Raw genomic sequence first — 288,358 nt, forward strand, 5'->3', positions numbered from 1 at the left:
AATGGTTTACTTGGTGCCAGATTTCCTTTGTTTCTGTGTAAAGTTCCCCGCGCACTGGACTAAACCTCACACGGGGTTGGTCACACGAATATGAAGCTAAAGATGCCCTAATGTGGCAGCGGCTCTGTTACTGTGACTTGTGTTGGCTGAGAGGGGTACTCGCCTACTTAAGCTGCAGAGAAATGTGTGTTTTGTGGGGTGCAGGGGGGAAAGAGTGATGAAAGAAGCTTGTGATGGGGTCTACTGCTCCGCCTTAATTCATCCGACACCGACAGCAAAACAAAGCCTGGAGTACTGAACATTTCTACACATTATTCATCCTCCTGAGAGCAAAGGAAAAAAGAATCTTCTCAATTAAACCTTTTCTTTTGTTATTTCCCTCCTCTTTGGAGCTAAAAGACACACAAAATCAGATACCAATGGAAATCCGGGATTTCCTCTATTTAGTATGTATGGACTTATAGGGTAGCTCAAATAAGTCGAAAGATAAAGACAAAAAACCAAATGTCCATTACAGAGGATATAAATGAATAGACTGGTTCTCAGGAGGTTATTTATTTATTTATTATTTTATATAGCCTCATATATCTTAACTCATAATACGGTAAACAAATAAATGCAGAAAAAACAACAGGCTTTTACGCTTTACTTGGATCTCGAACTCAGAGAAGACATTTAAAACTGTTTTGACTCAAAAAAATGTCAAAAATTGATTCAGACAACTGAAGAGTCTAGCGACAGTTATCATATTAATTTAGTTTAGCATTAAATGTCTTGTTTTTCTGTATAAGAAAATCGGCGTCCAGCCAATAGTTCCTAACGGACCTAAGAATTGTGCATAACAACAGGCAATTACGCACAATTGTTATATCGACCTTTAGGTGGCACTATTTATAACATTATTTTTTGTACCACACAGCTCTCTATAACACAAAAAAGTACAAATGTCACACTGAGAATAATATGCATTAAATTTTCTGATTATTTTATTGATTTGACTAATAAATAAAGTAATGTAAAGATTTAGACATGCCCTTGAACTTTAACAGGCATCTTCACATTATTTATGTATTGTAGAGAAAATAAGCAACTACTCCTGCAAACCGAAGAAAAGCTTGGGCAACACTCTAAATCATTAAGCCTCAGAACTTTGACTTTTTAAAATTAATTCACTGTTTAAGGCGGGGCAGAATTATTTGTTATTCATTATAATTATTTATCATGAATTATCATGCGTTGGCAGCTTCTGATCGAGATAAGTTGTCTTACTCTTTAAACTGCGCTAATACTCAATACCAAGGATCTGAAAATGATGCAAAGGCAGAAAGATGACACTGAAGCACCCCAACTGTGAACTTTTGCAAAATGTCAGTTCATTTAATTCAGTTTTATTTATATAGTGACAAGTAAAACCAGCTGTCACCTCAACTGTTACCTTTTTATATAATAGGTTAAAGATCCCAATACGTTAGAGAGAAACCCTAAATATCAGTCAATACCGCTCAGATGTTGAAGCACTTGGTGACAGTGGGAAGGAAAAACTCCCTTTTAACAGGAAGAAATCAAGAAGCAGATTCAGGGAGGGGTAGCCATTTGGCACGCTGGGTTGGGGATGAGGGGGAAAAGAACAGAGCAGAGGGAGACTGGAGAAAGGACAAACTATAAAAAAAGAGTTAAAAAATATTCACTAAGTGAAAAACAGATGAATGAAGAAGAAACTCTAAGCCCCCAGCAGTCTAAGTCTACGACAGCATAACTTAGGGACGATTCAGTGTCACTGGATCCAGCCCTAACTATAAGCTTTATCAAAAAGGAAAGTTTTAAGCCTTATCTTAAAAGTAAAGGAGGTGTCTGTGTCCTGAATCCAAACTGCAAGCTGATTTCACCGAAGATGGGCCTGAAAGCTGAAGGCTCTGCTGCAAACTCAACACTGAGAAACTATAGGAACCACAAGTAAGTCAGCAGTCTGAGAGCAAAGAACTTAGAACAATAAGGTACTATGAGGTTTTTAAAATATAATGATGTGTGATTATTCAAGACCTGGTAACTGAAGGATATTAAATTAAACTTTGGTTCTGCACATTTGTTTAATATGCAAATTGAACATCAAAAATGGCTCAAAGTTTAATTAGAGTGTTCCTGGAGGTCAAGGTAATGCCATCTAGACTGGTTAGACACCATGTTTCTAAGATTTTTAGGGCTCAGTGCCTCCGTTTTGTCTGAGTTTACAAGCAGAAAATTAGAAGTCATACAGACATTTGTGTATTTAAGACGTGCATGTAATTTAACTAAGCGTTGTATGTCATCTGGCAAATACGGGGAAACAAACTACTGGAAAAAAAATTAAAGGCAAAGAAAAGCTGCAGGTTTTGTACAGCAGTGCTGTTGCACTGGTGGACTGCAGCGGTACTGGAGCCGGCTGGGCTGAAAATCAGTGAGCTCATTCTGGCTACGCTGACAGGAGGGCGGGGCTCCCAGCATCATCACCACCGGCCATCACTTCATTGTACGGGGCTGCTGCTGATGCAGAGATCATAGCAGGCGATTGTGTTTCTCTTAGTTAGTAACGGAAGCATGCCATGGATGTGGTTTCTCACCCGTTAGGTCTTCACATTGGATGGGAATCTGTTGTGAGGTAAGGCGATGAAATCTGTCGGCAGTGTGGCTGCTGTAGTTGAGGTTTATCACCGTCTGAACTGGGAGTTACTGAGACTAGCGGGCCTGTTGGCTTGACTCACACTGATCATCCCAGAAGCGAAGCGAGAGATATAAAGACTGGTTTTGTTTTTTTTTAATCTCACCTCTACTGGAGCGAGGAGAGGCCACCATCGCGTACTGTGGCATAAAACCCTAAAGCGTGTCTTATTTAGCCGGCAGCAGAGATTTAGCCTGCCTGTCGGAAGTGGCAGAGCTCGGCCTACACCAGCAAACCCTTTAAAGATGACAAGGATGGAGCCTGTGTCCGGGTTTTCCTCGCCATGCAGAGCCGGATGCTCACGCTGCATCGAGCATATTTCGAGCTTTTGGTAGGCGTGATTATTGTGCTGTGTGGATCCCAGGTGGTGTTGCTTGTGCCTCTTGGTAAAGCCAGATAAGCATCCTTTTCTATAATTATCAGGCACGTGTGGTATCTCTGGACGTGAGTTTCTGCTTTTTCCCTTCTTCTTCTGCTTGACAGATCGTTACACGTTGCTGGCCGTGTCGTAAAAGGAAAGGATGCTGCAGTGATGCTGCAAGAGGATGCTAGTCCACAGTGGGTTGGCAGGGCCTCCAGATTGAGGCTCAGAGTCTGTAGCCTGCAACTGCCTCAGGGTGTTACACTGGCCTGATTTAACAGACATCACCCAGCTGGGAAGGTGTTTGTCACAGTATTGTTTTATGGCCAGGGCAGATGCAGGCTAATAACTGACCACAAGCTAATTGTTTATAGATTGCTTTATAAATGCAAGAGCCATCCAATAGAAAACACCGATAGCAAATGTGGCAAAAGGAGATGGCAAAAACATGACAAAAATGAGATAAGACCTTTTTTTCTTTGGTTGGACCTGTGGGCTTATTACTAATAATAATGCTCTATAAATTTGTTAAATATGTTGCTGTTGTCAGAACCAGCTGAGCAGAGGTGAGGAAGTTATATATATCCCTGTATCATTACGTCTAGAATCCTATTTTCAGATCTTATCCATGCATCATCAAGGATTACTTTGGGTATAAAGAGGAATTTATTGTCCTGAACAACTACAAAAGCTTGCAGCTTTAACATAACAGTCAATGCTAACACCATACTATAATTGCAAGCCATCACTACATATTACAGCCATATTGTAGATGTTATAATGTTTGTGGACATTTAGCCAGGTATACAGGAAAGATTACAAATTAAAATTTGCAATAACAACAATGCAATTCACCATCTCTGTTTCTGTTTCAACAAATGTATTTTTCAATTTGTTAATCTTGCAAGATACACCTTATTTCCTACTCTTATTAATACAACTATTGTTTTAGAATTATATTTACTTTTTCAAACTTTAATTTGTTTAAATATGAATTATTGAATAAAAAAATGAAAAGAAAACCAAGTATTTTCAACATGGAGCAGATGTACACCATAGTCATTTAGATCCATTTCCTGCACTATTTCCAGCATTAGCAGAGCTCTGCTTATACACAGGGTTGGTATTTTGACCTCAGGCAAATGGATTAGAAAGCATCTTTTGGTCAGGACTGAAATGTAATCTGAAAACAAGAAGAACAGTTCTTCTTCACTTCAGCCAAAGTGATGGCACGTTGAACCAGGTTATGTCACAGCTGTATACCAGACTGATTAAAATTAGTTTGCCCCTCGATGTTGGGGCAGTACTGGCATTGGTCCGGCTAACTTTTACTGAGAGGGTTGCATAACGGGGATTAACTAAATCAAAAATAATCCTGAAATGCAAGATTGTGTTTGCTGAAAAAAAGAACATGACAAAAAGATAAAGCTGAAAGTGACAGTTGGTTGAGCAGTCACAAACACGTGGACATAACATTGCTAAAGAGATCAGTCTGTGCGTCTAGGTCTGGTATTAGGGAGGAGGTTGGATTTCTGCTTCACATCTGGAACACGAGCTGCCAACAGTGTTCAGTCTGTGTTTACAAAATCATATTACATATATCATATCATATCTCTGAGTCTTAAGTGATAACTGTTAGGTGGATTATGACATTAATGAATCATATTGAATGACTGAACATACAGTAGGGTATTTATTCCTGTGTGCTTTGACTTGGCAGAGAATTATGTATACAAGAAACACATTGTACCTGCATGTAGACATGGTCCAGACAGTTGAATTATCAGATTCACAGTTCTCTGGACCAGAAGTTAGAGAGGAGAATGGCCAGACAGAGCTAATAACAAAGGCAGCAATAACTGAAATAAACACTTGTTGCAGCCAAGGTATGCAGAAGAGCATTTCTGAACATATAATACCTTGAACCTTGAAGCAGATGGGTTGTGGTTGCAGAAGACCAGGTGCTGCTTCTGTCAGCTAAGAACAGCAAACTGAGGCTACAACCCACATCTGCTCATCAAAATTGGACAATAGAAGATTGGAAATAACGTTGCCTGGTCAGATCAGTCTCGATTCCTGCTGCAACTGTTGAGTGTTTGAATTTGATGTAAACAAAATGAAAGTATGGATCCATTCATCCTCAACATTTCAGGTTGCTGGTGGTGTGATGCTAATGGGATATTTTCTGCATGAAATAGTGATCCAATCTGGTACTAGCAATGTGTACCTAAAAAGTGGCTGGCATGTATGTTTTCATTTTGCACTACTAGTGTTCATAGTAAAGCGGTGTAAAAATCCACATTAATGGGTGGAAGACTTGGTGGTGGCACATATTAAACAAAAGACTTCCAACTATGTAAAAAGCTTATAGTCCTTCTTTTGTTTACTACTGTGAGGATATGCGCTACAAGTAGTGGTGACGCCTGTTTTCTGAAAAAGACAAGGTGTTTTACATGCCCTTACCACAAGAGTAAGTTTACATATACAGGGATTATTTCAGTCATCTTCAAGCTTGACCACTGTTTACCACATACTGTATAAATAAATGTTTGCAGAAATCAGTAGGGTCCCGTTTTGGAGCAAAAAAAATGTATGTAATCTCTTTATGATACATAAAATCAATGGCAGTGAATTAGCTGCCATTGATTTAAATGCATTTGGCAAAACTGTAACACACACTGCTATATGCAGAATCAGCATGTAGTCCAGGTTAACATTAAATCACTAGCAATTGTTCAAACAAAGCAAAAATGCGTCCTTGTGACCATCAATCATTTCTGTGTTTTAACTCTATTTTCAGTCACACTGAAGCTGCGGCTCGTATTTCTAATGCTCCCTCTGATAGTCTGCTGGAAAATCCAGCGCTAACAACCAAATTTAATGTCTGAGGAGTCAAAAGTGGGTCATGGTGCCAGTGTGCTTCGTGTTGTAGTATTTAATGCACACAAGCTCACATTGATACACCAACACCATGATACATGCACATACACTCTCATTCAGAGTACAAAGAGGAAATGGGCCATCAGTTCTATTTCATTCTTAGCTATTTTTTTCATATTAAAAAAATCTATCCATGCTAATCAGTTACTGTGAGCATGGGTGGTTTTAGTTAAGACTTACCAATCGTATCTCCCAGTCATCACAGTACTATTACTACAAAACGTGTTCCACTTACATGGTTTTGTTTTTAGTGTGCGTTTGACCAGTGGTTGTTGAAGCCTAACTTAGGGACATTTTATAATGTGAATGCTGCCATCACACTTTAAAACTCCCAGGTCATTGTCCAGCTGTGCAGTTCCTTAGAGCTTTTTCACATTTTAGCTCTCTGTTCTGTGTATTCTAATGTATTTTGTAGTGTATGGACTGCATGGCTTAGTCGTGACACTCTAATGAACTCTGTTTGAAGCTTCTGACCCCTACTATCATTGAAAAGCTCAGATAAGGTTGTTGTTCTGCTTGCTCAGCAACAAATTGCATTAACATTTAGGTCCCCATATTGTTTCTCAGTATTGCATTAGAAATTGGACAGTTACAATATTATTATTTTAGGTGGTCTAAAATTTGCCTCAAAATGAATACCAGAAGTCTTTAAGATGTGACATTTACCATACAGCTTCAAAAGGCAGTAGCAGTCACTCAGTACAGCTGTGACTTTTTCTGTTTTACATGCATTTCTTAGTGAAGCTTCAATCTCACCTGGAACTTGTTTAGGACCGAATAGCCGACAAAAATAGCAACTAACTCGAAACCATAGTTGAGCATTTAGACACTAGAGATGTAGATTTTTTTCTCTCTCAGGAATTGATGAAAATTATACCAAAAGGAAAGTGGATATTGGGCTAATAGTTATTAATGGCATTCTGGCACCTTCAGTTAAAGAGCAACTAAACCTGATAGGGGGATTTATGCATAATACAGTAAAAGGAGTTTTTCTTCAGTGAGGTAATAAAAAAATACAAAAATAAAAAAGCAAATATCACCAAACACAAAAACATGTTTTAATGTAGCTTGCCACAGCGTGTCTGCTAGGTAGACGTACAGTCGGTTTATTTTTCAGGGAGTGGAAAAAAAATCCATTACATTACAACATCTGTGACATTTTCAGGGATGGAGAAAGATGTAAGAAAGTGAGGAAAGGCGAGAAAGATGAGAGATTTTTCAAAGGTAGAAACTGCAAGGACATTTAAAAAACTGGAATTTTAAAGCTTCTTGTAATGTCCTAATTCATTTTGTAGTGTTTGGATCTAAACATAATGTTGCAAATTTCTTTTTTTTCATATTGTGAAAGTCATTCCAAACAAAGTGAAGTATAAGAACTTTGTGTTTTTCAGAGGTTGTCGTTTAGAGCACCCTGAAGTCGCTAGCTTGAAAGACTGCGGTGAAGTTTCCAGTAATGCACCACTATATGTTGGATGCAGAGTGGCTGTGGCGTTCATGTTCAGTGTTAGGTTACATCTAGGATTGCAGACATCACTTTAAATTTAAGGTGATGACACTGATTAGATTCACTTGCCAAATCCTTCCTTTTGCACTAGCTTTATGCTGTCTAGGTGTTGGAAAGCAGCCACGATAGCTCGTGTAACCTTGCTTATTTGTTTGAATTCAGTTGACTAAATCCACAAAGAGCAGAGAATCTCAAAGCAGCAGCAGGACTGGTCAGCCGATGACAGCCTGTACATAACAAATCTCACAATAAAAATTACTGTGACTTATTTCTAGGTGGTTCTTTTCCCCATACACTGATACATGCAATCTTTTCACACCTGCCAAATCTCACTTTACCCTCTGCTTGTCAGGTGTACAGTAGTACCATGACACAAAATAATTGCTTTTGCTATCTGTCTGTGAGACAATATATTTGGGAAGTTGGATTTCTAATCCATATTAAGCATATATGTTTATTATATCAACGATATTTAAAACCCTGTTAAAAACTTCAAATAATCAACTGACACAAAAATAAATAAATGTCCATCTTTGCTCAAGTGCAATTAAACAATTGTTGAATTAGAATTATGGACCATTTAATTGTTGGAGAAATTGCTGTTGAGTATTTTAAAGGGTTTCTTTTATACTTGGTTGGCATCTCTTTGTCTGTCATCTCCACATAAGTCAAGTCGATTGCTTACCATGCAGTATTGACCTATAAAGATATCCTTGTATGCGTTACAAACACTGGGAACATAGACAGCAGTCCAAGAAACATGTTTTAAATAACAGCACTGAATTGAAGGTGCACCTGATTGGTCACAAATGCATAAAATAGTGGTCTTTGTGGATTAAAGAGGTATGTTCACCACATATATTTGATCTCATAGCATTAGCATCCTGGTTTGCTCACATGAGTTGTACATTTTAGAGATAATGGTTAAATCTCTGTAGTTAAAAATGTATTATTCAAGTGATGCTACTGTGATGGATGCTTGATCTTCTTGATCTCCTGAGTGCTCACTAGTTCTTAGAGGAATACTGTGAACAGAGTTTGAAAGATTTGGTTCCCTAAACCCTTCTTGGCATGAAAGATGCATTTTCATTAACTTGTGTTAGTCTGTGAGTCCATAAAGTGTTACTCAGTTATGTCATTTCTTATCCAAGAGGCTGCTGTAGCTGTCGGGTTTCTTACAGTTAGTTTCGACGGCTACCAGGAAGCTTGTATAAGGTACTGGTACTCTAAGATTTTCTTTTATATAGTTTCTTAGTCTTGTATGATGTTGATTGCTAATATTGTTGTAAAGATTTTGAATGATTGTGTTGTGTGAAGTATGTTGAGTATGAATATTGCACTTTTTAAAATCATAGCAAGTTGTCGTTTTTTTGCAGTATTAGGGTTGAAATTTGTCTCTTTACAAAAGAGTCTTGTGTTGTCTTAGCATTCTATATTTTTTTTTTTATTTCCTCATTTGAATCTATTTAAACTTTTTATGCAAATGAAACATGAGTTATTTGCTAAATGGCTTGTAACCAGTCAGCTTTGTCCAAATATAAGATATAGGTTTAGAGTTTAGTGTTCTAGTGAGCTACAGTTTTTATGATGATGATCCCCAATCACAGCATTATAATATGATCATAATGTAATACTAAAATATATCTGAGAGATGCCTCTCAGACTAGCTTAAATTGTCCATTACCTGCCATTTAGCAGCTTCCAAAAAATTCCTTACTTTATATGCAAGGCTTCCCGCTATAAAACCCCATGTTTAAATATTAAACTGGCTCTCATTGGAAAAGAGGACAGTGCTGAGTAAGAATATTACTTGGGTGTTCCAGAGGGAAATATAGATCACAAATGACAGCTCTGAAGGATTTTTTTGCTATTTGTTAACAAGCAAGGAAACATGAATCACGATCCTTCCCAAAAAATCTTGTTAAGAGTCACCAAAGATGCCTGATACTGAAAGTGATATATTGAAAACTAGAAGTAGAAGTCTGTAAGGTTAGAAAGTGGGCACTTGTGTTGCACTGAGCAGTGGTACCTGTAATGCCTCTGTGTGGGTGAATAATGTTCATTATGACCAACAGATCATTTTCCCTGCTGGGGAACATGACTGCAATCAGATTGACTTAGGCTCATTGCAAATACATATCTAGCCTACTCCTCCAGAACAGTATCTGGCTTCTGTGGATGGTTTGTAGGTTAATACAGTATTAGTAGTCATGGTGAGGCGGTTGGCTTTGCATGATGATGGTCTAGTCAGCTTAACCAAAATGACAAGAGATGACTTATCAATGAATTATCACCATTACTATTATTGCAGGCCAACCCCCCCCCCCCCCCCCCGACATAACTGTGGTACGTTTTAACTCAGTTGTATATTAATTGTCTAAAAAAATGGCTAATGTTTTACAGATTTTAAAAAAAAATTGAATTTTACTTTTAGAAAGTACATGAGCACCAGGTGTACAAATGTTTGAAATAGCGGAAATAAGTATGGAAACGGTTATTGCCAGATATTTTCTTTAGAATGTCAAGTTAAAGGGGCAGGCTTGGGGTAAAACTTCCTTTAATGGAAGAGGATTTTGCTCGCTCAGTGCTCTGTGTTAAAATATTAAACCCACTCTAAATGTGCATCCTGTCAGATGAAGACCCGTGGACTATGGATCATATGATAACAGCCTGTTGGCTTTTTGATGGAGAGTGTTGTACATTGTATAACAACATTGTGAATATCAAAGAAACAGGAAGTGTTCCCGTAAATGTAGAATACTTCAACTGCCTCAGTATTTCCGACATTATAAAAACCTGTGTACAATATGCCTATCTAAACTTATATCAAATGTACATTTTCTGGTCAACATTTGCTTTTTCTGTGTTCAAAAACACACGTGATGGGTGAAGAAACAACCTGGTTTGCCTTTGAAACAGCATGAAAACTACATAAATCCTCCATAAAGTGTTTTTCACATAACCTGTGGCTCTGGAAAAATTGTTATAGAGACTTGTTACTATGGCCAAATATTTAATTATTTCATAATAGTCGATTTAATTAATTAAATATTTTTAAAAAATAAATATATACAATTGAATTGGCAGGAAAAATGTCTGTTGAAATATTTCATGTTTAAGGGTGTAAATCTGGTTACTCTTTCACATCATACTTAGAAATCTACTGAAGATGCAAACTCGAGTAAGCTCAAGTTTCCTCTGCAAACATTTTCAAATTCATTCATAGATTACAGACAGTGGTGTTAAAATGGTAATGTATATTACATAACTGTCCTGAACTCTTATTGCAAATCATTTTTGAAGTTGCTACTTGTTGCTACTTCATTAGTGTTACTTTGGACAGCCTCCTGAAGTGATGCTTAATAACGCCAGCAGTACTTCTGAAAAGCCGCACTGTAAACTGACTGCAAAATAAGGAGCCCATGTGGACTAAACGTGATGATTACTTCATCTATAATCTGCATCGTCAAATCTGTTAAGCAATGTTATGTCATTCCACTTCAGATTATGAGGGACGTAGTCCAGTTCCTTGTGAGTCATTGTGATGATGCACAGTCTTTTTCACTTTCATATGAACATTTTTGTGGGTAGTGTATTAGAGAAAAACAGTCTGCACTTCTTTACAAATGTGATAAAACAGTGACCTTCTAATAATGTTTCCAAAGAGTTTAGAACCAGTTTAATCTATAAACCTGTGGTTGAATCTGCATAGAACAGGCAAAGTTACGAATAGTTGGAAGTCATATGTATATGTATATATATATATATATATATATATATATATATATATATATATATATATATATATATATATATATGCCATTTAAGAAGAATTACAGCAGCACAGCCATTACATGAGCCTAATAACGGCTAACCTTCATCATCCAAATCATCAAGGAACTATTTATTTCTGTGTTCTTCATAAGGTATTTTTAGATATTAAAAATATCTAATAAAATAAAACAAATATCCAGCTAAATAGTTCTTTTAGAGTATTGAAAGTAAAGTTAAAAATTTCAGCAGAATACATTTTTAAGTCTAATATTAAATACAACATGTGTATTGTACACACACTCACACGCAATACATCATACTCTGTTTTTCATAATTAACATATTTCATGTTAACATATGCATAATACATTAGAAAAGGCACCAAACCTGTAATCTTTAGACTGCAACTCCAGATGGTAATTTGTGTATTTATTATTTATCTATTAATTTTTCTAGACAGATTGGTCAAGATAAAGCCTATATTTACCTTCTTATGTAATTAGTTTGATTGCCATAAGAACAATGTCTGTTTTAATCAGTAAAACAACAAATATATGCGCTAAAAGCTGTCCTTTTGGCTCATGAGTTTACCATTTATTTTTCTCTACCACTGAGCAAGAGCCTTACTGTACATCTTACATGCAGATGCAGTAAGTGCGGTAGGCCTGCATTACCATCTTTAGTTGCCTAAAGATGGTAAAGATTAGCTTCTTGAGGTGACTGTTTGGGATTTGGTCCTGTATAAATAATATTGAAATGAACTGAGCATTATTTTACCCCAGAATACTGTGTGAATGTGTTACGGCGAGGATGTGTGAAAATAGACTGGGTTCAGTAAACAGATGGGACAAGTCTCTGTCTCTCATCATCTTATTTTAGCCCAAATGTCCTATATTTGCTGCACAAGTCTATCTGTGGCTTTTAGCAGGCCATTGGCTTTCAGATGACCTCAGGCTGTGCACGAACAGAAGTCAGATTGTGGGGCAGGAAGGATTACCGCTGACTCGGCATATCCAGACAACCATCTGTTCCAAAACCACTTTGGTTTGATAATCAGCCAATATGATCAGGACAATTTCACTTCCTACTTTCTTGTTCAGGTTTTATTTACACCGCGAAATTTCTCAAATGGAAATCTCTTGCCACAGAAATTGTCGTTATTGGGTTCTTTCTGTCTAAGCAAAGCCTCTTGTGACACACTGCATCTGTATGACCTTAGAGATGTACCATAACATAATGCATGTGTAGGTCATCATACTGAAAGGAAAAAATTAGGATGTTTCTATTGTGTGCATTGTGTATACTGCTGTTTTGTTATGTTAATGAGTGACTATAGTTGTAGTCAAACAAGAAATCGAATGCACATGAAAGAAGCTGACCCAGCAACAGTAACAAAGAAATACAGTTCTAAAAGGTTTTATGTAACTCTTTATTGACATGCGGAATTTACAGGCATAAAAAATATTGAATACAACAGATTCAATAAGGCTGAGAGCAAAACACTTCTAGGAAGTGGTATCAAACTGCTTTATGCCACAAAGTGAGGAAAAAAAACAGGGACTAACTCCGGCTTTCCTTTCACAGGTCCCAGTTAATGGATGGGACAAGGTGTCTCACATGGTTTTGAAGGCAAAAAGGCAGGAGCTCCTGAGATAAATCTGCATAAGTGCAGAGGAAACTGCTCACAGGAGGTTTCAAACATATAAATCAGAAAGTAACAGATGTTGCCGTTCAAGTTAATATTGACATAATTATGAGCTTTTCCATTTAGGTAAGCCAAGTGCAAAATTCCATAAACATGGGGCTAATATTAGCCTAATCCCTAACCTTAAATGGGTTACTGGCAGATCTGAATATTAACAAATTAGAACTAAATTCTTCAAAAAACCCTTATCTCCATTTTTTATGCCATGCTAGCAGTGTGGCTTTGAAGGATTACTGTGTTAATTCCACAACTTCTCAACTGCATGTGGCCAAACTGCAAGAGATGTGTGTCTCCCCAAGGGGAGTCCTAATGAGTTTAGCAGGGCCATGACTTTTTTGGTAACTGTTACTCAGAAAGTAGAGGTTGACCACTAATTACTACGCTGGTAGTTTTAAAACTGTATCAGTGGTGTCTGCATGTTGAACAGATAGCATATAGATACAGATAGATAGATAGAAAAATGAAATAGCCTTCGTTAGCCAACAAGTTGGTGGTGGAAATTGGTTTGAGGAGCTTAGTGTTAGGGCTAGGTTTTAGCTAGGTTATAGCCTAGCATTAACACCTCCACCCTTGTCTTTCTTCCATGTGCTCTTGCGGTGTTAACAATGCATGGTTGTCCTAATCCTGGGTGAGACCAGTGTTTTTTATCTGGGCTTATACAGTGTAGCAGGACAAGCTTGCTAAAACACTGTATTTCACCTACAGTGGTTTCATACCTTTTGGCTTGCTTGTCTGAAGTCTGACGGGGCAAAACATCAGTTTTGTTGCTATGTTTCCAGGATTTTATGATTTCAAAGTACAAGAATCTTATTCATACTCTGTTTAAAGTAAATCTGGACTTGCTTTGTCTAACTGTGTCACTCTTTTGTCTCTGCTCCTACCCCAAGCCCTTGTGTCTAATAGGAGAATGAGGAAGAGGAGGAACTGGAAACCTTGGGAGCACCTCGGAAAGCTTATATGAAGTCTCAATGAAAGCATTAGAACAGCCTCTCTAGTTCTTGAATCAATGGCTAAGAAAGGGCGTACAAAGGGCGAGAAGCCCGAAGCCCTTATTTCTGCCTTACAGGCAGCTAATGAAGATCTCAGGTCCAAGTTGACTGACATTCAGATAGAGCTGCACCAAGAAAAATGCAAGGTACTGTACTACATCTCATATACATATATTTATCTGAACTATTATCTCTTGGACCACTTTCTGTGTAAATACAGTATTTTTGATAAAATGTTCAGAACCATCACTGACAGCTTGAGAACTTTTTATAGTAGGCATTTATGAAAAATAACCAAACCCTTCCTTTCGTGCTCCTCTAAAGGTGAGCAAACTGGAGCGAGACAAGGTGCAAGAGGTGAAGCGGGTGCGAGAGCAGGAGCAGCACCGTCATACTGCCATGCTAACAGAGCAGCGGGCAAAGTGGCATGAGGAAAAGCAAAAGGAGCTCCAGGCTCTCAGGGAAAACCTGACACGGCAGCATGAGCAAGAACTGGCCCGCCATGCTAAAATCAAAGACCAGGAAAACCAGAGGCTGAAAGCAGCACTGAATGCCATGCGTGACGGCAGTGGAGAGAAGGTGAGTTTAAAGATGTCCGTTAAACAGATTTTAAGATTTACATTCCACCCTACACTTACTTGTGTTTCAGAAAAATGTAAAAAGAATAAATAAATAAAACCCTTATCAACCTAGTCAACCTTTTTCTTTCTGCCTTCACTTTTTCAGGTTCGCACAGCACTGACTCTTGAAGCCAAGGAGGACGCACGTCGTTTCTTTGACCAGGAGAGAGTTAAACTCCTGCAGGAGATAGGAGAGCTGAAGGCTGCTAAAAAGCAGACTGACGAGGCTCTCAGCAACATGATCCAGGCTGACAAGATGAAGGCTGGGGACCTGCGGGTGGAGCACCAGCAGCACCAGGAGCAGATCTCTAAGATCAAATGGGACTGTGAGAGAGACATCCGCAGACTGGTATGAACAGTCACTGCAAATAAACACCATAAAACTAGAAACAGGTTTCACATGTATCTTCAACATATGAATAATGAGCATGTCACAATTTCTGCGTCCACGAGTCTGTGACTTACACGTGTCAATAAAAGCCTGCTAATTTTTTGTGACTATGCAGAGTCATGCACATTGACCTTAGAGTCCTGCTGATATAGTGGCCTCACCAATATGTCAGACAACATATAGTCGATATTCGCTATTTGCCATTATGTTGGTATCGGCATTTATACTCTTCGATACATAAAAATTAATAAAGTAAAATCAACAAACATGTGTTGGCAACACATGTTTGTAACTCCACAAACAAAACCAGCTGATCTGAGCAGAATCATAAAAACCATAAATGAATAACCCATGACTTATTGTGTTATTACTGTACAAGAAGATTTTTAAATTGCATTGTCATGTTATCTTAGGACTCATAAATAACTACTCATAAAAAATGTTAGGGAAATCTATTTATGTTTTGTGTGTTTGAAAGAAAAAAAAAACAGATTTTTAAATCACCAAAAATCAGTGTTGGTATACTCTTTAAAATCTTTTATTGTTTGAGCTTTAGTAGACACAACTCTATAATGGATTCACCCTCTCAGGAGGCTTCGAGAAGTCTTCAAAGAATTTTAACAATCATTACTTGACTAGTTTTTCCAGCTGGTCTGTGTCTACAACAGAGTATACAGTAGTCCGCACTTTAGTGCGAGTGGAATAGAGAAGAGTCATTCTCTATTTAAATGAGCTACATTTGTGTTTAATGCAACCTATGTAAGAACAAAAGAGCAGCAGGGAAAACATTTTCATTTGTAACCTTCATAACGTAGAAACCTGGTGCTGAGAGAGTTTAATTATGGACACATCTAATGCTGTAAATTTCCCTCCAAATTGCTATCAAGGCAGTCTTTGTAATTTATCTGTCAGTCGAAATGCCTAAAATTAGTTTTTATTTAGCCAATAAAAAAACAACAACAACATGGTATTAAAATATCTGCATAAAATCCTCTCACAGCTTTAAAACAAGCTTTAAAAATACTGGTTAAGCCCTGAAAATAACAAAATAATTGCAAAATAATTTGTGCAATAAATTCTTCAAGTGATAGATTGCACGACAATGCCAGATGTAGCAAACATAATACAAATTAAACGTCATATATTCAAATTTATATTACATTTATGTCATTTTAAAATGTCATTAGAAGGCTCAATAAACACTGCACTTTCAAAAATGTCAATTTTCTCATAATTGCTTCATGGTTCAAGCATAACATGGTTAGGGTCAACTATTTTTTTTAAGTGCAAAGGCAGCATTTATGGGTCTGTTGTTCCTCTCTACTTGTGTAAGTCGATCTGGTTTCTTTACAGTTGTTTGTTAGTTTTTTAGAAATACATTAAAAGAAAATACAAGCAAAAATCATATTAAACTTTCTGTTCTAACATTTAAAACCCTAATTCTGATCATAATGTCATAAACAGTGATGGGAACAATTAGGATAGCATCGGAAATAAAACGCCTTCCTTTCAGCCATTACTTAATGATTTTTCCATTTCCTCCTCCTACACCACAGGTGGACGAAATCAAAGGTAAGGACCGCACCATTTTCGCTCTGGAAAAAGAACTGGAATCGACAGCGGGTTACTTACAGAAGCTGCAGCTTCAGAAGGATGCCCTGGATGAACAGTTATTCCTTGTTAAGGAGGCTGAGTGTGGCCTGGGAAGCCCGAAAAGAGAAATCCCAGGCAGAGCTGGAGATGGTGCGGAGCACTGTGGCAGCCCAGTAAGTAGAGAAACCATCGAGAAGCAGCTCTGGGAATTAAAACAAATAATATTAAACTGCTAATTTAAAAGAAACTGTCTTACTTCTTGAATTCACTTCATTACTTTTGCTGAAGCACTTGAGTGCACTTGGTTTAGATTGTTTTAAAAGTCTAATAGTCAAAATGGAAACCATGTCATGTACACACTCAGGCATTTCTGTAAGTGCCAGACTATAAGAGACTATAAGAGAGGGGCGGTCCACACATGAATCAGCTCCAAGTTATAATTTAATTTTAATCAGTGCAAAACAAAACCACTACAAGACAGGATGGACTGTGCTGTTTTGCAGTCCATTACATCACATATTCTTCACACTTCCCTTGTGACTTGATTGGTCAAATAATAAAGGATTGCATTTTGTTTGTTTCAGGACATGAGGAGAAACCAGAGGCGTATGGCTGAACTCAACGCGACTATACGCAAGCTGGAGGACCGCAACTCGCTCCTGGGGGATGAGAGGAATGAACTGGTACGATGAAATTCAAGAAACTTAATTCATTTTTAATGTTTCTGCTTTTCCTTGAAAGTTCCCAGCTGCTGTTTGGTTGTCATCTCTTTTCTTACGGGTCTTCCTTAATCACCATTTAAATTAAATTTATGATTTTTTTTTCCTCCCACTAGCTGAAACGTGTTCGAGAGTCAGAGAAGCAGTGTAAGCCCCTGCTGGACAAGAACAAGCTGCTGAGTAAGAGGAATGACGATTTGACCCAGACGATCCAGAAGCTGGAGGAGAAGCTGAAGAGCCTGATGAAAGAAAACCTTGAGATGGTCTGCATAAAGTATCAGTAGCATCATTCTGTATATACACACGCTGACTTACAGTTGGATAGTGTTATCTCAGTGGACACTTCTCTGTGTTTTTTGTGGATCTGCAGAAGGAGAGGATAAACTCTCATCCCCCACTGAAGAAGCTAAAGTCTCTCAATGACCTGGACCAAGCCCATGATGACCAGGAAATAGCCTTTCTCAAGCTTCAAGTCTTGGAGCAGCAAAGCATGATTGATGAACTGACAAGAGTATGTTTCTTATAGTGTTTCAGTAATTTATCAAGTAAGCCATGCTAGGCTTGTTGCCGTGATGCTCTAACATTTTGACACAGTCCTGATACAACACTGAATCTTTCTGCTTAGGTCAGGTACTATTATGACATTATGGTCAAGTTGACCCACACTAGGGATCTGTTCCAAACAGGACATAATTTGCTGAAAATTGGTGTAATGCTAGTTAATCTTGTGAAAATGTATTTCCATGACTATCCTTACTAGAAAACTAGAAAATCAAGCACAGTATAGAGCATATCCCAGTTTATATGTTTGGGTTTGATAAATATGACCCATATCAGGAATTTCAGATGGGTATTTTGTCTACAATCATCAATTTTGATGGTATTTAAATCACACATATTCTAAAACCACATATGTGTTGTTTACATCTGTAGTACACTACTTTGCAAAAGTCTCGAGCCACCCATCATTTTGTCTTCAGGAATAGTTCTCCAGGCTTTGTGAAGGACATCCCAAATCTCTTATGGATTTGGCTGTCTTTTGTTGCTTCACCTGTCAAGATGATGCCACACTGCTGGAGTAATGTTGAGGTCCGGACTCTGGGGAAGCCAACATTTCTATCTAAATATGCTTTTACTGCACTGGTAGTGTGTTTGGGATCGTCATCATGCTGAATATAAAATGAAGCTCTTGCCAGTCTGAGCCTTTCCAGGTGGTATTGCGTGGTAAACAGAAATATGGAGGAAACTTTTCAAGTTATATAATTCCATCAATTTTTAATCAGAATTGATGGAATTTCTCTTTCCCTTCCTTAAGAAGGAAACAGCTGCTACTCCACTGAGACCGTCTCTGATGAGGCTTGATGGATCAACTGAAGGACTAGCTGGATCTCAGATCCTGTGTCAGGTCTTTGATGGATATGTTTCTCAAAGGTCATGACTTTCACATATTGTTGCAGAAACCTTTTTAGCCCTGCCACTTCTTCTTTTGTCCTTCACTTGTTCAGCTGCCTAATTTCTTTCAAGGATACACGGTCGGTACACCATGCCCAGATACGTTAGGTTTTTTGCTAATAGCTCTTTGAGAATCACCTCGAAACATATCAAACTGTGTTATCGTCATCATTTTTTATTATATTCAACTAAAGAAATGCATCACTGGTTTGTCCATTGAGTTAGGTGCCTTTTCTATGCTTGGATGATTCTTAGGTCAGTGTTAAGTGTTTAAACAAACAAACAAAACGTTTCTCTGAAAATAATTAGTACTGGACTGAAAATAAGTTAAAAACCAATGTGTAAGCATTCAGAAACATTCACAGATATTCAGAAAGCCTGGAGAACTATTGCTCTAGACCCCTTTTTGTTTTCTTGGAAACAAATATAAAGAATTGAGGGGTGGCTCATGACTTTTGCAAACCTATAGCACTTTTGCTATGGGGTAGCTCTTGTATTTTGCCGCTTCTATAAATTTGATCATGTAACCTAAAGAAAGAAAATCAAAGAAAGTAACTGTGTCTTTAGTCATAGTGTTAAAGTGTGTTGTTCATCTGTCTGATTTCCCAGGACCGAGAAAAACTCCTAAGAAAGAAACGGCATAAAAGAAGTTCAAGGCCAATAAAGGTAGGATAAATTTAATTTGTTAATGACTGCTTAATTTAAAGTGTGTGTAGAAAATGTGCATTAAAGAAAAGTATGGAAGTCAGTCCTGTTTGAGCAGATTGTTTCAATAAGAGTGCAAACTGTAGTTAAACAAATGAGTGAGTGCAAGGAAAAACTTGACCTGTTAATAATGCAGGAAACAAAATAAAAATTGACAGTATTTAACGCAAAACGTGGCTTTTTGTTAAATGTGAAGCACCAAAAGGAAAAAAAAGTGTATTGATTGCTCTATCATGAAAGATTTTGGGGTCTGGAAATATTTTGGTATTTATTTTCTGCAGAGGCATATCGTGGTTGATACTTTCTTTGGGTATGATGAAGAGTCTATGGACTCAGAGACATCCTCAGTGGCTTCATTTCGAATGGACAGAACTCCTGCTACTCCTGATGAAGACCTGGATGATGTATGAGTTTATATTTATCATATCCAAAAGATAGTCTAGCATTAATCTCAGTAATCTCATTTATATTCACATCAGGGCCTTCAATTGTGTTTTAACTTTTTAAACTTCTGCTATCAACATCAAATTTGTTCAGTCATACCAGCTGGGTAATGTTAACTCATCAGATGTATCAGTATAACGATGCTGTCTCCTAGAATCATAACCTTTGATCTTTTTCCTGTGTGTATCAATCAAGAGTTTAGCCAACGAGGAGTCAGAGCTACGTTTCCGTCAGCTCACCAGGGAATACCAGGCCTTACAGCGAGCTTACGCCCTGCTGCAGGAACAGAAAGGAGGCCTACTGGATGCTGAAATCGAAGCTAAGGTACATGTATAAAGATTATTTAATTAGTTACTGCTCAGTTAGTCTGGAAACCTCTGATCTGGTCTGAAACTGTAAAGTTACAATCCCCCAAAAATTCTAATGTCCCCCTGAGGATTTTTTAAGTTGGAGGTACAACAATTGAGAACACGGTTCATTCAAGGTTACGTCTGTCCATTGGCTGCCTTAGCAGTGAGAAATTCAGTTATTGAGAATTTGATTACCACTAGTCTGAAGTATTCATCTAAACACACGATTTATAAAATCATTTTTTGACATTTATTCTATTGTATGAGGCTGTGAAAGAGTCATTTTGATCGTGCCCACATCATGTGGATGTCAGATGTACTTTTTAATTAGTTCAGCTGCCGTCATTGATTGGGTAATGTCCCATGCTTGACCAGGACACAAAACATTCTTTTAGACTTTTCAGTCGTTCTCTTTTAATGTCTGCATATAGCGACATTATGTACGTTGTATGTTGGGTTGAAATGCTCCAAAAACCCCTTAAAAAACCAAAACAACATTTGTGAGAGTTTTAGGTGTGGCTTTAAACAGATCCCATTATAGAGCCTAAGTGCAGTCAGGAGTGAACGTCAGACAAAAATTAAAATCTTTCAAGATTTGAAAAAAATTCTAATGAATATCTGTTTTGCTCCTGGTTCAGGCTCACGAACAGCTCCAAGCAGAGGTTCTCAGGTATAAAGCCAAGATAGAGGACTTGGAGAAGGAACTAACCCTGAAGGGACAGGTAGGATGCGTAAACACACGTATGAATGAAGGTGTTTGCATGTGTGTATGAGGGGATTGGAAAAAATAACCATTCTTGTTTAATAAATATATGAAATGATGTGTACCTTTCCACCAATCAGGACTCCAAATGGGTTGAAGAGAAGCAGCTGTTCCTAAGAAGGAATCAGGAGTTGTTAGAAAAGGTTGGACTCACATTTTTGGGGGATAATCAGTTTACAATGAAATAGTGGAAATAAAAGCAGACACATTCATTCTGATCCTTTGTGGTGCCCAGGTGGAAAAGTTGGAGTCAGACTGTAATCGGCTGCAGCAGGAGCTTCAAGACTCCAAAGATCAAAATGAACTGTTAGAGTTTAGGATACTGGAGCTAGAGGTACGTCACAAAGGGTTTTCTACCAAGTAAGATAAGGGTTGTCTGTGAATGTTTGTGCCTAATAATCAGGTGAGCCTAAATAACTTGTGTGTTTTTTACTGAGTTAGAAACGTTTTGCTTTCCCAAGAGCTGAGAAAAAGTGATTTTAGTGTAATTATTACACAAACAACACTCTGATGATTAAAGCAGCCACACTGGTTTTACATTTGATAGATTTTATTAAAGTGAATTAAACCACAGTGAAATATTTCATGGTAAATCAGGAGAGACTGTAGCCACTTTACAGGGGAAAAGAAGTGGTCTGAAATTATCTAATTTTTTCTGAAGGCTGGGGATTATATAGTTTCGTAAAAGTACAAGGTAAACTTTGAGTTGAACACAGTGAGGTTCTAAAAGAACAACACAACATAATCCCTGCTTTAACTCAAGGACTGTGGAGAAGAGCAGAATCGTTGTTTAACAGGGTGCATGCCTCATTTCTTGGAACGGCTCCAAGAGTCTCTGATTTCCAAGCTCGATAACCAACTGACAGCGTTTCTGTGTTCTGGCTTCGCTTCGGTGCAGTGACTGACAGCACCGTACGAAGGCTTTAACTGCCACCTAGTGAACACAGAGGAAAAGTTCTTGCTCAGACGTGCCGTGCACATTCACCTGATTTCACCTCTGGCAACATCAAAGTGATTCAGCCTCGGTTTAAACTAAAAACCTCCAGCGCTGCTGTCAGGTTTGGCATGTCATTAGTCAGATGACAGCGTTTGCAATGAACTTGTGAACCAAGTTAGAAACTTTGTAGCTGAACAAAGACAGTGCTGCTTACTAAAACTCAAGCATGCAAAGAGAATCAGTGATAGGGACTGATATAGTCCATCATTAGAACTCCGGGTAAGACTGTCACTTGTCCTCTTTTTTTCTCTCCTGATTTAAATATTAATTTTAGGCTCCTATGATAGAGATTATGTTATAATGCTGTTATAATTCATAGGAGGCTTGCAGAAGACTTTTAGCATAATAAAAAGTGGGTTTTTTTTGCTGTTTTAGGAGCGTGAGAGGAGGTCTCCTCCATTCAACCATTTGAGAATGCATCCTTTCTCTGAGGGAGTCAGTGCACTGCAGATCTACTGTATGAAGGAAGGAGTTAAGGTGCGCAGTGAGAAGGACTCTGATGCTTTATCATAGTTTATCGTTAAGTAGCTAAAAACAGTAAAGATTAAATGTTAAAGGAATTTATATGTATTTACGCCCTAATCAGTTTTATTGTGTTCTTTACACAGGATGTATGTATACCAGATCTCATCAAACTGCTGGATATCCTCGGAGACAACGGGGTAAATTCATACGGAACTTAACATTTCATTTTCCATCGCTAAAACATTTACATTATTAAGGTTTGATTATCTTTTTTATGCAGAACTTAAGGAACGAGGAGCAAGTGGCTATTATTCAGGCTAGCACTGTTTTGTCACTTGCGGAAAAGGTAAGGCTGGAAGCTACATTGTTTTTAAATTAACATCAGATTGTTCTGTGGGTTAATAAATCATGTTTTGTTGCTTGTTATTTTCCAGTGGATTCAACAGATTGAAGGGACAGAGGCAGCACTGCACCAAAAGATGATGGACCTGGAGATAGAGATGGTGGGACATAACAAGGGGCAGACTTTGTTTCATGATTATCATTTGTAATATGACTGATTCTTCTGCTTAACCTTCTGCCTTAAAGAATGTTAATTAAATGTCTTAAGATAAAGTCACACCATACCCGAAGAGTCTCCATAACCAGTATTTGAAGCACCTTGTGCCTGCTGCACATTAAGTTCTAGACTTGCACCGTGACACTTTAACAGGGAGGCGTTAAATGTTACTTAGTGGCATTGGGCTCAGTAAAAAAAAAAAAAAAAAAAGAATAAATAGGAAAGGAAAAAAGAGAAATAATGACGATGGTTTATTGAATATTCCACGTTGTACCCAGATCCTTCCTGTAAGTTATGACTAGTAAACCAAACAAACAAAAAAATATGCCATTGATGTTTGGTTTTCTTCACAGATCCATATCCTATAGTTTCAAACAGTTAAACCACATGTTAGGATGTGGTTTAAGTTTATGTTATCACTTCTTTCTCTGCTAAACACTGGTCCTAATATGCTCCATGTGTACAGGAGATGTTTTGCAAACAGAAAGGATATCTGGAAGAGGAGCTGGACTACAGAAAACAGGCCCTGGATCAGGCATACATGGTGGGTGTGTTTTTTGTCTCATGTACATCTGGGGCTGAGAAAACAGTGCCTCGTTTTATTTGGGGTCTAAATTTCAGTTCCCAAGGTGACACATAATCTTATGATTAGAATCATGACAGTATTGTTAGGTGTGTAGCCGTTTGAAGAAAAGTGAATAAGTTCTTACAAACTTAACTAACAACACTTTTCTACATTGCTTCTCTTCACAGCAAATCCAGGAGTTGGAAGCAACCTTATACAACGCCCTGCAGCAAGACAAGGTCTTTTATTTGCCATCATGCATTTATGCATTGCCGTACAGCCATAAATTTTTACCCAAAAAAAGGCAAAAGAAAACAAAAACAGTTGTAGCTTTGTTGAGTCTCACCCATCTTTTGAAATGTCACCACAGTCATCTGATACAGTGGGTGAGGTTTATCTAATTAAGATAAGAAATGCCAAATTCCTCCCAAATTATTTGGATCATCAAAGCTATTGGCACAGCTAGTTCTTGGTAAACGAATGACTGGTGTGAGATTATTAACAGAGATAAAGAAACAAAAAAGGTTTCTACAAGCCCTCAAGGAGTCTTATGATTTGATAAAGCCTAAGCTGATAAAGAGCAGTAACATTGGAGGTGTAAGGAGTCTTTCAGATCAATCACAATCCAGTATATGTGCTTCATGCCTGTCTTCTTTTCACCAGGTGATAAAGTACGGCGAGCCTCTGGATGAGCTTCAGAGGGACGAGCTGCGGACGGCGGTGGAGAAGCTGAGGAGGCAGATGCTGAGGAAGAGTCGAGAGTACGACTGCCAGATCCTCCAGGAGAGGATGGAACTTCTGCACCAGGCCCATCAGGTCTGTTGCTGTCTGTAAATGTGGCTGCTGATGATACAGTAGAGCTTTGTGTGGAAGTAGGTTTGTAGGTCACATGCTTTATACTGGTATTGTTATTATTTTTTTCCCCTTCTAAATGATTGCAGAGAATTCGTGATCTTGAAGATAAGACAGAAATCCAGAGGAGGCAGATTAAAGACCTGGAGGAAAAGGTAGGATGTGTTTGATGGCCTAATGTGAAAACAATTGGATGCAGAAATATCTAATTTCTCATGATCAGCAGCTTGGCTATACACTCATAAAGGAACGCTAAGTGAATTTTGATAGTTTAGGAGAAAAGATAAAAAGGGAATCAGTCTCAAATCTCAAAGCATGTGATATTCCTAAATATGATTTCATAATTCACAATGAGCCACGCCCGCTGCACAGTGAACCTCTGTTCCTGTCCCTTCTGTGACTAACATGTCTCAAGTGTTCCTCTAATTCTCTTCTTCTCTTCCTTTGTCCCTCCTTCATCTTTCTTTCTTCCTATAGTTTCTGTTTCTGTTCTTGTTCTTTTCTCTTGCCTTTATCCTTTGGCCTTGAAGTCTTTGGCGTGTCCTGTAGCAGAGGTGAGTCCTGTTGGGCTTTCGGGAGAAAATTCAAATCACTGCCATCCCTCTTTTTGACCTTGGTTAAATATTTTACTGAGGAAAGCCATAAACCTCAAACAGTTTTACAAATTGACCACTGGGTGGCTCTGTGTCTTTCAGAATCAAGAAAAGATTTGACCCTGGTCTGCACACTCTCCCACCTTCCTTCATCTTTCATTTCTTTTTCTTTATACTCTCATCATCTTTTCACCTATGTAGTTTTGTTACAGTTTCGTGATATTTTTTTCCATGTTTTCTGTGTTTCGCTCCATGTTTACATTCCATTTTTACCGTCTTGGTAGCAGATACCATGAGCACCTTTCCATCCATTATATATTTCTTCATTGTCAACTCTTTGGTTATAACCATTGTTTATACCTGCATTGCAGAAACCTTTTGAGGTTTGTGAATTGTTCTAGATGATTGTTTTTCACCCAGCAATTCGTGTTTTTATAGACTATAACTAAAGTTACCAATTAATTTATTATGGCTGATGTAAAAACAATATATGGAGAAAAAATTCATGTTCCCATCTAGCTGAAGATAACAAGTCCAGTGTTCACTAACCTTTTTCCTCTGGTTTGTTCTCTGCTACTCAGCTGTTTGTGCATGGAAGGTTAGAAATTTTACAGTTGGTTTACAAGAGGTGTAAAAGCAAGGAAAAGCACTTTGACTGGAAAGAATACTGGGAAGAACACTCAACGGCCGCTTTATTAGGCACACCTCTTCAATCACTCATTAACACAAGTGACTTATCTTCCAATCCCATGGCAGCAACTTATTGCATTTAGGTTTGTAGACATGTTCAAGACGGCGCGCTGACGATCAAATCAAGCATCAGGATGCTGAAAAAAGGTGATTTAAGTGACTTCGAAGCAACAGAAGACCACACTAGATGCCACTATTGTCAGCTAAGAACAGGAAACTGAGGCTACATCTTGCACGGTCTCAGCAAACTTAGACAGTAGAAGATTGCCTGATCTGATGAGACTCGATTTCTGCTGCAACATTTGGAGGTTCGGGTCAAAATTTGGCGTAAACAACTTGAAACCATACCATGCTGCCTTATATCAACAGTACAGGCTCGTGGTGTAATGATGTGGCCAGTGAGTTTAGTCGTGGACTGTAAAGCAAAAACAATTAGTGGTAAAATTCTAATATTCTCATGAGAGACAGCTGAGTACAGAGATTATAATCTTTAGGACATAGGGGCTACTCTACTGCTACTGACTGAGCATACCGATATCTAAATATGATAAAAATCTGCCACATTCTGCACGTTTTGTGTGTTCTAATCTAATCTTTCATGACTTCTGTCTCTCTCTTTCTCTCAGGTGGTATGTCAGCTTGGGGATCTTGTTTGTGACTGCAGTATTATTTATTTTCTGGACAAGTGTGAAACGGTGTGTGTAGCAGTGGCTGCTCGTGTCATAACATCAGTGACTGCTGTCAGTATAGCTGGATGTATTGTGTGCTGGTCGGATCACACTTCAGATTTATTATTATTATTGTTATTATTCTTATTAATATTGTTTTTTAACCGGGTGAGGTTGGTTCTCATCCTGCTGCCCAGGATGATATTTTTAGAGCCGTGTTGGACATTAAATATCTCTCCAAGCAGCTGAGAATACTGTAACAGACTGCAAGGAATGGCAGGCAATTGGGAAAACAGATATAGTGCATTCAGACACATACATACACACACACACACACACACACACACACACATAAATAGTTTTCAGACACACATGCATTTACAGACATATGCAGATGCAAACACATGCTTTGACAATTTAAAAACCAAAGCCTGGGATATGTTCTCTCTGCCATGCAGGGCAATAATATATCACTGACCAACATTTAGCCCCAGTGGGAATATAAACAGACAGAGAGCTCATAAACAACAAGGAAAACAAACCACCAGACCACAGGCCGCTCTTCTTTTTCCCCCTCTGTTTTTTTGGCGTTCAAACCTGAAAAGAAGTTCTTCTTGAATGCAACCACCCGGTGAACTGAAGCGAGCCAATTCAGGGCCTTACGCACGCAGAGGCCATTTAAACAGTGCTGGTCTCAGGTCAGATTATAACAAGGAACTTTCGGGACCTGGTTTCTTCAACCAACTGCCCTGACATTGCTGTTCAGAGAATGGTGCTTACACACTGCTTGCACTCTCCAGAGGTCACGTCTGCAAAAGGACACAGCTACACTGCAGAAGCTGGTGTGTACAGACACTAATGGGAGATACGGGACACTCAGGTTGACACGTCTTCACTGGACACACATAACAGACTTGAGTGAAGGAAGGTGAAAATAGATTTTGGGAGAAATGCCACACTTGGATCCAGCTCCACTCAGCCTGGATCTGTACAGAAGAACATACGGATTGTCAAACTGCATCTTCATTTTTTCTCAAAAGCCAGCAGACTGTAAAAGCTTTACCCCCTGGTTGTCTTTTTTTTTTTCCTCCTTTCTGTTTTTTATTACAGCTCCTACCACTGACAGCCCAAGGGAAAACATCCCCATTCTGTATTGTAATATATACATTGTTAATATGTACATGTGTCTGAATAATTTCATGTAGTCTCCCCTTTTTTCTGTGAATAGTGGAAACTTTTGTTTATTCTCTGATGCAGCTTGAACAGTTGATGTACTTGGCAGTTTAGAAATGACTTGACAAGGGTGTAAATTGCTCTGTTTTATTGTGGTGATGGCTGCAAAGATGAACATTGTTTCCTTGAAAATTATAAATGAAAAAATAATTTTAATATGAATGTGGAATAATATAAATATTTGCCACCCCTTTCCTTTCCCCCCATCCTTTATCACATACCGTGTATTGGATTTGTTGTTCTACTGTCTATATTGTGTTGCTCCGGCTGGCCAGCAGGGGGTGCTGCTGTCGACCTGTGCGACTTTCCCAATTTGCCCTTTAAAGAAACATGACCTTTTACCAAACTTGTAAATATTTCAGACTGGTTTCCGATGAGCTCTGGTCACAAAACAACATGTAACAGTCATGTTGTCTGTAATTTCACTCCATACTCTGAATTTTGTAAGGATGAAAGGAAAAACACTACAAAATCTGTCCTTCCTTTATCCCAAAACTGCAGGTCTCCTCTTTTTCTACTAACCAAAACATCTTTGATACTAATGGCCCTGTTTTGCTAAACTCTGCTGGCCACTTAGGTGTCGACTTCCCCCAAAAGGAAACAGGAGAAAGTGAATGCAACACGACACCTGCTTCACTTCTCTCCCGCCAAGCTGACTCTGCCCAGTCCCTAAAATATTTACTACTAATACTCTGCCTGCTCCCCTTTTTACCCGAGCTACTGTATCTGCCATTGAATCACCTATTGTAAGGCCGAGGGTACCTTCTCATTGGATCTCATTACACATCGGACAGTAACTACAGCCCAGTACATTCACTTTAACTTATCGAGGGGGGTGACTGAAAATATTGTGCAAACTCAACAGCAGTTGCCTTAAATGCACTTTCCCCCCTTTTTCTGCCTGTATTTCCATGTTTAATCTTTTTCTTTTTTCGTTTCCAGGTCATTTATGTATCTCACAAATATACATTACGAGAATGTAATGCGTGACATTACATATAATGTGTATTCATTTTTATTTTTATTTTACAGAGATTTTCTTTTCTCCTTCTTCTGTCTGTCTTCCAAGGAGAATATATAATCCCTCCTAATTTCATTTAGATTATTTGATAAACAGAAAAACGTAATGCTGTAAAAAAAAAAAAGTTAAATAAAAAAATATGGCCTATGACCTTGAAGACTAATTTGTCTTCTTTCTGCACCTTAATTACAAACACTGATTGGGATTTTGTCTTGAAAGTGTACATTACAAGAGGAATGACTGCTAAAATATTCTTAATTTTTTCACTGTATTCCTGCTTTAAATTTGTTTAAAAAAAATTTTAAATGCAAAACAGTTGCTTTTTACTTTAATCTGCCATTTTCACGCTCAATTAGTTGTTGCTTTATTATGTATTTCAAATATTTTTAAGTGTTTAGCAAAAGCTGTTTGTTTTTTCCATACTATTTCCAAAGTCAGTAATTTTATATCTCCCCGTATCATCGTGTCAAACATCTTTTTCTCACACTGGTTTTGTTTGTAACAAGATTTCCTTCCCCTACATAAAAAGAGAGCGTAGGCTTTGAGCTGTAGCTGGTGGGTGGCTTTCTCACATCTTTGTTCTCCGAGCATGTACCGCTCAAAAACGGAGAGAAATCCTTGACAGAAATATCATGTTTACTGGAGCTTCTCTAAGTTGCTTAATATTAAAGGGTAAAAAGTCTGGTTGAGCATTGCTGAGTCATTTGCTTACTTTAAAGAAGATGACACTGAAGGCTTCAGCTTTCCAGTTTCCTCATTAGTTTACTAAATAGTAGGCTTTTCATACTCTAAGCTTATTCTAAGCTGTATGGTACAAAGAGAAGAGTCAGTCCAGGTTAGGAGTCTGCTTTAAAAAAAAAAAATGGAGTTATGGCTGTTCTTGACAATCCTGATGAGAACAGAGGTTGAGCCAGGCTTTGTTCTGCCAAAGTACATCTGTCATGAAAGCACTTTTATCTGTCCTCCTTTCACCGCTTACACAGAGGTCACTTTTATATTTAGTGTATCATCTGACTGAACAACTGTCTCCTATAACTGAATAAAAGAGGGGGAAAACACTTCTAAATAAGTTAAATGAAACTCCCCTTTGTGCTTGTATACCTCTGCTAATCACTCAAATTGCAGTTGAAATCAGTATCTGTTCAGGTTCATGTGATTTATGTGGTAAATCATATGAACCTGTAATAGGTGTCCCCAGATGTTAGTGTTACTAGCTATGAATCCTACCAATTGTATGATCACAGTCTGTGGCTACTTTAAAAGAAAATATGATGTCATAGTCAGATAGTGACATAGTATAAACTATCATCACTGCATCAGTTCATGTGACTAAACTTAAAAAGTGAAATATTGCCATTAATAGTTATTGCCAAAAGCATGTTTTGTCACAATGTCACTTTTGCCATCAAAGAGATACTGTGTTGAGGAAGTTTGGATGGATGGACAGATAATTATCCTTCTAGCGTAATCCTTGATGACACGTTTGTTGGGTGCAAATGAAAACTGCTTCTTCTGCACAATAAATGCTTTACCAGCACAAACCTTTTTAGCACATTTGACACAACTCAGAAGAGTGGGTTGTTTAAAAGTCAAACTACAGATAGCACGAACACTTCAGTGCTGTTTATGTGCTAAGAAGCCGGCCTGACTGTTAGGGATACAAGATTGAAATGTCTGACACATCCATCCTCTGAGGCTCTTTAACCTTATTTCAGCTGCAGCTGGTCAGCAGCCAAACCATCCCAGGCGGATGCAGCTGCCTGGCCTGGTGTCCCCAGCTGCTTAGCAGTCCTGACTTCATAGTTCATACTTCTGTGAGATTGCCACCTCAAGCTTTTGCTTTCATTTTTTGAAACTATAATTTTAAATTTACACAATTCAGCATTTTTTTTGGTAAATTCATAAGCAAAGTGAAAACAAGAAAAACAGCCGAGATGTGAGCTTCTGCAGTGCTGCCATTCCTTTTTATTTGGCTACATCAGGCCAATAGGCATTTATATAAGTTGATGCTGCTTGTGATTGTAGGCTGCTGTTCTAATCATGCCATAGGAATGACATTTTGTGGCAGGAAAAAAAAATCCCATGATTTAACAGACATGCAGGACTCAGTACTAAACGTATAACCGAGATTAAAGCATGGCTGCTACATAACCAAGACAACTTGACAGTGAATATTTGATCTTTTTTTAATCAAAATCATTTGGTGAATCAAACCAGAAACCTACCTGTGGTGGAATGTGAGATTTTATGTGTTTTTGTGTACCATTTGAATTGGACCCTGTCGACTTATCTGTGGAACTGTGGCCCACTTACCTACTTCTTCAAAGGTCTAAGTCGCCGTAAGGCCTCTTGTGCCAATTTCATGAAGACCACTGGGCGTGAATTTGCCAAACTCTGTCCTACCTGCCATGCTTCAATCATGCCCGAATGAGCATGCACTTAACCCACTAGCAGAATAAAGGCCATTGTTGTATGGTGCTGGCTTACCTTACATCCACGTTTACTATCACGACTGAGTGAGTCTCCTGCTCTGCTCCAGTGATGCAGTCATTACTTTAAAAGCCACATGAATTCAGAATGATGTTAGTTTGTGAACTTCTTGACTTAGTGCCAAACACGGGTTTGTGCAGGAAATTCAGAATGTGTGGAAGTAACACAATGTCTTTCCTTGGGATCGTGATCACGGGGAATTTTCTTTGACAGTGACAGTAAAATAAACAACCGACTGAATGTTTTGTTATTATGGTTTGCAGCTATGACAACATCAGTGACACACTGAAAGCCAGACACTGCGTGCTGACGGCTCCGTTGCCTCCCAGTCAGTCTGCTGATGCCCCACACCACAGGGAACACTTAAAGACAAACACACTCTGCACTGGCCTCAGAGCGCTGTCCTTGTTCTCTCACATTATGTTTAATTCTCAAAGCGGTCGGTGTCAGCTTATGAATGTGTGGCCTGCCAAAACACAAATTTGTTACAAGGTTGAAACTCTAAGGAACGCTGTTAGTCATTTGTCTCTCTTCCATCAGCATTATTCACCGTCTAAATCAAGTAAGATACTGGAGGAAACACAAGACTCGGAACACACTGTCATAGAGTTACAGAGGCAGGGAATTTTAGCAGGCTCTTGGCATCTCTGCAAACCTTGACGCTTTAATCACATTCATGTGAGGGGAAATTTCTGCTGCCTTGTCAAGTTACTGCATTAGATGCCAAAAGAGCCACGGAAACTGCCACAGTGGTACTCAGCAGAGAATAGTGCTACTTGTGTTTAATTTTGCTTCAGTACACTGAAAAAAATATACACTCTGCTATCTTTTAAAAGCATAGTGCTTGATCATTATTTTCCTCTTTCTCCTGTGCATTCTATGATCATTGTAAAATGCAGTGTGTTAGATATGCTTTGTATTTGTAGGATTATGTTTCTTCATGTTTCCATGCAAAAAAGGAAAAGATGGTCATGTCTGCACATCCCTGCGGGCAGACTTTTCCCCGTTGTAAATTATCCAATGTGAAACCTTTTGACTATAGTCTGTTATCTGTTTATACAGATAAAATCTGCTCCTGTGGTTTTAAACCACACACAAAAATAGTGGCTGCCTTGGTAACAACTCAAACAAATAAACACACAATTACATTTTCTCATTTTCATTTTTCAGGCTTGGTCACTTGAGTCATTTGAGTTTGATTTTGTCTGTTGTGCCCTTAGTCGGTTTCTTTATCAGGAGCTCCTGGAAATATCAGATGCTGCCCCAGTGAAGTGGCCCTTTGGCTGAAAACAGCCACGGCTTTAATTCACTGATGACAACCTGTTAGATGAGACCTGAGGACGTGGCTTGTTGGACTTCACTGTAGCCCACAGTGTGACTGACCTTGAAAGTCTTTTTCAGATTTGTGGAGTCTAAGAGCCCTTTTCTTCACCTCTCTCTTTTCCACACACACACACACACACACACACACACGCACACACACACACACACACACACACACACACACACACACAGGTTAGGCAGGTGGGTGTTATTTCTAATCCACTTGATGAAAGTTTTCACCAGTGCTTTCACCTCTCTGTGAAGCCAAAGTCACCCCCATGCTGTACCAGACTAAAATAAAATAAAATACCAAACTGTCATTATTCTGTCCGCTTTTTATTAGAAGGCTGTTTTACTCTGACATATGTAGTTCATGAGACTTACACGAGGCACAGTTATCACTATACTACAATGTCCTAACGGAACCAGTGTCCTAAATTTGACCCCATGCAGATTTGTGGAACATGCAGATATTTGGCCGTTATATAATTGCGTTCCTGTTTACTGACTTCGTTGACTCCTGCTTCCCTCGTTCGCCCTCTCGACTCAGCAGACCTGCCGCCTGAAAGCTGCGCGTCTGCCGCGCTGCTGACACGATCTTGTCTCGTTTGTGCTGGCCTAAGTATTCTAAGCACCCTGAGGTGTCGCCGGTGAGGGGGCCAGACAAGCACTTGAAGAAACATCAGCATGATCTCGCTGGGAGTTGTTTAAGCGCGCAAGTGCTGAACGGACAGCGCCAAAGTGGACGTCTTTCAGGACACCTTTAATACCTGCTAGGCGCACACCTGTGTCCGCTCAAGTTAATCTCAGTATCAGAGCACCAGCTAGAAGGAATTATATTTTGACTATTAGATTAATTCTTACCTTTACAGACATAATATGTATGTGTGCATAAATACAGCGAGTGGTCTCTTTAACCAAATGTGTCCCGATCTCTTTCGTTCTCTTTTCAGTGTTATACTATAAACTCGGAGAAACAAAGCCTTCCATTAGTCTTAAGCCACAACCATGAGTGTGCTTGATTTCATTGTAAAATGTAAGAGGAATGAAATACTCATATATTACCTATGCATCAGGAGCCACTGCAGTACCACCTTTGGCTTTAATTCAACTCCTTCCTGCCTGACTGTCTGCTCAACACACACACACACACACACACACACACACACACACACACACACACACACACACACACACACACACACACACACACACACAAAGAGATACACAGCACTTCAGTACTAGTTTCCCCGTCTTTCTCGGCCACTTGTGCAGGGCTCCACTATGGCAGAGCGCAGGAGAAACTGGGAGAAATCAGGGGACGACCTGCCGGTTTATCTCGCCCGGCCCGGCACGGCCGACCAGGTGCCCAGGCAGAAACACGGAGGATTGTTTTGCAGCATTGACGACGCGTTCGAGAGTAAAACGATAGACTTTGATGCCCTTAGCGTCGGGCAAAGGGGATCCCGCACCCCGCGGAGCACCAAACGGCTAACCGGTCTGGAAGCGAAGAGCCCGGCGAGTGACAGTAAGAGCTCCCCTGCTGTGGAAAGTCCAACAGCAGACAAGCAAGAACGCAAAGGCTCCCCTCAGGTGAAGATCGGAACCAGCGGCGGAAAAGAAATATTGCAGAACCTGGAAGATGAGAAGGTAAAGAGACTAACTTTTTTTTTTTTTTTTGCAACAGACTGTTTCAGCATAAATGACAGAGGTGGCTTCCACTGTGTGTCACTGTTTTTCCTACAAGTTCTCTGCAGCTACCCTGATTTTTTTTTGATTTTTTTTAAATTATGCTTAAATGGAAATTATAAAAAGATTTTCATTATACGAGTCCATATTATGGAACTCGCTGTGTCCTTTAGTTGAGTTTTCAAGTTTGCCACTGAATAATCACAATGGCGCTGACATGCCATGAGAGCAAAAACTGAAATAGGAAGTCAAAACCTGTCCACTCCTTACAATCTACAAAGAGCTTAAGAAACTGAGTTATCCATAATTCTGTTGACTGAATGCGTCATTATGCCACATCACTATGTAATTAAAGACACTGTTTTGTTTGGAGAAATAACCTTGGTGTTGAAGTGCATAGAACAAGCCACAGAACGTAAAACAATCATGAAACAAATGGCATTAGGATTTTATGACTTAGCATTATTTCTTAGTAAACAATATTAGTTTGTAAGATTTTACCAAGAAACAATCAGTTGTGTCTGGGAAACAGCCCACTATCCATCCAACATTCATTAGCTTTTGTTTTAACTGAGAAATTGTGCAATACAAACTACTTACCACTGTGTAGCATCCCCTCTTCTTTTAAAAGTCCATAAATGTATGGGTACTGAGGAGACCAGCTGCTGGACTTTCATCAGAGGAGTGTTATCCCATTTTAGCTGCTCAACGGTCTTATCTCTGTCTTATATTTGCTCCAAATGTTTAAATTGGTCTGGACTGCATGCAGGCCAGTTCATTACCTAGACTCCTCGAGTATGAAAGTTATGCCATTTCCATAGCTGTAGGATGCAGTTCAGCATTGTTTTGCTGAAATATACAAGACCTTCCCTGGAAAAGAAACCATCTGTATATACCTTTCAGCACCGATAGTGCCTTTTCAGATGTACCAACTACCAGTTCCACATGCACTGACACATCCATCATACCACCAGAAAAGCAGGGTTTTTAATTCAGTCCTGATAACAAGCATCCTCTGTAGTCCAGAGGATGCAGCATCCATGTTTCACAAAACTAATATCCATTTGGTTGGCCACAGAACAGTTTTCCACTGTGCATCAGCCCATTGTAAGTGAGCATCTTCACGTATGGCTTCTTCTTTGCATGACAGAGCTTTAACCTGCATTTGTGGATGGCACAGTGAACTTTTTTCACAGATAGGGATATTCCTTAGCCCATGCAATGATTTCCATGTCAGAATCACACCTGCCAAGGCCGAAGATCACAGTGATCCAATACAATTTTTTTTTTACCTTGTCTCTTGCATACAGAGATTCCTCTGGATTCTTTTACTGTGATTATGATATTATGTATTGTAGATGATGTGATAATCAATGTCTGTTTGTGTGTTGAGGAGCATTATTCTGAAATCATTTCACAACTTGTACAGGCAATTTTTTTAGAAGATTTGTGAACCTCTGTGAACCTCCCCTGTTTACTTCTGCCCATGTTTACGTTGAAACCTAGTGGAAACTAACAAACAGTTGGTCTGTTCTCCTAATCAGCTTGGTACACCTAGCATACACCACCAAAGTATGGACAGGGCAAAGGGGAGCCTGGCACTGAGCCGTCAATTGCTCCAAGCCTTCACTGAGAGCTGTTCATAGCTCAACCGACTGCGACGGGTAGGATTGGGTCAATGCCTTTGGCAAGAATGCAGGGATGGGCCAGAGGACCACCCCTTTCCAGTCCGACAACCACCCACAGCAATCCCTGTGGCCCAACAGAGCATGGAGCTCACTGACCCTTCTAGACCTACATGGTGGTTCAAAATGAGGACGCTAAAAGGCGCCAAGGAACTGGGTGCCCAGGCCTGCAAACTGTAAGCCGCTGGGCTCCCCTCATGAACCGCGAAAACTAAAGAGGAGTCGGCATTGCTAAGTGCTGAGTGACCAACGCAAACGGGCCTGATCGCTGCCACCATGCCAGCGATCAGGGAGTCAGCAAGTGGGGTGAGCCTACCGCTATAACCTGGTAGCTGCAGAGGATACAGTGATACCCAGTTGAACTACTGTAATGCCAGGACAACAACTTGCAGCTCCAGTACATTTATGTGCTGGGACACCCAAAAGCCAGTCCAGTGGCTGTTGACCCCACAGTCCTCGTTGACTGCACAAGGTATCTGTGAAGACTAACTAGGCATCTGTGAAGACTAACTAGACTAACTGTGAAGTAGACCCACCGCTTGGCCCTACTCCATGTAGGACAAGTCTCTCCACCAACAGAGAGCTTGGTGGAGCCCTCAAGAGACTACCACTGTTGTCTTGTGGGACTGCTGCGAGCAGACCCAGGCTCAGCAGGTGCCGTTGGAGAGGTCTCATGTTTAGGAGCACGAACAGAACCACCTACACCATGGGAGCCATGAGGCCCATCAGGTGGAGACAGCCCCCAGCTAACCTGTGAGTGTAGCCTGAATTGGTTTAGGAACGCCCTAAAGGCCTGCTCTCGCTCCACAGTGAGGAACATGGAGTCCCTGATGAAGTCCAGGGATATGCCCAGAAATGTTGTGACTATTAAAGGCTGTTGCCTGCTCCTTTTCAGATTCAGGCACAACCCCATAGCCAGAACATGATACACAGAGCTACATGGCTGTGGTATTGTTCTACTGATGTGGCACAGACCAGCCAGTTGTCTAAATAGTTCAGGACCCTGCAGCCCCCGAGCCTAATAGGAGCTAGGACAGCATCCATGCACCGCATGAAGGTTCGGGATGCAAGAGAGATGCCGAAGGGGAGGATTTGGAATTCGAACACCTTGCCCTCGAATCCGAACTTCAGGAACCGACCGTGCTCATGCCAGATAGGAATCTGGAAGTAGGTGTCCTTCAGGTCAGTGGTTGCAAACCAGTCCCTGACATTGACGGCCTACCTCACCTTGGGGACCATCAGCATCTTGCACCACTTGTCTTGGCTGTACGTCCTTCCCGTTTCCCCTGCATGTGTGCGCTATGTCTGCAAAAGGCTTCAGCTGAGGCCTGAGGTCACCAGGACCCCATGCTGGAAGAGATAGTCTCTCACTCCACTCCACTCACCAAGGTTACAAAGTAACCGTAAGATGTGTTTTTTGTGTACTATTCTGAATAAATCGTGAGTTTACGAGATTAGCAGATCATTGCATTCTGTTTTTACTTACATTTTACACAACATATTCAGAACTAGGTTTGTATGATAAAGTAGAAGACAGAGAGAGAAAAAAGGAGCATGACTGGAAAGCCTCAAAGTTGGAGAAATTACAATTTTTATCATCACTACAGGCTTGTGCCACTAAAGACATAAGTCCTGTTTAAACAAAACCCCCACAGAACTGCTCACCATGATGATGATAATGATGATGATATTGATATTTTACCAAATGTAGGAGTGTTACTGGGAACAACTGTATGGTTCACTAACAAGTGTAACTGCAGAGAAAGCAGTTAAGAGCCTTGTTTAGATTAAATATGCTTTATATCGCCAAAATTATTATTATTTTTTTGTAAAGGTAGTGTGTGCTAGTAATAAGCATCCGTATTCTATTGGATCGCCACAAAAGAACCAGTATCTAAATAAATAATGTTTACTGTGTCTTAGTCTGGTGAAATACTCCTTTAATACTTAACGCTTCTTATATTTATACTTAATAATACTTGTACTTATGTTACACTTGAAAATCTTTGATATCTTTTCCATTATGCTTAAAGTCCTTACAAAATATTTGGGAAACTCTGTACAGTTTAAACATTTGCATTTTAATTTTGATGTTGAGAAAAGGTACGTTTGTGTCTGTTATGTTTGATTAAAAATGACACCAGTCTTTCAGCACCATGGAGAGAGAGACACAAACAAAAGCACCACGGAAAGAATCCAGTGCTAAGTAAAGGTAATAATTACATTATATTAGTGGTTCACAACCCATTTATCTGAATCAACCCAGTCAACCAGACAACACAACAGCATATGGACTCACGGATGGAATTTTCTGAACTCATTTTATATAGTTATACTTTACGCTTAATTACCCAAAAGTGGAAATTAATTTTTCAGCAATTAGTTTATTTTTTGTATTACTTAACCTCTTAATAAATTAATTCAAGTTATTTTACTGATTTCTGTACCACTTTCAGCTTACCATTGACTCTTAGCTATTACTTCCTACCTATCCTACTTTATCTGTGCTATTAAATTAAAAAAAAATCAGCTGTTGTAATTTAAGCTGGCTATTTTATTGTTTTTTTTTTAAGATTTGTAATTATTCCTTTTTTGTTTAACATTTCTGCTTTGCTTGCACTCAATTAATAAATTTGAATTTTGTCTTTGGCAGATTAGTTGAGATAAGCTTTTCACATACTTCATGACCTCCTTGTACCCCTAATTGGAATTTAATTAGAGTTACTCTCTAACTGTGCTATTTCAGTAAAAAAAAAAAAAAAAAAGGTTGCTTCTGAAGTGTTTCCATATTCTATATTCAAGGAAAGAAAAGCAAACTTGTAATGCTACTTTTTTGTAAAAAAAAATTACATTGGATAAAGTCAATCCATCAGGACTCTAAATGTATGAGTACTGCTTTTTGCCATAAAATAAGTTTGGGACAAGAACATGCTGATAATATTTGTACGTGTGACCTAGCAACTATGATAAAAATTCACTTCATCCACACTGTAAAATATAACTTGTTGTTTCAACTTAAAAATATGAGGTAAAGGGCTGCCTTAAAATTTTAAGTTAAGTCAAGAAATAGAGTTTGTTCTTATAACACAACCAATTGTTATCTTAATGAAAAATCACATGTTGTCTAAACTTTCATCTTAGTTTAGTTGACTGAGATTTATTAGTCAGTTCAACTCCTTTAATTGTCATCTTTACTTGGGAAAACCCTTTCAGCTAAATTAAAATAATCTATTGTTTAAACTCTTGTCCTAGTTCAGTTGACTTGGGTTTTTTAGTTAATTCAAATACTTTAGTAGTTCTTTTAACTTAGGAATCTATTTTAGCTTAACTAACATAATCTGTTAGCTAAGTTGATTTAAGTTTATTAATTAACTGAGCTCCTTAAGGTAGCTGAGTGAACTTGTAAATCAGTTTCATTTTAATTATCAGAGTTGATTGACTGGATGTAAAGAAAAATGTGTATTAAACATCTTAAGTTTTGTTTTGTTTTTTTTTGGCTTTCTAACATCCATTTCAGCAAAACTACCTGTTAGGTTTATCTTAGATCTCAGGTTTAAATATCTACATTCCTTTAAATTAATTTTCTGTTGTTTACAGAAAAAAAATAAAACCCCACAGATTCCATTAAAGTCTATCTGATCATTTCATACAGAAAGTTTGTTTTAAGAACATGACAAGACAATTACTCATGAGCACCCAACATTCACCATTTATTGTGCCATCTTAGTCATCTGAGAAACAGAAAAATCAGTGACGTAGCTCATCAGGCTCACAATCCATCAAAACTCAAAGGCTGCTCCCTGTGAAACAATAAATTTGAACTTGGTCTTGAGCCCAGTTTGGGTGAAGATGAAATTCTGACCAATACTCTAGGAGCAGTAGTGATTCTTGTGAAGTAACAACATAAAGTCTGCATTAATGTAATGTATCAACGGGACACTTGCTATTTTAGAAAAGTTATTCTTTACATTTACAAAATTTTTAAACTTCATTGTGCTCAGTCACACCTGTTAGCATAAAACTTGAAATATTAAAATAGTACAAAACCTTTGATAAGTGACAGTAAAGATCAGTTTATAACAACTAAGACATCAAACTCTTGTATTTGTCTTCGTTTACAATTGCAACAAATTCCACAGAACCAATATCTCTGAAAATGACTGCATGCTTCTGAAACATTTGATAATATGGATATTTCAGAAACATTAGTTTGAGTCTGCTCAATTGCAAAACAAAGGAAAAACTACTGACTTGCATGAGATAAGCATCTGCAGAGTCCACCATTATATTGTTGTTCACATAAGTTTCTTAAACCATGAACAAATGAGTGATTGTCTAATCTGGAATGTAAAGTGTAGTCATTTAGTGACATACAAAAGTGAGAATGAGAACTTGCAAGAATAAAAAAACAAACAGTAAAATAAAAACTGTCCTTAACACTAAGGATCATACAATTACAGTTCTGCATGGCTTTCTGCAAGAGTCTGTTTCTTAGACCATGCACTAGTGAGATGCACTGCCTTCCACCAATGTTCATTAGGATGTTCTGAATGACTTCAAAGATGTCCTTAAGTTCCTTTGGATAGTGTATGTTGAGGGCAAAAAGAAGGCCCATCAGCATGGAAATGGCACTTGAGACATCCCTCAGATTAGACAGGATTACTGCTGCCTCAAGGACAACCAACACATCGATGTCTTCTTCTTTCACCATCGCAATGCCAACTTTCATCCTCTTAGAAAACGTGTCTTCAATACCTGTCGGCTATAAAAGGGTTCAAAGACAAAAAAAAAAAAAAATTACACAATTACAATTACACAATATCCCGTGTGCTTAACAATTCATGTCTTTCCAAAGAAGAGCCATACTGATGCTTTGGATGATGGTGATTGGCTTTGGGTAACACTTATTAGTTGTTAAAGTTTTTTCAGAATGAGATATGCACCCCCATGTTACAAATCCATTTCTTGCTTTAAACAAAGACCATGTTCATAAATAACTGAGCATGTCTTCAATTGCAGAATTCAAACAAAATTTTCAATTTAAATGGTAAATGGCCTGTATTTGTATAGTGCTTTACTAGTCCCCTAAGGACTCCAAAGTGCTTTACACATTCAGTCATTCACACACATGGGTGGATGACTGAATCGTGACTCAAGAGTTGACAGTTCGTCTTATAATTGGAAGGTTGCCGGTTCGAGCCCCGGCTCCGACAGTTTCAGTCGTTGTGTCCTTGGGCAAGACACTTCACCTGTTGCCTACTGGTGGTGGTCAGAGGGCCCGGTGGTGCCAGTGTCCGGCAGCCTCGCCTCTGTCAGTGCGCCCCAGGGTGGCTGTGGCTACAATGTAGCTTGCCATCACCAGTGTGTGAATTTAAATCTACTTATGCTAAATATTGGCTGTGCTCTAAACCAAATCTGGCTGAGAATACATGAAATGTGCAAACTGCAGCTACACTACAGGATCAGATTATGGCTCCATAGACAATGCTTCTTTAATCAGTTTATTGATTAAAGTTTATTTTTTCCCCCTATATTAACAGCATGAAAAAAGAGCATATAGACATGGCTGAACAGGTTGCATAATTGGCACTGAATATCAACATCCACCTTTACCCAGCTGCCCAATGACTCTCGGCCAGTAACCTTTAATTGCTTACCCAGTCTACACAGTCTCTTTTCCAGGGTCCAGGACATTTCACCAAAGTATTGCCCCCCACAGCTGTAGCAGCCACTGCAGCCCCTTAAATATCCTAATATCTCTGCCATTACAATATACAATGTGAGAAATCAAACGTAAAGCTGAAGTGAACAGTACAGCAGCGAAATGTCAAAGACCCTGGTGAAGACATGAATAAACACAAGACACTAATAATATCAATGCTAGCTTGCCAGTTAGTTTCTCTGAAACCCAGACCAAATCCAGTGTCAAAGATCTTGTAATAATACATTTGGTGAGGAAAAAGTACACATGTACTTTTTAATTTAAAATCCACTGTGGTGCTGTCATTATTAAATTTACTAAAAGAAACAATGCTAACCTTCACAGTCTTGAAAGTGTGTGAGGGATCTTCCTTTAGAAAATGAGGTCCTCTGTCCTCTTCCTTTGTGTAGGGCTCTGGTCAAAGAAGTCAAAAAGAAAACAAAAACACTTTTTAAACAGTGTTTATGAAGCATGTAGACAGCTCCAAATTCACAGCTTTTTGATGCATAATTCCATCAATATATGATTATCATTGGAGATTTTGAATCAGGCTTATCAGGACATTCAAGTAGAATATGATATCCAACCTACCACCAATATACATAGATTCTGTAAAAGTTACCACACTAAATGTCCAGTTGTGAAATATGATGACAGACTTTACTTATCAGCTTTCTTTCAATGAGTTCATCAGTTGAACTGGATAACCTAAAACTTAAACAAAGGATTAGATTTCGCAGTTGAACACTTACATCATCTCCGAAGCATCTTATGAGCCTAGTTAGCCTTTCTATGCCGCTCTTGATTTTGTACAGCTCCACGAACCTCTCCATAATGGTCAAGCACAGCAAAAAGGAACCCTTTCAGGTCAACAGATGTAAGACGGGCAAATTCTGCTTCAACCTGAGCAATAGAAGAAGAGGGGTGGAGAGTACAGGCAGAATTAAAAAAAGATTCTTTGAGACCCAAATTTAAGCAAACAGTCATCTGAGGCCCATTAGAGAAAACACAAACACACAAAAGCAAACAAACAAAAAGATGCACTTTACCTGCCGTTCAGCAAACAAGGAAGTTCAGAGAACAATAAGCTCTGTCTTGAAATCTTTTAAAGTAGAATGATTGTGAAAATGACTTATGTGATGTAAAACTTTAGTAAACGTGCGATTAAAAGAACACTGAGTAAAAGGACAAGTAACAGTTTCCTTATTCCTCAGATGTTTACCTTGATGAGCAATACTGTTTTAGTCCAACTGCCTCATTAAAGTTACACAACAGGCTTTTTACGTTAAAGCCAGCAAGTCCATTACATACTCCCTTTTTAGATCTGAAATACTGTGCAGATTCTGTGTATATGTAGTGGACAGCAATTTACCCCAAAGAGCGCAAAGTTTGCAAGTCCACCTCATTTAAATGACAAAGTCAAATGTGATCATCTAGACCTGTGAAAATAAATTAATGACAAACTTGCAGTTATGGATGTTATTACAACCACAAGAACCTAAACAGTCTGCTCCATTGCTTTTGTTAATGAATCATTTGTTGGTAACACGTCTGAATATTTGGTTTATGCCACCTGCATGTGATCATCAATAGTGCCATATTACTTCTTAAGAAGTACCCTGACACTACAATCTTTATATCATTTGTTCTACAGAGCTATTAAATTACAATATAATCTGAGGTGTTTCCAGTATGACAAAATGCACAAATTGTAACTTACCATTTGACTCCACTGACAAAAATAAATCCCCAGCATCAAGTTTGGCTTCACAGACCTAAAATAAGTAAAATAAAAATATATGTTATAATTATATTGTTTTCGCCATTTATTCATGTTTGCTAATTTTCTGACATATAAACAATGTTAGTTTTGTTACAATACAGAGAATGCAGTTTAATTAAAAGGTAAATTATGCAAAAAAAAAAAAACTTCTGCAGTATACCATGCCAAAAATCAGTGTCTCTGATGCCAATTATTTTATCACTACAGCTCGTTTAGTATGGAAACTCACACAATCTAGTCATACTGATCACAAGAGTTCAAAAATAAGTCAAAATAGTGAACTGTTGTTAAGCATAAAGCATTTCAGGGTAACAAATAACTGCACAATATAATTAAAGCAAAAAATAAGCACACTGGAGGACTATCTGATAAAAACTAATATAATGCTGGTTTGTAGACCATATTTTGTCTCTGTCCTCAGTGCACTCTTGCAGCTTAGCATGCAGCAGTTAATAACACCTTAAGTGATTACATAGGGATAAACAGATGACAACAAGCATCCGAGTCCTGCCAAAAAGGTCTTTTTGAACCCAGCCAGTTATTGGAAATATTGCCAAAATGAACTTCCACCAAAATACAACAGCCTGTGAACTTGAAAGGAATTTACAAGTACAGAGACAATATGAAATAAGCTTTATTAATTAGCTGAGTTAGCTTGCTAATATCGCAACAGTGGTTGAGTGCACAACCTTAAAGTTAGCGGCACAATACTTGTGATTTGCTCAGCGCCACATTAAACCCATAAAAAAGGCCATATGTCAGTTTATTAGGTCAAGTTTGGTCATGACACACAAGCTGGACCTTGTCGGCTAAAGTTACATTAGCTAAAGCAAACATTTCGGTAAAAGAGAAAAACACACGTCATGCCATAAATTCAAAACATGTTCCAACTTTTGTAGCTCTCTTTCCTTATAGTTATAACCAATGTTACTCACCTTGAAAGCATATTCCAAAGAAGACGATTAGAAAACGTCCAAGTAAAGTGAGCATGTCGTTAACCGCCAATTTCCCATGATGCACCTCGGTAGCAGTCACGTGAGGCAGTTTTGAATCCTGCTGTGCTCAACTTACCCGCATTGTCAAGTTCACATAAGTTTCTGATTTAGCTGGACATGAGTTTTCAAGTTAGCTTTTTTTGGTGTAATTGGGACGTTTTTAACTTGTAATTCTATGTTATAACAACAACTTCAGTCATCTATCGTCAAACTGATATAGAATAATATGTTGAAATAACAAACAGCTAGAATTACATTTTACAGTGCACTCTTAATTGACACTGGCTTTGAGCAGTACACTCTAGGCACCAAAAGATGATGATTCATGTCTCGCTCTCTGGCTCTTGTGCACACACACACACACACACACACACACACACACACACACACACACACACACACACACACACACACACACACACACACACACACACACAATTTTGGCTGAGAGCAGTAGAATCACTGGACTAGACAAAGTGGTGTGATTACCATTTTGCCATTTAATCACCAGAATGTGGTCATTTACTGGCACACAAGAGTACTTCTTTAAAGCACGGACGGAGAAAACAGATTTTAAAAAGACCAGGAAAGAGTTAAGCAGATTACACAATGAGCTAATATAGAGCAAGATGTCATAGATTACAGACAAATGGAATCTAATAAAAGTCATTATGGTGATGTCAACTCTAGAATGAAATTAGTAGCAGACCTTGGTAAACATTTTGAAATGATCCCCGCATAGTATGTTTGAGCTGAATTTCAGCTATAAGGTTTGCTGTTATGTGCTATGCATTTGCTAATATTTCCTACAAAGATTGGAAAACAATGGGATTGTCTCTTTACACTTTAAAAACTTTAAAACTACAAAACTCTCTGACACAGATTGCCTTTCTTGATGATGCAAATTCTTCATCTTCAGATTGGTCACTAATTAAAATATGACTGCCTGCTGTTGTTTCTGCTGCACAGGCAGATCTGCACTCTTATCCAACTTTCATTTAACAGAGACTCAGCAACAAAGCAGTAGACTGACAGACCTGTGTGTGAGTAATGCAAGTAAAGTGACTGAAGCTGTAGAGCTCTATCTCTTTGAGAACAGCTTTTCTACATGCTTTTTCCCCACTGTTGCAGTTAAATGGTGTTCCCTTTTTTGTTTACACCTCTGTGGTTCTAGTGCTGTTATTCATTCAGTCTCAGACAGTTTGAGACTAAGCTGCTGCACTCTACATTTATCTGCATTTAAGTCTTCACATTATCCTTGTGATATATTTGATTCCCGCCTTCTGAATCATTCCTGCCTTTAATTGTCTTAAAATACTGTAAAAAAAAAATAAACATAGATTTCTTCAGCGTGGCAGGTGGCCTTTTTCCCTCATGTGGGCTGATACTGAACTGCAATATTGCTGCTCTCAGGGGACCAGATGATTCAGCAGAAACCAGCAGACAAGAGAGTAAGGTTGTGTTTTTGTTTTTTGTTTTTTCCCCCCTGGTTTGGAAATTGTTAGAGGACACAGGGAAGGCAGGATGTGTTTATCCCTTTGTTATTAACTGGTACATTTAGCGTGCCAGTAAAACTTAACAGCATCCTCGTCTGGCAAACAAATGACGAGTGGAAAAGCTGCCCGTTTGTATTTTTATGACAAATGTTGTTGCCCCTCCTTCCTATCTGAGTACACCAGGTTCACTTTGATTTGAAATACAGTAAGTCATGATATTATTGACACTGTCATGCAAACTCTCAATATCATTCGTTGTTTTGTGGCTATGGTGAACTGAACTGCTCACTATGTGTTCCTGTGTTGTTCCCTGTTTGCTGTAGTAATACTGAACAATAACAATCATAATTATAGATTTTATTGGTTTTGCTCCTGTCTGGTGGGCTAATTAGTGCTGTGAGCTGCTGCAGTGGAGTGAATAATGGAGACTGGCTAACCAGATGTCCAGAGAGAGAGGAAATGCCCCCAACCCCATCTTTTTCTTTTCTTTTCTTTTTTTTTTGTGATGTCCTGCAGGGTGGAAGTCACATTGAGACATGCATTCAGAAAGCATAAAACTATACATATACAATGACATGTAGGCTTGTCTAAATTAAAACATGCACACGCATGCTTCTTTAAGCTGTCACAGAGATACTCTAGGAACAAATGAAATAAGCACTCTACTAATGTTGCATATAACACTCAGTTTAGTCTTTATAATCAGCAGATAGAAACAGATGATGTCTGTGCCTCATTCTGGTTAAGTCTGAAAAATAACTCTAATTATATTGGGTGCAGTAAAGAGATGCTGTTGTACCATAAATATATTCAGTGTTTTGGGAGAATGACTCATAAAAGGGACCAAAAATAAACACTAAGAAGAATGCTGCTTCATATGTCTTCATATCGGTCAAGACTAAGCACTGATAGAGCCTTAAATGTTTAGAGTTAAGCAAAAATTTTAGGAGGTTTAATTCTACGTTCTGCGTAGCCTAGTTGCTTTATCCTCCCCCTGCATTTTCAGAATTGTCCCACTACCACAAAACAACTCTAGATCATTTAGTCTTCTTCAATTCGCCAATGTCTATATGAAGAGATCACATAGTGGCTGAGGTGGTCAGCATGATTGTGCTCGTGTGTAAACTGATAATATAATTTTATATGATTGTTGGGTAGTGAACTGGAAGCTTCTCACTCCATTCACTGTGGTGTGAAATGTGCTCCAACAGGCTTGATGACCTGACAGAGACTTTTCTGCATCCCTGATCTGTCTGCACCCTGTCTGTCTGTCAGTGTCAGCCGGTTAATGTGGTCTGCAGAGGTAGCAAGCCTGCAAACTTGAGTGTGTAGCGCTGATGCATTCTCCAAGTCCTGGAAATGCTGAGGTAATGCCTTTCTGCCTCACTGCCATGAAAGGACATGCCAGGATGAAGGCCCTGTGTCTGCTTGTAGCAAAAAAAAAAAAAGAAAAAGAAAAAAAAAGATTTAAACCCTTATTTTTCTACAACAATTGGGTAGAACTGTACTGTAAAACCTACATTACTCTGTAAAGCAATATTTAAAAAAAAAAAAAAAAGACAAAATGAAGTATGATATATATAAACATATTTTAAGTTGCTAGTGTAATATAGACACACAAATAGGCACACCCTTTGCCACGCACCTGCTCCTACATGCATGTCACTCTCAGGATCTCATTATGGCTGCATTAGGGCTGAGGAGGGGAGTGGCAGAGCGAAGAGGGACCCACTTTAGGTTCAAACAATGGAGACACATGGCTGGGTGGGAACATGCAGGGAGAGAGAGAGAGAGAGAGTGAGTGTGTGTGTGTGTTCGTGTGTGTGTGCAATGTTACGGGCAAGCTCTGTGACAGCTGCCACACCATTTTGCTCTTCTGTGTCCACCAAAACAAAACACACAACCTCCTGGTTATGACTGATATAAAGTCTACAATTTCAAAGGGAATATTTTTTTTCTTGCCGATAAATCTATTTAGCAGACTGGCAAAATTTTAAACATCCAATATGTATGATTAACACACGGCAGTGAGGTCAGTGACATGTTTAAAATGAGTAAATCTTTCCATTACATATTGTTTATAATAACGATGGTGATTTCTATCCCGTGTTCCTTTGTTTCCTCTTAGTTCTGCCAATTTTCCCCTAATCAATCAGACCTCAGTGACTTCAGCCGTAAACACACAGGCACAGACTACACCACAAACTAGTGCGCCTCAAAACCAGCTGCTTCAAGGACTTTGCTATTTCTGAGGCAAGAGGCATCTCGGATAGGTCAGTGATGACAGATATTGGATACGCAGCACACTCTATGTAAAAAACAAAAAACAAAAACAAAAAAACAACGTGTGACAGCAGTGTAACGCAAAGAAGAGGATGCGGGCTGGAGGCTGTTCACCAGCTTCTCCACTGCGCCCTCCGGTGGAAAGATTGTGACATCACGCTTTCCAAACTGAGCATACTGAGGGAGGGGCCGTGTGCCTGGACCACAGACGCTCCTATAGCACTCTGCGAACCACTCCACATCGCACTGACAAGAGGGGCGACTATTCCTTGAAGCTCCCATCCAGGCGAGGGCCGCTGCAGCATCCATAAAAGGGGGAATATCGCTTTTAAAAGCTCGGTATTTTTTTTTAAAAAAAAAGAAAAGGTGGAATCGAACAGAAGATGTCTTATCAAGGAAAAAAGAACATCCCAAAGATCACAGTGAGTAAAGAGTTATTTCTGCTTCACTGGCTGCAGGAACTTTGATGGCTGCTGCTTCAAATCACTGCAGAAGGTTTCAGCGTTTTTTTGCGCCGCTGCGATGGATCTTTGTCACATACACCGGTGCAAGCCCAGAGCAACATGAAAATGCTCTTTCTATTGTCAGAGCCGACTGCAGGAAGCCGCTGGAACAATACGCACAATGATATGGCATGTCTGGCTACCATAGTTACAGTCAGGCAGGGAGATAAGGCGTTTTCTTAAAGGTGTCCTGCATCCTCTTTGTTGAAGCGATCCATGCCGTTGTGCAGAACGGATACCGGCTCGCCCACTAAAAAAATCACTGTAAGGTTTATGCAGGGAATTCTGCTGTCTTCAGTGCATAACGAAGACTTTATGGTGATTTAAAATATGTAACTCATTCTTATATATTTAGAATAATGCAGTTAATTAGATTTTTTCCCCTACACTCCACCTAGATTTACAGCGTAAAGATATTAGAAGAACGTGTCCAACCCTTGTGGGGCTTTTTAAGGCCCAGCTGGTCTTGTTCATGGGAGGATTTTGAACAGTAATGTTGATCTCATTTTTCGAATACCCTTCTTGCCATTTTGGTGCACAGTGATTTCATGACATACATAAAAGTATCATGGCACATTCTGGTCACAATGCCCTGGATGCTTGCAAATGACTGAAAAAGGAGGGGGGAGGGGGTCCTAAAAATAATGGTCACTTATTATACATTAACTCATTGTTTCTCCTGAAGCCCTTAATTGTTTTATTGCAGAAAAAAGCCCTCTCTGTGATTTCATAGGGGGGCCTCGGAAATCATAGACAGGGTTTGTCTTTCAGGCTGGTGCAGCAGCAGAGAGTGAGAGGGACAGGAGGAACAGAGAGGTGGGGGAAATACACGCCCATCTGTGATAAGCTGGCCTTGTGAAGGGGTGCTTGTATTTCTGCATCACCACAAGGAGAAAGATTCAGGGTCGGCTCAGAGCATTCAGGGTGGAGCGGGGTGGGGGGTTGAATTCAGGGCAGACTGGTGTTACACAGCCTGCCAGCTGGGTGTTGGTGTGTGTTACAACTGCAGAGGAACCTCTCCCTCTCCTTTTTTTCTTTCTGTGTGTGAGCATCTGAAACGCCTGTTTTCCAGCACTCATTGTTGAAGCTCAGGCTGCAGTTCGGGGTGTGTTGCTCAGATGTGGGAGACTTTGCTTTTTTTCTTATCTCCTCAGCTGATTGTACACAATGGGAGTAAACTGGGGGGGGGGGGGTGTAAACATTATTAGTGTAAAATTAGGAGATGTCTATAATATATGAAAATCTATGAAAATAGTGCAGGCATGTTTAACAGTCACTAGAAGTGCTGGCAATTTGAATGACAATAACCTCTAAAGTAAAGGATGTTTTGTAGGTTTGGGGGTTTTAAACATACAAAGGGAATGCTAATTGTGTCAAAAATACACACACATGCAGCAATAAAGTAACAGAAAGCATTTAGCAGATCACCAGCAAAAGTAACATGAGTAAGCTATGTTGGTTGATTGCCTCAAGATATATCATATTTGGTTACTGAGCTTGCTTTTTTGTGGATTTAGAAAAGCTCCAGTTGTAAGCAGCACGTTAACACAGACTGACAGAAAGTACCACAATACAAGTTTTTCATGGACGTCCTAAAGCTGCTTCATGCTGTTTCAGTTGAAGGGGAGTAATTTATGATGTAAGCAACCACATTTTCACTGTTTTATGAATTTAATTATGGTCTGATCTCAACATATGGGTGACTATTCCAACAGTATTTAAGTGCTTTTGAAAAGTGATTTGAAACAATGTCTGGGTCAACCACTGAGTGGATTGCTCCCAAATCTGTTTGCGTCCAGTTGACAAGGCAGGGTGTACTATGTTCTTTCCTACATCCAAGTTATAACCATAGCCTCTAAGGGTGTAGGGAAAAAATCAGTTTGGCATATTGGAATATTTTGTGTGGCGATATTGTATAAAAATATTGATAATATTGATATTAATAAATGAATAAATAACAAATATTTGAAAATATATTAGTCTAACAACAAGCGATGACCCTGGGCCCCAAGAGGGCTCATCTCCTGCACCATCATCCCGAGACAAGGTTAGTCGAGCATACTTACCATAAATTGGCTCAAACGACCCTGGACGCACTTAGCTTGACAGAGTGTAAAATTTCCACTTGATCTTATTCAATTACAGACTGATATCAGATTCATGCCAGACTGACTCCATCTTATGGCAACATTTATTGAAGGTTTTAGTGACAGTGTTGCTTGACAGTGTCATTTTGGAGCAAAAAACCCCTCCCCAAAAAACGACGTCGATAACTTTATGTTATTGGATAAAACCGATATTGACAAATTTTTATTTTGAGGACATCATTTGCAGTTGAAAAAAGGTGATAAATTGCAGTAGATGTTATTGCAATACTGAGCTTATCACCAAATGTTAAAAATTGCAATAATATTGTATCATGAGTGAAATATTGTGATAGTATCATATCGTCGGGGGTCTGGTGGGCCCCACCTCCAATAACTTTATGAGAAATGTATTTTATGTTCAACAATGTATGGACTAACAACACATGTTGTTGTTTGATTTGGAGTTTATGGTAGTAGTGATTCCCCTCCAACCATTTGATCAGCTTCTTAGAAATGCAAACACACAATACTTGCGTTATTGGTTTATTCACACGCAGACAAGCCAGGAGAATTGAAAGTGTCACGTTGTTTCAGTAAAGCAGACTAAAGCAAGAACCTCTTGTTACAAGTAATGGATGTTTTTCAAATAAATAACAGAAGCACTGTTGTCTTTGTCTTTTCTGTATCTAAACCATAAACATGTATATAAAAGATGGCCATAGCCTTCTTGTCTGAGAACTAAAGCCAGTACGGAGGAACTTGGATTCTTTATTATAGCCAGCAAGGGGCGAACTCTTGGGTTACAAAATGAGGTCATACTGTATAGAAGTTTATGAGGAAATGAAGCCCATTGCTCACATGAGCCACTGGCCTTTCCTAATGAGTTTATGTTCTTAAGCACTAGTTTCAAATCCTATTAAAATTGCATCATGTTAATAGACATTAAGTGGCTCCGTAGTGTAGTGGTTTACATATTTCCCAACAAGTGAAAGAGTCCACTTCAATTCTAGAAGGGAACACAAATCCTTTTGGGGTTGCATCTGGTTTAAAAATCTACCAAATCAACCATGCAGACCTGTCTGCTTTGTGACTCCATGTGAGTAAGAGAGGAGCTGAAACTAAATTTCTTTGATGATAAAGCAGGTTATGCATCAAGGCATGGCTACCTTGTAATTGACAAATTGCTACTGTATGACCAGTCAGTTTCCATCTGGTTTCAAAAAAACAAGATGGCCACAGCCAAAATGTTCAGGCTGCGGCTTCAACACAGGACTTCCCCAACAAAAGGAGACATGACCGTGGAATACATCCACGTTTTATAGAGAGTGTACGGTCAAAATGCAGTTATGACCCTAAACAACAGGAAACAACAGACTTTGCTAATTACATGGAAGATCTACTATATACACAAGCAATAAAAAACGGAAATGTAATGAATAGCAATTTATTATGCTTCGCATAGTTAGCTTTTAGTTAGTTGGTTGGTTAATTAGTAATGGGGGCTACACAGACACCAGAGAACCACTTGTGTGCATATCATATCACTATGTGTAGATTTAAAAAGTGATTCTGCCCCATTGCTGCCCCAGAGGTTGGCATCTGTTGCACCAAAATAATCTTTTTTTTCACTGTAAGCCAGGAGTGTCCAACTCCAGGCCTGCAGGTTTTAGATATCACCCTGGGTCAACACACCTGAATCAAATGATTAGTTCATTACCAGGCCTTTAACTCTGTAACTGGACAAACAACTCTTCATAGAGTTTTGATGCCATGGAATCATTGCGTTTGTAAGCTGTTTTCACATCTGTACTTCAAAAGAGGTCCATTTGATGTTGTCGATGCTGGAGTATGCTGGTGTGTGAATATTGTATTGTCTGGTACATTCTTTAGTGGTGAGTGGATGTAGTGTGTGCTGCCTCTCAACCTGATTCCCTAGAAACTGTCTGAAGTTCATGCGTGAAAGCAGCTATTAATTCTTACACAGGAGGACCTTAAACGCTCTACCTATTTCTAAGCCTCCTTCCCGACACCGACTCCTTATTTCCAAGCCTGTCCATTCTATTACAGCATTTTAATTTCGTTTGGGTTTTAGATCTGCCCTGTCATATTTCTAGGTGTGGTCCCTTTTATTCCTTATACCCACTCACAGCAGCCACAGTGTTGTTCCAGGCGGTTACATGTCATCCGTAATCCCCTCCAGCTGGAGTGAGCATCTGTGGGTGAAACCCGTTCCCCCTGTCGACGCTCCACAAATCAGCTCCCTGCCACACCAGACTGTACCGTCACCATGCAGACTGCAGCAAAGTGGGCTTGAGTGCAAACAAAATACCCCACGGCCACCCAGACATTGCCGCGCAACTCACCATGGAAACAAACATGCAGTTGTGATGGCAGGAAAATACAGCCCTTCTTCGGTTTGTCATTGCGGGGATGTGTTTTGACACACATGCACACAAACAGACATTTCTCAAACTTCTTGACTGAGAGAGTTAAAAATTCAACCTGTCTGGCCCAATCAGATCCAGATTGTTGCACGGTTACACTACTCCAGCCTATCACAAGATCAACATTCCAGACCTTAACTGGCAGGGGCCCCTGCGATTAATTTAGATGGATAAGTCTCATTGTTTTCACTTTTCCAGAATGTGAAAAAAATCCTGCACACTTTTTGCTGAACAGTAAATATTTTTGACTGCTAGGCAACAGGGCTGCAGCAGAGGCACTGGTGCAGATTCAAGATGACTTCCCTCTTCCACTGGTCCCCGCCTGCCTCCCCATGCCCCCCTCCTTACAGACGCGAGGATCTCTGCCACAGCTAATGGAGGTCTCCTCTAATGTCCTCCTCCTCCTCAGCCCCTTTGACCTATTTTGTCGCACTCGAGTTTTCCAGGACCGTTCCCTTTCATTAAGCACCATGAAGGAGATATTAGTACTTTGCATCCCACTTTATGAGCGCTTCTCCCTCCAGTCCGGTGAAAGTGGAAAAAACGTGTGTGTCGATGTCAGCATAGTAGTAAGAACAACATCCTGCCGTCTATTTTTGATTACTGCCGGCTTGTGTAACAGAAAATGACAGCTTCCCGTGCAGTAATAGGCGTTTTATTTTTAGCATTTTGTTCTTTGTTAAGAGCTGAATGACAAGTTTGTTTGGATTTCTTTCCATCTGAACTTCACAGTGTTTTGCTTCCAGAAATATAACAGATCAGCACTTGTAAGAAGTATCTGTAGCAGACAAAAGGTCTCACTACTGACTGTAAAGTGTATCAAAAGAAAAAAAGCAGGTGGAAGGAACACATTTTCTTATAATTCAGATTTCTAGCATAATTTCATCAGCTTAGTTTAAAGAAAGGCATTAATAGCCTCTACAGTTTGAGTTGAGAATACTACTTGTGAGAGAGACTTTAGATAGTTGTGATGTTTGCATGATTCTTGTGTTAATGCTAATCCACCAGCTGTCCTAAATTAGTGATTAAGACAGCAGTTTAATCAGTGCCAAAGCTTTGAGAATAGGTCATGCACACTTCAGAGAGTGGGCATAAGTTTCTGGTAAAAATTATGCAGGGAAACACAGTGTATTAATTATAAATTTTATCATATCCAGAAAATCTTCCAATAAAACTATATGTAAAAAATATTATTTTATCATTTCAAGCTGTTTCAATGCCACATTCAGGAAATAAACTGAATCATCTGAAAGCTTTTGTAATATATTATTTTTAAGACAAATGTAATTTAAGCTCTGCTCATTTGATGCTGAATTTTTTTAATGATTGATTTGACTAAGTTTTTTGGCACCTGCAAAGCTTAGTTAATCTAATACATGAATGATTTGGTATGTTTAGAACCCAACCGATACAGGATTTGTAAGACCAATTCTCATAGCGTGATTTAAAAATCCAATTTATCATCTGATATTATTTTTTCATTCAGATACATTAAAGTTAATCTGATTTTTTTCCCTAACATTTGTTATATGTATATGTGTGTGTGTGTGTGCATATATATATATATATATATATATATATATATATATATATATATATATATATACACACATTTAATAAGTTATTGCTTACTAAAATGAGTATCATTACTTGATTAAACTGCTCATATCACATGGTTGTTTTGTTTGTGGTGTTGATTGCTATCTGGTAGACAAGCTATGCAATATCAGTACTCATAATATTATTGAAGTGTATTTTTCTTGTCTCTTTTTTTACTTTTTTAGTTGACATTTATCAGACATTATAAATTCTGATACCAATATATTGGCAATACACTAATATCAGTTGGTCTCCAAGCATGCTCCTCTGTAACAGTGATATGTCTTAAAAAATAACACACAAAAAACCCAGTAGAACTCTAAAAGAGAGATACTTGAGCACAATTATACAAAAATCACCATTAGTACTGCAATGGAAGTGGCAGTGTGTTGACAATATTTAAGCTTCAACATGTGTGATTTGGACATTTGCATTATTTCTGAGCTAAAAAGTTGAAAAGAAATAAGTCCCAAATATTATACTGCACTGTACTTGCATATTATAATTATACTGCACAGTGGTGTACTGACTTTCATAAATAAATAGTAACTGGAAAAAAAAAACTGGAAGGAAAATAACTGGTACACTTTGAGTACTGAATCGGCTGCATGCAGTAGTCCTTGCAAATGTGTAATTTCTAACAGTGGCTACTATTTACTGCTAACCCAGGGAGACTTTTCCATTTTGAAGAGTTGGTGCTGCAATAGTTATACGATTGGCAAATGAGGACATAGTTAGTGAGCCTGGGAAGAGCAAATCAACATCAACATCAACATTGTTCATGTCTGTTGTGCATACTCTGCCCGAAGATCCAAATTCTACAAAAAAACCCCAAAACAAAACAGAATAGCATTCATCACCCTTCTAAGGTAAAATAAACATTTTCTTCTTATGTCATTAGATTTTTAGAAGTCTAAGGAGCTTGGAAAGAAAAGCGTCTGGACTTCTTTAAGTGGCTTGAAGACGTGGTTTTGTCTCAGTATGACCATTGACTCAGTCAGGAAACAGCTTAGTGACTAAATGATTTATTTCAGCACTGATATGGATAAAATGCTCTGTTTACCAGTTTTCTGTAAACTCCATTATGGCACATATTGAGAAATTGAGCTTATGCAAACAAAAAATAGTTTTTATCATGACATTTTTATTTTCATAATAAAAGAAATGAAAATTAAACTTTTCAAAAGAGGAATGAGGTACAAATAATTAACTAAAAAATCGTTTCTATAGCTGGCATATTTTGCCTTACCAGATAAAAGAAGGTTCAACAGATTTATACAACAAAACAAATACAATTTACTTACATTTTCCATTAAGTTTATAATTTCAGCAGATGACAGGGCCCTTTTCTCTTTTTCACACACCTTAGTTTTCCTCGTAATTGCTCTCAACCTTTGTCTGCTCATACTGAGGCTCTTTCCGAAGCTGTTTGCTTCTACCTGGCTCTGAGCTTTAGCTAGCTTCAGTGTTAGACATTTTGCCTTTGTTAGTTTCTTTAAAATATCCATGTCTAGTTTAGTGAAGGCATTTTAAGTGTCTTATTATGCTTGTTGTCAGAAACATGTACTTGTACCTAGGGCTGCCACAAACGATTATTTTGATAGTCGACTAGTCACCGATTATTTTTGCAATTAGTGGACTAATCAGATCATGCATCCATTGGACGTAAAACGTACAGCTTGCACCAGCATGTGTCTGCTCTTATATAACTATCATTAGCTTACAGCTTTAAGTGTTTAAGGTATGTGCCAACTAAAAATAAAGATAAGATGATAGTTTATTGAATTTAAATGAAATTTGCAGATTGTTTCGGTGAAGTTTAATAAACTCAGCCGTCTGCTCCTTGCTATCTAAAATATAACGGGACACTGGAGTATATTCTCGAGCATCTCACACTTCTGATAATCAGTTGTCTGCTTGACGTTTATTCAGCTGTGTAAAAACTATAACTTTAATCTCAGCCAAACCGATTTACTCAGGAACAAATAAAATACTAAAAAAGGCCAAGCAATAACATTTTTAAGTTGTCTAAGTGACTTATATATCATGTTTAACCTGAGTAGCGAAAGACGGCGGTGGGTTTGAAAACGATTTGCCGAGAGTCCGGTGTTCTCACGGGCTCTAGTGAGCCTTGCCCCCGGCTAGCTATCGAGCTAGTAGGTAACAGACGTCTCCGAAAACGTTGGAGCGCTTTTGAAAATATGTGGTGTCTTGATAAACTGAGCAAATATTTGAGGTTTACACAGCTACATTCTCGCCTGAAAATGTGTTAAACGTTTATTTTGTGACCCAGAAAGAGTAATAAGAGTAATATTAAAACAAACTAGTTGCCACCATTGTTGGAAACTGAGCAGGGCCGTGCTGGGCCGCGCTATGAATTCTGGGACACAGTTTCTTCTTCTTCGGGGTTTAACGGCAGCTGGCATCCTTGTACATGCAGTGCTGCCATCTTCTGTTTCAGTCCGTTATTACACTCTTAAATCCTACTACTTATTCCTGCGTCTTTTGGGATCTTACAAAGCTTCAAACAACGCGTCGACTATTAAATTAGTCGTCGACGATTTTGATAGTCGACGTAATCGTGACTAGTCGACTAATCGTGGCAGCCCTACTTGTACCGAATAGCTTCCTAATGATAGCCTACGTTAGGATGTGGCTGTAAATGATGTGTAGATGACTGTTTGCCTCTACCCCTGTGCACGTGTTGCGCATGCATGAAATGGACCAGCTCATAATTGGACACATGGGAGGCTAACCCACCAGTCACCGGTCTGGGTCAAGAATGTTGTCAATCTGGAAATTCTGGTCCCTCGCCAGTCGAATGATCCTGTAAGAGAAGAAGTTAATTCAAAACATTAGCCAGACATTGTATTTTCGAAACTTAAATCAATGGCTATTATAGAAAATCCACAATGACTAGTCTACAGTATCTTTCTTCAGCTATGTGTGAGCACAAGCAACTTTGTTCGACAAAGTTAAAGAAAAAAAGTAAAATTATGAGGTCTTCTTCGTCTTAGGACCTCATTAAGCTGTCTTTACTCTCCTTTTTGCATCAAGACTGTCAAAGCATGTTATTAGCCGTGCACTGAATCCACCATCTTAAGACCGCTGTGGTCATGCAGGACAATCTTAGACTCAGGACTCGTGAATACCACATTAGCCACTGAATGATGTTTAATAGTTCTTGTTGAAGCCGAAGCTGCAGCAAAAAGTAACAGCTGTGGCATGAGTTCATTATGTGGACAGCACTGTCTCGTTAAAGATGTAACAAATGTTTTGGTTTATTCCCGTAACCACAGGATAGCACATAGGGTTGGAATCCACCAGTGTCACTATTACAAAACCACATTTGTCTTGTGGTATAGACAGACAAATAGACAAAAGTTGGACTAAGAATTTCATAAATGAGGTGATGAGCTATCTCTCTTCACTCACTACTTACAATTTTTTTCTTGTATGTTGTTTTGATAATCATGAATGTGATGTAGAAAACACATTTTGAAATATTCCATATGCATTCTTTAACAATCTGACCCGCCATGATGTCACATGACATATATTTGTAATAATAATATGAGCAACATTGCTGTTTGTGGTCAGATGAAATGGTTACTGTCACAGTTTGTGGCTGTTTGTCACAGAATTGATGAAAAAGCCACAGTAAACGTTGAGTCTGAGTTTCTGTTAATGAAGTGTGATGAAGAAATGTCAGCGGAAAACACGTTGTTTTTATTATGTGTCTTTAAAAAGGCTCGACAGTTTGGCCACGCATTCTGCGTCTAATTCATGGTTTGTATTATTATTGAAACAATTTTTTGGGCATGCTTTTTGCTTTTTAAAAAAATCTGTCTTGTTAGATATTGCACCGATGACATGAGCTGCTGGCATGAAGCGTTTCAGCATCTTGGTTTCCGCTGAGTGTAAAAAGAGTCTAATGTGAAATGCAGTCCCGAGCAATTCAGCAATGGTCAGTTACTGGGTTGTAACGGAAATGGAAAGCTATTGATTGTTAAGTGATTGCGGTCTCCTGCATGTTGTCATCAGCCAGTGGCCTGAAATTGAAAAGGGTAAAATGAGTGTGTGTGTTTGTGTGTTTGCCAGACAGAGAGAGAGGAGGGGGGAGGGGGTGTAAGCACTTCAGTAAGTCACCCATGCATGATGGCGCACCCATCGCTGCAGTATTATAAATCAGGTAAAACCTCTTCTTGTCTGATGCTGCTGATGTAAGCAGGTGTCTATCTGACTATTAATTCAATAATATTTATAATAGTGATTCTTATTCATGTTAATGGAACAGCAGTGACTCGTAACCATATATTCCGAGTGATTAAAAAAGAAAAACAAAAAAAAATTCCAATTTTAGAGCGCCGAGGTAGTCTGAATTCATTAGCTTTTGAATCCTTGAGGGATTTTCTTCGAGTCTGGCATGGGACTCAAGGATGAACTGATTAGAACTGAGTGGGCAAACGTCAAAAAGCCACTGAGACCACAAAATAAATTTTTTAATCTACAAAAATCAGAGGTCAACTTCATTGATACATCACAACATTTTGCAAACACTAATGTCTCATATTTAACACCATAAGTCATGACCAGGAGACAAGATCATATTTCACATTTAGCAGAATCAGATTTGGTGGCATTCATTTTTTGTGGGCAGCTGCAACTGTTGCATTTTTCCTTTGACTCATTACAAGCTGCTTTTCACCACCATTTAAACTGACAGCCGTAGAGCTGTAACAATTGATCATTAACTTGGTTAACATCAAATTCATCAGGAGCTGTCATTATAACAATAACTGAAAAATCTTTTCTGGGTTATGTTTATCTTAGGTTGTTGATCTGTCAAAGAATGTCAAAAAATGATAAGGAAAATACCATTTAGTCACATGCAAAGACTGATTTTGTTACAATAGTTTTACAGCATTGGGCATCTTTTGTACCTTTTTTGATTAACTGACAAATTTATCGTCTGTTTCCTTTACTGGAATGCTATGAAAGTTATCTGTGTGCACTCCCTATTCACATTCAATAATGTTGTCATGTTAAATTATTATGACAGAGCACTCTTTGGAAGGCGTTCTCTCTAAGCTAATGAAGGCAATGAGCTTTGCAGTATGATCTATGCTAGTGTGGTGTTCCAGGAGTTGATGACTGTGTGTTGTAATGTGTTGCTTCAGGGTGTGGTTGCTTGGGAAGACTCTGGGTTCTGGTTCGCACTAGTCCATCACTACCACCACCACCACCTAATATGTGCAATCACTACCAAACAACTCGTGAATAGCCACATTGTGTGTGTCTTTGAGCTCAGCAGATATTCGAGCTATGTACACGATAATACTTTTATTTTTCCTGTTGTTATGTTCAAAGGAATTGCTGCAGTTTATTATAATGATGAAACTCTGGGTCCACGGCCAGGGGCTGTAAATTGTTGCACACATCTGCTGATGGGAAAATATGGTGTGTTCCTCTTAGCAGACCAAGGAATTACGTCTTGCTGTTTTAGAGACTGGGTGTATAAATAAAGCTATATTTGTTTGGTTTTCAGTGTAATGTCGATTACTAATTCATTTTAGTAAAAAATTAATAAATAAAAAAAATAAAAGAACTATCTCGTGAAGGTTACACAGAAGTTAAATACTGCAGGTCGCAACAAATCTTTCAGTATTGATTATTTTATTTGTCATCTATTCGAAAAAATGTCACAAGTCTCACATCACAAGCTCCAACACCTGAGGATGATATGTGCAGAAGCCTTGTTTTGTCCTAAAAACAGTTCTAAACAGAAAAGAATTAAACCTATATGCTGATAAGTAAAGCATTTTTTTTTTCATTTGTGAAGCAGATAAGTGCAAATATTTGTTGATTGTGCCTGAAATTCACTGGGTAATTTAACTCAGACATACTTTAAGAAACTGACCATTTATAGCAGCAACGAGGAAGCGGACAGGAGAATGGATTCTCCCAAATAAATATACCTCTGAACCCTATTGTTAAATCATAAGTGGAGAGCTCCACATAAAAGGAGAAGGTTGAGGTGGTGGAATGAAGTGAAGGGAAAAAAGCTTTGTCATGAAGTCATTGTGATAAGGTTATCCAAGGCTAAATTTCCTAAGGCATTAATATGTTCAATTACTTACATCATATTTGTTTTATTGAGAAAGTCCTGTATGAAGAAGATATTTTGCCCTTGCTCATTTTGCTCCGTCTACGTCTGTAAACCCTTAACCCTGTTGTACAGTCAGTTGTACACTCAACCAGTCAGCAAAGCCAGCATATCAGCGAAACCAGGCGCATGCTGTCTCTCCTCTCTTGCTTCTCTCCCTCTAGTCAACCCGTTGCCATGGCAGTGGCCTGCTAGAGTCGGCCCATGGTGCAGCAGCAAATTGTTCTTGTCTGACTGTGTGGCGTCATGACAACACCCAAATCAGGCCACAAAACATCAAAAGGTGTTGGCACAAGGCTCCTCAGACTTGGTGTTGCTTTTTTAGTTTTACTTTGGAACATGTTCGTTACCTCTGTAGGGATTATATAATATTTGCATTATTTTGTAACACAGATCAGAAATTGTCTGCTTCATGAAATGATTGAGTGATCAATTGGTGATTGCATTTGGTCTATTGGATAAAACGATTACGCTGAGAAAAAAAACACTGACGGTTAAAATGATTGCGTAACAGAATCTGGATAAATGTGGTTACGATGTTAATCCATGACCTTAAAAGCGGCTTGAGCATCAACAACATCAGCCTCCCAGATGACATCCCTATGTCTGGAGTAATTTTAATTTTAAAAGAAGGGAAAGGTCTGCAAATTATGGTGATTTACTGGACCCCCTTTCAAGTAAAGGTTTCATTTAGCAAAAGACTGAAGGATGCTGTTTAACCTCCTGTTGTTGCTGTTGTTTGGGGAGCATTTTTACTTTTTTCTAGCTATTTGTGATTAACCAAACTGATTTAAAAAAAAAAAAAAAAGAAGTTGTGAATTTTTTTTACATACTTTGCTACATACATGCTCACGAGGGGACATTGAGTTTATTTTACAGCATAACACAAGTAGAATGGAGTATGTGATGCAGACAAAGCCAGGATGTAATGTCCCCATGTGTGGATGCAGGAGGTTATAATACTCTGCACACAGAGCTCTTCACATATATATGGGTCCATAGTCAGTTTATGTATCAGTGCAACCAGTATTTTTGTTACAGATCTGACTTAATTTGATCCAGATATTGAATGTCATGTAATCATCTGCCATCTGAAAAGTGTCTAATGAGTTGTGCAATAATTGACACTAGTTGATGTTCATCAAATAAATGAAGACATTTCCTCGCAAATCTTGGTTGATTTTCTGGGCACGCAGACTTTCTGGGTGGTCCATATAGTTATGCTATGTGAGATGTGTTTGCATGGGACACGACCACCACATGTACCCCTCTCTAGCAGCCATGAATGAAACATTGTTCATATCCTGTGGGTGGAAAGAAATAAGGAGATAATCTCACTACAGACAAACAGAGTACAGTTCTAATTCTTGTACAGTAATATTGTGGCTTAGTAAATCATCCTCCACTGGAAATTTACTTGCCTATGTTTCCAGCTTTTTTGACACAACATTGCATAGAATCATAATTGTTATCGTATTTCATCCCCTCCAACCCCACCCTCCCTCCTTTTCCCTCCACTCTGCCCATCTTTTTCTATACAGAGCGACAGGCTTCTGATCAAAGGCGGAAGGATCGTTAATGATGACCAGTCCTTCCATGCCGATATCTACATGGAGGATGGCCTCATTAAGTAAGTATTCCACTGTCCTCTTTTCTGCTCTGCTCACACCTCTTCCCATTTGGTTTCATCCCTCCACTTATAGTTCACCTCATCAACTATTTTCTGTCTGGGCTATGTGGTATCTTACTTGTTCCCTTTATGTTTAAATCCTTCTCTCCCCTGAAGGTGCATAGTGCTGCTGTAGAAATTCAAATATTTTACTTTTCTAAAACTCTGAAACACAGATAATCTTAAAGTTCTTGAAGAAATTCAAAATCAAAAGGGCTTCTTTTGAAATAATTATCTATGCCAGGGTAAAACGGTAATAAAAAAAGATGTGAAAAGAGCACCTTGGGCCTTGAAGATTACCTTTAATATTAATGAGTTTAATCATGATTAGATTAGTTTTTGAATGCTATTTGATCCTAAGACAGTAGTGGTTGAAAAATGGTTGCTCCACTTGCAATGGTAGTTTTAAAGTTTAAGTGAAGAGCAAACATTACAGTCTAAATGAACACCAGCTACATAATGAATAGCAGTCTTATAAACCCTTCCTCCAAAACACTGCTGAGGAAATCTGAAACAATTTAAGAATTACGACATGAATGCAGACTGAATGAATGAAACTAACAATCTGAACTTGTTGCGGTAACAGTTAAACTGATAACAGCTGTTCTTGACCCCGTCAGACCGGGCTGGGGTAGGACAGTGGAACTGTCTCGCTCGCTTTCCCCGTTGTTCTGTTGCCACTTGAATTCCCAGTTGTCCCCATTGCCCCTAAGTGAGGCAGCTCAGAGAGAGGAGCCCACAGAAAGACTGGTGTTGCATGATAAACACCCACATGCCGGCGGCACTATTGGACTGTTGGCAAACTCACAGAGACTCTGGCTTCTGCCTGCCTGCCTGTCTAACTTGTGTCCTCTATAAAAATACTTTTTAACAGAAGCGAAATGTTAATGTGTTGGGATGGTGACATTGTCCCGCTTCAGGCTAGGTTGACTTTGTTTCAGTTAGTTTTTTTTTTTTCTGCTTTCGATTCATACCCATTAAACATTTTTTTGCCTTTTGCTATGTGGTCTTCCTTTCTGGAATAATTTGGTTCTCTGAATTTGAATAATTGGCATCTCAGCTTTGATAAATAATCAAAAAGGGGAAGTAATACATATATTTTGTTTGTGTACATTTATGGACAGGTTTTAATATAGTTATGATAACATCATCTTCACTTGACAGGCAGATTGGTGACAATCTGATTGTGCCTGGTGGTGTGAAAACCATTGAGGCCAACGGGAAGATGGTGATCCCTGGTGGTATCGACATCCACACCCACTTCCAGATGCCATACCGTGGAACCACAACTGTGGATGACTTTGCCCAGGGATCAAAGGCCGCTCTTGCTGGTGGGACAACCATGATCGGTAAGAGCTGCAGGAATGTCATCCACACAGTGAAGCTGATAATAGTAAAGCTTTTTCAGAAAAAAGCTAAAAAGAAAATGCAGTGAGGGGAGGGATGGCTGAACGCCAGACAGAGGAAAAGAGAAAGGGAGGCATGGGAAAAGGTTTTGGTCCCACTACGAAAGAGGACCATACAAAAGACTGAGCGTGGGGGGCGATGACTGGTGGGGGTTATAGAGTGAAACACTACTCCCAAAGAAATAGGGCATCAGTGTCGTTCTCCCATGTCTGGTTTGAGTACAGCTTTTTCTTTTGTGGGTTTGTGAACTTCATGTAGTTTAGGGATGAGACACTGTCACAGTTGGTAGATGCTGCAGTTTCATTAGAACTTCTTTTGGGCTGACTGCTCCTCTGCTGCCTCTTGGCCCTGTTTTCAAACAGACAAAGCCACTAACATGCGTGCTACTGTAGTAAGCTCTATTCATGAGCTCCATTCATAGAGGGATTATATTCCAGGGGGTTAGAAAGTGGAAATGTGTACTCTGCTGTCTGCTTGTGTGTTTTTTGTTTTTTTATATCGTACATGTCTGTCTTAACTAGCAAATGAGGTTGTGTTGAGAGATGGTGAACAAAAACAAGTGTTGACACTGAGCGTTTGCCATTGTTTTGTGTGTGTGTGTTTGTGTGTATGTATGCGACTGCTGTTTTCAGCTATATCCTATTAGCATAAGCAGATTGGATTGTCTTTAATAAGATAAAGAAGGCAGTCAGGTGGCAAGGCAGCAGGAGGCCTTATTTTATTACAGCTGAGTTAGATGTAGCAGGATATTTTGTGCACTGTGTTCCTGTTGTGTCCACATACAGAAACACAAACTCGTACTGTGCTTTTCAATCTGCACAGAAAATCATGCAAATATACACATTATGTATGTAATTATATGTGCTTGTGCTAATGCAAGCAGCATCCATGCAAAGCATTCATGATGCATTTAAGAACTTGCATCGAAATGTGCACCATTCTTATTAATAAAAAATGTGATCGTGGCTATAAAGTCGCTCAATTTTTGTGCAAGGACACCTGTACCCAGATAGAGATGTACAAAATGCAATGTGACATCTGACAAGGTTATTTCCCACTGGCTGAGCACTGCAGGAATTCAGACAGACAGCTGATTATGCAAGATAAACAATACAGGGAGAAAGTAAAAGCACCAGCAGACAGATCCTGACACTGCCCTCTCTTTGTCTCCTTACGTGTGACTATGCCCACCCCACTTGTGTCAACTCTTTGCCACTTCGCCTGTCGTATCGCTTTTTGCATTCATTCCCTTCTTTCTGTCTGATAATACTTGTCTTCCTTTATTCTTCAGTGGACCATGTGATGCCAGAACCTGGTACCAGTCTGATAGAGGCCCATGACCAGTGGAGGCAGTGGGCTGATGAGAAAGCCTGCTGCGACTACTCTCTCCATGTGGACATCACCCACTGGAATGACAGCGTAAAGCAGGAGGTGGATAATCTCATCAAGGAAAAGGGTGGGTCTTGATGGCGTGCTATAAGAGCTTTGTGGGGGAGGGGGGTGGAGTGCTTTGGGAGATTTTGTTTAAAAGTAGTTAAAGTAATTAAACTTTACATAAAACGTATCACATTTTATCTTTCTCTCATGTTGACTTACTGTTTTTACAGGAGTGAACTCATTCCAGGTGTACATGGCGTACAAGGACTACTACCAGATGAGCAACAGTGAGGTAGAGCGCCTTAAATGTAGCACACACTTTAAAGACCAGGTTTTGCTGTTTTAATATCTGTGTTAAAACTCTTTTTGTTCTCAGCAGTCTGCTTTCCCCGCATGCTTGATGTGCAGAGATGGGAGAAAAATCAACAGTTTTGAAAAATGCCAGGCTCAGTGCAAAATTTGCTTTGGTGTTGCTATCTTTCCAACTCGGCTCAGCAAGGAGATGGTGCCTTTGAAGAGACACAGCTGCAACTTTTTAACTCTGAAAGCTATTTTAAGTTACCGAAGGCCTAATATTAGTTTTGCACTGAATTGTTGAGGACTGTTGCTTTTGTCCTCAATTCATCACACATTAGAAAAGGGCTCACTTCATGGCTTTTATTATTATTTCACCGTGTCACAAACTCCCAGTTGCAGTCAATATAAAATTAGTCATTGCCAACTTCCTGTAACTTCACAGTCAACATGCAAAAAAAAAAAAATGGCCGTGACTTGGCTCCAATGGTGACAAAGTGTCTAAAAAAAGGACTACATTATTATTGTTCACAGCCTTTGATTTATGCGTACTGTGATTTTATAAGGACTTAAAAACAGTGGAAAGCCAGAGGGTGTGAGGCAGGACTCTGTTTCTCATACAGCCGTACCTAATTTGGTTGGTCAAAGGAGCACATGTTTCAACTGAAATAGTCCAGCCTGAAAAACTGATGTCATGCAGCTCACTAAGGAACTGTGGCACAGCAACATAACAACAACTGCAGTTCATCCACATGACTCTCACCATTTCTGGAGACCACACACAATAATTGCAGCGTGTCGGAGTAGACATCATGTAAATTGTGGGCTTCTTTTAAATTGTGGCTTATGGGTGACCTCTGAGTTAAAAAGGAGTGCCCTTTCTTTGAGTAAACAGCGAGGCAGGATTTGAAATATAAAAGAAGTGCCACTGTAATTTCAATGTTTCTGTGTCTTTCTCATCCAGCTCTATGAGGTCTTTACCTTCTTGGCAGAGCGGGGAGGCATCGCTCAGGTCCACGCTGAAAATGGCGAGATCATCGCTGAGGTAACAATGGAAACGAGTGCACTAACAGACACCTTTTTTTCTCCATTGCTTCCTCACTGCCTCATTTTTCTTTTTTCTGAACTTTTGTGCCTGGTCCAACTCTGTGATATGTTTTTGTTTAGTATGATTTATTTCAGTTTAGTTCACTTCAGTTCACTGTTCTAGTCTTATCACAGTGCATCTCCACTACTTAGAGACTAAACACACTGTCACTGATGAGAGGGAGACTGTGTTTCCTGTAGGACTGTAATGTGTGGGTGTAGTTTATACAGGGCTGTGCCGTTTTGTGGACAAATGAAAGTGAATCAACCGTAATAGGTGATGGATGGAGAGGGCTGGTATTAGTCAGAGCTCCAGACCATGCCTGGATTCTGTCACTGTGTGTGTATGCGGCTGCGTGTTGGATCTGATTCATCGCAATTCCCAGCTCTCCTATCCAGTTTGCAACTTTAACTTGGAAGTCTGATTTCCATCTGTAAGACCAACATGTCTGAACACTTGATTATGTCATGTACTGTACTTTAGACCACCTAAGATAGAGGTGTCTTGTTTAGATTTGCTGCCAGAGCTGCCCCTGATTATGTTCAAGCTTTTATAACTCAAAGTTCTAGATGCACCCAAGGGGTGGGTCACATCTTTGCTTTTGCAGATGATGTGGTTCTGCTGGCTTCAACCTTAAGCATACACTGGAGATGTTTGTGGCCAAGTGCAAAGCTGCAGGGGGAGAAGTAGCAACTCTGAACCTGAGGATATGCTTTACAACCTGATTCCCTAGTCCAGGTTGGGGCAGGGTCTTCTTCATATTTGGCAATGAGTTGTGAACAATGGTCAAAAGAATATTAATATAATATTGCTGTTACAAGTGGCAGAAATTAGCTTTCTCCCATGGGTGTCTGGACACATCCTTAGAAGAGTTCAGTCTTTCTTCCATCTTACTCTGCATTAAAAAATCTCTGTTAAGGTGGATTAGGTATCTGACTAGTGTCCCTCCTAGGTGAGTGTTTTGGTCTTTTGGCTGGACCCCACTTCTCAGCTAGCTTGGGAAGCTCTCTGTTATAACAACAGCCATGGAAAAGCATAGAAACAAATGCCAAAGCACAGCTTCTCATCTTCAAATGGCCAATAAATGCCGGTTTGAGATAAACTCCCCTCTCAAAACTCTTGTACTGAAAGTTCAGTGACTTTTTTCCTGAAAAGGTTTGCAACTTCCATAATTCCCATATCCTATAACTTTTTCCTGACTCTATGTTTCCTTGGAGCGAGATCAGCAATGCTAGATTTCTAAACTTTTCCAAACATATTTAGCCATAGGGCCATCTATTGTAACAACTTCATGAGCATCTCCTGAAGGCAGCATAAGTATTAGAAATGCACCTTGAAAAACTTCGTTACTTGCTAACAATAGGTTGTAACTGCTTTTGCTTGCCCAATGTAGAGCTGTTTCATCCAGGCAGCCTCTTCTGTGTGAGTTTGGGGAAGGGGAACAGTCTCAGCGCAGCAATGTTGATCAGAGCCACAAATTTGTTTCGTGTAGTAACACAGCTGGGATTCCTCTCATTTGTAGACATGTCTAGATTTTCCGTGTCTGTCATCAACAGGTCCCGCTCCTTGCAACAAAGTTTTTCTCCTCAGATAGCTGAGGGGAGCACTGACCACAGGAATGCCACTAGTTTCTTCAGTTACAGTACAAGTTGTCTTGCCTTTGGCTGATATAGTCTCCGTCTTTAATTTTAGCTGCCTGACCAATCGTAGGCTTCTAAGACAGAGTATTACTGATTTTCCACTGGTATGAGATGCTCGCTTAAAGCCTTTTTTGCAGAAGCATGTCACCGTAATACATTTTGAATTCACAGACAGTCACTCTAAATGACACTATGCACGGAAAGGTACAAACTAATGCCTAAGAAAACTAACCTGAAAGCAGAGTTTTTGCTTTTAGGTGATGTTCTGAAAGTGAAATTTTCCTTGCTCTGAGCCATGCACAGACCCACATGTTAAAACTGCTGTTCGTGTACTTAACACATGCAGAACTAATCAGAAACGGTTTATCATTCTGAAGTTTGTAGACTGATGAAGACCTCCCAGAAAGTTCTACATACTGTACATTATGTCTATAAACTGAGCAGCTAACAGTTGACTTTTTGCATGTGTGTTGAACAGGAGCAGGCCCGGATGCTGCAGATGGGTATCACTGGACCAGAGGGGCATGTGCTGAGCAGGCCAGAAGAGGTCTAACATTCACACATCATACACTATATTAAATATTAGCTACTATGCATCATTTGCATGTGCAAGCATTTTGAAATGGACTGTCCTAAAAAAGTATTCAAATAAATTAGCCATGTTATAATTGATCATTTTTTGTGTGCAAACAATACAAACATGGTTGTACATGTAAAGAATCACATTCTGCACAGTGACATTTTTGGACTGGTCCTCAGACACACACGTTGTTCCTGTTACACACATGTGGTTTCAGATACATTTGAGACACTAGGTGAAAAAAAAGTCTCTTGTTCCATCCAGTTTTTGCTGTGAATGTTTCTTCAGCAAACAACAAAAATCAAAGCCACACTTTCAGCTCAACAACTTGTCTGGGATTTTCCATTCTGTGCTGCGGCAGAGGGTTCCTGTCCCACCAGTATCATTATGTCAAGTAGCTGAGTGGAGTCTTAAGAATCTAGAAATTGGTAACATGATTTTCTTAAGCAGGCAAAGTCAGACAAGTGTTTCTCTATTAGTGTACACTATCTTATTCAGTACTAATTCAGTGGTCATTGAAGCCAGACTGAACCTCTGGACTCAAAGAAAACAGTGTTTGCATCATATGGAGGCAGTGACGTTTCTACTTGAAACCTTTGTAGAATTTTGTATTTGTATTTAAAGTCATTTTTAGTTCTCGCTAGCCAGCATTTACAAATATGGGGATGAAGATTTCAGAAATGCAATAATCACAATAAAACACCAGGTGCTTTTCATTGTGGACATGTGTCTAAAATGTGTCCAATATGTTTGCTTTTAAAGCCTTCCAGCTCGGAAAATCTGCAAGTACTGGGTGTTAGTCTGACCTCACTTAAGTTTCTTTTAAGCATTTGTTTGCTGATCGCATTAAACTTAACTACCCAAACACAATATAACTGAAACAATCCTTGACTTGCCCAGTTTTAAAATTATAAGCTTCTCCTTGTCGTTCGGGTTCAAAATAAATTATTCAAATGATACGGCTCCAAAAATGTATAATTTGCTGCGGTCGTGATATTTGAAGTTTGTTTGACAAAATCTTAATGGGAAAAACATTCCCGAGTCAACCGCATTGTGCTCTTTCGTCTGTAGCTGGAGGCAGAGGCGGTATTTCGTGCCATCACCATCGCCAGCCAAACCAACTGTCCGCTCTACGTGACACGGGTCATGAGCAAGAGTGCTGCTGACATCATCTCACAGGCCCGGAAAAAAGGTAAAAAGCAGAATTTGTCCTGGGCCTTTATATGTTTTTCTTTTTCTTTTTCTGTGTTTTCCAAGACTAGAAATGTACACGCTGAGTTGTCTCTGTTTGGTATAATGAAAAAAATATCCCACTCTTAGAGTAACATTCAGCTTTGTTGTTCAGGTCTTTTCTGTGGTTGAGCTGTCACACACACTTTTCCTTAGAGGATAGAACAGATGTGAACCAAGAGCCTGCCTGGCGTAGATGGATTGTGAAATGAACACTTTTTGAGAATGTGATGAAAACAAGCAGAGAAGAACAATATGTGTTTGAATGTCTTTGGTGGAAAGCCAAATGAGGTTTTAACACACCAGATTGCTGACCTCAGATATCCTTCTCTGCACTCAGGTGAATCCATTAGGAGCGTTTATGAGCTTGACACGTTTGTTTGGCTCCATTCCCGAGCTGTTATATGAAAACCAGGAAATAATAACGTATGTTAGTGCAAGGGACTATGAAGAAGCATAAGAGCACACATGTGTTAGTGACAGGACTCAAACCGTGCATGAAAGAGAACAACCTCAGCTGCAACTGAGCAAGTGGAATTTGTGCATTGCCAATGCTGGCATGGTCCCCCTGCTGGAAACTTTCACATGAATTGCCAAAGCTTTTAGCGAGACTAAACTGCTGACAAAATAAAAATAAAGGCGCACTAACGCAATTGATGATTATGCAAATGGATACCCTCACACTTGGCACTTTGGTGACGTCTAACAAAGTTTTGACTGATTTTCTTTTCCCAGGAAATGTTGTGTTTGGGGAGCCAATCACAGCCAGTCTGGGCACTGATGGGACACATTACTGGAGCAAGAATTGGGCCAAAGCAGCTTCTTTTGTAACATCACCTCCTCTTAGCCCCGATCCTACCACTCCAGACTATCTGAACACACTCCTGTCCAGGTACACATTCGCTTTGCAACTTCATTTTGCATGTGCAGAAACATTGTTTTTTGTAAGTGCCATGAACACCACTGTGTTATAAAATTATAGCTATTAAAGTTTAGATTTTAGATTTAGATACATCCAAAGTTTGTGTTTCTTATGAAAAATCAGCAATTGTTGTGCAAGAAATGGACTTCATCTGGTAAGTGAGTTACTGCTTCATGTGGAAACAGGAAACATTAGTAATGGTTTACACTGGAAGGACAAACTCTGGCACGCTGCATACTTCTTTACTTTCAGTCCCCCTTCTGTTTTGTTTTGCTTCTCCTGCTGAAGTAGAAGCATATTTACTTAGGTTTACAGAACTTTAATGCTGTACACAGACTTTACTGCCCTGGTGTAATACCTTCAATATGCCTCTTCTCCTCCCAGTGGAGACCTGAGTGTGACTGGCAGCGCTCACTGCACCTTCAGCGTGGCCCAGAAGGCCATTGGCAAGGATGACTTCACCCAGATCCCAGAAGGTGTCAATGGCGTGGAGGAGAGGATGGCTCTCATTTGGGACAAAGCTGTGGTGAGGACAGTCACATACTGATAGAGGCGCATAGTGATGTGTGATTTTTATTTTTATCTTGATTCATTAGATTTTTACGATTTTCCCAGAGGAACATCAGCAACTTTATGTCCCTTAGCTTTGTTTTAGCAGTCACCTGTGGTGTTTCACTCGGCAGCTCCACTATGTCACTCTCTGTGCCTCTTTTACATGTCCATGTCTGTTTTTCCCCTTTAAACAGCACTCTAGCCTTATTTTTTTCTCTATATCACTGTGTCCGTATAATTAACATGCAGCCTTGTTGAGCATTGCTGTAAAGTGCATTGCTGGCTCTGAAATTTGGGTAGGCTTTTAAACATAAAACTCAATGCATTTCCTTAGCACAAGTACTTAGAATCCTGGCTCACACCAAACTTGGACCGACTGTCAGTAGGCCTATTTTTAAAAGGTCGACAAAGGCTAGCTGTTTTCCCTGCTTCCACTCATCTTCTAAGAAATCCCCCATTAATGGCAGCTTCATATTTTAATGCTAAAATATTGAACCGTCACTTACGTATAGTATCTTATGTTGAGAGATTTAAATGTAAGAAAAATGCATCATCTGAAACTGTTTTTATCGATATTTTCACAACAAAGTTTATTCTCAAAGTTTTAAAACGTCCTCCATGCATTTACATTAATACTACAAATACACCATTCAGTCAGTTGAATAATGTGTCTTCAGTAGTAGGACTACATGCTGTAGGGTGTGCTCCATAATGCTAATATATGGATAATGGATACAGTCTCAACATTTCCAGTAATATTTGCTCGTGCGCTGTGCTCGTTTTGCTCTCAGACTACAGGTAAGATGGATGAGAACATGTTTGTGGCCGTCACCAGCACTAACGCAGCCAAGATCCTGAACCTGTACCCTCGTAAGGGTCGGATTGCTGTGGGCTCTGATGCCGATCTGGTCATCTGGGACACAGACGCCATTCGCACCATCACTGCCAAGACACACAACTCAGTATGTACTCAGACCAAAGTATCAGTTAAATTCAATTAGCAGGTCCTGGCTCTTTTTTTTCTTTTTCTTTTTTTTTACTTTTTTTGCTTCCCTTTCTACTTGTTTTACATTTATGCTGTAAAACTATAGGCACTGTAATGCTTCACAAGTTCTCACAAAACCTTATTTGATTTAGTTGGTTAAATATAACAGCTGTGTTACAAAAAAACCCCAAAACATCTGGTATTTTTTAAATTAAGAAAAAAAAGAAAAAAATTGTGCTTTAAAGGGTGAGATGTATTTTTGGGCGGGGGGACAGACAAGTAGAATATACGATCGGAGGTAAGTGTCTGCATCTGTGTGCAAGAGGCAAAGAAAAAGAGAGACTGAGGAAGAGAGAGGGAGAAAGGGAGACTGGGAGTAAGTTAGGGAGGGGAAAAAAGCACATTTTTGAGCAGCTTCCAGAGAGGTCTGAGTACCTCGGAACGGAAATGAATTCTCAGTGGATCTTCACTAATTCCACTCCACACTGGGCTCACCACAAGACGAGGTCTCAATGCTGAGACTCAATACATTCAAAACTCCTCAATAATGATGAAGCAGTTATTTAAAAAAAAAAAAAAGATTTATGCCGTGCTTATTCAACAAAATCAGACAAACAGCAAACAAACATCTGTCAATGATGCAAATGCTGCCAAAATGTCTAGTTCAGCAGAACTGCAGTTAATCCACAGAGAATCTATGTGCTGTATAATCAAGAGGTATTTCCTTCCTCTATATCACTTTCACTTGCACAGATCCTCCAAAATACATGAATAATTGGAAAAGTGGGTTTAAAGAATGGCTCTCATTGTATGAGATTCTGTTACTGTAAACACTAATATTTCAGATGGTTTCATAAAACCTTGGAGATTTTGGACATCTGTATACACTGCTTGTTGGCAAGCTGCACGTCTCATAAGTAGAAAGCAACTTTGGTTGAAATGTATTTTTGATTTCATGGGAAACATCTCACACAATATGCAGCCTGGACCAGAGGTGATAGTGCACTCCATTTCCTCCTGCTTTCCAATGCACTGAGTTATGTATAATATTGTAGGTTAGCATTTTGGGGGTTTTTTCACATTAAAGAAATGTTTTGTCACATTTTCCTAAGAGAGCGGGTGGAAACGAGTGTAAAAAGGTCAGCAGAATGTAAATGAATAACCCTTTTAAATTGCACTTAAGGCCATTCGAAATTTGAGCGTCTTTGTGTGTAGTTATGAGTTCAGAGTTCGATACTGAAAGTGAAATTACATTAGAAATGTGAAACTGCATCCTGTTGTACACTTACAGTTTAAGCCGAGGGCCTCACACACATTGTGCTCCGCACATACACACTATGTGTACAGTACGCACGGTATATATGAGTAATGAGGTTTCTGCCATTACACAGATGTTAAAGATTCCTCTCGGGCCGCTCAGCAGCAGAGGAAGTGTCCACACAGGAAATTACGGCTTCAGCAGCCTAGGACAAATCCTGCTTTTGCATAAACACTGTCCACGAGCAGGGAGAGTATGCATTCGCCGAAAAGCTAGTAGTATCTAAATTGATCGCAGGAATGATGAATTGAAACGTGTAGATTTCAGTTTGTCTTGCTTAAAGGCTCGATGACATTTGTTTTTGTTGGAAGACGAGACTATGGCGCTGTCTCCAGATGGAGGAACAAGACGTGAAGCAGAGAGAAGTGGACTAATAATATGCCTTCTCTAAATGTGGAGTACATCCACCGAGGATCCATGGGTTCTTACATAATGATGTCACCCCTTTCATTTCCTCCTGGTCGCCCTTCCAGCTATAAAATCACCGAGGGAAACAGATGACAAAAGCACAGCAGCTCCCACTTCAAATAAATCTCTCTTAAGGAGAACCATTGCAGGCAAAACGATTGTTTTTTCGTGCCCTGATCAATTTTTAAATGTGGGGCCTGTTTCTCTTCAGCGACATGCTTTCTTTCAGACTACAGAGAAAAAAAAGCTTCCAAAACGCACATTCAAGTGCTTATTCAAAGAGTCGTGTTTAAATCTTGGTTTCCAAAAATAATTGTCTAAATGTAAGCTAAGTAGTCTACATTGTATCCTATTGTCTTCAAGTGTCTTGCCTTAATGGGCAGCAAAATCAAACGGGAGCTGACCTGCTTACCAGCACACTGTGTTGGGGAATGCTTTCCCTGAACTGTGTTATATCTCAGTGCGTTATCAGTAAACCCACATCTGGTTTTGATTGCTTGTTATTGTCAACATAAAATACATAGATGCGCATAAGGGTATTTGGATACATAGAGAAGAACAGGCAGCAATACTGTTGGACACTGAGAGCCCGCTCAGATTAGTCATGACATCATGTTTGGCATGCAGCGAGTCTTAGTTATGTCCTGTTCTGGCCTGAATTTGGATGGCAGTAGAAAACAGGGCCGTGTGCAGAGGAAATAAGCAACAATGGAATGAGGGGAGGGGACCATCAGAGATTACACATACATACAAAAAAAAGAAAGTTGGCACAAGGAAAAATGGAGGAGGATGAACAGCACAACATGGTTAAAAAATGCAAAGGATTACAGAAATCAAGCAAGAGAAGGCAAGGGAGTGAACACATTAAGAAGTGGACAACTGGAAAGAGCATTAGAAAGAAAAGTGAAAGAGCATGCAGAGCCAGAAGAAGGGAAGGGCAGTGATACTACAAAGTACTACGAAGGCATCTGAGCCCAGCTGGATGAGGGCAGCTGTTTGTACATGCCAAACAGACAAGTGTAAAGAACTAGGTGATGAATGATAACGAATTCGAGAAAGAGAGTTAAGTTTTAACCTCTTCTCCTCAGTCATTGAAGAGTACATTTAGCATATAACTTATAGGAAACTTTATCTAATAAACACTAGTTTCTTTGCCCCTGCAACAATCTTTGACAATATCATATGTGTGCTTCAGGCTGCTGAATACAATATCTTTGAGGGCATGGAGCTGCGTGGCGCCCCACTAGTGGTGATTTGCCAGGGTAAGATCGTTTTGGAAGATGGAAACCTTCACGCCACCTCCGGAGTGGGCCGCTTCATTCCCTGCTCTCCCTTCCCTGACTTTGCCTATAAGCGTATTAAAGCCAGGAAGCAGGTAAGTGCAGTTATTCTTCTTTTACAGCCTACATTTTACATGTGGTAATATAGTTAGTGTATAAAACTTGAACTGAACAACATGAACTGCGTCACAGTACTCACTGCACTGTTAGATTGCCAGAATAACAATAACATAACTAGAAAACCATAGAATACAAAGGAAATGGAAAAAAACTCAGTGAAGGACTTTAAGGCCTTCTAGGATGTACCTAAAGGAAAGGAGAGTCTAGGGTGAAATGGAAGTAAGGATGATGGGGAGAAAAGAGGGCAGCCATGGAGGAGGCAATGAAGTGGGATGTGGGGGAGATATAATAACTCTGACATCACCCTCCAAGGTTCAGCCACAGGGCACTGACTGTGCTTAGACGCTGTAAGGTCCATACACTGAGGGTGGTCATGGCTTTGTCATCTCGGATTAATAAAGATACATTGACTTTGGATTTGGATAACACTTTTAGAGAGACCTACCGCACACGCTAAGAGGATTACTCATACTATTAAACTTGCATTTTAACTTTAGACTCTCGATTTTAAAAGATATTTAGGAAGGTGGCTTTGATTACATCAAGAGCCACTGAGTAGCTGAGGTTGGAGAGAGCTTGATGCTTTCTTGATACATAGGGAGTTTGTCTTTATGCTAAGCTATACATGCTTGATGCTTCATACTCAGCATACAGACATGGGAGTGGTATCAGTTGGCAGTAAGGTGTAAAACATATTGTCCATATTGATTATGTATTTCCTGAATAGGTGGGAAATCAAGGAGAACTTGTGAAAGTATCCGAATAGAAAAAGATATACATGTAGAAACTTAGAGAACCCAAACTAAAGGTAAATTAAATGTTAATGTGCAGTCAGGGCCAAACCCAGAAAGCTACTGTAGTTAAGTAGCACTATTTCATTAGACACCCACCCAAAAGTATTACTCATCTGTTCAAAGTGTGAGAAATGAGCCCATTTAACCATGTGATTTATAGCAGCTTATACTTAAAGCAGCCCCTGCTTTCTGCTCTCTTGCCATCTTTCTTACGGCCCGAGAAATCTCATAGCCCAACAGTTTCTTAATTCACAGCTGGCTGCTGATGAAAAAATGGAGCTGTAGTAACAGTGTGCTGTTTGTCTTGGTAGCAGTCACTGTTATGCTTTTCTTCATTCACAGATGTCTCTTTTTAAGTCTTGACCGAGCTTCCAAGATTCCACTGAGTCACGCCACTGACAGACATACAGACAATGGCTTTTCACAGTCAGCTAATAGTTTCAACTTGATTTGAAAGCTTATAAATACATAACTGTATTTTGGTGACTCTTCTGTTCTATAACCTCGAGAAGGGCTTGATTGTGTGTGTTCGTTTTTCAGTTTGCGTGTTTCTGTGTATGTTTGTGTGGATTTGTAAATCTGGAACTGACTCTTGGCAGGAAAAGATGCATATATAATTTAGACACACAAACAGTTATACAGACAGCCATGTAATGCTAAACATGTGTGAAGCTAGTTGCGTTTAACCTTTTGTTGCACAGCAAAATGCCATAATGTTTCTCCTAGTGCCCGCATTTTGGTTCTGTTTCTACATGCTGCCATGCTTTATGTTTCTTTTTACCATCTCTGCTCTTTCTGTTTGTCCTGTAGTTGGCTGTTCTGAGGGCAGTGCCCAGGGGAATGTACGATGGCCCAGTTTCTGAATTCTCCATGTCCCGCGGCGGTACCCCCTCAGCCTCGGCCCGTACTTCTCCAACCAAACAGCCTGTCAGAAACCTGCACCAGTCTGGATTTAGTCTAGCAGGTAACCCTGCACCATGCGGTGAGCCCACTTTCTTAATAGAACAACAATCCCTGTGATACCCAGTCATTTCTTCCACGTATCTGTCCACATACTGTACGTACAAACATTAGAGGAGCATCCATGGTCATCAGCTAAACCACCCTCATACTCTTCTATTTTAACTCAGTTACTACTTCATTATATGAAGTCGGATAACAGTCATGTGATTCTCATCATGTCTTTGCGTTTTGTCAATGATTTATTAAAAGTCCTTGGCTGACTGGAGAGTAACCCAATAATGTCTTATTATCTCATTTCATGCATTACAATTTGCACAGTATGGCATGCATTTGCTTGCAGTACATAATGCTCCAAAAGAGCTGTCTGTTTGTGCATTTCATTAAGGCAGTTGCTTGAGTTCTTTTGAGTCTGATTGAAGACTCTATTAAATTAAATTTATGACACAGTCAGTAAAAGTTTTTACTTTAGTGTTGTTCGATGTAAAGTAAACATGACCCTGGATTAAACACGCCTTTAATCTTAAAAGCGTTTAAAATATGTGCAAAAGTCTTGATCCACTTTGTATAACTTTATATTTTGCTCCCAAGAAGCAAGACAGTTTTGTCATTTTTATTTCAAAGGTCTTTCATAGTTTTCACTCATTTCCAGTCTAGTCCTCGTACCTGACTATTTTCAGAGGAATGTTTTTATTAAACCACTTAATGCTGACCTATGACTCATTCAAGCATAAAAAAGTCATCTAACTCAAGGGATGAACCTGTGTTGTGTTTGCACATAGCAGACAACTTAACAAACAGACATTTTTAAATTGTATCTTTCAGCACTTTGTTACTAGCAGCCTGTCACAAAAACACATAAGTTTCCCATTTCTTTATACGAATCTGTGGATATTGGCAAAGATAACACATGTTGACATTAACATCAACTACAGTAATACAGCCTCTCTAATAGAATTCAAGCCCTCTTAATATTTTAGCAACATGAACTGTTGTAGGCTTTGCAAAGCCAGGATATGTGTTAAGATTTGTGTCTGTTTTTTATATTCTTAATTTAGTTTTTTAATTTTGCTCCGGGTCCTTTACCTCCTGTTATTCCTCTCTATCGTTCTCTCTCTCTCATCCTCTTTTCTGTCTCTCTTAAAATGTGTCCGTTAAATAAAGGCAAAAAGCCAACAAATACATTTAACAAGGTAGCGTAAAAGAAAATACTTTGAAAAGATTTTTAGAAAGCTGCAGGAACTGAAGTTTTCACTACATTTGAACCTACATTTCGAGCTTACAAAAGTACAGCATTTGCAGTCATCTGGACATGGTTTGTTAAGATACCCTATCTAATGTGAGAACTCACAATAACATTCACGTTTGACATCTGTTAAATTTTGCTGGGCTGCTGAGTGACAGTACGATTGTGCCCATGTGTCAGGGCAGCACTAGATTAGCTTCAAGTAAACAAATGTGAGAAATGCACTTTGTCAAGCTACCAAGCAGTGACGCTTCATACTCGTGTTAAAATCCTGAGCCACTCAGTGTTTCCGCTGTTTTACAATCAAACAGAGCGACCGTAGCTGATTCTGTCCTCCCTGACTGACTAAATGTGTCCATGTGTAGCATTACATCAGTGAGAGCAACTCTGGTTAACCTGGAGAGACCACAGCTGGGTTCACTGTAGTCTTTGGAAGTCGTTACAAATATATGGATAATTTTTAAAAGCTGATAACTCATTTGGATAAACAACTGTACTTAATGAAGTTTGGCATTTACTGTATTAAGCAACCTGTCTTTGCAAGTGTTTGAACTCAGAGATGAAAAAAGACAATGACCTCCACTGGAAAGAATTTCTAAATTTGAGTACATGAATTAAGAGGGGAGTAAGACTGCTCCTACTTTCCCAGGCTTTGAAATATTAACGTGTTTAAGTAAGTTTGTTGTACAATTGTATGTGCCTTCGTGTGCATGCTCTCTCACTGAGTCTGATCTGTTATAGTTTTCCTGGGATACCGCCTGCAGAGTACATTTGCTTGTCTGGAAGAAGTTGGGAAGGATTGTTTGCTTAGACACAGTGTATCACAGTCTGACATCATTCCACTTTCCATTTATATACGCAGTGATCATTTGTTGGACCAGACAGCCTGACTTATCATTTGGAAACACCATTCTTTATGTCAGACTTAAGCATCTTTTGTTAATGTTTCACAGTCCTCGTACAGCAGTAGGTCTACTCACATTTGCATTCCCCTGTCACCTCAGTGATACATACCATATGTCATAGATAATGATGTGTTTCAAGAAGCCCTCTAGTGTTGGGAAAGTAATAACGTGAGTGCATCATGGCAATTATTTGTGTGCCGTGATGACATGAAAGCTATGCTGTCTGACAGGATTGACAAATGCTGCTACTGGTTTCCAGTGGAGGGCAAAAGGGAGTAAATCCCATCATCAGTTCTCCAATTTATTTAATCTGTCACATGTTTTCACATTGCTGTAGTCCCAACATACAAGACTATCTCGGTGGTTTTGTTATGTTACTTTCATCTCAACAAAACGACACAGCATAACCTAATTTGTACAAGGGCAGAGGCGCTCCGACTGCTTTGTATATGTGATCGAGTTACACTCATTTGATATGGTTTAACATTGTTAGAGCTTAAATTCAACCCAGTCACCCCAAGAAATTAATTTAGTTCCGTAAAGCCTAACCAATCAGATATGAAGGGGCAAAATATTAGATGATTATATATCTTTGTAACACTTTATGCTAGGGGCTTACTTTTTTTTAGAGCAGAGAACTGATTTGGGGTTCAAATGAGGGGTCTGGTGAGATCTTAATCCTGTCGTGGGATATTTTATTTTTTATTTTAATACAGTAATCATATAACTTTTATACATTCCTGAGACATCACCAATAGCATAGTATTTCATAGGATTATGACGTTGAGATTAAACAAACATATAATAGGCCAAATGCTCTAGATCTTACATGGTAAAAGAACATTTTACCCATTACTGTATGATAAATATTTACCCTGTTACCTATTTTCACAGCTTTAAGAAAAATTGGGGTTGTAAAGTAAACAGTAGCCTACACAAAGGCATATGTAAATCGCACTTTAACATTAATTTCATGAACATGCACTTGGGAATATCAGTGCATAACTATAAATGTATGTTCCTCCAATATCTAAATTGCTTGCCAGTGTTTTTCATGCAAGCGCAAGTAATTTATAGGAATTTGATTGGGTTTAATTAGAAATCTATGTGTTCATTTCTCAGAGAAACCCTGCAGATGTCTTCCTTTTATACTCTTTGACTCTGCTTCTCTGCCCCCTCCCCCCAACCGATATCTTTGGTCTCTTTATCTTGTCCTTTTCTCTCTTTGCAGGTCCTCCCACCCCTGATGACATCCCCATCAGGCCTGCTGGAAGGCGCATCGTAGTGCCCCCTGGTGGTCGTTCCAACATCACATCTCTCAGTTAAACAGCAGGACACGCAGAAAGAAAATGACAACAGCCAGAGTGCAGGATTGAAGAGGGGAGGGGGGAGGAGATGCAGAGGACCACGATTATTTCAAAGTTACAAAAACAAACAAAAGAAAAAAGCAAAACACTGAATCCTCATGCCTTACCTGTCACAATGCTACTATGCTCATATGAGAAAAGTATCCCTTTTCCTCTGGAATGTGAACCAGCGTCAAGTATATTGATGGTTGTGTTTTGGGAATTTTTTTTTTTTTTTACTGAAAGTGTGAAATTTCCACCAAATTCACATGACTGATCTAAGTCTCATTACTCATCTGTATGGAATAGTTATCTGGTACTTTGGCAATGTGAAAACATCAGGAATCACACAAAAACAAAACAAAAAACAAACCCTGTTCGCAAAGGAAAATGGATACCACATGTCTCAGAATGACGCTATCGTTCTTTCATCCTGTTCGGCTTTCAATGTCACCCCTTTTCAGTAGCCTGCTTGCTCCATAGTCAGCAGAACATAACACTAGATTCCACAGTAGCCATGTATTATCTTGCAGTATGTTTGGTTAGCTCTAGGTGGCATTGTACATATGGTAGATGTGATGTAGCTTTGTGGATGATGTTGTTGCAGCTTGTTTGGGTTTCCTGGACCAAGTAAAAGGTAGTTATCGAATCTGAGGGCAGGAGTGCTGTCGGGCATGGAGCTGCATGGGCCGCATTGATATGGGTGACGTGATCCATGATACTGCTGCACTCCTCCTCTTTGCTTTTTGGTGACTACCATCCCCATGATGTACTGTACTGATTATTGATGTTTTAAAAAAAAAAGGAATATGGACAAATCTGCTTGGGAAAGATTATGTGAAAACAAAAGAATAGAAAGAAGAATTATTAGAAACATTTTTTTTTTTCAGATTTCTTTCTAAAACCCAAAAAAAGGTTTATATGAGTTTTTGGTTCCTGCATTCCATCGTCACTAGAAAAAAAGAGCTTTGCGAGAAACCGTCCTTTGCATTTGCTTCTAACTTACTGGCTGTTTCTGCAATCCTGAATCATCTCGAAAAGGATAAAGGGAGGGGAAAAAAGATTATGAAAGGATGATCACACGAATTAAAAATAAATGTAACTGTCCCTTGTAACTACGACTTTAACTGAAGAGCTTTGCAACTGAGGGCAACAAAAAAGATTGATGCAATGAATTGATGAAGTATAACAAACCTGCTTTATGATAACACTTTAGCTCTGGCTTTATTTTGTCATTCAAGACTAGGACAAGGGGAAGCCCGTCATTCCCTTGCTATCACAGCATAGCCCTCTAATGCAGCACATTTAACATCAGCACGAATATAACTGAGCCCAGTTCAGTTTACCTAAATACTCTGGATGTGATTGTGTTGGGGGGCGTTTGGTTTTTTTTCATGTCTTTGCTGTTTCTTGATAAGGCAGAGGATTGCAGTGCAGTAAGGTAAGCTTTATATTCTGTTGTTGGCCCATTGTGGGGGGAGAGGGGAAGACGATTGTGTTTTTTTTAATCTGGCAGGTGGTTTGTTGTATTTATGTTAGTTTGACAACCTTTGTTACTGTTTTTATGTTGTTTCTTTTTTACTGTTGTATCGAAACCCAGAGATGGCAGGTCAAAAATACAGTGTGCTTTGGACGTATGATTTGTTTCCGGAATAAACATGAGTTGCAACTTATTGACTGACTTGTTTTATTTTATAATATTCATTATTTAACATCAAGACGTATGTGAATATTTAATAGAGTAGTTTGAGTGTGTAAAGCAAGGCTTCAAGACAGTTTTTTTACAACCCTGTTTCCAAAAAAGTTGGCAAAAAAAACAATCATTTGAAGCAGATATATAATTGAAAATATTACAACAAATGCACTAGCAGCAAATGAAAGTTGTACGATACACTATAAAAATGATCTACTTTGATTAACTTTGCTTCTTTCACTTCACATCTGTTTTGCATCCATAATTACTTTTTAATTCTGGACATTGTTTGGACAAATGTTCTGGCACCATCATGGTATATGCACTTCACATGTTAGGTCATTCCTATGTATTGTGTGAAAAATTGCCATGACTCACTTCCCAATAAATAGTGATTAGAGCCCTGCAGCACTATACCTCTGCATAAACATCTTTATGTGGCCACAGTTTCTGCTTTATTGGCCTGCATATCTCCGGGGATGATTGAAGAACTTCTGACATCTCTACACATGTGCAAGATCTACAGTGCTGTGCTAAAGTAAGTTAGTAGTAGATTAAGATAACCTGAGTAAATAAAAAATCTATTTTGAAATCTGATTTTGTTTATTAAGAGAAAAAGAGCTCATCTGCCTCTGTTAGGCTCAGTGTTCATGATTTAGCAAGAAGAAAGTGAAACATGGTGGTGGCAGTATGATGGTCCGCACTCTAATAATACAGAAGAACTTCCAGGAAGGTTCATGGTTTAAAACATTTATTCTAATAGCAAAGTTTATTAGTGCCAGATGCCTGTTATGCAGGTTTCTCAGTCAACGTGTCAGAACCGTGTCTGCTTTTGTCTTAACTAACTATTTGCATGTGTCATGCTATTAGCTCATTATGGAAAACGCAGCCTCCTGCAGCTACTGGTATGGAAACATAGCTGTGGCACAGTTTGTTCAGGATTTCAGTGTTTCTCTATCCTGAAATCCTAAAAGGCTTCCCACTGCCTTGGAAATGTGAAGCAGCTTATTATGCATTATACATCTTATTACTGTCAACAATAGAATTAGCATAATCATTGCAGTAAAACTTCAGCAAACATACTGTCAGCGCTGCAGCGAGGATGGGACTGTAACAATGACAGTGTGCATATCCATTACAAGGTCCAGCAGTACAGAAAGGTGTACGACTCACACCTCGAGTGAAATTTAATCATAGTTATGTCTCAGAACTCCAGGCAATGTTGGCATTTTGTTTTAAACAAAGGTTAAGAAAATAACATAATAAAATTACATGTGCTTCCACAACAAAGAAAAAAGGACGCCTTACAACCAAAATCTGACTACTTTGGCTGGACAAAGTGTCCATAGTCTCTCATAGTTCTTTCATAGCGGGGGCTACATACACATGCCCTCAGTTTTATGGTCCAGCAGTAAAACTTCTGCGAGGTCCCTCTTGGATTGTTAGGTAGTGAGTAAATGTCTCATGACATCACTGTAATGATGGGGAAAAGCAGACGAAGCAATGAGTCTGCAACCGCAATCTAAACAGAAGTGTGCGTGGTGGCTGTAAGTGCACACTGTGGTTTGATTTCACATCATTATCAGAATATTCTCCAGAAATTTGTCAAGCATCTTCAGACATGCACAAAAACTGCAAAAACACTCGATGTAGACAAACAACGCTGTAACAGGTCGAGTTATGAATATCTCTCCTTCCCTTAACATTTACATTTAACTTACGGAGTTCAGATTGTTTCAGATAAGCCTGTGGGACTCATCCAGTCTTTTCCTTTCCCACTTGGAGAAGTAGTGCTGATGCAGTAGTAATAAAAATAAGGGGTTTGACTGTGTAGTATTATTATTTCCTGTACTTTAAGTGTTATTGGAAATATACTAATAGTTGAGAGCGTTAATGCACTCTTATTTGCCTTGGAAAATGATAGATTATAAGTAATAAATCACCTTTATTATCAAATACAGTGGACATTTTCTCATTTTTGCACACGCACTAACAAACTGGCAGCGATTCCCTTACACTTCTTGATAAGCAGAGAGATCATTAAGCTGAGGTTTGCTGATTATATCTGTTTGATGCCCAGCAGATTGGGGAAGTATTTATCAGCTGAGAGTCCCATCCCCACCAACTCAGATCAGCCATTTATGTGGAAAGTGCTGCCTCAGCTCTGGTTTCTATGGAGGAGAGATTGGACTGTGCCTTCTAGATGACCTAGGGAAGGGCTGGTCTCAGGTCTGTAGTTTGTAGATGCATGTGGGTGAGAAAAGGGACAGGAAATGCTTTGAGTTTGTTTGATACTGACTGCATTATAAAGGAATTCCCTGAGACACTTATCCACTGGCAATTTAGCCTAGTATCGCACTGACAATAAACAGTGGCCACTGAAGCAGGTTTTTCAATATACATTAGCTTGGTTTTGATTTCTCCACGTGATATCAAAAATGTTTTCAACTTTCTCTTCTCAACTCTTTTTGCACATTAACCATAGTTTTCCAATCCAAGACTCACTGTACCTCTAGTCAGTTACCACTAGGGGGCGAGCATTATCTTTAGACTGGAGCAGAGTAATCTCCAAATCAAACTTCTTTTCTTTTTTTAATGAAATAAAGCACAAGGACAGTCAGGTTGGTTCAGAAAAAGAAAGTTATTATTTAAGGCACACCTTAACAGTTTGCAACTCCAACACATTTAATTACAATAAACACACAGTGACAACTAAAGGACAACAAAACCGTAAGAGGGGTGAGATTCACAGGTGTGGAACAAGTGTATTCTCAGACTAAATTCTTCTTCTTTTTCTTCTAACACATATGTTTTGTTGAGAAATTATATTACCTGGGTCAAGTACCATTTGCCATTGAGTTTTGATTTTTGTTTTTTGGGGGGTTTCTGAAGGTGGAAAATGTGCCACATTGAGGCAATAATTCCAACATTTTGATACCCATATAAGATCAAATTGAAATACTGTTTGCTTGATGTGTATCCAGGATTATTCCATCTACTGAACTATCCCACCTTATAATATACAGACACCTTTTACAGAAACCCACCTTTGGATTTCTAAAATCACATCTATGACAACAACAACAACGACACCACAAAAGTAATTTGAAAAACATTGCACCTGTCTTCAGTAGAAAAGTGCCAAGAGTCATTCAATTCGAGATTAAACTATATTTTAAATGTAATTACAAGAGATCATAGACTTGAAAGGATTGAGTGATACTGCAGCTAGACAAGCTCAAGGTCAACAGAGTGGCACAGTGGGATTAGTATAAATCACATTGACTTACAGATTGTGAAAAAAGCTCAGGTTTTTAAAACATGCACATATAGCTATGGGAACCAGCTGTGTGCCATATCTATGGTCTAAGGCACCCCTCTGCAAACCTCAGAGGCAGGTGTGGTTTTTGGATATAATATTGAACAAGTCTATGGCAAATCTTACTGAATGAATGAAGGGTGTTTTCACGCCTTGTATTCATTTGGATGCTGCCAAATTTTATATCAGTGTTGTAGCAGCTGCACAAATGTGTTGATGCAGCGACAGATTGCAAATGGATTCTATTTTTTATGGGAGCAATTAACAGCGATTACAAATTTGCAGACTTATCTGGTGGCACATATGCATTTGGTTGTATCCAACACAAAACAGGAAGAACATAAGTAAAAAATACAAAAACAGACATGAGTGCAGACAATAACTGAAAAATGAATGCAGTCTAGGAGTCAGCTTAATCATCATCTAGAAAACCACCCTAAGGAGATAAATATTCACTCACAGCATAAGATCTTTATTTTTTTGTTTCTCTGTGCATAAATGCTACACTTTATGAAGAAGCGTGTGCAAAGCGAGGTTCAGTGCAGAACATATAACATCTACCCTCTAGCTTTTTTCTATGTTTTCATCGCAGTGAACCTTTTTGTGAAGACCCAGCTTGTCATTTGCAGATTGAAGCAAAGGTTAGTCCAAAATGTCAGCGTTTTGATGAAGATTTCCATCAGGACACACTGATTAAAGTCAGCATGAAACGTAAAAGCTCCATATAAACATCCAAGGTTGAGAAAAAAAGCTACAGTTTGGTAGCTGCATTTTAAATACACATCATGACTCCACATGACCCATAAGCAAGTCAAGGAAACATATGGGATGCTTTGCTTATATCTGCTGCTGATTGGAACTGGGACTTCAAACCAAATGCTAAAATCCTATCATCTTTGTTAACTGGCAAAGCTATGCAACATGACCACTACCAACATGTACCTGCTGCTCTGATAAAATGAGCCATTCACACTCAGTTCTACAATTTAGCTACATAGATTTTTTTTCTTAGAGGAACTGGTGTTTTCTGTGTTAAATCAAATATCTTGTTTTATGTTTCAAAGTTGTCCAGTTTTAATGTTTTGCACTCCTATTGTCGTGCTCATGTCCCGATATTAAATAGAGCACACTGTACAATGGTGTCATCCTCAGTGTTCTTCAACACCTGCTGCCCATCTGCTATGTTGTCGGTCTAATTCCATCTTATAACCACTCTTGTTGTCATTTTTTATGTAGCACTGGTGAACCATGTTACACTTACATAACCACCACGGACTAAAAATCAGTCTCCCATCCAAGCAGCAGCAGCACATATAGCTTTTGGCCATGGTTGACCAGCTGATCAGATGTGGCTTTGTCTTGTGTTTGGCAGGGAAGTGACTACCATTTCACCTCAGCAACTGCTCAGAGTAGAGGCTGAGCAGATATTAGAGCACCAGATGGATGTAACATTATATGAGTGACACTCTGCTGAGAGCCATTCTTTTTGGTGACAGGAAAAATGCCTCGCTCGGGCATAGCTGCTGCTCCAGGAGTCCATTTCACTCCTGCAGTCCTGGAGTTCTTCATAATTTGTTTTTTGTGAGTGAACAGAGATGCACAAGTGCATACTGTGGCGCATTTGTGTTGTGGATAACAAAGTGGTGCAGGAACACTGAAGGCCAGTTTCGAGTGCCTGTGCTCATAGAATAATATGTGTCTGGGTGCAAATTGCAGATAGATATAAGCCGTGGGCAGGTGCAAGTGATGAGGGAATAAGCAGGGATCTCGCATCATGAGATCTATCCTGATAAGTAGGCAGCTGGCTCGATATTGTTGTTCTGTCCATCTTCTATTGCCTTGTTCTTCTCACTTGTGGACAACTCAGAGGACTCGGTGTCTGCCACTGCTTTTCTTGACCTGTCGATGAAAGAATTATTTGAGTAGATATAAAAAGCTCACTAAGGCTGTTTTCGAAGAAGCAGTTTAAGTCAGCCGGTGTGTGTTGCTATATTCTGCAAGAATACTGTAAAAGTTAACAATAACACATCTTTTCATCTTCCATGCAATGACTTAGTAACTAATTGCACTGAAATTGGATCATTTTAGCTTGACATTCAACTTGTAATTGCTAGCCTGGCATTTTATGATTTTTTTTTAATGTATACTTAAGAGGGAAACATGTATCAGCTGGTGGTACTGATATTATTCCCTGTGATGATAAAAACATGTAGCTGGTCCTATTTTACAGTAATTGTTCTTTTAAAGCTAAATTTACTGACCTTTTCTCCTACCTTATCAACCAAAATTTTAGCCATTTGTTACCTTAAAATTTGGTCCCCTTGTAGACTAATCTAAAAATTGATGTTTTTACAGGAGCATCAATTTTTAGATTAGCGTCCATAGGAATTAAGAGAGTAGGTAGCCAGCAGGTGCTGCTAATCAAATGCACTTGATTAGCTAATCACCAACAAGTGTGAACACCTCTGTAAAAGTAGAGGTTTTATCAGTTTGGTAGTCACACAATGTAACACAATGACATTAAAGAAGGAGCTGTTGCTACCCACCAACCTAGGAACCATTATAAGCCATTTCCACCCAATTTGAAGTCAAGTGAGAAAGATTATTCACAAGTAAAGAACATTGAAGACTCTCGCCAATCTCAGGCATGGACGTTCCAGCAGTTTCACTATAAGATCAGACCACAATGCTCAGAAAAATTCCCAAAAAGCCAAGAGCTACATGAGAGACTCTACAGGCCTTGGTTAGCGTGAAAAGAACAAGAACAAGGTTTGTTCAGAAGGGTTCCCAGCAGGAATCTTATTCTCTCTAAAAAGAACATAGCAATTCAATTTAGGTTTGCAAAGCTGCATCAAACAAGCAATAATAATGGAATGCATTTATATAGTGCTTTTTGAGACCCTCAAAGCGCTTTACAATTCAACTATTCATTCACACACTGGTGGAGGCAAGCTACAGTTGTAGCCACAGCTGCCCTGGGACAGACTGACAGAAGCGAGGATGCCATATCGCGCCATCGGCCCCTCTGGTTATCACCAGTAGGCGGTAGGTGAAGTGTCTTGCCCAAGGACACAATGACCAAAACAGCTGGGGATCGAACCAGCAACCTTCCAGTTACAAGATGAGCTTCCCAACCCCCTGAACTACGGTCGCCCACCCAAACCAAATGGCAAACATATTATGCCAAAAGTCAAGCGTGGTGTTGGAGGGATGATGATTTGGGTGTTTTTCAGCCATAGGACGTGGGCACCCTACAGTCATTGAATCCACCATGAATGCCACTCTATACATAAACAGTAGAGTCTATATGTAGACATTTTAGAATATAATATGAGGACATATGTCTGATTAAAACTCCAAACTGGGTCATGTGATAGGACAATGATCCCAAGAACAGCAGCAAATCTACAAAAGAATGGCTGAAAAAGAAAAGAAGTAAGGTGGCACAATGGGCCAAAGTCAAGACCTCGATCCACTTGATAAGCTGTGTCAAGAAATCAAGAGAACTGTTCATAAAAGAATGCCTGCAAACTTTAATGACCTGAAGCAACATTGTAAAGAAGAGTGAGCTTTTCATCTCTAGTTTCTACTCTGAGCCGTGAGGTTGGTCATTCCAGCTGCCTGCTGAGCTTGCACACCTGACTCTCCTCACTCTGTGGCATCTATCAGTTGACTTTTATAGACAACTTCAACTTGTTTTAGGAGCACAGAAAGCTTTACTGGAGGGATGATCTACACCCTAATAGAACCCGTTCACAGGACTGTATACATCATTAAGCATACATTATACTGCCAAAAAGTCCATAAGTAATCTAAGTCCTACCTTAAATCCTGTAAAATAACAATGGCACATTTGAAATAATACTAAAATATATTTTTTAAATTAGGCTTGTAGGTTTTTTCTATTGTTGTCTTTTTCCAGCTTTCCAACTGTTTAATTTGTTATTTGTATGTTGATAATACTACATATCATTTAATTTCATATAATGAATATAGAATTTCATGAAATAAAGTATAAATATTTACACTTTCAGGTTAAGCTAGCTAAAGACTAAATTACCATTTTATTTTACAGCAAATTGAGTCAAACTAATTTCCTCAAAGCAACAATTTTATAGCCTCTAATATCTGTTTTTATGCCTTTTCTGTGTACTATTGGCTTGGGTTGGGATAATAAGGTTTGATAAGTGATTTAGATTACCGAAATAATCATGAAATTATTTTATGTTCTTGTAGAATATGCCACTGCGTGAGTCAACATTGCACCTGCCTGAACATTTCCTTATGCAAATTATGCTGGTGAATCATATCTCTTATTACTTCCAGAAACTTCTGATATACAGGATATATTCAGTACTGGGCAGGCTTTGCCAGTTGCTATTTTATTTGCCATAATCATTTACCCACATTCTGATCATTTTGCCACAAGCAGACATTTTACTGATTTTACTGATTTTTTTTTTTTAATACCTTCCTTCATGCTTCCACCAAGCAGCAAGGATTTTTATTTTTTTCATTTTTAATTAAAAACTATTCCTGGTTACAGCTAGAATATTTATTAAACCGCATATCCAGCAAACCAAACAATCATTATTATTATTATTATTATTATTATTATTATTAATGATGGTGAAAAGGCATAGTATTTACAGTGTTACCTTCATTTTGAGTCATTGTTTCTCATTTTTCATTTACTGAAAGCTACAATGCTATTTATTCCATGAGAAGGCAGTATTAGCTGGTAAAGAAAGAACAGGCTCTTACTTTTCTCTGTTGAAGACAATGAAGTCTCTCTGGACATTATCCAAACGCTGCTGCAGCTGCCCATTCTGGGGGAGAGACAAATGTAAAAAAAAATCAGCTGTGACTCACTACTGGCAGTTGTGAAGAAGCAACAATAAAATCACGTCCAGCCATTAATCATGGTTATTCTTCTTGTCTTGGTGCCGTGGATTTGTAATATGTGCTGGTGCACAGTACAGCGCAAATTGTTTGAATAGTGCAAAAGGTGCCAGTTGAAAAAATTCACCCAACTTATAAGACTTGTATGTCTGAACCTGCTTCATGCAGGCCTACTCGGGACATATTTGAGCCACTTAATGATGTTAGACTACTCTAACGCCAAGACAAGGAGACAGGTGCTTTCTCACTTTCCCTAGGAGGCAACGAGGAGAGATCACAGAAATACATCATCATTATCACAATGTATTCATTGTGTGTGGGCACCATAGAGAGAGACTAGGAGATACAACACAAGAGAGAAAAATAGAGAAAAGCTGGATAAGTAATAACCCTAAATTAAGTGTAATAAAGCTGCCCCTGTAGGACCTTTAAATCTTTATTGAATTTCCTAAACTGTTTAATTTTTAGGGTGTCTTAAGGCCTCATCCTTAGTAAAAAGAATCATACTCAAAGTGTCACATGCATGTATAGGCATGTGGTGCTTCCCCCTCAAGCTCAGTTAGATTGGCCCTCTACCCTTCGAAATGGCTTACTTCCTGCCAAAGCTGTCACTCACACAGCCTAGCAGAGAGGTTCTGTACAGGTGCTGTCACAGTAGGGGGGGAGCAACTGGCAACCGAAAGCCATCAACTAATTTAGGGCAGGAAGACAGACTGGAGAGTAGAGAGAGCAGAGGCAAAGCTGGAGGAAAGGAGGAGCAGAAGAAGTTGGGAGTGGATTTTATGATTTGGGAGAGAGGGAGACAGTGTAGAAGTATAAAACAGCCCTATGATTAGTATACATCTTGACTGCAAGCGAGCCTCTGAGTTTTAGTGAAGGGACACTTTCAGTGCAGTATCAGAAAAGAAAAACGGCAGATTTGCATGAACCCAAAAGATACTGACACAACCACCCAGACAGAGACTGTAAGAACAGGGTGTGAGCGATACAGACAAAAAAAGGACAAAGAAACAAACAGGCACACACTCAGAGTGGGGGGACGCAGTGTTACATATTATTTGTCAGGCATGAGTTATAGATCTGATACATAAAAAACATGATGAGGCATGAAGAAAGATATTGTTTTCTTTCTAACAGTGTCAAAATGATGCTTCGCATCTAAGATCTAAAGGCATGACAGGACCCATGAAAAAAAGAAAGAAAAACCTTTGTCCAACATTGTCTGTACTGCTATAACCCATGATAGGACATATAGTTTCTGTTCAAGTTGCAGAGGGAGCTTGAACAAAAAACGCACTGCTGTAAAGTTGTCATGGAGCTTCTCCTTAGGGTACCGCCGGTCAGACTTGACTGAATACATTTTATGTGAGCTTATTTTTTTATGTCAAAATATATTTCCAGGGCCCGATTCACACTTTTGACTTTTGTGGTACCTCCTGGTCTTTTCCATAGGATCTCCTGTTGTAAAGCTGTGAAGAACATTTATTAATCATTTATTTATAAAATCCAAATCTGACTTAACACATACACCCCACACCAATCTACAGGGTGCTGATAATCAGTATTCACCTGTTCAAGAACAGTGACAACAATAAGAAGTTAAACAACTATAGACATCTATGATGAACCCAGAAGGAACTGTTATGATTAGACACTTTGACATTTACACACTGTTGATCATCATGTTTCGCTTTTTTCTTTAGCAGCTTCTAAGTATAGGACATCCTCCACTTGTCTTGCCTTGTCTCTGTGCCACATGTTTTCTGTTTTGGGGCCTTTACTTTTTCTGATATATTGGATCCCTGTTCAGCACACTCTGAGCACTTTTAAGCATAGTTCTTATCATTTCTATGCAGACAACATTCAGCTATATATCTCTTTTAAGCCCCAAGACGTTTCTAAGCTACAGACTTTGCAGAGGTACTCAGACTCTACTAAAATTTGTAGGAACAGTCCTTGCTTGTGCCCCTTACAGATTTGTACCTAAGCTCTCGTCTGCCTTTGCAGCATTAGCTACATCTTCTATCAGAAATGTTTCAGTAACTTTTGTTTCAGCTTTTATTTTGGATGCTCACAGCTTGAATCCTGTCCTAGATCTTGCTTTCATCACTTAAAAAATATTGACAAATTGAGTTCCAGTGTGTCAGGCTCTGCACTGGAAATTGTTATTCATGCATTTATTCAATCACATCTTTGATTATTGATATTGAACACTGATTATAACTCAGTGTTCACTTTTCACAAGAAAACCTCCCTTTTCTTTGTGCTTTTACTCTGTCTTGAATATTGAGGGTTAGATGTAAATTGATTCATTCCTCTAGGATTGTGACTGTACAATATGGGCAGATGTATAAATTGATGGAGACAAGGAGTGAGAAGGTCAGAAAGGAATCTGCCAGAAGAAGGCTCTGGCCTTGCTTTAACCGTTGACATTTCACTACTTCTTCTCTCCTCTTTGTCTCTTCCTTTCTTTCTTTATTTAATGCTTTTAAAAAGACAGTTCAGAAGCTAATTGCTCCAAATGGTAGATTAAACTTTCCATTTAATGAGACAAACCAACAGGGAGTGCTCTGTTGGATGAAAGCCTAACAGGAACATTTCTCAAGGTCCATGGCTAAGGCTGAGGCTGATGTTTGTTGTGACTGAGCAATAGTATTAAAACATGTAGACTGCCTGACACATACATGACATATTGAATCACAGCCATTTGAGAAGATTGATATGCTGTAATTTGGGAACCGCATGTGACATAATAGTGAAGTTAGTGGTGAATAATGAAATATGGATCGAAGGAATGCTTTAACCATAATTTAAACAGTACAGACAAAAATCTTCAGCTCAGATCCAACTGCTGAGCGTAGAAATCTCTGCTGTACAAGTAGTACTTCTTAAATTGCATGTGTTTGACTTCTCCTGATGATATTCCCTCAGAACTAAGCCAAAGCCAAGTTCTGACTCTGCATTTTTAACCAGTGGCGCACACACAGAGTTGCATCCTCAGATGCACGTGCAGCTCTCTCTCTATTCCAATGATCCATCAATTTATCTGACATCAGTGCTAATTAACTGGTTTTACACTACTTCTATGAAGCTTCTGTTTACTCAGAACAACCAGAAATTTTATTTTTAAGCTATAATTGAAAGAGATAGGAAATATTTGAAAGAGATAATTGAAAAAAAATCTGTTCTTCAGTTTTTCTTACTTAAAGAAAAAACTTCATTCAAGCACATATAGATTTTGTCACTGTACTATACTTTGTTTCTGTATTCAAAGAAAAAAAATTGTTTTATATCCTGTGAAAACCTTAATGTCACCTTGAAGACAGCCTTTCCCAGGGTACACAGGCATTTAGGCCGAGTTTCTCTCTGTTTCTCTTTGTGTGTCTCTCCATGGGACTCCGTGATACTGAAACATGGCACTGATTGCACCTTTTAGTGCCTTATTTCCAACTCACTCCCAATGCCCCACCCAAAAATCTGCTGTTTATTTTGAAATTTGCATTGAAAATAATGGATGTACTTTTACCTTATTTACAGTTTTAGCAGTAACTTTTTAATCAAGAGCTCACTCTCTTTTTAGCCCTATTATTGGTCACTACCAACTACCTGCTATTTACATATTTGATGGCATTTTCATCAAGCTATATCTCATTTTCATTAACTGCTGTTTTGCTAAACAGATAATGTGTGGTAGGTTTTAGCCACTTTTTGAAAATGGATGTAAACAAAAAATATAAGTGAGTGGTGAGACTGAACCAAAACCAAACATGGTGCAAATGACTTAAGTCAAAAATTCCTCTGAAAATGGTCCGATACAAGGACCGGACTGAAAATGAGTGAAAAAGCATCAATGTCCAAAGAAAAAAACTTTGAAAGAGCTTCAGAAAGCCAGGAGCACAGCTTCTCAAGACCAATTTGAAAAAATACAAGAAGGTTTGGTTCCTTGGAAGAATAGATTATTTTGAACAAACACATAAAATAAAGTACAAAAACAAGATACAGCAGTGAGATTGGAATCAGACATACAAAAACTCATAATAGTGTAAATGAATGTTTTAAGTGTGAAAGGGAGTAGGTAGAAATTTTAAACAAACAAAGAACTACAAACTAAACTTTATACAGGCTGCCTACATTCTCATTAGCTCAGATATGTGCACAAAACAATAATAATGGACAATAGTAATATCCAGATGAGCAGAATGAGAAGTCAAGAGAATGGAAAAGCCAAATGGCTTATTGGCAAATCAACCTCATATTCAGGCAAGCCCATTAGTACCTAACTAGTACTAATTAGGACTCAGCATGGTTAGCCACGGTTTTCAGAGTTTCCATTAGATGATAGTGCCTGGTACCAGGTACTAAAATAGTACCTGCTCAGTTGGGGTTCCAAGCACTCCGAGCAGGTACCAAAATGTGACGTCGTCAGACTGCATGCCACCTATTGGCTGGTCAGTGGTGATGCTCAGCGAGTCACGAGAGTGTGTCGTTCACGAAAATCAAAACTGCCATTTTTGAAACCCGGCAACAAGGGAAATTGATACAAAAAAAATCAAAGCCATGGTCCGTGAGTCTGACGAAAAGCCACAGACCAAGCATCAGGTCGACCGAGCAGCAGGACGAACGACCACACACATTAGGTGGTACTCGACTGTAATGGAAAATCAGTCAATCCGAGGTGAGTCATGGTGAGTCGATCTGAGTAGATACTGATGGAAAAGGGGCTATAATAGTTTTGTTTTGTTTTGAGACAGTTATATGAACTTACAGTATACAGTGACAAACAGGTTTTAATTTCCTCTGTGCAGGTATCGCACAGCTTTAATCCACTGACTATGATACTGTAGTATTTACTACAAGTTCTTACAGCCAGTTATTAAACATATAGCTTGTGTTTGTCTGCTGGTCTTATTAATGATTCTTATTGCTCTGTGCTGTAATATGTACACTGACACACAGACATATAAGGAAATGAGGGATGGCTTAGAACTTTTGCACAATACTGTAGGTGATAATTCTCTGCATGTTCATTTTAATGACTTCTTCAACATTAACACAGTAATGTTCATATAGTCATTTCTCATTATAAAGTTAATGATCATAGCCACTGCAGTAAAAACTCTACAACAAGCAAAAATGTTGCACCCAATACAATCACTAGACTATTATGGTAAGCATCAACTTATTGTCACCAGATCAGGCAATTCAAACATACTAGAAACCTCCTGTGATTGCAATATGTTGAGAATCAGATAGAAGATGATTTCACCCATTTCATATTTTAAAACTTCCTTGGTATTATGAAAATAACGTCACCAATGTCACCTATAATAAAACCTAGCCTAGCAAACATAAAATTACAACTTGATGCACACATAGTAACAGCAACCTGGAGAAACAATGAGAACATACGGAGTAGCAAAAACAGCTCCAGCCCTGAACACATTATACAAATTAATTCTATATGTCAAGTTTCCACTTTATCTCACGCATGCAATAAACTTGAATGGCACCTATGATTAGGCGAGGTGTGTGTGTGTGTGTGTATGTGTGTCTGTAAGTTTCAGTGTGACAATTAATTTTGTTCTCACAGCAGTCCAATTTTCTGCTGTATATTATCAGTGGTTTAACTGAGCTAATTCCATGCTACATTATGAGAGCAATGAAAGGAAGAGGGAGGCAAAAAGATAAAAGTTCAACCAGAAAAATGGATGAGGAACGGGACACTTTCTGTACAAGAAAATGTTATAGTGACATATAGATATCTTTGTGCTGGGATACAGCGGAAAGGAGAGAAAAGCAAAGGTTGGAAAGGAGAAGAGGAGAGGAGGAACATACAAAAAAAGAATACAGACGGCTTTAAGGTAATGAGTAAGAGGCTGGAACAGGCATTAGGGTAGTTTTCTTCATGCAATATTGATCTGCTGTGCTTCAGCAATGGTACACAGACCCTCTCTCTTACACAGACATACACACATATATCAAACACTCACAATCTTTTTTTGTCTGTCTCTTATAAGCATCCATCACAAGTGGCCCCAGTAGCCCTGCGTAAATGGATATGGTAAAGCACTGCACAAACACAAACTGATATTTATAGCCAGTAAAGTGAGTATTCCTCCTGACAGCTAAGCACACACTGCAAAATATGATTCCAGAAAAGGATGTTTGGCCACATCATATTGAATAGGCTCCAAACATCAAAAACTGCATGCAAATAGAATCCCTGAATAGATATAAGATGGGAAAACTTGAAATGGGTGTACATGGAAAATAGCAGGAAGACCTGTGCTTTCTATACACAACATTTATAAAAAAAAAATCTGTCTGGTATATGAAAAGCAATTTAAAAGGAAAGACAAATGCCCCACCGTTCAGTGACATTATGGTACAAACGTCACAGTGGGCTAAAGTAACACTTTCCAATCTTTCTCGTGTAATGTGCTCACATAAATGATCACTTCAATCATTCATCCCTTACTTACTATCTAATAAAGTAGGCAGAGTGGGATATTAGCTATTTGCCGATCTTTCTGTATCAGCATTTTTAGCAGCCAATAAATTAAAATAAATAAAGGAAAAATGTGAGAAAGATGTGGTTGATTCTGCTCGGATCAACCAGCTGATCTGAGCAGAATTGTGCAGAGTTTAATTGAGTTAACAACTAACTACACATAGAAATATCCGTTTCTATGAAAGAGTTATTCATTCCATTGCACTCAGTTGCCAAACAACAGTTTACCTATTGTTTTTAGCGAACAATTTTAATTTTATCTGGTTGTTATAACAGCTAATACATAATCCATACTGTTGGCTAACACCTCACCTTCTAGCCATTCATTTTGGTAAAGACATCCCAGATTTTTAATTCCCACATTTGGCAACTAATTTCAAGTGCTTATCTATTATGTTTAATTAATTTGTTTAATCACCCTATCATCTTATTTTTTCTACATATACATCCACATCTACTACTAATCCACACCATTTAGTTAGCTTCTTTACTTCCTTAAAATTGGCTCCAATATCAGTCCTTTAAAACTAAAATGCAGTTTCTGTTTTTACGGCTAATTGTTCCATGTAACCCAAAGATACCTTTGTTGGGAGTCACTAGTGCTCTACCATACCCATCTTACATTTCATTTTGCCTAAATACTACTAGAATGACTCAAAAGTTTCTTCCCTTTAGCCTTCGCTTAGACAAAAGAAACATTTCTTTGAAAGTCTGCTATTATTATTTCTTTAGAACAGGTGACATTCTCTCTGACAAAATGGACCAAGTGTTTAGAAATGTTGTTTGGCCACACAGTGAGATATTACTGATATATACACTTAGACAAGCCTCCACAAGCAGCTGTCAGCTTTCATAAAACATGGTGCACTTTGAGCCAGCTCAGACTTCTTATTGCAAACTGGCAAAGAGTGTGCTCTGGAGTCTAGACCACACAGATTGCTTCACTTCTATTAAAAAAAGAATTCCATAAATTGTTCCTCTGTGCCAAAGGGTGAGAGTCGAGCCAAACTTTGTAACTTTGGCATTGGCTGTATGCGTGCGCGCAACAGGTTAGATCATGGGGCTTTTTTTGAAGTGTGTGTGCCAACAGTAGGTGTGAAGTATCTGATATTTTTCAGTTGTGTGGTAAAGTATAAACATATCCAACACACATTGCTTTACAATTTATATGCATCTTATTCTAGTTTGATCTTTCTGAGTTTATACTGACGTCATGAAAAAATTGTGTGGGTATGTTCTCCCATATCTCACTCGACCTTTCACCTTTCAGTCTTTTTCTTCATTCCTCATTAATGAAAATAATGAGAGAAAAATATTCTAAACACAGTTGTAGGAAATGCATTATCAATCATCAATATCAAACATATGTTAACTACCCTAACATAACATAATGTAAATATGATCTAAATGTATAAATTTATGGCTTTACCTGCGGAGAGCCGTCAGAGCCATGCTCCTTGGTTTTTCTAGCAAGTCTTTTCTTCTTCTTGTGAAGTGGTTTGGACTCCAGGATCATTTCCTCCAGCTCAAATGTGGGGTCACAGTTTAGTCTTCGCCTCTACAGTGACATATTCAAATAAAGAAAGACATATAATCAAAGGCATAGACGTGGTTATTTTGGTGTCAAAAAACAGGACAAAAAACAAATGGCAATGCAGGTTTCCATGTTGTATTAGAAACATGATGAGGAAAATTTAGAATTTTGCATCAATAAATGTTTTGTACCACTAAATATCTGACAATGAAATGTTCAACAGTGCTTCAGAACACAGTAATATGTGATAAAAAACAAACTGAAGCAAGGTAAGACTGATAAAACACGCTGAGTGCTATAAAGTTAGGAAACAAAACATAAGGGCTGAGTTTTCCCTCAGTGTTCAAACATTAATAGTGTGGAAGGGATTAAAGACTGTGCATGTGCCTATAATTAAACAGAAAGACACTGTCAATTCCCCATCGATCCTCTGTGCCTTTCCTCTGCTGTGGTAGCCTGACCGCTGGGGATACCAGCTGCTCTGCTCTGCTATAGACTGAAACTAGATGTCATTTAGTTAACTGTTTACTTCCAACAGTCATTAATCTCTATTTATTCCATTCTGGAACAAAGCATTAACAGTTACTGTCACCTTTTAGGAGACTTTTAGAGTTATTTGATCATTACATTATTGTACAAGTTTTCTTTTCTTTCTAAAGGCTCTTCTGTGAGCCTGTCAAATTTACTTTGGACTTGCAGATTCTCATTTACACCCTTCAGTCACCAGCTGTAACTTTTGTAACGCTCGGAAGAACCTGACATTACAGAAGATACTACATGAGCTTGTCAGCAAAGCAGCTTGACTCCCTGTCTAATGGCATTATTAGCTTTATCCACTTTGCCATAATGACTCATTGACTATATAGCTGCTGGTAGATACACATTTTAGCTTCTTTAGCTGCTTTCAGTTGTGTCTAAGACTCTTTCTGTTGTTCTGCATCTGCACACTCTGCCTGGATATCTACAATAAGTAGTTGGGCCAACTTAAACAGCAGGGGGCAGTGTTTACAGACAGGGTACAAAAGATTAACTGAACAGTGGCTTCATCTTCATTTTTCACTACCCGCTTTAGGGTAAATACCTGAAATACTGGTATGGAAATAAGTATTGGAAAAATACAGCAGAAAAACCTTTGGTATTTATAATCTAATACGTTAAAAAAACAAACTTGTGCCATGATACTCTAAATAAGCTTTAAGGTCATTTAAGACTTCTATGGATGGATTATTTAAAGTGTGGTATATGTTTGTTTAGGTGCTCCTTACCTTGATTTACAGCAATGTTGTATTTGTGTCATTTAAATGTAATACAGCAGAAAAATAAACATTCAGATGTGAGCATTTTGCTGCGCACTACATTGTCACAGTGCTGAGTTTATATCTGATACTCACATTTGGAATAAAACCTGGAGGGACCTGCTTGCTGAGCACAGCATCCCAGTTGACGTCTGACATGTAGTCCAGATCCTGTAGCTCTGCTAGACAGGAAATGCGTTTCTGGACATCTATGCACAGCAACTGAAAGCGACAAAAGGATTAAAGTAAGAACAACTGTCCACGGGGAGGCATGGCTGAAAAGTTAGGAGCAGAGTCCCACTGAGACATGAGCACATGTTTGCCTTTAAGGATGTGTCTGAGAATGAGGATACAGGGACAAAGGGGGTTGGAAGTACTGGAGAAGGGACATGCGGAGGGAGCTTGAGAAAGAGGGAGGAGACAAAAGGAGGAGGAAAAAAAATGAAACTCATATAGAAAGCTAATGGTGACGGGATAACGCAGTGGGTTGTGAAGGATAAAAGATGAAGGACAAATTTTGTGGGCATGAAATTCTTCCCTTGCATTTTCACATTCTTTACATCTCTTTCGTCTCTCTATACTCTCCTGCTCACTCCCTCATACACATATACACATGCAACTGGAATGCCAATGAGCTTCGAGGAGTCTGAGCACGAAGCAATGCAACAGTTTGACTGCAGTGGATCGCTGCCAAGATAAAAGCCAAATCCTACAACAGCCGTGCATCTTTTAAGCATTACAACAAGACGAAGACACGTTTGACAGCTGAATGACATACTGAATAACACGTAGACTGTTCTAATTTTAGGCTGGTATTTATAGTGTTTATTCACACATACTGAAGTATAAGCTTCCCTGTGTCTGTTTTTCTGTGTCTCTCTACGTTTTCAGCTTCAGCATTTGTTCTGGAATAGTACCTTATTGATTTATGTATGCAAGTAACCGCTAACAGTTAACACTGTCATTCACCTACATCACTAATTTAAATGTTTGAATACTGATTGTACTCCATTATAATTCTAAAGTTGTGCTGCATTCAAGTGAGGCTGTAACAATGAAAGTGACCTCCTAATTAAGATTCTGTAGCCTCAGTGTGCTGGTGTCAGATATGGATAATGGTCTTCCCATAGGAGATAAAGATTTCCCACACCGGAGAAAAATTCAAAATAGCGTATGTCATACAAAATAGCAAAGACACCCACTGACAATAAGAGTACCAGGAAAAACAAAGGCATGAACAATATAATTTGTTTATGTTGCTGTTTATTATGCATTTGCTGCTTGTTTACCTTTCTGAGAAGAGACTTCATCTCCAAAGACCAGGCTGCTGGGTAACTAGGATGGACCTTGTGAAATGTTTGCAGGATCTCATTGGCTGGTGTACTAGATTTCATCACATATGGCCTCTGAAATAAGGAAAGTAGAGCAAAAGACAGGTGAGGGGATATGGTGTTACTGACATGACAACCTGAGACTGTCAGTGGGAAATCAATTGCTAAAGCTCCGGTCACAGAGGCCTCGAGACCAGTGACCTCCTCGCAAGCACCATCACGGGGGAAAAATGTGTATTGCCAAACTGATTGGCAAAAACCTCCTTGTGATTACTTTGGTCCCTAGCTGATTGCTGTGATCACCTGTACTTTGCATAAGCTATAAAAGGTGAAATACAAACTGGAAACGGAGGCTATGTGCTTTCAAAGAAAAATCTGCATTTTTTATTAAATGCACTGGCTGCAGTGCTAAGGTTTGTGCGTCAGTCTTCAAAATTTACTACTGCTCAGCTACTAGTTAGCAAAAGATTGAGGCTGGAGAAATACAGGCTAAGTAACTGTGACCTATTTAGCACTCTCAGCATTCAACCAATGGTCAAACCCAGGGGGAAAGTTAAGATTGAATTAAATTATTATAATATTATGAGTAATATATTATAATTAAGAAGTGGCAGGAGTTTAAGAGAGAGAATGGAAGTTGAAAAGATGCCTGAAAGTAGATAACAGGCAAATAATTTGTCACATCCAACAGACCAGTTTTCAACACCCAGAAACTGACTTTTGCTTTATGGATGATGTTCGAACGTGTCAGTCAAATGAAAAATGTGTTAAAACCCAGAGGAGACAGAGGGAAGAGGTGAAAATATATTGTCTTGGTAAAGGTGATGTGCAGAGAGAGGAATAAAAGAAAGTAGGGGTGATAACTAAAGGAACTACCCAAAGACTACAGAAGTGAAGCTATGTCACGCTGTGTCATTTCTAGGTATTAATAATCTGCTGAATAAGTGATGGTTGTAAAAGCAGAGGACACAGCTTTGTGGGATGATGAAGGCAGCAAGAATATGTAACTTTTGAGGTCAGATAAAGGACAAAAAATTCATAGAAGGTAATGGAAGGGTTAGAAAGAAGATATTACAGCCAGAGTGAAGACGCAGCTCTAAGGTCAGAAAGAGGACAGAACGCTTTTTTTTATAAAGGGGAGTGGAAAGTGATTGTTATGGAAATATTGTGAGAACAGATTTTCCTCATGCAGAAATAATCTTACAGAAGACTCAAATATGAAGTATAAAATATAGATGCATTTATCACGGACACACTTCATATCGAGAAGAAGCGATAGAAGCACATATGTTGCAGCTGGTATGAAGGAAGGAAGGCAGTTTATCCTTCCAAAGGGTGTTTTCCTATACCCCCTCCTATTCCAGTGCTCCAGATAAGAGTGAGTTTCTACACTGTCAAGAAGCACCTGGACTGTCCTTGAAGCCTCTACAGAGACAAACTGATGACACCAAACAGAAGACGGTCAGGTTATAGTGTTCTAAAAAAGACTCCATCATACCTGACCCTTTCAGGCCTCCTGGGAATAGTGAGACCTCTCTAAAAAGAGGTGTCAAGTCCAAAAAAATGAATAACGTTGACGAGATCTAATAACTTTAAACAGTTAAAGATACATAGATGTGTGAGAAGAGAAAATTTCAGTAAAAGTTCATGACAGTTTCCCATAAGTTTCAAAGACTTAGAATCCTTGTCAGTGCACAGGGAGGTTACTGTAGTTTATGTAATCCTCCTAAAATATGAGAAGAAATTATGCAGCTGCAGTTGGATTTGAGTCCACAACAAACACACTGCTCTAATAATACTCAGCCTAATGGAGTAGGAGGACTGAGGAAAAAGATCATGTCCTGTGTTTGCTTCCATGACATCAGAACTAAACTCTCCAGGTGGGAAGTGCACAAGATAAATAAATATTATTTTGAAAATCAATTCCAATTATATGGCTCTCTGAATAACTCAGATTCGATTTTCTCACTCTCCTGCAGCGATTGGTCTCGCACCACGACTAAACGATTAAACATCTTTCCCAGTAAGGTCAGCTTAAACATAAGATTCAATTATAACTTCATCTTCCTTTTGTTTTGTAGAGGCTGTCTAAACTCCTACTAACAGGATTTTTCTAGCACTCAGCGTCCTATGCATTATTGAATGCAGCTAAGTGTGTCAGACCGCACAGAAGTAATCTGTGATGTAGACATTGTGGTGTACTCCGTATGTGTCTAAATTACCTGTCCTCTTAGTAGCTCATAGGCCGTAATCCCCAGTGACCACCAGTCAACAGAGAAGGAGTAGCCGGGGTGGGACCCCTCAAAGGACTGAAAGAGCTCAGGCGCTGATGGACAAAAAAATATTGTACACCATAAATAATGCATTATACCATCTTATGACATCTTGTGTTATTAATGTTTTTTCATTCCCTTCTCTCGGGCTGTTTGGATGGGTTTATTTTAACTGTAGGATTCCTCCAGACATGAAATAGGGGGAGGCCAGGGATATTGTAGCATTTTTTTTCATCTGTACTCCCGGACAACTTGTATTGTTTGATAAATAAACTTTATCAAACAATACAATAAATCTTCTACCATTGGAAAGCCTGTTTATTTCCCCTTAAATTAGGGGTGGGGAACTCCAAGTCTCAAGGGCCGGTGTCCTGCAGGTTTTAGATATCACCCTGAGTCAATACAGCTGAATCAAATGATTAGCTCATTACCAGGCCTCTGGAGAACTTCAAGACATGTTGAGGAGGCCATTTAGCCATTTAAATCAGCTGCGTTAGATCAAGGAAACGTCTAAAACCTGCAGGGACACTGGCCCTTGAGGACTGGAGTTGCCCACCCCTGCCTTCAATAATGCATTTTGTGGGTTGACCAGCAGAGTTACGACCATGAAAACCTTTTGTCCCAAATCTTCTCTGCAAATGCCAAACAGCCTACTCTGCTATGGGCTCTTGTTTTGAGCTTCTCGTTCCCCAGGTGTTTGAGGTGCCGGATCGGTGCCTGATTCACGTGATGAGTGGAGATTCTGACGTTGGCTCGTAGGGTCAGTGTGTTGAGAAGACACAGAGCACCTTTTGTTCCAAGTTTATACATGTGCTTTAACTAATAGTATAGATCATATAGTTCCCTAACATAGACAAGACTATTCATTTTAATGCAAGAAGTCAGAGTGCTACAACAGCCTACTTGGTGGGTAAAACGGTAACAGCAGTTCAGGGTAACAGTAACAATAAAAAATAAGTCATTTTAACCTACTCAAACAGAAGTGACTTTCAACGTAATCAGTTTACTGTATTAGCATCTAATAATTAAGAAAATCTTTTTTAGCCTATATACTTAAGAACATTTATACTGGAAAACATATTTATACATATATTTAAAAGCGTCAGTACAATATAATTACTTACCTTTTTAATATTTATATGTATCTATATGATAATATTATTTTAACAAATACGAAACAAAGTAACTTTGCATTTCTTTCACAGGTAGCGAGAGAACCCTAATGAGCATGTGCAGAATTGCCCCCTTTTAAGAGATAGCTAGCAAGAGCACTAACACAGCATAGAGGAAGCTAACAGTGAAGTCAGCACTTTGGAGGTATTTCACGCTTGCTAGGCTAACAGTTCTTTGCCTGGTAGCACTTTTGTACTCGATCTCAAACAGTGGTCAAGTGAGGTAACGTAAGTGTCATCATCTCAACTGTTATCATTTTGTTGTACCTGTATCTTTTTCAACACTTCCTTTTTTCTTTCTTTCTTTCTTTCTCTACTTTTTCTTTAATAATAATAATGAGTTCAGTCAATTATATACTTGGATGTATTTATTTGTTACTTTTTTTTTTTTTACACAATTACCAATGTTAGGTCAATATTCTCTTGCAGATAAAATAATGATTCCTGGTCTTTTTTCTCAGAGGGTTAGGGTTAGGTAATTTAATTAAAGACTAATTTAAAACAGGCGTAGCATCTGTATCAACATACCCACAGGCATAACATCTGTACATGTCATTTAAGCTGCCTAGTACATGGTGCCTTGGTTGCTTGTGCACAAAAGAGATTAAGTCATTTTCTGTTGAGTATTTTTTTTTAGGGTTCAGTGATGGAAAGCATCAATTTCATTCTTTTTCCCAGGGGTAAAATAAGTATATTGACATGCTCTTTGAACTATATTACATCAGATTATCTCTGTAATAAATAACAGATTAAGAGAAACATCCAATTAAACAAATAAAACAGCTTTTTTTTATTCTTCTGCGGAAGCGAATCATCTAGTCATCTGTGATTTTAAATAGTCAGTAGAAAAGCCTTCTGTGACTAATCTCTTACCGTTTCGTCTGCGGATCTTTATCTATATTACACGCAGGACTGTGAGGAACTATACTCAGAAACATGCAGGCTCTCACACAGATCCTCCACCTCTCCTTTAGGTTTGCTCTGCCTTCTTGCTGAAACGGAAAAAGTGTAGCTTATCTACTAAAGGTTCTTAGAGGAGGGGAGGAAAGGTTCTTTTTTTCCCAGAGCAGCCATGAATTATCTATTATACCGTAGAGAATTCACCTGGAATCTGGTCACACATTGTTCCAAGATCATTTTCTAACCTGAATGCACAATTTATGAGGGAAAAAGAAAACAAAAAAGCTCACAATTCACATGCCCCCTTTAAGCACGCACGCAAACACATCCAAACACATGGTCATCATTCATACTGGCCTCAAATCCTATTCAACCTATCTGATCTCTTTGGAGCTGAATCCACATAAGCTTGATTTAAGACTCATGATAAGGACAAAACTGAAGATGTGCTGGAAACAAGTGAAAGCAAGTCCTTTATTTAAGTTTGTTGTATGATTCTTACAGTATGCAATAAAGACTCAATAATGTACTACATATATATTTACATATATATATTAACTACAAATATTTTTTGCTCTTTTTTGGCCCCATCAAAAAATACAAATGTAGCTTTAACATCCAAAGTTCACCTTAAAATAAAGTTTTATTTATTGGATGTAGTTTTTATTAATAATTTATTAAAGTGACAGATGTAAATTCACTCAGTCAAGCTCTGTGAACTATCCATCTTTCATCTCTTTATCATGTGTATTTAAATATTTTATGAAAGTATAATTTAAATATTTTTTAAACTAAAGAGTTTTTGTTCTTTTTAAAACTACCGCCTCAATCTCAGAGCCGAGCCTGCAACAGCATTTGCACAATTCTTTTTCTAACTGAAAATTGAAGCAGCCTTTGGAACATCCAGCGGTGGAAGCCCACTTCACTGAAAGCTGACAAAGATTTATTGTGTTGATTTCTTAAGATTAAAGGGCAGAGTTTCAAACCGTTTCAATTCCAGTAGCCTTTTCTAGTCAAAATGTCATTTGCTTACCCATGTATGGTTTGGTTCCAGCAATGGATGTTGCTTTGAGGTCGTCTTTTACAATGGCTGCGATGTTGAAGTCTGTTAGATGGACGTGCCCTAAAGAACAGAGAGATTATGTTACCTCAAATGACCGTGTCTCATTCTTGACAACTGACCTGTGTCATATTGCATTGCAATATAACACATACTGCAGGGTTTGCCATGCACACAGATACTGATATAGTGTGTTATAAAACCAAGAAGTTTAAAATGCATTTTTCTATTAATTCCCATTTCTTTTGCTGCTTTTTTGCAGTCTGAAGTATTTTCAGGTAACTTTTCTAAAGCGCATGGAAGAATATTTGGTTTTCTGTTATTATCAAAGGAGCTCTGTTAATGAAGCTGGATCACTGTGACAGCTGTGCAGCAGAGCTTAAACAGCAGTTGACACTCAAATGATACTTGAGTACGAGTGAGGCTTTATTGTTTTTCTTTGTGTTTCCGCCTCTTTTCCTGTGGGTATCACAGTGGTTAGCACTGTCACCTCCCAGAAAGGAGGTTCCTGATTTGAAGCTTGAGGATGGATGTGGCCGTTCTGTATGTCTGCCTGTTTGTAAGTCTGCATGTTAGGGCAAGTGGTGTCCCTAATTTGGCTGTGGGTATGAATGTGAGAGTGTTTGTGGTTGTATGTGTCTCTCTGTTAACCCTGTGGTGGACAGGCAAACTGTCCATGGTGTACCACACCTCTCACCCCAGCACAGCTTGGAAAAGTCCAAGACCCCCGTATATCTAAAATAGATCAGCAATTAGAAATTATCTCTCTATTTTTTCATCTTTTTTGCTTTACAGGAGACAGATTTAGACAGGAAATTTAGACCGCAGGAGTGAGAAGAAAAAGACAGCTGTCCTCAAAATGCTGCACTGCTAGGACAAAATTGTCTAGTTTGTCTTGAATAGACTTTAAGCAAACTGTCAATCTCAGACCAGCTCATTGAGAACCGGGGTTTCTATTGCCTCGGCTGAGTTGAGTTTAAGGATGAGCACAGTCTCTGAGGACCGGTAGCACATGCTTTTAGGCTAATGGTTTTGCCACGGTATTATTAATTGTTAATTTCTCAAGATTGAGGATTCCTTTTAGTAATTATTGTGCTTCATAAGGATGTAACGAAATTGCAGAGTACTCCATTTTTGCTAATAACAAGAAAAAAAAAGCAGATTTTACAAATTAATAATAATTATAAAAATGTAAACATATTATATAAGTGATGAAATGTGGAGAATGAATTCAGCTCAGTCTCATAGCCTGAGGAAAGAATTAGCAGAAACTTCTCGATCAACAGGGACGATGGTGGCAGCAGGGTGTGGATGACATTGTTTTGGCATTATGCAGACACCTCACTGATATTACTGTGTTAATAGCATTAATCAAAAGATGCAGAGCCTTCTAGCTTTGAGCTATGCACGAGTTTGGGAATTTAGATCCTTCTCCTGCAGAAGTTTACAATAACTTGGCAAAGGACTTTCGCTTTGTACGTTTCCTGTCTTAACTACAGTCTTTTCTGAACTTTGTTTACAACAATGGAAAGTGTGATGACAATGACAAGTTCTCTGTGATATAGAAAAACCCAGGAACCTCAAAGAGCTCAGCTTACCCCACTTCACAAACACTATATTGCCAAGTATTCGCTCGTCTGCCATCACATGCATTTGAACTTGATTGACATCTTGTTCTCAATCCATAGGGTTTAATAGCAGTCATAAACTGATGATGGTGAGAAGGCCTGGCCTGCAGTCTCCACTCTGATTCATCCCAAAGGTGTTCTATCAGACTAAGATGAGGACTCTGTGCAGGCTAGTCAAGTTCGCCCACACCAAACTTGCTTATCCATGTTTTTATGAACCTTGCTTTGTGCACCGGTGCACAGCCATGTTGGAACAGGAAGGGACCATCCCCAAACTGGGGTGAGCCCAACTCCTAAAAAACAACCCTACACCATAATCACCCCTCCACCAAACTTTACACTTGGCACCGTGCAGTCAAACAATTACCATTCCCCTGGCAGTTGCCAAACCCAGACTCGTCCATTAGGCTTCCAGAAGGAAAAGCGTGATTTGTCACTCCAGAAAACACGTCTCCACTGCCCTAGAGTCCAGTGGCAAATTGCTTTACACTGCTGCGTTAGACTTTTTTGCATTGCGCTTGATGTTGTAAGGCTTGGATGCAGCTGCTCAGACATGGAAACCAATTACATGATGAGTGAGTGAGTTAATTTGAAAGCTATACGAAGTTCGGAGGTCTGTAGTGATTGACTCTGCAGAAAGCTGGTGACCTCTGTGTCCCTCAGCATCCGCTGACTTTCTCCATGATTTTATGTGGCCTAACACTTCGTGGCTGAGTTGCTGTTGCTCTCACTCCCTTTGCTATAATACCACTAACTGCTGACTGTGGAATATTTAGCAACAAGGAAATTTCACAACTGGACTTGTTGCACAGGTGGCATCATATCACGGTACCATGCTACAATTCACTGAGCTCCTGAGAGCGACCCATTCTTTCACAAATATTTGTAGAAGCAGTCTGCATGCCTCAGTAGTTGATTTTATATACCTGTGGCCATGAAAGTGGTTGGAACTGCCAAATTCAATGATTGGGATGAATAAGTGAATACACTTGGCAATGTAGTATACATTGATTTAACAGTGGAGTGTGTATTTGTATTTGTATGATTACTTTTTTTCTCAAATCAACAATCAACTCCCTATTGTTGATCGTGTTAAGCAGCAGGATTTTAATGAATTGCTTCGAATACCTCATAAGAGGTGCGTCACAACAGTTGGGCATCCATGGAATACTTGCCAGTTACAGTGGATGGATTTAATAAAGTAGCGGCTCTTGACTCGTGGGGTGCATTATGAGTTAAGCTTAAGTGGATCCCTGGGTGATTCTTTTTATTTTAAAGTACCATTCCCACTGTCCCTGCTTGTGAGTGTTTAAGTGGCCACTGAACAATGGTTCAGCAGGAGGCCTGGTGGCTTAGTTATCTAATGTGTTTTATGGGATTACCACAACAACTGTCAAGCTTTGCTCAGGCCATATCCTGCTGCTGCATAGCTCTTCTATTTTTAGTATGGCTTTCATTACCAATACCTCACAACATGCACCCAAATCAATTTCTTGGATCCATTTTTGTAGCCACAGTTATGTGTATTAACACTTACTGCAGGGCCATACAGCATAAAGTTTGAACTTTTCCCAAAAAGTGACATCATCCAGCAAATTGTGCACTACATGTGAGATGTAAGCAACCAGAGGTTTCTTCATTAATACACTTTTAACCAATGACTGTTTTCAGTTGCACTGTCCTTCTGAGGACTGAAAGAAAACTACCCCTACAGTTTATTCTTACGTGTTATTTAAACAGCATAACACAATGCATCTCTCTTTTTTTCCTAATAAAACTGTCTAGAACCTCAACTAAATCAGCACTGGCGCCTCATTTCACTCTTTTTAATATTAATATTATTACACTGAAAGCATTTGAGCCAAAAAGGATTTTGTTCTGCATCAGAAATATTTGGAATTAATGTGTTAATATTCATAATCTTTTTGATCTGTGAGCTGTTGTTGAGGTACTACCAAAACAAAGACCATGGATTGAAGTCTGCTGAAATAAGCCATCCCAGGTTTTTCTCAGTCAGTATCTCGCTAGTGTAACAATCTTTGTTTGTGACATTGGTGTCGGGTTGTCTCACCAGAGTGTGTGTAAACTCTGCAATCAGATGCCACCTTTTCCACCTTTCAAATCCCTGTGTGCCTAAACGCTGTTGTGCAATCTGATTTATGCCACATAATACCACAATGAACAAGAAGCACTTGAGCTGTCAAATCATAATGGTGAAATAATGAAAACATAAAGCATACCTAATTGTTTTAATGAAGACATTATTTAGCCATGGAAACATGCTTTGCCTTCACTCAACACATGCAGAGACTGTTAAAGTAACCTCAAGCACACTAATCATTAATGTTCCTCATTAAGGTAAAAGCCAGTATTCCAGAACACCAATTTCAAGCACAGTGATAGTTTTTTATGGCGTGAAGATTGCTAGTTGACACAAACATTGAAGTCATTACTATTTTAGCTCCCTGCTTTCTCTAAAACAGAACGATCGCATGCTACCTTTTATGAGTCAGATGTGAGCTGACGTGCCATACGTATGCAGATGCAATTATCAGTGTTTGTTTGGTAGTGGAGAAGAGACCCGTGGTTTCAATCACAATATTCTTTTAATGTGCTGTGTGTTCGTTTTCGTAGGAAAGGTGCATATAATCTCACAGAGGATAAAATAGACCTGGCCCTCCTGGAGCTTCACTCAGCATCCTAAGCGCTATGCTGTTTAACAAAGCAACGTCACATGTGCACGAGTAAATTGTTTTTCTCTATATGAAGCAGCTCCCAGAGGGATACAGGAGCACAGGTCAATTCCAGCTTTCAAAATGCAGAAGCAAACAGCTTGCTACCCCCCTCTGACACCTCATGCTGTTTTAGACTTCAGTGAAGAGGTAAACTAAAGGTCTATGCAGGAAAAAAAAAACAAGAGTGTGGGCAGAATGCATGACGAGAAGAGAAGTGCTTAGTGAGTTTTAAAGGACACACACACATACAGACAGGAACCACAAGTGAACGTCTGTTGTCCTGTGGAAATTAGGCAGGAGCTGGCAATGCTGCCTTTTTATTTCCCCTCCCTCAAATGCACTTTCTCTCTGCTTTTCGCTTTTATCTCTGTTCTTTCCTTATGCATCTCTGTCTGTCTGTTGTATTTTTTCTCCTTTGATAAATCTTTTCAGAAATGTGTGTTCATCACTTTCCTCCTTTGTGTCGTATCCTCGCCTCACGCTCTTTCTCTGTCTGTCTTTCTTTGTCTGCTTGTTGTGACAGCAGGGCTGCCATCCCACATATCCCCTTGGCTCTCTTGAGCAGCTGCCCCATGCCCTCTGATATCTAAGGAGTTTAGGTGTGTGTGTGTCTGTGTGTCTGTGTATGTGTGCACTACACTGCAGTACATGAACAAAATGGACACTTTGATGTGAGGCAGCTTTTTAAAACAAAGGAAATAATTCTCCAGTCTAGTTGTGAATTAGTGAATTAGTTATGCACTGATTTAAATATCAGCAGTGCACTGCTAGACAGCCTTTGCTATAATGATAACCAACAAAAACACCTTAAAGTCGTGTCCCTGTTAAGTTAGATTTAAAACCTACTGCAGAGCAATTAATGCATTTACACTCCTGTAACACGGTGAAACAGAGAAAACAGGAATTTGGCAAACAAACTAGCATGACCTTAAAAGACAAGTGCAAATAAATATGAATATAATAATATAAATATAATTAATGCATAAATAAGATCGTTTTTTGTTAATAATGCAATGTTTTTACTTGTGTACGAGTGGTACCTGTAAGCCCGTTCAGGTTGCACAGATAGTCCAAACCTTTCAAAATTGCACACCCATCACATTCTTCACAAGAAGGTCTGTTGTGTCTCTAACGACAGTTTAAAAAGTGGTGGAGATACAAAGATAGGTGCTTTCAAACATAGAGAGCTAGACAGGGCCACAAAAGGCCATCGTGTGATCGTGGCTCAAGAGTTGGCAGTTTGTCTTGTAATTGGAAGGTTGCCGGTTCGAGTCTCGGTTGTTGTGTCCTTGGGCAAGACACTTCACCCGCTGCCTACTGGTGGCGCCAATGTCTGGCAGCCTTGCCTCTGTCAGTGCGCCCCAGGGCGGCTGTGGCTACAATGTAGCTTGCCATCACGAATGTGTGGATGACTGAATGTGTAAAGCGCTTTGGGGTCCTTAGGGACTAATAAAGCGCTATACAAATACAGGTCATTTACCATCAACCCAGGATCAGAATCTGCTTTTTTGTACGAGGAATAGGAGGAGCACTACCAGAGCCCAACAAACTGGCCTCCAGCAGGTTAATTATCTGACCAAAGTGTCAGAAAAAAATCCACTAAGGTGGCACGAGAGCCCGATATCCTTTAGTGGGACCTGTTCTCACAATCCAAAACTATGCAACTCATTTGCCAAGAATATACCTCACAAAAACATCCACCTGGACGATGCTGCATTTGAAATTTTGTCTCCGGACTCTTTCGCAGCTATCTGCTTATGCTTCTAGATTAAATCCCTGAACTTTAAGCGACTGTGTGTTATAGTGTCATGATTGAGTCTTTCCTCGTATAACAAAATTTGGAATTCAAGCCTATTTTTGCCGTTCTTACATAAGAACAATTCCCATTCTTTTCTTCACAGTGAAGAATACAGAATAATAAAACGTCATCTACTTACTGAATCGAGAGCTGACACTAAAACCTGTTATGAAACTCTATCAATAATTCCATCCGTCTGACACACACACAAGAATTCTAAGTAAGTTTCTCTTTTCGCACATGGAGAAGACATGATGAATATAACCTTGTTTTCCACTCCCCTGTTACATCACTCCATTTTATTTCATCCCATGGTTCAGAGAGAAAGAAAAAAAGCTTCACCTAAATGTCACACAGCTTCAGCCAACTCAAACTGACAGTTTGGACAAAACATAAGATTTCACTTGTGCAGGCCTTCTCTGGTAAGAGGCATTTTCCCGCTTTGTGCTGCTTTGTGTTCCAAGACCTATCTAGTCAGTAAATGTGAAAGCTGTCTCTGTGCATTGCAGCTACTTTGATCTGTGCAATTGTGCAACCCAGAGGTTAGAGGTTGGGTGAAATTCTTAGTTAGATGCAGTTGAAGTGTTGAATTTTTAACGGTGAGTCTTTATGATGGAAATTTCATTCACTGACACTGAAATTAATTAATTAATAAAAAAAATATAAAGAAACAGGGCATCTTACCATGTTCATCTAGTAGTATGTTGTCAGGCTTGATGTCTCTGAAAACGGACACAGAGAATACAGTAATATTAATGTTCGGATATCACAAATCGGAATCAGATTTGTGTTTGTAAATCACAAAGTGATTGTGCAGATATGCAGCACAATTTGTAGAAGAAGCATGATTGGGATTTGCAAACCCCAAAATAATCAAAATGATTAAAAAAACAGTGTTTCTTAAATAAACAGTGGATCAAAGTACTGATTACTTGTTGAACAGACACCTTAGAAAATGACTATGATGCTCGAGATCCAATCAGGAGAATGAAAGCTTGCGAGTTTCAAATGCATCAAAATCACAATTATAAGAACGCTTTCACATTAAACATTTTATCCAACTAAGGATATAACTTTGAAGCTGTTGTCATTTTAGTGCAGTCAGGGGAATTGTGTGATAACGTCTTCTTTAAGGTAGTAATCTGTGAAATCTGAAACTTTGGTGTGTTGCGTCATCCACTGTGATAAACGCACAAGGCTCTGGTGTGCATAGCAATTCCCGCAGTTCACCTGTGAATAAAACAGCGTGGGTGGTACTCTGATGTCTTATTTGCTGCTGGTGACGTTTGAGTTTCTGTAGGTGGCACTGTCATCTCTGCCAAGGAGCTGAGATTACTCATATTAATTACTTAATTCTTCGCTTCTTTATCCTAAAAAAGCCTTAATTCTGCATAAAAAAGGAGGTGAATGTACAGCTGACTGACATGCTGTTGTTTTGAATCATTTCACTTAAGCAAAAAACAATATTTAATAAGGAAACTTTAAAATGGTGCTCTCTTACATTCGCTGTGTGATGAACACAAATGAATCTTAACCATTTATGAGAGAACGCGGGGCGTCAGGTTAAACTGTGGGAGCAGAAACTTGAAACCTGAGAAGAGTAACAGGTGTGGACTGAGTCCCTTTCAAAAGTCACAGTTTCTCCTCACCATGTGCTTGTTTTTCTCCCATTTTCTACCACGTTTTTTTGGGGGAACATTTTTATATGTTTTTTAACCCAACGTGCACTTACTAGGCACTTTATAGCTGACTAGTACTGGACTATGGAGTTGCTGCAAATTTGACATCCATGAGGCAAACCTCCCATCCAAGATGGCATACTGAATTGAGATCTGATGACGAGACTCAGACTCATCAAAAGACGTACTACAACTGTAATCCAGTTATTCACAACACAATTCAAATCTGGAGACAGATCGTGAAAGAGTATAGACTCAGACCCTTCTCGCTTTTGACACCTATTACAGCTAATCCTGCATTTAAACCCTCAGTTTTAGATGGGACATTTGATCGCTGGAAGGAAATGGGGTTGCGAAATGTGGGACACCTGTATTTTCAGGGCTCTTTTGCTTCATTTCAACAGCTTAAGGAGAAGTACAACTTATTAGCCTGTGATTTTTTAGATACCTTCAAATAAGGAGCTATGTAAGGTCCCAACTACAACAATTTGAGTCTGCAATGCCAGGTAAGCTTGACCAATGCCTGGTGGATTGTATAACAGAAAAGCATGCTGTTGCTTTTATATATGAGATATTACAGTCACTCCGGCAGAAGGATACAGGTAAAATAAAATCAGCTTGGGAAAAGGAATTAGGGTCAGAAATTCATAATGATATCTGGACTAAAGGGCTACGTTATGTTAATTCCTGCTCTATCAACGCCCGACATAGGTTAATTCAGTTTAAAATTTTGCACAGATTGCACTACTCGAAGACAAGATTACATCGGATATTTCCTGAAACGTCACCCATCTGTGATAAATGTCAATGTGCAGAAGCAGATCTGCTTCACAGTTTTGTAATGTGTATTAAATTACAAAGTTTTTGGGCTTCAGTTTTTTCTTTTTTTTCAAAACTTTTTGATGTGCAGTTAGACCCTGACCCCATTTTGATTCTTATTGGACTATCGGGACAATCTAAAAAACTTAAGAGCACACAGATTTCCCTCCTGTCCTATGGCCTGATGTGTGCAAAGAGACTGATTCTCCTCCTATGGAAGGGAAAAGAAGTGCCCTCCTTGAAAGTCTGGATTTCAGTACTGACAGATACTCTTCATCTGGAAAGGATGCGCTATATTATAAACGACAAACTGGAGGACTTCGATCAGATTTGGAGGCCGCTCATTGAGCACCTGGAAACTATGAACAAATGAGAGCTATTATGTGGACTTCACCATTGCTTAAAATAAGCTGATAGCACTCTGGGATAAGGGAAGGGTGTAGGGAGGAGGGTTTTTTTGTTTGTTTGTTTGTTTTGCTGTTGTTGTTTTTTGACCGCCCTTTTTGGTATTTTCCACTGTCTTGGTTGTGTGTTTTCTTTTCTTTTTTTTCTGTTTTTGTTGTTTTGGTTTGTTTTTGGGTTTTTTTGGGGTTTTTTGTTTGTTTTTTTGTTTTTCCCCCTTTCCTTGATGACAAAACTGTAAAAAGGAAGCAATGTCCATTTATGGGACAATTTGTGATTGTTATTTGTGCTTCACAATAAAAATATTTGAAGAGAGACTCAGACTCATCACTTTCCAATCTCTTATTGTCCAATTCTGGTGATCCTATGTGAACTGTGGCCTAAGAATTATTTTCTTAGTCGACAAGAGTGACGCTCAGTGTGCTCTTGTTCAACTGCTACAAGGTTTGACCTGTGTGCTCACAGATTTTTCATACCTTGGTTTAACAAGTGGCTATTTGAGCCTTCCTGTTAGCTTGAAGCAGTCTAGCCAATCTCCTCTGACTTCTGGAATCAACAAGGCATTTTCAGCCAGAGAACTGTGGCTCGCTGGATATTTTCTCTTTTTCAGATATTCTCTGTACAGAGGTTGTGTGGGAAAACACCAGCCTGTCTAATACCAACAAACATGCCGTGTTCAAAGTCACTTAAATCACCTTTCTTCCCGATTCTGATTCCCGCTTTGAACCTCAGCAGGTCGTCTTAAACATTTATACATGCCCAGATAAACTTAATTGCTGCCAAGCGATGAGACATTTGTGTTAATAAGCAGCTTAACAGGTGTAATTAACAGTGGCCGGTGGGTGTTTATCATCAAGAAGCACTACAGTAACACCTCACTGTCCTGCTGAATGTATGTTTGTGGAATTAGATCTAAATCGTAATTTAAATATAAATAGCCCTGTTCTACTCTTATGAGGTATTCAAAGCATTTATAAGATTATTTAATCAGCAAAAAATAAAATAAAGTACACAAAAAGAAAGAAAGAATCTCCTTCCAGTGAAAGTTTAAATTTTGTTACTTTAGTTAAGACATTTTATTTATCTTATTATTTATCATATTATTTTATTTTTTTAGCTGGAAAAAAATATTCATTTATCACACAGATTATTTTTGCTAGGAGATTTTGTTCCTATTTTTAGTTTTATGTTTTTAATATAGTGTGTTCTTTTCTCCTCTTCATTGAAAACAAGAGGACTAAGTAACGTGTACTAAAAAAAAAGAATCCATAGAACTACAGGAAGTTAACTGTCAGGGTGGAAATTAATTTGAACAGAGAAACACTGACTGCTGATTCCCAAACTGTTATAGTGACAAAGGCATCTGCAACAATACCAAGATCCCTGATGACAATCAGCAACTTCAAAGAACAGTTCAGTGTCCAATGATTTCCCTCCTGGCCATTTTTAAAGTTCAAAGCATCGTTATTCTCCACTTTTCCTTGTTTTCATTTATCTGTATTTGACACCGTCATCTATCTTTTCCATACCATGACACTGTCTGCCCCACTGGGACTACTCCTAATATCCTATGTGCTTACACACTTCTTTGCATTTCCCCTTTTAACCTTGGTGCCTTCTAGCAAACACACTGAAACCTAAAACTCTTCAGGCACACAAAAGCACAAACTTAAAAGTGGCGGACAGTGTCATATTCTGCTAATTACCATCCTCCCTGTGTGAGACTGATGTGCCGGTGTGACTGCAGACTGGATTCAAAGACTGGAAGGGTACATTGTGTTCTCAGCTTCACTCTGTTCTCTTGTCTCTGGAACATATCACCACTGCTCTAAAATGCTTTGAACTGGAGCAATGATATTCAATATTCAGAGCCCTCCTCAAATGTTCCATTGTTGCTTGATGATCGAGCAGCATTCGTTCTGACATCAGCTTTACTAAATGAAGACATCTAAGAGGAGCATATTGTGTTTGCATTAAATCGGATCATGATAACACAATCAATTGACCTGAGTGTTTTTCATGTAAAAATGTGATCTGTAATCAGGCTATGGGTGTATTTCATAATGTGAGACAGAAATAGTATAGTAGTAGTCCATGCTAAATGAAGTTTTATCAGTGTTTGAATAATACCTTACACATATTGGGTTGCGCATCCTCACTGTTAGTGGGTGTCTCATCTAATTATGTCTTTTGCCTATAGGAGCACAGCAGGACTTAACATATCAAAGGCCACACTGACCTGGGCTCTCTGTGTGGCTTTGTGTGCATATGTGTCTGTGTGTGTTGAACACTCTTGGAGACAAGGAGAACCTGTAGCATTAGACTTGGCTCTCTGGCAGATCGAGTGGCACAGGCCCAGGCGGGGGTAAGAAAGGTCGACCATGTAACCCTTAATTAGCTGACATTTGCCTCAAAGGCTGGCACTGAGGGGGAGAGGAGGGGCATGTGTCGCCGCTAAAAAAGCACACTGCAAGTGAGAACAAGGGAGCATCTTTTACTGCTAAAGGCCAAGCTGTCATTGTGATGCCACAGGAATCAGCAGGGGTCGACACACCTGGCTTAAGAGATAAAGCAAAGCGGCAAGTCTCATTAGGAGTTGGTGCATGGTAAAAGCCGAGCTGCTGAAATAGAGGTGACGACGATGATGACCACGAATGACTTTGTCTTTTGGCAGTCGACATAAATGAGCAAGCAAACAGCAAGTTTTGACTTGAAAATATTCCCATTGTATTTTCAAAAACTCACATGATCCATAGAATGCTGCAAGAAGTTGCACATCAGCAGTGGAAAATAGCAGAATGCAAATATCTAATCAGTCAATCACATGGCAGTAACCCAATGTATTTAGGCATTTAAATATGGTCAAGAGAAGAAAGGTGATTTAAGTTGTTTTGAATGTGGCATGGGTTTTGTATCAGATGGACTAGTCGGGTATTTCAGAAACTGCTGATCTACTGGGATTTTCCCACACAGCAACTTTTTTTTGGCATACTTTGGGACCCTTAGTAACAATCATTAGGCTCAAATCATCTCAAACTGGTTTCTTGAACACTCAAATGACCTCCACAGACACCAGATCTCAATCCAGCAGGTCACTGGAATGTGCAGGAACAGGAGATTTGCCTTGTGCAGCACACAAATGTGCAGCAACTGTGTGATGCTGTCATGTCAATACGGACAACGACATCTGAGGAATGTTTCCAGCATTGTTGAATCTGTGCCACGAAGAATTAAGGCAGTTCTGAAGGTGAAATAGGAAGATGTCGAGCCTATAATGAATGGTCCAGAGAGTGAATATACATATGTAACTAACATCCATCCATCCATCCATCCATCCATCCATCCATCCATCCATCCATCCATCCATCCATCCATCCATCCAGCTACAGTTGCAATTACAAGGATTTCTGCTGATTACTTAAAACTCTTCAACTCACCTTCAAGTCACAGTTTTTGACAAGCTAAAGGGAACTAAGCTAATAACATAACATATGCTTGTTTAAAATATAACAAAAGAATGAATTATCCCACACGCTGGTTGGGCTGAACCCTTTATAAAAGTGCTTTTGCAAAAGAAGTGCCAATATTTTTTATAAACCTAGGGATTAAAAAACCCATTGACCAATTCTCATTTGCATTCAGTTGAAAGATCCATGAATTAAATGCTAGTTTTCTTTCACAGCAGCTGACATAAATTCAATCACACATAATCAAAAGTAGGTCAGACGGCTCTGCACTAATGTTGTCTAGGGAAAAAAGCAGTGTTATTATTCACAAGGTTTTTTTTCCTTGACTCAGCATTAAATCAGAGAATGTTTACTCTGCCGTTTACCTTGTTTTTATGACCACATAATCACAGTTGGAGTAGTGGAAGCCCATTCAGTATTCTTGGGATTTTGAAAAATAATTCCCATTATTTAGTTTCCAGTGATCTGGATGTGAGGTATCTGGTCACTATGGCCTAAAATCCAATTTCATTGCAGTGGACATGAGACATCTCACCCGGTCATTTCAGCTAGCTGTTTATCATGTGTGTATTAGCCAGGATAACTGCAATGCAGCACCTATTAGTGCTAAAAAACACATGTGTCTGTTTTAGCCTTAGCCACACCAGGACTGTGTGACGATTGGACTGCTTGGTTAAGTTACACCTTAACCCACAGCAAAAGGGATGAAAGAGCTATACTTGTTTCCTTTCCTTTCTATAATGGAAATTGCAGGGGGGAAAAAACTAATATATTTCGTTCTTGCACTGACAGCCACTAAACTGTGAGATAACAACTTGTAATCATCAGCCATTGTTTGTCACTGCTGGAGTACTGCAGAATTGTTGCTTAGATGAACAAGGTGTTTTTTAAAATAAATTCTCTCAGCCAAAAGTAAAGCATAAAGTATCATGACAGTTTACATATAATTTGACAGCTGTGACGCTCTGCACAGAGATATTAAGTTTATATCTAAAGTCCTATAAACAAATTTAAATAGAGGGGATAAAAGTGCTAAATCTGAAAAAATAGTTTGAGGTCCAATAGCCACACTAAAAGAGTATTTAAGTCATAAAAGCTAAAAAAATTCCCAAGGCATGCAATTAAAGAGCTAGAGCATTAAATTGGGAGAAACAGTGGGAATAGTGGCGATTTAAGAAAACACAGAATGCATAGATCATTGATATTCTGTATGGATAAACAGAGAAAATGAAGCAAAGGACGAATGAGAGAGTGTGGTATGAATAAGAAATAGGAAGAAATATAGGAAGCTAGGGGAAAATTAAGTAAGAAAGGAACAAAGAGCAAATTAAACAAGTAGGATTAAAGGGATAAAGCGTGAAATAGAAAAAGTGACCAAAATTTTGGGCTCCTCTGAGTGAGGAATTTGATGAAGGGCCAGAGAAGCTCAGTGAAAGCTGATCCCCTTAGCTTTTCTCTCAGTTGACTGACCCTACAAGCTATTAGCAGGATCTAATGGCCTCATTACAGCATGCTATGAGAGGCAGAGGAGTAACTGAACCCTGTACCTGGTCATACGACACCACGCTGATACTCGACCAGGCCAACACACCTGAGAACAGAGGCTTGTGTGCACACTCACACCCACACACACAGGTCAGACCATTAAAAAAGCACACGTAATAATACACATGCCGAAACCAACAACACAGAAGCACACCTGCTTACATTAGATGTGAACTGTGAAGCAGTACGGGCTCCTGGGGGGATTTTAGGGGAAGAAAACCAGACTTGTTCTGACATGTTGCGATAAAAGTGGCAAACAATCTGCCACATGCGATGACAAAAACACTACGCAGTCGGTCTAAAATTAGCCCACACGCACATCCTGTGACTATGACTTCATTGTTGTATTTATTGTATTGTCAATTTGCAGGAAGATCTAAAGAATGAAGCCAAATCAAGCATTTAAACCACATAGCAAATACATTATTACAATTTAACTTGACCATTATCTTCTTGATTATTTAACAGTCGGTTAGTCCATTTAATGTGAAATAATGAAAATCACTAGAGGGGCAATACCTTTAAATCACTACACACCCAGCCCTGGTATCATGACTTTTCCTTTTATTTTTTTGTTAAATCTTTGAACAAAATGCAAAATTTGTTGATATGAAACTTTTAATCTTGCTGTTTTCCACGTTAAAAAGAAAGCGATTCATAGCTTCTACGGTGAAATTGGCGGTACTAGTTTTCTGCTGGCAGTTTAATCACAGGCTCTTTCATGGCTCGGCCGCTTTAGTAGCTTCTCCCCTCTGGAATAAAAGTGGGGAGCTGTATGAGCTCGTGCCGCTCCCCCTCTGTCACAAAGGAGAGTGGAGGAGCTCTGGAAGCCCCAGAAAGCCCTCAGCTCAGCTACATCCCACACTCTCCCAACAAGCAATACACGCATGAACACAGCTATGCACAGTTTGTGTGCAGAAATATGCACGCGCCCACAGATTCACACAGTGTCAGAATCCCTCAGTTCTCAGCACCCACGCCCACCAGCCACTGAAGAGCGAGTCAGACAGCCGCTGCCTTTGAACGTGAATTGAAAGCCCAACTTGATCCACAGAGACTAACTGCTCCAATCCAACAAACTGCTGCATCTCTCATCCACCCTTTCGTCTTCCTGTTAACGGCAAGCAGCTCTGACAAGTGCGAGAAAGAGACAGGTGTGCGTGTGTGTGTGTGTGTCTCCGTCCTCTTGTTTATCCACATGTGTAAACAATATTTTGCGTGCACCAACAGTTGAGAAGAGAGACATTCATTCTTTATTCATCAATAAATGCCGACTGTGGCCCGGTTAACAAAGTTGGCCCTGACGAGTTCCCGGACTCTGGGAGAGCGGCGAGCAGACACGAGAAGCAGCCAGTCAGCGCTAAAAACTCACATCACAATTACTGGTGATGAATAATTCACAGAGTCAGAAACATTCAGAGATTGTTGCAAAAGAAATAAAATGTCATCTTTTTCTCTCTCCATGCCTCTTTATCTTTGTCTTTCATCACCTTCTTTTTGTCTCTCAGTCTGCCTCGGTTTTCCTGAATGTGCTGCTTTCTCCTTCTTCCTTCTATTTTTTTTTTAATTCTACAGAACACTTGTGAATTAAATACACAAGCAGCCAATTAGTGATCTTTTTGGAACAGACTTGCTTGTAAACAGTCTATCGTGTTCACAGCACAAACCTCCTCCCATCCTTTAATCTGCTACTGTGAGCTGAGGCTGAGCTGAAGGAGATTTTCGACAAAGATAATGCTCAATTCACCGTGTTTTTGTTGTTGTTGTTTTTGGGTTGGTTTTTTTTTTGGTGGAAATCAGGAAAGCTGGTACCAGCTGGCACTTTAATCTGCATTTATGAAATATGAGCATATAATTTCTCTCTCCCTCTCTTCCCTCACTCCTGTTTTTTTTTTTTTCTTCATCTGCTGGGAAATAAAACATTAACACGCTCCATGAATAAAGGATACTTCACTTGAAGACCTGACAAATGCTCCCCATCTCAAACAGCTGATGGAGAGTAAGAGTAATGACTTTGTCTGCAACCATGCATACCATTTACTATCTTTTCTCCTTTTTTTAGAGCACAAGAAGACCCACTTCCTTTCACCTTCACTTAAGCAGATAGGTGAATTAAGATCATATTCCCTTTCGGCAGCTTAGCAAAAGGTCTCTTGAGGAGAAGAGGGCAGAAAGAGCAAATAAATTATTTGAAGCACAGCTATGTTTGTGCCACTCCCTCTGAGAAAGAAAGAGACCCTGCATAAGAAAAAACTAAGAACGGGGATGTACAAGAGTAGAGCATGGATAAGAAATACAGTAGGAAGTTGGAAGAGGAAATGGCACAAGAGGTGAAAAAAGGCAGCAATAATGAAAGAGATTATGAGGGAAAGGTAGAGTGTACTGCATGTGTGTATACATGTGAGAGAGAGGCTCAAAGAGGAGATGAGGGGAAGAGATCAGAGCTTGCAAAAGCAGAGCCTCTTTAGCTGAAATAGGGTTGCTGCTGCAACAGCTGGGTCTCAGTATGCTTCAGTTCATTTAATAAGAAATAGTAATGCCAATAAATAGACTGGTTAGTTTCCACACACAGGCAAAAGCAAACAATGGGATCTGTCAGTTTTTTCAGCATCTTTTGACTCCTTTGAGTTAGTTTTTAGGTCCAGAAGATGATGAAAGCGATTTCAAATGTCTCATGTCATTTGGTCTGATAGTTACCTATGCTTATGCTCATACTGAGGCTGTTTCTGAGGCTGCTGGCTGGTGGCTGACTCTAAGTTCTGGATAGTTTTAGCCACTTAACCTTTGTTGGCTTCTTTCAAATGTTTGTGTTCAGCTGAATGAAAGCAATTTAAGTATCTGATTAAGTTTGTTCTTACAATGATCATCTCTCATATGGACTATTGTTTGACGTCCTGGTCACTTGCTTGTCCAACAACACTTAAAACTATTGAAAACAATTATAAAAGAAGTTTAAAACTACTTGACAAAAAACCGACTTCCCACCACCACTGTCATGTGTTAAAAAAACATAAATTACTGAACTTCAATAACTTAGTGAAACTTAAAAGAGTGTGTTTAATATATAAAGTCTTACACTCCCTTGCTCCACCACCACTAAAGCAGTTCATTAGGCATAAAGAAAGCTCAGACAGGACCACTCGAGCTACAACCCGAGGAGACTTGTTTATACCCCACAGACGGACAGCATTTGGGCAGAACGTCCTTTCTGTCCAGGGTGGCCATCTGTGGAACAGTCTTCCTCAATCCATTAGAGAATGCTCGACATTCAATTTGTTTAAGGCAAAGGTTAAAAACTGGTTATGGACAAATCAAGCGTGTGATCATGTATAAGTTGTATAGTTTTAATGTTTTATTTGGGAATAGAATGGTGTTTATGTGTGAGTTTGGTGATGGAGTTTTTATTATGAATGAATTATGAATTTTTTATGAATTATTATGTCTATTTTTTTATGTTTATGGACAACAGGTGGAAATTAGCCCTTGGTTATAATCTGGTATGTTTACATTAATGTAATTTTTTTACATTTATGTTCATTAACATGCACTGTCCTAAATAAATTTGAATCTTGTTCGTGGTGGTCCCACTTTGGCAAACTTTCATCTTAACTCAGAGAGAAGAGCTTTCACACTAACAACATAGCATGTGGCTACAAGTGTGTGTGTTTGTGTCTACTTAACTGCAGCACTGTGTAGATGTTGTGCATGCATGAAAGCGACCAGCTAGCAAATGGTTATACATGGGGTTAACCAGCGGGTCAGGGCCAAGAATGCTTAAAAATCTGCCAATATCAATTCCTGTCTGGTCGATCATTGCATCTCTAGTTTAGTTTGAAGCTTTATAAAATACTTTTTGGACAAGAACAAAGGTCTATCCCACAAGAAACAATACAACATAATAACAATGTAAGACCAATTTAATATTTGTCAAGGCCTTTTAATAAGAAATTGTTTATATTAAAGCAATTAGACTTTGTATTACTGGTTACTTTGTATTATTAGTCTTAGAGCACTGTATTGTTAACTTTAAAGTTATCTATATGAATGACAGAAACCATCTGTATATTAATGGTCCTTACAGCTTTACCAGGCATATCCATGAAAGCAACAGATGGAGCCAAGGTACATACCTGTATGAATTTTTCCATACATGCATTGCAGGATGTAATGTACGTGCAAATTTCTTGTTGTAATGTCAGCACTGATTATATTTAAGTATAGCCACACTTTTGAAAATTTAGTTGTTTCCACCATTTTCACTAAGAGCACAATCCTCCAGCGTGCTGCACAGCAAGTGAGAGATGCTCCTTCCCCTTGCACAGATTGTCTGAAAGAAAGGTGTTCCTCCCGGATTAGAAGGAGCAAAAATGTTTCATATCATAAAATGTTAATCTTATTGCAAGTTAAAAAGTGACTTGGTCAAACAAAATGTACCATTATTGTAGTTTGGAGCTTTCTCCAAAACAATTAGAATCCCCCCAGCACTCTAGTGCACTGTAGCTATCATGAGGACACAATGGGCAACTGAAGTGGCTGATGAAAAAAATGTGGTTTTGACCAACTGACTACAGCCCAAAAATCACTCAAATATACCCCTTTAACTGAGTCCATGAACCTCTGCTGCCATCCTGGCCAATTGGCATAGCAGCAAACGCATGCTGGCCTGAATACAAACCCTCCTTTTCATCCTTTAATAAACCGCGCATTGTCTAAGCCAATGTCCAGCACCTCGTTGCCATTGTGGTGAGCAGCCAACTCAAAATGCAGCTAGCTGGTACCCTGGTGGGGTTCTGGCTCAAGCTTAGCTAATAAATCATCACATTCTATATCAGTCTGGCTGCCATTAGGGAATCTGATCGAAAGCTCCACGCCTATCTGATGATGCAAGTATATGCAATTTAGACTTTTGCCTTGAAATGAGGAGATGTGATTAGGTGTGACAGACTGAGTTTTGTAGTAAGCTTAATAGAAAAGTGAACAGTGTCCTCGTGAAGCTTCAACACTGGGATGCTGTAAGATGATGGAAATGGAAAAGAGAACATCTACTACAGGTGCTTAAGATGAATGTACTGCACTACCAGTCTCACTCAGTCAGAGTTAGTCACATTGCTATCTCTCATTACATTAAAAAAAGCAGTGCAGATAGCAAATGAAGACAACTTTAATAAAAGAATCCATAATTGCATGCACTGCAGCAGCAATCAGTGCTATAACATATTATTAAAGTTCTATCATATAAGTGCTTGTTTTCATGCACTGCTTGTAATTTTCAGCAACTTTGGATTTAGCATAGCTGTGGCTCCACGCTGTAGTGGTTAACACACAAAAAGTCCCCCAGTTGAGACTGAGATGAGACACAAACCCAGCTTCAAGGTGTCACAAGCAAGTGTAAGCCTTGTGCCGATTCCAAATCTCTGTCAAATCAAACATGTGGTTCTGCCTCATGTGGGGACCCTTTCAAAATAAAGGAGCATCTGAAGAACCTTTGAACTTAATGCCTCATTTGAATGTCAAGTAACTATTTACTAAGTTTGCATGTAGCTTGGGTTTAACTTACTGGGTTGAGTAGGTGACCCATAATGCTAAAGCAGAGGCCTGGTTTGAATCTGGCCTGCATGCTTTCCCTTGTGGGCTTTCCTGTCTTCTCTCCACTATCCTAACTCAATAAAGGCTAAAAGCCCAATAAATGCACTTTAAAAAAAATCAGACTTTATATGTTATAATTCCTAACTGAAGCTTTAACTTAGGGGAGCCCTAAAAGGCATTTTAAAAAAAGCCAAACGATTAATCCTTTAACGACTTTAATGGGCAGTCTGTTTCCTGACTGCAACATATTGACTCGTTAAGAGCATAGACTGGTTGACAACATGTAAGTTTTTCCATTATGAGGATTCCAAGAAACACTGAAATGCACCCGAGGATCCACAGATAATTGTTGTTGACGTCAAAGAGGATGGGATGAGGTAAACAACCACAGAACACACACACACACACACACGCGCGCGTGCACGGACAAACAAATACACACACATCCCCCACCACATTCTTGCCATTTATCTTTCCACTTGTTTGGAAGGATTTGTCAAGTCTCTGAAGATGTCATATAATTGAGACTCAGTCTAATGTAAATAATTCAGACTTCCCACAGAGATTTATGTTAAACAGTAAGTAATGCAGAATTAGGTTTACAAGATATAGGAGAACCAGAAACTGAGAAATATTAATGGCCCATAAAGCCTATGGACTAGTAAATCCCATTATTTAGTTTTTTAATTAAAATGCAAAAAGTATGACATAAGAATTTAAATTGAGTAAGTTTTTGCTTTAAATCATTTTTTGGACATATTTCAAAAATATTTTTGCTTGCTTGTTTTTATGACAGGTGGCTTAATAAACACGTTAAGCACTATGTATATGTGCTTTTGAACTAGTCATAGTATGGATACACACATATTCCAACAAGCCTAGGTGTGTAGAGAGTTTTTGTTGTTTAACTGCAAAAATGCCCTTAACTGCTTTATAAAGATTACCTTTGACTAACACCTGTGATACTGAACTAAAAACAAAATAAATGAGTAAAAGGTAGAAGTAAAAGGTATCAGGTAGTTGGGTACAGTTCCCGCTTCAGTTTAATGTCTAAAGGATGTGATGTAGTAGTGCAAGATATGACCATCTAGAATGTAGAATTGGTATATCTGACAAATGAAATTTTATGCACTCATACTTGAATAAGCTGTGTCATCTTCATTTTATTGTACAAATATGTTTTATGGCTCCATGTTTAAAAACCTGTTCAAAACCTGTACCTCTGTACTGTAATAGCACATGCAATACCAAACTTACAAAGTCTATTTTAAGGTAATATTATTTTCCATTAAACATATTTCCACCTTGTGTTTCATTCTCAGAGGTTGCTCTATTGTCCCTTGATGACACTGAACTAATTTATATTTTCCCTCCTTACAGGATGAGCTGAAAGACTGTTGCTAAGATTGAATGTTCCCATGGGACTGTTCATGTTTCCATATAGCGGCAAACTATACCGTGCAAGGACTCATTATTGAAAATTACATAGATATGTCTGCTGATGTTGCCATTGATGTCTCGTTATTATGGTACCCAGTAGCGGTTTTTGATACGGGCGAAACGGGCAGTTGCCCGGGGCGGCATCACGGGTATCGACAAAAAAAAAAAAAAATGCTCGTACTCGTGCTGCCCCGACGTCATGCCAGCGCATATTGGGAATGGCATAGGCACCGATCGGTTATATCGCCCATTTGCTGGGAGTAAGGGCGCCCTCCGTTTGCGAGGTGCGCCTGCTGCTTGCAGCACAGGGAGGAGAGGGCGGGGCGGCGGGGGATTCTCTGAGTGGCTGGAGCAGCATCTAATAACCAACTCGCAAAATAAAACAAAATAAAAACAAACCAACAAACACGAAAACACCAGACATTATGATACAGACTTATAATTTGCACCGATGGTTTTTCAAAATTCTATACGCGAAAAGTGAGCGCGAGAGCCCTCGGTGCGCCTGCGCGCTGCTGAAGTCAAAGTAAACTTTATTGTCATCTCCGCTACATACAGTCCAGTATATAGAGAGACGAGACGACGAGGCTCCAGTTACAGCAGTGCAAGTAAACAAACAATAAATATAAGAAGAGTAAGAAAATAAATATACACTTTTGGACTAGGGGTAAAGGGATCAATAACAATTTAAAATTTAAAATTTACAGTTTGATGATTTAAAGTTTCACACACAACGCGTCGAAAGGGGAGGGGGGGGGGGCTGCTTCCAAATAGAGCTCATTTCATTCATAATGATGTAAATCCAAGCCCATTATGTATTCATTATTTGAATCCTGGGTTGTGCAAAATCCCAGAAATACACCTTAGACAAAATGAATCTGTGAACTAAGGTGTAGGTCTATTAGGTTATGTTGTGGCGATCCTCGAGTTGGGGGATTTGTGTTCATACTGGAGTGCAAAATTAAAACTAATGGAAGATGGACAAGAAAAGTTCAAAGCCATCAGGTCCTCAGTTTAGTAAAAAATAGAAAAGAAGAGGAGGAGAAACGAGCAAAAGATACAGATAAGCAGATGTGTCATTGGATAATGGCAGGTCATCCTGAAACAATCAGAATCAGAATACTTTATTATACCCTAAGGAAATAATGTGGATTACAGTTGCTCCAAAAAGAAATGGTAAAAATAGTAACAGTAACAGACTAAACTCCAAACAATACATTATGTTACAGATTTTAATATTAACTAGAAAGTGCATTTTCTGAAGAAACTGCAGTGTGAATGCTTGAATCTAAATAAATGCACTGGAATAAATTAATTGCTGAATTTTCAGTTAAAAATGTTGAATGAGATGAAAAATACAGAAATTTTAACCTGAAAACAAAAGTGCTGAACTGCTAAAAGCTGAAATCCACACAGAAGAAGTTGGAAAAGAGCTGAAAATGTTTAAAATGTAAATTAGAAAAACCTAAGTAATGAGAAAAGAAAATTTAGAATCGGAAAACATCTGAATGAATAATAAAAGTTCATATTCTTTGAATCACTGAATGACTAAAATGTGATCCCTCCACTTGGATCCACACAGTTTTAAAGGTTTAAAACTCTGACCTTTGAAAGACACGGTGTTGGAAAGAGAACATGGATGTCTTCGTTTTGAGGGTAAAATGATGGCTGTAGAGCAAACACTGTGGACACAGCAGCAGTTGAAAGAGAAGTGTTTAAGATGAATCTTGGCACAGTGAGAGACAGAGCTCATTAAGCAGGCAGGTGTGAGCCTGGTTGCTATAGTGACTGCACCCAATGGCTCAGTACACACGCACACAGACATGCACCTCACTTTTGCTGCTTAAAATTAACAGAAAAGTCAGGCCGAAACAAATCGCTCCCAAATGAAAAGTACAGGTCGTATTGACAAAATTCTTTCACCGTGAGCGCCAGCAATGTCTAGTCTACTTAATTCTCAGATTTCATGGCTGTGGAGTTTATTATATTGATGTGGTGACAGTGTAAAGACAGCATGTACTTCTGATTTTCAAACGAACCTTCTGAGCCATTTTAACATTAGAGTCTATGGAAGAGTTGGAGGGAGTAGGCTGTGCTTTGGTGACATTTATGAAAGAACCATAACACCTAGTACAATAGTAAACACATTGGATGAAAGAGGACAGCGATGGCTACGTTTTGAGGGTAAAATCATACCTGTAGACGAAACGCTGCGGACACAGCAGCAGTTTTAAGAAAATATTTTAAGATTAATTCCCCCCCTGCTCTCACTCTACCAGTTGAGCTGTCTCACTCTAGCGGCAACATTCCGTCCCATACACACCCATTATAAACTCTGAAACGGGTGAAAAAACATCATGAAACTTAAACTGGAACTGAAGAAAAAGTATAAAAGATATTGAAAAGATAAATACAAGTTGAATAGTTGAATATCTTGTCTTCGTTTTAAAGTTTGAATGGTGGCTCTACGTCAATGTATGTGGAAGTAGATACAGTTTGAAGAGGAGTGAGTTGAATGAGAATTTGAAGGGTCTCTCCATTGAAATACATGGGAAATTTTTGTTGAAAAAAGGTGAATAAAATTAAAAATATAAATGTTAAAAATAAGAAAAATAGAAGCAGTCATGTCCAAAAGAAGAGGAATCTAATGGTGTTTGAATGGTTTTTCTAAGTTGAACGGTTTTGAAGGAGATAGACTACAAAAAACGTACGGAATATATAATAAAATATAATAATAATAATAATAAAGATTAGAAGAACAATACTGTGAATGCTTTTACAAGCATTCACACTAATTAGTCAGTGTCAATTGTTGATTTGTCCTGTTCTCATTGTATGATGAATTATGATGGCTGTTTGGTAGCTGTTTGCATACAATGCATACTCTCTCTCTTCATATGTGTGTGTGTGTGTGTGTGTGTGTGTGTGTTTCTCTGGCGAAATTCAGTATGGTTCCGACAACAGTTTTATGTTAATGTATAATCCTTAATATGTTTTATGTGTGTGTGTGTGGGGGGGGGGGGCGCCAGAGGGAGTGTTCACCCGGGGCGCCAAACAGGCTAGGACCGCCACTGATGGTACCCAGAATATAACTGGGACATAACTGCATAAAAGACATTTACCCTGATCTCAAACCACACTAAAACCTACATACACTATGCAAAAGCCTCGAGCCACCTCCCATTATTTAGTTATCAATATAATGTCATTATTCAGCTTCTAAGGAATCAGACTTTCTTGTAATTTCTTGTAATTCTTGATCAATAGTTCTCTAGTTATGAAGGTCTTTCAAAGCGAGGGAATGTCTTTTTGTTGCTTGTTAAGCCACTTAACACTGACCTATGAATCATTCAAAAAGGTCCAAACTCAATGGATGAACCAGTGTTGTGTTTACACATAGCGGACATCTTAGCAAATAACTAATTTTAAATGGTATCTTCATTTCTAGCAGCCTGATGTAAAAAACATATAATTTCTTCTCATTTCTTTAGTTGAGTTTGAAAAATGCCCAAGATAACAGGGATCACATTGTATTTTTGTAACAAAGTAATTCCTGAGGAGCTATCATAATAAACAGTGTGTGCGGTTTGTCCTCAAAATATGTAAGAAAACTGGATAAGTGGAAGGCAGATTGCCAGGCCTATTTACGGTAGATCTTAAGAAAAAAGCAGTAAAATATCACAGCAGAGATCTGACACGGGACCTGAGAGATGCATTGGCTCTTTATCCATCTACTGTTCATCAAAGCCTCATCAGAAACACTGTCAGTGGAAGGGCGGCTGTCAAGAAGCCATTCTTGAGGAAGGGAAAGAGGAAGTAAAGACTGAGGTATGCCAAATTACACAGGAACTGGACTGAAGATCATATGGAGTCATGAATCCAAATTAGAAAATTTTGGTTCACTAGTGATTATTATTAGTGTAATAATCACAGAGGAGGTCAGGAGAGAAGTCTAACAGCGAGTGGAACAGTAAAACGGTGTCGGCTCTGTCTTTCAGCAAGTAGTGTTGGAGATCTTTTCAAAACGGATGGAATTATGAATACATAAAAGTACTGTCAGATTTTCATCCACCATGCATTACAATCTGGAAAGCATCTGACTGGCTGCGGATTCATAAAACAAATATACATATGTTAGGTTTATATTGTTGGATTGTCATTTATGCTTAGAAATATATACTCATATATGCTTAGATTTTTATAATCGATTGCATAATGATAGAGGTCTGATCCTTAGCAGTCTGCAAAGACTCTGTGTGCCTCCCAGAGCACTCTGGCATACAGACATATCTTAAGGTCATGAAAGAGGTCGTACCTTCTCTTACTGATTTATGGTATAGGAGGACACCTACTCTGTATCTATTTAAGTATAAGAGCTCTTTGTTTAGGTGGACCGCTGGACTTCTAGCACCAGCTTTGGGGAGTCTTCACAGGGTCACATGTTGACCACACACACACACAGACAAGGTACTCTTTGTTTACAGCAGTGTTACGAGGGAGCAGACGAGAGTGACTGGGGTTCGAGCGGAAGGAACGGCGCTCGTCACAGTTCTCTCCCTCGTGCACGAGATCAAACAAAGAGCTCTGCTTGGTGTCCAATGCTTTTTGCTGTTGTAGTAGAATTGTCTCGTTCAAGCGGTGGGTCTGTGCTAGACAGACCCAACAACATACAATATATTTGCTCATACGAGCTGCAACACGAACTCAAACTAGACACAATCCGAGAAATTTTAATGTTCTACCAACTGATAACTTAAATAATATATGTAATAGTAAAGGGGTTTGTGTGTGTGTGTGTGTGTGTGTGTGTGTGTGTGTAGAAGCATCAGTACCGTATGCTGATATCCAGCCATCATATGAAAGAAGCTAATGCCATGCATATTCTACCTCTGGCATGATCAAACTTGTAAATGACATAATTAACATGTGATCATGTTGCATGTGATTAATGTCATTATCATCATTGCTCCCCTAATTATCATCAAAATCATTAAAGACCAACGGAAAGAGAATCTGTACGTCTCGATTTATACCCATATAGACAGGTGCATACACACACAAACGTCCACTGAAAAGCATTCGCTCGGCGAACCCAAGTCAGCACGTCCATGTCTGAGTGAGGAAATTATATATTCAATTTCCATACAGATGAGCCGAGAGTTACTTTCAGCTCCTCTTCCTATTTGAAGCTAATGAATGCAGATTGAAAAGATGTTGATTCCATCTAAACAAACGCCCCCAACACCTGCGCATCAACTGGCAAGTCTGTCCTCTCCAGGACTGAAATAGAAAACATAATTTAAATATTCATACCCCTCAATGGGCTGAATGAATAAGCAAATTATTAATCCGTCCCACTTATTTCTCCTCCTCTCTTTCCTGTGGAGGTTTAAGAGCGTGGACAAGAGCAAGTAGCCTGCTTAACGTTAAATGGTGTAATTTGTTATCTGGGGGTGTTGATAAATTAGTGTTCTCTGTTACAGTGATGTTTCCTATTAGTCATGATCTGAGAAGGTCTCTCTTTCCTATGTTTGTGTCTTTGCTCAGACATCAGAGTGGAGGAGTAATTTTAAAGACCAATATACACAGAAAGCATTTTATCAACTGTTTTTGCTGTCCATCAGTAGTGTTTGGATTTCATCAAGTGTGCCCATCCACACACACTCTAAAACCTGCCGTGCCCTCTAAAATCAATGAATGAAAATCGGTAAAAGATGATTTATTCTGCTGAGCCATCATCAAAACCGTTTTTATATGGGAATTTTTTCCATCAATCTGGTGTAGACAGTGGGTCTGGCTGCCTTCCTTAAGGTCCGCTTTGGAAGACAGCTTGTTCTCAGGACAGAAACACTAAATAGAGGCCTGAGTCATTGGGAATTAACTCAGTTAATGTGGATTCCCAATAAGTGGTGTTCTGAATACAGAAATTACATTGCTTCAGTGAACATCATTAGTGATAGCTAATTTTCATGGACTACTAATTCATAAAATGTACAAAAACTATCCTGTAAAGCATAAACCGGGTAAATGAAGAGAGTTTTTTGTATGATACAGGGTTGCTGTATTGTTGTCTGTTATGTCACGAGTAAGGCAGTTTTTTTTAACATTTTGCACTCAATGTACTTAATGTATTTTGGCAGCAAACCTTAGCCAATAATGGAACATCTCATGCACTTTGAGTTATTCAGCAACTTAAAATAATAACATTTGGCAGTAGGCACACTTTTATTGGCCCTGTGAGTTGTGGTTTTGCCATAACAGCAGATATTTCTGCCTGAAAAGCACTTAACTTGCATTTTGAAAATTAAGTAAGGCATTAACACAGCAACATAGATGGGACTGGCGCATTTGATGATGGCCGTAGTCTCTGGCAGATGGTAAACTGTTGTGTCAGGGATGGCCTTAATGTCAAGACATCTTGACCTTGCCCAGTGGTGGAGCAGTATTAGAAAACTATGTGGATGAAAACAGCCAAGGAGAAAAGAGGAGTACGCAACGCCCAAGCTCTGGTGAAAAATGAGGCAGAGAAGCATAAGGAGGACACGTGCTGAAGACTATTTCTGTCCTGTTATTTTTAAAGAGACAGAGGGCAACAAACCCTTAACTGTATCATTAAAGGTTATTACAAAAAACTATATATTGAGTTTTAAAAATGTCAGTTTATAAGAACACCTCTTACCTGTGTATGATGCGCTTGGTGCGGAGATATCCCAGAGCCAGAGCCAATTCACAGATGTAGAGTTTGACAGTGCTCTCTGAGAAGTGCACATTCTGCTGGAGGTGGTAGCGCAGGTCTCCGCCCAGAAGCAGATCCACCACCATAAACATGTCCTCCTCATCTTGGAAGGAATACCTATAAAGAAAGATAAGTCACAAAGAAGAGTGACATGGTAACAAAGAGTCAGGGAAATGGCGAAGAAAACTGGAGAAAGAAATAAAAACTGAGGAGACGTGTAAGAGGAGGGAAAAGAACTAGGGAATCAAGGGGTGATAAACCCATCAGCAAAAAAATAAGATAACAAGCGCAAATTGATCTCATGCCAGGTTTGTGCACCTCAGGCAAATCTACCTTTTTAAAATAGTGTGTAACACCTTAGTATAAAAAGTTTGACAAGAACAAAGAGTTCAGCAAAACCTTTCGGGGTTTTAACAACATGATCTCTTAAAAACAACCTCGGAAGCCTTGCATACTCTCCGAGGACAGGTGCTCCTCTAAGTCCAGGCCTAAAGAAAAACACTCATCACAGTCTTTCACATTGCAGAAAATGCTGTCTACGTGACGCCTGTGGCAAAGTTTATTAACCTTCTGTCAGGGTTGGGGGTTTTTTTGTTCTCTCCCTTCCTCTCTCTTGCCTTTCCCCCTTTTTGCTGCTCTCAGGTGAAGTTTGGGATGGTTCCCTGATCAGTTCCCTAATCTTTCTGTAAACTGAATGCTTTGGTCTAGGTCCTGCTTTGGAGTCCTTTGACAAAGCTTTACTCGTTATGACGCTTTTAAGGCTCAGAGAAATGAGAAAATCCCATAGAAGTGGCTACACAGGAGACATGTGAGACAGCTAAAACAACACTCTTGGTTGAACACTTTTGTACAGCTTAAAGAAGAATTCCAGGTGTTTCCCCCATCCATGTGGCTCCATGGGTACAGGTATGTTTAGGAAAATGGTATGTTGCACAAATGTTACATGAATGGGGTTTATTGGATTGACTGAAAAGCCATAACAATGGGAAAATCCATAGTCTCCTCTAAGATGACAGTTTACAGAAAGTAGACATTCTGGACAATGTCTACTTTTACAACCTTATTTGTTTGGGTCATAATTATTAATCATAATAACCTGTCAGTCAGTCTTAATAAATATCATTTCATCCATCCATCCATCCATCTTCTTCCGTTTATAAAGACCAAAGTGCTGCACAAAGCCTTCAAATTATATATAAATATACCTGAGATATACTTAAGTACATCATCACTCGATTTAAAAATATAATGTGAGCCACTATCATCCTTATACTTGTATGGCAAGGATAAAAAAATGTGCCTTCTTAGTTGTCTCCACATGTCATTGTATCATGAATAGCTTGCTAACTATTCTTGTTTCCTCTTAAATTTTCCGTGGGCTCAATTTTACATAGTTTTTACAGTTTTTACAGTACACAGTAGTTAATATTTGCCTATATATAGTCCTGTATTGGTGTTAATCTGTGAAGAATGCGCTGAGTGTGACTGCGGTCATCAGTCTGCTCATCCCTGAAGCTCCAGCATGCACAGCCAGCCTGTCTCAGCGAGAAGTCCGCTACGTTGCACTTTGAGTAGCTGTTGCACAAATAATTGATTTTACATGCTGAGCTTCTCACCGGGGCTGCACTTTTTGTTCACTCCATTTAAACAATGACTTAATTAGTTTCTCACCCACGACTAATTTATGCAAAAATTGTATAAAAAAATCGCAGCTGCCTGCTTTTTTTTTCAAAGCTCGCCTAGGGTTTTGTTCTGCATACAGTTGGCAACACAGTGTCCTACATTTCCACGTTCATATCTTGCATAAAATATCAGATCTGCTGCTACACTCGATTGAAATGTGGATTTAATCGGATGCAAACAGCCTACAGCTTAAATTGTTGCATTGTTGAGAAGAGTATTTCTGTTATTGCTGGCAGAAAAGGATCATCGTCTTGGCTAAAAGTCAAAGTGTAATGACCAAGGATGTCTTTTTTTGGCTGTATTGGTGAACACCCCGAAGGTGAAGCTTTTCTGCACTGGATGGATGGAGATTGATTGAGCTGACTCCAAACTGTCTACTACAGCTCAGATAATGCTGAGACCACTCAACATCTGATTGCCGCAGCCTCCGAGTTTGGAAAGACTATGTGTGGCATGGACATCCTGGAGATGCATATATTTATATGCAACAACAAATATTTATTTTAAAGATAATCCTATTTCTGACTCTCTTTAGGATATCCTATTTACCCCAAAGTCAGCTACATTGAATCAGGCAAAATATGATATTTTTGCACCAACAAGGTGATTCCAAAAGAGATCTATGCCAAAAACTTGTCATATCTCAGTATGGTGTGCAGCATATCCTTAAAAATGTGTCAAGCCAAAATAAATCTACAGCAGATGAACAGTATCTGGAAGCCATGTCCTTATGAATAAGACAACAAATCTAGCGAAGAAGTGACACAGGACCTCAAGAATTCACCAAAGCCTCATCAGAAATTGTCTCAGTGTGTGTAGATGTAGGAAAGGCTGAAGCACATCATATTACAGAAGAATTTTAGTGAAAATCAGTGCAACAGTTCTTATGGAGTGAAAAACTTATATTTGAAATTGGCAAGAGGTGCAACTGTGAGCCATCTGTAAAACACAATGGATGCTCTGTCATAGTTTTAAGATTGATAGAACTACGAAGGCAGAAACGTATCAGATTTTAATCCAACAATAATGTCATCTGGAAAGTATCTCTTTGTTAACAGCTTTATTTTTCAGCATAACAACGATGTCAAACAAATTGCCAATATAGTAAAAGCATAGCTGGATGGAAAAACACAATGGAACGCAATCAGTCATGGATTGGTCTCCCTAGAGCCTGGACCTCAATAATGTGGGGGTTCATCTTGGCACAGAATAGAACAAAAGGCACCCAAACGTCAAAGAAGTACTTTGAATGTCCTTCAAAAGCTCTAAAGAACGATGTCTTAAAGAAATTACAGAGAAGCTTGTCTAACAGAGTTCAGGTTGCAATGAAGAATAAAACTGGTCATAATGAATATTGACGTTAAAGCTCATTTGCATTGTACAAACCATAGCTGTGTTGGGACAATGAGAATAAAAATGTATTCAGAAAAGAGGACCTTTAACGGGAGTCTACCAAGATTTTATTCTGGAAAAGAAAAGTTTCAGCTGCTGCAGATATAACTAGAGTGACAGAGTGGTTTGGCATGTATGCTTGTGTGTGTGCATAAAGATGAAAGAAAGGAAGAGTGAGTTGGAAAACGATATGACGCTTGAGTCTGGCACAGAAGGAAGAGACACACATCAAACCCGCATCATATTAACGCCACACTCTCTGCATTGCTTGACTTTGATGCAGGATTTGTAGTTTTTTCGGATGACACAACTCCAACTGTGTTCATGGAGAGTAAAAATGTTCTAGCTAATTATATTGCTCTAGTTCTGTGTACAAAGATACGTGAAGAACTAATGAACCACACATTTGGATATGCCAGTCTAGGCGCTATCCTGTTACTGCGTACCTCAATTACAGAAGAATTGTAGAAAGATAAACTGTAAGGAGTTAAATAGCAGGAACAAGTATGCAAATTTTTAAATGCGATGCTGAAAATGTGTGAAATACTGATGACTGAAAATCTGATAGTTGCAAAAAAATCTTGCCAAAGACTCCAAACCAAGATAGGAAAAATAGGCCTTTTTTTGTTTAAAGTGTGCGCCAGACACCTTTTAGTGTTTGTCGGATGGACTCTATTTTTACTCCATCTACTAATCGTTTGATTGACTGTCTTTGCTTCTCATTTGCTCTCTTGCTGTCTCCTGTTTCTCCCATCCCTTCTCTCTTATTCTACCTTAGTGTTTTTCTCTTTCTGTCACACACACATGGAGTGTAAATTCCTCTAACTGAGCCAACTTAAGGAGGTAAAGAATACAACGGGACTCTGTCACAAGTATTTAGGAGACACAAACAGAACATTAATTGCTCTTTTTTCTTGGCCACAAAACAAGAAAAGGAGTTACTTGTTTAATATGTATACAATGAGATGATTTCTTCTAATATGCTGAGTTCAGCAACTTTTTTTAAGACAGGGGAATTGATCTTTACATCTGAATTAAATGTGCTTCTTGCTAATTTATTCATTACTACTAACTATTTAATAATTATTTATTTTATGTCATGTATACTAGAGATATCATGAGCCAATCTTATGGATTTCTGTTTGTGTCGATTTAGGTATATTTTTGATGAAATAAAAATATGAGGAAAAAAGCGTCACAAATATTGGACATTCCTATTCTTTGCCTTTAATTCATTATACATCCAATTAGTTCATTAATTACCAATTACATGCCAGATACCAAATGCATTTAGGCATGCAGATATGGTCAAGATCACCTGCAAAAGTTCAAAGCAAACATCCGAATGGGGAAGAAAGGTGACTTAAGCGACTTTGAATGTGGCATGGCTGTTGGTGCCAGATGGGCCGGTCTGAGTATTTCAGAAATTGCTGATCTACTGGAATTTTCATGAAAAACCATCTGTGGGTTTTACAGAGAATGGTCCAAAAAAGAGAAAATATCCAATGAGCATAGTTCTCTGGATGAGATTGCTGTGAGGTGATAGGAAGGCAACAATAACTCAAATAACTACTCGTCAAAGGAAAACTGGACAACTGAAAATTAGAATAATGTTGCATATTCTGGTCATTCTTAGTTTCTGCTTCAACATTTGAACAGAAGTGTCAGAATTTGGCATAAAAACAAAATGAGAGCATTGATCCATCCTGCCTTGTATCTTGTATTCAGGATGTTGGCGTTAGGGTTATGGTGTGGGGGATAAATGCTTAGCCCCCTTACTACCAACTGAGCATCATTTAAACACCACAGCCTACCTGAGTATTGTTGCTGAACATGTGCCTCCATTTATGACCACAGTGTGCTAATCTTCTGTTGCGTCTAGCAGTACAACGCACCATGTTTCAAAGCTCAAATCATCTCAAACTGGATATTGAACATTACAATGAGTTCACTGTACTCATACAGCATCAGTCACCAGATCTCAACCCAGCAGAGAACCTTTGGGATGTGGTAGAGCAGGAGATTTGCATCATGGATGTGCAGCTAAGAATCTGCAGCAATGTTTCCGGCACCTTCCAGAATCGATGGCATGAAAAATTAAAGCAGGTAACAGAAGCACTAAGGTGTATTTAATAAAGCAGTGTGTGAGCATAAATGCATTTTTTAAATGTTTCAAAATCAAACTGTGGATGGCGCTCTCACTTTACCTGCATTACAGGATTTAAATGTTCTTGTCATTTGTTAAAGGAAAAAGAAATACAAGAGTTTTTTGAGGGGTGGGTTCAGTTGGTTGGTAGATTATCAATGGTCAGTATAAACCATGTATTGTATTAACACATACGTTAATATGAAAGCTCAATGTATTACTTGTTCAACTACTTGATGAGTTCACAACTTTGTGCTGGCTTCAGGGCAGCGAGGCCATCAAGTTAATCGATATCACTCTAGAGCCGTCCGTGAAACCAGTTTAATCGAGTAGAAAACCAACTCTCACGCTTGGCTGAGGTTTCCATGTTTTCCTGTCCCACTAGGATTTCCGTCAAAGAGACAAGGTGGTAAAAACTGAAAGGGCTTAGCCATAATTGGGGGGTTGGGATGGGGGTGTGGGGTGGAAATGTTATGTCCTCCAGGAAAAGGAGGAGTGACTGACTTGCCAAAGACTTCCACATAAAAGAGACAAACCATAGTACACTCACACAGACCTATCTGTTTGTATGGTTGTGGTTTTTGCGCTGCGATTAGAGTGCATTAGGTATTTTTTTAATGATAGTTGATAATAATCAACATTGATCTGGAGATGACTGACTTAGTACTAATAAAGCTCTATAATTCAGCTATTTCAGCACTGTCTCTTCAAAAAAGAAAGAAAGAAACGGTGCTTGTCAATGTGCTCTCCCTCTCAGTCGCTCTCTGACCGTTGGGAGCTGGTACTTGGAAGGCAGTTGAATATGAATGAAGTCTTTAGTGACCTGCTGCCACTGCTGTCAAGATGAATTAGAAATGGCACTGATTATGTTGTTTGCCACAGGTAGAGTCTGGGTCACAGAAGCTACCTGAGTTACCACTGACGCTGTCTCATATTAAAACTGTGCATTGCGCTGATCACTGTATGTAAACAAAAACAATCCTAACAACTTAGAGAACCCCCCCTTCTAAATAACCTTGTTTTTAAAAGTGGTAGTCCAATCACAGCTGTAGTAGTTTGCTTTTTCTTTTCTGAACACATTTTTTGTTGTATCCTAGATTAATAGCAGCTAGACAGATAAAGTTTCACAAAACTTGTTAATAATGGATGACATAAACAACATAATGGCATGAAGATGAAAAGCTGTACAAGAATGAAATGGAAAATAATCAGCCAGCCAGTAATGGGAGTCCCGTCTCCATTTGCCTTTGCACCTGCAGAAAGAACAGACATCCTCAAGCAAATAACGCTGTTGATGCTTCAACCACAGTTTTGGGCTGACAGAAGCCAAGAGTCATCAGGCTGCAGATTAGCACCTGTGCATTACGTTGAAACTGTGAAAAACTTTTCATTCGCTTTCCTGGCATCGAGCCTGGTGTCTCTGTGGCGCGCTTGCTCTCTCTGTTTCCTCAGCTTGTCTTTTAACTGCTCCCACCTCCATAATATTCTTTCTTTCTGTGCCTATCTCTACTGTGCCACACATGCATTTCAATGTGACCCCTTTGGTGGCTTCCAGGCAGCCGGTCTGATGGGAGAGCATCCGCCATGGAGCTTTTAGAAGCAAAGACACCCCGGGCCATTTTAGTAATGGAAGAAACCACAGGGGCTCACAACCTAATGGTAACGTGTCCTTACAAAAAGACTCTCTTTTCTCTCTGTCAAAGGTAACAGTTATGACATGTAAGGCTACACAGTTAATGAAATAATACTGAATATGCTGCAGTTTCCAAAGGGCATTATATTTTCATCACAATATAAAGCGCCCTGAGATGACTTTTGTGTTGAATCAGAGCCATATAAATAAAACTGAATTGAATTTCTATACGGCATTGAATGAAACTGTCATCTAGTACATACTTAAATAATAAAAGGAAAATAATATAGCCACTGCCTCACTTGTATTTCTAATACTAAATTTAATATTGAAGTACTTACGACAGACTTTTGGTCTTTGCAGTAATCCATCTTCCATACACCTTTTGTGAAGTTAATGAACTAAAACTCCCTCTAAACTGCTGAGTGATTTTTGGTCATTAACATTTATCTATTGAATGCCCGCAGCATAACAACCACACCAGTGAATCTCAGTGATAAAATGCCTAATCAGGACTTTGTTGTTCACCACAGAGTAATGCAATTATAGTGATCAGACATAAATACTATACAGATGCACACATGCCTAATCTGACCACCACACCTTGTTTGAAATGGGCAGAGACAGTCAACCGCTCAAACTGTGACATGCCGGATCGATGCCGACAGCCCTCCGACCTTCCTCCCACCCAATCTTCCAACACCTCCCTGTGACTGACAGCTTCCATCAGTCTGCGTCTAATGCTCCTTCAGCACATACAAAAAAAGAAGTGCATTGCTAAATTCTTGCCCTCACATATATAAACTATTACACTTAAACAAGCAATAAGAAATACTACTTCAATAATTCAGCAAATGATAAAAATATTAATCAACTAACTTTTTTAGCATTTTTTTATCAGCAGGTTTTCCTACTTGTGCGCTTGCGTCTTCAGGGAATCACTAACAGTGCTTGATTATCATATTTTCTGATTCAGGTCACCTTGACTGAAGACCAAATAATTGACATGCTGACATGTTGCTTTCAAGCATTCAGCGATGGCTGCAGTGTTAAAAGTAAATTGAGGATTTCACACACAAATTTTGCAGATACACGAGGATACTGTTTGTACCTGACATTCAAGAAGGCCTCATTACAGTAATCGTGATATTCGAGTCTGGAGCTGGGCTTTTCTTTGGTTGTGCCAATCTTCTAAAATGTCTCCTGTTTCTAAGCAGACTGTAGTTCTGCATAATACAATGTGTCTGGTTTGCGGAACCTTTTATATAAGGATTCTTAGACGAATAGTCCTCTTTTTTGCCTTTTTCTGTGAGTGTGTGGGAGGGCATCGTGGCTTCTGAGAACAAAGACGCACATGAATGAGAAATGATGAATGATGCCTTTTTCTGCATAGAAATCTAGTGCATTAGTAAGATTACATAATGCAAAAGAGGGACTCCCTAAAGCAAATGAAGCTTTTACCTCACAATGTCTCAGACTTTTGTTAATGTACTTCTTTCTTTCTGCCTTTGACTGTTATACAACTATTTTTTTTATAATTGGCATGTTATATCATGAAGGTATTGGTCCCAGAATTTAGCAATGTCAATTAGAGGTCAAAATTTATATCAAGGTATTAAATTTGTAATAACATTTTGATGCAGGCAACTTACAGGTTTAAGTGTAAGTAAATGAAGGGCATTTTCCATTCTTCTTTTCCTATGAGCTTCTGTCACTGTTGACACAGTTCGTAATTTAAACGAGGTGCCAGCAGGAGAAACAACAACATTATATCCAGTGACACAGCCTAGGATCTAGCCTGTTTCCCTGGAAATTTTAAGTAATTGTAACATCACTGACAAACACTTCAGTAACTAAAGTACAGTAACCTAACCTTGTAACTCTTCAGGAGTCTGCACGATATTGTCATGTAATAAAACTGAAAAATATTATCTATTCCTGGGATGTTACATTTTAGGTTGAGCTTTTTAACCAGCTGCCTGAAGCCTTGTTTTTCCACCTCGTAACCACAGCAGTATTTTCCACCTACTGTTTGCCCTTTCTGTCATATGGAGTATAACTAGTGCTAGTATCTCCTCCTTCGTAGGCTGACTGTACTCATTAGTGTGTGTTCTTGCCTCAAGTGGTGAAACAAGTTTGTTGTTTGCACCTGTAGCTGGAACAATTTTCTTGCATATTTTTCAGCATAATGTGGTTTGCTGGAGGTTGTTGAAGTAGCTCCCTTCTTAGCTACTAAACTGCCATCAGAGGCTGCTCTGGCTCTCAGACATGCCTGGGCTCGTCTCATTATTGTGTGAATTAGCATTGCTATAGCAATGATACAGCGATATGACATTTTTATTAAATTTGTTAAAAATGATACCAGTATTACTGCGGGGATATTGGATCAGCCCTAGATGTCATTATGGCGACTTCTGAAGTACTAAAGTAAGTCCACAACAGTCAAAATTACTGCATGACTGACTTTCTCTGCTTGAGGCTAGTGATGCTCACAAAGAAAACAAGTGCGCAACCAGTGCTCAACACTTCCAATACACTAAGCAACAAACAAGCTGTTTGAAAAAAGTTCTTCCTCTGTGTTATACCCTCATCAACAAACAAATCAAATGCTACATCCACAGTTAAACAGGCAGCAAGCCTAAAAGCTGAAACCTGCAGCCTCTCTGTGTCTCTCGCAGCATGACTGTACAGTATCCCTTCCCTTTTAGTCAAAGGATTATAATGCCAACGAGTGGTTGACACCACAATGTATGACTTTCATGCCCAACTGGCTGCTTTACTGTTTGTGGTGCAATCAAAACCAATACTTTTTACATTTTAAATGCATAACATGGCATAAATAGCTTTGTTTTCACTCCTGTCTCTCAAATGCATTGCTGTTTGGCTGCCCAGTTTCCAGACATTCTGAGGTAATGCCCAGTCGCAAGTGCAGTGGCAGCAAGAGGAGCAAAAAGGAAGTATAGCAGGTGGTGAGGGAGTGAAATAGGAGAGGTGAGAGAAGACACGTAAGAGGTGACTGAAAAGGGGACAGAAGAGGAAGAGGAGAGGACAGCCAGGAGGCAGCTTTCTGCATCTAACTGGCTCAGTGCAGTTCATACGCTTGCAGGTAATCTCTCCCTCTCTCTGACCTTGAGCACTTACCTCAGGACAATCATAACTTATGCCAACTCAACATGAAAGAGAGAGAGAGGGAGGGAGGGAGAGAGGGAGAGAAAGAGAGTGGGCATAGCGCTGACCCAAGCACATCTCTAGAGGATATCACCCCCACCCTGGGGGGCTTACACTGCCAACAGCATTAACTTCCAATTTTTTTTTTTTCCGTCCAACACAGCATGCAATCAAGCAAGAAAGCAAGCACTGATATTGTTTGTCTGATGAGTCTGTACACTGCACAGACTGCACTGCACTCTGCCTTGTGGCTTCTTTTCTTTTTCTGTGTTTTCATGTGTCCATCTATCCTCTCCTCCTCTCCTTTTTTGAAAAAATGTGCTTAAATGACTTGTTATTCATTCTCACCAAAGTAGGTTTTATTTCCATTATATAGGTAATTAAAAATTAAGCATTAATTTTGCCGAACTAGTTTAGATCAAGGATATAAAAGTGACACAATGGATAAAGAGTAGAAAACAAAATATCTGATACCTCACAAGTGTTCAGAAGGACATACCTAATGTGGAAACAGCCTTAAAATAAAAAAAATATGTAAGAGGAAATGATAATAATAATAATAATCACTATCATTGTAACAGAACTGAACAAACAACTATGTCTTAATCTTTAAAAAACAGACTGTATGTGTTGTTGCTGTTTTTCTTCGTCTTTGGAAAGACATCTTTCTGCCTCTCAGCTTGACAGAAGACCAGGGTGGCTTCCTTTCAAACATTGCAGTGTGGGAGTGCTTATCAAGAATTAATGACGCCTTTCAGAAGAAAACTTAACAAGCTATACTTATCAGGCATCTTAAGTACGATTCTTGGTGCTCAATAAACTCTAGCTTTCAAATTATGACGAATGGCTGGTTAAAGGCACCTGATGAGTCATCCTAGATTAGCATTCCCAGTTTGAATGAGCTTGTACAGTTGTCGAGTAAAAGATTTCCTCAAACCGAGATGCAGTGAGGCAAATGGGAAGCTGCCAAGAGAGGAGATACATTTGCTCATATGTGCTGTTCTTCAGTGGTCAACAGCTTTCTGGATGAATCTGCAGGCTCACTCCAAGACTGTGTAAAAAGGGTTTGTTTTTGTTGTTTTGTTTAATTGATGACGCTCTTTCGTTGGGTCTGCGCATTTACTGATTTGATAGGATCCAGTCACCATATAAAATAAATGAGTGAGAAAGAATGCATTACTAAACCAACGACGGGGCATTTATAGTTGATGGCAATAACCAGTGTGAAACACAAGCCTTTGAGATCAGCTGCTGAAATGGAAAGCATTCATAATTTCACAGCAGCCTTTTGTGTACATATTTAATGAATTCAGCAGTATTCTGCTAAAGTCACTTAGTGCTAAATTCAATACACTCTGAGCCGGAATTTAAAAAAAAACACATTTCTGTCGGAGTCCCCAAACTCTCTGACAGAAATGACCCTGGGAAGATTGCTCATTCATTCATGAATCTATCAGACACACATACAGAATGAAAGAAAGATCCAACCAAACATCTAAATACAGTTGTTTACAGAAGTTTATATCCACTAATCATGGGCATGAATGTCATGGTAATTTGGGGTTTTTAATGATGCCTTTGAAATGTTCTTCTACCAGGGTGGAATGATTGTGCAGCATGCATCTTTACCGACTTTAAGCAGGACGAATTGGATGCACAAGTTTGAAATCATTTCTCTTATCCACATTGGATCAAAAGTATGTATACAGGCTCAAAATATATACACACACCTCCACTCTTATTTGGTTAAATTGCCTTTAGAATGTTGCATCCTGACTAGATGTTTTGGTAGCCTTCAACAAGTGTCTGGCATAACTCTGCCTGGATATTTGACCACTATTCTTGGCAGAACTAGTAGAGTTCATTTAAACTGCTCAGGTTCCTGGCACGGACTCAGCTTTAAGTATAATTCCCAAATTTTCAACAGGGTTCAGGTCGGAGCTTTGGAAAAATTCTGAAAGCTTAATGTAAGAATGCTTTATCCACTTGTGTATTTGAGATCATTGTCCTGTTGAAACACCCATCTGCGCTCAGTCTTAGAATCTGCACTCATTTGGAAAAGGCTCCAGTTAAAATACCTTCCCAACTTGATTAAATATAAAATATAGATAGATCTTCACTGAGTTCCTTGGACATTGTCATTGTTCTGTGCATTGGTCAGTCCAATGAGTGCTGTCAAACAAATCCTTTTTATGCTAGCAAAGAGCAACTACCAGTTGTAATCGGCCCTGACAAGTTAAAAGACACTGTAGAACCTTAAGCATCACTTAATAACAGATTTAAGTAAAGTGCATAGATGTAGCTTAGAGAAAATCCAAAATGAATTCAAACATGTGCGCCCAATTCTTATTGTTCAAAGTCATTAAGGATGTATGCTGATGCATGCTAATTACCATGACATTGCCCATAATGAGTGCATACAAACTTCTGACAACAACTGCACTTGTTAGAGCATGATGACTTACCAAAAGTTGACCAGGAAAGGATGTTCAAGGTTCTGCATGATCTGGAGTTCTTTGAGGACATTTCTCACTTCGTTCCGCTCCACGCATTTTAACTTGTTCATGTACTTCATGGCATACATCTTCTTGGTATCTTTCTTCTGCACAATGCAGACCTTAAGTGACAAGATCACATGTGACAACATGGCGTAAGATAAATTCCTCATTGCTATGACACATTGTGTCCCGGTTTATTATTAATTCATTATTTGTGATATGAATGAAAAAGCAGCATTCTGTTTTGAAAATACTCAGACTGACAAATTTACAGTATGACTTTGTTTTTCATCATTCATCCATACTTATCTAAAAACTTTTTTTTCCACTGATAAAGGAAGAGGTGGACCATTTGAAACACTCCTGCAATAACCAGAAACACAGTCTACCGAAAAGGGTTGGATGGAAAGTTTGGGAGGAAAAGATTTGTCTTTAAGCCCGTGATCAAGAATTTAATCCCCTCTTAAGATGTTTAACTTTTCACACCAGCATATTTAGCATTTTAGAGATGGGAAACATCAGGTTAGCACTCATTAGTATTGCTAGTGTGTGTCAGTGGGGAATGCAGTCAGTTTTCTCAAATAAATAGCATTAATTATATGATCCAGCAAAAAGAAACAGTGGAATATAACAACTCGGGTACGATGTGAAATGCTGCTGTTGTGTATCAAATGCATACAGACCATATATGACGACTCAAACAGGGAAACACATGCATTTTTATTAATATGCAGAGTTGTAATAACACTACACTTTTTTTGTAGTCGTGTTTGTCTGAGCTATAAGCGTCAATAAGCCAGTGATTGCTGCTAAGAGAGTGATCTGCGGACCAGCTGGCACAGTTAATCAGCCAAACCCTGATCACATCACTCCTCCCATTGAACAGCTTGCCATCTACTGTGATTAGACTGCTTATCTGTCACTGGACAGAGTGTCGATGTTGTGTGGGTCTCTGTTGTGTGTATGCATGTGCATGGGAGTGCCTGCATCTCTATATGTGCTTACATGTACTGTAGGTGCTGATGTGAATTACTATGCGGCACTTGGCTTAACATGGTGCTGCTGTTAAAACTTTTACCACGTCTTGGGGTGTGGTTTTATTTGCGACAACATGCTGTGCTCTGTGCTAAGAGGAAATTAAATCATGCAGAACTCAAACAAGTGGTTGATTTGCTGAAAAAAAAAAAACTGGGGGGCCATACTGAGAATTAATTATTAGTTTTATTATCAGTTTGTAAGCAAAACATCAAATTTTGCTCATTTCAGCTTCTACATTGTGCAGATTCTATCAGATAATCTGACGGTAAACTGGATGGACTATTGGTCGAAAAACATCCATCTACTTTGGCTTTAGGGAATTAAAATGGCCATTAATTTCACAGTGAATAATGTAGAAAATTAGCAAATTAATAAGCCATGACACTAATCAGTGGCTGCAGCTCTAGGATTACATGGAACTTAGGAACAACCTGAGAGGTTTGCCTGCATGCTGTCACAACAAACACAGACTTAATTTTATATGTAATAACTATTTTTTTTTTTATATTTTGTGACTGATTTTTTACATTTCAATAATTCAACCATAAAATTGATAGTTTTATAGTTCCATTATATATTTGTTGTTGCTGTTTTCTCTCAAATTATTGGCTGGGCGACATCTTAAGCAACACCAGTCTTCTGGAAGTGTGTATTGTCAAGTTGAGTCAAGTCAAGTCAAGTGTCTTATTGTCATTTCAACCATGTGCAGTGGTACAGTACACAGTGAAGCGAGACAACGTTCCTCCAAGACTATGGTGCTACATCAGGGGTGCCCAATCCCAGTCCTCGAGAGCTACTGTCCTGCAGCTTTTAGATGCATCCCTACTCCAACACAGCTGAATCAAATGGTTTGATTGCCTCTTCAGCATGCCATCAAGTTTGGCAAATGCCTGATAACAAGCCATTCATTTGATTCAGGTGTGTCGGAACAAGGATCCATCTAAAAGCTGCAGGACGGTAGCTCTCGAGGACTGGGATTGGGCACCCCTGTGCTACATGTAACAGGCAATCAACACAGGACAACATAAAGTGCAAGTGTGCAAAAATTGCAAAAAAACAAAACAAAGACAGATAGTGCAACACCAGAACAAGGTGTGTGTGTGTGTGTGTGTGTGTGTGTGTGTGTGTGTGTGTGTGTGTGTGTGTGTGTGTCAGTCCAGTCCACAATAAGATTGTGTTTTACTGTTGTTTCCAGCTAATCTGGGTTTATATTCCATTTAATTTCTTATGAAAAGAAACTTACCTTTCCGAAGCTCCCTTTTCCTATTGCCCTTAAGATCTGGAAATGGTCGAAATTAACTGTTGGGGTAAGCAAGGAGAAAAAAAAAACAGTTTCTTAGAATCAACACAAAACTAAAACAGAAATTCAGACCTAAAATATTACGTATGTAACTGTAACAAGATGGTGTTATAGGTTTGTTTTTTTGATGTGATATTTTTACTCATTCACTATCAAAATGAGTCCGTGGCATGACATTGTATCCTCGGTTACAGTGCTGTCTTCATGAAAGTCATTGGATCACAACCTACTGTAAGGTTTATACCCTAAATTAACAGTATTGACAATTACCAAAATAACTTATTTTTATTTTTCTGTAAAGGTTAAGCCATAAGTATGCGAACACTCTTAAATTAAAATTTTATTTTTAATACTAAAATATAATTGTAGTTATCCAGAATTTTCCAAATTTGCTGTTTTATAAAAAAAAAAAATGTCAAAGCATGTTTTTGGCAGATTTCTAAAGCATTTCTGTTTTGTTGTTTTCATGACAGGTGGGCTCGTAAACATGATAAGCACTGTGCTTGAGAAAGCTTCATGAATTTGCTCCTGGAGGACTAAAAGTGAACTACTTGAAAATAACTTAGGGGAAGATACAAACCTTTAGGAAGTGAAATTACAAGTGTGCATCCTTTAAAACTAGGTCACTGATGTATTATAAATGCAAAAACCTGCATGTGTCACACCAGTTACAGTAGGTTCACTGTGAGGTTTGCTTTAAGCTCATTTGAGAACAATGCACCAGTCATGCTGAAGCAGATGGAGGTCTCCGGGGCAACCAGAAGTCGCAGGTTTCTAATGTGACAGAGAAATGAAATAACCTTCAGCCACAAAGATGTCTGATATGATGTCTGTTCCTAAACATCCATTTCAAACAATGTAAGCATTTCTGTAGCTCTGCTTCTTTGCTGCCAGCTTTTTGCGTCCTTCTCTCGCTCCCTGTGTCTCACTCACACACACAGACAGACGCAACCTGAACCGCAGCTTAACTCCATATCTCAGTCTCCATTTATCAGCAACATTTATCGCCAATTGGAACCGGATGAGGCTGTTTGTTTCTTGCTGTCATGACAACCAGGACAGAAGGTTTTCCCTCTCCGCTGTTTCCCCGAGGATGGAACAGCTGCTGCCCACTCTTTCCACTCATCTGTCTGCGCGCGAGCGTGGTCACACACTCACACACAGACAGAGGGAAGAGGCACGCGCACGTGTATTATCGGCTGCATTCACAATCATTATCAAAAACACGCTTGCTTTTTGACATATAGCGCTGACCTAAAACATTACCTGCCTCTTTTGCAGCAGTGTACCGTGCGCACACACACTCACTCAGCCTGCAGTCACTAGATGTATTGGATGTGACAGTTAATGTTATGCTCTGTTAGTCACGTATATCTGGCACATCCTCGTCTCACACTATCGGCGCTGGAGTGTTTACACAACCTATTCCATATGAGGTCTGCTTTGTGATGCACATGCATGCTTGTATTAGCCGATATACTGATGCACTTGCATGAACTCAGCATATAGAGGCACACTTTTAGTAAACATAGTCATTTTTTCTGCTGAGCTTATGTTTTTTGTTTAGTTTTTTTTTTTTTTTTAGAAAGACAGCTGTGATCGTGGTTGGAAGCAGACAAACCACAGAGAGAGCAAGAGACTGAGCGAGAGAGACAAAGGCAGACACAGAAAGAGAGGCTGTGAGAGCAAGGTGGAGACTCATAATTTACTAGCAGTGCTTTGAATGGTTTAATGTGATGGACACATGAGTAACAGAGCATGTAATGATTCAAGTCTGCATATGAGTGGAATTGGCAAATTGACAGCCTTTCCATGACTTAAACTAGCTGAGGAAGTCATGTGACTGACTCTGGCACTCATCTGCTAGTCAATTTGAATCTGACTGACATGTGCTTATCAGTTTGGATTGAAATAATCACGCTTGGTCAGTTTGAGCCTCGCACAGTCTCTCACACTCACAGCATGACTGCTACGTACTCTTTCTTACTCGGTCCGAGAATGCCCAGGCTGGGAACATTTCAAATATCATCCTTTTCTAGAACAGTTGCTCTGACAACTGAAACAGAATCCACTGGTCTTTCCACTCTAACCTCACTTAAGTATGGGAAGGTGTAAACAGGACTCATCAATATACTAGAGTCTCCAGATTGCACAAGGTAGCACGTGCACGTGTCAGAAGGGACACATGAAGTACACCCATCATTCCCCAGGGGAGATAAACATGTCTTGACAGAGTTCACCTTCATGCACACACCTCTGTGTAAATCACCTAATATGGGTTGAGTGTAAGCTAGAAAATATGCACTGAAGCCAGCACAGAAAACAGATTATTCCACAGATAAATTGATTACAGGATCAGATTTATCAATGAGCAAAAAATACATTTAAAAAATGTTTGTGTTTAGTTTATGTCTATTTTTTTCTACGTTTTCCTACTATTGCTTTAAATGCATTTGCGGTTGAGTGTGGAAAAAGAAAGGGGATGCACATGAAAATGGCACAAACTGAAATATAGCTATATTTGCATAGCTGCGTATTTCGATTAAGCGCGCAATCTCACATTCATTTGTGTCAGTTACTAATCTCCATAAATCTCTGCATGTGAGTATAAATAACCTGTAGATAAGTGGAAGGTTTCTGGTTTCCGTTTGCAGTCTGGGCTGCACTGACCAATCATGTTTGACCAGGCTTTAGCTGCATGAACTGAGAGCAAACAACAGATTGCATCTATTTAAGTGCACTTTTGAAACCATCGGCTGTTATCTAGCAACTATTTCGTTTTTTAATAGGTTTTTAAATGTAAATTAGCTGCATGTGCAAACAGTGGCAACAGACACAACAGGAAGCCTTGGGCCTGATATTTGTTGGCAGTGTTAGAAGCTCCAAACTACTGTTAGCTCCCTTAAGGCTAACAACAGAATAAACGAGAAATCATTTATCTCTTTATATACAGGTGTAATATATAGAGAAACAGCACATTATTTTTTAATCTGACACACAATGATAGTCTAAGATTTTGAAATATGACCATTTATAAATGTTCACTTTACAAACAAACTTAATCACTGCGACTGGTATCACCTCACAGCGACCTTTGACGCTTCTGAAGCATGAAGCAACACTTCAATTTGCATCTTTATTGCTACTCAAAGCAGCGAGCACATTATGTATACTTAACATGCGGACCACCGACAATTGTCAAAAGAAAAGATTAGAAGTGGAGATTCTTGGCAGGTTAGGAGGTCGAATAATATTGGAAGGCACACTTGCCCTACCTTTAAGCCATGCAAAAAAAACCCAAAACAACTTGTACCATTGTATGTGGAGCAGTCTCTTACTTTTCTGTCTCTTTCTCCAATAATCTTTCCTCACCTTCTATAATATCCCCCTTGTTCCCCTAATTACACTGGGTTTCAGGTATCTTAGGTAATCTAGACAGTATAGAGCAATGAGGGGATACAACAGTAAAGTAAGGGACACCTATCTCTTTCTGTCGCTCATGGGACTTTCATCAGTGACGGGATGACTTTTTTGGGGGGATGCAGGGCTATTAAAAAAAATCAAAACAATGTTTCTCAACAATGTGTTTTATATTCACCTGCTCTCAGTGAAATCACCCACGCTCTATTTTTGAAAAAGAGACGTGTCAAAGAAGGTACACTATGGCATTAACTCGAGAGTTCAGAGGAGCTCCGTTATGAATGACATTTCCAGAATAGCACACGAGATGACTAAGCATTAGGGTTAACCATGAATAATTACTTGATCTTTGATAAAGGTTGCCTCGATTGAAAAAGAGAAAACAACAGATTTCATTAGAGAGTGTGGGCCAGGGTGAAAAATCTGACTCTGGTTGGTCGCATAATAGCTACATTTCTAAAATTCTAATGATAATTAGGAGAGTAGAGTAGCATCTTGCCCTGGCTTAAACCTTTGGCTAAATGCAGCCTTAGTCTGCAACTTTATAAAAAGACACAAATGTATCACATCACCTGATATACTGGATATAGAGAAGGATCTCCAAGGTAAGAAAACCTGGAAAAACCACTCCACTTCTGACTAAATTACTGACTCATGTAACACAGACTTTTTTGAAGGCCTTGGGGTTCAGCCAGAGTGGAATTAATTTCCGAGACTGACTCAGATCAATAACATCACAACGTATTATCTACTCAGGACACAAAGAAAAAGAAAATTTATTCAAACCAGGAGCTTCCCGAGTTAAAGTACTAGTCCTATCAAAGGCTCCCTTGACTGCAATCAGCCTGAAAAAGAAAAACAATTCCTAACCATGCAAGACTTGAGTGATCAATAATGATAGATGTAAAGAATAAAGAATTAAAGAAAAAAACAGATGAGTTTTGATGAATGTCTTTGGCATTCAGTAAACAGCTTTTGTTTTTCTCTCCTGTACGCCTAACTATAAGAATATTTGCAAAAAAATATACACTGTTGTGGTCATATTAAAGCTAAACAGTTGTCTATCAAGAGGTATTTCTCTTTTTCCTTACTGATGAGGAGTGGCGGCAGACCTAATCAGCATATTACACTTCTATGCATTAACTGTAAGTGCTCTTAATCTTGGAAAGAGGATGGAAACATCTTTGCACATCAAAAAAAGCTAAAGAAAAGATGGGTTAAGCCAATCACTCAGTGGTGGTGAATCCTGCTCCCATCCTCTGCTGTCTTTGGTTTCGTTTAGATGTCAATCTCAAAGTAAAGACACTAAAAGTAGAAAAGAAGTGAAACAAGAACTATTTTAAAGGTTTAATACTCACCCTCATCTGTGTCTTCCGTGACTGGAGCCTTGCTGGACTGTCCAAGCCCCATGGTTGCTTCTCTTGCGGATTTTTCCTGTTGTGCTCAACTCAACTCAGCACCGAACAGCTCTCCCTCTGAGACTCACTCATAGCCTGGTCAACAACTAGCCCCAAACACACACACATACACACAGACAGCCTCACGTGCTCGACTGCGTTTTGCTGACTTGAATAGGTCCCGTCTTCCTCTTAACTGCCCACCTCGACACAACCACACATCACTGGATCCATACACGCGCCCACAGAGAGTGAAGGACTTGGGAAAACACTAAAGGCACTGAAGTGCTGACACGCACACACAAACACACACACACAGAGGCAGCACAACTACAGCGTACGTTCCCTGTCTGTCTTCGCTGCTGTTCAGGCGACTGCAGGCAGACGGGCAGCTCTTCCAAGCCAGGAGGCGGGTGGGTGATGTGCCTCTGCCTCTGACCCTCTGATGACTGAGAGTCTAACCTGTGCAGGAAGGCAGGCAAACATGACACCACCATCGGAGTGAGAGAAGGCGGGACAGAGAGGAAAGGGGGGGGGGGAAGAAACAGCAGACTTTAAAGATACCAATAAACAAACTTTAATAGCAGCAGTACATAAACAACTCACTGAGGCTTGATTAGGAAATTTACTTAGTTAGTGAAAGAGGTAAAAAATAACTGCTATTTGCATTTCTTACATATCCAGATCTCTTTTCCACCTCCTACTCATTCATTCCTTCCTCCTTTACTTTTCCCATCATTTATCAATAATTGAATTTCTATATTTTAATCATAAGCACATCCCACAGAACAGTGCAAGTGTGATGAATGGTAAGGTTTTTTCCATTAAGAGCAAAAAAGCTGCAGGCTTGATTTAGGGTGGTGTTATGTACTGTGAATGGAATCCATTCAGATGCCTTTTTAGGACAGGAGATTTCAAAAGTTTATCTCTCTATTTTTTTTCCACAAAGAAAAGAAAAGAAAAATTCAGTTTTTACAGAACAGTTATGCACAATGCAATTATGAGTTGCAAAGAAGTGACTTGAAGTGATTAAATGGCATGATAATTCCCTAACACATCGTATCATATTTCAGTGGTTTTCCATTAAATCCTTTAATGCCACGCTTTAGTGCCTGTCAGTATCTTTAGGAAGAACGAGGGTCTAAAATGTGATATGTAGGTAAACTGCCTGCATGCAGTCCTTTGGGGAAGCCCGTTAATGAATGTCATCCTGAGACTGCGTGATAAGGTCACCACCGCGAAGGTGAATGTCCCTCTTGGGTAAATATGAAATATTCAAAAAAGTAGTGCGGGAAGCCGCAGTGCTGAGCACCCCGCAGAGGACATTGTGCCGGGAGCCCTTATCTGATCAAATAGGAAAGCATGCGCTGAATAGAAAGTACCCCCACGCTTCCATGCAGGACAGCCGTGGGCACCTACCTACCTTAGTTGAGCATAGGACCATTTCTAGTCCGCTTTGCTGCAGAGAGGTGAAGAGCAACAGTGCTGCTCAAAGCATCACTTGTAGTCCCGTGTTCGGACGACGACGCACCGGGACATCTGCCACGGGAAACAAATGGTACCACACGGGAAGACGTGACTTGCGGGATGTGCCGAATGCGTGCAATGCGAAATCCTGCGCTGTGCTTCTGGAGGACAACAGGACAGACGACAGAGCCGACGAAACACAGATATTTTGGCGGCGGCGGCGGGGGGTTACTGCTACTGGGCTGCTTACACTGATGAGCGGCTGACCTCCTGTTCAAGAGCTGGCCACCCGCGTGCGCCTTGAGAGAGGCACGTTTCGTGGGCTGCTGTAGCGGGGGCTGAGGTTTCCCTCTGTTTTTTTTTCACGAATCTTTACTCATTAATACTTCTCTAGTGAATTTCCACATTGAGAAAAATCAGATTTCCTATTCAGTCCCCCCCCCCCCCCCCCCCCCCCCCCCGCTCAGCTATTAAAAATCACCCAGTGCTGATCTTCTCTTACTGTATGGACCATCACTTTGAAATTGCCTCATATTGCTCATTTCCCTATAGTTGCCACCATGGAGTCAGTGTTCATACTGTGTTGACAAGAAGTTGTAACCACTTCTTAAAGGCACCAGAACTGTTTCCACCAGGTGCCCCAGGTGAAAGTCTCTTTATAGTCCAGCTGAGCCTGCTGCACCATAATAGCTTTTAAAATTATATGGAAATAGTAATTAGCGTCCATAATTCTCCATGTATAATGTCCCTCTAGTGTTCCATTCTGAGTCTGTGCAGATCTTAGTGTACTTTATTGTATTGTTTCATGTCAGCTATCAATACAGAGTTCATATTCTTGAATAGTCAAAAGCGTTATAAGTTTTCTTATTGCCTACCTGTGAGAACAGACACATAGGTAGTGACAGTCTTTCCACATTTTATAATACATAATTATGCAGAGACCTACATCCTTACCTATACATGGTGATGTAGATGATGATCTTCATTAAATATGTGAAGTATGTTGCTTACTGCAATGCAGTTGGATTTCCTTTTGGCCATATTTCTTTAGTGCAGCCACTGATTATATATTAACATTTGCAGCCATTAACTACTAACTGTAAAACACATCCATCCATAGTCAGGACTGCACTATTTCCTGCCTCCCCCTGCTAATTGAGCAGGCCAAGGTCGAGAGGAGAATGGCTGAGTAGTGGGACTGGGGCATGCAAGACATGCTTACATTGCACTTCCTCTTTATGCCCGTCATGCTAAGACGCTCAGAGTTGGTCATCCATCTTACTGACAAGATCGCCCCACGCTATGAAGTGGGAGCAGATATCATTCAAAACCAGGCTGGTCCCTTACTGGGCATTTGGCAGCATTGGGAAGTTTACATGTTTTTTAGATGTGATGAATGATGGCAGGCTCAGATCACACCTGGGCAGAGATGAAGTAAAGCTACATAACATGCTTGAGGCCATAAAATGTGTCCCTGTTGTCCCAGTTTTGTAAGTGAAAATGGGAGATTTTTATTTGCAAAAGGGAAGCTGTCATTGTTATGCCCATTTATACTGGATACAGATTTGAATTGAGGAGTGGTGATTTTTTTTTTTTTTTTTTTTTTTTGCAGAACTTTTATGCAGAAACTATAGAGCCTACAAGTCTGTGAAATTAGCCCCATCTAATGGATAAAAGTGAGATTGTTGCCTAACAGCAGTCAAACTTTATACAGCAAGGGTAGTTGGCAAGGCTAGGCTAAGTAACTGTTATATGCCAGCTTTAAAAAAGTGTACAACTCATCTACTCTATATTTTGAAAATTGATAGTTGCTGCAGTGAAGCTATTTGGTATGACCACACATGACATTAACAATCACTTGTTCCCATATTCATAAACAGCTGCTTTTTTCTAAATTAACCAATAATATATAGTGATGTTTTGTTTTTTTAAAAGTCCATCACTAGCTCTTACATTAGATTGTTAAATAAGAGTTTGTTCTGTTGCTTATTTACTTATTCATTTGTTTATTTGGTATTTTAGTTTAGTTCTGATGATGCAATTAGTAAAAATCATTGTGAAGCTGATGCTCCAGCCATTAATGGAAAACGAATTCAAATGCCTTCATAGGGATATTCAACATCTAAACTATCTGGACTCATCTCCTCCTGCATAGAAGATATTAAAAACATATATATAGACTAAGACATGCACCAATTTAATGCGAAAAGTACTCTATGCTGAGTTGGAAAATTCATATTGTGCAGTTAGCTTCACAGTTTGTATGTATCATACAAATAAAAATTGTTGACATAAAAAAGTGTATGAAAATGTATCATCTGTGGTGGAGAGAACACTTACCAAATGCTATAATCAGAATCTGTAGTTCATTTCCTAAGTTATCACTGTCAGTGAAAAAAAACCACTGTTTCTAAAGATTCATATATAACAATAAAAAAAATTCTCCAGCTACCGAGCAGTAATGCAGATACAACTTCAAAGTTGTATCTTTTACTTTATTTTAAATTTGTATCCATTAGAAGAGGAGAATCGATGCTGAACTCAAATGCACACAATGCATGCAAATCTGCCTTATTCCATCACAAAGGATCTTCCCCTGTCATTCCTTCACGGTTATTTTGGAGTAAACAAAGGGTGTGTTAAAATCCATCCAGATGCATACGTGGCTCCATGTGAGCGTTGGTCCCACAACCAAACCAAAGCTCTGCTGGTACACTAGGTGTCAGTGAGTCATGGCGATCTTTAAACACGTGTTGTTTATCTCATCTTTGATGCCGCTGATATTGAGCTACCCTTTCTACCCTCCAACATGCTATACTAAGGTGCTGAGCATGGCCCGGGACCTCACCCAGTGGGCAGCAGATTTGAAAAGGGACCCAGAGACTGTAAGTCAGCTTGGTAATTTTTTTATTTTACTTTACACTTAAGTGGTATTTTATAACTATTCTAACTGTTTAAAAACCTGTAAATAATAAAGATTCTGTACTTTACATAAATAATTGTATATTATTTCAGCTGGCTTTAGTGACATGAGAAACATGATTTCAAAGAAATCATGGAAAGTCAGGAAAGGTTGTAAAATCTGTGAGACTTGATAGCTGTCATTCTTTTCATCCAGAGTTACTGCATGGCACGCATGCCAAATCTCTACATTGATGTTCATGTAAGTATGTCTTTATTATTAAAAAAGAATAATAAAATGGCATGATTTTTGCCATATAACATTCCGAAAAGAAAATGTTTTCTGCGCTCTCCTTTCTGTCGATGATCTACACACATTGTTTTGAGTAATCTGGCCGTCCCTGCATTTTTGACGCTCACTTATGTGGTATTTTGACTGCAAACTTTAGCTGCAGTAAATCATGCGCAGGGACACTAATTGTTACTCATGACAGAATGGTTGTGTGATGTACAAAATGAGCACCTACCTCCAAATGGTGGAGGGCCTGCGACAGCGCCGCTGTGCTTACACCAGAGACGTAAGGAAGCTGGGTGTCACTATGCGACAGCTCTTCATCATCATGTCAGAGAGATGCCACGGGGTAAGACAAGACAAGCTGTCTAAATAAGTGTAAACTGTGCCATACTCAATGATATATCAGATATTAACATCCCATCTTGTGGGACTTAAGTGTGGTGTAGTGCATTTGTGCTTGGAAACTCTAGAAACGTCATAAAGTAAATTACAATTCATAGTTAAGACCAAACGTATAGCTCTGATTAAACCAGATTTTTATTGAATATGTAGTCACTGAGCTGTGTTTTAACTCACTCACGCACCTGATATAGTTTCATAGACTGAAAACAGGCTAACAGTGATGAGATGCATTCAAACTAACTGCTGTTTACTGGGTCACTCACTTGGTGATTTCGCAGGATTAAGCAGGGTTTATGATGCAGATTATGAATAACCTTCTGTGCTCTGTGAGCGTTTGATCCCACTCACCTGATCTGTGATGTCAGACCCATCTGGGTCTGCTATTGGTGTCCTGACATGACTGATCTGCCCGTCTAGCCGAGGCCACAATGCCTCAGAGAAGGGTCAGAGTAAATTCACTTACATTAGAGAGAAAGGTAACCTTCTGCTGTGGCTTACATAAAGCATATAAAAACATTATTTACCAAGTGAAAAACAAGTCACTGCTAAAATGTTCACACCTCCCTCACCGGTGTCCCATGGTGTGTTTTGTTTTCATAGGACTTGGTGTTCACAGCCTTTGACTGCTCTGCCCTGGAGCGCTGACATCCTGGATGCTGAAATATTTCAAGCTGCTCACCGAGAACGTTGATAGAGAGACAGCGAGAGTCTCAGTGGACATTCTTTATTTCTTCAAGTAATGACAGTATTGTAAAAAAACAAAACAAAACTGGAAGACACGAGTATGAGATCACCTGAGTAAACCATTTTGTGATTCTGATGTTATAAGCATGTATTCTCTTTGTAATGACATTTATTACCAACCAGATGATAAAGCAAAATATTTTACAGAATAAGATGTATTATTTTTTTTATAATTACACAGGCCTCTTATAGAATGAATACAGTCACATTTTTGGTTGATAGACAGTTGTTTGAATAATTATGCAAAAACTTTTAATGCTGACTAATGAGTTAAACCCCTATGGAAGCAAATTAAAACTGAGCCTTCTGAGTACCTTTGATCTGCCAAATGTGATAAAAGACAGCATTCATTATATTTCTTGCAGGGGTTTTTTCCACACACAGGTTGCCAGATAAGGATATTGCATAGTGCATAGTGGAGGTCATACTGACTGTATTAGGGCAGCGCTTAAGTAACAGTAACAGACAAGTAAAAGATCTGTCAGCCAAGACACTTCTATCTTGCTTTTGTCGTCTTTAAAAACATCTGTAATAGCCACAAACAAGCTACTAAATTGACACTGAGGTGTGACTGTTCTGCTTTTATATGTTCCCAATGTGTAAAATGGACTTAGCAGCACAATATAAGGTTTGGTATTAAAAGTAAGCTCCAGCATGATCCAGCAGTAAGCTTTATTGCATCTTACGATGGAGATATTACAGTCATTCTTTTGTGCCTTACATGTTTTAAATACAGTCAAAACTGGAACACATGACACGCAACAGTAAGGATTGTGAGGTATCTGCAACAGTCATTTTCATTTGCCATAGCAGGAAAATATCATTAGTGCCCCAGTAAGACAGTGCACCAGTCTTTTTCACTTCATAAGTCATTACATTTTTGAAACAAACACCCCCCTGTTTTATCTACTGTGTGAAACAAGCTGATTTATTCAGAACTGGTGATTTAGCTCTTATACTTTTAAGTATAAGACACATTTTCCTGTAATATACAAGCTGGTTTTCTAGGACATGCAGAGGGTTGGTGTGACAGAAGAGGATGGGACAGGGCGAGATAGAGGCAGATGATCTGCTGTGGCAACCCCTAAAGGGAGCCGCTGAAAGAACAAGATGCAAGCTGGCTTTCTAAGAATAGAAGTTAAATCAGTTGAGTTGTCCAAAAATGTATTCTCCTTATGCCTCTAGCCATGCAAATAAAAAAGAAGATGACTAGGTTTCAAGAGAGGTTTAATTTTTCAACATGATTCCAAACGTACTACCATTGCAGTAAAAGCATACCTGGATGGAAAAACACACAATGGTACACACATTAGTCATGTATTGGTCTCCCCAAAGCCCAAGCCTGAACATTATTGAAGCTGTGTGGGACAGAGAACGGAGCAGAAGAGAGCCAATATCCAAGGAAGAGCTTTGAATGTCCTGCAAGAAGCATGGAGAACTAATCCTGAAGACCATTTAAAGAAATTAGTAGAAAGTCTGGCTAAGAGAGCTCATGAATAAAATACTGACTTTTAAGCTTGTTAGAACTGTACACACTCTGTTTTTGCCTTAAATATTGCATTTCCATGTATGTTTACACGTTTTTATATATATTACTTGTTTTATTTCTCACCAATAATCTTTAAAACAATCTTGCTCAGTTGTCATGGAAGGTCATTTTCAGGAACATAGATAACCTCCCTGATATTCTGTTTGATGTGGACAGCTGGCTGTGTGTCAGACTGATTGCAAAAGTGACTGCACAATTCTTGGATATCAATTTACGATCAGATCTTGATTATGAGTGATTTGATTGCCACCTCCAAGTCCACCTCTTCTCTTTTTATCAGTGCCACCGTCTCCAAGCTTACATTATAACAGTTCACACTACCATGTTGTAAACATTCTCTTTCACATCATAGTGTGAAGTCATGGAAAATGTGTCATGTGATAGGTTCTTCAGAGAAAATGAGATAATGGCAGTGAATCAGAGGTTGAAATAATAATAAATCACATTATTTTTCTTTTGGGAAAGGGCCCCACGGACACCACTTATATAATTGCTTATTTATACAAATATCAGGATTGACGACAAATCACCTTGATAATATGTCCATCATTTTCTTCATTTGCACATCTGACGTCAAATTCCCCACATATTACGCAGAAAAACAATGACTTTCCCACTAGAGGGCGGTGTGGCCTTGCTTTTTCAGTTGAGTGAAGTTTAACCAGCATGCAGCTTAAAAGGAAATACAAACGAAAGTAAGAAGAAACCAGTGCATTTTCTTTTTAATATTGATTAATGAGCTTTAAAAAATGTAAACGAGCTGTAATAAATAATCACCCAAATTTGTTTTCTTTTTTGCCCTTTAATGATATATTTTTAAAAAGTAAAAAGAACACCTAAACAGGAGAACGAGAAGACAAAATCTGTATATAATGAAGTCCTAACTTCATGCATGCAATCTAAATGTTCTTACAGGGGTTATACTTTGGTAAACAGCACAGCTGTTGAAGTTGAAGGAGACGCCGCCGCTGTCAGAGAGCACGCCAAGCATCAACCCGGACATGAAGTCCTGTTTTACCGCCTCGACGCTGTATATCAACCGACTCGTTCTACCCAAGGAACTACATTTCCTACATTTCCTACATTTCCATGTCGGCAGCGCGAGCGCTGTTCAGAAACGAGGTGGGGCTATTTTGAATCAACAAGTTGCCCAGCCAGACAGGCGAGCAGCAATTCCATCGTGTCTTCATAGCGGCAGGTGGTCACCGCGCGCCCAGCACTTAACCACAGCCTGTTAATTGGATAACGCCAAGTTTCCAAGTCAGAGCCCACGGGCTGAAATGGACGGAATAGATTAACTTTTTCTTCTTTTTTTGTGAACCAGCCCAGTTCTCTTTTTCTTCTCTCAAGGACGCTGAAAGTGACGCTGTAAATTGGTAGATAAGACTTTCTTTTTTTAGCGGACTGCACGTTTCTGCGTGCCTAGTGCTCTCGTGCTCAAGACTGTTGACAGTTTTTATTTTTTTTAAATATATATTTTTTCTTTTTTAAGTTGAAGTTAGTACATTGTAAATAATGGCGTTCGGTAGATTCAGTAAACTATTTCGTCTACCCACCATGGATATGAAAAAGAAAGCCAAACAGTACGAGCACGTCAACCGGGACGTCAATCCCAACGACATTTGGGAAATTATTGGCGAGCTGGGCGACGGTGCTTTTGGAAAGGTCTACAAGGTAAGTGTGTTCTCAAAAGACACGAGGCACCTGTTGTCTGACAATGCTGTAGAACCCCAAGAACCCCATTTTTCCTCAAATGCAGTACTCCTCTCGAAATGTTGATAAGTTTCCCGTTTGTTGCCTGTTTGTGCTTATGAAAACTTCCTTGAATATCAAAAAGTTACTTAAGTATACGCTGACGAAATGTAGTAAACGACCTAATATATACTTATACCATTTTCATTTCAAATGGGTGTTTCTGTGTATTTTTCCCCCACCTGTCACACACTTTATAGCCTCTCGTTTAGGATAACTTGCATCCTTTGGGTGTGGACTACTTCCATTCACCTGTGGGTGCTGAACCATCCCAGCATTGCTGTAATATGACAGATATCTGAACTATGTTGCTGGTCAAGAGTTCTACTGTTAAACAGACCGATGCAGTCATTACATTGTTAACTTTGGCTGTCGTGTGAAAGTTTTGCTAAATCTTTAGAATCAGCATGGGTGACTGCTACTTCTGTGTGGCTCCTCGATGCACCTCTCTTCTTTTCTCTCTCAGGTCTGACCTCTCAGAACTTGTGTGAATGCAGTTGAAATTATGTATGCCATGTGGAGGATTTAGAAAAATGCCATGATGTGACTCCACTGTTGAGTCAGCCTGCAGGGACAGTGAAAGCACCTTAGCACCACCAGCAGCAGCACCACCATCATCAGCACTTTGACTCAGTGGAGATATTTAATCTGGCTCTGTAAGACATTCACTGCCCTCTGCAAAGCGGGGCACAGGCCTTCTGTGTCTACACAGCCCAGTGGAGCACAGTGAAGGTCTTTGACACATCCGGGGCCTCAGTGGAAGAAGTGATGCTTTAAGCAGAATTCTGCACTGAACAGAGAGCGCAGTCTTTTCAGAGGACCCCACCTTGTTTAGATTTTTCTCTTTTTTTTGTTTTTACTGGAAAGTTTACATACATGTGGGGAAAGTGGTGTGAAGAGCACCATAAAGCTCACTATTCCAGCAAAGCTATTGCGACGGATGCAATTTAAAAGAAAATAGTAACATGGCAATCAAGTTATAGAACTAGAAGTGAAGTTGCATAATTTATCTTAACAGTTAAGCATACTATGAAAACGCACAGTGCTTTGAGTTTTCTTCCTGAGATGCTTAGTACAAGGTTCTTTAAATCTGACGAAGCCTTTAATAAGCTGCTGTTTATTACTCAGGTTTTAGGGATTACTCAGGTTTCTCAGTGCAGAAGTACACACAGTCCACTTCAGCTCCAAAGTGTTTAAAGCTAAAGCCAAATGAAAGTGGCTGGTACATTTAGTGTGATTAAGTGCTACTTAGACAACTGGCAAGCTTACAGAATGTAATGTCCCTTCCCCACTATATTTGCCTGGGTTCCTGTTTCTCCTCCTTCAGTTGGTTGGAGGAGGACAGCTCCACACCTGCAGCTGTCAGATGGAGTGGAGGGAGGCAGAGCAGGAGCAGACGATGGCCAAGAGAGGAAACTGTGGGACTGCATCAGGGGACGGCTTCCTCTCGCAGCTCCCAAACCTCAGAATAATTGGCCCATCTGTGGGAGAGAAAGGCCTTGTGCGGTGAATTGTACATGCTTTCAGATGTTAGAAGTCTTTGATAGAGCAGGCGTGAGGGAAGGAGGCTCTGTGTCCTGTCACTTGTGAGATCATCTACTTGTCAAACTGTTTGGGGGAGGGCAGGAGTCACAAAAAAGATGGTTGTTGATGTGCAATGGGCAGCAGGAGAAGAAAGTATAAATTTCATGTGTCGGACACCGCTGCTTGTAGAGCTTCTTTTTTGTTTCTGTCTTCGAGATTGAGGACAGATTTGTGTAATTGTGCAGTTTTGCTAGAGAGTACCGAGTGCTCCACACAGGCTGATTCTCCAAAGGTTAATGTCACCAGCAGGAGAATAACAACTCCCAGGCTTAAAGGGTAGTGTTAAGGACAAATCAATCTGTGTGTGTGCGTGGCTTTAACCCAGGAACAGTGTGAAAGAAGGATCTCATAAAATGCAATATACTCCCCCAGTTATCGAATATATTCTTCCCTGTAGGTGAAACTGTACTTTTCCATTATTGAAAGGCTGCTAGGAAAAAAAATATGACTGTCTATGAAACTTAAGCCTGTGTTTCTAACTTTTTTATAGTGTCATCCAAGTGCTATAAGTACTTTTTTTAAGCGTGCATGTGTGCTGGTTGATACTTTGATGCATAAATTACCTAAATGCAGAATATTCATTTTGTTAATGAGTCTGAGTATCACAGGATGCTGCAGATGCAAACATGTACTCAAACATGCTGTTGTTTACACCTTCTGGTTCTCTGTTAATGAGGTTAAAGTATCACTGTCCAGCAGCAGTTAAATGGGATTATAGAGCAGCTAAATGGAAAGCCGATGTTTCTAACACTGCATTTATCACTCGAGGGCCAAACATATCTTTAACCTTAGAGCACATTTTTCTTGTCAGTAAGTTAGTTTTGACCACTAAAAAAATCTGTGTGCAATCAGTGCTACGTTTAGATTAAAATTGCAGTTTAATTTTATTAGCACTAGTTATGCTAAATTGCATTTTGATGCTTGTTATCAGTCATTTACATGCTGGTTTGTTTCGCAATGCAATGCACACACCCACAATACTGTGACACTTCTGTCTCCCTGTAGGCTTTTTTTTTTTTTTTTTTTTAAACCATCACTGACTAATCAAGTCTCATATTCCACTTCCTGCAGATCCAGTGTGTCATAGGATGATGTCTTTGCTCTGTCTCTCTGTACGTGTTTGCACTTGTTGGAAGGAGTCCTGTGCTTGTGTATGAAGGTGTTGTGGCTGCAAGTGAGGCATGAAACAGTTGAGTTGTATAGCCCTTCTCACTAATTAATGAGCCACGTGCCACTGAGCACACTAGCCTGCTGCTGCTAGTGAAATGTTTCCATAGACACACACAGGCTTTAAGGTTACGTGCTGTCAAATTCCCTTTGTGGGATGAAAAGTGCAGTGAATCTTGTCCCTGTTGGTCTGACAGTGTGTTCAGCCTGGATGTTGTGTAGTAGAAAGTGTGTAGGTGGCCTCAACTATGGCAAAAACAAAACGAGTACGGTAGTCGGCCAAGTGTTTAGACCACAGTACTTAATGTAACAGATCTGATCATCTTTAAAACTTTTAAAAAACTGTATTTATGCACATTAGGTTGGATAAATGTGGTTATACACCGGGCCAAAATGTTGTGGGAAATCCTGGACTGGTTAAAGGCATAAAACAAGACATTTCTCTTCTATGTAGTGTTTTTGTAAGACTTGCAGAAAATCACTTAAAATACGATTACCATCTACTGTGAAGTCAAAGAGAAACTCACATGGTGAGTAGGAGGGGGCAAAGATTGCAACTTCCTTTTTGTGAAGGAAAGCCGCAAGGTTCATATGAAATGCTCACAGTTATCAAGAATTGCTCCAAGACGAATGTTTAAAAGGACTTCAGTGGCACTGTCGTCACTGCTCCCGAGAGCAGGGTTTCCCTGGGTCTAATCTCAGGGAGCAGCTGGGCCCACGGTGACTGATAAGAGCCCAGCTGGATGGGTGTGGGCTCAGAATGGTTGGAGTCCCTGTTATCCTTGTGATGACATTGTCATCGGCATTTACAAAAGCCTTGATCTGTGTTTCTAGTTGTAGGTCTGAGGTTAATGATCTACATGAGAATTTCTGATATGTGTGAGTTTATACTCGGACAGCATTAGCAATCGAGAAAATGAAAGATGTAGGATTTTCAGTTATATCAGATTTTCTACATTTTGGAAATTTAACATCAAACCATGTCTCATGTATCACTTGTACACTTTTTCTGATTAATCTGGTAATCATGCAGTTCTTGCCTGAGCTTGGTTTTGTGGTGTGCTTTAAATAAGACCGTATAAACCCTCCAGTGTGGTGCTTGCTTTTTCTAGTCTGCACTCAGGAAGTTTGACTCCTTTGTCATGAAAGTCAAGGTTTGAAGGCCTGTGTATCACTGATTAAAGAATTAAGTGTTACAGGTTTTCTTCCAAGGCTGTCTGTGGTATTGTATGTTATAACTTCCTGCCTCACTGACCTGCTTTGTTTTTGTGACTTCGGGGTTGAATTTGGGGCATGTTGCAATGTTGATCACAACTTTCACATCCTGAAAAGGCTCATTGCTTCATTGTTAGGCAGTTTTTGTACAAATTTGTTCCAGTCAGGTATCCTTTGCCCAGTACTCTGTAAATTCATACATTTGTGCTGTCTTTACAGTCAGTGGTTTTGATAGAGGAGGAAGAGTCATGCTCTGGCGTTGAAAGAAGAAAATATGTCAAACAATCTTTGTTCTTCACTGATGCATTTCGCTGTAAGAGCTTCTGGTATTTTGCTACAGAGCCATAGCTACATTCATGACTTTAATCTCTTTTTTTTAAGGTAGGGGTTAGCCATAATGATTGGGTTTGCAGAGCCATTCATATGTCTATGTGAAAGGTAAGCACTGGCTACGCAGCCTTGAAACATTTTAGTCACTTTTCTTCTTCTCTGCTGTAAAATAAGTAAACTTATTTAAATTACTTTACTTTCTTCTTGAGATTAGACCCAGAGAAGCCCTGCTCTTAGGAGCAGTGACAATCACACTGAAGGCTTTTTAACATTCATCTTTACTTTCTTGGAACTTAAAAAAAAAATCCTAATACACAGTAGCAGTGGCAAATTAGTAATTTCCTTTCCTGTTAAAAATATGTCATGTGAGAGTTATAGGTATGCTTCCTTGTGCCTTTTTTGGAAGAACATTTTTACTATGTCACATGAATGCATCATATCCAGTAAATAAAAGATGATGACTACATTGGTTTTCATACTTTACTGGGTAACATACTTCCACATAAACCATTTATACTGTTGACCTTTACGCCCAATCAGTATTTTCTATATTTTATCACAAAAAGCACAATCCATTACTCCGTAGTGGTTCGTCAGTTTGGCCTAAAGTGTAGGGAGCTTGGGGATGGGGGGGCTCCAAGATAGTGGCTGGGGCCCTCCTCAAAAGCTGCGAACAACAACCTCTACTAAGAAGATAGGAGAGCTGGTGACTTGACTGGGTGGATGAATCCAGGCAAATGCACTATTCAGTCACTTCTACTTCCTGTAAGGTCTAATTGCTGTACGCAAACAATAGCCAAAGGTGACTCAGATGAGCATTAATTATTTTGATCAGCTCATTTCTTTCCCACCTTTAAGCGAGTGTCAAGCCCACTTTAGAAGCATTTGCTTTCTGATTCATACTGGAAATGTGAAGGTGGCAGAGGCAATAAAAAGGAAATTAGGACTACAAAAAGTGAGTCAAAGGCATCCCCAGCAGTAATGACACCTTTGGTTTTGACACTGTTGCCCGACTAACCAGAAATACTCAAATGTTTCACTTGGCACTTGAGACAGCCATCACAGAACAAGAGATACATAAGTCAACATCCTACATGTAGCTGTTTAACATGTGCTGCTTGTGCCATACTTTGCATCTCAATAAGAGGTGTGAGCTATATATGTGAGCTAAGAACCACATTCTTGCTCGCAGACATGTGGGAAGGGCCTGTAGGGGCGAGGCGGTTCACAGGTTTATAAAGGGACAAAGGTCTACCGTGCACACATTCTCCTGAAGGGAGCTGTATGTGTTTAATGCCTGTTCAGCCTGTAGGTGAGTGACCCCAGAGAAAGTTCTCTGTGTAATCAGTCACATATGGTCACCTGGTCCCTTGACATGTCACTTAATTAGTTTTTTTATATTCTTAACAATAACAAAGATACATTTTAAAAATGAGGAAAACGTTAATCTAAGGTTATTTGTAAGGTTGAGATTAGGGTTTTGCTTTTGAATCAAAACATCCACATTAATCATTAATGCTTTAGTCAACACAGGGTATTTAACATTATTGCTTCCAGTCCTGATTAACTTTGAAAAGACTGCCACACAAACACAGGAGACTGGAAGCGTGTGCTTTTGTATGTTTGTTTACTTAGTCTATCAGTACCTACAGTATGTGTGTATGTGGACACATAGGACAGTAACATCTGCCCTTGCCCCTTTTTAATTCTTTTGTCTAGCAGGAACTTCAGAAAGTAGTATGGGGAAACTAAGTCAGGCAGGTTTGGCAGACATATTTTATATTTACAGCTTTGCGTACAAAGTGAGGAGGATGGACTGGGTTTATTGCACATGTGTTACATTAAGTAGACTGAAAACCATATGAGAGACTTAAATCACCCTCAGAAAGATAGGTACAGAGGCACTCTGATAGTAGGCTGGTGGATGATTGATTAAAAAAAAAAACATAAAGAAAATGAAAAGATGCAGAAGAAATGTTTTCTTTTTACAGTCTCTGAGATATTATTGCTCTAAAGGTTGTCAGAAACTATTTTGATGAGGAAATAATTTTTCAATCTGAATGCTAAGAATTTGATAGCAACAGGCTCACAAATGGTAACTCTGTTGGAATCTTTGGAGTTATGCAATGTTGGAGTAAGCAAAATATTTTTTGGCAATTCTTTGGTTTTTAATAGGCCAAATTAATCTGCAGATTAAATAATGGCAGTATTTAATTGCAACAGCCCAAATTATAAGTCTGTGGTCCAGGTTAATAACTCAGCATTATGTAGTCTGTTAGTTGATATGTGGTTTAATCAGATATTTTCAGAATTTACAAAATTCAAAGTGAACAAATGCTTAGGCTGTCTGTTTAAATGCCACAAGAGCAAATGGTAAAACGGACGGAGAGCTTTGAACCATGAGGACAGAGAAGAAACAAGTTCTTTAGGTAGAAACCATGGAAACCAGACCAAAACAAAGCCTAAGACAGTTGTTCTCCTCTGGAGTAGAGTCAGAGGAAGTAAAGAGTCATCGGGTTTGAAACAGTGTTTTCTCGTGGGATGGCAACGGCTACAGTATCAAGTTGACTATATTTCTGCTCCTTAAGGGGTTGTGGGTGTGCCGTCGTTATGTAATAAATTAGATGTTAATATTTTCAATAAAGCGTGATATTTTTCCCTATTCAACTTTAACATCTGGTGCCCGAGTATGCTTTTTAAAAAGTGGAGGAACTTTAGTTATGTCATGAGTGAACATGTTAAGAATGCTGTAGGTGGCCCCTGGGCCAGCTGATATCAGTGTGTGTCATCTGCTCTATAACAGATGAGTTGTGTAGGAGTTGCAAGTTGGAAAACTGTTACAAGTTAGAAAATGTTGTCATATTTGTTGCATAAAGTGCAAAAAAGGTACAATCCTTCTTATATGGGATGATGTGGTGCAAAACATTTTCAATTTTTTAGTTGGGTGCAATAAGCACACTACCATTTTTACACCAAAACGTGCACATTGACTGCGTACACTTGTGCACTGATGTGGTGCTAGTTTCCAGAAATTCAGCTTGTCCTTTGCGAGATTTGATGTTTGTTCCTTTTAGTGGAATGTATACAGATGGTAAGGTGCATATATAAACACGTTTGTGTTTATATACTATGCTTGAGGATCCTCATTGACGTAATGCATTCCTCACTCCACACAAAAAGGACCACATAACTGCAGGACACTCACTTCTCTCAGTCTGCCCATTGAGTCTACCCCCAACCAGCTGAAGGCCAGAGGCACATTCCTCTGCCTTGCTCCCACCGAGATGTAAAGGGGTGTGCGTGTGCGCGCGTGCATGCCCGCATGTGTGCATGAGAGACAGAAGGCCCTTCTGAGTAGAGTCTGACTGATGTATTCTTTTTCTTTCAAACACACAAAAACTGCACAGACTCCCCTAACATTTGTCATGTTTAGTTATTTGCTCACTCAGTTATGCTTTGCCCGACTGTTCGGGTCTACCCTGTTGTCGTGTTTGCGATATTGTTGTCGTGTGTTGGGATATTCCAAACACATATTCCATGTGTGTTGCCAACAGGGAAGTTGCAAATGTCTGAAAAAGGAAAAAAAAATTGAAATATTGGATTTTTAAATATCCCAACATCGGTAATAGTTGAACGCTAGCTATGATTGCTGAATATTTTTTTAGTGCTGCTGCTTTCACGCAAAAGTGAAACTGGTGTTGTGTTTCATGTCCACACTGGTATAGTTAAAGGGAAACCTAGCTGATTTGTTTACATAAGTGTGTAAATGGGGTTAAAAAAATGCTTGGGGAGTGTGTAAGTTTAACCTTTCTCTGAATCATTTTACTTTACACTCTACTAGTAACCGGAACTCCAATAAAGCTTCTGGAATTCAAGTTACCTTTTACTTAACAAGGAAGGCAGGTCTGACAAGGAAGAATTGTACTAAATGAGAACAAACTATCTTGTTTCAAATTTCTTACATGTGTGCAGTTTCATTTTGTACAAGGAAGTTTAGAATTTTTTTTTTTTTTTTTTTTTTTTTTTTTTTTTAAATATCTGTTGTACTAAAAGTAAGGTTGCCCACACAGTGTTGACTGCGTGTGTCAGATGTGTGTTTTTCTCATGGCACCCACAGACATGTAGTTGCAATTGTTAGCTTGTCAAAACATGCATCTCTTCGGAAATCTGACGCCAGATGGTGACTTTGTTGAAGCTGACACAGCGCCATTGCAGAGAGCTGTAATGTTAGCAAAGCAGTTGCAAGAGTTTGGTGTCCGTGTTTACTGTTGAGGCTTGTTAACAGACTGATTGTTTGATGGCAAGAGATCGCATCCTGTTGAGTCACACTTTAGGTTAATCTGTTGGGGAAAGTTTAACTTCTCCGGAGCTCTGTTAGGTAAACGCGCATAGTCCAAGGAGTACTGCGATGAGGATGTGTTGCTGTGAACCTCATGTGTTTGTTCAGATGTTTTCCCACAGCCTCTGTAAACCATGAAGGATTCAGATACCAGACTTAATATAGTCTGTTTCTGCAGGCCACTGGGTGGATGTAGACCACAACAGGGTCCAGATTTCACCAGGATAGGCAGTTGTTTCTTTTTCTTTGTCTTTTCCTTATTTAGTCATAAAATTAAACACTCGTGCTCATTATATGCACATGCATTGACCGTATTAATCAGACAACATTCATGATTGTGATGAAACCATCACTTCCTAGATATTAGATTTTTACAGCAAAGAAATTGAATTGATATTTTTTAGGGCAGGTGTTTAAATGCGGTGTGGCAGATGACCCCGCCTTTAGCTATTTGTTGTCAACTCCACTTTAAGTCTTGGGTTGTCTCCAGTTGAACACTAACAATGACTGGAGTGAATATTTACTTCTGACTGTAGAAACACATTGAAAAAAGCCTGCCTCATACACGAGAGAGCGTCATGTGTTTGATGCTGTTTGAGTCACTGTGTGAATGTTTTGTTGCTTTATTTTCTTCTCTTTACCACTCAGATCGATGAGGAATTCTTTGTCTATGCGTGTGATGGGTTTGGCTAAAGTGGCATTTTCTTCTTTTCAGTTCCTCTGACTCTTCAGTTGCTCAGGGGAGGGTGTGGAGCTTCCTTTCCAGTTTTGCCTGTAAATGTTAGTCAGCATTTTAATTGCTGGCGTGTGGATCTTGGAGTGTCTTCTTCCGTTTGGCTAGAGCACGGACAATAAAGTCCAGCACAGATTGTGATCAAAGTTATCTCTTTTGAACAAACTATGACTTTAACAACTTGAGACTCTTGGTGCCAGATAAACTATGCAGGGCACGTTACCATGATTCCCCAGTGCATTGATGGGAGTGGAAAGTTATGTACTAATTTATAAACGCAGCCAGTTCATTTAAAAAGATTATTCATGCAGTCTACCAAGAGCAGAGCAAATTAGTTTGCCAAAAATGAGCAGACCTGACAAGGTAGTGAGTAAGATAATATAGTGTAGGCCCGGGTTTTACACATGCGTTTCTCTCTGGAAACTGTAATTCAAATAAAAGAGAGGCAACAGGAGAAGGAGAATCAATATGTTTTTTATATAAGGAACTCTCCTGTTAGAGTTCACTGTGGACCATCTCATCTTATATCTGCATAAAACTGACAGCTCAGGTGGAATCCAGTATTTATCCAAAGGAGGGTTATAAAATATCAACGTGTATAAAAGTGGAGCTGCATGATGTGCAGAAAAAGTAGAAACCTTATTTATCATTAGATGTTCCTGTGCTGTGTGCCTAATCTCAGGCATTGTTCTGTCTCTAGAAACTCAGAGTGAGAACTCATTGAGGGACTCATTTAAGGACGGAGCTAATGCTTTAGCACCGAGCTCCGAGCTTTGAGCCATCCATCTTTGCCAATTATGAGCTCATTTTGATAATTTCACCGCCTGACATTCCAAATAAATTACCACTTTTACGGGAAACTATCACAGTCACATGAGGTGCAAAATGAGACGTGCCCCTAGCACATTTTACTGTAAATTGCATGTTGCAAAATTCATATTTGTATGATTTTTTAGTTAATCTCTAACTGTAGCTTTTCAAACAAAAAGGAGGCCTTTGAACTGTAAATGTGGCCCTTAATCTTAACATTGGTCATACTGTGTATTTATTTATTTTTCCCTGTTATATGGGCCATGAAAAATTAAATGTTGGCAATAACCTCCCCCACTGTTGATGTTTTCTGTATAACTAAACGATAAAAAAATTGGTCTTTCTGGAGACCTGAAACACTTAAATTCACAGGGTTGGTTAATTTTGCTTTGAAAGTCTTTGAGCACAAAAATGGGAGTAAAATGAATTAAAAAGGTCTGCCATTACTCATGCATGTTTCATTTAACATTGATCTGTTTTCCTCTTTCACAGGCCAGAAACAAGGAGACGGGAGTTCTGGCTGCTGCCAAAGTGATCGAGACCAAATCTGAGGAAGAGCTGGAAGATTACATGGTCGAGATTGAAATCTTGGCTAAATGTGACCACCGCTACATTGTCAAGCTGCTTGACGCTTTCTATTATGAGAATAAGCTCTGGGTAGGTAATGCTGAAATCTGAATGAGCAAATCAGACTCAAGTTAAAAACCACCGACTTGTTGCCGTCTGGCTCTTTGTTTTATTTTTCTTTGGCTGAACATTGTCAAAGAGGTTAACCACAAACACTGACACACTATCTTTACACATTTTAACATGATCTGGATGGAGAAAAACAAAACAATGCAATTAAATAAATTAGACCTTTTTCAATGATCTTAGGCTGAAATTAGATTGGTGCATAATGCACTAAAGGAACTTCAGTCGTCTTCCTCTCAAAACCGCTCATAACCAGGACCCAAAAAAGCCATGACACACAAACCTCAACAGTCAGTGAAGAAGGACAAAACAAATATTTTCACTGTGCATGGGATGTTACGTTTCACTCGTTGACAACTGTTTTTATTGCAAACGTTTTATCTTGAGTATATCTCTCCTCCGTATGCAAGCTCTGTTGTAAAAATAGTGATAAGAAGAGTCTATTGCCTAAATAGGAATGACAGAAGAACCCCTGGCTGACATAATGCATCAGAAATGACCCTGATGATACTACAAGAATGAGGATTAATCTCAGCTATTTTTTTCCCCTGCTCTTGAATCATTTTTTTCTTCTCACACACACACTGGGTCAAGTGTAAACTTTTCAACTCCCTCTGTAATCTCCCACTCCATCTGGCCAAGACAAATGGTGACCTCACGTCGGGGCATGATTTTAAATATTTGAAGAATTACAAGGCAGTGTTAAGGCTAAAGATAAAGATTATTGCGGTTACTATATGTGCAAAATGTAGATGTTTAGTTTGGCATGTTTGTGACTCTTCTGTTAGTTATCAGTTAATTATTAAGCATTAGAATTGTAAACCTTAAATCAAGCATGACCGAACTCTTAAGCTATTAAAATTCAAGTTAACACTTAATGAACTGCTGATCAGTCAAAACTTTACCAGAGGTGTAACACAACAAAGCCAAACTCATGTTTTAATAAAGAATTAATGTACTAAAAATTGCAAATTCACAATGTAATTGTGCTTTCTTGCATACATGCATTAAACCAACAATGAATTTAGTAGTTGACCTAAATAAAATGTGGAGGGGGTTGAACATTGCCCATGAGTCAAAGCTGGACCCTGTGCAACTGTTAGGTTAGCTTGATAAGTTAAATGTACAAACCTCTCTGCCTGTTACTTTCAGACCACATGTTTCCTGTGTTTTGTGGCTTCAGAGTAACAGGCCTTGTTTGTCATGTGAATTCTGAGCTGTCTCCAGTAACTAATGTGTTTCTCTGTCTAACACATAATTACACTCAGTGTCTTAAAAATATTGGAAATGTTTTTAAAATGTATGTGCAGTATCTGTGTTAAAGATTGTCACTGAAGTGACAACAGGCTGTCTGTAATTAGTCTTTACAAGAGCACAGTCTGGAAAAGGTTCTACACCTCATTGCTGTAAGCGCAACAATTAGCCCAGTGGTTACTGGTGGTCAGGCCTTGGTTACCTCCAATTGGGTGGACTGGGCAGTGTAAGTCAGTGCATTCCAGTGACGACCCACCCGCTCTGCTTTCTACCACAAAGAGAGAAGACAGTGAGAGGCTGTTTGTTCCAATCTGGTCTGGAGGTTAGCAAGGCAGCCTGGCCCACAGCGTGAGAAAAACGGGGCCTTTAACGTGGAGATGGGACTGCTGATGTCAGCACTGAGAAGAACAAACAGGGAGAGGCAAAGAAAGACGCAGGAGAAGAGAGGATTTAAACAGATGGCTAAGAGAATATTTCATATCATTTAGCATGTAAAAGTACATTATCCCTTAGTATTAGTCATAGTTAGCTATGCAAATTTTCTTTTTCTTTTTTTTTTTCCCCTAATGAGCGCTCTCTCTAAACGGTCTAATACTACAAAAATCTGTGTTACTTAAGGCATGTGTAACTTGGCACTGTCAAATCTGTCAGTGGTCAGAAAGTCATGAGATAGGCTTAAAGTGGGTAATGGGTCAAGTCTTCTTTTTTTTGTGTGGACCGGGTGCAGCCTAAATGCTACTACACTCCAAGTTTTGCCCATTAAGACAGGCTTATGGCTAGGTTGAGGGAATCAAGATCACCCACAGTTTGTAGGCCTGGATTATATTGAATTCATAATATTATATATAATCTTAAATAGTTCATTGAACAGTACCTAGTCCTAGATACAGTGAGAAATTGTAAGTGCATTACTCTAGTCAAGCGCTGTACTGTTTGACAAAGAAAGAAGACTTTCTAAGGGTTTTTGTTTTTGGGGTTGTTTTTTTTTACACCACCTTGTCTGCGTTTTTGAAGGTTTAGTTATCCTTGATTGTATAACAGTTTTTTGCTGGCAAATAGCCTTTTACTTTCCTTTGCTGTCTGTTAAATTGAGGTAAGAAATCACTGTGAAGGTACAGAGTGGCGAACTGGAGGAACACTGCGGTGTCAGCTAAGCCTGCTCCATTTATTTTAAAGCTTTTAGGGGTTTGTAGACTTTATCAAGTTGCGTCCAGCTGTACTCGGAAGAAAAAGACACTCATAAATTGTCCTAATGTTTTGTAAGACACTTGAAGATAAAAAATCACCCCTTTAGAGTAAAATGTGAGATATATCTCTAAACAGGGCCTGAAATACACTGGCTTATTGTTTAGTTTTTTGTTTGTTTTTTTTAAAGTCTCACTCTGACTCAGATACACAGGGACGCTGAGTGTACGTGTGTGTTCAGCCCACAGTGGTTATGAATATCATGCAGCTTGACCAGTTGGAGCGCATTCTTTACCCACAGCATCACACGTCATCCAAGATTCTTTCACGCAGCGAGAACAAATCTTTGCTGCAGACACTGATGACTACACAAACCAGTTGCCTCTGTCACAGCCGAGTAATGTACAGCTGTTTAGTTTGGCCAGCGCTTTGTGCTACCACTAAAGTGCAGTTCGTTTAACTTGGAGAGTGGTTTTTAAACAGAAGTTGAAAAAATGGGCAGTGGTGAGCAGGAACAGGGATGTGGTTTGTAATAAAAGGTGTGATTACCCACCCTCTGTAGTGTTGACAATATGCAGAATAAACAAAATATTTTCAGAGTGTATACATACTGATAATATTGATGGGACAAAACTGCACATCAGTTGGTACATTTTAAAATAATACATTCTGTTCTTATTTAATGTTTGCAGATCATAATGGTGGAAGGATGCATATCAACAGGAAATGTTAATTTTTGAAGTGTGTGCGAAACCCTATTTCCTTAATAATTTTCTTACTTGAAGAATAAAATGCTAAACCTGACCTATGTTAGATTTCTGTTTCTTCTTTGTTGATCAAATAGTGGAATCTCAAAACAGGTTTTTAGCTACTGTAAGACAACTTAAACATGTGGTAAAACTTCGATCCAGTTCAAAGATCTAAAAGCTGGAAACATGCGTCATACACAGGCCAGACAGTCTTTCAGCTGTTTATTTTTAAAAACTAAAAATCTGATATGAAACTAACATTTAAACAGACTAAGCAAAATGGAAGATCGCTGATGACTAGGGCTGCCACAAACGATTATTTTGATAGTCGACTAGTCACCGATTATTTTTGCAATTAGTCAACTAATCAGATCATGCATCCATTGGACGTAAAACGTACAGCTTATTGCACCAGCATGCATCTGCTCTTAAATAACTAGCATTAGCTTACAGCTTAAAATAAAGACAAGATGATAGTTTATTAAATTTTAATGAAATCTGCAGATTGTTTCGGTGAAGTTTAATAAACTCAGCCGTCTGCTCCTTGCAATCTAAAATATAACAGGACACCTGAGTATATTCTCGAGCGTCTCACACTTCTGATAATCAGTTGTCTGCTTGACCTTTATTGTGTAAAAACTGTAACTTTAATCTCAGCCAAACCGATTTACTGAGGAACAAATAAAATACTGAAAAAAGCCAAACAATAACATTTTTAAGTTATCTAAGTGACTTATATATCACGTTTAACCTGAGTAGCGAAAGACAGCGGTGGGTTTGAAAACAATTTGCCCCGGGTCCGGTGTTCTCACCGGCTCTAGTGAGCCTAGAACCCCGGCTAGCGAGCTAGCCGAGGTGGGCAACAGACGTCTCCGAAAACGTCGGAGCAATTTTGAAAATATGTGGTGTCTTGATAAACTGAGCAGATATTTGAAGTTTACACAGCTACATTCTCGCCTGAAAACATGTTAAACGTTTATTTTGTGACCCAGAAAGAGTAATAAGAGTAATTAAAACGAACTAGCTGCCGCCATTGTTGGAAAGTGAGCTGGGCCGCACTATGAATTCTGGGATACAGCGTCTTCTTCGGGGTTTAACGGCAGCTGGCATCCTTGTACATGCAGTGCTGCCATCTTCTGTTTCAGTCCGTTATTACACTCTTAAATCCTACTACTTATTCCTGCGTCTTTTGGGATCTTACAAAGCTTCAAACGACACGTCGACTATTAAATTAGTCTTCGACGATTTTGATATTCGACGTAATCGTGACTAGTCGACTAATCGTGGCAGCCCTACTGATGACACATGGCAGAGCCCAAACTAATGAAGTTTGTCAGCGTGACAGAAGAGCATTGTTCCACCTGGTGTTCAATGCCAAGAATGGCAGTCCTCATATTCTTATTTTCTGCAAAGTATGTGCGCCTTCACGTGACCGCGTGTACACAGAGGTATGCATAGTTTCATACCGTCAGACGTGCAACGGTGTGGTTTCACCTTTTGGTATTTGTCATTCATTGTGCGGCTTTGTCTGGGCTGAAACTCCACTCCTTGTCCAGTGCCTGGCTGATGCTTTGACAGTGTTGTCATAGCAAGAAAGACTGATGATTGTAAAAAAAAAATGAGATCACACAGCAGGTATGCTTCGTAGTACCAAGAGTTCAATTTTGGATTCAAAACATAATTATAAATGAAGTATGTGCTGTGAAAGAAGTTCAATCTTACTATTGTTTTCTAATAGGTGTGTTTGAGGACATGCCTAAGACTCCATTTAGGAAACGTCTTCAGTTTTTACCCCCTCCATCTGCCTTTGCTTTTACTTTACTGCTGAACTGATGTGTGTTTGGCAGTCTGTCTCTACAGGTAGTGATGACATAATTTAACAGGAAGGACACACTTCTGATATAAATTTAGATTTTCTGCTTTTATGTGCCACTGAAAATCATTCATCTTAAAGTATATTGATGTCTCTGCTATCACAGACACATTAAAAGCTTCATCAACAGCTAAGTTCAAACTCATGAAACACAGACTTTCACTGACTGTTTTTCAGCTGTCAGTTTTATTACTTATAATTCCTGGGTTAAATTTAACATCAGTCTCTCTCCCCCCCCCCCCCCCCCCCAGATCATGATTGAGTTCTGCCCTGGAGGCGCTGTGGATGCCGCCATGCTAGGTAGGCCATTCTGTCTCTGTATTTTCATTTAAAAATTACATCTTTTTCCGTTACAACAACAGTTGGTTTCCAAACCTCAGGGAGTGTTTTTATTTTTTTGTCTTTTTTTTTTTTTTATTATTTTTTTTTAAAGTCAAAAGTAGTTCTTAGCTTTCATGACCGTATATGTATTTAAAAATCTCAAATTTATCAGGCAGAAAATCCTGAAAAACAGCATCATACTACAGCCTTATTAATTTGACCTTGAAGCCTTGAAACAGTCAGACATAGTGGAGTCCTCCTGTGTGGGAAATCCCCCTGGTGTTTTCACTGGGTAATCCACATCCTCGTAACTGCCTGCACCCCATCTGCAGCTAACCAAACACAGACAGAGATGAAACGAAGTCTACAGGGCAGGATTATCTTGGATGTGTGAAGGTTTTTCTAATCTGGGATTACTTATCGGGTAATACTATCTGATCTGCTGTGGTGGGTTTAGTGTTTTTTTTCTCATGGAGCTCACACGGTAGCTCTGTACTCTTTATTTTGCCATGATTGTATGAATTACAAGTATGCAGTGTTCCGTCTCTGTTGCTCTAACCTCTCCTCCTCTCCTGCCCATATCAGAGTTGGATCGGGGGCTGACAGAGCCACAGATTCAGGTGGTTTGTCGCCAGATGTTGGAGGCGCTAGACTACCTCCATGGATTGAAGATCATCCACAGAGACCTGAAGGCTGGTAACATCCTCCTAATGCTGGATGGTGACATCAAACTGGGTAAGTGTTTGGTTTTAGATGTTGTGATGTTCAGGTTTTTCATTTCTAGCAGAGTTTAATGCATCGATCATTTTTTTTTAATTATAGAGGCATCATGGTGGACAAAATGATGTTTTGTTTTTGCAACCACATTTGTATGAACAGTCAGAAAACTGCAGTGCTGTTTTGAAAACTGGGATTTTATTTGATATTCAGGCAGAAAATATAGTACAGACTAATACAAAGTATTGGTTGCTTTTCTTATTTGACTCGAGAGCAGTTTTTTAACCTCTTAAAAAACATTTGTGACTTGCAACTGTTGCATTTTACTGCCAAAATAATTATTGTGGGACTAATTCCCAGATTAATGTAACATTCACATTGCTCACTGAAGGTTATTTCTGGGGTCTTGGCTAATCTTTAGGTTCATTGTTTCTTTGACATAAATGCATGCCACACATAACATGCACAGTAAGAGGTCCTGCACTCCTCCTTTGCTGCTGTCAGAGAATCGCAAGCACTGTGTGGGAAAACTGTGATCTGAGAACATTGCATATTTTTATTCATTTATTGGCTTTTTGAAGCGTTCCTAACATTCTTCAAATTTTAATGGCTGGACGACAAAAGTTGGATCCACACTCTAGTTTGTTTTAGATTGAAGTGTGGTGTTCTAGTGTAGTGCTTTGTCTAAGTGCCAGGTAAGCAAGTGATGAATTGTCTAAATGATTGCATAACATTTAGGATCCTCAGATATGAAACTTTAGATAACTGTTTGTGGCGTGATGTTTTACCTTCTTTACTCTGATTGGCTCTCTGATAATTTTTACTGAGCTAAGACAAACAAAATAAAAAAATAAAAAATTTCATATGACACATTTTTGTCAAAAACTGTGCTCATTAAGCTACATGCCAAGAATCTTTCCTGCTTACATTCGTCTCCAGCTCCACCACAGTTGCCTATAATCACTGGGAGTTGCCTCTGTAAACTCATTATGTCATGACATGGACTCATTTACAGTCTCCAAACTTATCTAAATACATGTTAATTCAAACAAGACAGCAATTAAACTATCTTTGAGGTCAGCTAAAATATCTGATCTTCATGCAGCACTCCTGCAGTTCTTTTTTGGTTTAAAAAAGTCTTTAATGATTTTTATGAACTTATTTACAGCAGTTGTGACCAGTGCCAAGAATTTGTGTACATGTCTATACACAATGTTGATGATGGCAAAAAAAAAATGCTCATATTTCCTGTTGCTTTATCCAGGTAACGATAAAAACAAAAGCAAATAAATATTGGGCAGGCAGCACCAGACTAGTGAGTCATACTCCTTCATCATCAGAGGTATCATGCCTTCCTGCTATCGTCATGAAGGAAACATTATTTTTAGCCTATCAGATTAGCCAATCCGGTTATGCCATGTTGTTGTATCCATCGTCTGTCCGTCAATTCACAAGAATCGCTACAGCTCCCTACAGTACTGGTCAGAATTTAAAGAGACTTGCTACAGTGATGACCTTCACACAGATTTTTCTCAAACACAATGTCACATTTGTCATTCTCAGTGGATTTCAGTTCTGTTTTTTTTATGCAACACAGCCAACCAGTAAACCAAGAAAACTAATCACTTTCTAACTGTACTGCACAAATAATGATAACCTGTGAACAGTGAGGGCTTGTGAGTCCATGATTACGTCTTTCTCCCATCAAAATTTTGTAATTTTATTCTCATCAGGAAATCCTTGAGACATGTCTTTAAAATGGGCTTAGACCCAGGGATCAACTGATTAGAATTTGGTGTTTAAAGGTCAATGTGATCTCATATAACAATTATTTGGGTCATAATAAATTCTAAAGTCAATGGTCTAATTCATTTTGCTATCAAAATGTTATGTATAGAAAACATTGTTCAGCACTGTAATGGAAGATGAGCATATTACATATTTTGTCGAATACTGAACTAATGATGTTAATCTTGGACCCTAATGTAGTAGACATGCAGCAGCGGGAACAAAGGAAAAAAAATCAAAAATTGGCATCAAGGGGCAGCAAGCAGCTTCTGACTCTAAGACTCTTGAATTTGATGAGTATAAACTCTGACTAATGGGCATAATTGAAGTGGTAAAAGATAAAAGCGTAGAGGTTGCCACTAACATTACTTCTGTTCTTTTAGGACTCCTGCTAAAACCTGCTATTGTGCACTAGTTCTTGGAAGTGTAGAACATAATGAGAGCCCTGTTGTAGGTAATGAACAACTATATAATCTGTTTTGTTTTTACCAAAAACATAGTGTTAACTCTTATTCAATGTAAAATAAAAGGACTGCTTAATTTCAGTGTCTCTGAGATGTAGAAATCCTTGCTGCAAAAGCTCAGACTGTTTCAAGTGATGCATTTGACAGTGAAGCCAAAGATTTTGAATTGTAGTCTACAAAACCAAAAGTCATTTAAGAACCCATAATAGAACATGCCAGTTTGTAATTGAAGATGTGACCCTGCTGCCTTGTGTGCAAAAACTAAGTGCTACTGCCAAGCACTTCTCTAACCCCGGCATGGTACACATGATATTCCTTCTGACAGGCGGGAGGAAAAAACTAAAGTGAAAACAAGACCCCTGTAATCTGGAAATCTGGCAACTTTTTTTAAGGAAACAGGACTGCTATAAATTTAGGATTTGTAACTCCAAAGATCACACAGTCAGGACGGCTTTACAAGCTAAAAAGTATTTGTCTACCTCAGGGACGTGGTTAAAAAAAAAAAAAAAAAAAGCCGGAAGTTTTTGAATTGGTTTCATTCCCTCCTTCTGTCAAATGCTAGTGAACATCTTTCCTCCATCACGTGACTTTTCTTTTCGTTTTTCTGTTTTTTCATGCAGCTGACTTTGGTGTGTCTGCAAAAAATACCAAAACCTTACAAAGAAGAGATTCTTTCATTGGAACACCATACTGGTAAGTTTAGAGTTTCAGTCAGCAACACTGGGGCGGGGGGTTCGCTTAGTACACTACGTTCAATGCCTTCCATGACTATATAAATTACACTCTACTTTTTCTAAATCCCATATTATCATATAACAATCCTGCTCCCTGATTTGCAACATTATCTGTAAATCTATTACTGTTATGCAAAACAACTATATTAAATATTTACTTTAATATAATTCATATACATAGCACTTGTGGAGACATCTATGAACTTTAACATTGGTGGGTCAACCCTTTTTGACTGCTCACAGCACTTAATACCTGAGAGAAAACGATACCGTGCATACACTCAGTATTCATTTCAGTCCTTCATTCTTGTCAAATAGTGCTCCTCCAAATTGGAAATGATTCCCAGTGAACCTTGTTCCATTGAGCCTTCCTTTATACCAATATGACAGTTAAACATTTACTAGAACAGGTTATCATTCATCCCCACCATCCCAGCTCAATTAAATCATAACTGTGCACAGTCCTGATCAGATCAGGGAAAAAAAACTCAAAAAATCTAAAATGCTACTTTTTTGATTATACTTAGTCAAAATTTACATCTGCTGCATGTTGTTAGTCAACAGAGTATTTATGTGCTGAACCATGTGGTGCGTTTGTGGAGGATTTTGCAAGCCACAATCTTTAATGTTTAACCTTATTTATCTGTCTCAGGATGGCTCCAGAGGTGGTCATGTGTGAGACAATGAAGGATGCACCATATGACTACAAGGCTGACATCTGGTCTTTGGGAATCACTCTGATTGAGCTTGCGCAGATTGAACCCCCACACCACGAGCTCAACCCCATGAGGGTGCTATTAAAGATCGCAAAGTCTGAGCCTCCTAGCCTGGAGCAGCCAAAGAAATGGTGAGAATCTGAATTCAGCTGTTGCACATTTGGCCTGCAACTGTCTAGCATAATATGTACAGGCTGCGAAGAGGAATTTGTTAACCAGAAAGTGGGGAGTTTGAAACCTGCCTCCATGATTCATAAACTACAAGATAGAAAATGGCAAGTGGAGTCAACGGGGACTTTTATTTCCCTGTCTAGATTTCAACAAGTCATCTAATTTCCAAATACTTTGCACACTTGGTATACTGTAATCTGCTCTAGACAGTCATGCATCAAATTGTCCTTCCCTTTTTCCACCTGCAAACCATTTTCCAGCAGAGGCTGCACTTAAATGAGTGCCAAACTACAACTTTTTTCCTACCTTTTTCTTTAATGAGATTAAATGCGCTGTAGCAGAGAATTTATTACTGTGAAAGTGAAGTTATCAGGTAGTGGGAGATTTAGAAAGGGCCGCTGATTCATTGTTCCTGCTGAGACCTTTTTTTTTTGCACAACAAAGCTGCGTACAAAGATGGTTTAAAATGGTTGGAAATGTTACGTAAAATAATTTTTTTGTTTTAACTGTTTCTTCACTTGTCTTCATCTTAATCATTGCTTTTGTTTTTGATTATTCTTTTCTCTTTTATTTACTCAAGGTCACAGGCATTTAATGACTTCCTGCGGAAATGTTTGGATAAAAACCCAGAGACTCGCCCAACTGCAGCTCAAATGTTGGAGGTAGGCTTGATGCTGTGTGTAACTGAATAGTAGTGAATGTTATACAGTGCTGCACTTTGACATACAATGGAACATCGTGCTCTGTCTTTGTCTTGTACTGACACACACACACACACACACACACACACACACACACACACACACACACACACACACACACACAGATCAGTTTAATCTTCTATTTTAAGACCTGAATACAGTGATCTGTGCCAGGTTGGTGTTCCATGGCGGGCACAGGCATGCAGGTGAAAATGAAACGCTTTATAAGAAATTGATAGTGTAAAAGTGAAAAATTATTAGGTAGAAAATGTGCAGTAGCCAAAATATAATAGTAAAGGATCCTGAATAAAAACACTATCATAAAATATCCTTGAAGGTTTAGATGGGAAGGACAAAAGAAATAAGAAGCTTTGGCCTTTTCGCTAATGCCCCCACCCCACCCTACCCTCAAAAAAAAAAAAAAAAAAAATCTAAAACAAGACGTTGTACTTGCTGTTCCTTAGGTTGGTGTTGCCACACAGGGCACCTTTTGGCTCTAACTCAGGAATTCTTATCATGATTATTACAACATTTGCATAATCTCTAACATGATAAAATTATTATATAAGAAATTTATGTCCAAAAGGTCAAAGGTTAACTTTGCAGTGGCACTATAATACCCTACAAAAATGTTTTCGACATTATTCATCTCAGAAACAGAATTCAGGTTATGACCATATTTCGTATTCGTCAGCAAGCTTATTTGATGTCTTTATAGACTTCACTATACATATGTTCCTGTGCAGACATGGTTCTAAGCCGCTGTTTGATAGATTGTTAAAGGCATCATCATATGGTAATTCTAAGTAGTGGCAATGAAATGCCAATATCTAAAGACGAGCTTCAATCAGACTCTAGATTTCAGAGTCAGTAGAACGAGCAAAACCATGAACAGGGTGTGGATTACAGAACAAGAGCAATGTCTATTAAAATTCAGAGCCACAGTTTCCTGTCTGCATCCCATAGCTGAGGAACTGCCAGTTATTTACATTCCTGCTCTCAGCCAATGGTATGCCAGGATTAACTTGAGTTTGCCACCTTTGGCCAATTAGAGCGAGGCAAAGATGAAAACCCTAGTCAGGCCTGCAGGGAATTCTCCATGTGTTCTCTAGTGGGAGGGAAAGAGACAGGCGCGGCCCAGTTTTTGGTGCTGTGCTGCAAGTTTTAGATGTTTATCATGTCCACTGCCTCCTAACAGCTGTAGGCACTTGTGGGCGTGGTCAGATTGAGGCTTTGTGATGGATGTTGCATCATGTCACTTTGCTGGGAGTTACCATCAGTTTATGTTACAGGCTTCAGGGTGAAGTGAGCAGATGTGGAAAAATACAGGTGAATAAAACAAGTCAGAAAAAATATCCCTGTTGCAGGATAGACTAAATAAGGGATATAAAAATAAAGCTTTGTAAAGTCTTTGTCACTAAGCTTTTCACAGGAAACAGGAATTGGTTATAAACATCTTTTTAACCTCTTCCCTTTTTTTGCCATAATTACTCAGCGTCTGTCCCACATGTGCGGCTGTAAGGAATGTATACAAAAAAACATGACACGGTATCAGTCACTGTGGGTGTGTGGCTGGCCGGGAGACCGTCTGGATGACTAGTATTATATTGAATCCAGCGTCTCCTCCCATAGTTTCTCATGTGCAGGGTTTTTATGGTGTTTTTGGCAGAGCTTCCCTTTAAAGCATATAAACATTTCTGCAGTAGAACAATGTAGCACATTTTGAACTTTGAGTTAATCTTGGTTGTCTAAACTTAATAGAGTATATCTTAAACAAAAGTGTAATCTTCTAATTTTGCAAACAACTTCTTTGAGGCAGAAATCTGTCCTAAATTACTAAATTTGGGTTAATAAAAGTCAAGTCAGTTGAGTACCAAAATTGCACCTTGCCCAGTAAAATTCTTACCCCTAACTTAACTTATTAAAGTCCTAACCCCTAAAAATGGTCTTAACTGCCAAACCCTCCTTCAAAAATGAAAATTTTATGACTAGTTAAAGACTTTCCATCATTCAAGATCTACAACTGTCCATAAAGATGGAGGGACAAAAGCATACACTTTATTTTTATTCCTGTGCACGTACACCTGGCCTTTTTGCAGGTTTCTCTTCTAGTCACTTAATGGTCCATATTGTTCACATTTAATCTTTATATAAAGCCATGTGTACCAAATCTCCCCCTTCTCTCAGTCTAAAGCAATGCGAAACCTATAAAATGGTGCATATATCCACTGATCCACATCTATATCTGTGTAACAAGTTACCAGTGCTAACACTTAGTCTTTTTGCCCTGTGTTTTGATTCAGTGAGGATGTGTTTACCTGGAGTATGGGAGGTCTGGTATCATTTATTGGATTATACAGCTTAAAGCAGATTTCTCGGAGGTTTACTGCTGTAGGTGCTTGACGCTACTAGTTACTCATACTTTTTTAGTTACTAGCTGCTCATACTCATCCCTCACACAAGTTCAGTGGCAACGGAAGAAAATATCTTTTATAATCTGAGGGTCTTCAGTAGGCATTCAAATGAAATAAAGAGCTTTACTAAAGCAACAATGATTAGATAATTGACATAATTGAATTTATTTCAAGTCATTTTTATGGCTTTATAAGTGACTTTTGATTTTCTTAACATTTGAGAAACATTTTTAAATCAGGAATTTTGGATTCTTAGTTAAAGCAGTTGATATAAAGATGTTTTGATATTTCTGTGGGTTTCATGAATTTGTAACTGGACATTTCTCATAGTTCTCTAATTTAATTAGAAAGCAACAACCATGAGTTGATTATGAAACTAGTTGCCAGTTCCCAGCTTTAAATACCTTCCTGGATGTGTAACATGTTAAAGAATAAGATGCCTTATTTTCTCTCAAAATTGGAGTACTCCTAATGTAGTGCTTCTCACATTAAAACTCTTTTCTCCAATGTTTCACCTTGCTTAGGCTTAATGTAAATCTAAAACATGTCTGAAATTTTACTTCCAAAAAGTCTCTCTGTGCAATTTTCGAATTGAGATGGTGGAAACAGAAGTTGAGTTTATTTTAGCTCCTTTCACTTTTAAACGTGCATTTATTGCAACACTGCCTCTACCAAGCATGACAAACTGAAGTATTATTGAAGCATTCACTGCCATCACCATATTTTCATGTGACTTGTTTACGCCACAGGTTTACATGGCTTTAAGATAAATCTGTTGGCTGATTACAGAGGAAGTGGTCGTGTGGTTGCTGAAATCGGAGCCGTTTCAGTTGAAGTTTGTCTTTAATTAACCAGCGTGGCTGCATCAGTCATGTTGATGTTCTTCTTACAAAAATCACTAAATCAAAAAGGGCTGGCTGTGCAGCAATAGTTTGAGATTTAAAAACTCTTATCTTGTGTTGCTCATGTTGTCAACTGATGCCATAAAATGGGCTGACATAGAAAAAATCATGACATCCAAATGTAGACACTATGCATTTAAGCATACAACTTATCCTTGCATTCATATTTTGCCTAACAAATAGTCAAATGGCACTCGTTTGTGTACATCTCATTAGGCAATAGCTGACTGTTGTTTGTCATTGGAGAAGCTTAAAACTCAAGCCTAATGCTGTCCTCAAGGACAAGAAAGCTCCTGAACCTACAACTGTGGAGGCCCACAACACACACTGACTTCTACACACTTCATGGTCCAGCACCCCTTGCAGACTTTTCCCCTTTGTCAGCTGTTCCAGTTAAATTACACAGGAGTGCAAAGCATCTAAATAATAGATGATCAGCTTTTTATCCTTGCAGCACTCAACTTTTAATTTGCCTTTTTTATATTCCTGTTACAGTGTTCTTATTGCCTTATTTGAAGCACGGGGAAAACATGCATTTTCTTTTTAGATATAGTAGAGTTGAAGATGGGTTGCTATTTTAGGTGCATTCTGTTAGAATAAACAGTTGCCTCAAGTGGAGAGTTGTATTGTGATGTTCCCATTGTTAATGCTGCACAGGAACTGGCAGGTGTCAGATAGAGTTTCCCAGCAGTGAAAGTGTGTTGTCTTGTCTTCTCCTCCGGTTTGTTACCTCCGTTTAGTGTATCGTTTTTAAGCACCAGAATTTTATTTCACTTCACTCATCACTTGATCCATCATTTTGTATTTTAAAGTTTTACAGATTATTTGAAAAGAAATTGATATCATTGGAAGTTGAGATGTTGCAGAATGCTGCAACATTCCTCAGTGGTGTCATCTGCTAATTATTTAAACCTGTGGAAAATACTGTTCTTGTGTTTTGTGCAAATATTGCTTTATGGTTTTAAGCCTTTTAGTCAGCCTCACTCTCAGGCAATAACTAAATGTGTAATATGTAGTGTTCATATTATGTATCCCTAAAATAAATTTCTGATCAGCCTTAATAACTGTCTCTTCTCATATCTACAGCACCCTTTTGTGAAATCGGTGACGACCAACCGTCCGCTGAGAGAGCTGGTGGCTGAGGTCAAGGCTGAAGTCATGGAGGAAATCGAAGACAATAGAGAGGAAGGAGAGGAAGACGAGGGCATGGACCTTACTGTGGTACCAAACCTGTTCATTATCATTGTCCTTTTTATTTTGGCGTTTCGAAAACAAGAGTGGGCAGTCCATGCTCTTCCATTCTATTGGTTTAATTTTATAGGTTAATTTATTAATGTTTGATTTAAATTCAAAACATAATGATGGCACAGAAAATGGATGCATTTTGACTTTAAAAGTAAATGCATTTCTGTGACGTTTCTCATTTTCCTGTCAGACCACACAGTGAGATGGAAATTACCCTTAATTTCAGTGTCCAGACTGTGTAATTAAGTTGCAACTTGCACACATAATGACAAAAAGGCGTGCACTTACCTGCATGTGTTCCCCAAAAAGCACGTAGGTTCCTTCTTAACCACCGAGCCTCACATTTGTAGTCCTGACTCGTTGACCTCCTCTTAAAGCATATTTTGCTAAATATAGCCTTTCTGCAGAAGGATTGATGGTTTATTCCACTGAAGTCATTCATGAATTCACAGAGGACTGGAGATTACACAGTAACATAGGATGAAAGTGCAGTTTACTGCCTGCCCTGAGCACAAACAAAGGAACAGAAAACGGAACACAGGCATTCACCCACACCCGCACATGGTTAAATATAGGTGCTGCTTTTGGCCTGTAGACACAGCTATTGCCTCATAATCCCTAAAGGAGTAAATTATTTTAGGTTGTTTATTGTTCAGCCAAGATACTGTGACCCTTAATCAAAAACATGAGGACTTCTACATAGCTATAGCAGGTCTTTATAGAATCCTTGAAATACTCTTACAAATGCTGTAATGAGACAAATGTTTTCATACATTTTTGTCCTCTATCTATGAAGACAAATGGCCTTTTACATTGTACCTCCTTATTGTACATGTTGTGGCATTATTTTATTTTATTTTATTTTATTTGGGTGACTAACTCATCTGTAGTACACTGATGGTGCAAATTGGTGGAAAATGGTGGAAATTTATAAACTGCCAGCTTTTAAGTGCTAAACAGTAAACACTCTCATCTAGACAATTGAATAGTGTAGGTCTGACCTGGGCAGGTATTTGGAATAGCTTTCTGTAGGAGGTCTTCTTTATGCACCTTGTTGTACATTAATCATTGAAAGGAAAGTTATTATTTAAAAGCAGGTGTGATGAATCAGTTATCTTTATATAAAGTAACTAAATCGAATCGATGATCTGTGTGACCACCCTTTAAAATGCTGACAAAGTACACTGGTCCACATTTCATGGTACTTGAACAAGATGGTTTGCTTAAAATCTTACTTTGTGTTATTATTTCTCTGTGTATGACGCCTGCTCTGTTTTGTTTTTTTTTAATAAAATCATTAGTTATTTTATTATCTCTTTTTAGAAAACACAAATAAAGCTCCCTCTCATTTGCAGGCAGCAACATTTTCACACATACAGTAACAAATTGCTGACTTCGAAACAAGCAGTAACCAGACTGTTTCTCTTTTTCTATATATATCTCACAAAGTGAGAAAATTATGTTTGCTGAGACATTAGTGAAGCTGTGAATCATCAAGAAAGATTTTTGGGTTTTTTTGTTTTTTTTTACCTGAGGGAGAAGAGACTGTTCCTGATACAGAGCTGCTGATTAGAGATGTGCACATATGTAGAATTCTTGTCTCACATGTCTGAGACATAATTGTGCAGTTATACATAGTTGTGCAATATCTTCTTTTTGCACATACACATTGCGTTATTTCTGGTTAATGTTTAGAGTGTTGCATGACAATTTTCTTTTTTAAAAAATTAATTTATATCATTTAAATGATTGGCTTTTTTGTTTGTTTGTTTGTTTGTTGCTTTCTTTGAGCTGCATAATTAGTTAATTCTTTCCTAGTCTGATTTGATAGGGTGCTTCTGAGATGTTATTCCCTTACCTGTATACATGCTAACTGCAGTAATATAATTTATCTAAGATTGTTAGTCTTGGGCTTTGGTTTTGCAGCATATTTGCAGGTGTTTCACATACTTTTGACACTGTAGAAGTGCAGCTTTGTCTGCATAATAAAATACATTTAAGGAATGCACTGCTGTATGCAAAAGTGAAAGAGTGCACACTGATTTATTTCGCATCAAGATTTTCATAATAGCAATGATAATGCCCTTAACTCTCAGGTCCCGGCAGTCTGTCCTGACTTACGCAGGTTTTTCACCTCTGTAATTATTACCTCGCCATTGCAGATTAGATAGCTATCTAAGCCATACTTAAAAGTAGCAATGTGCAAGTATAAAACAGGAGTGACTGCATTCATACTAAAGCAAAGATTAAAGTTCCTTAGCAAAAAGGTGGACGGCCTGAATGTTTTTTTTCCCCATTAGTGTTTGGACCAGAAGCAAAGGTTGAAAACCTTAACATTTTGGAGACCACCCATGACTTAATGTCTTACGAACATGAAATGTTTTGTAACACCAGTGCCTAACAGCACTTCTCTGTTCCTTTAGTCCACAGCCAAGGAGCCATGCCAGACTAGTCAGACCAGTTTGGAAGGTGACCAGCCCCCGGACACCCCAAGCCCTACCACACCCTCTTCACCTGCACCAGTACCATTCCCCAGGAAGCTGAACCAGCCAGATACATCAACAGAGGAAGAGCCAGGCTCCACCATGGCAGTCCCTGTACCCCTGCCACGGCAGAATCTCCAAAAGAAAGATCCAGATGAGGTGGGAGACAAAATGGGTGAAATCCTTGAGAAATCCGAGTCTGAGAAATCTGAGAGTGAGTCCTCAACCAAGACTACCTTCTCAGACTCTGGTATTGAGGATGGGAAGAGTACACCCACACTTGAGGAGGAAAAGGTATTATTTGAAAGTTGTTCTGCTCGTGTATATTTATGAAGTTGGATAATTTATTTATTTATTTATTTTTCGTATTAATCCTAAAATCATTGTTCTAGGTTGCCGGAGACACCCCAGAGACAGAACAGCCACCATCTCTCTTTGATATGGAATCTGAGAGATCTGAGGACCGTACGATAAACTTTATGGGTTCAACAGAACCAGAGGTCCCCAAGATCCCAGCTAATGGAGAATTGCCAACTTCAAGTGGTGTTTCGATTCCTGTACCTTCGCCTGCATCCTCCTCTGCTCCCACCCAGGTAGCAAACGGCAGCCTAATAGAGGATTCCCCTGAGAAGAAACCAATGGGAGTAAACGCTGACCCTGGTTCATCTTATCTCAATGGAGGGATTATTGAGCGGTTGTCCTATTCAGGCAGCATGGCATCTGAAAGCATGGATTTGTCTGTCCACAGGGAGAACACATCCATTAGTGCACGGGTGAGCCAACACAGATCAAAGCTTTCTGTACTTAAAGGAATTCATATGATTCATTTACTCAAACAAAATGCCAGAAAGGAATGGTCAGAGAGGATAGATCCCTCATTCTCTAAAGTGTTTTCGCAGAACATATCTTTATGGTGAAACCAGTGCTCAAGTGTTAAAGATGTACAGAGGGCAGCTCTGTAGGAAAACCCCTCCTGGGGGGAAAAAAAGAAGTGTTTCTCTGTGCTCATAGCGGAACTGAAACAGCATTGTGTTGTTTTAGGGTGTGGGAGTTTGAAACAGAATATTGCCTGTCTCCCATTAGGTTTGCACGCATATTGCACTTAGGGAAACCCAAAGTTGTACATTCATGAGGACTTAAGTAACTTTTTTTATTGACTGTGAGGTTTGCTGGGATTTATTTCTCAAGTTTGGACCGAATTGGTGACAAAGCATATTGGGTCATCTCCACAATGACTATTTATTTGATTTACCAACTTGGAAAAAGGATATTTTTGCAAACCCACTTAGGACAGGTTATCTCTGCTTAAGAATCACCAAATCCATGTCTGACAGTCCTTGTAAGCGAGACGATTGGGAGGCTAGACGTTGGGGAAGAGAAGCCAAATATGCAACACTTTCAGTTCATCTAGACCAGTGGTGGCCTTTGTGTGGGCACAGTTCAGCATTCACTATTGTGAGTGGAAATTTCTATGCAGCCCATTGTCAGTGAGTTGCTTCTGGAGGCTTATGGACTGACCATGATTAAAATCCTGTTAACTGGGCGTGGAGTCATGGCTGTTCGACATGTCAGGGTTTTTTTTAAATAATAGATTATTTACCAGGCGAGTCTGCCTGTAAACTTTTTTCTTTTTATTATTTTCTTGGGTTTTCTTGGGTTTTTTAATATGATTTCTATGTTTCTGCACGAGAGAACGAGTGCAAACATCAGTGTGCACGCACCTATAAATCCATGGGGTGTGTGTGTTTGTTTGCTCTTTGTGTTTTTGTGTGAATGAAGAGTGACAGGGAGTCAGCACAGTCACGGATGGCCTCAAACATAAACGCCACAGCTGAACTGCAGAGCGATGAATATATATCCTTTCATCTTGGTGTCAATGTGCGCTTAATAACACACCAGAACACACAAGCACATAGATTTATTGTCATCGTCAGTGTGTCAGTTACACAGAAAATGATTCAACAGTACTCAGCAGTGCGACATTAGCATCCGGTAGCTGCCAGCTATGACAGGAGCCTCACACAGATTCATATGGAGCGTGTTTGCTCAGCTGTGTTGGCTTCATGGGGAAGCTTTGTTATGGCGAGCAGCAGTTTGTGCAAACCAAAATAATTCCCTCTGAGTGGGGAACACCTTCCTTGGGTCCTTCTGTCCTAATATATTTACTCTTTTTTTTTTTTTCTTTTTTAAAATCTTCAGCCAAATGTTTTGTTTTCTTCGAACAAAATGGAGAAAAAACCAGAAATAAGCCGACAAATACAAAAAGCAAACAAAAAAACTGCTCGCCTACATCTAAGACAAGTACTTCAAACAAGACATCCATAACTGCAGGAAAGTCCCTGTTACATTAAAAGATAAAACAAACTTAATTGTTTACATAAAATAATTCTGATTGACTTTTTGTAATAAAATCATTCTTTTTTTTTTTTAAATTTCAAGGCAGATCTGTATCATTCTCTCAAGAGGAAGAGTGGAGATAACTTCTTATTCACTGTGTAACAGTGAAAGCAAAACTGTCATTAGCTCTTTGTTTTAGTTTTGTATTCATTTTTATTTTAATTGAAGCACAAATAACTTTGAGAGTATTGGGATTTTCTCTTACTGTCTTCATACCTTCCGTCTTGCCTTCACGCTCTCTTTAGTTCTCTGGTCTCATCTCCTCTTCATTATATATGAACTATTTATACACCAGGAAGTGACGACATTCAGAACTTCCCAGTGTTTGCTGAGTAAACCCTGTCATATCATTTTGCAAATATTGTCCCTGGAGGATGACTTGGACAGGGAACAAAGAAGGCGTAACTTCTCAGTTACACATGCTCCAGTTAGCCGTGACAGTTTTGCATTGCAATTACAATACGGTATGGCTCATGCACTGACTGAAAGGAAATGTGTGTTTACATCACCGCACATTGTTTGGTTGAACTGCATGATTTGTGCTTTTTGAGCTAGAGCAAACTTGAACAAACCTTCGTTGGCTAAGAAAAAGGTCATCTGCTCTGTGGGCAAATGGCTAGAAATGTCCTTTCAGACAATGTGAAGATCCACAAGTCTGGATAAAGAAGGCTTTAAACCAGTATTCTTGTTGAAGAAGGTTGAGAAGTCAAGTCACATGGTGCCATATTTGGTATACGATGTTGTTAGTACCTCCATGGCGCTCTCCATTATGCTAACAGATCAGCATCTTGCTTCTTGTTACAGTAGAACCTGCCTTACAGGATATTAATGCCATGTAAACATACACACTGCCATACATACTTACTCAGCCTCTCCTTTAACAGATAAAGACTACACTACAGATAAACCTTGACACATTTGAAATATTTGAAGTTAATTCATAAGAATTTGCATGAAAATAGTTTCTGTGAGTGATCTGAAGATTTGGGGGGGAGACGATATTGGGGTGTTTGTAGTTCCACAGTACACAAGAATCACAAAACAACTCTGTGACTAAATTATATTGCGGTTGATATAAGCACAGAGATTTTACAAGTAAAGTTGCAAATTGTTTTTCACACACAAAAAGAAAACCTGTCTATTGTGAGAGTCTAATTATGCTATGGAAGTGAAAGAATCTGGTAGTACTTTTAACTACTAAAAAAAAAAAAACCCTGCATTTAAACTCAAAGTACATGAAAAATGTTACAATCTGAGTTTGAATACATCTAAAACCAGGGTTTCTGTGTTTTTGTCTACCTATCAGAACTTTTCGGATAAGACTCTGAGGCGGACCAGAAAGTTTGTTGTTGACGGTGTGGAGGTGAGTGTGACCACCTCCAAGATCATCAGTGATGATGAGAAGAAGGATGAGGAGATGAGATTCCTCAGGTATGTGGGTGATCTTATTATTCCCTGGTAGCTAAGCCATTTTTCATTCGCTCTAAATGAGAGGCATGGACTCTTGTGTTCTCAGGACACAGTGAACACTGGATTGTGATTTATTTATTTATTTTTGTTTTATGTTTTAGTTCTTACTATTTAAGTCATCCTGCTCTTTGGGACTTTAGTCCCTTGAGATTAGAACTGTTATTGGAAAAATACTAATTTGATCTCATTTGGTCTGAGAGGAAAATTTATTTTCTGAAATTACTTATTGGTTAAGTCAAAGTTCAGGTGATCTGTATTTGAAACAACTGATTTCTATACTTGGTCTTAAACACACTTCCTTTGAAGCATAGTGAGTTCCTGTGTTTTACTCCTGCCATCTAGTGGTGGGACTATGATATTGCACCTATGGCTGCAGTAATATTATCATATCATTCTTAGTTTAAATTTGGTGAAAATAATCTTCAGAAACTCGGTGCTCAACAAAAATTGCATTTTCTTTTGCTTCCATTGGGTTTGCACCATTCAGAGTGCTGTTAGTGCTCTGTCAGCATAAACATTGCTTTTATTATAAAGTAAGCTCAATTTATTCTACTCTCTTATTCATTACTTTTCTGCTGCCGTGGCCTGATCTAACCTGTGATATAGTTCTAACCTGTAATTTAAGCACTTGTGTTATTTTGCTACCAGTTATAGTAGATCTTACCTGACATAGTTTCATTTATTTTGGGTGTCCTTAGCTATATACATACATACATACATACATACATACATACATTTGTTTTAATTTTTTTGTAGGCGGCAGGAGCTGCGTGAGCTCCGTCTGTTGCAGAAGGAAGAGCAGCGGGCCCTGGCTGCTCTGAATGCCAAACTGGAAACACAAAGGGAACAAATACAAAGACGTTTTGACCAGGAGATGAATGTGAGTCACATTACTCTAACAGCTTTAACAACAGCATTTTCGTCTTTAGCTAAAACTTAGTCAGACAGTTGTTGCATTAATTCTATGGTCGGATGTATTTTTGTCACACTTAAATGTTTCAGGTCATCAAACAAATTTAAATAGTAGACAAATATACCATATGAAAGCACAAAATGAAGTTTCTAAATGAAGGTGTTTTATTATTAAGGGGGAAAAATGCAAACCTACATGGCCCTGTGTGGGGAAAAAAAGTGATTGTTTGCTAAACCTAATAACTGGTTGAGCCACCCTTAGCAGCAACAACAAAAATCAAGCATTTGCAATAACTAGCAGTGAGTCTTTTACAGCACTGTGGAGTAATCATCTTTGCAGAATTGTTGTAATTTAGCCACATTGCGGTTTTTGAGCATGAACCTCCTTTTAAAGGTCGTGCCACAACATCTCAATCGGATTCAGGCCAGAAATTTGACAAGACCACACCAAAGTCTTCAAGAAAAACAAGCCTTTTGTTTTTCCTAAGCCATTCAGAAGTGGACTTGCTGGTGTGTTTTGGATCATTGTTCTGCTGCAGAACCCAAGTGTGCTTCAGTTTGAGGTTACAAACAGATGGCCACACATGCTCCTTCAGGATGTTTTGGTAGACGGCAGAATTCATGGTTCTGTTTACCACAGCAAGTCTTCAAAGTCCTGAGGCAGCAAAACAGCCCCAGACCATCACACTATAATCATATTTTACTGTTGGTAGGATGTAAAATGCTTTGTTGGCTTTATGCCAGATGTAATGGAACTCAAACCTTTTGTCTCGTCACTCCACAGTATTTTCCAAAAAATGTGGTTAATCACAGTTGATCCATGATTTAAGAAGGTCAAAGGGCAATTACTTTTTTACTTTTTCACACAGGACCAGGCAGGTTTGGATAACTTTTCTCCCTTAATAAATGAAAGAAATCATTTAAAAACTGCATTTTGTATTTACTTGGCTTATCTTTATCTAATATTAAAATTGGTTTGACGATCTGAAACATGTAAGTGTGACAAATATGCAAAACACTCTGAAATCAGGATGGTTTCAGTTGCAATAAACTTTTGAACTAGAAACTTTTTCCTTGTTTGCTGTCAGCTAAAATTATAATGTGCATATCTCCTGTTGGTGTGTCCTAGACCAAGAAGAAGCACTATGATACAGAGCTGGAGAATCTGGAGAGGAACCAGAAGCAGGCAATTGAGAAAATGGAGGAAGAACACAAAGTTAAACTGAAAGAAGAAACCAGGCGTATCAAAGCAGAACAGGAACGAGACCATCACAAATTCCAGGACCAATTAAAACTAAAGAAAAAGGAGGTAAAGTGTGTGCGTGCACCTAAGCAAAATAACCAGTAATCAGTTCACATATTCTTGCTTTTATTTAAGCCCACTTGATTCACAATAGAACATAAAGAAAGGGTGCAAGTCAAAGGAAGCTTTCAGTGCTCAGCCTCAACGACTGCACAGTTTGGTAATTTTTGTATACTTTTCTGAAGTCCTGATGTCTGAGGTTTAGTTACTGAAGTGTATTTTCTTTTTAGGTAAAACAATCTGTTGATAAGCTGCCCAGAAGTCAGCGTAAAGACACCTTGAAACAGAAGATGAATTCCTTCCAAGAAATGAAGATGTCAGAGGTATGATGCTAGGTCATTTGTGCCATTTTGATGCATAATTACAGCTCAGTTAATTCAAATTTATATTTTTTTAAACTCTTGAATTTAGTGTTATTTTTCAGTCTATGTTGTTTTGGTGGTGCAAGTTGCTCAGTTTTGGAAATACTTACAATTCTGACACGATCATAAAAATTATGTTGAGTGCACTGGAAAAAGCTCCTTTTTCAGAAACAATGAACCTGGTAAATGGGTGCTATATCTAAAAATTATTATTTTGCTATCAAACTACTTACCAACTTTATCACTGCAAATAGAAGTATACATCTACCAGGAAAGAGACTAGATGTAAACACTGATGGCATATTTCTCAGTTGAGTTATGTTGGCTGCAGGCTTCTTGTAATTGGCATGTGTAGATCGTATGAAGGAAAACGGCACCTGCATGAAACTGCTGATTTTGTCTGATTATTCACCCACTCCTCAATTCTTCCTCCTTCTCCTTCGTTTAGGAAGATAAATTCTTGGTAGCTCAGAAAAACTATCTGGACACCACACTGAAGAATATTATTTCCAACAACAAGAGAGAGATTGCAGACCTGGAGAGGGATTGCCTTAACAAGAAGCAAAGCCTTATCAGAGGTACAACATCTGTAAACCAAACAGAATCACAGTAACAATTTCAGCTTTGTTTTCTTCATTTTGTGTTTATCCCATCCTTGCTGTAGTTACCGTTTGATTTCATTCAGTGTCAACTTTTAAAATTTGATTAGAGCGTGAAGCTACGATGTGGGACATGGAGGAGAAGAACCTTTATGAGAAACATCAGTTGGTGAAGCAGCAGATGAAAGATCAGTACTTCCTCCAGAGGCATCAGCTTCTCAAAAAGCATGAGAAGGTACACTAGTGGATATCATCTTGCCACAATAAGTTTGCACACACAGCTTCTTGGTAACACCTAAATCATGATTACATGACAAAATCAAGTTGACCAATTCTGTGTTGCTGTTTTTTCCTGCAGGAAAAGGAACAGATGCAGAGCTACAATCAGCGAATGGTTGAGATCCTGAAAACTAAGCAGCAGCTGGAGAAGAGCCGACTGCCTAAGATTCAGCGCAGTGAGGCAAAGACTCGAATGACCATGTTCAAAAAGAGCCTTCGCATTAACTCATCGGGCAGTGCTGCAGAGGACAAGGAGAAGATCAAACTGGTGAGACAGAGGGGCTTTCTTACTCCATATTCACACATTCAGTTAACTATTTAGTAACTTATTCCATGCGTGGCTCTCCAGTTTTCTCAGCAGGAGGAGAAGCGGCAGAAGGCGGAGAGGCTGCATCAGCAGCAGAAGCACGAGAACCAGATGAGGGAGATGACTGGTCAGTGTGAAAGCAATATCAGAGAGCTACTGCAGCTACAGGTGAATGAGGGCAAATATTTTCTCATAATTACACATTTTTATTACAAATCTATTTGTATTATTTTTTTTTTCAAGAATATAGAGGACACTTAATGAGCATAATAACTAGCCTACATTGCTTAACAAGCACATTTTATGCTGCAGAATGAAAAATGTCACCTGTTGATTGAGAATGAGACTCAGAGGCTCAAAATGTTGGATGAGCAACACAACTATATGATGAAGGATTGGAGGGAACAGCTGAAGCCCAAAAAGAAGGTATGTTGTCTCCACTCACAATTTCTTACACAAACAATGTATTGGAGTCTATTTTGTGGCTCAGATACCCCCAGAATACTACCATCATAGTGATTTCTATATTTTTAAGAGCAGGCTTACTGGGAATGATCATCAAAAACACACTGAAATGTGCTTGGTGTGAATTGAGATAAAGATAAAAATGCTCCTATTTCTTACTAAAGTTGTAATAAATGCAAACAATTGTAAAAAATGTATGGTTACAGTATTTTTGCTAGGGTGTTTTGGAAGTGTTTTCATTCTGAGCACATTCTTAAAACATATTTTGCTGTAGCCATGCAATTCAATAAACAAAGTTTACCAAAATAGTAGTTAAGTACTTAAATGTACAAGACACAATGTAATAACTGCTTTCCCAATCATATGACAGGAAGGTTGATATGTCAAATAATTCATAATTTTAGTGCTCTTTGTTTTCTACTTTGTTCACATTGCAAAAGCTTACATCTTTGTGAGGTAAACTTGTGCATTTTACATTCCCAGGCCCTTGAAGATGAGCTGAATGCCAGGAAAAGGGAGCAGGAGGCTTTCTTCAGGATGAGTGAGAGTTCCGACTGTCCAAACCCCAGTTCTCCCAACAGAGTCTCCAAGTTTATGCCGTATCAAGACGAGACTACCACATGAGAACAGTTGCTGTGACATTACACAATATTATCTTCTGCCCACTAACGTATACACACCCACTGGTACCATTGCCTGCTGGCCTTTTATTTTTTTTTCTCTTGCTTTACCAGTAATGGCAGAATACTGATCCTTCCATTAGGTTTCTTTATTGTTTTAGTAAATATTTATGTTTTTATTCATGTTCTGATGTGCGTCATTAGACACCCTGACATAATATCTACTCCCATACAGTGTTTGCTTTCTTTTTCTTTTCAAGTGTGCTTCAGATTTCTCAATAATGTGATACAAAGGCCATTTATTGGGGTGAGCTGAAGATACCAAACTATCTGTTTTAATGATTAAATATTCAGAAAAACCACCTTATGATTAGGTAACAGGTTTGGTTTTTTTTTTTTTCAAAGCACCCAGCCAGAGATAATTTTTTCCATGACAACAAGGAATGCTATAAATATTAACGACCTAGTAAATGAGTACTTGCTTACCTTAATTTTTCAAGGTTATCTTTCAAATAAGACCAAAAACTCCTCTACAATTGTATTGATTTACTGAATCTTTTTTTTAAATTTCCTGTTCTCTGTGCCTTACTTTGCCTTTGCTGCCAAAGTTTGCCTTTATTTATTTTTACTCAAAGAACATTATCCAGCTTACCCCTATATAGTTTTGATTTACTTTGTCTTTTAATCATGGTATGAAGGATGTGATGATTTTGTATCTTTTTTTAAAAATGAGGGATAAGGCTGAATGCAATGTATATTTGAATTTGATGGTTTCTTTTAAGATTTCGTTGTTAACTAATAAGGGAACACAAGTTTTTGTTTGTTTTTTTTCAGTATTGCTCAGTTATTTTTTCTGTTGTATCATTACTGTAGAAATCAGTCACACTGGATGGGAACTGACAAAGCCAGAGCAAAATACTGTTTGCTTGTTTGCTGTTTTTGTTTTTTCAGGATGTTATAGAGGGGAGTTAAATTTGAATTGTTATGCAACATGCAGTAAATGCTAACCAATGTGCAATATTATATGTTTTTGCTAAGCTTAAAGAGGTTTATTTTTCTTAAACTTTGCCTTCCTTTGCACTGAGAGCGAGAATAACATGAAGAGCTTAAACCCAAAAATATATATGTTAACTTTTTTTGGGAGGTGAATAAAAGCCTTTGGTTAAGAATGATTTAACCATTTTATAATTTTAAGGTATTCAATAGCAATAATTTAGGTTTTTACACAATAGTTCTTTATATCATTTTAAGGGGGTGCAACAATTCAGTCTGCTGTAAAATGCCTCTAGCTGTTTAATCTTCTACCTAAAGCAAGTTTGCAGCTCAAAATCATGATTTCTTGAGTGAGGAGCGGTTTTATTGGAGCAGTTTGCATCAGCTAACTGCAGTTGGCCTGCAGATTTACACTGAATCAGGTCCACAATCAGGTACAGCTTAATCTCTCTTATATCAGAAGTATTTACATTTACAGTTTTTTTTTTTCTGTTTACTGGCTCTGTATCTCTGACTCTCTGCCTTAGTTTACATAACATTATTTGTGTGGAGGGACTGTATGAATAAAATTTTTTCAGAAGGAACCACTGTTGTAAATAAATGCAGATTTTATAATTGCTGGATTGTTGTGGAGATTCTTTGTAACAAGATACCACCTGTTCTACTGGAAAACACATCAAGGCTGTCAACTGATATCTCTCTCTTTTTTTTTTTTTTTTTAACAGTTGGTTAAAAAAGATTTATGCGATTAAAAATCCAGTGTCAACTCTTCTATATATAAACACACACAAGGAAAGGTTATTAAAAAGAACAAAGACAGTATCGTGGAGAACGCAGGAGTGTGACTATATACAGGATGTTTTTATGTAACTTATGCTAGACAGTATAGCAAATTCAGTCATTCATTGTAGCAGTGCTAAACTTGGAGGAACTGTGAAGCGAGAACATTCCAGTTTGTTACACTCACCACGCACTTCATTGGATGCAAATATTCAATTGCTTGTTAATGCGAATGTTTAATTAGCCAATCACATGGTAGTATATAATCTCCCATGCAACCATCTCTAGCGTTTACAGAGTGGACAGAGGACAATATCCAGTACTCTGGGAGAAAATGCCTAGCTGATGCCAGAGGTGAGAGAATGGCCAGACTCCTTTGAGCTGACAGGAGAGCAACAGTAACTCAGACATGTAACCTTGAAACAAATGGGTTACTGCAGCAGAAGAGCACACCAGCTGAGAACAGAAAACTGAGGCTACAGTTCACACAGATTTAGAAGATTGAAGGAACATTGTCTGCTGTAAGGATTCTCAATTATGCTGCAAAACTTGGTGTAAACACCACAAAATCATGGATCCATACTGTCTGATACATAGTGGTGAGGGTTTCTTGAACCGGAAAATCCCTCGTCAATCACCAGATCTCAATTCAGTAGATGGCATTTTGGGATAGGAGATTAACATCACAGATGTGTAGCTGACAAATCTGAAGTATCACTGATGTTACCATGTCGACACGGATCAAAATCTCTGAGAAATGTTTCCAATACCTCGTTGAATTTGTGCAATGAAGAATTTAAGCAGTTTTGAAGGGGCTCCAACCCAAATAAATCAAACTCTAAACACTGAGTGGAAGCAGTGGGACATCTGAAGTGAAAAATCACAAAACTTTTATTGACTTAAAGCAAAAGCAGATACACTGTAATGAAAACACATAGCAAAAAAGTAAACAGTTTACAATACTGAAATAACCCCATCCACCTATACACTTGCCTTGCATTGTACTGTACTACTGTACTTCTCTGTCCTTTCCCACAATTTCACTTTAGGATTTTTTTTAAAGTTAGTAACATACTTTGGTATGATTGGAAGATGGTATAACATTATAGCAACTACAAGCAGAACAGAATTAGTGTTATACAGCTTGCAGCCTTGTCTAATTATCTCCATAACTATGAACAGATTTTATTTTTTTAGTGTCAGACAATTGGTACTTTGTAAACACTTGAGATATGGACCAATTGTTAGATTACCAGCCAGTTGTTTCCCCAAACCTTTCCTTAATTACCCAATAAGTGAGCAAATCCTATAAATCAACAACCAAATACCTTCTTGAAACTTTCTTCTTCTAACCCTTTGATCAGCACAGAGGGGGATAAAATAGATGGAACATCAAATAAAAGTGACAATAGTTAAGATATGACTCATTTCTGTACAATAAAAAATAATTTGTTTCACCGACCATGCTTGAGACCAGTCAAGCGTCAATGTAAAACATTATTCTTATACAACGGTCATACTTTGTTATCTGAGCACCACACTTCGGTTACGAACAGATTGTACATTTACAATACTGTAAATCATTGCACAAATGACTGTAGGTATTCAATTGCTATGTCAGATAGGCAGATGTGCTCTGCCATTCACATTTTGCAAATCCCACTGATGGGTCTAAGAACAGTTATGTTAAAATACTTTGATATATAGACCCTTCTTGCCTTCTCAGTTTGGATAATATAGCCTCTTTGCTACAGTGAGGATAACAAAAAAAAGAAAGCAGTCTGAAAATGGCTTATAAAACTAAATGCACCGTGGCATTCTCCCCTTTCTTTCAGTGTGTGCAAACCTTAAGCTTCAGCTGAAATGACTGAAAGTGCACATCTGTTACAATTCTTTGCAACATTAATTATGCAGTCAGAATAAAAGCAATACAATACGGAAACGCTAATATGCACGTCTCCAAGGTAACAAACAGCACTGGGCAAAGAGATAACCAACTATTAGCGCTTGAAAGTTCAGATGCAGTCAATGAACTCCCCCAGTGAGTTAATTTAAACGTCTACTCTGTACTCTTGCGATGTATATTGCGATTCTTGATTTTATAGTAAAATGACTCCAAGACTCCAACAAGGACTATGTCTACCATTGCATACAGTTTAATAAGCGCTGAAGCACTTCGAATATAATATTGAGGCACCATATATTAAAAGGCAAGGGTGTAGATACATTTACTGCTTTTCTAGTTTCTAGCCCGAGAAATGGCGAGACTGACACGGTGACTAACATACGGCAGCAAAGGCAAGATACTTTTTTTTAACCTAAGATTTCATATATAGTTGACATAAAACAAAAAAAGTAAACATTACAAAACCCAACAAGGTCATGTGTTATTGCTGGTTCAGTTGGTAGGTAAAATATTTGTATAAAAATTAAACAAAACAAAATGTGTCAATAAAAAAAATGTACCTATAAATAAAAAAAACAAAAAACAGGCTAAGTAGCAAGAAATTAGTGAGATCTTGTTCATTTAGATCATTAAGTTACTTATATGTTCATATGGCGATGTGTGCGAGCACATTTACTTCCTAAGGTTTCTTGCTCAGGTAATTCGAGGGGATCCAGCTCTCGACTTCTTCTCCTACGTTTTTACAGAACCACCAGCCACTGCTGTTTTTTTCCAGAACTTCAAACACTGTGCCCACCTTGAAGCTGGATGTTTGCTCATCCCCTTCAAAGTCTGCCACAGCAAGATACAGCTCATCCTTGTTGGGCTCCTTGAGTAAAGGTGGAAGCCTATCCTTGGGTGGCCCGGGCTTCAGCTGGGGCTTTGGAGGAATTGGGATTTTATTCACCTTGGGCTCTTCCTTCTCTTTGCTTGCTGGTGCCTGAAACCCTTTGGGTTTTGGGGGAGGTGGTCTGCTGAGTTGTGGTAGTCCGGCCTTGGGAACGTCCTGGGCTTCTTTAAGAGTTGGTGGAGATTTAAGTTCAGTTGGACTTGATGGATCGGTTTTCTTTGGAGGGGGTGGTCTTTTTGGAACCATGGCCGCCGGTCTCTGAGGGGGTTCCTTATGGGGAGGCACTGCTGGTTTTGCAAGAGGCGATGAGCTCTCCTGGCCATGACCATTGATGTGTTTTGGTGGAAGTTTTGGCTCATTAGAATACTTACCGTTATTCAGAGGTGGGATGCTCACTGGAGGAGAGCTAGGGGGTGAACTTGTGTGGGAACTATTTATTGCTGGCGAGGCGTCATTCTGATGGTTCACCTCTGTTGAGCTAGCATCTGCCGGCTTAGATGGTCTCAACTTGCTTCTCAAGTTGGTGATGTCTACTTTGTTCTCCGCTGGGGGATCTGGCTTGGCAGCTGTAACGGGTTTAGGTCGGACCACTGGCTTTGCCTTCATAAACACAGCTGGGCCTGGTGCCTCGGTTTTCTCCTCCTGTGATTCTGGCTTGGGTTTTGGTGGCTGTTTAGGTACAGGTTTCAGATTAAACTTCTTCACCTCTTTGGCAGAGATCTTGTGGCCACATTCAAGACCCATCTCATTTCGAAGGTGAAGAGCTTTGCTCTTTTCATCTTTCTTGGTCTCTGGGGGTTTGTCTGATTTGAAGGGGGGAGGTTTAGGTGTAACCAGTGGCATGATGACCCCAGGGGCTGGGGGTTTTGGAGGCAAAGGTTTGGAGTTATCTGACCTCGATTTCTCTGCTACCTCCAATTCAAAGCTCTTATTAATAGACTCTCTTCGAGGCGGCAGAGCAGGTTTCTCCTCAGCGGGAGGGGCAGTTGGGGCTGGGGGCAAAGGCCCAGAGAAAGAGGGCCCCTTGCTGGCATTGGACTTCCAATCTCTGAGCTTAGGGCGCGTAGAGGACTCAGAGGCTGCATTTGGCTCATCTGGTAAAGGCTTGGACCAGTTGTCATCTGTACCTGAAACATTCGAACAACCACCATCCTCCAGCCTCAGCTTCTCCATCTCATTGGGCAACGGGGCGAGGAAATTGGGTCGCAAGGCATTGCTGGTCTTCTTGTACTTGTCAATAAAGGTGGCAGGTGCCCAGCCTTCTTTGTCATCGATCTGGATGTACCACCAACCACTTGCATTCTTTTCAATCACCTAGAATTTATTGATGTAATTTAAACCAAATGTTAGTGAAAAACCATTTTTCATAATTCAGAGGAGCAAAACATTAGGCCGTGTCTAACCCACCTCAACTTTGACTCCAGCTTGGAAGCTGATACCATCAGGGATGGTGGTCTGAAAGTCTGCTATGGTGTAGAACTCTTCCTCAACTTGGGGAGGAACGGGTGGCTTGGGTAAGTTTGTACCACGTGGCTGTGGGATGTGAGAGGCACGCATAAAGGTTGCACTGGTGAAAACCTTAGTTATTTATTTATTTATTATGCCACTGAAAGCCATCTTCAGATATACAGAATCACTACTGGGTACATTCTTACAATGGTGAGATCTCTGCGTGGAGGAGGTCTGTGTCTTGATCCCACTTCTGCAAAAAACAAAACAAAATCACACTAGTAGCTCGCAGCCCAACTGAAAACTAGCAATATGTGTTCTGGGAAATTGTTACACGTCTCCATTCAGGTTTTCTCCACTGGCACAATAAATATTTTGACTGTCATCAGGTAAAACTGTATTATTTGGCACATTGTTGCTTTGCCAGAAAAAAGGTTTTAGTCACTTGTGTGCAAGCTTATCTTTGCAAAGCTTTTGCATGCTTTGGTTGCTTTAATATTTTAAAACTAAATCTCAGAGGCACTGTTTTGTTAAATTCACTTACTGCTTTTGTTGTTATCAGAGAAAACTGAGAGCCTGTTTTCCTTCTGGCTATTCTCCCGGTTCTCTCTAGCGGCGTTGTTTTGCTGGATTTGTTTAGAAAGCCCGTCTAGGTCATTTGTACTGGCATGAGGAGGAGCGCCTGCTGACTGCTTCTGCGTGTCAGCCTTCTTCAGGTAGGACGCTGGGGCCCAGCCCTCGCGGCCTTGGTACCTAAATGGAGGAGAGATGGACAGTTAGTGGCTGATATATAATGAACATAAAGCTGGAGGAAAACAAAAAATTCTAAGTGGACCTTCCTGCAATCTGTACAGTAACATGCATTAGCATTTTCATTCTTATTACCACCATTATCAACAATGTACTAAGAAGTATTTGAACATTTTGCACTGTATAACAAAAATGTGGCTGTTGTGTCTGTGTATTATAACTATATATAGCATCATTACCTGATCTTCCACCAGCCTTCCAAGTTCTTCTGAATAACCTCAACAATCATGCCTTTCTCCAGGTCGATCTCATCCTGGTCTCTGGCCGAGTACGGGTAAATCACTGAGTACTTCTCTTCTGAACGTGGAAAAAGGAAATATTGTTACGTGTATCAGAACACGTTATCAGTTCACAGCGGGTGCCACAAATAAACGCATAACGTAGGCTGGGTACGTATAGCACATAATGACACACTTAAACTACAATGGCCTAAAGTATTTATCCCCAGAGAGCTGATTCTGGTTATCTGGACGTAGCGTTTTCAGTGGGAGAAACAGAGAAACAAAAAGAGTCAACTTTCTGGGATTTCCTTTACCTGGATTTACTATCTTTTTCTTTTTTTTTTTACTTTTCTCAATGTGAAACTGAATCAAAGATGACAGTAAAAGTTACAGCATTTTTAAAAATTAATTCAAGTAATAATGCAACCAGTCTAAAATAAAATAAAGCATTCAAAAGGATATGATAGGGGTGAATGCTATCTCTGTTATTCCCACTCGCCTCTAATGGCAGTACTGGCAATCGACATAGGTTAATGGGTGTAATCTCCAAGTAAAAGTGTGTTGCCAGTGACACACTGCCAACAAAGCTGAAAGTGGAGCTTGTTATGCCACTGCTAATGACTGGCACAACAAACCCTGGCTTCACATATTAAAGCGGAAGCAAGCACGGGGAGGTTGGATGTTGAGCTGCCTTTTGAGACCAACTTTTTCCTCAACAGACTTTAAATTAAACCTTCTCTTTTTAAGACTGAACACATAAGGAAATGAGGGACTTTGCTTCTGACCAAAACCTAAAAAACACCAGACACAGACTATCATCCTTTTTTTTCCCCACAAAGTTGGCAAAGATTCTTGTTAGGGCAAAAACCACAGGAACTTCTTTCTGATTAACAGAAACTGCTCAGCAATTTAATATTGAGATTTCAGATGAGATACTGTGGTTGCTATAGGCACACATTAGTTTTTCCTGTTATAACTTATCTAGTGAGGCAAGGCTTGAGCAACATCTTGTGGAGTGAAAATGTAAGACACAAAAACGCACACACAGGACAAACTTGTTACAACAACAAACAAAGCCTTGTCTATTGTCAACATCATTTCTACTACTATTACATACTACACACAGTGAACAATCACGTGTTTATTAATGCTGGTTAAATTGTTCTAGTCATTTATTTGATATATAAATAAATATATATTTTTATCATATATATTATTTATAACAAATACATTTATACACAAATATGCAGTTCACTTTGCATGCGAGGATTTATTTACATGCTGAGGTCACTCATGCAACATTTCTTCATGCACACACATGGACAAACATGCACACAGTTTTATATGCGTGCGTGTACACACACACACACACGCATATATTCATTATAGGGGGAAAAGAAAGGCGTGCGCTCCACCTTGCCCAAAGCCTGTGCTGAATAGATCCCCTAAAGTTCTGCGACGACCCATATGCCTTGGCAGTGACCAGAATCTCCGTGGCACTGACATCCCAGCACAGTAATTGGGGCAAAATAGGAAGTGAACATTACAAATGCAATCTGGAGGATATTTTCATCCTAAAACACTTTCGGTATTGATGGATCTACGGGGAAATAATTGGTATTTTTATTTACTTGAACTGACAAATAGTTCCTTCATCTAATGGTTAATAGGGATCTCTGGGGTACTGGGGTGTTTTAAATTTTTTTTTATTCGTGTGGCATTTTAAATTGAATGCTGATTAGCATAATGCACTTTGTTGATTTTGTATTGTTTTCTTACGGAATAAAATCTGTGAATGTTTGATTTGGATGACTCCAGACTTTGATAGGGCAGCCAGCCACGTCATACATCTCAGGCTTTTAAGATCTATAATTTGCATATTGGCAGAGCACCCTATTTTGAGATCCTGTCATTTACTGTACAATATTCCTTTCTTTAGCATATCCTTACTAGGGCTTTCGCAATGAAATTGTAATTTTCTTCTATTGATCCTTTTGGATTTTCTTTTGCCAATTCTCTAAAATGCAAAACACACACAGAGTCTTAGCAGCAACAGTCTTCAACTCAATAAGCAAAGCAATTTTGTCAGACTGACTTTTAACCATCAACTGAGTACTGAGTGAGTTACAGGAGTTAAACGGTGTGTAACAAAAGATGTGCCTCTGACGTGGTGTATTCTGCACTTCTGCACTGCACCCTAAACCTTTCCTTGTGGCAACATTACATCTAAACAGTAGCACCCAAATGTAAAGCTTGATGTACCTTCTTCTCCTGGAAGACTGAAGTCATCAGGGTCATCCTGGGCCTCAAGGCAGGTGGCAGGGACCCAGCCCTGAGCATCTTCTGAACTCACAAACCACCACCCTAAATAGGCAGGAAAAAAAAAAAACTGATATACAAGATACTGCACCTTATGCAGTGCTTATTCAGTTAAGGGATTATATGCATCAGTAAAATCAACGACTGATATTTGACTTGTTGCTGGGATTGTTGCAAAGTACCACTATATGTTGCTTTTCTTTTTTTTTTTTTTAAAGTATGCAGAACCTATAGTTTATTTGATGTATTATGATTACTCTTTTATTATGCATTACTATTACTCTTCTTGAGCAGCGGTCCCCAGCCCCCAGGCGTTGTTTGGTACCCGGCCGCGAGAGTTGAGGCTTGGGTGTGAAATTTATGGTTTTCGGGGTTTTTATCATTATTTTTTCAAAGTTTTTATCTCTAACTTGGCTTCCTTGGGTCTTTTCCTGTATGTTATGGATAAATCTTCTTTTTTTTGGTACCAGTACTGGTTTTATTTTGTTGTATTTATCCGTGATACTTTAAAAGCCGGTCCGTGAAAATATTGTCAGACATAAACTGGTCCGTGGCGCAAAAAAGGTTGGGGACCGCTGTTCTTGGGTGTACATGTTACCATTGCGGATATTCCGATATTTGAATGATTATTTGTTTTAGTAATTTGATTAATTAATTAAATAAAGTTAATAAATAGCTATGATTTACAAAACAAGATGACATTACTGGCATACTCTGAGGTTTTTAAAATATTTTTTTATTAATATATCAACTGCTATTTCTCTTGAGTATTTTTAGCAAACCTACTGAACTCAACCTTAATAGCTGGCAACAGACCAAGTCCAGCAGTAGCAACAGTCCCACAATCCCCCATAATGTTTCAAGTAATTGCATAGTTCCACATCAACACTTAACGTAACAGGTTTGCTGAACAGTGAAAGCAGCGATCTGCCACAATGAAAACATCAGAGAAATGTACAGAATATATGTTCTAATTCTGTATGAAACTTGCCAGACTCATTTTTCTCAATGACCTCCACCACCTGCCCCACATGCAGGCTTATCTCAGAGCTCTCCTGCTTCTCATAGTCTGTTACTGCCACATACTGGTCAAGTACAAGAGGGTCTGCTGAGGAGGAGTCTCCTATTAAGGGAAGAATAAAAAAAAAATCATAACAGAAGTTTAGCACATCTTTTTTGATCTTTCTTGGGGAAGTCACGAATGAAATCTCAATAATGCGAGAAAAGCCTCCACTCAATATATTTTGTTCTTCGCTGAAGAGCTCTGTTCATATGTGCATAATATCAAAGGACTGTCCATGAACTTGGAATTATAAGATTGCATCAGTGTGGGTTTAAGGTATTGACCTTTAAAGGTTTTGCATTTCATTGACCAAATGTAATATGACCTTTTAAAATGTCAGACTTTATATGGGCTTTGAATAACATCACTAAAAACCAATTTAAGCAGGCCTTTACAAAACAGCCAGAATTCAATTTTAGGCTAAGTGGGAGGGAAAAAAAACTGCCTTTTGATGAAATGCCAAGAATAATTCCAAGGTCGCAATTTGTGCAAAAGCTATTAAGTAAAAAGTTTTTTTGTTAGAGGGGGCTTATGTACATTACTGAGATTCCCTCAGAGTCGAGACGGAGGAGGCAGCGTACGTGATTGGAAAGGAGCGTGAGGGGAAACAACGAGCTGAGAGAGAAATAAAGGAAGATTTGGATAATGGGAGTGAAGGGCATGGATTGAAAAGCGTAGATGGTTAACTTATTTATCACCATGACTGTGACATGTCTATAGAAACAAACCAGCATCATTAAGACCCACCACCAATGTTAGCACTACATCACTAAAAAAATAAAGTAACAAACGAGGGTTCACAATACAATCACTGTTAAAAAATATATAAATAAAAAAAAGTTACAACTCTGCTTTTTCTATTGACATTTGCTGTGTAAAAATACACACACTAAAACTTGACTGACTGATACAATGCACGATGAAGGGACATTAGCATCAATCGCAGCATGCTAATCACTGAAGGTGCTATCAAACACATTCTAAAGTAATGCGTTTATGGCACACAAAAAGTTCAGATTTAAAATAACAAAATAATAATAACATTAAGTATGTACAGTAATTAAAAAATAGATTTTCTTGATCGGGCCGCTTAAAATACGTTAGCATTAGCCTCCTTCAGTGAGCAGCAGCTAGCTAAGAAAATACATCTGATTAGAGCCAAATTTAGTACTGCTTAATCTGCAATTTCTCCATTATGTCAGTTAGAGATTTGAATATTAGTAATGCAAATTTCTCTATGGCAGAACTGGAGGAACACTAGCCATTTTTGACAAAAGCTATTTTTAACTATTCCCTTAGTCACTGTGCGTTTGAGTTTTACATTTTTTACTCCAGATGCCTTTCCAAACAAAACCTCAAACCTTTTTTTTTTCCTCCCAGGATCAAACCAAAGATCTCTGGCAAATTTGTAAATCACTACACTATGGAGCCACTAGCTAAACCAGCTTAAGTCAGTTAGCGTAATTAGCTCACCTTAAAAATAATATTTGATATATTTGAAACAGAGCCATATTTGAAAATGTAAATGACAAATGTATTAATTGTAATTTATTAATTAATGACAATGGCATCCTGAAACATACTGGTATAAATTTTAAAGGATTGCTTTATAATATCAGCTTCTTCAATCCTTTACATTTCAATGCATCTTTAAATCTAGTGATTAAAAAAAAAAACAACTTTCTATTTCTAACTCCCTGATTCAATGTATTGCTGTTAGCATAACCAAGCTTACTATACAGGGTCATACATTCATAGTAGAGCATAACTTTACTACCCTGTCCCAACACAACATATATAAATAGAGCTGAGATACGACCCACACCAGTTCCAAAAATCAATCACCAACAATTTATCATTAACAGAACCAATGCAAGCCCCAAGCCTCAACAGAGCCACATCCCACCTGCCCAGGCCAGGGAAGGAGAGGGGGGACGGGCCACTAACGACCAACTGGGGTTACACACACAGCACGACCAAGCATGACAGTGTGTTTACTACCTCGCTTTAGGAAAGTAGTTGCTCTCTCCACAAACCCTGAGGGAAAGGAAAATGAATGGAGAAGAAAACTGAAAAAGATAACATGGATGCAAAATTAAGAATAAAAGATGAGGGGATACAGAGTATATATAAAAAGGAACAGAGAAGGACAATGTTTGTTCACCAGTACTGTAACATCAGTATAGAAGGAATGTCTTCTAATAAAGTCATTGTTTTGGTTTGTTCAACCTGTGACCACTAGATGGAGATAACGTCCTATCATATGACACAGAGGTAATTACTGAAGATTGCTTTTATTCCTTTCCACACATAGTTTATCAGAGAAAAGCCAAGATTCTCATGATTAACTAACCTACCTTTCATTTCAAATACACAATCAAAGCTATCTCACCTGATTTCTTCTTCCCAATGGGTTCCCTGTTAAAGAAAAGAAAACATTACATGACCACACCATACATACCAAAATGGAATAGAACCAGCATACTAATAATATTTAACATAATTCACAAACTCATGAAGGTCCCACTTAAATAACTTAAAAACAAACATCAACAGCAATAAAACAGCATCCCCAATTATTCATTTATACTAAATTTCACTATCATTTAACATGTGTACTGCTGGAGGAATTTAAAAAAAAAGAAAAAGAAATGATCTTTACCCATCAAATCTACAAACTGTCACGCAGGAGAAAACAGATCCATGTCTGCAAGCAGGCTAATGTGAATAAAAAGCTTTGAGATAGCTGATCCCGAAAATCCGGGCTGATGTTAAATTCAATACAGCATCTGCTGTGTCTGGTTTAGACATTATCCAGATAAATAGACCATCACTCCACAGCAAGAGTCAGGAACTGATTCAATGGCCAGATGCCTCAAAAAGTCACTGGTGGCTAATGCTCAGCATTTGCTCTGTTTGTCCCTCATTATCTAAACGTCGCACCCTTACTTTATAGCCTACCAATGCCTTCCTTTTTTCCATCTCACATCTTCCACGTCTGCTCAACCTACTGCTTTATCTCCCTCGATTGTTTTCCTTGGCAGCCACTCTGTGTCCATTTCTCTGCATCAACATCAATGCTCTCAGCCACATAAAGGATTACTGGATTGATAGAACTGTTAATTGCAGAGACCTCATCTCTGTGAATGTTTACCTCCAAGCTTGCCAATTAGGGTATTATGAAAAGAAATACTCAGGGCGACCGACTAAATGGACTACAACAGATTAATCTGTGCGTGCACCGCATGTGTATACTTTGTTTTCATACAGAGAATAAAGGTGAAGAAGTTTTGAAACCTCAAACTAAACTTTACAGTAAACAACTGCTCACAGAAAATCGCTCCATCCCTCCCTGTGCCTAACCTTCTCTCTGGATGAGGTTATATGATGTCCTTTTTTTCTATAATGATCTTCCTTGCATTTTCTTTCCTTTTCCTTGCCTTCTTCTTGCAACACTTCCTCTTTTGTACTTCTTTCTTCCTTTTTACTCACTGACCATCTACTTCCTCTTTACAATTAAGTTCTCCTGTCCTCTCCTTTCCTCTCCTCTCTGCTGCTCTTAAGAAGAAAGTATAACATGTCCTACTCGTTGCAGTAGATTTATAGGCCATGATTAATCTTCTCCTACAGTTGCTGTACAGCAGCCTTGTTGTCAGTCAGCCAAGCAACAGGCTGCACTAGCAGAAAGCAGTAATCCAATTTCAATAAAGACAAACCAAGGTCCTTCCTATATTCATCTGCCTCAAGGAATCACATCTCTCTCTCTCTCCCCCATCTCTACTGATACATGCTTGGGGCTTTGTATGAGGAGTAAGGAAGTATGGGTCCTTGGCAACCTTCCCCGAGGTAAGAAAGGGGAAAAAAAGACAGAGGATGTGTGAGAACAAACAAGAGTGAGGCCTGGGTGTCATAACTTATAAATATAGATTCATATTCCACCGACAGGCTTCGGAAACTTTTAGACACACTTTTTGTTTGGTATCAGCTTACAGTTGCCATGATCTACCATCTTGATACCACTAATAGAGTGAAAAGTTTTCCAATATCAGAGAGCACAAATGCAAACTCTTCATACAGAGGGGCTGCATTTGGAAAATAACACCCAAATCCTTGTGATAATTCCAGTTTTGGGAGAGATCTTTTTTCCCCCACAAATTTACTTGAATTTACTATTTAAAGTAAGAATAAGTACATACAAGTTAGGGCTGTTTTAAATTCCAGTTATTTAGCTAATGTTCATCACATTTTATACTGAAAGTGGCTCATCTTGTCAAAAGAGTGAAGTAAATATAATCAAGCAGTCTTCCTAAAACCTGGCCCCAGTAAAGTACTTGACGGCAGCACACAGCGGACTTCAAAGGAAGATTAAATCTGTCCACATTATAGATGACAATATGGCAGGCTGTTGCAGGAGCTCATTTCACATTCAATCTTCATAACAGCTTCTTGTCCTGTTAATTGTCCTTGGGCGTGAACCCCCAGCTGCTCACTCAGTGCATGCCACTCCTGAATGGCATTATGGCATTTATAAAACATCAGGATGTGATAGGTTTATACATAAATATAGTCACAGGCCTTATCTATTGGATTTCCTGACAGCTGACAACACACGTCAAGATGTTTTGACGGAGAGGACATGACTACGCTGCCTTTCTGCAGCTGTTAGCAAAATTAATTAATTAAATAAAACATCTCTAGGGTCTACGGTTTCGCTGAAGGCAGCCATCCATAAGCCCTAAATGTGTTAGTAAGCTTAATAACAACACATTTGCGTTACTTTTAGTGCTGGATATTGCGCTAATGTGTTGAGAGTGAGATTATCAAGAAACCATGTGGACTCAGCTGTGTAGAGGCTGGTGTCCGCACTCCGCTCCAGCAAAAATGCAAGCTCAGCTTTAAAAACAGGACCTATTAAGTGTGTTTCTGCTAGAAAACCCCAACAGAAGGCTGAGCGAGAGTATGAAATCATATTCATTAGAGGGTATAATGAATGCTCATTACCAGCAGATCTCGCAGGACATGACATAACATGAGCCAATGGAACAATGACTTACCACTGTATACAAGAGGAAGGGTTTTTAATAGTTAAGGAGATATGTGAGGGTGTGTTTGGGTACATGTGTGCTACTCACTCCTTGGGTGGGTTGAGGTCTTCAGGTCTGGTCTCAAAAAACACTCTGACCTCCTCGCACTGGGAGATGTAGACTGGCAGCTGAATGAGGGCCTGCGTGCACAAAGATTTCAGGAAATTTAAACACACAAACTGACAAGCATAATCACTTCAGTGCACAGGGAGTCAACCAGAGGATAAAAACGGTGTTGACTTGACCTGTCCTCAAGTTTTTATGTCTGTTCTCATACTTATTTTGCCCTGCAACGCTTGGTTTTCAATAGAAAGAACAAAAGCTGTATCAAAAATTCCTAAAATCGCAATCTTCCATTCTTTATTTATTTTTTTGGTAAAATCTTTATTCCTCTTTTTAGGATCACCGGCAGCAGAGAGATGAGTCCTGACAACAGATAAAAGACAAACATCCACATTCAGTTTTCTTTATTAGTCATTACTCATGCACAGCTATTCATTTTTTATCTGGCTGTTTTCCACTTGCTCTCAATCAGCTCTCTATGGGGAGCAGGGGAACGAATAATCACCTCACCAGCTTGATGTGGCAAACCAGAAGAAAAAACAAGTCCCATCAATGACCTTGTGGAGACTATCCCTCTTAGCTATGAAGAAAATATGCAACTCCTCCATTTGCTGGCAAGATCAGCTCAGTGCTACCCATCAAGATTCCTCTTCTGGTCTCTACCTCTAATTTTAATACTCCTAAGTGTTTCAGCTTTGTCCTTCCAGGAAGCACAGCCTAGCTCCTGGACTCTCTGACACATGCTGATGTAACGTCAGGACTGACGGATGTGGAATGGAAGCCAAAGACGTAACCACAGTGTCCTTGTCCCATGCACTATGTTTTCCTTGTCATATGTAGGAACTATGGGTTCAGCAGCTTGTGTTAAAGAAAAGAAGAGACACTACTACTACCATTTCTTCTTCTACTACTGTGGACAAATTCGTACAATTCTTTTAGCTGTAAAGCCATACAGAATGCAAATGTGCATTTGTGTCCTCATTCCTGTTTGCTGATTCATGGTACATATTAGGCTTCAAAACTATTAGGCTTTAAAAGAATCTTGTGTTGTTAAGACTTTCAGAGGACCCACACAATGTTTAGTCATGCAGCCCAGGATGTTGAACTGTAACTGAGGTCAGAGTGCAAAATCTCTGCCTGCTGCAGAGGATGCAATCCTTGGATTTATTTCCATCCACGTGTGAGCATGTGGCTTGACCGCTCATTACAATTCTCCCCAGGGAGGAGACAAGAGGGAGGCTCAGGGTACATTACGGCAAATGGACTTTATGGGTGTTCTTTATAGAAGGCAGCATTAAGGTAATTGCACGTGTGTGTGGGTGTGTGTGTGTTTGTGTGTATTCTCCAGGGAAAAATATATAATGGAAATGCAAGACCAACCTCTCACAAGGTACAATACACTGTGGCAGTGTGGGTCAGTGTATAGTATCCTCTCACATGTACACACATATAGTGAATGTTTAATTAGAATAAAGGGCATCTTAGCCATATATTAAAAAAATCTTGATGCTCATGTTATCTGCATAAGTGATTTTTGTACTGTTCCACACGTATAAGCAAGGTCTAAATAAATCTCTAAAGAGACTTTTTATGTGATTGTTTTTTATCACCTATTTGACCTTCTCAGTGATCTCTTTTTTTCCTGTTTTTTTTAATCCAACCTTTCATCCAACTGTGCTTCCCAATATGAAAAACAAGGTTTCATAACCAGGGAAATTTGAAATGAGTCAGTACAAAGCCTCAGCTGTACAACAGAAGAGATGACTCAGCTCTTCTGTAAGAACAACAAAGTTGTACCTTGTCAATCTGACTACATGTGGGGGTGGATGAAATGCCATTTTTGATCCTCCAGTAAAGTTTTGACTTGTTTTTGCCGCTACTGCGATAACTTCTTCGCTGGCAGTGCTTAGCTCTGACATGTATGATACTGCCAAAGGACTGACGGATGTTTTAAATCACTAACAAATGTGTGGGACACAGATACCATATTGCTTGAATTTAAAAGCAATATGGTAAAGGGACTGACTCTTATTTAGTGCTTTTCACTGCAAGTCAGTGTTGCTAACATTCACACTCTGATGAACGCATCAAGAGCAATTACCCAAGGACCCTTTGGGCATGCAGACTGGAGCAGCTGGGGATTGGACCATCAACCTTCCAGTTAGTAGATGCCCTTCTCTACCTCCTGAGCCACAGCCACTCCTGGACTACATTAAGTTTCACTCTGCTTCCATTCTGTCTTTAAACATAACTTTAACAAAGCTCATATACACTGAAATATTTTAAAGGCAGGCATCCTTAAACCAATAATGCTAACCAGGTATATTTTATGGCTTTTCATACATTTACACAACTTCAAATTTGACTGTGGCAATTCCACTGAAATTGTCTCAGCCGTTCCCATAAAACACCCACACCCTCAGACATGAACCAGCAACTCTACCCTTTCCTCCCCTACCTTTATTTTTCACATAAGTGGTTAAAGATGTTGCCTACCAGCTGCACATTCCTTTCACCCCAGATGACACACAGCCCCTTCGGTCCTCTGCATTGTTCATCATACATAAAAGCTTTACTCTCAGGCCTGAAGAATTGCTGTTTTTACTGGTTAGGAAGTGACCAATCAGTTCCACGTTAGGAAGTAATTTTTTTTCAGTAATGGTTTCACAAGGGTCTTGATGGAGTAAGAGAAGTAAAGCAATTAAAATATAAGGCAGCTGAAAATCGTAAAAGCACGAGTACAGGCTAAGTCAGAAGCAAAGTTTCCTACGTAGAGAGAGACATAAGGAAATGTTTGTGTATGTTTTAAAGCCCCAAGTCACGCCTGTAAAATTTAACAAAAACACAGCCCGTGGTTGTGTGGATATGCTGACTGGAGCTAGCTCAGCAACGGGAAAATGCTTTGCCTGTGGCAACCACCACAACTCCAGAAGATATCTGCCTTGTAGATATGTATCCATAAAAAAGCACCTCACTGAGAAAGATGAAAATCTTTAAACTGCTATTCAACTTTACTTCAGAGGCTAAAAAGATGAGCATCAATCATGATTATTTTATATAGGCTGTGGTGGTTGCATTCCTGTTGAAATGAAGCAATTACTTGCTAGCTGTTGGCAGTTATACGGTTTAACCTCATCGGCAGTGGAGCTGGAGAATGTAGAGTTGCATGATTTTCCTTTTCTTGAGGTTAAGTGAATAATAATCTCTCTGGTAAAAAGCAATGTAATGGGCTGGACAAGGCACAAGTTTTGCATCATCCTTTTTTTTCCACTTATGGAATGAGCTGCGGTATTTCAAAATGACAAAACAGACACCACACACACACACACATTACAGCATGCTTGCACCCTGGCAACATTCATCAATTGTCTTGCTCTAGGGGGTCATAAGGCCTACATTTTGTGTGGTGTAACGACATTCTCTTCTCATTTAGCTACACAGAAACTTTTTCCCCCCTTATACACATCTATCCCTTGAGAAAAATTCTCCTTTGGCGTGTTTCTTTTTGCAGGAAGGTCAGAGTCTACAACAGAGCACCTGGGGACCTTTTAGAACACATCGGCAGAGTGGAAGCCTGCGGTCACAAAGACTTGCTCCGGGATGTTTAGCATGCCACACACTGCACAGTGCCAATTTAGATCGCAAGGGCAGCAGCATTATTCATAAAGCTGCAACAAAGTGAACGTATAAATCTTTCTATTATGCAAATGCTGTAGTTTGACTACAAGCTTGACTTTACTTAAAATAAGCATGTGTTTGGACGACTAAAAATGGGCCTGAATGTGATGAAAAAAATGGGGAAAAAACCCCAGCTAGCTGTGATGTAATGTACACAGATTGTGGTTTCTTTTCTCTTGACAAATGCATTTTATACCATATATATGTTAATGCTTAGCAATAAGGAGAGAATTGCATAACGAATACTCACCCTGCAGTATTCATTAATAGGTCTTAGCCTTTTCATTGCCACATCCCTGATGTGGCTCCTCCTAAACAGAATCTTTCCTGGAACAAACAAGGAAAATCAGATTTAGGAACTTAAATACTGCAACCTACCTTTACATATGTCAAGTTAACATGTGCATATACCTTAGAAAAAAATAATAATTCTAATCTTTTCCACAGAGTTTTCATATAAAATACACAAAAGCTATATTGAAAAACGAAACAAACAAAAACAAAAACAAAAAAAACACCCAAACAAAACCTTGATCGATTTCTTTAAGTAGTGACTTAAAAGAAAAACTTGCAGGTAGACTAAAGGACAGTGAAAACGGTGGCTTTTTCCAAAATGTAGTTAGTGAATTAGCATGCAGACACAACACAGTCGCATCATCAATAACAGTGACAGCACAATGAGGAGGCTAAGGAGGTGGGTGAATAGCTGGCCTTTCCAAGTTAATAAATGATTTAGGACAGGCAAATAGTGCCCGTTTGACAGTTTAAACACTGCTCCCCTGTTCTTATCTCTAGGCACGCATTACCACAGACACGGGCAAGCTAGTTCGCCATAACAATAACAAGAAATGGCTACAAATAGCCCTCTTTTCTATTCAAAGGCATGTGAAAAACTTAAGCGTAAACATTTTCTTTGTTCTCATTTGGCAATAGACACACTGAGACATATTAATTAAAAAATACAGTATAGCAGGGCAAAAAGTTGTGTATGTAATGAGATCCTAAATGCAGGTGACAGATTACAATATTACCGCCATCAAGGAGTCCTGGTGTTTGCTTTTGAAACAGACTTGCTGACACATCATCCATCCATCCATATATAAAAGCTCCATTTCACTATTGTTACAAAAAAGTGGCTGCTTCTTTAACCCACGCAGCTTAAAACTGTTTATGCTAATACTTTTCTCTTTGTTCTGTGAATCTGAAGCATTCAAGAAAAGAAGTAATGATGAAAGGAAGGGCCAAGGTGAGACAGAAGTATAAAAGGTTGTACAAGTGTATACTGCTGACTGGAGTAGATATTTGTGGTGACTTCACACCAAAAAAAAGTAGCTCTTGCATATTTTACAGAAAACCACCAACACCCAACGTTCAAAGAAACAACCTCCACACCCTACCCAGCTATCCCTGCTCTCACTACAACCTACTAGCTGACTCAGGTGGTAGACAAAACAAATGGAAAAACCCCCCAGGATATTGTATAAATAACACAATGAAAGGAAGCTCAAAAGTAAGACAGTGAAGCTTACTATAATATCAAAAAAAGAACCTGCGGATGATGTCAGTTAAAAGGAAAATTGATTTGTCTAGATATTAATTTAACCATCAGAGAATAATAAGTAAAGCTTCTAATGTGATCTAACTGGAACAAATACCTCAAAGATCTCTGCAGAAACATCAGGATATAACTAGTGCTGCCTCACTGGGGGGGGTCATCCGATAGTTGGGGTTTTCTCTGTATGATTGTAGGCTCTTTACCTTAACTTTACCTTACAATATAAAGCGTCTTGAGGCGACTGTTGTTGTGATTTGGTACTATTAAAAAATGAATTGAATTTCATTGAAAATTGGTTGTCGAACAGTTTCTGGTTCATAACAGGCTTGAGTCTTGGTGGTTCCTCAGTTGTTCCGAAACACCCCAACCAATTTCCTCTCATCAGAGAGACAGCTTGGGTCTCCTTCCCAACCCTGGGAAAGTGGTAATATATTCAAATAAGGTGTATTTATGTACAATTGTTTGAATGATTTGACTGATGATCTTGGAATCGGCAGTTGTTTAGAACTTCCTAACTTCTTCTTAGATCTTCACAGAGTTCCTTGGACTTTCCCCATTGTAGTGAGCATTGGTCAGTCCAATGAGTGCTGTCAAACAATTCCTTTTTATGTTGGCATAGAGAAGCTACAAGTTAAAGTTAAAAGACATTGTAGAATAGTACCACCATAAAAGATTTAAGTGAATGTATGTATATATTTGAGCCTATATGTTTCTTTCTGACTCTGTGTGGATTACAGAAAGTCCAAAATAAACACAAGCTTGTCCACCCAATTCTTGTTGTAAAATCATTCCACTCTGGAAAAAGAACAGTTCAAAGAATTCATTAAAATCCTAAATTTGTCACGACATTCACGCCCATGATGAGAGTATGGAAACATCTGTTCACAACTGTACATAATTAATAGATAGCCACATCATAGTAACTTTGGCAATTTTTTGATGTAATGCCAACGGTCAGTTGTAAGTTTTAGTCTACTGCCAAAAACAACAGTTATTAAAAATGGTGTGTTCATCTCTCTTGGTGAATCCCACAGGTTCAGTGTTTGGGCAGAGTTTAAAAATTTGTACAATAAGCAATGCATCCATAATGCTTTTTTACCAAGGCTGCTAACTATTATGCTAGTACCGTTTCTCATACTGCAGATAAATGCATCACAACAATAAATAAAGATATGAAATCTAGTGTCAACGAGCGTGGTCTGATTAACAGTAGACTTTAATATTTTACCACATTGCAAAGGACAACAAGATCATACTACATAAGGGAGACTGTTACAAATGAGATTAACTAGAAGAAGAATTAGAGAAGACATTCTAAATCTCTATGGCATTGGCAAGCTCTTGCCAGAGCAGTCGAGGGGACGCTGTCGGGACAGCACTGAAAAACTAAAGAGATTTGAAAGTCAACCCTCAGACACACTTCTCCTTCTCTATTTCTGTCTCTTTCTTCCTCTCCTCCCCTCATCACTCCTCAAGCAGAAAGTGTTCTTGAAGGTTTTCCAAAGCTCTCTGGGGTCAGGAGAGAAGCACTGACTCAACACTGCCCACTTTGTATGCACGGCAGCTCATGGATGCAGCCGATGAAAAGGGCTTATTTGGGCAGGGTGGAATGCTGCTACCCTGGAGCCATGGCTGAGGCACGGTGGACATTTTGGCAAATCTCAGAGTCAGTAGTGACCAAAAGTATCAAACAGCTTTTGTTTCCTGGGAAAACTGAGCGAACGAGATGGAGAAAAAAGGCAGGCTAACATGGCCATACATAGAGAGGTTATTGTTACCTCACCCAAAGAAAGCTGTTCTCAGAACTCACATCTTAATGACTACATTCACCAACCTAATTAGCCTTTTTGGGGAGATTTTGAGCTGCTAATACTTTTATATAATACAAAAGCACTTGGGATCTTGTGACAAAACTGCGTACTCGAGACCGTATTCGGATTTTACTTGACACATGCTTATATTCAGTCGGGACTTAGTAAAAGTAGGGTCAGTCTTGAGGAAAAAATAATTAAGTGAGCAGCAAAAAGGCATATATTTTTAATTTTTTTAAATAAATACTATTCTCTAGCTATGCACACCAACGGCGTGAAAGAAAATGTTCTAAATCCACGTGTTTTCATACTAAATGGAAATTTTCTGGACTTTGCTTGGACATGGCTTATATCACTTTAGTTGCAAAGAAAACTGAGGATATTTCTGTGACTTTTTTTTGTTTTGTATTTAAATCGGGCTTGTACAAAATGACTTGGCCACTAAGGTTTTAAATAACACAACATCTAGGCGTGTACGGAGTATAAGAAGAAATACTGATTTGCGCCTATGTTGTAATTACTACACAGGTGCACATTCCTGCACAGGTGTGTTACTGGTGGAAGAAGAGGACAGAGACAAAACGGTGAATGTTCTATGAATCAGACGTAAGCCCCAACTTTTCAGCCATTTTGCGCTTCTTTGCATTTCACAGCAGACTTAGGAGGAAATGTGAGTTTCTCAGCTCCAGAATTGTGTGTGACCTGTGCAGCATGCAGCACCTCCTGCCATGACAGGCAGATAGTTCCTCAGGCAATAGAGTGCACAGAGAATACAAAACAGAGAAAAGAATGTTTTCAAAAGGACTCTATGCAGTTCTGTGAAAAACTATGTCCATATTCAGTAGCTTGAATTAGCAGACCCACAATTTATCTTAACTTTTTAAAAGCCAACCTGACTCTAAATGGTGGGATTAACACATCAAATGTATCATTTTATCTTTATGTCATTTATGAACCAATCTACAAAACCTGGCACCATCTATCTAAAGATAAAGAGTTGACTGCGTGAATGAAAAATACATAAAGTTATGTATTTATTGGACTTCTAACAAATTCCTTCCAAAGGCCAAAATCTGACCTCAGAGTAAAAATGCTGTCAATGCTTGTCAAAGAGAAGAAAGCATAAGTTCTACAGTGTGTACTCTTACTGACAAACCACTTTGCTGATGCAGAGATATCAAGGAGTAAAAACAACTTGGGGCCTTGAACAAACCAAACCAGAAAGAGAAAACCACTTCCGTACCTTGTGAGATTGGCCCCCGTCTTTTTTCCAGACTTTTGCTTTGTAAGTGAATGTTTTAGGGTTTTTTTCCCCTTGGCTGTCAATGAATACTGTGCAGTTCAGAAGACTGTTTGCTTGGGATCCCTCTCAGACAGAGGTCTGATCTGATGCTAGTAATGGTCCTTCATGTGAATCTCCATGTATTCAGCCACTCAGGATAAAAACCTTCATATAACATGCAAACAGCTTCACAGCAGCATTCCTAGAGGATGTCCCATGAAAATGTCCATGAGTCCAATCAGACCTTTACTTTTGGTGCCTTAGCAGCACCACAGAAACAGCACTTTAGTGCCATCCTCAGTGGCACTAAATTTATTCAGACAATAAAAACAGGAAGCACACGCTCAGAGTTCAATGTAGATGTTTAATGTATCAGTATGGAGTATGGGGTGCTTAGATGTAAAAAGGATGGTATGAAAAGCAATCTTTAAAAAAAAAAGAAAAACCTCTCCCTCTCCTTCCTTTCCTACTTAGATTTCATCAAAGGAGTGAATGCGTGTGTGTTTTTGTATGAGCATTCTCTCAATGAGTTCCAGACTTGCATGGGCATTTAAAAAAAAAAAAACCTAACCCCCACCCATCCCAAGCCTGGTGGGGAAGATGTGGGTGGGGTTTACGTTAAGGATTTTCTTCCTTTCATAAAGGATTACTTTCAGCAGGATCTCAAAAGTTGGTCAAGTACACCCAAAGCCCCCTTTTCAAAACAAACTTTGTTGCCATTTGTATTTGAGAAAAAAAATAGTGAAAACTAAAGAGAAGAAGTTATTTTAGCCAGCTCTCTCTCTCTCTCTCACACACACACACACACACACACACACACACAATGATGATTCAGCCAGGAGAATGATGGAGCTCAGTTGGGATTATCATAATGAATACTATGGAGTATAACATTCAGATTTTTGTTAAAAATACATGAAACACTGGCAAATAGTCTGTTTCTCTAAAAGGCTCCAGCACTGATTCACATACATGGCATGTCTAATGTGTCTTTAGGCCATTTGCTGAGATAATGTGGTTCAGTCCAATGTTTAAAAAGTACATGAATTAAAATATTCTTGCTTAGTGGCAGAAATAATATGCTTATGCCCAACACCGTTGCTTCAGGTTGTTCTAGTTGGTTTCTAAGCGCACGTGTAAAAGATTAACTCCAGTTCATTTAAAGGTCATCAGTAAGTCATCGCTGCCCAGTGTGTTTAGTTGAAGGATCAAAGGGAGCACACATAATACAAGGACATGACACTGCAGCAAGGACACGACACAGGAGTTCAAAAACCTTTCCGTATTATAAGCACATGAGCTGTGGTTAAATCGCTCTGTGTGAATCAGCCCTTAAAAATCAAAACTTTGTTGATTTAATTCTGGCCAATTTATCCCTCAATCACTTTATGAACATCTCATTCTGTGCCTTTGCACTTTTACCTCTGTGTTGCATGCTGAATCTCCGTCAGTATGTCAAGACAGCGCTCCTTAAATGTGATTTTGATTTTATGGAGAAAGTTACAGGGAAGCAAATCTGGTTGAGTAGGGCAGGTAGGAACTGACACAGGTTTGCGTGACCAGACTCGTCAGGACATAAATGTCAAACTAATGGACTAAATGTTCTCCCCTCGGGACGCTTCGGGACATTGAAGTAGAGCTCGACACCTTCAGCTTTACACAAAGGGACAAATTCACGCTGCACAACCAGTGAATGTCAAACAAAATGACGAGCATGACCCTGGTTTCCTGATACACTGTGGTTTGGGAACCGTGGGCCTTTCAACTGAAAACTGCTGAATGGATGTAAATTTTTGCTGTCTGCACACATTTGAGGTCCATGACGAAGTCACAGAGCACCCAAAATAAGTGGTCATGATAGGATTTCCAGGAAGGACTCTAAAAATAGCACTAGAGGTGGATCACAAGGCCTTCAGAAGACAGCCTTGAAGGGAAGATTAGACAAATTTAAATCAGGTAAGTTTAATTGGGATGGTCTGTAAAAATGATGTATTCTCCATTTATTCCTAATAATGCCCAATTATGTGCCACTTCTTTTTTTTCTGTGATTGGTCATTGAGGGACTGTGTGTTCAACTCTTACCTGGCAGGAATGGAATGATCCGGCGCTTAGGGTCTTTCTGGCCTCCCTCCACTGGGAATTTGTCCAGCAATTCCATCTGAAACGCAATGATTAATCAAACTTATTAGCATGTAAGGTTTTTACATTCTCACACACACAGGATACATACACAGGACAGCTGAGGGTAGTTAAGAGAAACTGATGACTTTTTTTTTTTAACAAATCAGCAGTTCCAACAAGGAATTTGGCCAATAAATGCAGATCTGCCAATAATTATAAATGTACTGAGCAGATGGTATGGTTTTCCCCCCTCTACTTCACATGTTACTGTAGCTGTAGCTAAGGAGCACCACCGCTGACATAGTGGAACATTTCCTTTGCCATGATTTTTAAAAGGCTAGAAAGCAGTGGCGGTGAAGAAGTTTAACAGTCTTATATTTACCTTACTGAAACTCAGCCTATTCTTATAGCTTTTTTTTCTCCTTGATTTAAAACCTGAAATCACAAGAAGGTCAATCCAAAAACTGGTTCATAAAATACAAGCTTAACTACAAAGCAAAATACTGTGCTACAGCAATTTAATTAATTTACTCAGTAAAGCTAAATCTGTATTTTATATGATGAAAACGAATAAAAGGAACCAAAAAATGATCCCTTTCATCTATAAAAGCAGGAACAGTAATAGAACATGAGTCAAGCAGGTTACTGGAGTTCCGTACTTTCTTGAAATGCATCACAAGACAAATAGTCAGATGCTTAGTTGGTGAATCAGTACCACCTTGAGTAGGACTGTATAAACAAAAGGATGGCCTGACATAGACAAGAGAGAGAGTGAGGGAAGGAGACAGAGAAACAGAGGAGCCAGTACCCCACACACTGTAATTGTTCCCATGTGTCTGACTGCGAGTGCAGACACACCCCAGTCCCTGTGTCTACTCTAAGACTTGTATCTGCTCTGTAATCAGAGGCAGTCAAACAAGAAAAGGCATATGGAGCGAGTAAAGTCATCTCTTCAACATACCATTTACATCATGCACTCAACATCAAATATCCATCCTCGACAGGGGTGAGGATGACAGGCTAAGGCAGAGGAGAGGAAAGCTGCATATGGTTTTAACTTTCTAAAATGTGTTTTTTTCAGTTATGTGCTATGGAGTTTATCTCAGTCATGTGTTAGTATTGTATAGATAGACATATACAAGTCCAAAATTCTACATTAAGCACTTTATTTCTGTGCCTGTTCCACTGCACTCGGAATACAATGAATATATTCATTTATTTACTTAAAAGTTCATTTCAAAATCTAAAATACCCCAACCAAATCTACGTGCTTCTTCACCTGATACGATTCTCCACAATTTAAGGAAAAATCCTGCAAACATTCTGTCAAGAAACTCTTTAATGGAAACACTGAATACAGTGTGACTCTCTTGGTCTACACTTTGACTTCAAACAACATATCTTACGTCCATTTTGGTACAGATTAGAAATATTTCCAAGGTCAGACCAATACTCTTCAATGACATACTTGAACATCCTATCCATAACCCCCACCATTTTCTCCTGTTTGCTGATTATTGCCACTCACTGCATACGTGCCCAACTGATGTAGCAGTTTTCAGTTAAATACAGCCAGCAAGACAGAGAACGCATTACTCCAGTCCTAGCAGAATTACACTGCCATCCCATTCACAACACAGACGCATTTAAGATTTCATTGATTACTTGTAAATCATTACATGAAATGGCCCCACTTTGTAGCTCCAAAGTCTTAATGCCTTATTCTGCACCCAAACCCCTCAGATCAAAAAAATCATGCCATTATATCTTGCAAGATCCAAACCACTGTGTAACAGGCTTCCTCTTAAGCTATTAAATCAGACTCCCTGTTAAGAATAAGAATAATAATAATATTAATAGTAAACTAACACACCAGTAACGGCTGCAAGCATCACAAGTGCTCTGAGGTCTCAGTTGAACTCTACATTGTCTACATGCTACATTCCCAGGCTATTATGATCCTGCAATCTTTTAAACACTGTTATTTCATCCAGCATTTGCTTGCAGATTTACAGTCACATAATGTTTCAAGGGACTGTAATTTGTCTAGTCTATGTCCCTTTAAACTACATCACCAGTATTTAATCAAAAACCAAATAAAGAAGACCTAAGAAGCTCCAGACTGTTGAGCATGAAAAGGTCCATGAACAATTGTTGCTCTCTTTGCCTGTCTCAATAGTCCTGACATTCTCTGACTCAGTTCACTGCATAATTAAGCCTGAAACCATTTTTTTAACCCTTCGTGGGGAAACTGTTCTCATGGCAACATACTGTTACCATCCACATTTGTGGAGTTCTTTAACCTGTTGGTGTTTTTTAAGTATTTAAGTTAACCACGGTATTATGCTATAGTAATTAGCACTAACACTGACTAATTAATACTAAGTAATTAGAGGAAAGCATGTTAACACAGTAACTTGGCAAATGAAGAATGAAGAATCCCAACGGATAAACACTTGTTCTCTAATGCAGAAAAAGATGCTTGGGGTAATGACTATGCGGTAACTATGTGTGATGACTTAGTTTACCCAGCAGACCTGCTCTGGCTACTGTTAGCACTCTCAGCCATAAGCAATATAAAGGATGATTGTAACTTCTGCTTCCTATCACTTGTGACTGACTCAATGAACATGCAGCTTCACATTCAGATCCTCGTCTTGCTTGTCAAAAACATCAAGATGGCAATGGGCAAAATAGATGTAAATGTAATGGTCACCATGATGTGTGTCATTTTTTAATAATATTATAACAAATTTCAGATAATTCCTTATAAACATTCATAATTTACAGCAATACCAATTTTCAGAGGCTCTGTTTGTTTCTGATCCCTCAGTTTCTCGAATGTATAAAGTGAAAACATGCACGACATGGGAAAAATAAGTGGTTTCAATTGTGCTCGTCATCTCTTCAGCAGTTAACAATAGACCATTTTTCAAAAATGAGTAATCCTGAACAAAGATAGTGATTTCACAGACAACAACATGGACAAGAAGCCAGGGGTGAAAGTTCAGAGTAGAGCTCCCATTTCAAAGCTTCACTTTCTGGAGATCTGTGCCATGCTGCTACAGAAACCTCTTCCATTCTCAAGAATGATGAATCTGCACAAGAACATAATGAAACTAACAAATATGATAACATTTGGTATAGCTTTGTTAGTATTCATTTAGCTGAATCCTGGAAGATTATATAGACTATATACATGAAAACAGTCTATTTTCATCTACCCAAGATAATCCTGATACACCCAGTTCAGCATTTTTCTTTGAAACTTTTCTTCTTTTGTTTAAGCCATCTCATTCTCTCAGGTCATCAGTTTACTTCTTTCAAATGAACTGTTGAGGACATTAAAAGATATCGCCATAGTTACAGTACACAAAAATTATCACATTGTTGCTGCTTTGTGAAATGACCGCAAGAGGCAACCTCATATTACAAAGTCAAATAATCTGCCCCCCCAAACCCCGTTTCAAGAATCTGAGTTTATTACTGCAGATGGAAAATATGTGACAGCTGTGCAACTCTGAATAAGCAAATAATGTTTTCTTTTTTTCCCCCCTTAAGCTTTAAAGTAGAAATATATCCACTATCCAAGGCGAGCGGGAATGCAGGAAGCCTGTAGAGCTCGATGGACACGTGTGCAGAATGGAAACTGTTCTTTGTGACATGGAAGCAAACTGAAAAGCTGCTAGGATGAATGCACTGAAAAAAGAGAGAGAAACTAGAAGCCACCATGGGATGGGCTCCCACCAGGCCCAGTGCCCCCACCCCCTCTGATTATGAGCTCAGCTGCAGATGTGTCATGTTTCAAGATTGTGTCTTGTATAGCTGTGACACTATCATGTTGACAAAAACGTATCCACAGACAGACAAAAAAGCCCCTAAGACACACTAACTGACAAAGATCAAGACAGTACACTCTAAGTGATGTTTTGCTTAATGTTTTCTTAATGCTAAAACATAATAACTGTTATTATCTGTACATTTTCAAATGTAATGTTTTACAAAAAGCAGAGAAACAATTGTAAAGCACATTGTTATTTTTTATTAAGATGCATTATAAGTTTACTTGCATTCCCGAACACAAACATTAAGTTTCGTGGTTGAATGTTAAGCTTCTTACAATTGGACTGAATTTAGTTCAATTCATGATTTTAAATAGAATAAATAGAATTTTTAGTTTTAAACAAGTTCTTCCTCTCACTTCTGGAACAACTGCCAACTACTAATTCCGTAGACTGAGCAACTTTACCCTCTTGTTTTTCTGAGGAAAAAATCTCAAAAACAGCACAAGCGCAAGGCCTTTCTCTCCTGTTGGAGGCACACCTCTGTCTGTTCAGTGAGTAACTGTTTGCACATGCTCAGTGTTGCCCCTGTGGTTTGTTACCCAGACAGAGGATGTTTACTGTATGTGAAAAAAAAATTCAAAAGGCATTCTGTGGCTTCTAATTTTCTCTGAGTAACAATTTCCAATGTAAATATAGCTTAAGTCACAGCCCAGCTGATGTTTTTAACCTGTGAGTATGATGAGTCTGTCTGATGAGAACACGGTTAAAAATCTATTTAAAAAGCTGTTAATTAAACAGAAAAATTCTCCATTTCTAGATGGTGCAAAAAAAAAAAAAAGTAGCAGAAATATCCTCGGTGACAAGAACATCTGGCTCTTGCTCAGCTATTCTCTTCCTTAGAGAACTGAGCAATTGATCTGTCAGAACAAAGATAGAATGCCAGGAACAAGAAATACTTGCTATTTTGTTACTGTTAATCCTAAGAGTTTTTCTTTATTTTCAATATGTAAATAACAGCCTTGCTATTGTTGATTTTGCACATGCATCAAAAGACTTACATTTATAATAGAGAAAACTGTGTTTATATCTTGTTTCAGCCCTTAGTGAAGCAAAATCAACAAAGTCTCTGCTAGCCACACAAAAAGCACATGCTGCTGTGTTTGCAAAAAGAGAATCAGCTGCTTAGGCCAGTTAAGTTGACAGGATGTGGTGACTAGCACTTCCTGCATAACACTAAGGCTGTGGAATGACCAGAGATGTATTATTATCTGCATTACAAGACAAGCCAAAGCCACATAATGAAAGACATTATGAAGGAACCTGTTAGACAGATTACAGAAAAATTATAACATAATATAAAAATATAACAGACACATGGGGGATGTATCGGTGTGCTAATGATCGGAATAAGCCAGCTGATTAGCCACAACTGGTCACTGGATATATTCAATTTCAAGGAAATCTAATTAACATGTCCTGCAGCTTGACGTGCACCTCTCCAGATATGTAACATGATGCTGCAATGCATCATGCTGTATCAACTATTGCTTTAGTTGATATAAACACACCGTGTGATCATGGAAATCAATATAAAGCATAATAATACCCACAGAGACCTTTCCTTCTTAAAACACAATGCATGTTAATATGTGATGGGCTGGGACTGCTTGGCTTCCTAATGTTGCTAATGCTGATACTTGCACAGCAGTGAGTAATCTGCTGGGGCAACCATCTGCTGTTTTCATAGCACTGCCACCATGTATAAACTCAGCTTGTTCCAAATCTGCTCTCTTTTTGGGTTGTAGTAATTTCATCTATTCAACTTCAACAAGGTTAGCTTAGTCAGCATTGTAACACTGAGAATTACACTAAGATACTCCACACAGCATCCCAATAATACCACCACCAACTAGTGTTTTGGGGGTGTAATTACAGAGTAATGCAATTATAATAGATGGTAGAGAAATTGAAATATTCTGCAGCTCATTTTTCTTTTTCTTGTGAATTTTATTTGTATAAAAAAAATGTCAGCCCAATAACCTGGAGCATGACAGCAGGTCCTGTAACCTGATGCAGCTGTGGACAAAATGTAAAGTTTAAACTTGGTCAAAGAAAACTTGGAATAAATGCTGCATGTTGAGCAAAATAAAATAAAAAAAATCAATAGGGTCAGGTCAAAACTTTAAAAAGCTGGAATCACCCATTGCAGTTGTACTTGATGCCTCTTTATTTGCATATAAAACTTATAGTGACACTGATGATATTCAGAGTATTACGATTTTCAACTCGTCTCCAAGAAATGCCAAAACTTTAATGTGGCTTTTACATATTAGTACCAAACCATACAGAGATACAAGAGATGAGCCATTATCTGTTATGTCTCTACTAGGATTTATCTACATCCCCTTGACCACTGAAGTCACTCAGGAATCCATCATCACACCAGGAAACAGCTGAATGGCATGGCACGCCCTGCTGAATAACACATCTTATACGCTCTTATTCTAAAACACTGATCTGATACAGTCTGAGTTATAAATAAAGTGTTGCCTGTTGTGTGTAGTAGTTGACCAATTACACAACTGTAATGCGACTAACATATATACAGTCATTTATACAATACAAATGATGTTTAAAGAGCAGCCTTTAGACTTTATCTGTAATATTATGCTCATATTTATCCATGCTTTTATACTGTGTCAACAACAGAAAGGTGGTATGGATTAAACAAAATTAATGGATAATGGTTCTATTAGCAGCTTTACTAGGGGTCAAGTCAAATGAATGAAATGAATACTTCACAGTCGTATGTTAAATGCTACACACACAGCCTCAGAAAACTCAGTGAGGCACTATAGTTCTGTACTTCATTACACATGCATTGACCATCTTAATCAATTAAAAGGAATTTAATCCAATTAGGGCCGACAGTACGTCTTTCCAAAATTGACTACATGCTCATTAAAAGTAATTGCCTTTCTGAATTTCCTGGAGTCCATGTTCTGGTCTCTGATGCAGCCAGGGCCACCCCCCCCCCCCAGCACCACCACCTCCCTCAGATCCATTACCTTCAAAAAGACAAAAGGGAACTAGGATACTAATAAGATTCCCTCATTGCACCATCACCATGACGTCTGAGAATGATTCAGACATTTCTGTGGTCATCAGTGCCACAGTTGCATTCATCACTGTCCTCTATTAACTTCACTGGAACATTTTCCGACTCGTCTCGCACAATATAATTACCAGGGTTATAAGGGTGGAGCAGGGAGAGGCTGGCTACGAGTACTAGTCTTGTATGACTGAGACAGTGCATCCATGCCTTTCCTGCCCTGTGCACTTGTCTGCTAGCACAAAACAAACAAAAAAATCCCCCAAAAAGACAAAAGTGAAAGAACACATTTAAGACTATTAAAAGAAACTCAAAAATGAAGACACACACACGCACACAGTTAGTGGCTCACTCACCTGCAGGTCAAAGAACTTGCTGTAGCGTCTGTAAATGGTTTCTGTACTGCCATCGCTCCAGGACACTTTGATGATGTAAACCTGGCAAAGCAAAATAAAGAAAAATAACATTGAAACTAATGCACAGCTATTATTGTGATAAACTAAAGCCCTTGGGGCATCACTCTTCAGTCACTACCATTATTTGGGAGTGTTATGAATCCTAGAGAGGGCTGCATATAGCAGACATCCCATTTCTCTGGCAGCATCACGCAGCTGTCACTGAGTGGTTTTCATTACTGTAACGTATGCTTCCCCACATCCCACTGCCTCCAGTGACCCAAGAATTGCTCTCCGGTCCCTTAAATGCACCTCAAGGAGATAAAGAAAGAGGAGGCTTTCAGAGAAACCTTGCACAAGGAAACACAGGTGCATCCTACACAGAAGTCTTCCGTCTTGTGGCGTGACATTTAAATGCCACACTTCCATCCATTATGAGCAAATTGCTCCACTTAAGACACCCTGAAACCACCAACTTCTCCTTTCCTCCATCACAACTACCACATACCATAGCTGGGAGGAGCTAAGACAGACTTGAGTGCGGGAAGTCAGGAGTCACGCTAATGAAAAGCCCCCAATGTCATCATCCATCCACATGAAAATAACAAGGATATCAGATGATTTCACTTCCTAGTGCAGTTACATCACTTCCTGCTGTAGAAAACATAATTGTCCTGTATACATGCAGAAGAGTGAAATAATAATAATAATAATAATAAACCCACAAAGTTTGTGCTACCTTTCTAACATGGATGATAGAAAAAGGAGAACGACTGTGTAGGTGCAGCTGCAACTTCAATCAGACATATATCTAAAACAGTAAATCATAATGCACTTTAAATAATGTCAAGAGTTTGGGGACAGCAGCAGATTTGGATTTGGTTCTTTAAAGAATGAAAGGGGAGAGGCAGGGAGGTGATTGGAAACTCCCTTGTGGCCTGCTGTGTTTGGCTAAATGCTGCTGGCCCCAATCCCAGACCCTTTCAGGCCTCATTCTCTTTTTTCGGTGGACTCGAATCCGATATTACGATGGACTGATCAACTACGGGAGCTATACAGACAAGCAGCAAGGCCATCTTCATTAAACAAAAAAAGATTCCCCAAAAAGACTAGTTCAGGTTCTGTCTGACCAACTACTAGAATGAAATTACTCATCAATGAGAAGAAAAACTAATCAGTGCAAAGATATCCTGTTGTGTCCTTGCTGCAGATAAAAACTAATTAAGAAATATTTGTTATCTAAACTAATTTGCAGCAACTCATAGGAAACAGGAGCTGATACAAAAAACATAAATAACCCTCCTAATTAAAGTTCCAAGTTCAAAGAAAAACTTCTTCTGCTATTAGATATTTGCAGGCAGGTATCTCTTAAGAATTAGAGCTTTGTGTTAGACATTCTATAGGATATACTGAACTCTGGTGAGCAGACAAGCCTTACGCAGCTTTTTGCTATTCAAGCTACATGTTCAGACCTGAGACTTTAAATTTCCCGGAACCTTGAGATCCGTTTAAGAGAGAAAAGGCATAAAATAACAGTAGGTTACACCAGAGACTGAACGAACAGATGGAGAAGACACAGGACCACAAGAACTCTGCGCCCTTGACCACTAACACTCACAGCGGTACAAGGTCTGCTGGTCCTTCAGCCCCCGGTTTAAATTTGCACACCCATATGGATGCAAACCAGCATACAAGTACACACACACACACACACACAGTGACACAACATGTACACGGAACTAACACAAACACCTGCTAAGGCCTTGGCTGCGACTCTCTCTGTTTCTCTCTCTTTTTTTGGCCAACTACACCAAGTGATGTCATATGTGTGACTTTATACTAAATGCAGGATTGCAGGCAAATACACCCACATTTAGCTCTCACTAGCCACTAATAAAAGCTCTACTGTTTATGCAAAAAGAGGCTTTGTCCTGATGACATTCTCGTCTCCCACACAAGGTCTGCACTGGTTATTAAGAAAAGAAAATTATTCCCAAGTTCTTCGTCTTCTTTCCCTCCCTTTCGCCAACTGTTGACTGGAAAAGAAACACACAACTCTCTAAACTAAAAATAAAAATATTTTTTTAAAAATAGTAATCAAAAAAATGACAATATCTGACAGTCTTAAAACCAATAAATGCTACATGGGGTCCAGCCTTTAAACCCTGTCATAAATGTTAGTCATAGCCTACTTCCTGGTTACCAGTGGTAACTAACCAGTGTGGATAGTTAGGGGACTGGGCTGACTGTATATTATTATGTTTCTTGGGCTCTTCCACCATTGCAGTCTTCAGTGGTAAGGTGCTGCAATGGCTACGGTCACATGCATGTGATTCTGGGAGTCACTTAAAAAAATGCACACTGAGAAACGGGGTCATAGGTCACGTGAGTCGGTCCACTCGAATGCTTCTTAATGATATCCTCACGTTTTTTTAAATGAGCATTTTATTAGGTCAAAAACAATCTGAAAAACGATAACAACACAAGAGCTTTTGACTTTGGGTCACTGCACAGGTTGCTGAAATATAACAGCGTAAATCTTGATGTCGGTCGTTACTGGTCTTAAGAATAAAGATCCCAACAGATTTAAATAGTCTGAGCATGACCTGAAGTTTTCAGAAATCATATTCATAATCATAATAAAGTCTGCTTGACCGTTTCGGCTGATTTGGTCAGCTGTAATTTGACACTCTCTTTGTTTTTTTACTTTTCCCGACAGGACAAAGGGGGAGACTGCGGAATATCCGCGATCTGTTGCACATTTCACGCAGCAAAGCACACGGCTGTGGTAATTACACAAAAGGCTTACGTAGTGTTTGTTCGGATTCCTCCGCTTCTGGACATCTTGAACAGTTACTTCTTGCACGGTGCGCCGTGGCATGACGTCCCCTTCTTTTTACGGATCCGTTGAAAAAAAAAAAAAAAGCAGATATCCCTGTCGGGTTTTTTTTTCGAGCGATCACACCCGGCTGAAAAAGTTTACACTGCGACGCTTCTTTGTCATCCGAATGGCTGGGATCGATCTGAACAAACGCCTTTTTTCTCCCCGTAAAGCTGCCCACGTCAAAATTTCCTGTCCAACATTCAGACTCTCGCAAGCCAGAAGTTAATAATCGGTTCTTCCTTTCCCCCCCTTTCTCATGCCTTGTCCCGACCCGCTGACTGCCCCGACCAAACTCCCAGCCTATCCCAGCTCGCCTACTCCCATTTGAGCAACTGGGACGCTTCGTGGACCAACCCTCCAGCTTCAGAGCAAAACCACAGTCTGCAGGAACACTCGGGCTTCAGTCTGCACACTTAGAGCTAGATGTTAGGCTTTAATCAATATGACAGCACTCAAAAACAGCGTGCTCAAGAGCACTTAAGGAGAGCGAACTTTGCCCATTTCTCACTAAATTGTAACTATTTATTTCAATTCTCTGTCGCAACCTTGAATATTCGCCTTCTTTGCGATGAACCGCTCTCCATTAGCAAAATAATAACCCTGATGCAATTTAAATGACAGTTAAAAGTGGATGTTGTCTCACTGTGCATACAGCTGAGCTGCAGATGTCTAAATCATTTGGCTTGAGTCTGAGCCTACTCTTCTACTCATATGCTAACTGCAAACTACAGTGGACATCGTTCAGATATACAGTGCTGTGCAAAAGTCTTGAGCCAATCATCAAAGAGATAGGCACTCTAGGGATGAACCAGTGCTGTCTATATATAACAGTAAACTTAGCAAAAAAAAAAAAAAAAAACAGTTTTAAATTGTATTTTTAAGACACTAGTTACTAGCAAAACATAATTTTCTTCCATTTCTTTAGTTAAATCTCCAAAAATTGCCAAAGATAACACAAAATTGAAGTGTTAGGCCTAAAAATGTCTAGACTTGAGTGTCTGAAAGTTATGTCTTTAGGAAACAGGAAAAAAAGAAAAAAGAAAGAAATCCATAAAAGACCTGACACAGGTCGTGGGCAATCCATCCGGCCCTCACTTGATCCATCTACTGTCTGCAGAGGTCTCACAAGAAATGATCTCAGTGGAAGGGTGAGAAAGAGCAACGGGGAGAAAAGGCTGAGGGATGCCAAATAACACAAGAATTAGTCTGAAAACCAGTGGTAGCAGGCCTTATGAACCTAAACTGAACACTTTTGTATGAAATCCTTGTCAGCAGGTACAGAGAAGGTGTAAAACATGGGGAGGCCATGTTTTAACTGCTCTTTGGAAATCACCAACAAGTTGTCAATGCAAAGGTAGAAACCCTTAAATGCTTGAATGAGTCATATGTTAGCGGGAAATACCTTAACACGCACACATCAGACTTTAAAACATGATGTGATATCCTGTGTCTCGATGTGATTATTAGTCATAAGATGATGTGATTGGTAAACTGGAAATGTATTAATATTTCTTTTTCCATCCTGGTAACACAACACTATCACTCTATGGTTTAGTGTTTAGTATTTAGATTTGTACAAACTCAGAATACTTGCAGTTACGTTCAACATTTCTTTGCTGATATGTGAACCAGATGACTGCTGAGGTCCAGTGTCAGGTTTGTTTTAAAATAGCTCCATCTTTTGGTGTGCCATACGCATTACATTAGTACTGTACATGTGGGAAATCTCCCCATCTGTAGATATCCGATGATTATGATGGAAGATATTGGTAATATAATTAAAAAAAACTGAATAAAGTTTGTGTTGAATAAACTTGCTATTTTTAAGATGGGGAAAATATTTGACAGCCTCATTTTTAACTTTGAAATAGAAAGCACTTCAGACAAAAGAAGAAATGAAACTTTATATTTATTCCATTGTTGAAAAATAAAGTCATGGTTATGAGTGCTGGGATGTGAGATGGGACAAAAAAGGAGAAGGAAAATGTTAAACATATGACTCGTGACTTTTTAGAAAACATCCTTTTGTTTGTATTCGATATAAAGTATTACAAAAAATTTAAATAGTTGTAAAAACTGAGAAATGGAGACAGACAGTTATCAAGTATAGTAACGCTGGTCATCACAAGTTTGTAGAAATGTGTTTTAAATAAATGTTATTGTGAGGAAAAACAATACAGTGCATCTTTGTTAAGTTATTGTAGAAATAGAGACCAACATTTTTTATGGCTATAATAGAGAATAAGAAGAATTAACACTTACAAAAAGTGTCAGAGTAGCCAAGTAAAAGTTGCTCATAGTAAGAAATAGGAAAGCAAATAAGTCTATATAAATTCTTTTTAGCATTAGGGATTTTATATGCAGGGGCATGCACCACATGTAAAAAAGACAAGGACGCACGGTGCCTCAGTTGTATAACACATGGAAATAAAGGTTTATATGAAGGGTGAAGGATCAGTACCATCACACATTTGCAGCTCCAGGTGTGATGTGATGCCAGGGAACTGTTCTTGCAGTGGCAGTAAATAGCCCAAGGCCTCTCCTTGAGTTACCGAGCCGGAGTAACGATAAGGACGGATGTTGAAGATCTTCACGCAGTGTACTAAATGGGACCAAAACAAATATAAATGAATTGTTTTGTGGGCATTAATCCCTTAATATCACCCTTAAAAAATGCTCAGACAAATCAACGACTTAAGCTAACTCAACTGAATAAAGTGCTTATTGACTACACACCAAAGAGTTTGAGTTTACTTTTTTATAACTTGCTATCAATCACATGTAGATATATGAAATTGATGAGGAAAATGCTCTGTATCTATAAGAATGTGACTGCCTCATTTTGAGCTTGTTAACTCTAGTTATTTGTAGAGTTTGCTTCCTTAATGTTTTCGAGCAGTCTGATCCAGAAATTGAGAGCAAAATGGCTGTATTTCCAGTTTTTCTCTATGAGGAGTATTGGATATCTGACAGATGGGTGTGGGGGATCTAAGACTGTGAGTCTGGCTTTGTGATTTTATATACAAGTGAGAGCATTTTTAAATCAAGTCTGTAGAATTGGGAAGCCAGTGTAGCTCTAGTAAAACTAGTGCCCTCTGTTATGCATTTTAGTTAGCTGCAACAGCTGCAACAGAATAAGCTGCAACAGAATTCTGATTAAGTTGCAGACCAGAAAAAAAGTGCATTGTAGTAATCCAAACTAAAAGAGATGAGTGCATGAACAAGTTTTTCGGACTGAGCAAAGGGTGGATTTTGGCAATATTCCCAAGATGGAAGAAGGTTGGCTTGTTAATAAGCTCGTGCCTGAAACTCCAAGACTTTCAACTTGTGGTTTTACCCTTTTAGCTTATTTCCCTAGTCTGGCTGAAGGATATGGCTGTGGTAAGGTGGGTTTAGCATTCACTTTATCGTTGGCATATGAACAGTTCACTTGTGCAGCTAAAATCCTCTTCCAGAATTTACAAATGTTACAAATGCAGGCTCAAGACCCTAAAAAAAACTTAGATCTCGCCTTTACCATCCACCTAAACAAGCAGGCTGCCAACCTAGAAACAAACAACCTAAAAGTAGTTCTACAGCAAACTCACCAACATCATTAAATCTTAAAAGCACTTAATGATCAGTGTCTCAGCATTAATGTGGGCATCACGGTGAGGTAATGTGTCTCTGTGATGTCTAATCATGTCTGTGCTTTACCCGGAGATGAAAGGAGCTGACAGTACATGTGTTCTTCTGATAATACAGTTCAATTATAAGGCGAGAGGCAGAATGAGGACTAATGATGTTTACTCATCATTCCAGCACCTTATCAACTCAGGATGGTCTCAAAACACATTACCATGCATGAGCACATATACACATACAAATAGGTATACACCGCAAAGGAATACATGGGTATTTTAGGCACATACACAGATACATTCCCTTTTTTTCTCTAATGATGGCCCTTATGGGGGGTCATTACTCATGAACAGCCTTTAGTGGGGTTTCACATAGACCCCGATCTTAGGGGCTACCAGGAGGTCAATGCAGTCTCAGCTCGCGTTTCAGCACCTTAACTAATCCCTTTAAATCATTCCTTTTCATTCTCATGCAATGCCTCTACCATAATAGCATAGCCTCGCCTTTGCCCTGGCCATGGAACTATACAGTAGATTAAAGGAATTCACAGGCAACACTACAAGGTTACAAGGATTTAATTAAACCTGGTTTATGCTTATTTTCAGTTATAAAAATATCTCAAGGGACTTCTAAATTGAATTTTTTAGAAATTGAAACAGACTTGCATACCGACTTACGGCCATACTAACAACATGGGTCTTTGAATGATATTCTGGTAGGCCATTTGACTGGTCTGCCACTTTGGTTCCAACTGAAATATTTAGACAAGCACTGGATGATTTGACGTATGTTTGGGTACAGCTATTCATGCAGTCACTGATTCGTCCTAATGATGTGCTAAATATCTACTGAAATAGGTCTTTATCTGGTACAGGAATCGGTAAAGACCCGCAAAGTCTTTGTCCTGTTTATTTTGATTGAGACTCACATCTACAGTTTTAAAAACACTGTAATTTTCCTTGCTTTGCTAACTTTCAGGTATTGTGCTAGCATCTTGTCCCTCTTACCATCACTGAGAAGTTTGACTCCATCAAACTGATAACCAGCTGGGTCTTTCCGACTCACTGGACCGGCCAGAGAGCCTGAAAATGGTGTGTTGATGATCGAATAGTCATCACATACAAGGTCCACTGCTTTATAAAGGCCATTACCTCTGTAAAAAGACATGTGACAGAAGAGACTGGTATTAGTTTGCCATCAGAAAAGGCTAGATTCAATTAGTCATCTTAATCTGGCCAGAACAAAAATGTCTGACTAGTTATTTGGACATCTTTGTCTACAGAAAGCCAGCCTTCTACCCAGACAAAGCTTCACTCATCATTAATTCGAAGTGGTTTGGTAAAAATGTGCTTTGTCATTGTAGGGATCAGGCTTGGATACTATACAAAACTAGACATGGGGCAGTATCAGCGTCTGCATGTTGCAGTATGAGTAATCCTCTGAGGGCTCTGAGATAAAGATCTGATCAGGATTAGTCACCTTTGGGAGTTAAAAGCTCCACAGCCGTATGCATCACAGGCCCTGACTCTGTTGTGGTGACCGGCACAAAGCATGCTCCAGGCTTGGACTACAGAGAGAGGGAAAATGAAACAGGTTAGATAATACTTCTCCTTCCAAAATAGGCACCATATTAAAAGCTGTAGCACTGCACGCCAAAAGGCCAAGCATAAAGACAATATTTTTTTAAATATGTTTTAACATCCACTGACTGTGACTCATGCTCTATTCATGTGGAAATAAGGCCAATTACAGCAGAAAGGCACTATTCAAATGTCATTTACTGATGTCTTCTCCATCAGTTGTGTGTTACCCACACATACAGCCTCACTCCCACAATAACGTTTTCATGAGTCAGACTTGAAAAAACTGTGCAAATCCCTTTTAATTCCTTCTTGGCAGAAAAAAAGAATGAGCTGTGTGTTTGTGACCATCTGAAGAAGTTTGCAGGAGGTTTGTGTTATTGTAACATTTCGATATAGGCAGATGCATATTTCTATTATACCTGGCATGCAGCACTGGCGCGTCTTGGCCCCTGAACACTTGTCTTTGAGGTATCGGCCTTGGCAGATGTGATAGAGTGGCAAGATTTGAATTTTGCCACTCTATCCATGACCTATGAAAAACCTCCTTGTCTATTACTGACTTCTCCAAAGGTTGCCTTTCAGTGAAACTCTTTGCCTCGGCCTTGTTCTCATTCAACCAGACCCATCTCAGCAGTTCATTGTGGAAGTTGACGCTTCAGATTCTGAGGTAGGAGCTGTGTTATTTCAACAGAAAAATGGCAAAATTCACTCAGTGCATTGTTGGCGCCCATGAACTGCTGGCCATCAAGTTAGTCCTCAAAGAACGGAGACACTGGATGGAGCGAGCTGAGCATCTCTTTGTTGTATTTACCGACCATGAGAACCCCCATTACCTTCAGACCGCCAAACATCTAAACTTTTGCTTTTTACCAGATTCAGCCTAACCATCACTCACTGACCTGGCTCCCATAATTTAAAGCCTGACACAATGTCCCATCAATTCTCCACCTCTGATTCAACCTCAGAGAATAAAACCATCCTCCCACTTATTTGCATCATCAGTTCCTTGGCTTGGGAAATAAAGTCTCTCTTAGGGAATGCTTAGCGGGAAATAAGTCCTCCAGCTCCCCACCTTCCCCACTTCTTCAGACTCCCAGTCACCCTCGGTCCCACCTGTAGTCCCATCTGACTACTGCTCAGATCAGAAATTCGGGTTGTCTACAAAACATGTTCCCTTAAGGTCAAAATCCAAGAACTGTCTGCAAGTTATATCTGTCCTTTTGAAATCGAGAGATTTATTAACCCTCTGTCTGCTCGTCTTAATTAACCTCACAACATCAAAATCCACAATGTCTTCCACATCACTTCAAAGCTTAAACCTGTTTGGTCCAGTCCACTGTTTTGTACCTTTGTCTAATATTAAAATTTGATTGATGAAAATGAAGAAATCAGGAAGGGGGGGTAAATACTTTATCACTGGACTGTTTATTTATATTACAACTAGATTTAGATATTAGGGATACCAGTTACATACTGTCATACTTCATATAGATGCTTGCTTCAAAATGCCCCCACAAAAACACTATTTTAAAAGGATCATCTTAAAAATTGCAGTTTTTAGGTATTAAGGGAAAAACCTTTCTTGCATTTTCTTGATTAGTTAAGAAAGTCACCAAGTAAGTCTTAGCACACTGTAGGATGCCTTTTTTCAGGGTTCAGTGGTGTTACTTGTCTATATAGACAGACAGAGTCATAGTTCAGTTATTCATAGTATGTTTAATTCTGACAGCATACTAATTATCCTGCCCAAGCATGAGTCTTTGATCTTCATTAACCTCAGAAGCACATAAAATATTTCAATCACACTGCCCTGGCACAAGAACACACATTGGGCTCAGTGATTGAAAGAAGCTGCTTATCACTAGAAGGCCTTAATGAGTGGGCAGAATGGTTGGCTGTGGCATGGAAAAGCAATTTTCCTCAGCATGTGAACTAAATTAGAAAAGACCAAATTTTTTTGATATAAGTTCAAGTGTGCCTTTTGCCTCAGCAAAATTAGATAGCATTAAAGGTTTGCTGCAGTTTTACTAAATGTTTGTTTATATATTGCCAGGCTTCTACTACATTTAAAGCAGCTGCAGTGTTTGGTTGTTAACAGTTAAGGTACTAACAGTTAACCTGAAGAGATGAACACATGCAAAGACAGACACAGCACTGATTGGCAAGCGGATTTCCATTAACTCCACTTGACTGGATACCTCTCATGGAACTGCAGGGTTGTGTCCACTGTGGCGCATGAATCATTTTCATCTCAGTAGAAAGATGGCTGTCTCATTTTCATGTCGCTCAGCAATCCCCCAGAGTTACTGTGCCTTAAGCTTTTCAGTTAGATGCAATGATGTAATGTTGCATTAAGCACTCAGTCATGCTTTAAATGTGTCATCCACTTGCGCCAACTCATAGTCTCTCTGGCAATAGGCTCGAACCCCCCAAGGTTCATGTTTACAGGAGTTTACAGTCTCCTAATAGGGCTCAGTTCATGATAATTTGCAGGGCCAGGCAGATGTTTATGCACCATTTATTGTTTCCATAATAGGAATCTTATTACACTGCTGAATGAAAATTTGTGCCCTATGTACCCTAATGCATACCTTTAGCATGTGGATTCAAGTATTTTGTGGGAATGCATGTGTCCATGTCTGTATGAGCTACTTAATACAATTATTAATATATCCCAGATAAATTCCATATACTATGATGCACACTAGAATAGTGTGCATTTTGCAGGTGGCAATTTTATATTAAAGTGACTTACGTACAGCATAATAACAGCGCAGTTATGACACAGATCCTAAACCGTCTTCCCATCATCAGGTCAGAAATAAAAAAAATCTGTAGAATGATGAATGAACAACAGAAAATGTTTTTAATCTAATCAAACAAGTGTCCCATAAATATAATCTTTGTATTAATATCAACTACCTGGCTAAATCCTTCAATAAAAAAGTTAAAAATATAGCTTGGTTTTTGTTTTTTTTAAAAATATAATACTAGGAAATCTGTCTCAAATCTCAAAGGAACACACGGAAATGATGGAATAATACTGAGACTTTTTAGAGATAGAAAATTAAACTAGACTTACCAGTCATGTGCAGATGCTGAAGAGTGGCTCCCAGCTCAGTGGGAAGGAACACAAAGAAGGGACTGTTGGAAAACCAGCCTGCTGTGGAAGCTACACGCCTGAGCCACAGGACATCCCCCAACTGTCAATATTGACATTGGCTGCTAGAAAGCATACCCTTTTACTGGCTCAAAAAGCTCAAGTTTACTTGCTTTCTACTGCTACACTAAAAGCTAAAGATTTTGGGGGGGGGGGGGGACGACACACAAAAGCAGCTGAAAATGATGCTTGAACAAATAACTTTCTTTTTTTTTTTTTTTTTTAAACCTGTCCCGTTTGGTTCTTTTGCCATCAGAATTATTGTCTAAAGGCGAAGAAAGATGCCCAACGGATTTACTTTACCAAATGGACCATCCCAGCCTTGCCGTAATGGTCCATTTGATTTACCTTTTATTGTTTATTTTATTTTATTTTTTTTTTTACTTGCTAGATACGGGACAGGGGAAAAGAAAAGGGAGAAAGAAAGAGGGGGGAAAAAACAAAACAAACAAAAAAAAAACAGCGGAGAAGAGGGACGGGGATAAAGGGCAAAAAACAAAAACCAACAAAATAAGCAGACAAAAAATACATATATTGATCACCTGGATCACCTGTTGAGAAAGAAAAAAGAAAACAAGCAGAAGAAAACGAGAGTAATAGAATAAACAACATCACAATGATATATGGGAATATAACACTACATACTTAATATTAAACATTATTGTGCAGCACGTAAGATCGACAGCGCACAGTGTGCTTTGAGGTAGGAGCCAAAAAGGGTGTAGTTTGTGTGTGTGATCACCTGTGTGTACACCTGTGAGCATGAGCGCGCTTGTATTTAAAAGGTTCCTTAATGTAATGATCTGCTAGAGGGTGTGGGGGGCCACAGTCCCATCCTCCAGGGCATGAAGCAGGTATGGAGGAGATCAAAACTCCAGACATCCAGAGGCCCCCAGAACACAAGAGACCAAGGAAGACCAACAGAGGGGCAGCCGCGCCACTGTCCCAGAAAGAGCTGAGGAGAGTCCCAGATGAGGGATCACTCAGCAGCCGCGGAGCAGAAGCCAGGGGGGGTTGCAGTGACGTGCCCGTGAGCTCCGCCGGCAGCCAGCTGTGCCTGAGTGACCGAGCCCCAGGCCGAGAGGCCGAGGGCACCCCACCCCCGAAGTGGCCCGAGAGAGCCCCAGGTTCCAGGCCCGGATAAGCAGCCACCAAGGAGTGAGCCGGTGTGTAACCGGACGCCCACCCCCGGACACAAAGAACCACCAACGCATCGATGTCTGAGGGCGTCTGCCACCGGCAGGGGAAGTGGTGGGGGGAGATAGGCCTCCAAACCTTGGAGGGCCTGAGATGTCCCCAGAGAGGTGGCGTCTGATACCCAACCTGACATATAGACACAGACATACAGGCACACTCAAATACAAACATCCATTCCCACCCTCATGCTCTCATAGGCAATTACTCCACACTCAACCAACGTGGAGACAGACATAAAGAGACGCTGTACACACAATCACACTCCCCAAGCGTACTCTAAGAACCGGGTCTAGGTACCCTTGCCCCTGGAGGGGGAAACTGCACCCAGACCCAGGTGGTGTTACCCTTTTCCCTGCAGTGGGGAGAAGCAGACTGCCCCGACTCCGCAGCAGCAGGGAGGCCCCACACACCAGACCCCAGTCGGACGGCCAACTCCTCCTCCTAGCCCCCCCGCTCCAGCAGGCCGCAGAGACCGGGGGTGTGAGAAGACTCCAAACCTCCCTCTACCCGCTCATATGTAGTGTTGATGTATATGTGTTCTAAGGTGCAATTAAAACCCAGGAGGGCATGGAGCTACCTGCCAGAGAGCAGCAGGTAAGCGCATAGCCCCTCCTGATAGCCCTCAATGTCTACGTGTATTTAAAATTGAGAGGTGGGCAACGACGCCAGGGGTGCGGTGTACACCCTGATGGTAATTTGGAGTCCGTGTTGTGAGCCCACCCCCAAGATCCTATATGTATGTGTTATGAGAGTGTGAGTAATGTGAATGTCTAAGTTGTGAGATAAAATTGAGGCAGAGGCAGCCAGAAGGGGACAGAGGGGGGGGATGCCTCCAAATAACTTTCAAGTTATATTATATTATTACGAGCTTGGCTTCAGTAAACATTAAATCTACTTGAGAAATTTCAGTTAAAAACTTGTATTATGTATTAGACAGTAAACAGTAACTTGGGAAAAGCACCAGCTGTTATGGCTAATCTAAATATACAACAGGTGATATAACAATGAAATGCTTATAATATTTAAAAAATGTTGTTTTAAAGTTTTTTTTATTGTCTCCCAAATATGAAGTTTATACTGTTTTGCCAATTTCACAGTAGTGGGAACAACCGCTGGCACTATTAGATTATGCATAGTTGCACTGAACTCTGACTCCTAGCATGGCTCCAATTACACCCCTCCAATAAACTCATTAGTATATGTGGTGCAGTCAGCAGGTGCTTGACTGTTGTGTCAAGCTTAATGAGACAACAACAACGAAGAAAAAAGAAAAAAAGAAGGAGAAAGAAAAATTATTATATTCATACCGTGAGACTGGCATCTTTCATTGCATAATTTGCCTCCACGAGGCAATGGAAGTTAATCAATGATGAATTTCTTCCTCTCCCTCTGGGAGAGTGAAAAATACATACATGGATGAATGATGGATGGATAAACACGTGAATGTAGGCTATTTTAGGCATTGCTTTGTGCAGAATAGAGGATGGGAAAGCCAGAGATGAGAAAAAGGGTTTAATTGAGGTTACACACATTGTATTCTAGCCAAAGAAAGAAGCTAAGTGTTGTGTCTTGAGTAACTGGGCATGCCCAAAATGTGGTGGTTGCTGCACTTACAAAAACTAGTAAAAGCCCTCAGAATAGGCCTTGCTGTGATGAATTTAGAGTTGATTCATAATAAATAATTAGTAATTGAGTTAATAGATGTACAACTCAAACATCTGTTTAAATGAGTCACAGAGATAAATGTGTGGTTCTTTCGTGGCAGTCAAAATTAATTTCAAAAATGAAGGGCTATATCTCTGTATGTACGTCCAAGTGTATTTTTCTCTACTGATGTATTGTGGTCAGCTGGTTGCTCTCTCTGAATTTACAATTTACTGAGAGCAGAGGAATGGATTCAATAGCAGCCGGTAAAGAGTTGAGCCTTTTGCAGCCAGACAGCTTTGATAATCAAATATCTGGGCAGAGGATTACACTGATGGACCATATGGCTTGGAATTTGAAAAAGAAGAGAGGGAATTGGGGAGACTAATAAAAGACAAGGGAACAGAAAAGGAGAGAATAATTAGAGCTGAAGTGGTAGTGCTCAAGACTGAGCGAGTGAGGGAGGGAACAAGTGAAAAAAAAACACAGGGAAGTGAGAGAAATAGCAAAGACAGTCGACTGGGCAAACAGAAAATGAGAATGAAGCAGCAGAAATTCCAGCTAGCCTATCTGCATCCCAAACATGAAAGAAAGGCTGGTGTTGACTCAGTGAAAACCCTTTGATAAACATGGCTGCTTAAATAAAAACATGTATCACATTCTTCAAACTCCTGAGAGGACAGAACTGACATTTCACTCCTGCTTCTCTGTCAGTTAGTTCTGGCATTTCAAGGAGACAGAGAAGAGATGCCACAAGTGTTTCCTAGCAACAGTTCGCTGCAAAACCCTTCTCCTCCTCCTCCCACCTTCTCTCCTCCGCTCGCCTCCCCCTAGAACTCCCTCCATCCCTGAGATACGAGTTGCAGCAATGCACCACTTGCTTTAGACCTGAAATACATTCTAATTCTCCTGACCCTCCCTCCCTCTCCCTCCAGTTCCCTTCAGCACGCTGCCAGGCCTGCATCAAATGACATTCAGGCCGCTGTCATCTGTAAAGAAAAAGCATACAGCCAGGCTATTCCCTGTGAAGGTTGAAGGCACTGCAACTGAGAAGTGTTGGCAGACAAAGTACTAAAAGAATGCAGCAATATTTTACCTTTTACACGGTGAGCGGTTAATGTGCATGAGCCTGACTCTTACTCTTTCATTTGATTTCTTTAGCACCTCTTTGCTGCTTAGGTAGAAAGAACATCTCACAAAAACAGGCTTGTGAAAAGACTCTGTGGTCTGTTTATGGCCTGGAACAGCTTTGAGGGTCTAAATCAGCTTTCGCAACACAGCGGCCCAGTCACACCAACTTGGCTCTGTCGATTTGTAAACATATTCATGGGACTTGGGGAGCGGGTATTTAGCCAGCCTGAGCAGACAAACAGAGCGCCGTAGGGTGTGGGATAAACTTGATGGTGCTGGTGGCAGCAGACAGGGGGCACCAAAGTCTTAATAATTTGTTCTATTAAAAGCATTTCCTATGTTTGAAAGGGCATTGAACTGAAGTCTCCCCATATCTGTAGGGAACAAAACAACAGCATTTAGCCAGACAGGACGTTTCAGCATATACAGATATCCATCTATGTTTTTCATCTGTCTTGTGAATTTTCATAACCGGTAACAAGCAGTGAGACAATGGAGCAAGAGACTGAATGTGACTGAAATCTTAAGCCTTGGCTACCTCAAAGGTGCGTCCTTACATCATATGGTTGCAGTGTTATTCTACAAATGTAATCATATAATACAATGTATGCACAGAGCCTGTGGGACACTACACTACACCATATGGTTGCAAAAATGGTATCAAAGTACAGTGGAAGGAGCCATAGACTCTTTAAAAACTTACCACCATCTGTCTGTCACTTTATTTTCTAATGAAGCTGTCTGGTGAAGTAAAAATTTACCAAAAGGTAGCCATATAGTAGCACTTGTGCTAAAACAAATAGTCAGTTGACACCTACATTTACTTCATGTTGCTTCAAAACCTTCATTCTCAGAGAACTAACACAGCCCGTGACACAGCAAATAAAAGAAGTGAAGGACAGAAAAGTTGAAGTCACAGATGACAAAGTAAAACTAGCTCACTGGCAAGGACGGGAGAGCTCAAAGGCTCAGACTGGAGCCTTTGAACTGTGCATGAGTGGACACAACAACAGAATGTGATAGGCCAAGAGGATGGACGTCTCACAGGCCACGCCCAGCGACATATGCATCAAGACACAGTTCTGTGATTGATAGATCATTGCGGAGGAGGGAGAGAATATCAGGCACAGCAAGAAAGATGTCTAAATCACATCCCTTTGCTTTGATGGGGAAGAAGGGAAAGGTAGGCAGCACAAGATGAGACCGAGTAGGAAAAAAAATGAATGAAGAGAGAGCAAAAAACCTGGAAGTCAGTCTCTCATTATCTGATCCCAGCTGGGGACAAAAAAAAGGAGAGGGGACATTATCAAACTGCTAATTTCTAAGAGAGAGTTTGACTCAGGGTCTCTCCTTCTATATAAAACTTTCCCAGACTTGCACCAGCTGAAAACAGCCATGCAGGAAGAGCAATCACAAAACCCTCACAAATTTTGTGTTTGGCACTTAGCAGTACTTAGAAATTCTATTTCAAAAAGAAATTGAGAAACATATTGTGTTTATGAGAAAGCAGATCCCAGGTGTTAAATGTGGCAGACACAGACAGAGAAGCCACTGGGTCGATTAGCCTGCTCTGTGAGGTTGCATTGATGAGCAGACAGCCCAGATAACCCTTATTTTCACGTCCAATATTGTTGTTCCAAACTCGCATAGGTGAAATTGACTTGTGTAAGTGAGGACAATACATTTCAAGTAAGTTCCTATCTAATGCCTGCTCTCATCTAAACAACATCTCACTTGAAGTCTGTTCATTAAGAGGTACCTAATTACGCCCACATTATCTATAATTACAGTATTTTTACATCACGCTTCCAAGATAAAACTCCTTTAATGTAGCTTCAGTGTATAATTAGCCTTAGTAGGCTCCTACTGCACACATAATTAGAGAGAAAATGATACTAATACACCTGTGTAACAGGTTAAAGGGGAAAAAAGTACTATTGTATCCCCAAGTTGCAACGTAAACCATTTCACAGATATGATGGTTGGAAGACTATGTGTGTCTGTGAATATTATACACTGAAACCCTGTTGGGGTAATACTCTATTTTAAAAGACAGATGTGACACTAAGAAAGAACGAGAAGAAGAACAGTGATTATTATGAATCTATAGCTACAACTGAGTAAAGCTAACTGATGTGCTATTTTTACCCAGCTGCTAAAGTCTATAGAAGAGCAGTGGCTTACAGTATGTGTTAGCGGGATTGGTTCATTATTGGTTTTGTCTTTTGCTGAATAAGTAAAAAACTGAAACCAGCTGATGCCTTTTATTTTATTTGTAATAGATGTGTGTATAAATGTTTGATTTTAGGGGCTCGTGGTTACATTCAAGAACTGGTGAATTTCTTTCTTTTTGTTCATGAAAATATCATCAGACATGCTTTTTGGCCCTTGAGTTGTTAAATTAGACATAAAGTTTTTTTTGTTTTGTTTTTTCAGGGTGGCCCCATCAAATTTTTTCAGGCTGTAGTCTCTTCTGTAGCGATATAATACAGAGAGGGACAGAAACTGCATTTTGCATAGTTACCTGTTGGTCTCTTTTGACTCGGCTATCCATGATCTCAGAAAAAACTTGTCAGCTCCTTCCTCTGTCACATTTTTCTGTTTGCTGCAGGGATATTCATATTTATACTTTTTTCCCCCCCAGAAGATGGCAGTAATAATCCACCAGACTAGGCCACTGAGGCAGGCAGGAGGCACGTTGCAAAAGCAAGAATCTCATAGGTTAATTACATAGCACTCTCATGCCAGGGAACGTGATCATTCAAACAGTATCTAACTGGATAGAAGCACAGAAAGAGATCGGGAGAGAGAGAGAGATAAACAGAAAATGTGTGCAAGAGAGAGAACCTAAACAGAGAAAAAAAAAGAAAACTTTTGTGTTGCTTGCTAATAATTGTGTCAGTGCTTGCTAATAATCACCTTGGCTTGATTTGTTGTTACAGTTTTCAGTGCCTCTTTTTCCTGTTGTCACTGTCCACATAATTACAAACAAGGACTGGGAAAGCTGGTGGGTCAATTTAGACAAACCTACTGACTTATCTTGAAGGAGGTTAAGTGGTAAGTCTGTGATTGTGAACATTTCATCTATGTTTACACACATACACACAGCACGGAGTTGTATCTAATCAGAGATGCCACGTGGTGGGATCAGTGCAGCACTTCATGAGAACAAAGAACGTCATGCTATAAATACATGAATAAAGTAAATGAAGGAGTAAATGTTTAATGTTGTAAGCCTGAAGAATATCCAAGAAAACATTCAAAGGAACATCTAACAGTTTATTCTAATGTCAAACTTTCACCTGCTGCATCACAGCTCTAGATTGGTCATTGTTTTAAATATATTGAAAAGTCCATTGAAAGTCAGCAGACAAATCAATAGACTGTGGTAAAAATATGATTTCCATAATCACTTTTAGGCTTTCAGGGAATTTCCATGCTTAGCAGTAGCAGGCTGATTACACAAATTTAAACAACCGAAGTCACACATTAACTCAAAAACATATAAAAAGAAAAGACTGAGAACTTGATTTTGCCTACCAGTACTTCAACTGAAATTGCTTTAGTAAGGTATTTTTTTTCAGAGTCTTTATGTACTAGAATAACATCTTTTTAAGACTTTTTAAGATTGTTGATTTGACTTTCTCCTGAAGTTATGTTTTCTGCTATTTTTCAAACACGTTTATTTAGTTTTTCAACCTAATGATGGCTTTCTTCACATACGTCGTCATCTCTTTGGAGAATGTTCAATTACTTTTGAGTTTCATGAGGGACTATACATAAAGATGGTATGAGTGATATTTCCATCACTCATGAGAATTAAATGGTGTAGATTCAGTTATTACGCCGCCATAAGCTCCTGCGGTGGTGGGGAAGGTTTTTGTTGGTGGTTGGCATATGCAATGTGCACTTTGTACTTGTTTGCAGGCATCTTTCTGTTTAATTATGCCACATGGCTGTATGGCTGCTCATAATTAAACAGAAACAATAAGGAAAAGTGAGGATGATAGCTATTGGAGAGAGCAAGGCTACAATTGCTTAAAAAGGACCTAAAAACTATAATCATTGGCTGGAAGCATGACCATTATTAACAGAAGTAGTGTCCCCACAGCCAGATAGTTTAAAGAATGAAGGAATGCACAAGGGTACCTTTTTGCCCATTTAGCACAGAAAGCATTGACCAAATTGTTGAAGAAGCTCAGTATGTGTGAGAGTACAACCCATTTATACTATACTCCCACGGTGGCAGTGTTCTTTTCTTATCCCCATTTCCTGATGAAAATTGCATTTTGCCACTAGAATAAAAAGTGGTTTGAATATTTTTCACAAACGGACACTGGGGAAAACCCCCCCTTACAGAATCTTCTAATAAAAGTGGTATAACAATTTAGTTTTGGGGATATATGCTGCCTCACATTTTGAGTAAAGTGCAACTAAACAGCTAAAACATGTGAAGTTTAGCTATATTTACAGATTGATAAACTATTCATATGTCATATCTTAAGATTAAGATTCAGAGATTCAGATTTCTGTTATTATCAGTCAATTCAATGCATTTGCAGTATGGTCTAGGTAAGTGGTGACCCAGACCATAATAAGAGTCTGAGTTTTCAACTACAGATCTATTTAGTACATATGAAACTGTAGCCAACATTAACAAATAGATGATTAATCTTTAATTAATGTTTCTGGAGAAAACCATCGACTATTGCACAATAACATGTTCTGTTTTACCTAAGACATGGAAGCATAACCATAATGATCCATAAAAATAAACATAAACATGGCAGGTAAAGTTTCACATCTGTCACACTGAAAATTAATCTAAAAAAAAAATACAGGTCAGATCTGACCTAGGACAGCCTTAACGTGCACAATTTAATACCTGTTCAACAGAACCTGTTCAAACTAATCCTGTTTTGGATTAGTTTAGGAAAGGTTATTTAATTTCATGGTGAAATAATAACATTTTTATAATTTTCAAGTGTCAAAATGGGTAAAATTTGACCCCAACAATAAGGTAACAGTCAGAGTGTTCATTCGTAATTGCAAATCATAGGAGCACCAATGCCCAGAAGCTACTGTGTTGATCTTGGAAATAATTTTGATTATATAATTAAGATATTTTTGTAGTAGTGACTCACTCTTAATAGAGTTTAGCCAGACAGCTTTATTTGTATCTGTATTTTATTTTTATTATTTCGCCATAGTTACATAGTGAAATTAAGAGAGACAGGAATGTGGAGAATAGGGGAACACAGTGGTGAACACACCCAACTTTACTCATGTGTAGATGGTCATCGACACCCTCTACCCTCATGGTGTCGGAACATCCAAGTGAACCCACTGCACAATAATAAAACCACTGCTGTGGTTAAAAACTATTACTAAAAATACTTATTTGGGGAGGGTTAGTTTTAAATAGTTACTGTCAGACTAAGCATGTCACAAAACATCCTATAATCTTATATCTATGCAGAGAGGCTCTTGTGACTGGGACTGAGTGTTGAAGAATGTAAGTAAAAGGTAAATTTCTGTCTGAGAGAAAGAAGGCAGTAAAAAGCAACAACAGCAACAACAAAAAGACAAGACAAGAAAGTTACGTGACAAAAAAACAAGGGCTCTGAGAGTTCTGAGCAAAACTTAAAAAAAAGAATTTTCAATGAAATAACAAAATGAAAGGGGACAGGAGTCATTGTGTGCTGTGCAGGCTGATCCTCTTCAGACAGCAGGATGCCAGTGAATGGGTAGTTGTGCTAGAGGGCCGCCCAGTAAGGAGTGACATACATCATAGACACTGCTTTCCCCTGTACCATTGTCTCCACTGCTATCCTTCAAAAGTTACCTCACTGCTAACACATAATATATGACTTTTGCTAAAACTGGCAAAACTGAAACATTGTAAATATGTGCGATCATTAAAATACTTGAAACATCTACATGACCCTGTAAGTGTACCATAACTCTACAAAACCCCAAATCTCTACGGGAAGATGAGCCTGTTTGCCTTTTTCGTGCTGTGTGCAGCTAGGCCCCACGGGCTGAGGCCCGACCACCCTCAGACACCCTCCACAGGCCTGGCTCCAGCCCTGGTAACCCTATCATTGGCACGGGGAACTGTTCCCTAGATTTTTCGATTCTTCTGCATCTTTTGAATCGCTTTTTGTCTGGTCCCTCACCCTGACCAATTTGCCAGGAGACTCCCAACAACATAACCCCTGGGATCACTGGGACAGACAACCCCCTCTACCACGATAAGGAGGCGATTTACTGAGGTATCTGGGGGTCTTGAGGAAGGGAGCAAGAGATCAGTGATACGACCAGTGTACCAGTCTGTCGTGGTGAAGAGAGATTTACCAGTCAATCTACGGCCCTAGCCTCAACTATGGGCACTATCTTTGGGTAATGACCGAGAGCAATATCGCAGATACAAGCAGTGGAAATGAGCTTTCTCTGAAGGGTGGCTGGCCTCTCCCTTAGATATAGGGTGAAGACTTTGGCCATCCGAGAGGAGCTCAGAGAAGAGCCGCTACTCCTCCACATCGAAAAGAGCCAGTTGAGGTGGCTCAGGAATCTGACAAGGATCCTTCCTGAGCACCTCCTGGGTGAGGTGTTCCAGGCATATCCCACTGGGTGGAGGCCCTGAGGGAGATTTTATGGAACTTTTTCAACATGAAAGACACGCATCTAATGGACAAACGAAAAACACGTTTGATATTTTGTCATTCACAGATTTACAGATAACCAGTAGCCCTAACAAAATGATCAAAGCTTACTAACAACGTGAGTAGAACCTGCAATGACCTGGCGTATTATATCTTTCTCTGGAGCTTTTTGATCCAGGGTCAGTTATAAGAATCTATTTATGTTTATGCTACAGTGAGCTGGTGAAGTTGAGGTTGTCTGAAGGCAAACAAATTATAAACTAATTTATATAAAATGACAAAGTTAGTGAGTCTCAAACTCTTTAATGATCCTTTACATACTACTAAGAAATTAAAAATAAAAAAGGCCATACCTCATTAATATCATCATTCATCAGATAGAGAGTATTATTAATTGAAATGGCTTTCCTCTGGTATAGACATTGCTCCATTACAAAACTAAAAATCTGATCCCTTTTCCATGCTTGGAAACAACAGTCATGTTCGGTTATTTCGTGCATGTTGTTTTAAACCACATGCACCTAAAGCTCTATTACTTATATTCTACTCATCCTTAACCTCAAGGATGAGTAGAATATAAGCAATAGGAATGATGTCCATAAATTAAATGAGCAAATTACAAGTGCGCTTCCGTCTGATAAGTTATGCAAAAATTTGTTCCATTAGCATGGAAACACTTGAATCTTTCTGCCTTCTGCCAAATGCTTTTAGGGAAAAGCTTTACGTGAGGTGACCGTGAAAAGGATTAAGTTGGTAAGGAAAAAAATGTAAGAATATAATTATGGAGATATTCTGAAAAGATGGATTTCAGGTACCTTAAGGTATCAAATCCTTCAATGGGATTTTACAGAGTAAAGATGGTTTAGAATACTAGGTCACCATAAACTACACAAAAACAAAACAAACTCACACATCATCATCATCTAGACATGTATGCATATGGTGCACACATATTCAGATTCTGTCATAAATTTGACCTCCTCCTGCAAACACTGAATCAAACACACACTCTCATATATTCACATGGAGAAAGCTCATATCTTCAGTGTTCACCTTGACTTAGCAGAGGGCTCCCTTCATAAATCCCTCCTTATCTTGGGTCTCAAAGACACCCAGATATATGACAGAGGAATATGACTGAAATATGTAACACTATCAACAGCACTGATGGGCAAACCCTTCGCACGTTCACCCACATACGCACGTGTGCAGTGGGAGAGTTGTGAAAAGTGTTATATCACAGAATAAATTCAATTGTTGTGGTTAGCATCTTTATAGTAACACTGTAAAATGCTGTTGCAGAAACTGTGAAACTAAGAAGGTTACATCCCCCTCCAGTTTTGAACAGGGCCATTGGATAACCTTCTGTGGGTATCACTCAACACATATTTTGAGCACAATAACTTGTGATTTATAGCTGGCACAACAGTTCTTCTTCTGTCCTTCTACTGGATGCTATTTACTTTGCCCTTTGGTCCTTGCTCCAAGCTAACATGCAATGCATCAGTTTCTCCACTAAACAGAGACAGAGGTGTGTCAAAGAGCAAACTTCAGAAAAACCTCCACATGTTCAAGCCGATCTTGTAAACTGTCAAAGTAACAAAAAGCTACCTTGACAGAATTACTTTTAAATACAAGTTTTTCACATTGCAAAATGCTGACAGGTAAATTGCATATACAGTACTGTGTATAATAGTCTTGAGTTTCTTGGGTGGGTCCGGGACGGGCGTGAGGTTCTGGGGGCGCTCCGTCTCTGGGCTGGGGCCCTGGCCGGGCCTCGGGGGCTCGGGTCCTGGTTGGTGTGTTGCTGGGGTTGTGGGCGGGTGGGTATATGGGGGCCCAGTCCTGGCGCAGGGCGCCGCCAGTGCATCGAGCCACCTGGGGGACTCTTCAGCTGGTGGGGGAGGTTGTCACATCTTGCAGGAGCTTTCCTCTCCTCAGGAATTCTCTCTGCAGGAGGGGGAGATATAGGAGAGGTGGAGGAAGATCTCAGCCTGGGCGTCTATTGTCTTGTGTAGTCTGGAAGATGAGTGGATGATGGGGTGGGTGCAGTTTTCTCTGTAGTGGGGTCGGGTGGGCTGTCCCGGGCTCTGTGGGGCCGGGCGGCGCTGCTGCACTGGGCCCTGGTCCGGATGGGCCTGGGCCCCCTTTCCCTGGCGGGTTGCAGAGCATGGGGGTGCCTACTGGGGTCAGCGGGGGAGCTGGCCCCAGGGAGGGGTCACTTGCCCCTCCCTTTCTTCCCTCCCCATCTCCAGCTGCCTCCCTCTTCCCGCTCCACCACAATTACCCACACATGCAGGGCCTTGGGGTAGGGGTGTGTCACCAGGGTGCAGAGGAGGCATCCCCCCCCTCTGTCCCCTTCTGGCTGCCTCTGCCTCAATTTTATCTCACAACTTAGACATTCACATTACTCACACTCTCATAACACATACATATAGGATCCAACCCGTTCTCACTCCCAAATCGTAACATTTTACGCTAGGTGACAAATCGTCAACATATTACGTTTTCGGGCACCCAAGGCGTTCCTACGTCACGACATCGGAAAACTGCGGACACATGAGAACCGTTTGGACTCAATCTACACATCTTCGCTTTTTCCCTTAAAATCGCTTTAGAAAACACTATTTCACCTCATTAAAGTGCTGGTTAAGGTTAGGAATAAGGTTATGGTTAGGTTTAGCGATAAGGTTAGGTTTAGGCGTAGGGATACGGTTATGGTTAAGGTTAGGAATAAGGTTATGGTTAGGCATAAGGTTATGGTTAAGGTTAGGCATAAGGTTATGGTTAGGCTTAGTGATAAGGTTAAGTTTAGGGCTGCAGTACAGGGCTGGAAACCGCCGCGTACCATAACAACGTGGAAGGTCACCTTTCGCGTTCCTCAGGAACGCCGCAGGACGTGACAAAACGTCGGGATGTTACGCCTCGGGAGTGAGAACGGGCTCTAGGATCTTGGGGGTGGGCTCACAACACGGACTCCAAATTACCATCAGGGTGTACACCTCACCCCTGGCGTCGTTGCCCACCTCTCAATTTTAAATACACGTAGACATTGAGGGCTATCAGGAGGGGCTATGCGCTTACCTGCTGCTCTCTGGCAGGTAGCTCCATGCCCTCCTGGGTTTTAATTGCACCTTAGAACACATATACATCAACACTACATATGAGCGGGTAGAGGGAGGTTTGGAGTCTTCTCACACCCCCGGTCTCTGCGGCCTGCTGGAGCGGGGGGGCTAGGAGGAGGAGTTGGCCGTCCGACTGGGGTCTGGGGTGTGGGGCCTCCCTGCTGCTGCGGAGTCGGGGCAGTCTGCTTCTCCCCACTGCAGGGAAAAGGGTAACACCACCTGGGTCTGGGTGCAGTTTCCCACTCCAGGGGCAAGGGTACCTAGACCCGGTTCTTAGAGTACGCTTGGGGAGTGTGATTGTGTGTACAGCGTCTCTTTATGTCTGTCTCCACGTTGGTTGAGTGTGGAGTAATTGCCTATGAGAGCATGAGGGTGGGAATGGATGTTTGTATTTGAGTGTGCCTGTATGTCTGTGTCTATATGTCAGGTTGGGTATCAGACGCCACCTCTCTGGGGACATCTCAGGCCCTCCAAGGTTTGGAGGCCTATCTCCCCCCACCACTTCCCCTGCCGGTGGCAGACGCCCTCAGACATCGATGCGTTGGTGGTTCTTTGTGTCCGGGGGTGGGCGTCCGGGTACACACCGGCTCACTCCTTGGTGGCTGCTTATCGGGGCCTGGAACCTGGGGCTCGCTCGGGCCACTTCGGGGGTGGGGTGCCCTCGGCCTCTCGGCCTGGGGCTCGGTCACTCAGGCACAGCTGGCTGCCGGCGGAGCTCACGGGCACGTCACTGCAACCCCCCCTGGCTTCTGCTCCGCGGCTGCTGAGTGATCCCTCATCTGGGACTCTCCTCAGCTCTTTCTGGGACAGTGGCGCGGCTGCCCCTCTGTTGGTCTTCCTTGGTCTCTTGTGTTCTGGGGGCCTCTGGATGTCTGGAGTTTTGATCTCCTCCATACCTGCTTCATGCCCTGGAGGATGGGACTGTGACCCCCCACACCCTCTAGCAGATCATTACATTAAGGAACCTTTTAAATACAAGCGCGCTCATGCTCACAGGTGTACACACAGGTGATCACACACACAAACTACACCCTTTTTGGCTCCTACCTCAAAGCACACTGTGCGCTGTCGATCTTACGTGCTGCACAATAATGTTTAATATTAAGTATGTAGTGTTATATTCTCATATATCATTGTGATGTTGTTTATTCTATTACTCTCGTTTTCTTCTGCTTGTTTTCTTTTTTCTTTCTCAACAGGTGATCCAGGTGATCGATATATGTATTTTTTGTCTGCTTATTTTGTTGGTTTTTGTTTTTTGCCCTTTATCCCCGTCCCTCTTCTCCGCTGTTTTTTTTTTTTGTTTGTTTTGTTTTTTCCCCCCTCTTTCTTTCTCCCTTTTCTTTTCCCCTGTCCCGTATCTAGGAAGTAAAAAAAAAACAAAATAAAATAAACAATAAAAGGTAAATCAAATGGACCATTACGGCAAGGCTGGGATGGTCCATTTGGTAAAGTAAATCCGTTGGGCATCTTTCTTCGCCTTTAGACAATAATTCTGATGGCAAAAGAACCAAACGGGACAGGTTTATAAAAAAAAAAAAAAAAAAAAGTATAATAGTCTTGAGTCACTCCTCATTTCTTTATATTTAGGAGAATGGGAAATAGGTGCAGTTGAAATACAGTATCTAAGGGAAAGACAGGGTATTTACAATTCTACCAAGATTGAAAGTAAACTCTGTAAGTCAATTCTTTTTGCAGTTTCTTTACGTAATCTTCAGGAATAGGTCTCCAGGCTTCTTAAAGGACATTCCAAAGCTCTTGCTTGGATGTTGGCTGCTCTTTGTTGCATTCGGTGTCAAAATGATCCCCCACTGCTTCAACAAGGTTGAGGTTAAGGCTCCGGAAAGGCCATTCCATGTGTGTTGGTATCACCTTGTTGATGCAGAAATACTATTTCCTGCCTGTTAAACTTTACGTTCCCTATCCCTTCGGCATTTTTTGCACAGTCATCTAAAGACATGGGACGAATTTTGTGTTTTTGTGATAGCTGCTAGTGACAAAGTGCCTAAAAATAAAACTGGTTCTTTGCTAAGCTGTCTGTTATGTGTAGGCACAACACTGTTTTATCACTGGTTAGGCGAGTTAGTGTCAACTGGCTTAACAAACAAGGACAAGAAGAGAAGTAAGGTGGAGAGAACACAGGTAGAACACTGAGGTTGGAGCCCTGACATCCAGTGGGACAACCTACCTGGAGAGTAAAGCTACTGGGCATTTATATTGCCCCTCCCATGATTAATAGGGCTGTCACTTATGACAAATGTTGCACTGTGTATGCGACCTACTTCAAGATAGAAGACATGTAACATTTTGCTTCCTTCCCCCCCTCTTTCTTTCTTTCCTTCTTTCTTACTTTCTAAATGAAACACTCCCTCTACAGCTTCCCTATCTCCTGCTTTTTTGTTGCTGGAATTCTGCCAATGTTCCGTCTTTATCTGGGGCTATAAAGTTCCTTTGCACTGACAATGGGTTCTTGCTTTTTCCATGTGACTGCAGAGGGACTGTCCTCAGTAGGGCATTACTGAGTCTTTGTGGCACTGAGGTCCCTTACAAGTGCATTCAATACTGACATCAGTGGGGGAAAGCAGGACAGATGCTCTTTGTTGAAGTTCTGCACCTCACTATATGAGAGGCAATGCCCAGAAAGCTAATGGAAATGCATGCAAAAATGATATCATTTTTAATTGGTAAAAACTGGCAAAGATTTCACATGCATTCTGTCATGGGTGAAGTAATTTGCTGGGATGTCCTGGAAGAAGAAAAAATGAAAGAAAACTAGCAAAACTGGACTGATACTTGACTGTTTTAATTGTAACACAATCTTGGGGTGGGCCCGTTACTTTTAACTTTTGTCCAAAGTGGTGGAACAGTTCTGTGTCTATTTTTGGTACCTTTGTGGTTGTGTGGAGTACTTTTGAGCTCAGTCTCCCTAAGGGTCTGTCAACCTGCATGGAACAAAAGATTCTGAGCACAACACACCCACATCTTCATAAGCTCTAAGTTTCTAGTATACTGTTTTGTTTGAGTAATCATAACATATAGATACTTTACACAAAATGTACACAGCTTCTTTTTTTTTTTTTTTTTGCAAAAGGTTGGATGTTATCTGCATTTCTTAATTTTGTTCCATTAAAGTAAATAAACTTGGAGGCTGAGAGGGACAAGTGCTATTTAAAGTTGTAAAGTTTGACAGTGTGTGTACCTTCTGAAACCTTGGCAACTTTGCAGTAAACCCTGAAAGTCACAAAAGAACAAGCTGCGTGATAGCTGAGTGCCTCGGATGTATTTCAGGGTACAAAAAAAAAAAAGTTTGAAAAAGGTAAAAAGTAGGAAAAGTAGAGGACACTGAGGAAACGTGTTTGTACATGTAAGGGGATTTGAGTTCAATGTTTTCGGTTATCATTTTGTACTGTTTAAGCTATTTAATTTCTATTCACTTTGCTGCATCAAATGTTAGGTGTATGCAAATATTTCTTACTTGATACAAATAGCTCACTAAAGCAAGTTTATAAGACTTTTTATCATGTAAACTCACCAATCAGAGATGCTAGATGTAATCGATCTGATGGTTTAAAATCCTCGTCATCATATATAAAACAGTATCGTGGCAAAACGTGTAATAGACACACAGTCAAAGTGGGAAATGGACACGCTTGCAAAATTTGCAGTAATCTACAGTAAGAGCAGAGGGCGATATTTTATTTCAAGACAACATAAAAATAATCACGGGAAAGTGTTTAAACAGACATTATTAACACATTTACACGTAAATACATATTAGCCACCTAACGTAATTATTTCGTAATTAAGGACCCTGGAATGTACTAGATATGTTTTTTGCACACTATGTGAGGAAAATCGTGGTTTTAAATATATTATCTCCCCCTGCTGGTAAATGCAACTTCTGCATGTGTGTCCATTTCATGTTTTGGAGAGGCAGAGTGTGAAATGGACATGGCAGACCAACGTGTCTATTACATGTTTTGCTGTGATATTGGGTGTATAAAAGAGGTCAAATCAAGTTCCATGCACTAAAAGGACAATTTCCTTTAAAAATAACTTAAATATTTTAATGCCAACTCTGTATAAAATACATACTGTGTACATAAAGCACAGAAAATGGATGCAGCTGTTAATGATTTAATACCTCTTAGTGGTATTCATAACTAATCTGTAGAGATTACTCATAACCAGTGTTGGGCAAGTTACTTTGAAAAAGTAATTAATTATAGTTACTAGTTACGTCTTCAAAAAAGTAACTGAGTTAGTAACTGAGTTACAAGATTCTAAAAGTAATTAATTACTTGAAAAGTAACTATTGCATTACTTTAAAAAAAAATGTCCAAACCCCTGGGGTCCAGGGTATAATTGGCCATTTTTAGCTACTTTTGATTTTCCCTCTACATTTCACCTTTAAAAACTATTTACTTTGCCTTGTTTGGTATCATTCTTTTCAGCACAACCTCACGTCTTAATTTACAGTTATGTTTTCATTTTGACATACTGTATTAATACAACTGATATAAAATCAGTGAAAAAAGTTCTATTTATTACTGTCACAATCACAAACATGTTTATTGAATCATATTTCATAACTTTAAATGCAAATATAAATTGTCAATTTTAAAATCATATGCACAAGTTTTGCAAACAAAGTTATTTGCAGCCATTTACCTTTTACCCTTTTTTTAAATAACCATTTCAAACTATTTGCATAACAATCAGGTGTTCTGCATTCAATAAGATGCCACACAAACTATTTGTGCCACTTCAAAAAAATAATTTCTGTCCACTATAAAGGAGAACATCACAGCCTGATACCTGCAGGTCTGGCAGCAGGTGTATCACTCCTGTTCTCTACCTGTTGACAGCAGTCACCTCATTGTTCTGACCCACAACAAAAAACTATCCACAACACTATACACTAACTACACAAGACAACACATTAACTACACACTCCAAACACCCTAAACGTCACAAATCTTTCACATCTCAAAATTCGCTCTCTCTCTTTTTCTGTTCTCCCTCTCTCGCCGTCACTCCTAAAACTTCCCCCTCTTCCTAAACAACCAAATTTGATCGACATGGTGCATTTTTCCACAAACACGAAAGGGCAGGTTTTTTTTGGGGGGGGGGGGGTTGGTCATAAGCACAGAGTGCTTGCTAGCTCTGTCCTTAGACAGTAAACGTGACGAAACTATCATGACTGGTTTTACGTGGCCTATCAACACAATTTAAAAACTGGTATATATCACCTTGTTGCTTTGTCATCTTGAAGTGGTCAATTGATTGGCTTACCACGACTACTTTATTCTTCCTCAGTCAAACAGCAGCGCTCATGCGATTTTTTTGCCCCCTTAGCTCCAGGTGTTGTGCTAGAAAGTGATTGTCGGGCAGAAAGTGATTGCCGTCCGCGGGAGCGCGCGCAGCTGCTTAAAGCTGTAGCGCCCAGATTACTTACAGCTACTTCCGTGCAACTGATATAAGGTGCGGTAAGGTGAAGACAGCTTCAACCGTCTGTTTGTTGAAAAATAATAACGCGACCGCACCGCATTTTCTTGTTAGTAACAGTAACGGCGTTGTAACGATAGAAATAGTAATTAGTTAGATTACTCGTGACTGAAAAAAGTAACGCCGTTAGTAACGCCGTTATTCCCATCACTGGTCATAACTAATCTCTACACGTCTGTTGCTCTTTAAAAGCTAGGAGATTATAGATATGCTTAATTTCAATTCAATTTTATTCATATAACACCAAATCACAATAAAACAACCCCCTTTGAGCAAGCACTTGGCGACACTGGGAAGGAAGACCTCCCTTTTAACAGGAAGAAAGCTCCAGCAGAACCAGGCTCAGGGAGGGGCCGCCATCTGCTGCAGCCACTGAAGGAGGATGGGAGGAAGACAAGATAACATGTAAGTCAAAATAGCAGATGAGCAAATAATTTGTGCATGTAATAGAAGTCTGAAGGCTTTGGAAGAAAACACCACAAATGAAGTTCCTGGACGACCATTTTTTTTTTTTTTTTACTTTTGATTAATTTGTTCCCACTTTTAATTTTTTCACACACACACACACACACACACACACACACACACACACACACACACACACACAAAATAAATAATGAAAAATAATCACAAAGTAGTTAATTATACACAACAACAGCATAAGCCAGCCTCTTTCTCTGAGACATGGTACACTGTTTCTGCCTGTTCTTTAGGAGGCCTTTATACATTTGAAAACACAATCAAACTGTGTCAATGGATGTAACGTTTTCTGAACTATGTAGTAAAATGACTCCACAGAGAGTACACACCTGTACTATTTCTAACAAGCAGTACATTTACTGCTTGCAATAAACAAATATAGTAAATGTTCAACTTGGCATAGTAATTTAAGTGAAAAAGGTTTACCTTCAATGCGTGCATTTATAAATGCATCATTCTGAATGGTAATGCAATGCTAAGAAATATCAGGTAAGGCCATCAGGCTTTCTGAGAGCCTTGCTGAACTCATTAATGTCGAAACAAGATGGACTTTATGTTTAGTCAGACCAGTAGAATTAAATTAAAGTGGGCTTTACATTCAAGGGTTGCTCACAAAACTGGTGATGTTCGATTCAGATCTGATTCCTGGGTTCACTAGGATGTGGCTTGTCTAATAAAGAAGAAAAAACAACAACTATCAAGACATGGTAGATACTATAAAAAAGTTAAAGGATTTAATGGGTGCCCTTGCTAATAGATTGATGCTTATTCACATGGAGATATGGTGAGGAAGGCTGAGATCAGAGTTCAGCAAACTGACTTGGGTCCCGACAGTGGGATGGGTGTTAGTTAAATGATGCTTAAGATTACCCAGTGTATTCAAATGGGACACTAGGGGTGCTGACCAACCGCCCATATGCAGTAAAGTTGTCGTAATTTTGGTGTCACCACTGCTGTGAATCAAAGTGCCAAAGAACACATCATCTGCACAGAAATGAGACACCAGTGGTTTGACAAAATGACAGTTTTCAATGCCTTGAGAATGACGACCAACTGTCAGTCAGCAGCCTCACTGTCTACGTTTTACTTGTGTTCTAATTTTATCTCCCTCAGTCACCTGTGGCCCCAAATGGCTTGTATGTGGCTGTACAGTATCTGCATTTGCCTGCTGATGTCTTCACACACCGTAACACATAGCTCCTGCCAATGTGTGAACGTTACGTCTGTATGTTGAGACACACATCCTTGTGTTGTGAGGATGACCCTGTCTGTGACTTTATATTCCTTAGATTGTGTTTGAGATATTCTGGAGGTGTGTGTGCAGTGATGGAAAGGATCGTGACAGCTCATGTCACCCTTTTCACCAGCCACTGGGGCGAATCAAAGAGAAAAATAAAAAATAAAAAAGGAAAAACTAAGACCCGTGTCTTGGCTTGCTCACTTGAGGCTACCTAGAACATGACAAGTCCATTCACACATCCTAGGGAAAAAACACGCACACACACCCACACCCACACACACAAAGGAATACGCTGGTAGATGAGCAGATATAGACACAGAAAGACACATAGTCTAAGGTTAGACACAGGCTTTTAAAACTGACATTTAACTTTTATCGACTGCATGTATTTTGTAAGCTCTAACACTGGGGCTTATCTTCCATTGGGAATGTAGGGGACATGCTAACCCTACTTTCCCTACTATCGACTGAACTTTGTTCTGACCTGTTTTTCAGCTGTTGACATGTTGAGCTTGTTGTAACCATGAAAGAACCCTGAAGGAAAATTTTCAGACTGAAAAATATGTATAACATTACTGCCTAAACCCAATTTCTCACCTTAAAATTGTCTCATTGGAATTTTCAGATTTTGTAAGAGCACCTCTTTCTTTTATGAGTATTTATACGCATGACAATGTAGATGACAAAGACACGTATTTATGCTCAAAGGACAGAATAATGGTCACACATTCTATTTGCAGAGAAAAGTCCAAGGTTAATCGGTTACCTTTGCTTAGTGTCCTCAAGCAAGTGATGAAAGTCATTTTAGCTTTACAGCCCTGATGACATGTCAGCCAGTGTCCAGTGTCAAATTGATCAGTGCTTGCACCAATGCACAATTGCGTGCTTACGTGTAAATGGATCTCATGATCTTTCTTTCAGCAACCACAGTATCTTGTTATGTCAGTCTCCTAATATCTTTGCCTTCCTTTCTTTTTTGTTTAAACTTAATCACTTATCTTTAGACCCTTTTTTTCTCTTACCATTTGTTTACTTTCTCTTTCTTACTATTTTACTTACTTTTCTGACAAGAATCCACTTCTTTTCACTCCCCCCAAGTCTTACATCTCTTCTCTTTCTGTCACCCTTCTCCTTTCCCCCCCAATAATCCTACGTTTATAAATCTGCCCTATAGCTCCTATTTAATCTTATGTATCCTGTAATCCTGTATTTATCATCCACAATGTTTGTAACAGTGCTTTCTGTAGAGAGGTTTACTCTGTACTGCTCTCTGTACCTGTGAGGAGAAATGCCCCTGGATGGACATACATAACACGCAAGAAGAAAAACACTTCTCAACTTATTTGGAATATATCTGTTTTTTTGTTTGTTTGTTTTTAATCAGTGATCTAAAACAGTATACACTTTTTACTGATAATTAGTATAAATTTTCATTTATCCGTTGGGCATCTTTCTTCATCCGTTGGGCATCTTTCTTCGCCTTTAGACAATAATTCTGATGGCAAAAGAGCCAAACGGGACAGGCAAAAAAAAAAAAAAAAAGATAATTAGTATAAATCTTCATTTATAAATTTTATTAAATGAAAAGTTACTCGCTTCAGTCAATTGCATCCTTACTGTGGTGGAGGGGTTTTTGTGTCTCAGTGATCCCAGGGGCAGTGCCATCTAGTAGGGTCTCTCCATTCTATTTTAACCCAAACTATTTTTACTATTTCAATATGCAAGAAAATAAATATTAATACTAACAACTAATAAAATAAAAATATAACACCCTAAATAGTGAAACGTATTCAAAGAACAATACATGGATGATCATCGTGACTAAATTTCAAGCCAACTATTTACCATTTATGGTAGTATTTTTTAAATATTTATTGTTTAATAATTTTAATGTTTGTTAAGAGCAGACAAAAGTAAAACTAAAGGTTCATTAACTTAGTTTGCTATTTATTAATGATGATTATGATTATTAGATTATGATTATTATAAAGTTTCACCCATTTAGCAATGTGAGAGGTGACTGCCTTAATCTCTTTTTTTGATGTCATATTGAATCTTGTTATTGTAGCCTTTTGCCTGGCTAGCTGAACTCAGTTGAAGTCAGTATTAATTTTACCTCTGTATGTTCACATGGACAATAATTCTTTTTAAAAAAGGAGAAAATCCACATTTTAAAAAAATATCCATGTACATGTGGATTTGACATTATACTAATTGTCAATCAGTAGTCAGTCAGCACAGTGTGTCAGTGTGAAATAAGAACCACTTATCATAATTATTGTGTATTTATTGAAAGTTTTAATTACTAAACCGATCACTGTGGCTGGGTCTACAAATCTGTACACTGTGCACTTATGTTTTGCTTTTATTTGGTATTGTAGTGTGATCCAGTAAATAGGGGGTAAAATAAGACAGCAATCCAGGATTTTCTTTCTTCACATTTACTGTTTCTGTCTGCAATTTAGTTATAGTAGTTACAAAATTGTAGTAACAAAAGATATAAATCAATTTATGTAACTATTGTTACTATTTGGAAAGCTACAGTCTTTCAGTCTTTATGGCATAGTTGTGTTTATGTATTCTTGTCACTTGTGAGAGAGTAGGGCCCAAAAGCTTTAACCAGCAAAGTAAGATTGATAACGTAATGGTAAGTCCAATAACTCACCAATTTCATCAAATGAAACCTCGGTGGAATAAAAAGAACATAAGGTTTCTCTCCCGAAGAGAATGAAAAATGTCTTTTTTCCCCAAAAAATTTCTTTCTGCATGGACATGTACGGGTGTCACATACAGCCTTTGTGATGTTCACCACTTTTCCACTTCACGTTTTTTAATGGATACAGGGCTGAGATCTCACACAAAAGCATCATCTCTGTCTGTCTGTATCTGCTGTCTCACATCATCTTCCTCTCTACTTCTTTATTCTGGCACCTCTCCACATCCTTCACTCTCACATCACAGGGAACATTGTCCAGAGCAGACAGAAGATGCTGTCATGATGCATCTTAAGAGACAGATTGCGATGAGAGCTGCGTCTGACATAGAAGGTGGATATAACAAAGGCCCAGGAGAGTCTCTTGAGGTTTTGTAGCTGACAAGCATTGGGATCAAGCAATGGGACTGTGTGTTTCAGTATGCAATGAGGCACGCAATGAAGTGCTCAGAGCTTGGTTCTAAGTTCAAAGTGGTTACTCCATATGATGTGGGCTGCATATCAAATGAACAAATGATGGGCAAAAAGATTTGAATGGACATCAAAGTAAACATAAAAGAGAAACCAGACAAACAAAAAAGGCTGCATGATAGAGAATGACTTCCTAAACCCAAATGTTGACAGACTATGATTTTAGACTATGCTGAAGTTGACTGCCCGGCATGGCAATGTGAATTTAAAAGGGTAGAGCACCGTGAGGCGGCATAAAAGGACCAGAAAGATAGGCAGTCTTTACCGCTCAGTTGCTATGGATACAGCTGCTGTGAAATCTCTCAAACAGCAAGCAGTCATCAAACTTGCACTGTCACCACTACCACATTGATCCCATTATGCCTTAATACATATGTATAGCTGGCATTTATCTGCATGTATAAAGCACCTGATTTCCACCTTGGTCCGACCTCCGTACGCAGTCTATTCAGTTTATCACAATTTAGCAGTGAGATTTGCTAGAGTTCACTGAGCTCAGAGATTAGCTGATCAGAGATAGAGCTAAATGTTATTCTGAATATTAACAGGCCTGTTCTTTACTTTCTTGATTAATCATTTGCTCTTCAATCTGCTGTGCTTAGACAGACAGAAAACAGATAAAAGCTGCGAAAGATCACAGAGGAAAAGGTTTAAATATCAGATGTAAGCTGGCAATTAAGTGATTACCAAAACAGTTGCTGATGCTTTATTCTGTAGAAATTATTTAGTTATTCATTTTCTGCTATTATAGCACACCTCTGAAACATTTAGTAGACACTTTAAGTTTTATTTAATTATTTGTACATTAGTCTGTGGAGTTCCTTTCGCTTTTAAAATCACAGTTCAGTACTGAGGTTCTTGGTTTACACTTTCCAAAACCTTTATGAGGGTTTTAAGATGCTCATTTGTAGCATTAGCGATACAAAAATTTTTGCCTACTACATCTGACACACAACTTTGCTGCATCACTGCACACAGACGCAGCTCCTCCCCTCACTAACAGCTGAAGTCGTAACAATTTAGGCAAAATTTGTAAAATTGTTTCAATAACACTGAAGTATTAAACGATTATCATAAATGTTAACCTGACTGCCAGACACATTAACATTAGCTGTTTAACTATTTACAATTACCAGATTTAGCCATTTAGCCATCTGCTATCATTAGCATAGCGGCTAGCAGCTACGATCCAGCTAGGATAACGGACACGTGAGGGACCTGGTGGGTTGCTTGCTGTACAGAGCAACCCACCAGACGGAACAACAGGTGAAGTTTCTAGAGTGTGTCCATAGTGTGGTGAAGTGAAATCTGGAGCCAAGCAATTGAATCCGATGGTTTCAGGTCTAAAGAGCACAGCTGAGGATGTAAAGAGCTGCAGACGGAGGCAGAGCAGCGCGATTGGTGGGCGAGAGCGATGGTGCAGGCAGATGTGTTTCTTATTTTGTTGTACTGCAGCCAGCTGTGAGGTCAGTTTTAAAATGCAGGCAGTGATCAGTTCAATCTTTCACAGTGAGTGCTCTGTTTTTTACAACTTCTAAATTTTATCATAATTAATACAACACTTTGTCCAAAGTTTATTTTTAACTTTTCCATAATGTTCTTCTTTTACAATAATTACATTATTTTGGTAAGTATTGCATCACTTGTTGTACCCCTTGTTTATTAGTATGTTCTAAAATATATTTTACCTTAATAATCTGAAATGAAATGACTTACATTAAATTCTGCCTTTCATGTTTTACACAACTTTAATTTCCAAAATATGTAAAACCTCCAAACTTAATATTAAATATTTAGTTTGCTGAATCTAATTTATAATTGGGAATATTGATTGAAAATGAACAATTTTAACAAAATTGTTAAAAATGAACAAATTCGAACTTTCATTCTTCGCCATTATGTCTGTTCTCGCAGGTCAAATGCTTCCCTGTGGTATCATAAAAGGTACTGAGTATTTTTCTGGGTATTGGTACGGCAAGAATGCCTGCTATTAGTAGTGCTGAGAAAGTCACCAAAAGTACCCTGTACTTTACTAAAGTATTTTTATTTTTTATACCAGAAATGTAATTGTACTAATGTAAGAGCACTTTTGCTCAATTAAAGATTTTTCTTGCTTTCTTTTGAGCCATTAGAATTATTTTCTGTTGGTGTGTCACGGACATAGGCTGGAGACGGGTATTACAAAAACAGTTTGCAGATTGAAAAACATTTATTCATGAATTCTATTCAGTGTAATGGAAAACTGATGTTGGATTTGCTTTGAGGTATCAGAGAGTATCACCTGCTTCATCAGCAAAGTGTTTTTCTGAAAGCTCGGGGACGATGAAGTGAAAACACAGCTCTGAGCAACATGACATTCAACTGTCCTGCCTAGAAAAACAAGCAATGGCAAAATTCAATTCACAGGTCCCATCTCCTCGTCTGACCCCCAAAGCGAGTTAAGCGATAGTTTGAGAGCATTCTCTGGAAGATTAAATTCCCCTCTAGCTAAATCTCCTTGTGTCCTATTTGATTCCCGAGGCAGAAAAGAGAGAGACATAATCACCTTCTCAAATATTTTGCTCTGTTCTTGGTCTGGGGGAACTTGAAATGTAGTAATGCTAAGAGAAACCTAATTTTATCGACATAATTTGTTCCTAATATCTTTTTTTAACAAATTTGATGAGCTCATAAAGTTTGTTGGTCACGTAGAGGCTACACAAAGAAATGAATACAGACAAGCATTTAATTGATTTATTACTGTGAAAATATTAGTTAGTTAGCTTGTCTTACACATCCAACAGGCTTGAGCAACATTGGTATTAATTTGCCATTATTTATCTTGGTGTAAAATCTGTTTTGATTTCAAAAAAACATTAAACTGAAGTGAACAACTCTACGGCCGCATATTCGCACATTTGCCCATCAGCTGGTTTCTGCCTTTGCTACTGTTGCTGGGCAGATAAAAAGGTTTATTTGCTTGTTTAAAACAGCCTGCTGTGACACGAAATGAAGCTAAAGGCTTTAGAAACTGTCAAACAGGCAAATTTGTGATACCGGACTCAAGTCAAAAATGCTTCGACTTGAGTTTTATCAGTTAAGACTCTTAATATGTTGGTCATTTCTTGTTTTTCACGGTTAAAAATGCTTTAAAATGTTCCCATTTTGGTAACTCTAGGAAGACTTAAAAGAGACACAAAGCTGAACTAAATCACCCTAATACATCAACCTCTTATTCCTCACTGTCTTCAAAATGTAAGAATGGCTGTGTGTTGGACCATTTCAGAGATCATTAACATTTGAAATGGTTATTGTTCAGTCTGAGAAAGTACTGCAATTAAATACAAAGAGAGCAAAGACGGATCTCACATTGCTCCCTCAAATAAATCAACATCATTAACGTGAACAGCACCCTTCTTCATAGCACACCTGTGCAATCTCCTTTTAACAGCAAAATCTCGAACAGATTTCTAAATATACTGTTCATAAATAATAATATAGTCCAGCCAACAGAAGTATTTTCTTTTCGGTGTAAGTGAAAGACTATAACATCTATGAGCTTTTTGCGTTTCTCTGTATGACCTTTCTATTCAGCGGCATGCCAGTGCAAGATCTTATTCACTGCTGGCCATTTTGGGAGACATATGACAATGGCATCTGACAATGCTCATGCAAAGTTCTGTGTATAATGGTGATTCATGGAACCTCAGTGGCAAATTGCCTTCAGCTTCCTTCATGTCTAGAGCAACATTAGATATTAACTATGCTCAGGCATATATGAGAAACCCTGTGCATAATATGTTTTTGTTGCCTTGCTCTAAGTCAGACCTGACATTGGGCCTCTGCAATGGAACAGCCTGTGGCCACAAGCCTCACCAGTAATCAGCGAACAAAAGAGCTGAAATGGAGGATCAATGTGAGTTAGCGTTATCTCCCTTAGTGCCTGCAGCATGTTGCACAGGAAGGAAATGTCAGTGAGGTAAACTGATTCACATTCAGTGCTGGCTCATGGCTATCAGCTGCAGGCTCTATAGGGCATGCAGCTCTAAGAAGGATTCACTGCTGGTCCTGTGAAGGTTCAACCAGCCATCTATGTTGCTTATGTCAGGCTAAGCAAGCCAGTCTCCATATCCTGGCAGCACACAGCCCCCTGCCCTCTACAGAGGGCTATAAATCTACCCTGAGGTAGAAAATCTGTGTTTCTAACTTTGTGTGCTTTATTGTAGCCGTTTTGTTTTTTATCATTTAGTTCATTGCCACTGCTCTTAATAACCCCGTCACAGCAGTTTTCCAATGCAAAAAGAAAATACTCATTCTGATGGAATTAGATTATTGCTCTGGTTCTGTGTTTTCCATAAAAAATACAAAAGATGTTATTTACAACTTGTTCTGCTGTCTCCATGTTGCCCTCGAAGTCTATGAATATTTAAATCCATGGGGAGGTAAGATGTGTTATATTTAGTAAGTAAACCTTGGACAAGTGTAGCATGGGTTTCCTTGAAAGGCCATCCCAGATTAGGTAATCATGAAAAAAATATGACTGGTCCCCGGGCTGAATTCTGTTGCACGAGATGATTATGCTCTTCAAATTCATTTTGTCCTGAACAGCTATGTTTATTTTTAGATTACAAAAAAGCACTTACCACTGTCTTGATAGTTTCTCAATAAATGCAGTTTCCAAAACATCTATCCATCTATCTATCTATCTATCTATCTATCTATCTATCTATCTATCTATCTATCTATCATACATCAGCATCTTCTTTTGCTCCTGCTTTTTTCCCCTCTGGTGAGAACGGAGCGTCTGTTCCTTAACGACTTCCCACCTGCTTGACTAATTACCAGCCCACGACAAATCAACTGAGCATGCATGAAAGACAATGCTGTGTAATGTCTTTTAACATGTGTGTACATCTACAAAACTGAGCTAAGTGATGTTAAATCGTGGGGAACTTAAGAGAAAAACAGAGAAACCTGTGATCGATCCTTTGAATGGATTGTTTGAAGCACAGATTGGTGGTAATTTATGTGGCTTTGTGGACCTGTGTGTGATTGAAGCCAGTGCTGATGGCCACATATTTAATCAAACAGTATGATGAAACACAAATACCCCCAACAAATGCTTGCCATACTGAGCAGTTAATGTTTGTTTTGTTGTAAGGCATAGTGCATACAAAGTATTCCTGTAACATTGAACTTTGAACTTTTCAAGAGGAAATACCGAGTACTGAGGAAAATAAAGCAAGCTTAGTTTGCTTAATTTCTCTTTTCTTCAGCCTTCATTCAGATTCCAGCTTCTAACACAACTGTAGACTGAATACTTTGTGTTTCTTGAGTGCTCTTGACCTTAGAAGCACCCTCCATACATCAAAAATATAGAGATGAGAAGAACATCGTGTAGATGTGATTCATTTCAAATTGCTATTTGAAAGCAGTTGGATCGCCAGTAAAAATGGCAATTTGTGTATGCAAATTATTATTTTTATATATATCTCTGTGTGTGCATTGTGTACATGGGCATTTTCTCTGCAAGTGTTTGTGCTTTGTGACTGTGTGTGCTCTTGTGTGTGTGTGTTGAAAGTAAAAGCCCCGCCTCCCAGGTTTGGCCTGTTACATGCTGGCAAGCCAACGTATGGCTCAGAGCATTCCCAAGGCTTCCATCTAATTGGTTCTCTACAGGGAACATTGATGCTTCCATGCATCCCATATTGACATTGCTTATTATATCAGAGCCTGACAGTTAACTTTAATCACACACACTGAGCTCTAGACTTTAGCACACCTTGCATGTTGTAAGAATTCAAGGAAAAGTTCTACCACATGCCATTGAACATTATTATTGGCCATTTATGTTTCACTGTCACAGGATGTCCTCATTGACATTTAAATGAATCTCTGCTATGAACACAGTGATAAAATCTTTGCGATTACGGAGTAAACAAGTACACTAGATCAGGGATGTCGAACTCATTTTACAATGAGGGCCACATACACTTTAATTTTGAGTGGGCAGGATTAGTGAAAGTCCACCTTGTGTCAGGGTAAAGATGTTTAACTGCACATTTAATTCCTGGGTTATCTTAATATAAGATATAAAAGTGCAATTTCAACAGCACTTCTCTGTTTTTCTACATGATGAATATGTAAAATTACAAAAGAAGTTCTGCTAGCTCACTGCCCAGTCTCCCGTATTTATGAAAATTTACGTTTTTTAACCACTATTTGTATAGTAGACAGTGAAAAACACAGACCTTTCAGTCATTTAACATCTATTACTTAGCTACTTTGGTGCAGTTAGGCCCAGAGATTTATGCCGTCCTTCATGTTTTCCAAAGCTATCCAGTGGGGCAGACAGGCTTTGCCAGGCTGATTATGGCCCCCAAGCCTTATGTTTGACAGAAATAAGTGGTAAGAAAACCACATTAACACATACAGATTTTATCCATTAATGCCAGGTTGCAAGAATTAGTTCTTGTTGAATCTTACTTTTCCTAAATAAAAAAATAATAATATAAGAGCTGAATTTTTGCCTTTTGCCTGTACACATGTACAATCCAAAGTTTTACTAAAGCACATAAAACTTTTAATACCTTTAAATATCTGATAGTACTGCATTCATAACTGGCTGCTTACCACTCTGTATACACTTCTGTTTTTTTTAATTGGTAATCTTTTGACAGTAGGATTTCACAATACCTTCTGTGCAGTCTGCACACATTTCTAATCTATTCCACACAGATCTAAATGTATACTCTGAACTTATTTAAAATACATCAGCTGGTTTTCAAACTCCTCAAACTCTGCAAATCTAAAATAATAATTATACATTATTTTATTTGAAGTCGACTAAACTCTACTCTTGTCTGAGAGGTCAAAGAGGAGATGCAATGCTTGACGTTCATCTCAACCATGTGGTTAAAGTGTACTGAATGTTAAATGTTCAAAAAGTATTTGAACCAAATTATTCAGATTAATTTTCACATATAAGAATGTGCATTGCATAAATATGTTTTGTGTGTATTTTGTTGGTGGCACTTTGCAAACACAAACTCAGTCATGCTTATAGAAAAGAAACTGAGACATTGTTTTTGGATCATTATTGGTATGACAGGAACTATAGCTTATTCTTAGTGAAAATTTGAATACAACACAAGGATACGTAATCATGTAAAACATTCATTAAAATACACAAAGTGTGCTCTACATTACACGCTGAAACATGCAATTGCATACCGTTTAGCGTGTGCACAGAACTGAGCATAGTGTGGAGAATCTCTTTCTAAGACCCCAAATTAAAGCAAAACATAACAACATACATGCGACATGTAGTATTTAATGTAGCCATTGCTTGTTCTAACTACTTAAACTGCATGGCCAATTTCTCCACACTATCTTAAAAATAATTTAGAAGGAATTAAACCATATGTGAATGAATTAGGAAGCCTGTCTAAGCCTGTGCACGTTTGACAGGTGGATGTATGTAGGCTGAATTAGAGAGCTGGAATGCAGCAGATGGTGAGACAGCCATATGGGGGCTAAAATACATTGAGACTGTCAAAATCAACGCCAAGTAATGTGCGGAGGTATAAAAGAGCATTTGCAAATGAATTCTCAAGAAACTCTCAAAATAAGTTACATGTCACAAAATGCATAGCCCAAGACCTTAGGGAGACTTAATTCCATTATACACATATCACTTTCTAGCTTAATTTCTGTTGGTTGCACAAAGTCACACCTTTTAAATTGAGACCACCCATATGGATGCAATTTAAAGACAGACAATTACACCAGAAAGACTAAATCAAGTTCCGAAGAAAATTAAGTGAAAATTGTGCAAAGTGTGGCTGTAATGGATATACCTATCTCTAGCTGATGTAGCTCTACTTGCTCCCCCATAGAAAAGCCTGTAATGAGAGAATAAGGAATCGATCCATTGCCAATGTTCTCACTTATAACACTGATTAAGCGGGGTTGGTGTGCTTCTCCTCCACTTGTAAGACAACTAATTTATAGTTGGTTTGAATCTGACATGTGTGATTGAACAAGGGCCAGAACGCATAAGGAGCGTGGGCTGACGATCGATCTCCAGCAGTGCCAACATGCTAATGTGGAAGGCGATTAAGGCCGACAGACCAACAGGGGCTAGTGACCTTAAATCCAAGGATGAGTCCTTCAGCCCAAAGTCAAGTCACATCTGCTGCCTGCAAAGCCACAGCTGTATTCTTAGCATCCTATTTATCATTAATAATTTTGAACACTGTCAATGCTGCACACCTTAAATTCAGAACATAAAAATCAGTAAAAAAGCATAGAAGAAAAAACTATAGAAAATCTTTGTATGTATTTTTGCATGGTGCTAGCTAATGCCCAATAAAATACAAGGACCATTTGGTTAATTCCTATGATTTATTCTTGTACGTCTTTAATCTGCTGTTTGTAGATTTCAAATAAAGTTATACTTTCAGTCCAGTTAAGAAAAGCAAAGTATCCAGCATTTAACCATTTAATTGGAAAAATGTCCTGGCATGGTCAAGATCCCTGTCAGATTGTCAACTGCTACACTGATAACATGTATGGAAACCAATTCCAACCCAGGCCATATGCCAGAATATCTGTACACATGTCTAGTGTCTAGACATGTGTATGAGGAGTTTGGAGCATAACATTGTGGTATTCAAGAGCAACAGGAAAGTTAGGGAATGTGGAATGATGTTCAGTGTTACTAATCTTGTAACATACTTGTATACTCACTGTTATGTACTCACAAACTTTGTTTTGACAGATTGCTAAAATCATTTTATGAATAAATCCTCTGAAACAAACAGTGTACTTCCGAGGTATTGGCTTTCACTACTAAATTGTTAATGATTTCTTTTGTTATTGCATATTCCAAATGCACGGCATATTTTGTTCATGCTTGGTATTGCTGAACACTGCGTAATACCCAGTTCAGTAAACTGATAAAACTGTACACATGCCCAACTATACGTTGACAGTTTTTGATAGAGCAATCTGGTGTCAGAATACAATGATTATTTGCATGTTGGCTTGAAATCCCCCACTGCTGGTACTGCAGCTCAATGTAACTTCTATGTACACAGTGGGCCGGCATGCCTATGACATGCTTTGTTGTGATTCTGGGTCGTTCAGGCCCCACACAATCTGGAGATGGATAAGTGGAAGAAAATGGATGGATGGACGAATGAATGGTTGGAAAGTGCAGCAGAAGTGGAGAAACGACATGTATACTGTCCAACTCAAGCTAAAATGCTAATAAAATCCCAAAACAAGAGCCGACGCCCTCTATCCACTGAACTTCACTCAGGGCCAGAATATTTTTTAACTCTGTATGGAGAGTATTTGTTGATGTCTTCAGAAAATGTCTTGTCCAAAGGAAGTGCAAGAGAAATGGTGGATCTACCTTGGATATTTATTTCCCCTCTAACTGACCGACTCCCAGTTCGTGCCATGTAAGTAATTCAGTTTTTGTATTTCCTGTACATGTAGTTGCACAGTGAGTTTACTTGTAATTCCTTTATTTTCTTGAGATGTTAACACAATAAGCTGAGTGCAGATGGGAAATGAAAGCCCCACTCTATTTAGTTTGTTGAGAAAAGCAGCTGCAGAAATGGACTGATTGGGTCCACACGTCATTAAACATTCTACTATATAGCCCTCACCTCTGGGCTGCCTTTGATGAAGAACAATGCAGTCAAGAGAAATTGGATTTACCATGTTTTATTTGTCAATGGGAAGTCTCTGAAAATGCAGACCTGTCAGCAGATGGCCTTCTTATCACTTAATAGGAAACGCTGAACAATCTGATTACCCCCCTCCCTTCTTATTTACTCTAGATCCATACAACTGAATAAGGTAGACATCTGGGTTTGTTAAGGTGTGGGCATGAATAACACATGGAGAAGGTCATGCTGTAGCTTATGTATGACCTTATTAGATGAGAAACCTATCAATTTCAAGGCTACTATTTATTAAAATCTTTTGGTAAAAAGTTGCATGCCATATTTTGGCCAAAATAAGTTGGCCAAAAAGTAAGCGTTCATACATTTACCTACTGTAATTAAGGGGATCTATTCCTGTATTCACTCAAAATGATTTATGTCAAATTAAGTAAAAAATTTATCCAAGCCAATAAATGTTTGTACTGAACATTGTGGTCCTTACCAAATAAAGTTGATTCCTTTTGCAGAAATTAAAAAAAGGAAGCTGATAATTTGTTTGATTAGTCTAAAAATGGGTAAACTGTTATTAATTCTCATGTTTGCATATTTATTTTCTGCACAAAGTTCTCAGCATGGTGCATTCTGTGTTGTGTTGCTTTGTTTACGCTGATTAGTCATACGCAAAAAAGCAATAATACCATCATCTGTGCAGAATGTCAATGAAATGTGTAGGATTTGTTGCTCTAGGCAAAAACACTTGCACTGTTTTATAACGCTCCTACTAGTCACATAATTGCCAAGCATTTGAGTAGACGAGTGATGCAAAAATGTGGCAAATTCTCATAAATCCTGTCCTGTGTTCGCCCTCTGCATTTTGAATGTCTTACCTAGACTTGAATAGAATACCAATTTGGAACATGCAGTCACAAAAAATTCTAATCGAAATCAAAGTAAAACACACTTGCATTTATACAGCAATTCTCTAGTCTTAAAAACACTTATTCTTTAGATTACAAGTCACATTTAACCACATGCATACATTTATACACACTTTACCTCAAATACATGGCCAATTTAGAATCGCCAATTAACCTAATATGCATGTGTTTTAATTGTGGGAGTAAGCCAGAGTAAAAAGAGAAAAAACATACATGCACAGTGAGACTGTTTAATCTCCAAACAGATATGCCCAAGCCAACCTGGAGAATCAAACCAGGAAGTAGCTTGCTGTGGGGTTAACCACTGGCCCATGACCCAGCCCACACCGGCTCTTTAACCCAACAAGTGTAATTACAATAAACTAGCACTAGCGTCTGTGAATGTTGCTTAATGTTGTGTATAGTTTGATTTGAATAAGTTCTTTAATTCAAGAGGGTCTTGAGAGGAAAGACTGTGCAGGGACTCATTTGACATGGAAATGCATTTGGAGACTTCAGCTTTATCTAACTGGCATCTCAAGAGAGCTTAAGTCGTGAAGTAGGTAAGAAGAGCAGATTCAGCTTGGTTTAAGGAAAAGCTTCAAGTAGCAGTGGAACTGGATCAGGTGAAAAGAAACACATTGAAAATGTTTCATTGTTTGTTTTCTTGAGCACTCACAAGGCATGACTACACTGAAAACAAGGGTGTAAATGGGTGTTTATGTAGACTTGCATGTATTACAAGATTACTTTTTGTACTCATGGGGGAAACAGGATCACACCAAAATAGGAGAGTGGCAGATGTCAAGTGTGGACAGTTTCAAGTGCTCTTCAAGCAGTCATAATCACAGTGTTCAGCATGTAATGTCTTGTGTAACATTTGAGTTTGTCAGCCTCGGCTGAACTTGACTAGAGCTGGAAACAAGCAATCTGGTGAAAATTCCTCTACAGTATACTTCCACGGTAAAGAAAAGAAAATCCAGAAAAGGTTACTTTGTTTCAGCTGTTTAATTAATATGAGTTTTTTGATATTTTTTAATTAGCTAACACAATTGTAAAGGAAACTCAGGAAACTCTTTTTTCCTAGTTTTAGGACCTAAATAAATCATGGTAAATGGAATAAACCTTAACTTTATTTGTGACACGAAGTTACAAAAATAACTACAGTACTGTGCAAATCTCTACCCACCTATCATTTCTTTATATTTTACAAGAAACCAGACTTTTTAAAGCAGTTGATCTTCAGACTTTCTGAAGATCCTTTGAAGGTTTTCTTTGGACATTGCCTCCTTTTTCACTAATTTCCAGTGCAATCCTTGTACCTGACCATTTCTTTTTGTTTGGATGAACCAGTGTTGTGTCTCCCCATAAGAATTTTAAATGGCATCTTTAGGCGCATTGATAATTTGTCCCTATTTGTTGAGCTAAATTTGCAAATTTGCAGTTTGATGATTTTATTATTTTTTTAACCAACAAGGTGATTTCTAAAGAGCTATTAGCCAAATACTTATTGCTCAGCATAATGTGCAGTCTGTCCTTAAATATTTGAGGAAACAGGACAAGTGGAGGGCAAAAGTAGAAGTGGCAAGCCTTAAGAACACAGGACCTGAGAGATGCACCTGGCTCTTCATCAATCTACTATTCCCCAAAGCCTCATAAGAAAAGGTCTCAGTGGAAGAGTGGCTGTCCATTCTCAAGGAAGGGAAACAGGGAGAAAAGGCTGGTGTATGTCAGGTCTCTGAATTGATAAATCAGTGGTTTTAGTGTTTCTTCTACAAGTGAACATGGGAACATTTGGATCTTTGTTAGAAGGCCAAAAAGGCTTTACTAAACTCACGAATCTTAATCATTAAGGCATCGCAGGAAATAAGCGTCTCAGGCACTACAGCAGAGGGAGAGGAGGGTTATTGTCAGGCATTGAATACTGAAAGGAAGGTAAGTCTTTTCTTGAGATAATGCTTACTTGGAAAGCAGAGAGCAGGAAACTCCGGGGTGGAGGGAAACCAGGTGTGTCAAGGTGGGAGGTGAAGTGAGTGAACCAAGTTTTCTGACCTTTTCTCTCTTTTGCAGTGATCTGGAGGTAAGTATTAGCAGGAGGGCAGGCAGGTGAGATGTCCGAGCTTTGCTAATTCCAGAGTACTGGGCAGAGGTGTCGAGCAGAAAAAAAAGGCAGGTGAGTATTCAGCAGTTGCGTGGTGAGAGAGTAGACCACTGTCAGTGAAACCAGAAGAACGACTGGTGAGACAAGGAGCAGATAGGTAAGACCAAAACACGAAAGCCAATTTGCCATGATAGCATAGCAGACACTCAACCCAGACCATGACAATCTTAGCATTTAAGCTTAGTGGAGTGAAACACTGCCATTTCTAAGACTACTGTGTTTTATGTCTCAGCTAGCTAAAGGTTGTGATTAGCCAAATAGTGAGAATTGTTTTTTTGAATAAGCTCTCGTGCAACCTTGATGATTCAAGTGACAACTTTGTTTATCAGTGCCACGAAGAAAGTTAAATTCTATAGCCGTCCTCTAAACATCTGTTATATGAGATTAAGGTAGCACCTCACGCACTAACATCAGGAAAAAGAGTGACATATCCAGTCAAGGGAAGAACATTAGCATGCTGGTGGCTGCTACGGATCACAGCATTCTCAGTCACTGATGAATTGCATGGTGTCCCAGTCTCTAGTCCTCTCCCTCCCAGAGGGCCAGTTTCTCTGAGGTTTACCCCATCATCCACTGCCTTCTCCCTACCAGATGACTATTTTACTTTTAAAAGCTTTCATCAAAATTTAATTTGTATGTAAATAGAAATTCTATGTCACAAGATAAGTTCTGTATTTTGCAGAAAAGTTTAGAGAGGTAGAAAAAGAAACAATTTCATAGTAAACTGACCATGTAAAGAAGAGGCTGCAGTATTCTGATCGTGTGAGGCACTGAGCAAAATTAGAGTGTGCAAATTGAATATCAACTGAAAAGCTAAAAAATGTATCGGCTGGGATCATGACTTTTCTTCTTTTGCTTTTTTTTCTGAGGGGACGTACAACCTTGAATGTTGAGTGTAGTGAACATTACATGCACATGCAAATTCAGTAAATCTATAATGCCTTCTTCCCTGAATACACTTTAATAGGAAGTTGAGGGAGAACGCGTAAGTCACACCTTTGTCTGAGCAAAGAATAAGCTAATCCCTCAGTTGTTTTATCAGTAAATGAGCCTTGATATGACTTCACTTTCAGAAAGACTAACTTTTTGTCTCATCACGCGCACATGCGCACAACCAGTAAGCATCACCTTGACATAGTGCTGCTCTTTAGCAGAAATTCAGAGGACCACAGATAAACTACTTAAGTGTACAAAAGGAGGACTGCACATGTTTTTTAATGTGAAACTTCCCTGAAATCATTTAAGTCCAGTTGGCAAGTGTACTGCTCACTCCAGATAACAGAATGATGTATTCATTATATCAGTATGCCCTTGGGAAAGATAATATAGAAATAGAAGCGAATTCCTTTCTTTTCTGGCTTATCCCACTGTGAGCAGTGAGCTTCTGAGACAGCTATGCCAAAATACTGGAGGGATGATACAGGAGAGAGCACATACATTCAACCATGCAAATTCACACACGCAGACCTGGAGATGCACATTCAACATCTCCCAGGTTTGGTGCGAAAATAGGCATTCTTGTTTTTATCTCTGGAACACTTTCCTTCTTTGGGGAGATCTACCCAGTCTCAGCGTGCAGAGCTGAGCCAGAAGACTGGTGTCAGAGCACTGAGGCATTACGATGATATGACACAAGGAACCACCTTGTCACCGGAAACAGGGACATAGAAAGAGACAGCTGCCAGAGACTGGAGCCAGTGTACCAGTGGCTTGCTGAGACACAGGGTCCTCCTAGACATGCACATATGCATATAATTTCCATTTCACTTGAATAAGCTCACATATGGTACTCTACAGCATGCTCAGACATGTTTGATATGCACTCAGTCAAACAGATAAAACACATGACACAGACCGTTGCATTTACAAAGGAGGCGCCACTAATCTAATAGGAGAAAGTACGAGCAGCATATTATATGAAATTACAGACATTTAAAGGACTTAAACATTTGCTGTATACATGTTGAAGCATCTTTGAGCAACATAATTTCCATTTGTTTTGAGTTACAGCAACCCTTTAAAAAAATATTTCTTCTGATATAACAATAATTCAAATTAGCAAAGCATACAGTTGTTGTCAGAAGTATACATACACTCATCGTTAGCATCAGTGTAAACGTTAAGCCCTTTTTCCATTAGTACCTATTTGGATCAACTCGCCACGGATCGCCAAAATTCGACTCGGATCAACCGGTTTTCCGTTACAATCCCGTAGTACGTAACGTGCGTGGTTGTCATCATATCAACACGTCATATCAATATGCGACAGAAACACTACAAAAAAGGTGGACGTCGAGACAAAACTATATCGGCTGCTTGGTTTGTGATTTTCGTCAGAATTGGGGATCACAGCGTTGCTTTCTGTAGCCATTTCCCTCGTTGCTGAGTTTCAAAAATGGCAGTTTTAATTTTCATGAATGAGACGTTCACCAGCTAATCGAGCATGCAGTCTGTCAACATCACATTATACTACCTGCTCGGATCGCTTGCAGTTAAAAAAAGTACCTAGTACCAGGTACTATGACCCAATGTAAAAAACTGAAAACCATAGCGAACTAATGGAAAAGGGGCTTTAATGTCTTCAATTCTGCCACCTCCAGCTCTGCCTCCAGTCTTTTTGTCAGTGTCACCATCTCCAAACCGTTATTGCAAATCTCACTACCATCTTGTAAACCATCCCTTTTGCTCTTGCTGCTCTCTTATGTAACAAATCACCCCAATACTCATCTCCACACTGCCTGCTCTCTCTTCTTCACTGTGTGTCACTTTGGATCGTTAACCCCAGGTTTTCATATTCATCTGCCCTCAAAACCTCTGCTCCTTGTGGCTTCCTCGTTACACCTGCGTCCCTCTCATTCCGACTTTCATTCCTCCTCTCTCCAGAGCATGCCTCCACCTCTCCATGTTGTCTTCCACCTGCTCTCTACCCCCATTATAGATCAGAATGTTGTTTGTTAACATCACAGTCCATTACGATTGCATACCTGACCTCATCTGACAGTCTGTCCATCACCACCTCAAACAAGAAGGGGCTCAGAGCAGATCCCTGATTTAATCCCATCCAGACCTTGAACCTATTACTCCTACTATACATCTCACCGCTGTCCTCATACATGTCCTGTACCACCCTCACATACTTCTCTTCCACTACTGTTTTTCTTATGCAATACCACAGTTAGTCTGTTTGCACCGTGTGATATACTTTCTCCAAATCCACAAAAACACTGTGAAGGTCAGTCTGACCTTCTCTATTCTTCTCCATCAACACTCAAAGCAAACATCACATCTGTAGTGCTCTTTTTTTTTTAGCATGAATGTATAATGCTGCTTATTGATCATCACCTCTTTCATCAGCCTGAAGAATGAGATTGCATAAGACACTTAAAATAGTTATGTATGGTAAACAAATTAATTAAACTAAATGTAAAAGCATCCCCAAAAGAAACAAGGAAAACATTGTTTGTTGAAAAGGTCATGTCTTACATGACAAAGCTGAAACATTCAGACATGCATATAGGTGAAAAATGAAAATCAAATCATGAACCATAAGCCAATTTGTATTATGCAAATAATCATCTAAAGTCTGTTGTGTGTGCTACATAATATCTCAGAAACAATATAAAATCTTAAATGAGTCTTTTTTTAAATAACAGAGATATATCAAACTATTAAATGAGCGACATTCAGGCTGAGAGCTATCAATTAAAAGGAAATTAGTTTTGTGCTCAGAGGGAATACAAAGTTACTCAGGTTCCTCCTTTTCATCAAAGTCTTCTGGTGGCTTATTAGCATCAAACAATTCATTCAAAGGAAACTTGATTTGAAAGTGCATGGCACTGAAAAATGAGGGCAAAGTTAGGCAAGACAAATAATGAGCAGAACTGTCAGAAAGAGAGCAATAGCAGACCAAATTTAGTAAAGGTCAGCAAGGCACTGAGTAAGAAGGCGGAACACTTCTACATGCATTTTCATGTGAAATTATTTAAATCTTCTCGGCTTGCTGCTTGAAGGACAAAAGTTTCCCACTACTCCCCCCTAGTATTCACATTAGCGGATGAAACAGGAGGAAGCTGTAAAACTACTCTTCATTACAATGAAAAAGAGGAGATTTAAATCAAGATGACATTCAGCCCAAGTCTGTGCAATGTATGGAACCCACATCCATTGAAAAGCAGACTTCTGCTGCAGGAGGAAACCAGTCCAAGTAGAGCATATGGTCTGAAATGTAATTGACAGATCGACTTCAGTGGCCATGTACACTTTATCAGCATGAGGCCAGTGATTAAAAAGCTTGTCCCACTGGATCAATATGTTCAGGCTCTATATAATTAGCTTGGCCTTTACCTGTTTCATTCTAAGGACCTACTGCAGTAATTATTGCCAGTCATGGCATGCTCTAGGACATCATTGAAATGGATATTGGCTTATGTCCTGTCACCAGTCAATTTAGTGACGATAGTATAGTGTCTGCTAAACATTGTATTAAAGTGCAGAATCATGCTGACATGGGTGGATGAAGAGAGGTTGGATTCCGCCACAGGATTCCAGCCTGATTTGTGTCTATGCTCGTATCACACCTGTCATAAAGGAAGCCGCAAATGTAATTGGCCCAGCATGGTGGTTGACCTGCTGAGTTGAATGCAGGTATATACAGTTTTGCTATTTAAAGCTTCTTACACATTCCTATATTATAAGTAAGCAAACAATAAAAAGCATTTGTTTGGTCATTAATCCTTCTATTCAGCCTACCGATCTAAATTTTTACCATGTTTTTTGGGGGGATGAAAAAAAGGTATTGTTCAATTTAAAATGATCTTGTCAAACACAGTCAATTTGTGATATGGTAATGGCTTGGCCCTTTGCTACTTGCCTATTCTTCATGAAGGCGGTGCCTGGCCATGGGCCATTGCTAAGCTTGTAGCTCATTTTCACAGGCCAAGCCAGGGGGAAAATTATATGCCAACTAATAAAGACTCTAGGTGCCGCAGCAGAATCAATAAAACTGGACAAATGACTGCATTTGGATATGCATTACTCTGGGACAGAGCACACTCAATCAAGTTTTACAAGTGTACTGATGGATTTGCATACATATGATGCTAAATTTCCCGATATGAGCATAACAGTTGTGTCTTTCAATATGCTAATACTTCTGATTTGAGAAGCAGATTTAAATTCTTTATGGTGAAGGTTTAATATGGAGGCTGAGTCACTGCACTGTTTCAGTTGCCAAGTCTTTTGAGATCGTAGAAGTTTAAGTGGGTGCTTGAAAGGCAGAAATTATAATTTCGGTTTAATTTTATTAGATGAGATGCATTTTTATTTCATAGCACTGTGGCACCAATTTAGTTTTTAATGTTTTAATCAGTCTTTCTTTGTAGGATACATTATCAAGACACACTGACAGACAAAAATTGCTATTTTGAACATATGTTTATAAATAACAGTTTTTAGTCAGTGTGCCACAAAATAAACAATTTATACTTGTTTTTAGGAATGAGAATTGAGAATCGGTTCTGGTAGAGAATTATTAGTCTGTTGGAACGTCCTGACACAGATCACAGCAAAAAGGGGAAATGCCTCCAATATGCACAAATGCTTAATCATACAACATGCAATTAATTTACACAAATGTAATGTCTTTGATATGCTGCTTAGCAATAATGATGGTGACTCTCAAAGCCTAGCCAATGAGAACCCAAGAAGAATTGATAAGAGAATCGATAAGGAATTGAATTGATAAGTGGTATTGATAATGGAATTGCCAAATTCTTATTTATTCTCACCTCTACTTGTTATCAAGATAATATTATCAATATTTACTAACGAGGAAAAAGGTAAAGAGCCCCACTGGTCCAGTCATGCTATATTTAGAAATGATCTATTGAAACCAGTCAGTTGTGATAAAAAAAAACACACAACTGACAACTGTAAGTAAAAGCAAGCACAATCTTATTTAT

At 39.1% G+C, this 288,358-nt stretch overlaps 8 protein-coding genes across 13 annotated transcripts in view; 4 read left to right on the plus strand and 4 right to left on the minus strand.

The window, feature by feature from the left end:
- The window catches only part of LOC134635877 (sodium- and chloride-dependent GABA transporter 2-like), a 14,004-nt gene extending 13,668 nt beyond the window's left edge, over positions 1–336 (minus strand). The window contains exon 1 of the mRNA XM_063485514.1: positions 1–336. This exon is cut by the window's left edge and continues 205 nt beyond it. The gene's annotated coding sequence lies outside the window, so the exon portion shown is untranslated.
- Positions 337–2,483: 2,147 nt separating this feature from the next.
- Positions 2,484–28,810, plus strand: jakmip2 (janus kinase and microtubule interacting protein 2). 3 transcript variants are annotated; one of them, XM_063485070.1, is made up of 24 exons: positions 2,484–2,635; positions 13,866–14,113; positions 14,292–14,546; positions 14,694–14,936; positions 16,535–16,744; positions 17,156–17,254; positions 17,407–17,553; positions 17,661–17,801; positions 19,352–19,408; positions 19,729–19,851; positions 20,087–20,215; positions 20,880–20,963; positions 21,085–21,147; positions 21,240–21,338; positions 22,377–22,478; positions 22,610–22,663; positions 22,747–22,812; positions 22,901–22,969; positions 23,492–23,569; positions 23,779–23,829; positions 24,254–24,406; positions 24,532–24,597; positions 24,920–24,996; positions 26,352–26,460. In XM_063485070.1, the coding sequence occupies exons 2-23, from the start codon at positions 13,985–13,987 to the stop codon at positions 24,968–24,970; spliced, it is 2,469 nt and encodes an 822-aa protein (XP_063341140.1). In that variant the 5' UTR covers positions 2,484–2,635; positions 13,866–13,984; the 3' UTR covers positions 24,971–24,996; positions 26,352–26,460. The 3 variants fall into 3 exon arrangements, with proteins under 3 accessions (XP_063341140.1, XP_063341138.1, XP_063341139.1); XM_063485068.1 differs by lacking the exon at positions 24,920–24,996 and having other exon boundaries at positions 26,352–28,810; XM_063485069.1 differs by lacking the exons at positions 2,484–2,635; positions 24,920–24,996 and adding an exon at positions 8,646–8,715 and having other exon boundaries at positions 26,352–28,810.
- Positions 28,811–33,717: 4,907 nt separating this feature from the next.
- On the plus strand, positions 33,718–82,684 carry dpysl3 (dihydropyrimidinase like 3). 3 transcript variants are annotated; one of them, XM_063488300.1, is made up of 14 exons: positions 33,718–34,110; positions 62,433–62,521; positions 63,725–63,909; positions 65,259–65,423; positions 65,575–65,636; positions 66,603–66,683; positions 68,844–68,912; positions 70,017–70,137; positions 70,911–71,067; positions 71,482–71,623; positions 72,441–72,611; positions 75,556–75,735; positions 77,365–77,518; positions 80,897–82,684. In XM_063488300.1, exons 1-14 carry the CDS (start codon positions 33,745–33,747, stop codon positions 80,989–80,991), a joined length of 2,037 nt encoding a protein of 678 aa, XP_063344370.1. In that variant the 5' UTR covers positions 33,718–33,744; the 3' UTR covers positions 80,992–82,684. The 3 variants fall into 3 exon arrangements, with proteins under 3 accessions (XP_063344370.1, XP_063344369.1, XP_063344371.1); XM_063488299.1 differs by having other exon boundaries at positions 33,719–34,110; positions 77,365–77,536; XM_063488301.1 differs by lacking the exon at positions 33,718–34,110 and adding an exon at positions 48,339–48,514 and having other exon boundaries at positions 77,365–77,536.
- Positions 82,685–85,330: 2,646 nt separating this feature from the next.
- On the minus strand, positions 85,331–156,300 carry stk32a (serine/threonine kinase 32A). Its single transcript, XM_063486368.1, has 13 exons — positions 155,935–156,300; positions 154,473–154,973; positions 149,638–149,693; positions 147,324–147,475; positions 134,780–134,953; positions 113,847–113,884; positions 106,975–107,064; positions 103,819–103,922; positions 101,555–101,671; positions 100,362–100,487; positions 98,866–98,994; positions 90,788–90,852; positions 85,331–87,922 (listed from the first exon to the last, which is right to left on the minus strand). Exons 2-13 carry the CDS (start codon positions 154,522–154,524, stop codon positions 87,805–87,807), a joined length of 1,221 nt encoding a protein of 406 aa, XP_063342438.1. The 5' UTR covers positions 154,525–154,973; positions 155,935–156,300; the 3' UTR covers positions 85,331–87,804.
- A 2,358-nt stretch (positions 156,301–158,658) lies between these two features.
- On the plus strand, positions 158,659–160,382 carry zmp:0000001268 (CYTL1 domain-containing protein). Its single transcript, XM_063488164.1, has 4 exons — positions 158,659–158,863; positions 159,097–159,141; positions 159,374–159,520; positions 160,177–160,382. The coding sequence occupies exons 1-4, from the start codon at positions 158,711–158,713 to the stop codon at positions 160,219–160,221; spliced, it is 390 nt and encodes a 129-aa protein (XP_063344234.1). The 5' UTR covers positions 158,659–158,710; the 3' UTR covers positions 160,222–160,382.
- A 2,649-nt stretch (positions 160,383–163,031) lies between these two features.
- stk10 (serine/threonine kinase 10) lies at positions 163,032–202,516 on the plus strand. Its single transcript, XM_063487897.1, has 20 exons — positions 163,032–163,543; positions 174,292–174,456; positions 179,805–179,853; positions 180,460–180,609; positions 183,464–183,536; positions 184,230–184,424; positions 185,045–185,126; positions 189,568–189,702; positions 192,150–192,503; positions 192,602–192,982; positions 195,913–196,037; positions 196,833–196,956; positions 198,118–198,297; positions 198,522–198,614; positions 199,102–199,231; positions 199,363–199,487; positions 199,611–199,799; positions 199,881–200,006; positions 200,151–200,264; positions 200,787–202,516. The coding sequence occupies exons 1-20, from the start codon at positions 163,385–163,387 to the stop codon at positions 200,925–200,927; spliced, it is 3,090 nt and encodes a 1,029-aa protein (XP_063343967.1). The 5' UTR covers positions 163,032–163,384; the 3' UTR covers positions 200,928–202,516.
- Positions 202,517–203,569: 1,053 nt separating this feature from the next.
- On the minus strand, positions 203,570–237,403 carry sh3pxd2b (SH3 and PX domains 2B). Of its 2 annotated transcripts, XM_063486746.1 has the most exons (14): positions 237,049–237,403; positions 234,201–234,281; positions 226,909–226,984; positions 220,429–220,505; positions 216,486–216,577; positions 213,746–213,771; positions 213,355–213,390; positions 211,282–211,413; positions 210,234–210,335; positions 207,930–208,047; positions 207,485–207,693; positions 207,147–207,193; positions 206,899–207,024; positions 203,570–206,805 (listed from the first exon to the last, which is right to left on the minus strand). In XM_063486746.1, exons 1-14 carry the CDS (start codon positions 237,118–237,120, stop codon positions 205,282–205,284), a joined length of 2,718 nt encoding a protein of 905 aa, XP_063342816.1. In that variant the 5' UTR covers positions 237,121–237,403; the 3' UTR covers positions 203,570–205,281. The 2 variants fall into 2 exon arrangements, with proteins under 2 accessions (XP_063342816.1, XP_063342817.1); XM_063486747.1 differs by lacking the exon at positions 213,355–213,390.
- A 1,705-nt stretch (positions 237,404–239,108) lies between these two features.
- On the minus strand, positions 239,109–242,809 carry LOC134637952 (myeloid protein 1-like). The gene is made up of 4 exons (XM_063488530.1): positions 242,747–242,809; positions 242,224–242,311; positions 241,752–241,897; positions 239,109–239,725 (listed from the first exon to the last, which is right to left on the minus strand). The coding sequence occupies exons 1-4, from the start codon at positions 242,751–242,753 to the stop codon at positions 239,559–239,561; spliced, it is 408 nt and encodes a 135-aa protein (XP_063344600.1). The 5' UTR covers positions 242,754–242,809; the 3' UTR covers positions 239,109–239,558.
- Between the last annotated feature and the right edge of the window lie 45,549 nt (positions 242,810–288,358).

The sequence above is a fragment of the Pelmatolapia mariae genome, linkage group LG10_11 (genome assembly GCF_036321145.2).
Source record: "Pelmatolapia mariae isolate MD_Pm_ZW linkage group LG10_11, Pm_UMD_F_2, whole genome shotgun sequence".
NCBI lineage: Eukaryota > Metazoa > Chordata > Actinopteri > Cichliformes > Cichlidae > Pelmatolapia > Pelmatolapia mariae.

Excerpts from the sequence above, each read along its gene's own strand:
- jakmip2 (XM_063485068.1), top strand. The coding sequence starts at position 13,985 with ATGGCTAAGAAAGGGCGTACAAAGGGCGAGAAGCCCGAAGCCCTTATT. Across the intron at positions 16,745-17,155 it reads CGGAGCACTGTGGCAGCCCA|GACATGAGGAGAAACCAGAG; the intron begins GTAAGTAGAGAA and ends TGTTTGTTTCAG. Across the intron at positions 23,830-24,253 it reads ACGCCCTGCAGCAAGACAAG|GTGATAAAGTACGGCGAGCC; the intron begins GTCTTTTATTTG and ends TCTTTTCACCAG.
- dpysl3 (XM_063488299.1), top strand. The coding sequence starts at position 33,745 with ATGGCAGAGCGCAGGAGAAACTGGGAGAAATCAGGGGACGACCTGCCG. Across the intron at positions 63,910-65,258 it reads TGGTGGGACAACCATGATCG|TGGACCATGTGATGCCAGAA; the intron begins GTAAGAGCTGCA and ends TTTATTCTTCAG. Across the intron at positions 66,684-68,843 it reads ATGGCGAGATCATCGCTGAG|GAGCAGGCCCGGATGCTGCA; the intron begins GTAACAATGGAA and ends TGTGTTGAACAG.
- stk32a (XM_063486368.1), bottom strand. The coding sequence starts at position 154,524 with ATGGGGCTTGGACAGTCCAGCAAGGCTCCAGTCACGGAAGACACAGAT. Across the intron at positions 149,694-154,472 it reads CACGGAAGACACAGATGAGG|TTAATTTCGACCATTTCCAG; the intron begins GTGAGTATTAAA and ends TTACCCCAACAG. Across the intron at positions 90,853-98,865 it reads GCTCTGACGGCTCTCCGCAG|AATGGGCAGCTGCAGCAGCG; the intron begins GTAAAGCCATAA and ends TCTCTCCCCCAG.
- zmp:0000001268 (XM_063488164.1), top strand. The coding sequence starts at position 158,711 with ATGGCGATCTTTAAACACGTGTTGTTTATCTCATCTTTGATGCCGCTG. Across the intron at positions 158,864-159,096 it reads TGAAAAGGGACCCAGAGACT|AGTTACTGCATGGCACGCAT; the intron begins GTAAGTCAGCTT and ends CTTTTCATCCAG. Across the intron at positions 159,521-160,176 it reads TGTCAGAGAGATGCCACGGG|GACTTGGTGTTCACAGCCTT; the intron begins GTAAGACAAGAC and ends TTGTTTTCATAG.
- stk10 (XM_063487897.1), top strand. The coding sequence starts at position 163,385 with ATGGCGTTCGGTAGATTCAGTAAACTATTTCGTCTACCCACCATGGAT. Across the intron at positions 183,537-184,229 it reads TTCATTGGAACACCATACTG|GATGGCTCCAGAGGTGGTCA; the intron begins GTAAGTTTAGAG and ends TATCTGTCTCAG. Across the intron at positions 200,265-200,786 it reads AGCTGAAGCCCAAAAAGAAG|GCCCTTGAAGATGAGCTGAA; the intron begins GTATGTTGTCTC and ends TTACATTCCCAG.
- sh3pxd2b (XM_063486746.1), bottom strand. The coding sequence starts at position 237,120 with ATGCCACGGCGCACCGTGCAAGAAGTAACTGTTCAAGATGTCCAGAAG. Across the intron at positions 213,772-216,485 it reads GACCTCAACCCACCCAAGGA|GGAACCCATTGGGAAGAAGA; the intron begins GTGAGTAGCACA and ends TTTCTTTAACAG. Across the intron at positions 210,336-211,281 it reads CATTGAGAAAAATGAGTCTG|GGTGGTGGTTTGTGAGTTCA; the intron begins GCAAGTTTCATA and ends CTGCCTATTTAG.
- LOC134637952 (XM_063488530.1), bottom strand. Across the intron at positions 241,898-242,223 it reads GGAGCTTTTAACTCCCAAAG|AGGTAATGGCCTTTATAAAG; the intron begins GTGACTAATCCT and ends GTCTTTTTACAG. Across the intron at positions 239,726-241,751 it reads AGTCAAACTTCTCAGTGATG|TACACTGCGTGAAGATCTTC; the intron begins GTAAGAGGGACA and ends GGTCCCATTTAG.